Source organism: Rhinichthys klamathensis, unplaced genomic scaffold, assembly GCF_029890125.1.
Source record: "Rhinichthys klamathensis goyatoka isolate OS25496 unplaced genomic scaffold, OSU_Roscu_1.1 h1tg000005l_1, whole genome shotgun sequence".
NCBI classification, from domain to species: Eukaryota; Metazoa; Chordata; class Actinopteri; order Cypriniformes; family Leuciscidae; genus Rhinichthys; species Rhinichthys klamathensis.
In genome coordinates, this window is record NW_026606558.1 from 6,601,326 (window position 1) to 6,875,785 (window position 274,460).

Below are 274,460 nucleotides of genomic sequence, written 5' to 3' on the forward strand. Positions count from 1 at the left end.
TAGTGAACAATAGGATAAAAACAACAATTTATTCCCATATTTTTGCCACAAAATTATGTTTTATTATGTACGAACTGTACATCCTCTCTTTCTCCCGCTCTCTCTCCCACTCAAACGCACACACACATACACAGCACGGACACACACTCACACATAAACCTGTTGTCAGCGCTGCTCTGACGATTTTATTAGTAAAATAGTTTAGCAAATTAAAAGCTACATGACATTTCTCACTAGCGAGGTTATAACAGCGCTGTTCTTGAAGTGGATAAACTTACAGTTTCGCTATTAGCAGAGACACTATTTTTGTGTTCCCCCGACCTTGCAAAACCTTTTGAGCTCTTTTTATACGAATGCAAAGTTTCTCGGGGGAACGCAAAATATTTGAGAGAGAACGCAAAAGCATCGACAAATAATTTAAATTAAACTCCAGTTTTAGACAATAGACTAGACACTTCTTTTAAATCCAGACTAAGCAGATCACCGCTCATCTATGTATGTATCATTTCCCAACAGAGGAAATTTGAGTCAGAGCTGTGATCTGTGGAATTAGGAGACCAGTGACTCATCCGGTAACAGGGGAAATGCGGCTTATTGCCAATCTCTGGAACTATTCAGAGTGCCGTTATTAGGCTGAGACAGTATTGGAAATAGAGAACGTGTCAATGTGTGTATGACAGAGCAAGCAAGATAAGAAAACTTTCAAAAATATGTAGGCATTGTTGTATAATATTCATTTTCATGCAAATAACTCCCTGCTATTCAACTCTATCAGCACAGATTTCAAATATATTTTAGCACAGCGGGTGCAATTATCTGAGATGAATGGTGAACAAAAAAAAAAAGAAGTTCCAGCTAGAATTCATTAAGCAAATGTCAATCATTTAGCTGACACAACCGAGCTGTTGACTTGTGACACATTTTGTCACCACATGACAACGTGGAATAAATGGCAATGATGTGTGCTGCTAATCTCATTGTTCTGTATTATTATTCAGTTTTTTTGTGATCATAACAGGCAGTCACATCACTCTAATATCATCACTGAATTTCTCTCAGTGGGAGGTTGTAGATCAAGCATGAGCATTACCAAGACTTTGCAAATATGCAGGATTAATCTATCATGTTTCTCTGCTTTCAGTTGTCAACTGAGGTTAATCTGTGTCATTTTTAGATCGAAAAATTTGATTTTTCTCACCTCAGTGTGGACTGAATAGCTGGGGAGAGGGTTCTGTATTTTGCAGTAAATGTAACTTTTTTTGTTTGAAACTAACAAAATTGAAATAATGAGTTCATATAATGATGAGTACTGATGTTAAAGCCTATTATACGTATTTATATTTTAGACCCATAGGGATGATTTGCGCGGGGAATTGCATACATACGTCATGCGGCTGCTTTGCCGTGTATCTGGTGTGGGAGGTCAGAGGTTAGATGAGTGTGTGTGTGTGTGTGTGTGTGTGTGTGTGTCTGGTGTGGGAGGTCAGAGATTAGTTGAGTGTGTGTGTGTCTGGTGTGGGAGGTCAGAGGTTAGATGAGTGTGTGTGTGTGTGTGTGTCTGGTGTGGGAGGTCAGAGATTAGTTGAGTGTGTGTGTGTCTGGTGTGGGAGGTCAGAGATTAGTTGAGTGTGTGTGTGTGTCTGGTGTGGGAGGTCAGAGGTTAGTTGAGTGTGTGTGTGTCTGATGTGGGAGGTCAGACGTTAGTTGAGAGTGTGTGTGTCTGGTGTGGGAGGTCAGAGGTTAGTTGAGAGTGTGTGTGTCTGGTGTGGGAGGTCAGACGTTAGTTGAGAGTGTGTGTGTATGGTGTGGGAGATCAGAGGTTAGTTGAGTGTGTGTGTGTATGTGTGTGTCTGGTGTGGGAGATCAGAGGTTAGTTAAGTGTGTGTGTGTATGTGTGTGTCTGGTGCGGGGTCAGAGGTTAGTTGTCACAGCGAGTGAGAAAGGTTGACATGGAGCAGCTAAATCTCCAACCCGTTTTAAGCAAACGCAGAACAGAAGAGAGTCTTCTGGAGAAAAGAGAGCGAGACAGAGCTCGTAATAAAACATGAACCAACATCGGCTTGGCTTCGCAGAGATGATGAGAACTGAGGGATTTGAGATGTTGTAAAAGTGAAACAAAGATGGCATTTTTATTACTCAACAGGTGAATAATGTATTTTATTGAACAGATAAACTGCCATATGTAGCTCTCTAACAGAGTTCACTGTAAAGCATTATATATTGTGAAAGGTTGTTTCATTCTAGTTGTTGAAGCTGTGCTGGAATTTACCGTGTCTATTTATGGGTAAAGCTACAGTAACGTCTTCAGCTAAAGATCCTTTCCCTATAAACTGTTTATATCTCTTAAGCTTAATAGTGAGCAGTAGGATAATCTCTCTCTCTTTTTTTTTAGCTTTGCGAAATAACAAAATTCATCCACACAGTCACACAGAACAATGTTCTGAACAAAACAATGTTCTTCCGCAAAATGCATGCAGTTTTAACCAATAAAGAGCCAAAAGTTACATAGTGGACCTTTAAATCAAACCACCAAAACAAATACTGTATACTAGCCAGAAACACACACACTCACATATTGTTATGAACTGCTCTGAGACACAAAGGTTGAGGATCCAAATGCAGTATTTATTGAACAGATGATAATCCAAAGACGTAATCCAAATCCATGCTAGGGTCATACACAAACAAGCAATCCAAACAATAACAGGAAAGGGCTGAGGCAAAGAGAGAAATCCAAGGGAACAGGCAGAGAATCAAGATAACCAGGACACTGGAGAAACAGGATAATACGCTAAACAAGACTTCGCAGGGAATGACTGTGAAAACCAGGCTTATATGGGGTGAGCTAAACAGGGTAATGACATACAGGTGAATGTGATCATGGCTGATTAGTCTGGGCAAAGGATTATGGGAGATGTAGTTTGTGGATGTGTGGTGATTGTCCGGGTTGGAGTGGCCTCTGATGGTTATCACTCTCATGATTGTTACACATGCAATTTTTCTTACTTATATATTTTCAGAGGAAAATGCTAGTGATATCTGAGGTTAAAATATGTTTTCTTTAGATATAAACCGCAGTTCATTATATAGCTATCGGTGAATTTTATCATGACCACTTCTCCAGCTTCTGTTGCCAAAGCAAGCTTGCAAGTGTTCATTTCAGACCTTGGTTAGTGCTGAGTGAAACAAAAAAAATGGCAATTTTCTGTTTCGCAATTTTCTTGTGACTTTGTGATTCGTTAATTTATGGGCTTCAATCGCACTCAGGACGTTAAGGCCTGTTGTGTAACATTCCATCTGGTAGTAATTAGCATTATATTAGGAGACTGTGCAACAGTTCAGCTGAGCTTGCAGAAATAAACACTGAAAGAATGGATCAGTGAACCCTTCCATTGTTTCATTAAGCAATCACTCTAATGCACTTTTGATTAATGTCAATAAGCACAGAATCTCTAAATGACCAATTTATCACTAATGTGTTTATTATCATAATGCATGCACTAAACAAAGAATTGAAAATAAATCACTTAAGAGAATAAATCACACAGAGATATTCTTTTAATTTACTAAACTGATTATCATTAATCTGTCATTTTTTTTTACAGTAGACCGACCCTTTTAACTGTGAAAATACAGCTGTGCCCTAGTGAAATATCACTGATAAATCCTTGTCTGTCAATGGAGATTACCATATCTGATAATGTTTAAGTAATCATGTTTTGTGCGTTTTCTATCAGCTGTTTATGGGTTTGCAATAAAGGTCGGGAATTTGTTCGCAGAATGTCTAAAGTGGACCATCAAAATAAAGTGTTACCTTACTTTTTTCCATCAAAATAAGTTTTGCTCATGTATGATAATGATTTCACTCTTGTAGCTCATTTCTAATCAGTTATACTGGCAGTCATTCAGTACAAAGTTACACTGTATATGTGTGACCTACATGTCTTAAAAAATATCACCATTATTATCATTATCCTCTTTATCTTTCAGCAGTTGTCCTGTTACTTCCCAGACCTTGCTCTGCCCTACAGATTAATGCCTTGTAAATGTGTCACTCCAGTACACTGATGTTATCAGACGTTGGTGCCCAGGAGCCCGGGACGAGACAGGCTTTTTCACTTGTTCAACTTTCGTTAGTCTGTAATGTTGCTGTTTGAGAATAAAACAGATCTGCAAGGTTACAAAGCTCAAAGTCCACTCCAAAGAGAGATATTTTATTTAACAGAATCCACTTTCCAAGAACTACAACTAACAACTCGTTTGAACTACAACGCGTCTTTTTGAAGCCATAATGTTACTCATTTAAATAATATCCGCCTACGGAAAACGCAAAAAAAGGGACGAGGCCTGGTTGAGGGCCGCATTAGAGAAGACAGTGTTGTAAAGATGCTGTTTTGTCCACCCCGTTTCCAAAACTCATTTGTTTGACCTTCCTAAGGCTGACGAACTAAGAGTGGTTAAAATTGATTTTAAACACTGTTCCTGAACATTATAACCCCAATGTTTATGTGTGCTGCACATTTTACGGAGAACAGCTTCCAGAACCGAAATGCTGGCTACGCACAAAAGCTTCTCCTGAAAGACGGAGCAGTTCCCACTTTGTCTGGACAATCTGTTGTTTGTGGATCACAACTTGAAAGTATGCCTTATTTTTTGTAGTTGTGTTTTCTATTAACAGTTCCAATTATAAGTTTAATGTTGTTGCCTCGATGTAAACAAAGGGCAGAGCTTTGCCTCCGTTAGCCTGCTAGCCGACATTAGTGTTGATATAGTCTTTACTGTAGCTTTTGTAAGATTTTGTGATCGGTTAATGTTTGTAATACCATAGTTTTCCGTCACATATCATGACTAAATGGTGTTTAACGTATCTAAAATGTATAAGGAAATTGCAAAAAAAAAAACATGTCACTCTGAAATGTCATGTGAAATCCATGCTTGCAAAGTCTGTGCAACATCATCTTGTTTATTGACATTCTTAAGTCTGAATCAGGCTTGAATTGGTTTGAAATTGACGCCATCCTTAATATTTACATCTAAGCAGATGAAACTCGTGGTTATGGTTAGGGGTGTGACATTTCCAGGTAGGATAGAGGAATTCGGGGTCTGTTTTTAGTGTGTGTGTGTTTAGTTAGTGTGTAATGAATACATCTCCATGGTGGCCATCTATTCTTTTTTTACCAACATTGTTTCCCCAGAGTGAGACATATTTCACCTTTTCCGGGCCTAATCTGTCACCTAAGACACAAAGAAGTCCTCCCATTCAAGCTATTTCAAAAGGTGAAGCTACATTTATCCCATCACCTCCCAGCTCAGCCTGACTGAGAGCCGATAAACCTCTAATGGCCGCTGGGGTGAATGCAATCACACGAGACCACCTGCCGCCTCCTCAACATTACCAATCATCTGCTCTTTGTTTACCGGGGCGGATTAGGCTTGAGAACGGTTGGATACGTGAAGCCCAATCAGGTGTTCACTGCTTCAAACAGGGAGAGACACATTTGATAATTATTTAGGCTTCAGCAAGGTGGCATGGCAATGCTGGGTAATGAGTGCTAAACATAGAAGACAACAATGGGAGTGAAATGACAACATGTCAACAGGAGGATTTACACTAATGGAAGTGACCCCTGTATTAAGAGGCCGATATTCAAGTTCCAGTATTGAACATTTACATTTGAATGAATTTTGATGCTTTTATCCAAAACCGCTTGCATTAAATTCGAGGAATACATTTTATCAGTCCGTGCTTTTCAACTCAGGCTTATTGGAAAACTGTTCCATGCTTTTTGCTCGTTTCACGATGCTTTCGATATGAAATATTCAGCGAGTAGCGTAAAAGTGTGAAAGGTTTTATCCAAAATGTGGATCTGGCCAAAAAAAAATAATGTTTTTTTTTTTTTTTCAGTGAGTGGCGCTAAAAGGTTAATACTCCATCGTGTTTCAAAACATCATTAGGCATGTAGTAGGTATACATGTTGTGAAAAAGGTGAGATAAAGCCCTCCTTTCTTCTTCTGTTTCTTCGTGTGTTGGCCCACTGTTCTTTTGCCATCTCTAAAATGTCATGCAGAACACGAGGAAAGATAGTCAGAATCACCTGCTGCAGATACATATGACAGAATTGATCAATACAAGCCAAAACAGGACTGGTGTGTGAGCTCCGCACGCTGCCTTTGACAAATGAGCTGAGCTCTGGCAAGCACATGCTGAGCTCAAATACTCAATCTTCCCACTTTTCGATGCCGATTACAAACGAAAGTGACATTCTTTGAAATGAAGAGAGACAAAAGATGAATGGAATTCTCCTTTTAGGGCCTGGTCTTTTTTTTTTTTGTCACCGAAAAGATATTAAATAAACAAGAGCCCAGATTATGCTGGACCGAGGCGGTTCTCCTCCACAGGGTGATCCTCCTTTATCTGTATGATGCAGACGTGTTTAATGCATTCAAATGCTGGAGGCAATACGTGTAATGGATTATTCTGAACAAATGAAGATGCAGATGCAGAATCGTACGCACATGTTTGTCTGAAGGTGGGGCTTTAAGGTTCAATGATATGTAAGTCTAATTTCCCCATCCGCAGTGTAGTGGTGACACGACAATCCGTCACACAGAGTGAAACATTATCATCCCTGTTATTCAGCACGACTGACAGCCTGTCCCTAAGCTGTCTGATTTATTCGATGCAAAATACCTTAACGAGACCGGCAAATGTGCACACCTTGCATTGTAGCTTTACTTGTAAACACTCAAATCTGGAAAGATACGAGTGGCCGAGAGATCTCAAGAGATGGTTTTCTTTTGCCATTTGTCTTTTCTTTATCCGTCACCAGCATCCGACTGTGCTTTTTAAACATCTAATGTTGTCCCCTCAATGAGCAGCTGTGAGATTGAGTTTCGTTATTGAGTCTAGATTTAAGCGCTGGTCATTCATCAACTCACTGGTCAAGAGTGAATACAAGCATGAGTGATAATTACTGGGGTTAATTATTACTTTCTGTTTAGAGAGGCATTGTAGAGTGAACAGCTGCTTGTTAAGAGGTTTAATGGTAGATGGTATTATTTTCATGACACTTGATATTGACAATATGAAATCTTACTAACAGGTTATTTGTAACACATCATATTGTTGGTTTATTACTCTAAATTATTCTCTTAAATTATACTCTTAATTACGCCGTTACATTTTTTAACTACATTTTTAACCCAACGTTTGGGTTTGTCCATATTTGACCCAAAGTTGGGTTAAAACAATCCAGCATTTTTAGAGTGGCATTGTCACATGTTTATAAGGATTATGTACGTGTGGTTTCAGTTGTTCCATGTTTTGTTGTAAATTTAGAATAAAATTTAGAACGAAAGTTATTAATGATTCATGATTTGTTTGTGAAAACATTGGTACGCAGATTTCACGCACAAATACGTTTTCTTTTTTGCCTTTTGGATGTACCTTCTTGTTTTTGTTCAAAAGTTTAGGATGTTTGAATATATTGTAAAATGTAATTTATTCCTGTGATCAAAGATGAATGTTCAGCATCATTACTCCAGTCTTCAGTGTCACATGATCCTTCAGAAATCATTCTAATATGATGATTTGCTGCTCAAGAAACATTTCTGATTATTATCAATGTTGAACACAGTTGTGCTGCTTAATATTTTTGTGGAAACCGTGATACTTTCCCCCCCAGGATCCTGTAATTGTTACATGTATGGTCTGTCTCCTATGTTTCATCATGTTTTTGGTTTAGTCCTGTGACCCAGTTTTCCCCAGTCTGTCTAATTAGTCATCTCATTCACCTGTGTCCTTTTAATCATCTAATTAAGTTCCTTTTGTTTGCTCTGTGTATTTAGACCCTGTGTGTTCTCCCTCTTCGTCCATTCTCGTTAATGTCTGATGTGTTAGGCAAGGTTTACATGGAAACGATCTGAAGAGAAAACGCAAAAGTGGCGTTGCGTTATCACTTTTTATTCTGCGTTTAGACGCGTATGGGTGGGAAATCTGCGTGCATATGGTGACGCAAAAGCGTTCTCGTGTAAACAGGGGCTCAATGTGAGTTTCCTGTTCCTGATTCCGAGTTAATTCATTGAATACCATTATAATTGTTCTCCTTCGTCTTCGCACTGTTTCCACGACACGTTGCGTAACATTAATAAATAGAAAGTTCAAAAGAACAGCATTTATTAGAAATATAAATATCTTTTGTAACATTATAAATGTCTTTACTGTCATATTTGATCAATTTAATGCATCCTTGCTGAATAAAATATCGTTTTCTTTAAAAACTTACTGACCCCAAACTTTTGAATGGTAGTGTACATTTTAGATTTCAGATTTTTTTAATAAAAATATCATAAAGGTGTACCCCTGCATTATATAATGGTGTAAAGAGGACCTGTGTATTTGCAGGTTACGATGTGATTCAAATGTGTGTAGGGTGCTGCAAATCCCCATGAGAAAGATCAAGACATATACCATTTTAATACACTACATTTAAACATTTTAAAGCACTACATTTATAGTGCATTGAAGCCAGAGATTTATGCCACTGATCTTTAAGTACTTAATATGTCCCATCATCACTGTAGACATAAATAATGGAGGGAAATGCCAGGAAGCTTGTTTGCCACAGTAAATCAAGTGAAAAGTTCAGTGAGTGTCATGGTCGTGTTTGAAAAACTGAGAATAAAGTACAGGGTCTGGCAGATCTGGAAAGCAGATTATCCTTTCATTCTATCCTTAATATAAAGAATGAAGTGACTTTGACTTGCACTTGTTCCAAAAACAGACATTTTGAGTGCTGTAAGCTTTAAAAGTGTTCATTCATTCATTCATATTTTATTTATTTCATTCTTTTGAAAAAGAAATGAAAAGGAGCAAAAAGAAGATAAACTTATAATATCTGCCCCTTATCAACATAAGTCAAATTACAATTCCAAAAAGGTACGCTTACAACACACGTCTACTTTGCAGCACCAGTATGCAAAGTCATAAATCAAATATCACATTTTCCTGCTAAATAGATGCATTATATTTTCCTATTAGTAATGTTTTTACACTCTTCTTAAAAACAAAAAACGATATAGAAGTTTTAATTTCACTATTTAGATTGTTCCACAGACTGACACCTTGTATTGAGACACATCTTTCCTTTAATTTTGTTCTAAACTCGGGTTTCTGAAAGACTTCAGTTCCTCTTAAATTAAATTCACTAACTCTCTTGATGAATCTATTTTGCAATTTATCAGGTAATATTTTCAGATGAGCCTTATACATTATTTTTAGAAGACTATATTCTAATAAGTCATTGAATTTTAAAGTTTTTAACTGTATAAATATTGGATTTGTGTGGGCCCTATATTCACTTCCATTTACAACGCGAATGGCACGTTTTTGTAATTTAAAAACAGGTTCTATATAAGTCTTGTTTGCACTTCCCCATGCTTCAATACAATAGGTCAGATGTGGAACAATCAATGAATTATATAACAAAATTAAGGCACATTTATTAACAGATTCTTTTACTTTATGTAACACAGCTATAATTTGGGATACCCTAGATTTAACATGGTCAATATGGAATTTCCATGTCAACTGTTCATCAATCACAACACCTAAAAACTTAAATTCATGAGTCCTTTCAATCTGTACTCCTTGTACTGACAATGCTGCATCTAAATCCACATTTATACAACTAAAAATCATAAATTTTGTCTTACTGATATTTAAAGACAGTCTATTTGCGTTAAACCATCTAATAATTTTCCCAAACTCATACTCTACAACTTGTAATACCTCATTTATATTTTTGCCAGCATAAAATAAAGTAGTATCATCCGCAAACAAAATACATTTTAGTAACTTAGAAACATTTACTATATCATTCACATAAAGAAGAAAAAGTACTGGACCTAGCACCGACCCCTGGGGTACACCACAATTTATTGAACAATTTCTTGATTTTATGTTATTGATTTCAACAAACTGCTCTCTGTCTTTTAAATAACTTTTGAGCCACTGATGAGCTATACCTCTTATACCATATTTATATAATTTAATCAATAATATTTCATGATCTAGAGTGTCGAACGCTTTTTGCAAGTCCACGAAGACACTTACAGTAACATATTTCTTATCCATAGCATTGGTTATTTCTTCTACCAGTTCCAACATTGCTGTTGCAGTTGAATGATTTGACCGAAATCCATATTGACTATTTGTTAACAATTCGTTTTTATCCAAAAAATGTTTTAATCTATTCACAAATAATTTTTCTAAGATTTTAGATAACTGTGGTAACAGAGATATGGGTCTATAATTCGAAACATCATTTTTATTTCCTTTTTTAAAAATTGGAACCACTTTGGCTATCTTCATACGTTCTGGAAATTTCCCTGTAGTAAATGATAAATTACAAATATAAGTAAAAGGCTCAACAATAACGTCTATAATTTGCTTTATCAGTGACATATTCATATCTATATAATCATTTGACTTTTTATTTGCAAATCCAGACACAATTTTCAAAATTTCACTCTCTTGTACCCTCTCAAGAAAAATGCTGTTTATACTATGTGGAATAATACTACCATCAATATTTTCATCTGGGATGTATTGTACTAAATTTGAATTATTAAATTCATTTGCAATTTCTTCTGTCGCATATTTATCTGAGTTATTCTTGGTTATAAACTCGGGAGTAATAATTTTGGGCCTGCCTTTATGCATGACTGTATTTATTACGCCCCATGTGTTTTTGATATTGCCTTTACTTTTGTCTATCAGATTGGTATAATAATCCTTTTTTTGTCTTCTTATAATTGATACAAGTTTGTTTTTATATTTTTTATATCTGCACTCTGCATCTTCTGTTCTTTTTTTAAGAAACATTCTATACAGATAATTTTTTTTTTTACAAGCATTTTTCAGCCCATTTGTCATCCAAGGGTTATCAAATGATTTCTTCGCAGTTTGAACACAAATTTTGATTTGTTTACAGTTTTGATCATATAAATTAATTAGTGTCGTCATGAAAGCATTATAAGCATTATTTAAGTCATTCGTATATACTTGATCCCAGTTTTGCCTCTTAAGATCTTCTTTAAGATCCTCAATAGCTTTACTAGACTTGTCCCTTATGACAACGAGAGAGTTATCTTGCGTGGTCTTAATACAGAAATTGTCATAAATTGTAAATACAGGGAGATGATCACTCACATCTATTGTAAAAATACCATTTATAATTTCGCCGTGTATATTTGTATGTTACCAAACATGTTACCATGTTTGATGTGAAGGAGCTTGCTGTCTTGCAATTGCCAGACACTGAATATTTAATCCAATGATTTGTCCTTTTAACACGAAGCGTTGCACTGGTTTCATTGCACTGTTACAAATAAAGATAGAGAAAAGTATGGTTTCAAAAGTAGCAGTTCATCTCTTTCCTTTTCATGTGTGAAACACGGTTACTGCTGAAGGCTCTTGATCATTCGAGAGCTTTTCAAACCTTGCTTCAGTTGTTTCTATATAACAAAGCAGTTTCAACGCTATGGCCAACCATGCAGGAGGGGAACTTAGGGACATTCCTTCCACTTTTAAAAGTTTTAAAGTCCATTTCAAGCCAAATCCCCCTAGTATAGTATACATTCTGCTGAGAGTTTAATTTTAAGAGTGCAAAGAACTTTTAGATGGTTATGTAAAACGACCAAGCAAAAGCCAAGCTGGTGCATCCCTAATTCACAAGCGATAAGTGGGAATCATAGCAATTATACCAATCACTGCCTTTCAGCAAATCAGGTAGGACAAATGGGCACACATAATTATTAGTGATTAAAATTCATGAGTCAAGCTGAAAGTTTTATAATGCCAAAGCTGTCCCAAAAAAGAGCAGACCTTGTAAAACCAATCTCCCTGAACTTATACAGAAAAGCCATGGGCAGATGTGTCTGGATTGTAATTAGTATATCAATAGTCCAGACAAATACAAAGAAGTAACACTTTGATGAGGAAGTGACTTTCAGATGATGAATTGTGTTGTAAAAGTACACAGGCATTTTGTCAAGAGAAGGCAATAGGCGCAATTATGTACAGTGAACACAGATATCTTTACAATGATCAATTCTGGCAGGCTTATCTAATTATAAAAGATGGCGATAGAGTGAGCAATACAACGTAACTGGAAATGTAATGCTTAGCTCAGATCTCCAAAGTGAGCCTGAATATCCTTCTGCTCAGCAAGCTTTTATTTGCTTTAAAAGGGGCCAGAAAAGGGCCAGGGCTTATTCAGAAACACCGATTAGTGGAATTATCTGAAGGTTTAGATGCAGGTATGCCGTTTTGTTTCAAGACAGGTTTCGTTTTACTAAGTTGCAGGATATTGTGCACTTTAGAATGATGATATACATCGTTAATAAACTATACAGGACCAATGAGTCTTACTACATTAACACTTCAGCTACTAATATTAACTAATCAGGAAGTAATGCCAATTTAAGACTGAGATTCCTTATCATGTAATCAATAATTACTGAGATTAGCCTAATTAATAGGCTAACTATCAACTAACTGATAAATGATAAAGAATTACCAATGAATTACTAATCATAATATTAACGTGTCTGAGATGTAATTGTCACCGGGTGAACAAATCACCTGTCATGGCCGCCGATCATAACAAGCGCCAGCTGAAGCCCGTGAGTAGCGCTTCATTGAAGCATGTGCCGGGAAGGAGTATAAAGAGAGGGGCTCGACGCACAGGAAGGCTGAAGAAATGCTCTGGCAGTAGGAAAGCTCCATAGGAGTGCTCAAGTGGATTGTAGCAGTGGCAGCGGCGAGTGCAGGAAGCAGAGGTTTAAGACCTGATCGGTGTTCCATGTTGAGTCCCCCGAAGACATGCTCATTAAGTGAGTCTTTTAAAGAAACCACGAACAGCAACGCAACGAAGTAAGGGAGAAAACTTCACAGAGGAAGAAGGAGAGTGACTGGCAGTAAAGAGAGTGGAAACCTGCTGCAGGATTCACGTGATTCACAGAGGAAAAGTTAAGTGCACCCCTTTATGATTCACCTTTTGGAGAAAAACACATGTGAAGATTGCCATCACCAGTGTACGACTAACCTGTGTTTGTGGGCAGAGTGTGTTATCCTGTTGACAGTAACAGTAGCGGCTGGGAAGATCGCTGAATCCATGTTTATCTTCTGAGTCTAATATTCTGTGGTTCATACATCCTATGAAGAAAAGAGAAACGAGTTGATTAATCGCTGTGAAGATAGAGTGAGTTTGCAGTGTCTAAAAGAGTGAATTAAACACGTGTGGAGATTTACAAGAGTGATTTATGCACGAGTGTGGTGAGATCAAACAACTGTCTTCTCTGAGTTTCTGACGGATGAAATTGACCCATAACTTTGAAGATTCTTTTGAATTGATCTGTCCCCTCAGCTGTGTCCAGGTCCCTGAGATCGTGTGCAGGGTGCAGGGGAGAAAAGCTCAACACACCTTTAAAGCCACTGTCTGTCCCACGAGCGGATTCAACGAGTCTGACGACGAGAAAAGCCACTGTCTGTCCCACGAGCTGATTCAACGAGTCTGACGACGAGAAAAGCCACTGTCTGTCCCATGAGCTGATTCAACGAGTCTGACGACGAGAAAAGCCACTGTCTGTCCCACGAGCTGATTCAACGAGTCTGACGACGAGAAAAGCCACTGTCTGTCCCACGAGCTGATTCAACGAGTCTGACGACGAGAAAAGCCACTGTCTGTCCCACGAGCTGATTCAACGAGTCTGACGGCAAGAAAAGCCACTGTCTGTCCCACGAGCCGATTCGACGAGTCTGATGACGAGAAAAGCCACTGTCTGTCCCACGAGCTGATTCGACGAGTCTGACGACGAGAAAAGCCACTGTCTGTCCCACGAGCTGATTCAACGAGTCTGACGACGAGAAAAGCCACTGTCTGTCCCACGAGCTGATTCAACGAGTCTGACGACGAGAAAAGCCACTGTCTGTCCCATGAGCTGATTCAACGAGTCTGACGACGAGAAAAGCCACTGTCTGTCCCACGAGCTGATTCAACGAGTCTGACGACGAGAAAAGCCACTGTCTGTCCCACGAGCTGATTCAACGAGTCTGACGACGAGAAAAGCCACTGTCTGTCCCACGAGCTGATTCAACGAGTCTGACGGCAAGAAAAGCCACTGTCTGTCCCACGAGCCGATTCGACGAGTCTGATGACGAGAAAAGCCACTGTCTGTCCCACGAGCTGATTCGACGAGTCTGACGACGAGAAAAGCCACTGTCTGTCCCACGAGCTGATTCAACGAGTCTGACGACGAGAAAAGCCACTGTCTGTCCCACGAGCTGATTCAACGAGTCTGACGACGAGAAAAGCCACTGCCTGTCCCACGAGCCGATTCAACGAGTCTGACGACGAGAAAAGCCACTGTCTGTCCCACGAGCCGATTCAACGAGTCTGACGACGAGAAAAGCCACTGCCTGTCCCACGAGCCGATTCAACGAGTCTGACGACGAGAAAAGCCACTGTCTGTCCCACGAGCCGATTCAACGAGTCTGACGACGAGAAAAGCCACTGCCTGTCCCACGAGCCGATTCGACGAGTCTGACGACGAGAAAAGCCACTGTCTGTCCCACGAGCCGATTCGACGAGTCTGACGACGAGAAAAGCCACTGTCTGTCCCACGAGCTGATTCGACGAGTCTGACGACGAGAAAAGCCACTGTCTGTCCCACGAGCTGATTCAACGAGTCTGACGACGAGAAAAGCCACTGTCTGTCCCACGAGCCGATTCAACGAGTCTTGTCATGTGATTAGTCCAGCCCGATATCACAGCAATTCGTACGAATTTTACGAGGTGGCTAATTCGAACTAATTCATACGACCTCACTCGTACAAATTCGTACGATTTTTGCTAATTCGTACATATTTTACGAGTTACCAAATTCGTATGAATTCGTACGAATGACCTACCCCTGACCCCGCCCCTAAACCTACCCATCACGTGGGTTTAGACAAATCGTACGAATTCGTATGAGTGAGGTCATATGAATTAGTACGAATTAGCCACCTTTTAATCACTCGTACGAATTCGTATGAATAGGTCGTGAGATAGCGTTGGATTAGTCTGCTCCTTTTATGTAGGGCACGTTCAAGTTCAAAACGGTGCGCAACGTTTTGCTACGGTTTCCGGGTTGAACGCCATGTTTCCTGGAAACGGCGTGCACCGGTGTGCAACGGGGTTTGAGATACGTTTTCTCTTGTTTGGTGGGTGTGTCAGAACTGCAGTCCAATCAGCAGCCTCCTTTTGTATATAAAGCACGCGGTATTAAAGTGGGCACTATGGGTTCAAGGAAAGTAATTTACAAATGTGTTCGATGCAGCTCGGTATACGCAACAACTGAGGATATTAGAAGATATGTTTGTCGTAAGTTTTATTGTAAAAATATAGGATATCAACATAAATAGTAGTTGTTTATATTTTTAGCTTCATTGCAAGTGTATGACATTTGGTATAGAAATAAACAATGGTAATTAAGTGCTTTTCCTAAAAATGAGAAAGAAAATACAGGGTATTAAAATAGTATGACCTACAAATAAAGTCAGTGTGTGAGGCTAAATAGATGTGTTTTAGTCTGAATTAGGTAAGATGTGTGCTTCCATTTCAGTTTCCACAAATCCCTTTACTCGATTGGGATGTTCTCTTGTGTTCTGGGCGGTAAGTGCAACTGTAACATCGGGCATATTTTGTAGTATTAAACATTTATAACGACTTCATCAGGCTCCGAAAATTCTTCACAAAGAACACAAAGAATGGCCCTTCTCAGCTGCCATAGTTGCAACTCTTGCGTCATCCGAACAGTGTGTTCAACGCATCACCGTTTCTGTTTAAAAAATGTTGTGCAAATCCGCTGTTGCTGAAAGTTGTCAAGTCTGCTCTAGCGCGGGTGTTTATCCATAAAACTGCACTTGGGTTCTCATCCTTGACTTGCCTTCAGTGGACATTATGTTGCATTAGAGTAATTAGTGATACATTTTATGACCATTTTTCACTTTAAAATAATGGTCCAGAACACTAGAAGTTCTTGTAGAGTGAATGGTAACACTTGAATAATTATTGATGCATTTTATGTACAAAATCAGAGTAAAAAATACAATTGATAATGTCAGACATGTTAATGTAGTGATTGGCAATTAACTAGTAATTATTTATAATTTGATAGTTATTAACGAGGATAATCTCATCCAGAAATCGATTACCTATAGGACTATCTCAGACCTAAATTTTATATTACTTGCTGATTAGTTAAGATTGTTTCAATATTAGTAATAGTAGTAGCTGAAGTGTTGTAGTACTACTCATTTGTCCTACAGTATATATAACCAGATAGGTTAATGGCACCATATTGCCTTGCTTGTTGTATATTATTTATATGTTTAGTATGTTTAGAGAGTAAATATAATTTGTGTACATTTGGGGAGAGTGATTTGCGCACCACTTTTAAAAAGTGAAAAACAGTTTCACTGTTGTTTATTGAGCTGTGTATCTATTGTCCAGATATAGGCCCAATTCTGCCCCAACAGATGTGTTATTTCACAGTCACAGATATATGGTAGAGGTCACAGATGTTAGGTGTCAGAAGGTAGCTGAAACCGTGAAAGTGACATTTTCACTCCTGGTGCGACTTTTCCTCCTTGGCTCCCAAATATTCCCAAACTAATTACTGGAGAGCTGTCTGCAATGAGCCCCCCTACTATCTGCTGTGACACAGCTGCAGGTTAATCAAGGCTTTTCAAACTCATTATGGGAATTGTCTTGAGGAAAATGTGATTAAACTTGCTTCACATCTTCTATCTGAAAATGCAAGACAAACAAAGTCTATGACAGCCTAAGAACATTGTCCAAGTGGAATGGAAACTTATAGGTGATGGAAACTTGTGAATCCAGTCAGGACAATGAATGAAATCAAAAATGAATAAAGGATTAAATCAATTAGTCAAATGTGCTTGGAGAATGAGAAGGTTATGTTGTTATATATGCTGTAATCAATTGAATCTGCAGGTCACATGACTTCAAGTGATCACTGTGTGTGGATTGCTGTTTGAATAATAAATAAAGAATTATATTAATCAGAGTCTTTCATCTTTATAAAAACAATCAATTTCAATTGTATATCTAAATATGAATATGCACAGTATGGTGCTATGTAATAAATGTAAATGAGTTTCTAAGCGCATTACACAGGAATAAATGTCACTGATTAAATGCATGATATTTTACGGTCATATCCAGGAGGCATATTTTTCACGGAACAAAATTAACTCATAATGATTACCGTAGGCATGCAAATGAAAGAAAATCTCATCGAATGCCTTGACTAGGATGAATGCGTGCCGCTGTATCTCAGAATCTAATCAAAAACACATCTAGGGACAACAAAAAATATGCAGTTCTATTTTGTAATTATTAGTTTAGTTGGGCTTGATGAATCACTGCTTTCCTAAGTGAGATTGAGTGCGATGAATTTGTGCCTAATGATTAGAGAGTCACAATTTATTAGTGCTGACTTCTACAAATAATTATGTGTATATCTGCACTACTTGGTACCTTTTTTTAAAGTGTATTCAAGGCAAATTATCCAGAAGTTGTTTTCTTTCATAATTGACAAGCACAATTTTTGGATTGTTGTGTTCAGAGTTATGATCTTTTCAACATGCAAGCTGTTTTTTTTCTTACATTGGATACTGTAAAAGAAATGTTCATATTGATGAAATTGGAAATATTGATTGGTTGGCTTGGTACCTCATACAGCAACGCTTGATTTCCACTGCGGCCAGTCCTCAGATCACACAAGCTTTGTTTTTGGACCAATCGATCTTTTTTTAGCCCTCCCTGTTTCCTTTGCAATTACCATCCGAATCCCGCTACAAATCTCTGAACAGGGAGCAATGAATTAAGTGCTCATTTGGAACAATCTAATGTGCTGACTAGCCAGATAAACTCATTACTTTCCAAGCACTGTTTTTCAATGGATCAGAAAGTCTCTGGCCAAGAAGAGAGGAGGGCAGAATACTTCATTACTCTACAATGGCACCATATGAGAAGCTATACAAAAACAGAGGCTTTACATAATTATTTTACTGAATACTTAATATTAATACTAACACTTTATCTTCTATTCTATATCTATTATCTTTAAAAAAAAGAAGTACATGTACTACGTTAGATTAAACTGGGAAGAGTCATAGAACTTGCATATTGTTGTCCTATTGTTAGTTTCACTGCTTCTCTTGTTCTCATTTGTAAGTCGCTTTGACTAATATGAAAGGATACCGCCCCAGTGACAGCTTTTGTACCTTTTCTGAGAGTGAATGGCATCATCCATCTCTGCATTACCCATTGTGTTGCATGCAATTCAGATTTTGAATCTTTCTGTTTCAGTAAACCTGTTCAGTTGTATAGCCTAACATGACTAAAACATTCATAGACTTCGGTAAAAGATATTTCTAGTTTAATCAGAAACTAAAATTGATCTGACATGAAAACGGTAGTTTGACTTTAGAAAACTCGGAATATGGGCAGGTTTATGATTCTCTTTTTCAAATCTTGGCAACTGTGGCTACTAAGAAAAATGTTTTTGTGTTCCATGGAATAAATAACCTCACATGACAATGCCATGAGGATGAGTAAATGTGAACTATTCCTACAGGCAAACTGCCTTATTATGGATATTTGTTTTTTGCATATTATGTGCATTATGTAGAAATCTTAAAGGTACAAAATGTAAGATTTTTGTAATAAAATATTCAAAAACCACTTTCACAGTGTGATATATCACATGCAGCTGTGTACTTACATTATCCCAAAAGTTCCCAAGGATTTGTAAATCCTGAGAAATTCCAGTTTTTAATAATGGCTCGTCCCTAGTCATTGTTGCCTATCAATGACATTATATCCGCGCTATCCTCGGTTTCCGCTTGTAGAAACACCATAGATACAATAGTTTCCTCATTAGCGGCCATTTCAATGGGCCGCTATACGTAAGCCGATTAATGGGGATCTACAGTATGTATGCATATCTATGATACAATATCTCGCACACCGCTGTTGTGTCGTTCAGTCATCATGGTTTACGATTATAGATTGGTGAGTACAGAAAATCCCAAAAAATTTAAACATAGATCAACTTAGGCAAGCAGGCTTTGGGAAAAACGGAGAAATAAAACAATTTATTAGCTGATATACAATTTATATGATTCTCTGGATGGTGAAAACGGCATCTCCCATAGTGCACTCTCCTTCATAACGTTAAAATTACATATTACAGCTTTAATGGCAGTTTGAAGGTGAATGTTCAAGCCAATCACAAAAGATACATAAATAGAAGTAATTTATGTTATATGTTGCAAAAATAGAAGTAATTCTGCATTCACTCTCTCAATCTTTTTTACACACATAGGTATAGCATAGTGTGAAATGTTATGACATTACATGAATACAAACGGATCACCCGCACGACATGAGCAACATGTGCTACATACTGAGATATTGTTGTGTGAGTGTGAATGACACTGCTGTTCTCATGTTGACACAGAGAAAGTGTGGCAGAGTGACTTATTGCCTCAGGCTCTTCTCAAATTAAAATGTTTTGCACAAACAGGCAGTGAGGCGACGGCATATCAGCTGAGGATTTGCATGGCGTTCAAAACCATGATCACGTTCCTCTCAATAACTCATCCTCTCTCATGTGGGTTCTTCTTAAGACTTGGCCTTGTGATAATTGTAGGTAAATGTCAACAGTATGCAAAGCATTTCCTCAGAGGTGGCTGAGGCTTTAGGCATGGACTCACCCACTTTGAAATGTGGCGCACCCAATCAAAAGTTGGTCATTTTCCAAATAGACGTATTAAATAATTTAATAAACAATAATAGTTATAATAAATGTCTTATCACACTATAAATGTGAGTTTCCATGGTCAATTGCTGGCATTATCCTAGTTTAAAGGTAGATTTTAAGAACTTTTAAAGCAACACTAAGTAAGATTTTTTTGCCTTAAAATAATGTCTCCAAAATCGTTTCAGTGGCTCATTAAGTCGTAACAGGGTGAAAGGTACTTCTGGATTCGCTTTGCAGTCCTTTATCTGCTATAACCACGCAATGTAAGATTGCCAGATCAGGTCTCGTTTCTGTAGTTCTAATGAGACATAAGAAAACTACAAATTTGACTTAATTTACGGCAAGCGTTACAATAGTCATTATTTAGTTTTTCTTCGTTTCTGATGTCGCAATACATCATACTTTCATGAAATCATGCAACATACTCTACCTATGTGGACATCGTTCATTCCAAAGCCGGCGCTGGATAAACAGCGAGCGTGCGTGCGACAGTAGGCTGCGCTAGGCTAAATTATTTACCACAGCGGTAATGGACAATTCCACTTCCAACCTGTCGGGCGACCGCAGAGGAAAAGTTACTTGGTGTTGCTTTAATACAGTAGAAGCTGCTATCGACCAAAACACATCCTAATACCAGGAGTAAACAGGGCCTTTCTGGGTTGATGACACAAGGCATAAAGTATCATGCACACTTCTTGCGCAGAACCAAATGTGTCAACGATCCTGACAACTTATATATGCATGTCATTACACTGACCACAGATACTTAAGCCAAAGATGTACTTAAAAAATGTACATGGCTATGACAAATGAGTTGCACCATTTGTTTTCAGATGCCACTAGATAATAATAATGCAGTGACACTCATAAGTGTGACTTGAGTTTTCAAATCCACGGTTGTGTGCTTCTGCAGATCTCTGATGATCTCACAGGCTCGCCACTGCCTGGAACATCTGATGTTACAAATGAGTTGAAGGATCAGGAGAGGTAGAGGAATGAGTTAAGTGAAACAGGGGTGCGTTTCCCAAAGCCAACTATGGTCCCAAGTTCCGTCGTTACCAATAGAGTTCAATGGAAATAGCGATCAGTTGGATAACGATGCTTTCGGGAAACGCACCCCAGGACAGCAACTGATCAGAATGTGTCATACATGAGCCTGAATTCATGCAAAAGAGCAGCCAGACACTGTAAACATGCACCAGAAAAACATCCAACACAAACACTATTATGCAGAAGTACATCGAGCTTTCAGCTTCAACGCATAGAACAAGAAGAAACTCAGGTCCTGTTTACACTTGGTACTAATATGCAAGTTGATCCCCATCTTATTTTAAACATTTATTTGTATTTAAATTATTTTAACGTTTTACACCATCCCCAATATAACAATATTTTAAATTATTTGATTTAGAAATACTATGCCTTGCATAGTTTTACATTTACATGTCTCCTGTGACGTCTCTTTTTTCTCTCTCGCAAAAGTTCAACACTTTTGATTTAACTGCATGTTAACACTGTGATTTTTTCCTCCCTGCTCTTTAAGGTTGTTGCTATAGTCAAATTACACAAATGCTTGATCTTTTCAATACTGTTTATTACTAATCAGCACATCAGTTTGGGTTAAAGGTGGATAGATAGAGAGGCTTGATTATTCTGGGACATTTTTGGTCATCAGAAGGTACAAAAGTGTTATATTGACAACCGGGTCCGTAGTATATTTTCAATTCATCTGTTCAATTTAATCTAACAGTGAAATCACCCTTTTCCTCAGGTATTTTAGATTGAAGATGTCAGTTTTTCCACTGAGGTCATATGTAATTTATGTTCTTTGTAATGTCACCCATTTCTCACTTTCATACAGAAACATCAAATTCAAATGTTCAATCTTAATCTTTGGAAATGGCGAGAGAGATAGGAAACCATATGAAAGGTTATATTTATTTGCAGCACAGAACTGAAAGTGGATAAGAAATCTTGCTGGCTTTCCAACATATGCAACACAAACTGTATCAACTTTCACAATATCTGATCTTGTAATATTGGTTTTACGATTACAGAGGTATTCAGTTTTGAATGTTATCATTTCGGCACAGTAACACAGGAGAGACTGGGGCTAGTCGTCACATGGAGCTGTATATCAAAATCCTCCTAAATTACCATTTTTTTTTACCATTCCTGTTTATTTATGGAAGTCCATTTTGACCACATATACCGAGATATAGTGAGATTGCGACAAAGGTCTGTGTGTGTTAAATTAATTGTATATTTCATATACTGGATATGTTTCTTGGCCATTCACAACAGAAATGTTAAATAGCTTTTTTGTAGTCAAGATTTGAAGCTGTGTTTGTACAGAAATTGATTTTCAAAAATAAACCTCCCTAAGAAATATCCACTGCAAATAATGTGACAGCAAGCCTGGCTGTCCTCTGTAGATAATTAAACAATGATTTCATTTCTTTGTTCTCAGTTGTGGGCAATTTGGTGTATTAAATGAGGTCATTTTGATTAATTGCATCAATGACTGGACAGCAAGAGACACAAAATAGACAGTGAATAAAAGGAGGGCAAAGGGTGGGAATGAATGGTAGTTCACTCCTTTGACAGTTCATTTTTTTATCATTATTATCATCATAAGATTAAGTATATAAAGTACGTGTTGACAGTCACTGGGTGCTTGCAGGAGAAGAGGTGGACTCATGATCAACATTAAGTGTCTAGATGATTAAAAATACTTAACTACTAAGGCAAGTCACTTGGCAGTTTCATGAGTGAAACTGGCTTCATATCAAATCATATCATATCAAATTAGCTGGTGTTCATGAATCCTGAGCATTTTTCACCAGGATCATCTTAATGTTTGCACTTAATCATGTGAATGTTGATGGGTGCTCTCTCTCTCTCTCTCTCTCTCTCTCTCTCTCTCTCTCTCTCTCTCTCTCTCTCTCTCTCTCTCTCTCTCTCTCTCTCTCTCTCTCTCTCTCTCTCTCTCTCTCTCTCTCTCTCTCTCTCTCTCTCTCTCTCTCTCTCTCTCTCTCTCTCTCTCTCATGTTTGGCAAATAGCCAGCATTCCTCCCTTTTAAATCAACCTCTGTCGATGAGGGTAAATAGCTGGCCAACAGCCCTGCGAATGTGGAAATTGAAGAGAGTCGTGTTTTGAATGAACATGTCCATCCCAATTACAAATAAATGCATGCAGGGTCTTATTACTTTTGTTTTATGTTTTCCTTAGAGAAATGAGGATATTGAGATTAAAGCCTTGAAATTTAAACTGCTTATTCCTCAGCAGACAGGTTTATCTTTTGTGACGCATGTGAAATGGGTTGAAATTAAACTTCAGAATATGTGAGAGGAATATTTTTAGTATGCTGTCTGATAGTAGATTATTTATAATATGATTCAAATAAAAATCCAGCCTTGCTTGAAAAACCGGATTTAGTTTAGCAGGTTTTAGCTGGTCTACCAAGCTGGTCAACCAACTGACTAGTGCCAAAACCCTCTCTAAAATGATCAAATCAGATCACCCAATATGGTTTTTGGGTCACACTTTAGTTTATGGTCCAATTCTCAGCACTATTAACTAACTATTAACTACGACTTTTGCCTTAATACACTCCTAATTACTGCTTATTAAAATGTTAGTAAGGAAGTTGTTAAGTTTAGGTATTGGGTTGGATTAAAGGATGTAGAATATGATCATGCAGAATTTTAGTACTAATAAACAGCCAATATCCTAGTAATATGAAGCTAATAAGCAACTTTAATAGTGAGAATTGGATCCTAAACTAAAGCGTGTTTCTAAAATGTTGAAAATTTCACTCATATTTTTTTGTTTCAATCAATTATTTCTCAGCATATTCCTCATTATACAGTTAAGAGCTTGAAATTTGTGGTACTGAGAGACAGAATGATTTTGTTATCTAAATATGCCAAGACCATTGTAAATCGCTATCTCCCCTCATTCCTCCTCCACTTGGCTTAATCAGTTTATCAACCCTATGAAGGTTTCATGGCGAACTCATTTGGGACGAGATACAAAACTGCCATAATGATCAATATAAGAAGCACAGGCATATAACACAAATACTTCAGATAAAATCTGATTCCCCAAATTTACAGAGTAAACAGCAATATCCCAGTGTAACCACAGGACACTAAAAGGTTGAAATACATTGATTGCGAAGGGCAAGTATGCAACTTTTAAAAAAAGACTAAGATTATAATTAATTGGTTAGTGTTCAAAAACTCCCAAAACTGGATTAAACGGGTTAGTTTACCCAAAACTTCTGTCATCATTTACTCATCCATGCCTTTCCAAACCTGTAGATATGACTTTTACTGTATGTAAATTTCAAAATATCTTTTTTGTGTTCCACTGAAGAAAGAAAGTCAGGTTTGGAGCGACATGAGGGAGAGCAAGTGATGACATAATTTACATTTATAGGTGAACTATCGGTAACACTTTATAATAACTACACGCTAATAATCATTAGTTAAGCATGAGTAAACAGTTAATTCATCATTCATAAAGCATTAATAGAGATTAATAAGCAGTTTATAAATACAGCTATAAATGCTTTCTTCTTGATTTACAAGCATATCTATAATTTATTTAATAATTGTATTTTCATCCTTTATTAATGATCAATTTATTATTTCTAAATGAATAATTGCATTTTTTATAAACCAGTTATTTAAGAGTTTTCAGTGGTTCATAAGATTACTTAGAACAAGTAAGTAAATGATTAATAAACTATTTAAATGTACATTCATACATCTTATTATTCAGACATATAGTGATGGTTACTTAGTGTGTTCATAAATGCTTTATTAACATGTATTTATGCTGTAATTCAGGGTTAATTCGGGTAGTTATAAAGCCTTTAGTAGTGGTCAGTTAACTATGTTTGTGAGCTCATTTAAAGTGAGGACTATTCATGCCTTGTAAAGCATTTATAAAGGAGATTTAAAGGCTGTTAAATATTTCTGTATCACTGTGTTGTGTTTGTTACATTTTACTGTTTAGAAGATTGATGCGCCTTCAAATCTCCTTTATAAATGCTTTACAAGGCATGAGTAGTCCTCACTTTAGATTAGCTCACAAAATAGTTAACTGACCACTACTAAATGCTTTATAAATACCTGTATTTACTACATTTACTTACACTTTCTAAGTGATCTTATGAATGACTGACAACTCTTGTTTGTAAATAATGCTATACTTCATTTAGAAATTATTAATTGATCATTAACAAAGTATGAAAATACAATTATTAAACGCATTATAGATATTCTTATAAATCAAGAAAAAAAGCGTTTATAGCTGTATTTATAAACTGCTTAATAATGTCTATTAATGCTTTATAAATGATGAATTAACTGTTTACTCATGCTTAACAAATGATTAATAGCATGCAGTTTTTATAAAGTGTTACCCACAATCAGGCCCGCCGACAGGGGGGGACAAACGGGTCTGTTGTCCCGGGCCCAGGGTAGGGAGGGGGGCCCAGAACTGGGCCCTCATTAAATTATGAAATATTTGTTAAAAAAATAAATAAAATAGGCATATTTGTGGAAAAAACATCTAATATTTGAGTTACATAAAAGCTTTTTATTTGTTTTCTTCCTAATTGTCCTTGAAATAGTGGTCAAGAACCCCCACACCCCCAAAACAAAAATGGTTTGGCCACTGATCAAAATATGATGTTGTCATTTGATTTGAAGTTCAGTAGGCTAACGATACGCTCAAAATGTCCGGTCAGCACAAGTCCGGTGCTCAGAAAAGTAAAGAAAAGAAAAGAGAAGAAGAAAATAGAGGCCTTCGAGATGTCCTAAACAAATATTTTTAAAAAGGCGGTGACGGTGAAGCTGGAACTAACGTTAGTAAAGTCAACGTAGAGCAAGGTAAGAAACAGCGCAGCCAACGTTTATGAGTGTTGTCAAAGACCGGTACTTCGGTACCAAGTCGGTACTATTTTTTTTTTAAACGTCACGCCACGGTACCAGGTTTTCTCAAACCCGGTACTTGATGCGCGTGCATGCCCAAAGCGTGTGCAGTTGCGTCCTCTTCATAAAAGCGCTGAGACATGGCGACCGGCGGTGCTGCTGCTGTGGTGGCTGTAAATCCACTTGTTGATAAGAAAGGAGGAAAGAGCCACATATGGAAATATTTTGGATATTAGCTCATAATAGCGACGCGGCACGCTCGTTTTTACAGGCGCGCCTAAGTTCATTGTTGCATAGCAACGACAGACGCCACGGGAGAGCAAACGCTTGTGGAAAGGAGAAAGCGGTGCGAACTGCGCTCTCCATGATGATGAGGAAGTATTAGCAAAGAATTAATTGATTTCTAGCCCTTGCATTAGCTTTACTACTAGATATATTTATGGAGATGAGAAATAAAAAGCCGGCTGAAATGCGTCACTGTCATCATTGGTGAACAGATAATGGGTCAGATCCGAGTCTATTTTTGCTGCGCTGCTCATGCTTAATTAAAAGTGAAAGCACACTTTTGATGGACAAAAAATAAATATGATTTCACACAAAAAGTGCTCAAAATGCACAGATTTTGCATGTCTAGTGTGTTTTAACAAGAACTGCAGTAGGCTATGTCAGAAAAGAAAATGAAGACATTTATAGAAAATGTACCCATTTAAACGTGTTTTTATTATTCAGTTTGGGTAAAAGTATATGGTGTTTTATAAAAATAAAAAAATCGTGGGGGGGCCCCATCTAAGATTATCTTGTCCCGGGCCCAGGCAAGACTGTCAGCTGGCCTGCCCACAATCCCTTTAAGGATGCATTTAACAAATGGCCATTCATTGCCAATAAGAAAAGGTTAATACATGTTCTATGTTTAAAAACAGAATGCATCAATTGAAATTATAATTGGCATGTCATTGAATTATAATGACAAACCGATGTAGGACGGATGACGTATCCAAGTGTGCCACTCACAGCACTTAAAGGAACAATAAATAATTAAAAATGAAAAAATTGTTTCAAACCTGTATGAATTTCTGTCTTCTGCTGAACATAAAGGAAGATATTTTGAAGAATGTCGGTAACTAAACAGTTGATGGACCCCATTGACTGGTAAAAATACTATGGAAGTCAATGGGGTCCATCAACTGTTTGTTTACCGACATTCTTCAAAATATCTTCTTTTGTGTTCAGCAGAAGAAAGAAAGTCATACAGGTTTGAAACAAGTTGAGAGTGATTAAAGAATTTTCATTTTTAAGTTAACAGCAGCTTCACTATCAAAGGATGTCTACGGTACAGGGCTCAAAATCCTATTTTTATGCCTCAGAGAAATCTCCAGTGATTTGCTTTGGTGTGTTCCAGAATCCCTATGTGAAAACCCGTTACAACGATCACAGAGGTTCGAGTCAGTTCTTCACTTTAAATTGACAAATTGCTGTAAAATACTCCTCAAGAGCAGTGAAAGAGCATTTCACCGAATGAACAGCTTTCATGGATAAATGAACCTCAATGAACGTTCCTCTGGCATTCTCACATCTAATTATTCAGAGGGGCACAAGCCCTTCAGTAGATGTATCAATACAGTGAGTCAAATGGGGCTTTAAATGACTTCATTATTTTGAGAAAACTGTCAGTGTGTAGGCCATATATGTAAACAGTCGTACAGTCCTGAGGGTTATCGTGGAAGATTTATTGATAGCTCCCTCTTTTCCAATCATTCAATAGTGTCTGTGTGTCTTGAAGCATTCAGTGACCTTAGCTTAGAAGATTTATACTTTTGTGAACTACAGTGTAATAACTACAGTTTTGTAAGTTGCTTGAAAATAAAAGGAAAACAAACTTTAAAGAAGAATCCAGCACACACAGAAGTTAATTACACAATTAATTGTGTCTAAATATAATTGTGGATGTGACAATGAGTGGAAAATAAATTTATTGGTAACACTTTACATTTCATTAACATTAGTAATTGCATTAGTTAAAGCTCAGGTAGGCATTGTTTTGAACTTTTTGTTATACTGGTTGAAACTCTCTTCACATCCTGAAGGCCTTGAAGTGCCTTGAAACCCGCAACATTATTCAATGTGTTGACGTACGTTGTGTTGAAGTCCGGAAGACAGGGCGGGGCAGCTCCTCCCCTTTTTAAAATAGCCAATATTGTTTCATTTATATGACAGCTCGGCCAGAGCCGTTGAGCTTGGTAAAGCCGCAGTTTCCTCCTAATCTCTAACCGTTCCTCCTCCTAATCTCCAACATATTGCTTAAAAATATAGCATTCTGTGCAGAATTCGAATGGGTCCGACACGATTTCTGCTCTGCGCCGGCTCGACCCTCAGATCCGCTCTGACTGTGCTATCATGTCTCTGGACCGGAGAGGACTGTGTGGCACTGCGATGGTTTGCGTGACACTGACGTGAAACCAGACTTGATTCGCCCAATGGAAAGTATATTTACACTGTCTGAATCCTTCACTAACACTGTACAAAATAATCCTGTAAAAAAACGGTAAACTACTGGCAGCTGTGGTTGCCAGCATCATACCGTAAAAATACGGTGTGTTACTGTTTTTGAAATTAACAGCTAAATACCGTATTGTCAGCTACAGTATAAAACTTTAATTTAACAGCTATATGCTCTAACACAAAAACAGTAACACACCGTTTAGTTACGGTATGATGCTGGCAACCACAGCTGCCAGTAGTTTACCGTTTTTTTACAGGATTATTTTTTACAGTGTATCCCCTATATAATGCACTATGTGGCATTCACCATGTGGAAAATAATAAATGTGTGAACATTGAACAAGTGACCGATTTCAGCTGCAGCTTCAGTGTCTATAGGGGGCGGGACGCTTTAGATTCTAGAGAGCATTTGATTGGATAGAAAATCATATGAGAAGCTGAAGTTGTCCAAATTGCTGATATTGGTGGAAGTGAGAGACTGTAAGTTTTGAATGCGTATATCTTCTAAATGCGAATTTTGTCATTGTTTTGGAGCACACTAGCTTATAGATAACAGTGAGGCTAACATGTTCATCCTAAAAGCCAAAAAAACTCAATTGTGATTTCATGGGGACTTTAAGGCATGTCTGAGTACAATGTTAGCTTCCCTTCCTGTCTCCTGAGATACCTTCATTTCATTTATTTTTAAAGATAGATGTACAGTATCCTTCAGTGCCTTTGATATCCCACAATCCTGTGCTTTCCATTCTGTGACAGTTGAGCTAAAAAATATAGATGGCGTCTAAATGTTGCGGTTGGTGTTCAGTTTGTGTATAAATGTACATTTTTGACCAACGTTTTCCACTTCTTAGGCAGGTGGATGGTTTCAGAGGAACTCTGATAGCGCTGCAGGACTAGCTTACAGCAAACAATAAACCAGATTTTTAAATGTTGAGCAAGCAATCTCATTGGCTGCAAGATCAGCAGAGGCCAATCAGCTTCTGCCACGCATTAATGATGTGATTGCTTGCAGATTGCATGTAAAGGACCAATCAGCCTGCGTGACTGAACTAGATATAGTTCATATGTTAAATAATGTAGTTAACTAATATTACACATATTAAATCTCATTAAAATAATATAAATAATCTTAATTTTGATGGTCCCCTTTTATACATTCTGTTGACTATAAGTAATGTTGCACCTAATGTTGCTCTAGAGTATTGTCAGACTGTTAGAGGTAGGGTTAGTAGAATAAGTACTTGCAAAGTTACTTACAGTCTGTATAATGTATGTTGGGGGAGCATTACAATAAAGTGTTAGCAGATATTAAGCAGACAGTCTACTAATGCTTTAATGACTGGTAGTTGACTTGTAGGTGCAATGTTACTTAGTCAACATAATGTCTAAGGGGACCAGTGTTTTTTTTTTTTTAATTCCTGACACAAGACATTCACATAATCTATATGGATTAACTGGGCTACAAATGCAAATTCAAAATCACTGGGATAAACCCTCGATCTATGTATTGATGTCAATTACTCAAGCAAGCACTTAGCGTAGCAAACCAGACTAAATTTACTCATCAGTCTTGGAGAGAGATTAGACTGCAGTATTGAGAGATGATCAATGTCTAATGCTATAAATGATCCAGTTGGACACCCCGAGCTTGTTTGGTTTGTTGGAGCATTGATATAAGGTCTTAGATAGCCACTTCACCATGTGCTATATAAGGTTTTTTTATTTTTTTATTTTGTGGGAGCCTGGTTAAATCTGATCAAATATATTTCTCCGGATGCTGCGGACCGGAGGCTAAACTAACACAAAGAAACACTCTGCTATCCACGATCAAACAATTTCCACTGCTCTCCAGCATCAGTGCAGGTCAGAGATGTGTATGTTTTGCAAGCCTCTGCCAGCCAACAGAATTATAATAGAATTATACTTTCCTGCTTACAGCTAATGGGGTCAAACAAGGTTGTAGCTGATAATGAAGACTGATGTAATCGCTTTTTTAAAAGTAGCTTAATGAATTAAGTCATTTATTACTTTTCATTAATTTTATAGTCATGTATTTATTCATTCATTCTTCTCAATCAACTTGCTTATCTTAAATCATGTATTGTATTTAACAGCATGAACTTACATTTTAAATATTGTCTTGCTAGGGCTAATGTCATATAGCTAGCATTTTACAAATCCCAAATGCATGCAAATAAATATTTCACACCTTTTGCATACTTACAGCTTGTTCAATGTACAAAATTACAGCTTGACTGGAAATTAAAAACTAAAAAAAAAAGTCATGTTCACCTTGATATTTCATCTCAAACTCTGCACTGACACTCTGTAATTGAGTACACTAACTTCTGATACACAACTTATTTGATTTATTAATTTAAAAATCAAAATTTTTAAATGGTATATGTGCATTTCACTCTTTTGTTTAGATTATCTTCGTTTAAAGCGAAATAATTCACACTGTGTGATGGATAAGTCTAGATCTAGAAAATCAGTGTAACAACCAAAAAAAAATCGAAACATAAATGGAATGTAAAAAGTAGAAAAAGAAATGATAAAGGACTGATGAAAAAGTTTCCAAGAATGTGATCTTACAACGAAAGAAACATTGACATTTCTAATAAAAATCAACCCCTGTGCCTTTAGTTGAAGAAACACCCAGTAATTACTTTTACTTATTACTCTTGAAAATAGCATTCCCCCAATACTGGAAAAAGAAAAACTCCCTTTCAATCCCTATGACTACAATGTTTGCTTTTTTATATTGTCTTTTCAATAAGGGAGGCGTGCTCATGTCATCGTCTCAGTTCCCAGATGTTCTTCTTTCCTTTTAATAGAACTAGTCAATTAAATAGCATTAAATAAATACTTTGAGCTAAAGAGCATGTAATCATTTCATCTATTAGTGGGAGTATTCAAATAAACATGATCAGTGCTGTGTGACGTTCCCTGTATGTACAAGACCCCATTGCAATTGTACTGCAAAAACGATAAAAATGCTACTAGCAATCATGCAAATACATCAAGCGTGAAGTTTTTAATCAAGTTTTGAATGTGATTTCCTACATGATATGCAACGGGCAACAGCATCCATTTGACACCTTGTTACTCAACATACCATTTGACTTCACATTTATTTGCTCTCCTAGTTTATAAAAGCTCACTGACATTCAGAACAAGATGCACAATATTTGCAGTCTTCTAAGGACCTGGAAAGATGCCACAAAGACTTTGATGTGCTTCGCTGTATAGCACTTGTCCAGTAAATTCTAATAAAAAGCTTCCTTTTTTGCATATCAAGAGTTTTCTTCATTGCCTGACCTTTCTTAATAGTTAGAGACCGGGGGCAGATCGCACCAAAAGAAGCTAGGGGGTGTTTTTTCTTTCAAGGAGCCAAGGAAGGCAGTGCTCTCTCCGAAAAATATGAAAGAGAAAAAGAGAGATGAAAAACTAGTCTCAGTGTCTCAATCCTTCCAACTGCATTAATAATGTCTTATTGTATCACTGTCTATCTATCAGCTACCAATTAACAACCATTATGCCCTCAGAGCTGATTCATTGCTGGTCCTGCTGTGTAAAGCTAATAATTTACTAATGAAGCAGAAGAATTCCCAAGCCTGCCATTTGTTTAGCCTTTTGCTAGCATTTTACCATGAAGTTCACATCTATTATGCATTGCAGGTGCATGCATTATACATAGGCTAATAGGGCATTGAAAACTATAATAAGATCAGCACCTGCAGAGTTGTAATCTGAAGGCAAAACTGAGGTTTCTTTCGGCATGCAGATTTGGTATAAGCAGCCAGCATCAATTGAGTTCATTTACAAATACCTTGAATTACACATGCAGCCATTACTCATTTAGAAAATAAACACGGTGTGAATTCAATAATTATTATTTTACTGTATAATAATATTCACAGTGTGTGTTTAGAATCATGCATACAATGTCAGGCTGATATACTCACAGCAAATTTCTTTTTCTAGGATATTGGCTGTTTATTAGTACTTATAAAGTTATAAACTTATCATATTCTACATCCTTTAATCCTACCCAATACCTAAACTTAACAACTACCTTTTTAACTATTCATAAGCAGTAATTATGAGTTTATTGAGGCGAAAGTCAAAGTTAATAGTTAGTTAATAGTGAGAATTGGACTCTAAGCTAAAAGTGTGACCTCAATTTCTACTAAAAGCGGCTCTCCAGTGTGTTCATGTTTTTACTTGTGGTCGTCCGAAAATTAAAATGACGATTTCCACGTAAAGAAGGCGGAGCATCATAGTATTATGATGTAATCACCACGAACCAATGGTAGTATGGAGTTTACCAGCTGTTTCGATCTGCCGAAACTAATGCCGCGTTCCAGGCAACCTGTAACCCGTGTTTTTCCAACCTTATACCCGTGAAAGTGCACTGGAATGGCAGTCAAACCCGTGACTTCCCACCCGTGAACTCGTACTAGATCGATGTACTCCCAGTTACGAGCTCTGACGTCACATAGCCCGTGAAACCAATCAAACCATACAAAACAACAATGGCAGCCCCAGATGCAGTGTTTCTGCAGGCGGTACACGGTGAGAATACACTTTAGGACAATATAACGCTGCAGTCAAATTGATAATAATAATACACACGATTATGTATTACAATGTTATGTGTCTGAAACAATAATTATGTATATTGCGCTCAGGTAGTTTGGCGTGACTGGCCTGGAACGCTACAAAGCCGTGAGTCGTGGTTTGAAGTTGTGATTTACGTGCTCAAAAACCTGCCTGGAACGCAGCATAACTCCCAACCAACTTTGTTTTGGCCTGATTTTGTCCGAAATGACGTCACACCAGTCGCTTGAAATATATCAGGGCATTAATTCTATAACTTTGTATCAAGGTTTGGTTCTCGCACCCTCGCCCACTTGATGAAGTTGAACGCACTTTAACATTTACCCCGACGATAAGTGCTTAGGGACGTTTGCGAGTGTATGTCTAAAAGTTTTTTAGTACATCATTGTCGTGTAAAACACACCCTATAAGTCCATTGAGCAGAATATAAATCTATTTAATACACGGATGAACTAGGGGCTTGCTGTTTTTGTGTAATTGAATCGATTTGACAGATAAAATATAATGAAATAGTTAAAGGTCATACTGTGTACTTGATTTCGACTGATTTTCTGGATATTCCCATTTATTTGCAACAAGAAACAGCCGGAGTCTTAAATAAATTGGCTACGATTTCCAAGGACTGGATTTGGATTGGATTTAAGAGAGTTCTTCTTCTGTCAGGAAATGACTAATTGAGCTCAACAGAGCAGCTGTTATAGAAATAAACTGTTATCATGTGGTATAAGGATGGACAAATCTTGAACATGATGTCCCTTGGGAGAACATGATTTCACCAAGTACAACATGTTCCTGGATCAATATTTCAATCAGATCTGAGAGGCAAGTTTACCGTTTATGTCAAATTAGTCTTATAAACCAGGGTTATGCTTTTACATCAGTGTTGTTCACCTCTCATTTCCCTCTGGTTTTAAGGATAACTTATGCGTACGGTTTGGATTCGGGGTAGAGATAGGGTTCATATAAAATTTCAGACAGGAAAGTTGTTCCAGGATCAACAAATTATGTTGATCTAGAAATGAAATCATGGTGACCATGTTCCCTGATTCCAATAGTTTGGTCCATTTTAATCAGTGGTTTTGTCAAAGAGGCTGTACAAAGCTCCAGCTGTAAAATGAAGTGATTGCCATCATTCTGAGGGTTAATGTCAATAGCAGTCTCATTATGCATAAATCGTGACCAGTAATAATCCAATATTGGCTTTGGTTCAAAAACGGCAGAGCAGATTACATCTAATTTATGGTATTAGAGTCATTAATGCAAATCATAGATGGATGCACTTATGCATTCTGATCTTGTTGACTGTGGGTGTAGTATCACATTAACGTTACTGTCACCGAGACTTACATTATGCAATATGCTACAGAAAATAATGATATTTTTATTGACAATATCTCATGGGCGTCAGTTTGGTTTGAAATGTGGTGGGGAAAGAGACGCATTCGGAAGGGCATTTTCAAAAATGCTGGGTACAATGACGCATTCATTCTTTTTTCTCTTTCGCGCAGGTCATGTTTTGAAAGACGATGTCCTGTAGCTTACTGATGTAAATAGATAAAAATGTATACAAAGATTTGATGATGTCCGACCAAAACTGTGATGGTACTTTGGGTTTAATTGGTCGTACAATGAGATCTAATATATGTTGTTAGTATTTTTACGTGAATAAATACATAGATCCGCCTCTATTGCGTATGTACTGTAATGGTCCAGTGGCAGAATTTTTGCCAAGCGTATAGTTTTTCCCCCTCATCAAAACCGATAATGTTTATCAGTGGTTGTATATCAAGAATCTTGATATACTTTATCACTGATAAACATTATCGGTTTTGATGAGGGGAAAAAAACTATACGAGTGCGGATTAGAACCCAGAGAAGCAGGGACACGTTTGTGTGCATTTTGATTTGTGATTTCACCGGAACGAATAGAATCTCCGCAACGGATTGAAGCGCGCGTCCGAGTGAAGACAACACATTTCAGCGCTAGATCGCCTCTTATTTAACAAATGAATGAAACAAATGCTGCTAGTTAACTGGAGATGTTTTATTTGTATAGGTATATCCGTGCCGCGAGATGTTTCAAAAGTGGTGGGGACAATATATCGACCCTGGCAAAAAGTGGTGGGGACATGTCCCACCCGTCCCCCCCGTAAATGACGCCTATGCAATATCTGCAGAATACAAATAATATTTACTATCAATATTATTGAGGCTCTTATTGTGTATATTATTATTAGTGCTGTCAAATTAATTAATCACGATTAATTGGATCTAACATAAAAGTTTGTGTTTATATAATGTGTGTGTGTCTGTGTGTGTTATTATATATTATATTATATTATTATACATATACACACACACATATATAAGTACCGGTCAAAAGTTTGGAAACATTACCATTAAAATTGCTTTTGAAAGAGGTCTCTTGTGCTCATCAAGCCTGCATTTATTTGATCAAAAATACAGAGAAAAAAAAAAACAGTAATGCTGTGAAATATTATTACAATTTTAAATAATAATGGTTCTGAAGGATCATGTGACACTGAAGACTGGAGTAATGCTGCTGAAAATTCAGCTTTGATCACAGGAATAAATTATATTTGAAAGTATATTAAAATATAAAACTATTATTTTAAATTGTAATAATATTTTACAACATTACTGTTTTTCTGTATTTTTAATCAAATAAATGTAGGCTTGATGAGCAAAGGAGACTCCAAACTTACTATATATATTTATATATATATATATATATATATGCACAACATTCAACACACACACACACACATTTTTATGTTAGATGTGATTAATTGATTTGACAGCCCTAATTATTATTATAAATGTACTATTCATCATTAACAACAACTAAAATGTAAAACAATATAAAGAATTGAAGTTTGGAAAAGCTCACATTTAATAATGTTTTCATATGTGCAGTTGTTCGTCTCTGCACAGCAAGGGTTTTAAAAGTGCACACGGCAGACAACCCTCGACAGCTTCAGCCACTTTCCTCAGGGTCAAACCCCTTAAATCCCCGAGCAACATCTTTACTGAAGGTAGTATGAGGTGTAAACCTCTCTCCTCACTGCTCGTATTGAAGTCAAAGTGAGTGTTTTAGTCATAAATTTGATTCTGTGCATTTATCCCTCTGTGAATAATTGCATGGCACATAAATCAGACATGTTCAGAGCAGAGAGTTCGTTTTATGCCCTGTGGCGGCGAGGGGAATGCTGATGAGCCATCGTGACCCACTGAAGGACAAAGATGGCAGTGGCAGGTGGCAGGTGCTTCTTGTTGATGATGATTCAAATAAAGTTATCCAGGCTTTACAAATCCGTTTCAGTAGCTTCTCCTTTGTAGAGTTATAGCTGCAGAGCTCGGGATGCTTCATTGTATAAATCAATAGAAAGCTGCCTCAATCAATAAGCTATTTGGGATTAAGTTCTGTCAGTGTCCTCTCTCTGGAGCTGGACTGGCACAGGTTACAAAAAATGCTTCCTCTCACAAATATGTGATAGCAAATGTATTGGTGAGAGTTTTATGTGCTTTTTGGCATCCCCAAAAGCTATGTTTCCATCCAAAGTTGCAAATTGAACTTACTTTAAATAAAACTTTATTTTTACTCATCAGAGCTGTTGAACTGGACTCTCAGCCTGAACAAACTGGTATTTAGCTAGTTTAGCTCAAAATAGACCAGCCTGACCACCTTGAGCACCTTATAAGCTGTTTTATTTTAAAGCAACACCAAGTAACTTTTCCTCTGCGGTCGCCCTACAGGTTGGAAGTGGAATTGTCCATTACCGCTGTGGTAAATAATTTAGCCTAGCGCAGCCTACTGTCGCACGCACGCACGCTGTTTATCCAGCGCCGGCTTTGGAATGAACGATGTCCACAGACAAGGTAGAGTATGTTGCATGATTTCATGAAAGTATGATGTATTGCGACATCAGAAACGAAGAAAAACAAAATAATGACCATTGTAACGCTTGCCGTAAAGCAAGTCAAATTTGTAGTTTTCTTATGTCTCATTAGAACTACAGAAACGCGACCCGATCTGGCAATCTTACATAGCGTGGTTATATCAGATATAGGACCGCAAAGCGAATCCAGAAGTGCCTTTCACCCTGTTACGACTTAATGAACCACTGAAACATAATGTAAACATTATTTTAAGGTAAAAAATCGTACTTAGTGTTGCTTTAAGTGAACAGAGCTTGATAGACATACATATTTCCCAATTCGAATCTATTGAATATATTACATCTTAATATTAATCTCAGTTTTGCTTATTCTTAACTATTGAAAAAAGAATCTGTTTTTCAGATTGGTTAAAATCGGTAATTCATCTTTTATAACTATTCATTAAAAGACCCTGAGTGATGTGTTTCTGGAGTCGGGCTGCGCTGCACCGGTCACACTGTGTGTTTTCGATTCTATAAAAATAACTTGTTTCGACTGCTAAGCTATGCCAACAAAAACACAGCACTTGGCTAGGATCCAACCCATTTTAGTTTGAGCTGAATTATAAAGCTTTTCAGTCAGGATGCTTTTAGAATATACCGGCAACTGAGATCCCTCATTAGCGTCCAATTCATGAGACAAAAGGCTGTACGCACCACTGTTGTCTCTGGAGTTCAGTGGTGCAAACACATTACTGTCACTTCTGAACGTATTTTGTAATGTTTGCTTCTGGCATTAAACACCCCTTGTGTTTGTTATGCAATTGGTGAAAGCTAAAATCTGTGCATTTCACACTAATTCTCAGTGGAACCTGTGCTGTGATAGTCGTAAGCATATGTGGGGCTAAATTTAAAATGATTACATTATTAAAAAAAAAATATTTATTTCCTGTCTCACCCCCATCCGCCCAATTTTTTTAACTCGTTTTCCGTATTACATGGACTGAGAAATGAACGTTTATTTCCGCTGGATGATGCTAAATGTGTTTGACAGCTCGAGGGCTTTAGTAAAAAAACGAGATAGGCCAATACTTCAGCATTTTGGTATCCTCACCCACGGACAGTCTGATCGACAGAGGGTTATTAACAGAACATCGTAAGAGTTGGGTTATCACTGAAAATTTAGTCTTTAAACAGCATTATGATAAAAATGTCCTGATAAAAAACAAAACAAGTCGACACCACTATGACTAAAAGTTTGCTGAGAGGTATTTCCTACTAAAGCAAGGCAGTATTTGACTGGTAAGTGTATCCATAGCAGACTGGTGGGAGTGGCCTTGGATGGCAACATGCCCAGTGCATTATGGGTGTTGAAATTTTCCATCCTATTTGTAAAAAGGAAAAACAAAAGCCATTTTTCTCTGTTTTCTCTAGTTAGGTAGCACCAATTAAAAAAAAAAAATCCGCCTTTCTACTGTATAGGCAGCCAAGTTTTATTGAAAGCTCAATCTGCCAGCAGTGAAGTACCCCTTTAATGCTTTAATTAATACATTTTTGTTTTGTTTTGTTGTTCTTCATCAGTGAATTGAAGTGCACTGCTAAAGAGTTCATGGAAAAATTCAACAAATTCAGTTCAATATAGCACTTGCTTTGCCACTTAGTTGAGACCACACAATAGAAATTGCATGGGATCTCTATTGAATTTCACTTCTGATGTAATAGGCCCAGACACGAATCATGAAGTTACCCTCTTAGCACCACATTCAGGCAAAGGTTGACCCCATTCATTAGATAAAGGTTGCCATAATAATTGGGCCTATAATTAGAACTCGCAGGCATTCTTTAACGGTGCAAGATCTCTCAATGATGTTGACCCTCTATTAAAATAGCTGTAGTGCTGGCTTTGGCCTATAATAAAGAGGCTTATTTCATCCACACTACATTAATTGCAAAGCAATGTATCTCTGCAAAAATGGTCCTTCAGTTTTATTTTTCTCCTTTTTTCCAAGGCAACCGAGACAAATTACAGAGACCTATTAGGTGACTTCAAGAGATAGAATCAGCACAATCAATTTCCTCCTGCGCTTACCCAGTTAAACACACACACACACACACACACACACACTTCTCTGTCTCTCTCACTGCAAAAAATACTCTTTCCATATGCAAGCAATTTTCAAACTACATACACTTCATTTCATACATATTCAGCATTATCTGTGAAAGTAGGCCACCGTTTTGTTTTGTTTTTCCCCCTCATCAACAGGTTAAGCAGTGCTAACCAGAGGTGGCTAGAGGAGAATATATAACACAAATGAACACTGCATAAATGTCTTATCAAGAATCGTGTGTTAAATTATATTATATAAATGATATTTCTCTGTCTCCCCTCTCAAATGTCTTTTTTCAAAGCATTTCTTTTGAGTATCTATATAAAGCAAGCCTCTTCTCTCGCCAATGTTTGAGATTGTCAGCAAACTGAGTGTCTTTATGACTCATGGAGCTCAAAACTACTGTATCTTCATATTCAGCGTATATATTTTCATCTTTTATTCAGCGATCTGTAGAGGACACTCGCTCTCCACATGCCATTCTCCAGAAACAAACTGGGGTCATTTCCAGCCCTCACCCGCACATGCTGGGCTCTCTGGAGGTTCAGCACATTTGTTTTTGAGGTCAGTCGGGAGGCTATAAGAGAGACGCAAGCTTTTATGTGCAGATTTTCCCTGACTTCAGCTTTTATTACACAGGCTGATACACAGTTTCTCCTTCATTGTTTCAGTGTGCTCCATGAGCATTTCAAATAATGCTATCAAAGGAGTAGAGACAATAATTACATAAACAGAACGAGGCCAAAAATGAGTAATCATATTTAGTAAATGCTTTTGAAAATAAAAACAGGCAGGTTTTTGCTCTCTCTCCCATTTGCACATTCACACATCCCAGTCACTAGAGGTTGAGCCATAGATGGTGGTCTCCATAGCAACCAACCCCAATTTTATGACAAGCATGAAGGGCATAATAACGACTTGCAATTTTTTTCTGTAAAGGCGGTCACAATTTGCTTTTTCTTTTTGCAGTGTGCACACAGGTGTGTGGGTTTATGCATGTAGCATTACTGTGACAACTGAAGATAACTGACAACTGAGATATTTTGTTGAATTTTATATTAGACAAAACAACAATCAAAGATCGCAAATCTTATTCTGCAGCTAAAGCAATTATGTGGCCTAACTGAGAAACAGAAGCCATGGAAACCTTAATTACCTTGAATATTCTTGTTAAATAAATTGTGATAATATACATAAACATCAAAATCATTCTCTTTATTAAATCAGCAGTAAATAAAATATGTTATCGGCATTCCTTCTCATGTTTAACTGGGCCACTGTTTTCAGATAATCATCTTGAATCTGAAATGTCTTCCCATGAAGTGCAGGCAATTAAACTGAGCAAATATGTAGATGAAATTACTGATTTGCAATAAATTCAGACAGCTACTTGTCTTATCTTTTGGCAGGGGTTCAATGTGTTCTATGGGGAACACAAAAACATTGTTAAATTCCATTTTGCAACATTACTATTAATTCAAACCCTCTGACGGACTCGAATGCTTAAAGATCAAGACACTAAAAGACACTTTTACAAGTTTATCTTTCTTTAGTGTGTTGAGGTTTGATCATAAAAAAAGCCTTGCAAAGTTCCAAAGCACAGTCACACTAAAGAAAGATAAACTTGTAAATGTGTCTTTTAGTGTTATTCTCTATATCAGACTGTTTCTGAACCCCTAAACGCTATATTGTAGTCTTGAATTTTCTTCCGGGAACGATATTCACAATATTTCTCATTTAAATAATTCCCGCCCAAAGCATATATGCAAATAAAAAAAGGCGAGGCTTGGTTGAGTTAAAAAAAAAAAAAGGATGTCAATGGAGAAGAGGTTTCACTACGCTGAATAAACCGATTTTGTGGGAAAACAGCTTCACATTTAATGAATCGACAGCCCATTGGCTAATCTTCAACATGTTTCCTCTTAAACATTCATTTTGGATTGAACTATTTTTAGTTTACACCAAATAAAATGCTGTTTTATATGAGAAGTCACAGACATTTGAGCGACCAAGATGATCCAGTTTACAGAACATCGTATTTATTTCTATGATATGCAAACAGTGATTGACTGTCGCACAACTCAGTGACGTCGAGGCTGTAATGTGATTGGTTAAGTCACACGTGATCCAAGTTAGCCGTTACGCTTTCTCCAATGGTAGAGTCACGGAGCCTCGTATCTCCCAATATAACGACCATCTCTGCTCGCTGGTTAAGGGGCGTTACATTTCAGACACGCTCTAAGAGGTACCCCAATCACAACAGACTGTATAACATGTATATTTATGATTTAATATCACCCAATCAACATGACTGCATTAGGTTACACCAACAAATGTCATTTTTAAAGGGTTAGTTCACCCAAAAATGAAAATTCTGTCAGTAATTACTCACCCTCATGTTGTTCCAACCCCGTAAGACTTTCGTTCATCTTCGGAACACAAATGAAGATATTTTTGATTAAATCTGAGAGCTGGATCACTCCTCCATAGGCTTCCTTAAGGGATAGAAACTTGACGGCCCAGAAAGTCATTGAAGAAAATGTTTAAATAGTCCGAGTGACTACAGTGGCTCAACTATAAGTTTATCAAGCGACGAGAATACTTTTTGTGCAGAAAAACAAACAAAAATAACGACTTTATTCGACTATTCCTTTTCTTCCTTGTGGGCCTGAGACGAGAGTTCAAGAGATTTCCACGACGCATGCGCGAGAACTGAGAAGAGGACGTTCTTCTTCTACTACTTCTTGTTCAGTTCTCGCGCATGCGTCGTGGAAATCTCTTGAACTCTCGTCTCAGGCCCACAAGGAAGAAAAGGAATAGTCGAATAAAGTCGTTATTTTTGTTTGTTTTCCGCACAAAAAGTATTTTCGTCGCTTGATAAACTTATTGTTGAGCCACTGTAGTCACTCGGACTATTTTAACGATGTATTTCATAACTTTTGGGCCGGTCAGTTTCGATCCCTTAAGAAACCTATGGAGGAGTGATCCAGCTCTCAGATTTAATCAAAAATATCTTCATTTGTGTTCCGAAGATGAACGAAGGTCTTACGGGGTTGGAACAACATGAGGGTGAGTAATTCATGAGTAATTTTTGGGTGAACTATCCCTTTAAGGGATCGAAACTGGCCTGCCCAAAAGTTATGAAAGATATCGTTAAAATAGTCCGAGTGACTACAGTGGCTCAATCTTAAGTTTATCAAGCGACGAGAATACTTTTTGTGCGCAAAAAAACAAACAAAAATAACGACTTTATTCAACTATTCATTTTACTTCTCTGTTGGCCTCGAGATTTCACGTAGTGAAACTGCGCAAAGCTTCTAGGTTGTACGTCACACGCATCACACACATGACCAGCGTCGGCCAATAGTGAGCCTGCGTGTGACGTGCAACACAGAAGCTTTGCGCATTATCACTACGTGAAATCTCAAGGCCCACAGAGAAGGAAATGAATAGTTGAATAAAGTCGTTATTTTTGTTTGTTTTTGCGCACAAAAAGTATTCTCGTCGCTTGATAAACTGAAGATTGAGCCACTGTAGTCACTCGGACTATTTTAACGATATCTTTGGGCCGGCCAGTTTCGATCCCTTAAGAAGCCTATGGAGGAGTGATCCAGCTCTCAGATTTAATCAAAAATATCTTAATTTGTGTTCCGAAGATGAACAAAAGTCTTAACGGGGTTGGAACAACATGAGGGCGAGTAATTACTGACAGAATTTTCATTTTTGGGTGAACTAACCTTTTAAAGGTAGCAAAAATAACCAATTCTTTAGGCAATTGCCTGTTACCGCTTTGAACAGTACTGAGTAGAAAGGCAAACATAATCATCAATCAAAAAGGGTCACACTTAAAATATCATATTTCATGGAAACCGACATCCCGCACAGTCCTTTTGGTTTGTTTCAGCAGTAATCATTTGCACAGAGCAAATCAGAAAGCTATTCCAGTCCAAATTCAGTATTTGTGGGTCACTAAAGTAGAATCTGTGTACAGTTCCAGTCTATATTAATCTATCCAGGCGGAAGGAAATGTGAATTCACAACATTCAGAACAAGAGCAAGACAGGTCCAGTACGACAGCCTATTCACTGTAGCCGTCAAACTAGCTCTGCTGTAGTACAACAGCATACGAATGTAACACAGCTTCAGTCCTCTGCTGTGTCTTGTGGGGAATGCAGCACTTAACTCTGTTGTTATTCAGGCACATATAAAGCCTTTAAAGGCTCTACTTCCATTGGCTGGTGAGGCCTGCATCTCAAATTCTGTGAGTTACTGTGAGAAAAAGGGTGTTTCAACCACCATGAGTCATATATTCTATGTCTCCCATGGCTCTGTGTCCTACATAAGCATATTGCTATATTACAGTTCAGTTGTATTACCATATTTCCATAAACCATATTCCCATCTGGCACTGCTTGTGCATTTGTTACATTGCAATTCATGAGACTGGTGTTTTCAATTGTCTTTGACAGAGCAGTGTTAGAATTAAACTGTAGTCAATTCATGTGCATTTTAGAGAAGATCTGTGTGTTTTTCTGGCGCTATTTTTGCCTGAACTTAAGAGAGCGATTAAAATGGCTCTGCGAGTGAGGTGCACAAAGCGGGTTAATGCGTTTCTATTTGTGGATTCCAATATGCCATTTATATGAGCAAATATTTCTGCTTACCATCAAATAAAAGGCTCAGTGACAACATGCACTCTCAAATGCACATTCAATAAACGTGTACATGGACTTTATTGAAAAACAATGGCTTCCAAGCAGCGGATTTCTATAACTTTGGTGGCTATTATACTGTAAATCTACTTTTATGCCTGTCAAAGGAATGCAGCAATAACCCAGAATTGATCTCACTGAGCTGCAGTCTATTAATCTGCTCTCAAGTCACTGTCACTCAAGTGTCTCACTCTTAAAGGGTTGGTTCACCCAAAAATGAAAACAATTATATTCATGTGTATATTAAGGAATTAAGAACAATCAATTGTTGGATATATAAAAAATAAAGTAGAGGGTGTTTGTCATTTGACCAATCTAAAGCCATATATATAACAAATAAATCATCTAACACTTTATTTTGCGACGTTTCAATGTAATTACACAAATAAGTTTTTTTAATTAACTACTTACTATAGTGTTAAGGTTTAGTTGATTGTAATTATGCATAATTTACTATTATTACTATGGTAAAGTACATGTAACAGGTGTGGCTGTCACCTTAAAATAAAATGTTACCATCAAATTTTTTAACACTATGGGCCCTATCTTGCACTCGGCGCAAATGACTTTGTACACTGACGCATGTATCATTCCTATTTTGCACCCGCGCAAAGCGGACTTTTCCCTCCACAGACACACGTCGGTTAACTAAGAAATACACTTGCGCTGCCCGGGGCGGTTCAGCGCAAAGAGGAGGCGTGTTCCGGCGCAAACTTTCCCTCATGCTATTTTGCTGTTCTATAAAACAATTGCGCCACTGACCAGAAAAAAACTAGTCTAAAGTCAGTGGCGCGTTGCGCGTTGTTCATTATGCTATTTTAAGGGCGCATGCTTGGCCATAATCAATGTAGCGGGTGCACAACGCGCCTACACGTTGATTCTCTCATCTAAGCAGCAGTTTTCATTTTTGCAAATCATTCATTATTACGATAGATAGATAGATAGATAGATAGATAGATAGATAGATAGATAGATAGATAGATAGATAGATAGATAGATAGATAGATAGATAGATAGATAGATAGATAGATAGATAGATAGATAGACAATTTATTATAAAAGCATAGCTTACACATTTACCCAAATTATCATACGCCTGTTTAACAGAAGTTAATTTGGGTGGGTTTCTCCATCCCCAATGTCACTTCTCTGACGAGAACGTTGCTCTCCTCGGCTGTGAACCGCTCCTGTCGCGCGCCTGGCAAATCCGCCGTTATAATATGAATCCGCTTTAGAACAAGCGCGCCTGCTCTTAAAGGGAATGTGAGATGACGCTCTGATTGGTTTATTTCACGTTACGCCCAAACCACACCTATGAATAATGAAGCTACTTCAGACCAACCCCTTTTAGATTTGCGTCAGGCGCAAGAGGCATTTATCCCGCCGGGAAAATAGCAACAGCGCCGGGATCCGCCCACAAAGTTACTTGCGCTTTACGCTTTGACACTTGCGTTTCAGATCGTTAAAATAGGGCCCAAAGATAGACGAGTAACTAACAGAACTCCTAGACGAATACCATTAATGGACAGATAAATAAACAAAGGGCATAAAATACATATAATGTAATTAAGTTGGATATTGCTATGGCAGAGTTGCACTATCTATGAAAGAAAGGGTAATCGGTTTAATAAGGTGAACAACTTTATTAACCATCCAACAAAAACATGAAAGGTCATTTATTAACTGGCAGCTATGCAACATCCAGTTCAAAGATTAAAATATATACACTGACAATATACACCAATGCCAAGGTCTCTGGAAAAAGGTTCCGTTAAGACATTTACATTCCTCGTGGTTGAATGCGCAGTCCGGTTGTGCTGACGTCTTCCACTGGCTGTTCTGGGAAACAGTTTCAACAGACTTGTACAGAAAGAGCTGTGGAAGGCTGATGTGCCCGAGCACCGAAAGGGTCTAGCAATCTGGACCACGCAGATGAATCCCTGCAGTGGATGCAGAATAACCTTAACAATCTGGACCACAAAGATACCTTTAGTGAAGGTTTGCTCGCTGGAGCTTAACCTGGTTTCACTTGTGTCTGTCTCTCAGCGCCAGAGACTCAGAACTTGGTCAGTCTGCTTTTGTCTCTCTGAAATGGAGACACTGGATATGTTGTATTTGTTGTTGTCTCACCGGAAGAAGGCTCAGAATGTAGCATTTTTGTTAATGTATCTTTCCTCAGTGTGAGCTGAAAGACAATTGTCCCTTTCCAATGAGGAGGAGATTGCAATTTTTTTATTTTCTATTCCGGTGCTGTGATTGGCTGTTGACATCTTTCCCCTATCTTTCCCATCTTTACCAATGTACTGAACACACAGAGCCCAAACATGGTGGAAAAAGACTGAAGTATCAAGCATGCATTCATTTGATTGTTAACTATAAAGTGGATGATGTGTAGCATGAGTTTTAACGTTTCAAACATAGTTATGAACTGTTTTGGATAGCTAGGCTATTTTGTGTCTCTATGTTTTAGCCACTACTACTGGGGTTTACTATCACTACTATCACTACTATCCAGGGGTCCTAAGGATTTTTTTTCATAGCAGTCCCGATTTGTGAAGAGCAGTTAGAAACAGTACGTGGACCAATGAGAAATCCTCTCTTTAAAAAATAAATAAGGATCGGGGTTGTCTAGCTGATTAAATGACTAAAAAGCAACATTTAAAGATCATTAAAGTTTATGGCTCTCACATCTCATTTGAACATCCAAGGGCATTCTTTAAAGGGGTCATATAATGGTACATGCACTTTTACAAGTTGATTGTACTGAAATGTGTGTTCGCAGTGCCTGTACACAACCATCATATAATGATAAAAATCCATCCAGTGTTTTTGTTTTAATCTCCTTATATGTTTTCCCCTGCCTCAAATCGAGCCGTCTGACCGTGTGACGTCACAAGCTCGCACGCCCCTCCCACGATTGTTGATTGACAGCAGGGTTTCAACACAGACCCGCCCTGAGCGAGCTGTCATCATAGTCCGTCATTGTTGATACGCTGGAGCAGAATGGCGTCTAAGCGATTGTGGTGTTCTGTTCTTGGGTGTAATAACGAACACAGCAGTCATTTTGATGTTCCTAAATCCGAACCGCTAAAGACGCAGTGGCTGAGTTTTGTTTTCGAAGGGAATATTCCCCACGATCAACGTCAATGCTTTCATGTTTGGGCGAATCATTTCTCACCAGACTGCTTTATAAACGAGGGTCAGACTCAGTATAAAGCTGGTTTTGCTAAGAAGCTGCTCATGAAAAAAGAATCGGTACCAACTATTTATGTTCGCCTCTGCACCTCCAGAAGAAGTGAGTGTAAAGTTTTATTAACCTTTATATTAATCTTTGCAAATCGCGAAAAAAAGTTTTTCATGACTATTAGTTGTAACGTCAATCTGTCAATGAACTAACGTATACATCAGTAAACACACAGCGTTCGTATCTCACTACTCTACCCTGCCAGTGCATACAAAAATAGATCAAAGTGACATTACGTTAACCAACCATTCAGAAACGTCCTGTTCGAGCCTTAATTGTTGAACTTCTTTGCGGCCGTCATCTTGTTCCGGGTCCGACTCCATACGATTGCACAGATGTATTCAGAGACTCCCGCTGCCATTCTTTCTCCAAAATATACCCTCAACTGTTGTCAAGGCAACACTCCACGTGCGTTGTGTCGAAACGCCCGCAGAACAGAGGGGCGGAGTCAGCGAAGCTCATTATCATTTAAAGGCATATGCAGTGAAACGGCGTGCTGAAAACAGAGCTGTTTTTGACCAGGTAAAATTAGTGTTTTCTTACAATACTAATGAGAATTTTTACTAAAAGTATATTACAAAGTTTTCATTTAAACCCTAAACATTCATATTAACTTCAAAAATGGCATTATATGACCCCTTTAAAATATTTTTTTGTGTCCCAAAGAAAGTTGTACACTATTGGAGCAATATGAGGGTGAGTAAGAGGCTGTGTTCACATGACATCGTTTTCAACTAAAATCAGAAAACTTTGTATGCGTTTTGGCCATTCATTTACAATGGCGTTTTGGGGGCCTCAAAACGCAACACACGTTGCTTCTCTCATCTAAGCAGCAGTTTTCATTTTAGCAAATCAGATAGATAGATAGATAGATAGATAGATAGATAGATAGATAGATAGATAGATAGATAGATAGATAGATAGATAGATAGATAGATAGATAGATAGATAGATAGATAGATAGATAGATAGATAGATAGATAGATAGATAGATAGATAGATAGACAATTTATTATAAAAGCATACATGTAGCTTACACATTTACCCAAATTATCATACGCCTGTTTAACAGAAGTTAATTTGGGTGGGTTTCTCCATCCCCAATGTCACTTCTCTGTGTTTTACGGCCCTGACAAGAACGTTGCTCTCCTCGGCTGTGAACCGCTCCTGTCGCGCGCCTGTCAAATCCGCCGTTATAATAGGAATCCGCTTTAGAACAAGCGCGCCTGCTCTTAAAGGGAATGTGAGATGACGCTCTGATTGGTTTATTTCACGTTACGCCCAAACCACACCTATGAATAATGAAGCTACTTCAGACCAACCCCTTTTAGATTTGCGCCAGGCGCAAGAGGCATTTATCCCGCCGGGAAAATAGCAACAGCGCCGGGATCCGCCCACAAAGTTACTTGCGCTTTGCGCTTTGACACTTGCGTTTCAGATCGTTAAAATAGGGCCCTATGTGTCAGTCTAGTAATGTTTCTTTACAAAGTTACATCGCCATCTACTAGCCTGGCAGCAGAATACAGTGTTTTTAATCATTCTTGCAGATCCATGTGAATGGGGATTGTTTTGAAAACATTGTCGTCTGTACGCAACAAACCCTAAATGATGACGGGATTTTCATTTTTAGGTGAACTGTTCAGAGAACATTTGTGCCTATACTGTATGGCTGAAACATCCTTTTCCTAGCATTTTTCTCAACAGCAATATTTCTGGCAGAAATATGTTGCAGTCTGTTACTCTAATCTCAGAGGATGTGAGAAGACTTTCAATATTTTATCGAGCGAGTAACCGTAGTGTCTAAAAAGTGAATTTCAAGACACATAGGTCACTTACTGTGGAGTCACATATCACAGAGGAAACGAATAGAGGCATACGTTGAGGCTTGCGATCGAGGGAATACAATAGCAGACAGATCCTCTATCTGCAAATTTGACACTAAATCAATATTTGCTGCTTAGAAAACAACAGTTGAGCCACATAGTCAGACACTGGAGAGATGGGTGGAGATGTAAAACCAGTCAGTCCGATAGTAGCGGCAGGTCAAGCAGGAATACTAGCAAATCTCCCCCTGAAAACAGCCCTTAAGTCTACCTGACATTAAATCCTAGGCTATTAGGCTGGTTGGGTTCTGTGCTGGCTCTACTCTACTAAAATGTCACGCTTTGGAGAGGCTTTAAGTTCACTCTCACAGTCTGAGTGCTCATTTAAGGACTTTACTTTTCATTAAAGCTTCAGCAAGACTGAACCACGCCGCCTCTGACCAAACACGGCTCATCTTCGGAAAGAGCGCTGAAAGGTTCTGGAAAGAGTCTGATGTTGTGATCGCACACACTCCCTCGTGATGGTCTTCTCTGAAAGGGTTTGTGATTGAGAGCGGTGCAATAGTGTAATAATGGAGTGTATATTACCCTCGAGCGTAATATGGTTTAAGCCACAGAGCTAAGAGCTTTTCTCTGTTTCTTTTGAGTGAGGGTCTCCATCTCCCTCACGGACAGCCAGATCTATCTCCCTGCCTTGCATTCTGCTCTGAAGCCATGGAGCCATTTTCTCTCTGGCACTATTGCTGATTGATGGGATTGTTTGGAGTCACATTTCTATACCTTGGCTGAGATCTACGATGTGAACAAACTACTTTACAGTGGGACATACTTCACCTCTGACATGATAGAGAGAACTCAGATGACATTAAGTTACTCAATTAGTCATTAGGGCCCGAGCACAGATGGTGTGAGGGCCTTGTTTGAATTGCTCTGTTTCTTCATCTTCTTCTTCTTCTCCAAAGTGAAATCGCATTTTTGATGGCTTAAACATGCTCCAAACTCACAAAACTTTGTGGCACAGGCCTCTTTGCCCAGAAATGGCGAAAATTTACACCTGATATGGGTTTTAGAATTAGGTGTGGCAAAATGGCTCGCCAGCTATAAAGGTTCACCGAAGTGCGCCTCCCGCAACGTTTTACGTAAGTGTACGAAATTCAGTACATACATGTAATGTTCCAATACTTACAAAAAAGTCCTTAATGCAACAGGAAGTCAGCCATTTTGAATTTCCCTTTGCGATTTTTGTACAGTTTTGCCATTTTCAGGCGTTGTACTTTAACAAACTCCTCCTACAGTTTTTATCGGCTCATATTCAAATTTGGTGAATGTAATTATAAGACCTTTGCGAAGCTAAATTGCAAAGATCTTTAGTTTTCAACAAAGGGTGTGCCCCTGGTGGCCTGACAAATTTCGATGCTTCACCATGAAACAGGAAGTTGCGGTAACTCAGGCAAACAATGTCCAATCTGCCCCAAACTTCACACGTTTGATAAGAGTTCTGTCGTGAACACATGTTCATGCCCATTTTCAGTTATAGTCATAGCGTCACCTGCTGGCAACAGGAAGTGAAATGGCTAACACTGTTATGGACTCCTAGCAACATATTAAATAGTGTCAGCAAGTGTTAAAAAGACTAGCAACACTTCACCAAGTGCTAACGCATGTTCTTAATGCCATGTAACAGGGATGGTTGGGGAAAGACCTGACGACTCACCCTGGAAAAATCATCAGTTACACTTAATTTCGATGGTCCACTTTAAGCATTCTACTAACTATAAGTAATTTTGCAACTACATGTCAACTATGTCAACAGACTGTTAGGTTAGGGTTAGGTGTTAGAATTCAGGTTAGTAGAATAATTGACATTTTGCAAAGTTACTTAGGCCCTGTTTACACCTGGTAGATGCGTTCTGGTCAGTCAGATAACAAGTAGACGAGGGAGACACATTCCTGTTCACACCTGGCATTTTTTATCCATCTCTTTTGTTCACTTTCATCCACTTCTGTCCTGATTTGCTCTAGGGGAGAGTCTATGGGCATGTAAATGTTTGTGTTTTTTCATATTTTTCGATCTAATGGACGAAATAAGCTCACGCAATTTACATATGAATGCGCCCGGAGACGACGGAAAAACACACAGAGCATCAGCTTTAGTTTCTGCTCTGATAGCCTCGAACCACGCTGAATGTGGTGAGTGTGTGTTAGAAATCAGGAATGATGAGGGAACATTGTGCTTGATACGTTTTTCGTCTTCCAACCAAACTTGTGTCTCCAACCGACAAAGTTTAAATCCCGTCTGGCTAGAGCTCTTCCCATAATGTTTATGCATTAGATCAGTAGGAGGAGAGTAGGCGTCTTTTGCGGCTGTTTGATCACATTCAATCACATGAGCGTTTACACTACGAAAGCAATGCGTTTTTGACTACCTGTGGAAAAGATCGAAAGTGGAGACGCTCAAAACGTTTTAGACCCAGTTTACACCTGTATTTAGCGTCATCCATTTGTGATCAAATCGACCAAAACACATCTTAAATCAAGGTGTAAACACGGCCTTATAGTCAGTAGAATGTCTGTTGGAAGCATCAAAATAAAGTGTTAGCAGACATTAAGCAGACAGTTTACTAATACTCTAATGAGATTAATAGCTGTAAATGTATATAGTTGTATAGTTGATAGTTGTAAAGTTACTTAAAGTTAGTAGAATGCCAAAAGTGAACCATCGAAATAAAGTATTACCAAATCATCTGCAATAAAATTGGCGAGAGATGGGCCATAGAATCACCAAGAGTTGGAATCGACTGAAATCGATAATGAATGAATGAACATCCAAAAGAAAAGGCATTATTAAGAGACTGTGCTCAATATAATTATTATTTTTCTAGCATTCAGGTAAAACTGAACCAGTCAGATTTCTCTGCACTTAAGACCTCAATCATTTTTGCACAGATGTCATTGCTGAACACACAACAGCATGCAGTGATGTGGGGCAGTAAATAGAGAATATTCATAATGGGGTCATAAAAGGCATCTTCTTGCTACGTTTATCTGTCTTCCTCAATAATTCATTCGGCACTCTAGAGATGGGCCTATTTTGCATACAGTTTTGGTTTATGGATTACTTTTGATAGACACCGACTGCATCAAACACTCATTTTGCCATCACACAAATAATAATTATCATTTCTTTTCATTTCACACAGATTTCATTTCTATGTCATCATCTGTTTTTCTTTCTAGCTTCATTTGTTTTGCATTAATTCGGAGCTTGATCTCTTTAATTAGTAAGCCTGTTTCATCTTTATGCTTGTGTTAAAATCTGCTATAGTGTGCCAAACGTATTGATCTGTTAGGGATGCGTCCTAGATACTCTAGAAATGGTTCGCTATTTCGAAGTAATAAAACAAATTCACTTGTGATTGAAAAATCTGTTGAAGCGAGCACATTTATTTTTGATCAAATTCTTGATAACAAAATGTTCCATTAACCTGTGATGAGAACACAGATTAGCAAAACAAATGCTGCTTGGGTCAATTTGAAAAAATCAAACTTCTGAAAGAGGTTTTTTGATAAAAAACAACTTCATAATCACTACAAGTATTGATTTGATGCAGCTTTTATACACCTTAGATCTACCTCCCTCCACTAATCAAGGCACTTGCCCATCCTCCTTTTCTTCTGAGCTATTTGCATTGTATTATTACAGACGCCTGCACAGATAAATGTCAATATTCTTTCTCATGAGAACTGCTGGCTCTGAAAAAGGGAGTCATTTAACAAGGGTAGTTATGAAAGCCATTGAATGAAAGTGTAAGATTAATTTTTTTCCCCAATACTTTGCAACTCATGTTTTTCTCCCATTCTTGGCTCTGAATCAATTTGTCAATGAATCTGATCTCATGGCCCGCATGGCAGAAGAATTTACATCACAATATCAGTGTGGCTACGGGCATGACATTTACTAACAACTTAGCTTTTAAGCATGCTTTGCAAAATAATGTTACTACATTGTTTATATAGTCTTACTTTGAATAAATAAATAAATATTTTTTAGGATGAGTCTGAAACAATGTAGAATATGTTACCTCTCTTTAGAATAAATATGTTTTACTTAAGAGATTCAAACGTGTTTTTGATGTCTGATTCTAATTTGCATATCTAACAATGTAAACAACAACAATGAATATTGTGCTCACCATGCATGAGAGAATAATCAGATGTTCAAAAAGGCAGATAAAACAGGTCACATAACAATTTAGTGGCCTGAACAAGCAGCGTTGAGTATAACATCAAGATTTAAATGGGTCATATGATGTTATGTTAAAAGTTCATTATTTTGTTTATTGGGTGTAATAGAATAGGTTAAAATGCTTTAAAGGGGCTATGTGTAGGTTTTTACTTAAAAAAATCTTTAAGATAGAGTCTTCATTTGTACATTTATGAGCCAACCATAATGCAATAGAAAGAATGACACCTTGACTGTCCACCACGGTTGCCTCTATCAGCCTGTAGTCTGTAGCTCAATTGTGTGTGGAGGAGTCGGGTCCGAGTTGGCGCGAAAATTCACAAAATGTGACGTCAAGCGCGTTCTCGTCTACTAGGCTTGCTACGGTAGTCGGTGTTACCGGTGTTACACGGTGTTCAGTCACAACACCGGTTTCATCACTTGCCCACCGCGGCACCGCAAAAAAAAAAAAAAAAGTATTTAACGCAATTACGCAGTATCCGTTTTTTTCTTTTACCCATTGACTAGCGTTGTATGATCACGCTCTTATTAATGTGAATGCTTTTAAGACTAAAGAGACCACGCTGTAAGTCCTGCCTATTACACACACACACACAAATAGAAAAGACGCGTCAGTAGTATCGAGTTCTCTTTTGGGCTTGAACAAACCGTAACACACAAATTATGCCAAAATGTCGGATTTGTCGAGTGTCCTCATAAGATCAATCTTAAATGATTTAAATAAAGTCGTAAATGAACGTAGAGATTTGTGAGAAAATGGGACGAGTGTCAGATCGCGTCTCTGTCAGCAGCGGCTGGTCTTAAAGTGTCATTATGTTAATCAAAGAACGATAAGAGAGTAAATGACTCACTCAGACCCGGCGCCAGGAGGATTATTATAGCCTACCGGTAGCCTAATAATCATGAATGCACACTGCTATCTTTAACACATCTCCGGCGAACGGCTTCTTCACGCAAAAGAAAAACTCTTCATGAAGCGCAGTGAAATTCAGCGACCATGGCGTTTCCTGATGGATCGAGGTTGTTCGTTAACTTCATTTTTTATGTGCAATTCACACGAGCTCATAGCGCATGCGAGACTGCTGCGAGTAGTCAAACTTTCTTTAATGTATTTTATTTTATTTTTTTTCTGGTTGGCCGGTCACACGGCTTTCATAGTTTTCAGTTACGTGACTGGTGCTGTTCTGCCCGTGCAAACGCGCGCATTTTACGTTTGCCTTTAAATTAGCTATTTAAATGGCCCTGCCGGTGATACCGGTATTACCGGTGTTGTCACACGTCGATTAACCCGTGGGAAAATATCCTCACCGTCACATACCTATCGTCTACTTGGGCTTACATCCGTACGGCAGCCATTAGTAAGCAGCGGCAATCGCTACGATAGTGTTTCAAATGGACTCTGCGGATGGAAAGAAGCGACCAGCCTCCAGCACAATCCAGATACCCACGGAAACTCCTCGTAAGTAAAAAAAAAAGCCTTATCTAGTGCGGCCAACGAGCGTCCGAGAACGAGCATGAGACTGGCTGCAGTTTCTCTAACGGCCACTGGTGTCAGTAACGGTAAGAAATTTCAGAACTTCCACAATGCTCCTTTAATGTTCAAAAAACACATACTGTACATTATTGCAGCTCCTCTATTCCCAGTCTGTCTGAAACACGTTGATTTCTACAAAGCCCTTCTTTCTGAGAAGCTCTGAGTGCTCTGATTGGTCAGCTGACCCAGTGCGTTGTGATTGGCCAATCACCTCAAGCATGTCGGAATATTTAACACCCCTACCATAATCGCAAGCTTCAGCCTCCAAGGCTTCTAAAGCATTTGTAAACACAGTTAAAATTGACGTTGGTTTTACTATATCCGTCGATTTCAGAAAACGCGGATGAACAGAACTAACTTAAGAAGCACGACTTGAGCAGAAAGTTTCACAGTGGTAAGTAGTCTTTGTATATCATCTGCGTTGAACTCTCTGAGGCTCAGGAAGATGTCCTCTGTAAAATGTGCTGTACACAAGCAAACTTTTGGGTTGTGCTCAGGAACAGCTTTATAAATAATTCCTAACCTCTCAAAAAACACAGAGTCTCCACAACATGACTATTCACTGAAGCCTCTTCTGGTCTCTTTGAGTACGCGTTTGGGTGGGCATTATGCTAATATTTCACATTGTGACGTAGATGCTTTGAGGAAGTAATATCTGGACTTGTCTGGATCAGTGCTCTCTGAATAAATCCTTTTGTGTGGGAGATTATGAGCTTTGTAACGTTGTAACAGATATTACACACTAAACGTAAACGAAGAAGAAAACGTTAAAAAGTATCATATGACCCCTTTAAGTAATGATGTGCAGCTGATAATTGAATTAAAAACATACAAAAAACATAAATTAAAAACATTTTCTCACATATAAAAATCTATTGTGAGTTTAAAATAACAGCTTCCATGTTCTCTTTTCTTTTCTTCTCTTTAGATCTAATAAACGTTGTGACCTTGTGTCATGCTGTCTTTCTGAAATAAATTAAGGCCTGTGTATTTGTGGCACCCATGGGTAACATCCGAGCAGACAAACAACTTTTTAGCAAAAGAAAATGATATGAAATCGAATCTACTGTGCTGTAATGCACTTCCAGACTCACTATTAATCTCATCAGCCACAAAATTGTATTATACCACCAATTTGCCCTCTTGCTATGCCCTCTGGGAGCCATATTCAGCATTAACAGCGGCTTAAACAGAGACCTGGCACTGAAACAGGTCTGGGAAACACATGTATTGCCAAATGTACATGCCAAGACTGTATTACACTGAAGAATGTGGACTACCTGATGCCGCTGCTGCACTTATGTTCTCTTCACAGAATGCTTGCCAATCTTCAGTCTCAAGCCTTTCCGCAATGAATAATCAAAAAATTGCTTTTTGTTTATTTGTATTTATAAGTTTCACTTGCTCAAAAAAAGATTCAGTATTCCTCAAAATGAATAAAAACAGTGAAACGCAAACTCAGAATATCCAGCAAACATGCAATGATTAAATTATAGATACACTATCTACTTTATGTATTAAATTTCACTCTTTGCTGCTGACCTTCGATAATCCAATTCAACCATACTAATAAGCAAAAACGATTTTTAGATGAACAACACATTAGTGTTTCTTTTTTAATCACGAGGTGAGAGGTTTTTCCATAGATATCCGTAATAAAGGCTAGATGTCTTATGGCGGAGTCTCTATCGTCATCACTGGCGGCCATCTTGTCACAGGCAAGCTTTCTGGCGGGCTCTGTGGCTCCTGATGTAAGATGAGTGATCAGCACGAACACAAATACTCTTATCTCGTTGAAATCTTGACGGATTTACAAACGGTTTGGTTTCTTACAAACGTTATTAACGTGGCTATAATTCTGAATGATTATTTATTGATACACTTATTATTCATAAGTATGCAGTGTCATTACTACATCTCTGACGTTTATAACAAACCAAACCGTTTGAAAATCGGTAATAAATTGAGCAAGTTATGGTTATTTAAATGCACCATTAAAACACAATGATACGAGTGAGTCAGCGAGCTGCCTGTGACAAGATGGCCGCCAGGTGCGGACGTCGACCTCCATTGGCCAGCAGCGCGAACGAGACATCTAGCCTTTATTATGTATATCTATGGGTTTTCCCCCTAAAGACATGCAGCAATGCTTTTATCGCTTGTTTCTGCTTCTTCTTCACATGTGTTTTGATCAGGAGATTCTGTACTCTTTCAGAAGATGTGTAACAGCGCCCCCTACCAGGTGAAAACACGGAAAGCCGGAAAATTCCGTCAATGGCGGGGAAAGAGTTAATGGTGTGCTTATCATCTGTTGATCACAACAGTCACACATGTGAAGCTAAAGCACTTTTTGTAAGTTGCTCTGCAAGCATTAACCAATTGTAGATACTCTTTCACGAGCTTCGGTCCCTGTGTTTTATTTCAGCTCCCCTAAATATCTGTGATCTACCCTTCCCTTTTAAAATACACCATTAGTCATCTCTCTCCATGTTTTCCAATGCCAATATTCCAAAGAATCCAAAACAATTATTAAAAAAAAATGAAAAAGTCCCTCTAACAGGACTAGAGTGTCTGCTCAGTGCCTTAAATGTATAAATGTCATTTAATATTGCCATGACAATACTGATGGCAGACATTTTGGGTCATGAAATGTGATTAGTTTTAGTGAATCTATTTTTTAACCACTATGTACTTTTAGGCTTCGACATATTACAGCATGACCTTTTCATGAGCGTCATCCTGATAATATCAAAGGTAATGGCAAACATGAAGGCGTCTGGCCTTTGATGGTGGGCTGTGTAAATGCACGAACAGTGACCAGATAATTATGATTAAAATCAGTGGCGTGGACGACTGGTGGATAATGTGAACTCTGTGACCCAATTAAGTTCAAATCCATCCCGGTGTATTTTATGTTAACATACACTAAGTAAAAGTTGGGGATCAGTAAATTAAATGAATACATTTATTCAGCAAAGATATCAAAAGTGTTTGTAAAGACATTCATGATGTTACAAAAGATTTATATTTCAAATAAATGCTGTTCTTTTGAAATTTCTATTCAATAAAATTATCCTGAAAAAGATTTCCACAAAAATATATAGTTTTCAACACATAATAAAAAATGTTTCTTATGCAGCAAATCATCATATTAGAATGATTTCTGAAGGATCATGTGACACTGAAGACTGGAGTAGCCTAATGATGCTGAAAATTCAGCTTTGATCACGGGAATAAATTACATTTTAAAATAATATTTTACAATATAATGTTTTTACTGTTTTTTGAATAAATGCTGGTTGGCATAAGATATTTTTTCAAAAATATTTTTAAATCATATTTATCAGTTTCTATATATAATAATAATAATAACAATTCATTACATTTATATAGCGCTTTTCTGGACACTCAAAACGCTTCACATAGAAGGGGGAATCTCCTCAACCACCACCAATGTGCAGCATCCACTTGGATGATGCGACGGCAGCCATATTGCGCCAGAACGCTCACCACACACCAGCTTACTGGTGGAGAGGAGACAGAGTGATGAAGCCAATTGGTATATATATACATGGGGATGATTAGGAGGCCATGCTGGACAGAGGCCACTGGGCAAATTTGGCCAGGATGCCGGGGTTACACCCCTACTCTTTTCCGAAGGACATCCTGGGATTTTTAATGACCACAGAGAGTCAGGACCTTGGTTTAACGTCTCATCCGAAGGACGGTGCTCTTTGACAGTATAGTGTCCCCGTCACTATACTGGGGCGTTAGGACCCACACAGACCACAGGGTGAGCGCCCCCTGCTGGCCTCACTAACACCTCTTCCAGCAGCAACCTGGTTTTCTCAGAAGGTCTCCCATCCAGGTACTAACCAGGCTCAGCCCTGCTTAGCTTCAGTGGGCAACCAGTCTTGGGCTACAGGGTGACATGGCAATATACTATACTATATACTATATATATAAATTAAAATAAAGAATAGCAATTATAGAAACAAATTCTGATGATTGCACACATACAATGAGTCAGTCCTAAACTTTATCAATCACGGTAATATTGAAATCGAACACAAAGCAAAAGCTTCTGCTACTTTTTCATGATATAATGTCAGTTTTGTCAATTTTAAACATTTATTTATACTACATACACTCACCGGCCACTTTATTAGGTACACCTGTCCAACTGCTCGTTAACAGAGACATGGTCAGGGCTCATGGTCTTGACCATGTAGACATGGTCAAGACAATCTCCTGCAGTTCAAACCGAGCATCAGTATGGGGAAGAAAGTTGATTTGAGTGACTTTGAACGTGGCATGATTGTTGGTGCCAGAAGGGCTGGTCTGAGTATTTCAGAAACTGCTAATCTACTGGGATTTTCACGCACAACCATCTCTAGGGTTTACAGAGAATGGTCCGAAAAAGAAAAAACATCCAGTGAGCGGCAGTTCTGTGGGCGGAAATGCCTTGTTGATGCCAGAGGTCAGAGGAGAATGGCCAGACTGGTTCGAGCTGATAGAAGGGCAACAGTGACTGAAATAACCACTCGTTACAACCGAGGTATGCAGCAAAGCATTTGTGAAGCCACGACACGCACAACCTTGAGGCGGATGGGCTACAACAGCAGAAGACTCCACCGGGTACCACTCATCTCCACTACAAATAGGAAAAAGAGGCTACAATTTGCAAGAGCTCACCAAAATTGAACAGTTGAAGACTGGAAAAATGTTGCCTGGTCTGATGAGTCTCGATTTCTGTTGAGACATTCAGATGTTAGAGTCAGAATTTGGCGTAAACAGAATGAGAACATGGAACCATCATGCCTTGTTACCACTGTGCAGGCTGGTGGTGGTGGTGTAATGGTGTGGGGGATGTTTTCCTGGCACACTTTAGGCCCCTTAGTGCCAATTGGGCATCGTTTAAATGCCACGGCCTACCTGAGCATTGTTTCTGACCATGTCCATCCCTTTATGGCCACCATGTACCCATCCTCTGATGGCTACTTCCACCATGTCACAAAGCTCTAATCATTTCAAATTGGTTTCTTGAACATGACAATGAGTTCACTGTACTAAAATGGCCTCCACAGTCACCAGATCTCAACCCAATAGAGCATCTTTGGGATGTGGTGGAACGGGAGATTCGCATCATGGATGTGCAGCCGACAAATCTGCGGCAACTGTGTGATGCCATCATGTCAATATGGACCAAACTCCCTGAGAAATGCTTCCAGCACCTTGTTGAATCTATGCCACGAAGAATTGAGGCAGTTCTGAAGGCAAAAGGGGGTCCAACCCGTTACTAGCATGGGGTACCTAATAAAGTGGCCGAGGAGTGTATACATTTTGTATCATGGCAGTTCATCATGTAATAACTGCTAAAACAAAGAGTGTGACTTACATTAACCATGTGATTTAAAAACTGGCGTCATCTACGATACCTCTCCGTTCACATGCCTAGTCTGTCTTGAGACTTAAAAACACACAACGTTCATTCGCCTTGCTCACCGCTCTCCCCAGATGTTCAACCATATGTGCAACATCACTAAAGTACGACTAAAACCTTTGGATTTCACAGTATTAAACCTGTGTCATCCCCAATCTACAGCTCTTCCACTCTGCAAGAGATTACAGCTAATGGACAAACTGCCATCTGTCTGCTACGAGCTGAGAAATAACAGATTCAAGAGAGATTAAACAGAGATTCCACAATGCGAGCATATATATCAGCAGTATATCAGGTAGGACGGTTGTTCAATGAAATATACACCGGCAAGATTTAAAAAATGTTTCTTATGCTCACAGGATGCATTTATCGCATCAAAAAATAAAAACAGTAATATTGTGATACCATTTTTTTTTAGGATTCTTTGATGAATAAAACATTCGAAAGAACAGCATTTATTTGAATATGGAATTGAATTGAATTTAGTAACATTATACACGTCGTTACTGTTTCGATCAATTTAACAAATCCTTGCTTGAATAAATGTATTAATTTCTTTCAAAAATAAAATAAAACTGACTTTAAACTTTTGAATAGTAGTGTATTTACACTGATCATCAAGCGTACAGTTGCTGTATTCAACTCCAAGGTTTAAAAAGTTATCATGTTTAATTAAACCAAGTTTTCCTTAAAGTATAAGGTACCAGGTGGGGTGTTTAGTAGTGCATAAATTAACTTCACATACAAATATTCTGTTTTGTGTTTTAAGAGGATGAAAGGACGACCAAATCATTCAATGCTCCATTATGCAAACACAAAAAAGAGATAAGCTTCCATTACTGACTTACTCTTACAATGCAAAGTCATATTCTTCATATATGGATCAGAGACAGGAGTACATACATATGGATTCAATCTGCACTTATTAGTTACAAAATCAAGAGGATTAAGGTTATTGCTGACGTCATGGTTAAACAATATGATGTTTCCTCTGTCCTCTTATAAAGTCCACTGCTGCACACAAGGATGTAATCGTAATCTTAATTCCTTCGGCAAAAAAATAAATAAAAAATTATTAGTTGTGTTGATTAAATATTAGTTGTGAGGCACCATCTACCTTTCCTCCAGATTAAACAAAGCATGCTGATATAAAACCGGCCTTGGAAACTCTCTAAAGCAAAACGTAAAGGCCTGTGAAATGATTTAGTCACGAGTCACCTTAACTTCCCCACTTAATAACATGTTTTATTAAAACATTTCTTTTCATAGTCTAGTCATATTTGTGTGTTTTTGTTTCAATGAAGATGTCTGGAAACATAAAGATTTACAGAACTCAACCGTTTGGTTTTGATTACATGAACCAACCGATGTGTGTTGATAAATGTGTAAATTCAGTTTTCTCAAGTCAAGGTATATAATAAGTAAATAACCGAGAGTGTCTCTTGGCATGATGTTACATTTCCAAATTCATTGTTGATGTAATAATGTCTTCTTCAAATATTTAAAATGAGATGATCTTTATCATGACACTGTTGTGCTAAAAAGATCAAAAAAGATTTTGTCAATCATTTTTATTTTTAGCATCATTTTAAATCAATTTGTCTTGGATGGCCCATGTAAAATAATTCATTAGATAGAGTGCAGCTGTGAGAAACCTTTGAGCTTACCTGATAAGCTTAACTTCCTAGCTTGTCTATGAAAGCATAGACTGATTTTTATGTGAAGGGTTCGGGTCGTTTTTGCCGGGAAAAAGCATGTGACGTCTACGCTGCCGAGAGCCTCTCTTTCGTTCAGTGACACGTGAAATTAATTCTTAATGTTCAGGATAATGCTGAAAGAGCCATTCTGTCCTGTAATGTCAGTGTGTGGTATGCAAAGAAAAGGAGTTAATTCAAACTATAGTGTCACATAGCCAGATATATATCTATAGTCTCAAATATACTTTAAAATTAAACTGTCATAATTTAATTTGCAGGTGAATTGCAGAGCTGGTGTAAACAAATCCACATCCTATGATCAGATGCTTTCTAAACTTCTTTTTTTTGTTAGAGATGCACCGATTACAATTTTCTAGGCCGATTCCGATTCCGATTTTTTATTTTCATTGAGTTTGACCTGCCGATACCGATTTTAGCCGATTCGATTTAATTTTTTCAAACCACTTTTTTATTTTTTCAATAACACAAATATTTATTTTCTATATATTTTTTTTTTTTATAAAACACCATAGGCTATACTTTTACCCAAACTGAATAATAAAAACAAGTTTAAATGGGTAAATTTTCTATAAATATTTTCTATCCACCTTATTCCGACGCCCCATGACGCTTTGCGCGAATTATGGGTGTAACTTCCGTTAAGCTGTAAACAATCACTGAAGGCTCGCTCTATGAATGCAATACGTTAAAAAAGTGTCACAATGAGATGACATTAATCGACACACCCTTCAACCATCGAACATTAAAATGAAATTTAAAAGTTTAAAAGAATCAACAAGGTAGCCTACTTTCAACAGACCAAAAATAGCCCCAAAAGCGCGAGTCTTTGGTTAAATATCACTGTAGTAGGCAATATTGTATAACAAGCCTTAATCAAAAATGTTCATTAACTTCACCATTACGTGACACTATATCAAAGTGATTTCCGTCATTTTGACTGATTGTAAATTGCATTTACCTGTGAAAACAAACCTGGAAAGAGACGTGAGAATAACGAGAGATTCTTCGTGCATTCCAGTGAATTATTATCGTAAATTAAATTCGGGAGAACAGACCACAAATGTGCCGTATATATGTTGTACTTTTTTCATACTTTTACAGCGGATTGCAAAGGAAACAATAAAAATCATCATGAGGAAAAGAAAGCAGCGACTGAAAAGAGCTCTTGCCATAGATATTCTTGTTATAACATGTCACGTTAAAACACCAAGTATAACATTATTCTCATTATGTCTGAATATAAATCATGAAGGAAAATCGACAGCTCATCCAGTCAAACTGACGGATCGGCTTTATTTGAAGGGCAACCTTATGATTTGAAATGATTCGTTTCAGCCTTTTTGAATGGAAGTTCCCCAAACCGGAAGTGCCACCCATAATTCAAACCGCAGTAAGGTCGTCAGGAATAAGGTGGATAAAGAGTCTTTATTTTAATTTCTGACATAGCCTACTCCAGTTCTTGTTAAAACACACTAGACATGCAAATTCTGTGCATTTTGTGTGAAATCATATTTATTTTGTCCATCAAAAGTATGCTTTCACTTTAATTGAGCTCACGCTTGCGGTGCGAAACGGCCTTAATTCACAAGGTTTCCTACATGTGCGTTCCGTGTGCACGTGTGATGCTGATGTAGCGTGATGTTAATCATGCACCGCCAGAGTGCATTTTGATCAGCATAAAATCGGCATATGTCAGACTGACCGGCTGGTCGCCGATCATGGCCGATCACGTGAAAATCAGCCAATTCCGGTCACCAGCCGATCGATCTGTGCATCTCTAATTTTTGTTGTATGTTTATTTTGTTATTGAGAGGAAAGCGTGCAGCACATATTTACATATGCATCCAAACGTTGAGTGGACTTCTTTTTACACCTAAGTGAAGAATGAAAAATAACTTTGCCGTGAGTAAATCGAGGTATTGAATCATGCCAAAGCACGTCTACGGAAAGCCTTGGCACTTCCTATTAGCCCCTTTGTGTATCATCTTGGTTGCAGTTCCATTAGAATTCCACTGGAGGTGATCGCGGGCGAGTGCAGAATGAATGGGAGTCTATGGAGCTAGACGGCTAAATGTATCTCTTTCTCCTGCTTGTCGTTGAATCAACATAGATTTTATTGTTGATTCCACAAGTTCAATATAGGTTATAGACCAAAAGTCGAATGAACGAGTACTTATGTCCTTTCGATTTCTTACAGGTTGGGCCGTTGTTGGCCGGAACACGCTAGCATTCTGCTATTATGTGACGTCATCACATTTTTGAACGGGTTTTTAGAACAGATAAGTGAACTTAAAAATGCAGTTTTCAGCTGAGTGTATTATCTTAGTCCCCCCTTTTGAATGCAACTTTCAGATTACTTGACAAAAAATGACATCCTGAGAAAAGTGGATTTCTGGGAGTGAAACCCCATAGACTCCCATTCATTCTGCACTCGCCCGCGAGCGCCCCCGCATGGACAGAGACGTGTTACTGCAGCCAGTTCAGAACCCGGAAGTAACCAGAGAGTGCCAGTTCTCTCCTATTAGACATTCTCTGATCACGCTCAGTCTCTTGTACGTTACGTGTGCACGAGCACGAGCAGTGAGTTGCTGGCTGCAGTTCACTCAACGGCCACCGGTGTCACTAATAACAAGAGTTTCTGAATTCTGCATACAGTCTATTTAAAGATTGGCTCACAGATGAACTTCAGTGAAGTGCAGGAAGAAAGGATGTATATGAGCTTTGGATTTAAAATCCTGGCCTTTCTTCTCTACTTTAAGCCCCTGAAACTGTGCCATCTCTGCTTAATCAGGAGGAATTGGCCCAGAATGGTCCCATTGTTTCTGTGTTCTTCTGATGAATCTGAAAGGAAAGCAGGAAATTGAACTGCACATTTCTGCTATGCAAGCAAATCTATCAAAATAAGCTTTGTTTGGGTGCATATAAAACCAAAGGCTGTATTGAAGGTATTTGCTGCTGGACATTTAGGCCTCAACATTCTTCTTCATGTCTATAGATATAGATAATATAATTTAGCTCAACAAATTGTATGTGGCGTATACTGTAGGTGAGAGCTAGGCTTGTAATCACACAGGTTCTCACACATCTCAGTAACTAAGCTGATATCGCCAATATTTGTGTTAGTTTAGTCATTGATATTAAAATTACAACATCATTATATTTTTGCTATAGCTGTTGGGTAAATAAGTGAACAAAACTACACTGGTATTATATTATAGCATTACTGCATTCAATATATAATGATGGTAGATTTTCCCCAAAAGACTGAACTATGTTCTTATAGGAGAAGGGAGAAGTTTAATGTATTGTGATTTTTAGGGATGTCCTGATCCAAGTGTTTTGTGCCCCCTGATTCGATCTAATTATTGAGTATCTCTCTCTCTCATTCTATATACTGTGGATATATATATATATATATATATATATATATATAGGCACTGTATAAAGACATTGGAAGGTGTAAACATCTGTTACAATGGTAGACATTGGTACGATGTTAGGTCACAATTATGAATTTGGTACTACTGATATAAACTATAAACTTGTATTTTATATGTACAATAAGCTGAATGCTTGCAACAACAAAAAAAATTAAGATTAGAAAGCATGAAGCTTGCGAATGTCAGAATGCCAATCTGTCAGTCAAATCCGAAGCAAGGCGCAACACATCATGGCAATGCCGTCTCAGAGTCTGAAGTTTCAATATTTGCTGTTTCAATACTTCTTTTGTGTTCCATAATTGTTTTTCTGATTAAATCGCTGAAAAAGTCCACACTAGGCTTTTTTAAGCCAGGTTTCTGTTGTGACGACTTACTCTATTGCAGTGTGACAATATGCCTTAAAGCAGGCAAAAGTTTTTTTTGTGTAGTCAAGACTCAAGTTACGTGCAGAAACTGACTTTCCAAAATAAATCGACCCTGAAAGATATTCACAGCAGTAAAATATGTGACATCTAGCATATTATATAATTTTTTGAAGGTTTTTCTATACATGTATTTCACTCTAACATGAACAGCAACATTTGACTGAAAATCTTAACTTCCAGCAGTTTACATGCAATTGGGATTAAAGCTCAAATAAAGAATCCTACAACCAGATGGATTATAACAAGTACATTACATGAATTCATAGAGCCGCTGATCATACTAACAGAAGGATTTCAGTGCTACATTTCCACACCATATCAGCAAAGTGAAGATTGCAAAACAATGAGGAAGCAGCTCAGCGTCAGAAGAGATGGTGTTTGAAATCCTCTATCTATTCCAGCCAGAGATAGCAGAGAGGACGTGAGGACAGAGCTTATTGGCCCAGAGGATTGGAGGTCAATGGCTCACATGTACCTGGCCTTGCATTACAGTGATAGATAGTTTCATATGCACTAACCCCTTAAAGCTAAACGGAAATTGAAATATATGAGATTTATCATGATTTGTTTCCATGCTGCCTTAAACATTTCTTCATATCTGTCTGCAATATGCATGGCATATTGAATTACCTGATGATGTTGCTACTTGTGAATCAGAATTTGATCATGTCCAATATTTTAGCTTTATGGGGAGAGCAGGTTTTGCAATCCTCTATATATGTATCTGTGTACTGTGCTTCTCTCCAGGCACACAGGTTCTGAAACTTCAACATTAGCTTTTATTTCCATCATCAAAAAAATAGCAGATTCTTTTGCCCTCTAGAAGTGGAGCAAAGCCAATCTTTCTAGTATCTTTATGACCCCTGTCTCACCCTCAGCCCATCTGTCTGAAAGTGTCTCAACTGACCAGAGTGTTTTGGAGTTTCATCACCCCATATGTGCATAAAAAACACACCTTTCACACTTCAGTTGGCAGCGGTTTAACTTCAGTTCCAGCCAGCATGCTTCTGCAATGGGTGAATAATACTGTCCAATGCTACTTCTGCTGAGAATGCTGATTATCCTCAGTGATCAGTGAAGGATGGTAAATTATATTATAATTCATGCCCCACAGTAAATTGCCTCTTTACAGCATTACGCTGTAAAGGAGCATATGTGGCATTCAAGACTCAACACTTTTTTTTGTCACAAGAATGAAAATGAAAACGACATTTGCCGTTCCAGCCTGATGATCCCAATGTCTCAGCTCGTATCTCTATGCCTTTCAGTCATCTCTACTCAGATGAAGAAGGGTCATTTCCAGCTCAACCTTGTGAAATTGGAGCTTCTTGTAAACCATCAGTTGACCACAAGATCACAGTGCAACTGGGGTCTACAACAAGACAGCCAGGAACCTAAAGGTAATGATACACAGGGCAACTTTTTGAGCAATATTGCTGGGCAATCATGCCGAGCGATTGTTGCTTGGGCACTTTCCCATTGAAAATGGGCAATACATTTCTATCTGGATCATTTAGATCGGTCGTGGGCCCTGTCTCGTCTGGTTGCCCGTTGACGGCAACATTGCTCAAAAAGTTGCCCTGTGTATCATCACCTTAAAGGTGCATTGCGCAAGTCTCTGAGTTTTTGCAGAACTATGCCCCCTCTGGCGACAAGCGAAACTGCAACCAGAGGTGTGAACGCTCATGAACCACACGCACGCTTGCACAAGCTGTTCATAACCAAAGGAGCATCAGCCGCACAAATCTTTTGTTTAGTCATAATGTCTTCAGAGGTAATACAGTTATAAATCTGCAAGTCATTTTAAATATATGAAAGGAAAGGCATTTAAGTAAAATACACACTTATGTGTGAGGGTAAAACGGGGGTAGTAGAAAACTTTGGTTTTGGTTTCCATCTATCTCCATGTTGAACTGTTTTATGTGTTTACTGTATCCACTTATGATTGTATTATTATGGAAACACGTTCATGAACAATATAAGTTCTGTCAGGTCCATTAAGTCAAGAACACACAGACAAAATAATTTAGAATTTAATTGAATAGATTGCAAACAGGTTGATGTTCCTGAATTGAAATTTGGCGGTATGGCTCTGTTCAGGGAGTCCTCTGACCTTTCATGAGCACCATGAAATAGCAGAGAGTCAGAGGACAGCAGCAGCAGCATTAGGGAACGCTCACACAGTTTTAGACTGTGAGAGCTAAAATATCCCCCTGAGAACAGAGCAGGCAACATGACATAAGCAAATGCCACGTTATGCATAAGGAGGAGCTGGGGAGGTGGCGGGCAGCAGAAGCGAGCAGCGAGCCAGCAGAGCGAGCAGCAAGCATGTATGAGCAAGGTGAATGAGCTTTAAATAGGGCGCCTTGTTTGAGCTTTGGCCATTGAGCAGCGAGGGGAGTTAACCAGCTAATGCGGCTCAGCTGGAGCAGATCAGCTGACGGGACAGTGTTGATAGCAAATAGCATAAGCAGCGGCTTGACTACCTGGCCTGCCAGAACTGACGCTGACGCTAAATTTATTACTTTGTAAAAGCCAACTGAGGATCCCGTTTGAGCCCTAGAGCAGCCCGGAGATCTCTCCATTTGTTGAAAGCCTTCCCGATGTTGACTCTCGTCTTATTCCGACGCGTGTCTGACTTCAATTTTGACCTTTTGGTGGCACTAGACAAAAGTTTTCTTTTCTTTGTCTTACGTGGAGTTTGCGTTGGGGTTTGGAATGAACTACAAGCCGGTCTCTTAGAATCCATCTTACTTTTGTCGAAAGTTGACTAAAGTATTGTCGCTCGAGTTGTCTTCGCTGATACGGAGAATGGCGGCGAATACACAAACCTGAGGTGAGCGTCCCTCTTATTGAATCCCTCTTATTTATTTTACTGTACAGTATTACAGAGGCAATCGCAGTGATCAGAGAAGGGCTCATTCAGCCCATCAGGCAATTGTTTAAGCATGTATGGGTTCGAAAAACGGGTATTTTTAACATGAAATGTTGCGCAATGCACCTTTAAGGGTAATGTTTGATGACGAACTGAGCTTTTCCACACGCACATTTCAACAAAGGCAGGTTCGTGCTTTACAACATCAGGAAAATCTGACCCTTCCTGTCAGAATACAGAGCACAGCTCCTCGTCATTTCAAGACTGGACTACTTCAATGCTAACTCTGCAGATGATCCAGAGGAAGGCAGCACGACGGGTCTCCAATCAGCCAAAGAGAACCACTGTCATACATGTCCTGATTTCACTCCACTGGCTCCCAAAATTAAATGTAAGGTTTTGATGCTGGCTTTCAGGAGCTCCACTGGAACAGAACCTCCCTACCTTATATGACTCCTACAAGTAAATGCTCCCTCCCACCAGCTGCGGTCACTGAACGAGCAACACCTTATTGTTACATCGGAACAAGGCGCAAAATCACTCTCCGAAACCTTCATGCTCTCTGCTCCTCTCTGGTGGAATGAGCTGCCAGCCTCCATCCGAACCGCTAAACACATCACAGATTTCTCAAGAACCAGCTAAAGACACACTTCTTCTGCAAGCACTTAACCACACACTCTTAAACCACACACACACACACACACACACACACACACACACACACACACACACACACACTGAACCACCCCACACTCTTAAACCACACACACACACACACACAACCTTTCTATTTTTATTCTAGGTTGTTCGGTCAATAACATTGACAGAACTTTTGCAGACATGAGAAAAATAAAGTATTTTCTTTTAAATATCAACATAAAATATCATCAATCAAACTCATTTTTCTGAAGTGTTTAGAGTTAGAAGTAATTTAGAGATATCAAGACAATTTCATGCATTCATTTTTCATGCTTTCCCTTAATGGATAAAACATGATTTTCTTTGAAGAATTATCATCAATGGACATAAAAATTACTCCTAATTATAGAATGACTCATTATCTCAGTGAAAAATCTCATTTTTTCATATTGAAATACATGAATATACTCTAAGTAAAATGTAATATAAATATTTTTTTCTCTTAAATAATAATTAAATATTATTTTATTTCAATATTTTAATTTATATTATTTTTTATTGTACTCATATTATTAATCTATTATACTTTAATATAATATATTTTATTATATTATTATACTATTATTATTTTGATCCTATTACTATATTTAATATAATAATTGATATATTATACTATATATTTTTAAATGTATAAAAACTTTTTCTATTATTATTGTAAAGACTTTGTCACGTAAGCATAATGACAGAGATGTAAATGCATGAATATGGTCATTATATCACTCTAAATCATCATTTGCAGAGGTTTAACTACTGTATAACATTTTCTGTTGCATGTGACTCATCCTCCATTCAATTAATGTATCTGCGCTCTGAGTAATCTCTTCTCCTCTTTTCTTTTGCTTCTGCCCTGTCCTCTCTGTATGCAGCAGAGCTGTGTGTCTGCTGGATCCTACACTTTGATCTGCAGGAGAGAAAGCAGAAGAGCCTGCTCGCTGAGGGCAAAGTCACACTAACACATTATTCGCTCACTGGTGATAAGGAGGCTTTATGCCATTTTGTCCAAAATGCTTTCATTAACATCACTATTCCCCCCAGCTCCTGTATTCTTCTGGCCGCTAGCCTCCACTGCCAAGTCTTTATCTTCTCAGGGACATGTGGGAAAAGCTATCTTGTGTGGGGGGAAATAATGGTGCTTTATTAGTCCCATTAGCCCTCATTTGACTATCCAAACTTGGTTGCATGCCAAGTTTGGTACTTTCACACTCAGAATAGTGGAGAAACATAATGAAGAAACATTGTAAGCCTATGAATTCGTATCAAAAGGGAAAGAATCTGGTCTCTTTTCACTTTCCAGTATCCCTCTATGAGCTCAGAGGAACATTTTAATTTGTTGTGGGTAAAATTACAGAAAGATTTACAATTATCAAACCAAACTGTCAAAACTTTGGAAGGCCTATCCCATATTTGTGGCCAGTGGCGGTTCTACATTGAATTACACCCATTGAACCCCCCCCCCCCCCCCTCCCCCCTCCCCCCAACCCCCCAACCCAACCAAAAAAACAACTAACCAACAATAAAATCACATACCGTTCATTTGAAAAACACAGTTAATAGAATCAAGTTATTTTGCTAGATTAATCTAATTTCAGGGAGGAACCATTAGCTCATTGGTTACTGCCTTGAATTCTATGGATGGAGCACTTTTAGTTATGACTTGTTAAACTATACTTTGTCACTAAATAGAGTTTTTAAAAGTGAAAGGGTCCGTGAGATATTTATGTAGTAACACAATACTTATCTCTAAAATAATTTCTAACAGCTCTCATATTAACAACTATCCAAACTGTTTTAGACCTAAAATAGCTTTTGTAGGCCTATGTCACTCTTAAATGTCAAAGAAAAGGACAGAATCAGAGATTATTTTTAATAGAAAATTGTACTTTGCATATTATAGGCTACTGTAAAAACACATAATTATATTTGATCATTATGAAAATGATTTCCATTTCATGAATATAGTGACCAAAATGATCACGGTTATACACAGAATCTTGTTCAAAAAGCCTAATACACAATGAAATCAATTCACCAAGTTAATAACATTAAAGATGATGGCCAAATTTTAAAGGAGTGTCTTTTATGTTATCTAACATGCACACGTTCAAATAAACTTTTGACAAAAAGGTTTTATAAAAAGATAAACCTCACATATTTCAGCATTTAAATCATCTTTATAAAAAGAATGAGTCAATAAAGATACATTCCTGACATTTATAATGCACAGTAGCTTATCTTTTATTATTAATAGTAAAATTCGGTCCGATTTTCCCATGGCTGTCGTTGCTATACAACCAAGCACTGCGCTCTCCACAACGACAAAGAAGTTTTAGTAGCTAATGGATTTCCACCACAGAAAAACGCTTGCTGAAGCTCTGCTAAAAGATTTATTTACGGAGAAGAGAAAAACACCCACGTGTTTGGGTGCACGTGCACTCCCATACTGAAAAGTTTACAATTTTTCATCTCGCTGCTCCTGGAAAAAATGAGCGCGTCGCTTCAATTATGAGCGCGCTTCCCGTGCGCCTACATTTGAAACCACGACTTCGAGCGCGCAAAAGACGCGATACGTGAACGCTTGGTGAGCTCCTCCAATCAGGAGACCCCCTTGACATCGCTTCTGTGCATGGCACCTTCTCAGCAAGCAGGGGCGCCATTGCCAATAATTGAATTGAAATGATAAAAAATAGAAAACCTTCGCGGCACAGAGGATTTTTTAGAACTGTTCGTGCCGCCCCCCATGTGACATGATGAAATGCCGCCCCGGGCGACTGCCCGGTTCGCCCGTGCCTAAAACCGCTACTGTTTGTGGCTAAATATAGGCAGAGATAGGATATTCAAAATTAAAAACCACAGCCCTGTTTGCCTTAGAAACCACCGTAAGCCTGGCTTAAATGACTGCTTTGCTTTTGATTAGCTAAATAAGATGACCTAGATATTGCCTGCAGTTATGCGGCAGAGAGGGCAGCTCAGACACTAATAGGCACTTTCCATAAAAATGGAAAAATTAGGGCCTGAAACGCTTTAAAAAAGTCATTTAGCCATTTCACTGTCAAAAGTAATTTCACTGACCCTGTTTCAACTTTAAAAGGGGGGTGAATGAGGTGCATTGCCTTCGAAAAATGTTCATTGTGAATTGAACTGAATATTATATCAGCAATTTTATTTTCTATTTACTTTATCGGACTGTCTATTTAAGTGTAAATAGCCCGCCATGTTGGCAGAGGGTATTCACACTAACTCCGCCCACTGACGTCTGGTTGGGCCACACACACTTATGAGTGAGTAATTAGGGTGAGTATGAATGAATGAGGGTGAGTAATTAATGACAGAATTTCACCCTTTACTGTACAACAACACTGTGGTGCAAATAGTATCCACCACTATAAGCATAAATAGCATCTATATATTTACACTAATTGCATATAAAATACTGCTATTTTTACATAGGCTTAGTGAGAAAAGAATCAATAGCTATTTTCACTTGGAGTAAATAGCATCTATTGCAAATAGCCGCTGCCTTATTTATTTTATACGAGGTTTGCAACCATTGTGACCAATTCTTTTCTTACAATGACTCACAGGTTTACATTGTAGCTTGGCATCTTACATTGTATGTATTGTATACCATACCAGATCCAGCACTTTACTGCATTAAAAACATAATTAAAATGTACTTAATGTACATAGAATACTGTGTATATGTATATGTGTGTGTCCGCCGTACTAGATGCCCTGTCTGCTAACTGTGGTGTCTTTTATAATATGTTGTTGAAAATTGTGGCGTCTTTTAAACTGTGTTGTATCGTATTCAATTTCAATGTTTAGCTATGTTACTCTGTACTGTTATGACCTGATGGGGGACTGCGGATGTAAAATAGCCTTTGGGCTAATTCTGGCATATTTACATTGCTGAAAAGCTAAGATGTTCATTAATATGCACTGTCACTTTTAAATAAATGAATAAATAATTTGTAACAGGTTTGAATAGTTGAGACAAATAATGAACCGTTGAAAGAGTTTGAATGCTGTGCATTCTTTGGTGTTACAGTTTTACGAAACGTTTATTTTTTTTAAATGAAGGCAATCACACATTTCTAACATTTCTGAAATCTGGGATTTTTCCACTTCCACATAGTGCCTGCATAAACTTCATAAATTGGATCCCAAATGTCTAGGAATAGGTAATAAACAAGCACACTCAAGACAGCACAGTACTGTAAATGTATAGCTTGGCATCTTGTACAGTGCAGTTTTCTCAAAGTCTTAATTTGTATTGTAAGGCTCATCACAATATGACGAGTTGGAAAGCTTACGTGAGTGACATTGTGTAGCTAAAGGACAGCCGCTCATTAGGCTACTGAAGACAGTTGAAAGAGGAGACTAGACCTATTTTTGTGTTTCAGCACTTGAGGTATGAGCCTCCGGTTCGCCGCATCAGCAGATCTGTCACATCCACTGAGAAAGCACTCTGTCTCCAGACAGATCCATGACATTCTCACACGCTAATGAGCCATCAAATCTACAGCTGATTAGAGAGAGCCTTCAGAGGTGTTTCTGTAGAAATCCCATTCAAGACCATGTAAAGTTGAGGAGTTGTTCTCATTGCAGTGATCTTACATGTGGAGGTTGGAATTAGAGATGTTGATCACAGTTCTGGTTACATCAAGTAAACCATCACACAAAAATGAAAATTCGGTCATCATTTACTCACCCTCATGGCGTCCAAACCTGTACGATTTTCTTTCTTCCGGGCATCATAAAAGAATATATTTTGAAGAATATTTCAGCTACTTTTATCCATACTATGAACGTCCCAATGTTGTGTGAAATTAATCCAGACTTCAGAAGCAACATGATCATTTTGAGTGAACATGAACAGAAGAAAATGTATGCCTTTATTCACTCATTCATTGATCAATGCATGCCGACTACATCAAATATAGCGACATCAACCTAACGCCAACTGACGTTCAAACCTCATTGGTTCTTGAATATCATGTGACTTTCATCCTAAGAAATTTGAGGTTTGTGTTGCCATATTTCTTAGTCTTTCCATGCATACACCAATCAATTTTTTGCTTTGATTTGAGAGTTGCTAAAATTAAATAAAAAATGACTGTTTTTACTTTTAATACATTATTATTGTCTCAGTTTTGGTTTCTTGATCAGTCTGTTTAGTCACCAGTTTTCTTGTGTTCCTTTGTTCTCCTTTTCCCGCCACTAATCAGTTACCATGAATATTCATTTAATCATCACAGCTGTTCTCCTCACCATGTGTATTTAAGTTCCTCACCTTCACTCATTGTTTGGTCCGGTATTGTTTGTGTATTGTTTGTGTATGGCACACTGTTTCGAGTTGTTGGCTTGTATTTAATAAAGACTGTTGATATTTGTACCACCTTCTTCATCATCCTTGTACTTAACCGTTACAATTAGCTTTGAGGCTATTGCTTCTAAATGTTGGTGAAATAAAACATTTGATCACATATACACCTAATTTGAAATTCACTGTCTTTATCTTCAGGGATATTGATGGCTCAAGATATTGATGGCTCATCTTAATGTCATCATGGTCCTTCTTTGTGACACAAACTAAAGGATATTGACTAAAAAGAAAAAGAAAAACACTGTGATATGTCTTTCCCGTTTAAATCGGAAATATGTCAACACAAGACAGAAACCTGTGCTCATCAAGCCATTTTTATGGGGTCTTTAAAGATTAGGATGAGAGCACCCATATAGGTTTAGCTGGCAGGGCTTGGTATGGCCTGGGAAATTGTTCACTGAGGGGGAAAATGACGGTCAGTTTCCCGCTGTCAAGCTATCGGGAAGGAGAGCAGAAAAAACACACCCAGGCCAGGACTCATGCTGGCACTAGCAGACAGAACACAACCGAGAGAGAAATCCACAGAGCAAGAGAGAGGTGGGACCCAGGCTAAAAATATGGATGAAAACACACTGTCATTGCTGGAGATTTTCTCATTGGGTTTGTATTACAAGTTTTAAAGGGTGTATGCTATACTCCTATGTGAATTGACCATTGACATAATTTTGTGGGTGTAATAGCCAATTTGGTGGCAACCTGCTGCATTCAATAACACCCTTCTGCACAGTTTATTTGAAGCTTACATGGAGAAATCCATATTGACTGACACAAGACTTCAAACACAGGCCTCTTTCCCCGTTAATGAACAACCCGAGCGTCAGTGCCTTGCATCACGAGCTGCGGTTTACAGTTCTGAATGAGGGGAGAAGCTAAAAAATGAGCTCATGGAAATAAAAAATAAGTATGATTGGTGTCCAAGCGGCTGACCTAATGAAGTCTCAGTCGGGCCACTGACATGATTGATTGAGGTAATTTCCCTCCTTTATGAGTGGGTGAAGAGAAACAAGTGTCCTGGAGCAAAATTCATGAGCCACCACAGTGAAATCTGACAGCACGTCATCTCTTCAGATGGAAGATTCGTCAATCCACTGGTGAAACAAAAGTGAATGTGACGGGATATATCCTCTAAAGTAAGCCTTTCATAAATACCCATTAGAGGAAAAGAAAATGAGTCAAACACCTTTTCTCATATCCCTTATTTTACAGAGAAAATAGAGAACTAAAGTAAGATGTAATTCACACCTGTTATCAGAGTTGGGCGTAACGCATTACAAGTAACGTGAGTTACGTAATTCAAAATAAAAACAGTGAAATGAAACCTCAGAATGCAAACCTGCAATAATAAATATGTTGAATAATACAGAGTAAACCAATATTGTAGCAGATTACTTTTAAAAGTAACTTTACGAATAACACTAGTACTTCCCAATATAACAGGCATCCTGTCTTTTTTGCTTTTTGGTCTAAATTTATAGCTTAAATTGCTCAATTATTGAGGCTCTCTCTGTCTTTGTTTTTGTCTCCCTGGACAAGTAATTGCAAAAACCTGCCAATTTTAAAGAGCTGTCCATCATTTTCAAAACAGATGATGTCTCAACTGGGCTGTCTGAACTTCGGCCTTTTGTTCATATGTGAAGAAACTGCGTGGTGATTTTGTGCATTGAGCACTCAAGAAATATTAAATACAAGAAACCATAAAAATTATGTAAACACTTTTATATAATTTTTAAAAACAAAATTCAACCCAGATAACGCTTTCATAAAAAGCTAAATTTTGTACAAAAAGTGGAGAAAAACACATTTTTGTCAAAGACTACGTCACGATGATCAAAACACAGATGGAGTCGATCGAGTCCATCAACACACTCAAAGCTTCACAGTCATTTCCTCTTCCTGGGTCGACATTTCATTCAGTAACGTTACGCAGTTTTGATTTATATGCCGTTTCAGACTGATCTCATGAAATGGCGTATGTATGACACGCCAATTCGTATTTCCATTTTTGGCGTGCTATCAACACGCATAATCGCTTTTCACCGTGTTTATCAACGCCTTTGACTTAACGTTACATTACTGTATTATGTATATATAGATATATGACCTACCCCAACCCCGTCCCTAAACCTACCCGTCACTGGGGTTAATATCATTTATGAGTGTTCTCCTACCATCCTAGGAAAAGAAATATCGCTCCACAGATGTAGATATAGATTTTGCTTCGTTTCGCTCGGACATTTAACGGCGTACACATACACGCGGAATCACTCGGACATTTAATGGCGTAGACATACACGCAAAAGATTTCGGCGTGGACATACACGCGGACAGCTCAAAATGCGTATAGATAACACGCCACTTGACTTGAAAGTGGCGTGTATGTTTGCGCAAAGTCATGATGTCATGTTGGCCGTTTAATGTTTGATGATTGTGTTATTTTACATGTGCGTCAGCAATGCTTCTATCGCTTATTTCTGCTTCTTCTTCTCCTGTGTTTTGATCTGGAGATTCTCTACTCTTTCAGAAAATATGTAACAGCGCCACATACTGTATAACAATGAAAACATGGATTGCCAGAATATTACATCAATGTCAGGGAAAGAGTTAAAGTGTGTTAATAAATGTATTAACCAATGTAAAAATAAAACTAAACTATATAATTTAACATGCTTTACACAGTCGGTTTAGACTCAGGGGTTAGTTAGGCAACAAACAGCGCATGCATATTTCACTCCAAAACATTAATCACTATAAACTGCAGCTACAAGTATGCAGCCTTCATGCATACTTACTGTCTGCTTTGCAACAATTTATATTTGTATGTATGCCATGTACATTCATCATCATGCAGTTTAGGTGTTTTGTGTAGAATTACTGAAGATTTTATTTATATCTTAAAATACATTTCTATAGTGCTGTAAGAGTACTTCAGAAATAATATAACCCCAGTCAGTCTTTAAAAAAAAAACACACATTTTAATTAATTGATCAAAACAGTATGACCACTCAGAAGCCTATATTAAATACCCTTTATCAGAGAAAGAATACAGCACCATTGTCAAGATCCATTCCTTTTATGGTTAAATACCTCTTTTAAAGAGTGACAAGTCAGAATTCCCTTTTGTATGCCAACCACATGCTCTCCATAAAGCCCAGAACCTTCAGAAACATTCTTCACAGATCATTTACATATCAATAAAATAGTTTTTTTTTTGTGCCACATACTGTACAGTATGCAGCCCATTTCAAAGATTTTTTTTTCAAAGACTTGAGTTAGACTTTTAATTGGTCATCTATGTCAGTAAAGAAAATGTGCACACCACTGAGCATTACCCATAATCTCATCCTTGAGAGTGTGGCTTCACCAGAAACCATCATGAGTCAGCCATCAAAGGTATAAGAGAGTTATTATTCATCCTCCAGGCATCTTTCCTCCTCAGCTGGACTGCATGCAAAAATAATCAACTCACAAATCAGTCACTGCCAATGAAGGGTTAAATCAGACTGAGCAAAGAATACATAAAACATTAGGATGCAGTACTGGCTACTTGTCCACCAGGGAGTTACATTTCTGACAACAATTCAGCATGTTATTTAGTGCTCATGATCAACAGATTTTTGCTCGAAACGCCAGATCTTTCTGGAGGAAGACAGCAGGAGCGAGGAGCCACACGCTCAGCAAACTGCTGCTGGAAACTGTGTGCAAATATTAGCACATGGAAACAATAAATGCCAGTTTGTTAGAGGATTTAAAAAAAAAAAGACTGCATTGTGATTTGATAGAGAAAGAATAAATGAATCTCCCCACAGTAAGCTCCCATTTCTGGAATCTATTTTTGCCATGCAACACCATATACCGGTACTACTTCAGATAATCTATTTTATATCATGCAAATTTTCCAATGCTCATCTGCACCAGTAAAAATGTATACATGCCATAACAACAATGTTTAAAGTCAAGAAGCCTTGAATGAGCGTTGCAAATTTTCATCTCCATCTCATTTTTCTCCAGAACTCTAAATGCAAATACAAATGAATATGTCAGACATCCAATTGTGAAATTATATCTCAGCTCCTGTATATTACCATTCCACAAACATTGTTCTATTCACATTGTTCCAGTATTTGTGAAATTCTAATACTAATACTAAACCCGAACCATAACATTCGTTGGAAAAACAATACACTAAAATACAACATCACAGTTATGAAGGCCAACAACACAAAGTACTAATAAATTGCATGTGTAGCTGAATAAATGGAACGTCACTCATCGTACAGAAATGCTGGAAGGTTAATGCGAGTTAAGGTGAAATGTCTTTTTTCCCCTCAAAGCAAATCATTGCTTTTATAATGCAGTTTGAGAAAGTAAAATAGCATATGTTTCTTATTTACCTCTTGTGGACAGGATTTTGAAAGCCAAATATTCACTCTAGGTGTACACTGTTTCATGAAAGAATAAATGTGTGTACATATATTAGAAATATATTATCCACTTGAGGCTAGATGAAAGTGAAATATTGTTGCAGCTGTAATTGTCAGAACTGCTCTGAGACATGAAGATTGACACCGTGTCCTAACCAGACACGATAAGATTCCAGCGACAAATAATTTGTCTGTCCACACCACAGTCTATGGTCCACACTAGACGCGACGCGACTATGTGATGCGTCAAAATTACGGCTGCAACTAACGATTATTTTAATAATTGATTAATCTGTCGATTATTTTTCCGATTAATCGATGAATCGGATTTAAAAAAACAAAAGCGTTAATTTCCAATCCTTTATTAAAAAACAGAACTGACAGTGCAAATTCACCGTGAAAAAAAATCCAGTGCAAAAAAATGGACTAACAAAGAACAAATAATCAAACCACGAACGACGTGCTAAGTGAGCTGAACTGTATGAATGGCGTTCGTGGTTTGATTAGTCGAGACTGTTTTCCAAAGATGGCTCCTGTCTGTATACACGAAGTTGACTGTCTTTATCTTTATCTTCTTATTAAACGATCTGTACACTTACAAAGTTCTCAATGCTTCGTTTTGCATGTAGGGACCCTCATTATGTTACTGTGTTCGTGTGGGGCTATTTTGAGTCTTGTTAGTGGTATAAACTAGCGATCTATTTTTACTTATTAAATGCCCCCATTACTAGCGTTATACGCTAAACAGTTTTTAGAGATAAAACTCTTTACATTCGATTATCATGAAAACAAATCTCAGAGAACGGTTGACTAGGTACTAATGTTTTATTAGACCAAAGGTTCATTTTGCGCCGGAGTTCTCCTTTAGCAGGATTTGTTTGAACGTCAGAACTTGTTCTCTACAACACACTAGCACACACTCACAAACTCTCAGACTCACAGATGCACACTCACAAACTTGTGTTTTGTTTTTGTCAAAGATGTTATAATCTTTAACAAAATGTTTGACATTTTTTAACAAGCAAATGCACCTATTATCATATTACCTATAATAGGTAATAATAATAGCAATAATTATAATTATAAGAGAAGATAATATCTCTAGTCTATCCTAATATTAATTATAAATACATGTATATAAAATATAAATACAATATTAAATAATATTTAAAAAACAAATACAATGGATTGACCATCTCCTATGGTGTGTAAGGTATTTTGCAGCTCATCCTTTCTGAGCATATAGTGTTTCTCTGAGTCATTAGAGTAAAGATTGAAAAATTCAGTGCTGCAAATTGTGGAAAAAATATTCCCCTGCCCTTGCAGTGGTAGGCTATTTGGACAGACAAGAAAGTGTTTTCATCGTCTGTCTATCTGATTCAAATCAAGATTCAAGTCTGCCTATTTAGTGGTAAGAATGTAATTGTTGTTTTTATTTATATCTTATATAGTAGGCCTAATTATATATTACTATGTATGTACCATGGGCGTCAGTTTGTTTTGAAATGTGGTGGGGACAGAGACGCATTCGGAAGGGCATTTTCAAAAGTGCTGGGTACAATGACGCATTCATTCTTTTTTCTCTTTCGCTCAGGTCATGTTTTGAAAGACGATGTCCTGTAGCTTACTGATGTAAATAAAAAAAATGAATACAAAGATGTGATGATGTCCGACCAAAAATGTGATGGTACTCTGGGTTTAATTGGTCGTACAATGAGATCTAATATGTTGTTAGTATCGTGAATTTTTACGTGAATAAATACATAGATCCGCCTCTATTGCGTATGTACTGTAATGGTCCAGTGGCAGAATTTTTGCCAAGCGTGTCGGAGGATCTGGGTTCTAATCCGCACTCGTATAGTTTTTTCCCTCATCAAAACCGATAATGTTTATCAGTGGTTGTATATCAAGAATCTTGATATACTTTATCACTGATATACATTATCGGTTTTGATGAGGGAAAAAAACTATACGAGTGCGGATTAGAACCCAGAGAAGCAGGGACACGTTTGTGTGCATTTTGATTTGTGATTTCACCGGAACGAATAGAATCTCCGCAACGGATTGAAGCGCGCGTCCGAGTGAAGACAACACATTTCAGCGCTAGATCGCCTCTTATTTAACAAATGAATGAAACGAATGCTGCTGCTTAAATGATGCTAGTTAACTGGAGATGTTTTATTTGTATTGGTACATCCGTGTCGCGAGATGTTTCAAAAGTGGTGGGGACAATTTCGACCCTGGCAAAAAGTGGTGGGGACATGTCATGACCGGACTTATATTTACCCAGACCTGCAGCCACACCAGGCGTGTAAAGAGACAATCGTCTATTTGGGACTCAGCTATTATTTGAAGTACGGTACATTTTTATGGTTTCTTTTAAAACAATGCCGGATTTTCTCTCTCTTTTTAGATTTTTGACATTATTTTACATAAAGAAAAATGCATGCTGCACATGTTCTTGTGAAATAAAGTATATTTTATATAAAATGACCATAAGTTTCAAGCATTATTTTTCACCATCATGATCAGGAAGTAACTCATAATACAATGAAACGGATAACTATATAGAATTATATTACACAAAATCAATGTTTTAAAATGCTTATTGTACTATACCTTAATGTATCATTATAATACGTATAAAGTATGACGTTTCGTGTGTAATAATGCGTTTGTGTCTAAGCAAATTACGCTCCAAAACGTTAGGTGGCGTTACTCGGTTTAGAACGTAAGCTCCGCCCCTCACTTCCGGTCCTGGCGCTGGTGTTAAAACGTAAGCTCCGCCCCTTACTTCCGGTTCTGGCGCTGGGGTTCTGAAACTGGTGGTGCTGCGGGTCTGCAGCTGGATACTATTGGAATTATCCATTGTTGCTTTTACAGCTACAAAGCTGGAACACTAAATGATATTCAAAGTCACAATGCATGCGTTTAACATTAAATAAACCACATTAACAGTACCTGAGATTATCATTGCCACACTTTGTGTTTGTTGTTCCAGCCGCGACGTTGCAGAAAAATAGAAACCGTTTCTAAAATAGAATCGTCGTGTGTCGTCGTCTGAAAAAAACTCTGATTAACATGGAAAAGATACCTTTTATCCCGCGTCGCGTGTAGTTAGGACATGGTGAGAGGATCCAAATGCAGTATTTATTTAAAGGGTTATCCACAATCGTAATCCAAATCCAGGCAAGGGTCATACACAAACAAACAATCACAACAAGGGAACACAGGCAAAAGAGTAATCGACAGAAAAGGCAAGAAATCCAAAAACCAAGCGATATAAACCAGGGAGAATGCAGTGTGACACTAAACAAGACTTTGCAGATAATGAATGAGAAAACCAGGCGTATATGGGGTGAGCTAAACAAGATAATGACACACAGGTGAATGTGATAATGGATGAAGAGTCCCGGCAGTGAGTTATGGGAAATCTAGTTTGTGAAGGAATGACAATAGTCTGATGTGGAGTGGCTCTCAAGGGCACTCCAGCTGGTAACCGCTACAGTAATGTACCAAAGTAGGTGGTGTTGGATTGTCTGGACGGCTTGTAATTACTGAGCTTATAAATCATAATTAATCATCATAATAAATAAATCATTTTGATTTGATTTGTAGTTATATAAACATAAATTAGCCAAACCTGGCGGCACCAGTAACATATAAAATTAAAGGTGCTATATGTAGTTTTTTAGCGGCCTCTAGCGGTGATGTTTCAGATTGCAACAAGAGCGCTCGTGCTCGTGTGCGTGTGCGTGCTCCATCTCAAGAGCGACACTTGAGACTTTCAACACACTGGAGAAAGCATCACACATCATGCTGGAAACTCATGTAAACTCCCACTGCAACGTTACAATAACAGGCTACTTTTATCAGCTTGACGTTGAACTAATGCTCCATGCTCGTACCACAATAACGTTACATTGACTGCATTTAGCCGACATGTGGTGTTATCTAGCATAAGGCATTTCACTAACTATTCGTGTAACTAAAACAAAGCGGAGGTCTCTCCATAATTCAAACGCTCTGTTGATGTTGATCCGTGTTTTCGTCCTAAGTCGATCCGATTGACGTTTGGCCTGACGAGCTTCAGCAGATACATTTTTGTTTTGTTTTTTATATTTATGTGGAGTTTGTGTTGGAGTGTGTGTTGTGCTGGAGGCAGGTCGTTGTTTGGGTGTTATCAGACTCCATGTCGTTAGCTGAAGTGCCGTCACATAGACTGTATATAAAAAGGAGAGAGGCTCGGGAGCGGGCATGCACGTCACATCCGATGGATTTCGCGGTAAATCCGACCCGGAGACTTCACATAGAAATAGGAATACTGGCCTTCAGAGGTAATTGCAAAACCCGACAAGTGGATCATTGTAATGTGTGATTACAACCCCTTCACACACAGGCAATAAAAAAGGATTCATTTTAGAAGAAAATATACATATAGCACCTTTAAGTATTTAAGGCAGTGAATTTTCCTATTTATGACTGTTTTGTCCGGTCTTATTTTAGCAGTCATCTTCTTGGGTGTTTAAAAATAAATAAATAATAATTTGTTAAATATACAGGGCTACAGATCATTCTGAATTTCTCTTATCAGTTGTGCTGATCTGGACATATAAGATAAGTGGCGGGTCTGGAATATTGTTTCCCTCGTCTGGATTAATCTGTTGTTATTGTTTGTTCCCCCAGGCTGTCACTAGTGTTGTCCATGTCATTCATTTCATACTGGATTGTCACTTTAGTGTCTCCATTCTTACAACCTCATGATAATCAGCACTCGAGACTGTCGTGGGTGATCATCATTAGCGTAATAGGCAATCCAAATGATTTTTGGTTAGATATAATCCTCTCTCTTCATCTCACATTTCATTTTTCTCTTTCTGTAAATGAGAAAAGCAAGATTGCTATATAAACCCGATAGCAGGCAGCAAAGAAAAGATGTGCCTTACAGCTTACAATTAAATGACATAAAACACAGACACAGCCAGAGGATCACTTTATGGATCAGTCCCTGCATGTCTAATCATTATATAACTCAACCCATTTTAATAATCCAAAGATGTAAATTCTTTGTTTTCCTGTGTATTCATTGAATCTGAGACTAGCACTATAAGCTTTGCTCAGTCTCTCAATACTCTGACTTTCAATTGCTTTACTTAATGCCTCTGACTGAAATTGTTTGTAAGCCTAAATAAGGGGTTGGGAGTGTGTGTTTTTGCGCAGTTGTTTCTATAGTAACCTGACATCATCGCCACACACACACATACAGTATAAAGGTGGAGAGAAATAGTGAAACTGTAAACTTCTGATTTCTGACTGAAGGTGTCAGACTTTTGTTTTCTCTAATCTGAATTGTCTGAAATGTCCATGACTGACATATGAAATGCAGCTTTCCAACATGCTTCTGTTCCTGTTCCTGAAGTTCCTGTTCGAGGGGTTTTGTTTTGACGAAACTTAAAGTTGTAACTTCTGTCATTACTGACATTTTCAGCTCCCTCTCTGTGATTACAATGTCAGGTTTCTCTGCTGTTGTTTTTTGTCTAGATATACAGGTCTCGCAGGATCATCTTTTTGAGTTTCAGCTCAATCACTGCACGTGTTTTGTTTGTAAAAACTTTGAAACAATTCTTGATATTTACATGCATTTCTGTTAACCTGCAGAGTTCCTAAAGGGACATTGTAATGGAAAGAAAAATGAGATGGGAGAAAAAATATGTTAATTAGTGATGTTCTGAGATGATCTCAATGATTGGCACAAAAACTTGATCGAGACATCCCTAATGTTAATGCTTATGCATTCCTCTGAGAAACTTTGCATTCCCTCACAAAAAATGTTAGTTCTTTGCGAGCGAATGCCAAGTTTCTCAGGGGAACAAAACTTTTGCAAGAGAATACAAAGAGCACTGAAATATATTTTTCCAGTTGCACTTTATTTTACAGTATGTGCACTTATGAGTATTTCCCAAGTGCTGGGTAATATAAGGTAACTACATGGGTTAAAGTTAGGTTTAGGGGAAGGGTCAGGGTTACTACGTATTTATTACACAGTGTAACCACTATAAAAAGTAGGGAACAGAACTGTAAAATAAAGTGCTATCATTTTCCCTCCATTTTCATCACCATGTTCCTTTAGGGGCTCCATATTTTCCATATACCATAGTTCAAAAGTTCAGGGTCAAGATTCTTATGTAAAAAAAAAAAAAAAAAAACAGTTGTTAGAGTTACAGTTCAGTTCTATTCAGTTGAATAGAAAGTTCAAAATAACAACATTTATTAGAAATAAAAATATTTCTTGCTGCCAAACACTACACACACACACACACACACACACACACACACACACACACACACACACACACACACAACCTCTATATTCAGTATATTTATTTCTGCAGTGCTGAATGCAGGACAGGACTACAGTAAATCATTGTTTACAGTCTTCAGTGTTTAATGTTTACATCATTCACACTAGTGCCGTCATGTTTGTTGTTCTCTTTGAGTTATGTGGCATGTGGTGATAAAGCAGAGCACAAGTCTTCCACTAATGATGTGGGATGTGATTTCGAGTTTCACCATCATTGTATTTTGTGTGTGGAACGTTAAGGACTGTGTATGTCGGGAAATGCATGTCACAGGATGTCATTTTCTTATTCAGCAGAGATATTTATTTTCAAACATTGCCTGCAGTGCGTATCCTCATTTACAAAATTTGTATTTTGAAGCAAAAAGCAACACAAAAAGCAGACGTTTGCTTACATACTTACAGGAGTCAGCGTGTGTTAATGCTGAATTCCTCTGAAATATTCCCAGTGTTTATTTATTCTTTCAACCTCTTCTGCTTCTTTTGTGTATGTCTTTAGTCTGGGTTCCAGCACCTTTAGACTTTGTTCAGTAGCTTCAGAGCCTCAGTCATGTGCATGCCATTGTTTTTCTTAGCAGTAAGAGTTGTCCTTCATCTTTGGTCCTTTTTCCCAGACTGCTGACATTCTTCCTCTAGAGAACTCAAATATTTCGAAGCTTTAAATATATAGCCCAACATCTAAAGCTAAGGATTTGTTTATTTTGTTACATTATTCTGAGTTTAGAATAATAATTGATGCTGCTTTTCTAATGGTGGGCCATGTAGAGTGTCTGTTATAATCGGCATTAAACGGAAAATCAATTTTCTAAATGCATTTTATTGATCTTGTTATGAACTATTAGTCCATGCATGTTTTATTGTTTTAAGCTGCTTATTTTAATCAATATGTCATATATTGATCTTCTAATTATTTATGAAATGTCCAGTAAGAAAAATGAATATTCATTTTGAAATTTGCTAAAGATAGTAACATGGTAAAATTGCTGCTGTGTATCCAGTGTATAGCCTCTCCTCTTATAATGTTTCCAATTAAACACAGCTATAATCACAAAGACACAAAACTATTTCAGAATTAGCCACCAATCTCATTAATATTGTCCTTACACAACTTATTTCACATGTTATTAAATGTCACTCATCTCCTTGAGCTGTATAAGGCAATACACGTCTATGGAAAAGACATTGTCCCTTCAATAATGCGGGCTCCTAAGCCCAAGGCAGAAGACAGTGTCAAACCATCACATGTGCCATTACTGACTCTCAAACCTGGCTATTCATCATCCTAATGCCTCATAATCATCACTAACGGACTCTTCCATCCCTCACTCTTGACACAAGAGCCATTCGGATAGAACCTGAATCCTGTCAAGCACTAAATGTGTTTTACCTCTGTCAGCGCTCTCATCATGTACATGTGTGTTTTATGGCTGTCTGCCCAGCTGAAAAATCAAAGTATAATCCTGTATGAACTCCATGTCGGTCCAGGCTGGTTTATGCTGGTTAGAGCTGGTATAGTGCTGGTCTAGCTGGCTGACCGTCATTGTCCTGCTGTTCTCAAGCAAAACTGAGCTGGTGTAGCTCTTCCACCAGTACCGCTTCCCATGCTGGGCACCAGTAAACCAGCAAACCCATGCTGGGCACCAGTAAACCAGCAAACCCATGCTGGGCACCAGTAAACCAGCAAACCCATGCTGGGCACCAGTAAACCAGCAAACCCATGCTGGGCACCAGTAAACCAGAAAACCAATGCTGGGCACCAGTAAACCAGCAAGCCCATGCTGGGCATTAGTAAACCAGCAAACCCATGCTGGGCATCAGTAAACCAGCAAACCCATGCTGGGCATCAGTAAACCAGCAAACCCATGCTGGGCACCAGTAAACCAGCAAACCCATGCTGGGCACCAGTAAACCAGCAAACACATGCTGGGCACCAGTAAACCAGCAAACCCATGCTGGGCACCAGTAAACCAGCAAACCCATGCTGGGCACCAGTAAACCAGCAAACACATGCTGGGCACCAGTAAACCAGCAAACCCATGCTGGGCACCAGTAAACCAGCAAACCCATGCTGGGCACCAGTAAACCAGCAAACCCATGCTGGGCACCAGTAAACCAGAAAACCCATGCTGGGCATCAGTAAACCAGCAAACCCATGCTGGGCATCAGTAAACCAGCAAACCCATGCTGGGCATCAGTAAACCAGCAAACCCATGCTGGGCACCAGTAAACCAGCAAACCCATGCTGGACATCAGTAAACCAGCAAACCCATGCTGGGCATCAGTAAACCAGCAAACCCATGCTGGACATCAGTAAACCAGCAAACCAATGCTGGGCATCAGTAAACCAGCAAACCCATGCTGGGCATCAGTAAACCAGCAAACCCATGCTGGGCACCAGTAAACCAGCAAACCCATGCCGGACATCAGTAAACCAGCAAACCAATGCTGGGCATCAGTAAACCAGCAAACCCATGCTGGGCACCAGTAAACCAGCAAACCCATGCTGGACATCAGTAAACCAGCAAACCCATGCTGGGCATCAGTAAACCAGCAAACCCATGCTGGGCACCAGTAAACCAGCAAACCCATGCTGGGCATCAGTAAACCAGCAAACCCATGCTGGGCATCAGGAAACCAGCAAACCCATGCTGGGCACCAGTAAACCAGCAAACCCATGCTGGGCATCAGTAAACCAGCAAACCCATGCTGGGCATCAGTAAACCAGCAAACACATGCTTGGCACCAGTAAACCAGCAAACCCATGCTGGACACCAGTAAACCAGCAAACCCATGCTTGGCACCAGTAAACCAGCAAACCCATGCTGGAGACCAGTAAACCAGCAAACCCATGCTGGGCATCAGTAAACCAGCAAACCCATGCTGGGCATCAGTAAACCAGCAAACCCATGCTGGGCACCAGTAAACCAGCAAACCCATGCTGGGCATCAGTAAACCAGCAAACAGATGCTGGGCACCAGTAAACCAGCAAACCCATGCTGGGCATCAGTAAACCAGCAAACACATGCTGGGCACCAGTAAACCAGCAAACCCATGCTGGGCACCAGTAAACCAGCAAACCCATGCTGGGCACCAGTAAACCCATGCTGGGCACCAACCAGCAAACCATGCTGGGCACCAGTAAACCAGTAAACCAGCAAGCACATGCTGGGCACCAGTAAACCAGCAAACCCATGCTGGGCACCAGTAAACCAGCAAACCCATGCTGGGCACCAGTAAACCAGCAAACCCATGCTGGGCACCAGTAAACAAGCAAACCCATGCTGGGCATCAGTAAACCAGCAAACCCATGCTGGGCACCAGTAAACCAGCAAACCCATGCTGGGCACCAGTAAACCAGCAAACCCATGCTGGGCACCAGTAAACCAGCAAACCCATGCTGGGCACCAGTAAACAAGCAAACCCATGCTGGGCCCAGTAAACCAGCAAACCATGCTGGTCCCATGCATGCAAAACATACTTTATGCTGCTGACCAGTAATGCTTAATTTTTCAGCAGGGTGTCAATCTGTCAGTTAGTCAATCTAGCAACCATAAGTATGCTGTAAACAAAGTATGAATATGGGTATTATGAATGAATTCTGGAAGTACTACATCTGCCATGTTGTTATTGTCACGTCATCTACTAGATTCACAAACACGCTTCAGTTCCATTCATAAATCCTCTCCCGTGGCCTCATGGGATAGTAAAGTGTCCATCTTTTCGCCTATAAGTCCCCGGATGACCTACTACTTCCGGCGAGATTCTGAAGTGTGCATTTAATGGACGCTTTATTATCCCATGAGGCCACGGGAGAGGATTTGTGAATGACAGTGAAGCGACGTAACTGATGCTAGTAGGTCACATGATAATGACAACATGGCGAATGTAGTACGTCCAGGTTACACACACTCAAGAACATACTTTTTAAGAATTATTCAAAATAAGTATCTACTCACGAGAGTATACGACTTCGGACGCAGCCTATGTATTCGGACATACTACACTTTTGGCGTACTGCTTTTCACATAATATATAGTAGGGAAGTATTGGATTTCGGATGCAGCGCTAGCATTCTTCATTATCTAAAGTTTGGCCAATAAGTAAAAGTCATTTTAACAGAAGGCTTAAAGGGGTCATATAATGCCATTTTTGTACAAGCTAATATGATTCTTTAGGGTCTAAATTAAAAGTTTGTAATATACTTTAATTAAAAATTCTCATTAGTATTGTAAGAAAACACTTATTTTACCTGGTCAAAAACAGCTCTGTTTTCAGCACGCCGTTTCAGTGCATATGCCTTTAAATGATAATGAGCTGCGCTCACTCCGCCTCTCTGTTCTGTGCGTACACCGTTTGTAACACAATAACACAATAACACAATAACGCGTTGTTCAGTATAAACGTGGAATTATGAATTATATTGAGAACGTCATACATAGAAAACATGCCGTAATGTACCCTGACTGAGTGTAAACCTTAGACGCATTCATTGTGAAGTGTGCAGCTAGCGATTTGCAAAGATTAATATATTAATATAAAGTTTAATAAAACGTTTCACTCACTTCCGTTCTTCTGGAGATTATATTATATTATATTATCTGACGAATATCTGGTACCGATCCTTTTTAGCAAAGCTTCTTAGCAAATCCAGCTTTATACTGACCCTCGTTTATAAAGCAGTCTGCTGAGAAATGATTCGCGCAAACATGAATGCATTGACGTTGCTCCTGGGGAATATTCCCTTCGAAAACAAAACTCAGCCACTGCGTCTTCAGCGGTTCGGATTCAGGAACATTAAAATGACTGTGTTCGTTATTACACCCAAGAACAGAACACCACAATCGCTTAGACGCCATTCTGCTCATAGACAGTGCTCCAGCATATCAACAATGACCGCGCCGGTCCGGTCCGCGCGGCGCAGACTATGATTGACAGCTACCTCATGTGCGAGGGCGGGTCTGTGTTGAAACGCTCCCGTCAATCAACAATCGCGGGAGGGGCGTCCGTTTTATTGACGTCACAAAAACTAACGGCTCGATTTGAGGCAGGGGAAAACATATAAGGAGATTAAAACAAAACCACTGGATGGATTTTTATCATTATATGATGTTTGTGTACAGGCACTGCCAACACACATTTCAGTACAATCAACTTGTAAAAGTGCATGTACCATTATATGACCCCTTTAAAAAATGTTTTACATTTTGGACACATTCCCCAAACTACCTGTACGCGAAAACTTGATTCTGCAAGAATCGTCTAGGCTATGTGACATATTTTAGCTTCAAAACGAAGAAATTCACTAAAAGATGACAACTTTGGGGCACTATTCATTGTGTACCTACAATATTCTAAGATTAGAGTAAACTTTATAGTTACACTATAAAGTCGGTCTCCTCGGCTGTGAACCGCTCATGGCGCGCGCCTGGTAAATCCGCCGTTATAATAGCAATCCGCCATGCAACATGCGCACCTGTTCTTAAAGGGTATGTTGGATGACGCTCTGATTGGTTTATTTCACGTTACGCCCAAACCACACCTATGAATAATGAAGCTACTTCAGACCAACCCCTTTTAGATTTGCGCCAGGCGCAAGAGGCATTTATCCCGCCGGGAAAATAGCAACAGCGCCGGGATCCGCCCACAAAGTTACTTGCGCTTTGCGCTTTGACACTTGCCCCCCGACTGAGTCTGGTTTCTCCCAAGGTTTTTTTTCTCCATTCTGTCACCTGATGGCGTTTTGGTTCCTTGCCACTGTTGCCTTGGCTTTTGGCTTGCTTAGTTGGGGACATTTAATATTCAATAATATTATTGATCTGCCTTACTTAAGGTGGACGTTGAAGCAATTTCTTTTAGAAACAAACTTTGTTATATTGTTTTCATGTTATCACTGTGAAGCGCTTTGATACAATCTGTATTGTAAAAAGCGCTATATAAATAAAGGTGACTTGACTTGACTTGCGTTTCAGATCGTTAAAATAGGGCCCCAAATGTAAAAATATGAGATGATGAGTTGAATCAGATGTGTTAGATGAGGGAGACATACAAACTGTACAGTGGTGCGGCTGGTTTGAGAAGCACTGAGCTAGACCAGCACTATTCCAGCATAAATCAGCCTGGACCAACATGCAATTCATACTGGTTTATGCTGGAATTTTCAGCTCCCCAAAAAACAATGGCAACCAGTCATCAACTGCAACCACTAGAAAGAACACCTTCACAACCACTCAAAAACCTCCCAGATACATACCAACCGCATTGATTTTAACTTTCAAATCACTACCAAAGTTTTGTAGTTTTACCAAAATACAATAACCCTTAATAAATCTTCATAAATCAAGTCTTTTTTAATCTTCAAGCAAGGCTTTGACAACCCAGCAGGTTTTATGGCTACAAAATAAAACAATTTGTTTTGGTTAAAATCCTACAAGGAGTTGAGTGTTCCACTACTGACAGTGTGATCAAACACAAGGATGTCCCCAAGCTTCTATACAGGGTTATAAAAGGTTTGTGTATTGACATTCTGTGCTGTGGATGTAACTCAGTCCCCAGCTCCTGGTGTAATCAATGTTCTGCTACTATAAAAAAAAAAAAAGAGGGGGACAATACACAACAATTATCTATAGATCAGTACTCTTACTTTTGCAACACCTGTTTCCTCCTTGCAAAACCTTCTCAAGCCTGTAGGGACATTACTGCAATTACAGATGAAACATCATTAAAGTCGGCATGAAACGATTGTCTTTTTATCCTAACTGTGACGAGTAAAACGGCTTCTCAAACAAGTAGGACGGGACTTAGTTTTGTCCATTGGGAATTGATTGGATCGTTGTGGCTTGCTATTGGTCCATATAATGTGAGTGACAGGTTGTCCCGTCCTTGCATTATTCCATAAAAAACACCTTCACTTTCATGGTGACTTTAAATTGACTGTATCTGTAAGTATAAGGTGAACATTTTTATTTATCTAAATGTGTTTTTCTGCAATCTGTGATTAGTCAGCTATTTTTCTTTGTTTTCTCACTCAGAATTTTGACACATTGCTAAAAAAAAACATTAGTATTATCCTTCCGTCTAGTCCGTGGCAGACTCGGTCATAGTTGACCCAAGGCACCAATGTTGAGCAAGGCGCACTGCCCCGGGCTACTGCCGTCATACTCCGTTTCCCATGGTGCATCTCTCATCTAAATGCTTTCCATTATAATGGAATCATAAAATAAAGTAGAACCACATATGCCACAGTCTACTTACGACAGATGCAATTTTGATGTTTATTTATAAAATTGAGTCTTGACCTCTTGAATTATGCATAACATGATACATTACAGCACAGTATGACTATTATATTTAGTCTCAACTTAACATTGGTCAGGATTATTCATTATGTTCCTATACCACTTATGCCAACATATTTATACCAGTTAATAATAATAATAATAATAATAATAACAAACCTTCTTTTTTTATTTTTACTGTCAAAGCTTCACTTTTATTTTTCACAAATGATTTATTGTGACGTTTATGGCTGTAGCTCAACGGCCGTAATGCTCACAGATTCTGACTCACACTGGGAAGGTCTGAAAGCTACGCCAGTGTCACCCTGAAAATACTGCATAACGCCCTTCAGCTGAATGTAACATGCAACTGCTGGGTCCAAGCGCATGCTTCAGTAGCTTTTCATCTTTTCCACTAAGCCAAGCCAAGCCAACGTCGGCCAGTCGTTCAGCATCGGTCAGGCTATTTTTTGCGTTGTGTTTCGCACGTCGGCTTTAGGGCTGTGACACACCAAGACGCTGAATCTGATTTTACCTAGTGCAACATGTTCCTGAATCAACAGCTTTGTAGATCCTGGAACAATATTCCAATAGCTGGGTTTCAGTCACGAGATTATGATGACGTGCGGATTTCAGATGGAGGCCAGGGAGTGAAGAGCGCAATGGACGAGATGGAGGAAAGTCCGTACTGTACTACTTTACACGCTATTACAAGAGAAAGATATAAACAAAAAATCAAACATATGTTGGACGTGTGTCACAGTCTTCGTCTGCACCAGTCTGTCTTTGTCTTTGCACTACACTTCCCAGCATCCCTCATGGTTACACACCTGCCCGTCATCATCGTTGTCACCTGTGTCTTGTTTATCATCATCTGTTTCACCTGTCTTCGCCTCGTTATTGTTCATCAGTCTCTGTATTTAGTTTGCTTCAGTTCAGTTTGTCTTTGTCGGTCGTCGTCTTTGTTTAGTTGTGTGAACTGAAGTCCTGGAATGTTTCCCTTCATCTCTGTAAACTAAATGTGTAAATAAAGCATCTAAATTGAGTTCCTTTCGTCCTCGTCTTCTGCATCCTGCACAACGCCTGACAACGTGATCCTTACGTTAATGAAGAGGAGCGAGCTTTCAACTGAATTGAAAGATTTTACTGCCATCGAGGCGGTAGATGTCAGCAACTACCTCGTCTTACAGACATAATTTGACTTTACAAAGTTCGGAAACGTTACACAAACATAGCCACTTAAGTTTTATTAACTCACCTTTGACGAAGTGATCACGGCACACACGGGCATTTTCCCATTCGGCTCTTCCCAACCGCAGACTGAGGCCTTGTCCGCACGGACATGGGTATTTTTATAACCGGAGCTTTTCCTACAGCGTTTTAAAAAAAATCCCGTCCACACATGCTCGGTCTCCGTCTACATAAAAACGCAAAAACACGCTATCAAGCGCGGTCAAGAGCATGCCACGCCAGCAGGCGGCGATATAAACCTTAACCGTGAAGCCACATTGGCCAATCAGAAGCGCAAATCCGACGCAGCGGATAACGGCGCACACTCTGACGTCGCAAGGCAAAAACCCCGGTTTCACTGTCTACACGACAACACTGTAACCGGCGTTTCTGAAAATCCTCACCCTGGCTAATACAGTATCATCCCAAGGCGTCATATGACTGACGCTTTTGACCAGACGTCAACATCTGACGTTTTAGGGTACCCTTTAACGTCAGTTAGATGACGATCCTAGGGTGTCATCTAACTGACGCTTTACCTTTAGCGTCAGTTAGATGACGGGGGTAGGTTTAGGTCTGGGGTAGGGTTAGGATTAGATAGCGTCATCTAACTGACGTTAAAGGGTACCCTAAAACGTCGGATGTTGACGTATGGTCAAAAGCGTCAGTCATATGACGTCTTGGGATGAGACTGGGCTGCCCTGGCAGGGGTTTTCAAAAATGTTCGGTTTCAGTGCGTTTTCGTGTGGACGAACGGCCGAACCGCGTAAAAAAAGTCACGGTTATAAAAATACCCGTGTCCGTGTGGACAGGGCCTTAGATTTGCAAGCCGTTTTTCTGGAGTTTTTCGGTCAATTTCTTGCATTTTCCCCCCTTATGAACAACAACTTTTGGTACAAGATAAAAACTACTCGTGGTTTGATCGATTTAAAGTCCCCATGAATTCAAAATTGACCATACTTACTTTGTTTGTCTAAATTGATCGTTTTGTGGTGAACAATTCATCCATGCAAGTCAATCCACACCAAAAAAATTTTTGGCTTCGTAATCTTTGATAAAAATCTGAAATTTCCCCTCGCCTCTGCATTGGAGGACCTTCCCTGATGACGTAGGTTTGACGGTTTGGGTGTCTGCTTAAAGCTCCAGTCAGCAAGTCTGGCAGATTGAGTGGATTTAGGAAAATTTTGAATGTTTACAACTCTCATGCCCCTCCCCCACTATCAACGGATACCCTCCCACCCAGTTCATGCTCGTCAGTGCGTGTGCACCAGATTTTCAGTGAACGCCAGGACTCTCAAGTGTCACGCATTGAGCGTGACAGTCACTCATTTCGGTCTTTTGTCACGCTCTCCCGCCACACATTGTATTTCTCACGCTGAAAAACTATTTGAAATATCAAGTCAAGTCAAGTCACCTTTATTTATATAGCGCTTTTTACAATACAGATTGTATCAAAGCGCTTCACAGTGATAACATGAAAACAATATAACAAAGTTTGTTTCTAAAAGAAATTACGTCAACGTCCACCTTAAGTAAGGCAGATCAATAATATTATTGAATATTAAATGTCCCCAACTAAGCAAGCCAAAAGCCAAGGCAACAGTGGCAAGGAACCAAAACTCCATCAGGTGACAGAATGGAGAAAAAAATATATTTAATATGCCGCAGCGCCCAAAACTCTGGCCGCGCCGCTCTCACTATGGAACCGGCATGAATCAAGCGTGTTTCCTCTGGTGTTGTTCGTCGAGCTACACAATAGCCAATCAGAAAATAGCACTATTGTATCTGGGTAAGATTTAACGCAACAACCAATGACAAAAATGTATCCAACCCCCCGTCGGCTGGGTGTCACTCTTACCTGTCTTCAAAACTTGAGAGCCCTGGAACGCGCCCGTCTCATCAGCATCCATCAACACCATGGAGTATTTGGAGGTATGCTGTCCTGGCTAATCTACCGATAGATTGCAATTGCTAACGTCATTTATACTCTAAATGAGCGTACTTGATTTTCCGCCATCACTCTTCGTTACTGCGCGAACTTCAGGCGTGTGCATGTGATTGTAACGTGCGCGAGGGGTGGCGTGTGCCCGATCTGTGATTGACAGTCAGATCTCACCCCCCCTGCGCTGATTGGACATGATGAACCGGGAGCTGTGGATTTTTGCAAAACAAATAACACGCTCCAGGTGGAGTTAGAAGCTTGGGTTTTTTTCTAAAACCACTTTATTTATGTTGTTCTGTCAGATTATAGTGTCGATTTCACTGAATATGATCAAAAAAATGTTGCCGACGGCAGCTTTAACATCCGTAATCACGCCCCTCCAACTGACAGTTGATAGGCTGCATGAAACACCTACTTTTCTAGATCCAATCAGGTGCTAGTTGGAAAAAAAGCCACGCCCACTATTTTGCCTCATTTGGTATTCCGTTTCTCTCGGAAATACGTAACAACACTGGAGAAAAGTCGTTTGCAACTTCCGGTTCACGGGGACTTTAAGTAACCATAAATGACGCAAAACATAGGCATTTTGAGTTTGTTATAGTGCTTTCTAAATACAGCAAATCACTTCCTGCCCTCCATTTGCATTTCGCGCCATGGCAACGCAGTGGCGTGACGTCATATGAAAACAAGCTATTAACCAATCAGATTTGAGGGACAAGTTTACAGTTTATGTCAGGTTTAGGCTTACAACCAGGGTTATGTGCTTCTACATCAGTGTTATTCACTTATTTCCTTCTGATAACTTATGGGTAGGGTTATAGGTTTAGGACTAAATTCTCAGACAGGAATGTTGCTCCAGGATCAACAAAAAATATTGACCCAGGAACAGGTCTAACTCAGGACGTGCCACCAAGATGATGCTCAGTTGTGGGGTAATGTCGGGCAGTCGGCGAGCGTCGGTCGGGCTAGTTTTGGCAGTGTGTTCCGCACATTGGTTTCAGTCGGACCTCTGTCGGCTTTAGTCCGGCTGCTTGAGCATGTTGAATTGGCGTTGGGCCGTCAGGATAAGAAATTGACTGGGGTGGTGATGGCGCAGTGGATAAGACACATGCCTTTGGTGTGAGAGACCCGGATTCGAATCCACTGTGCGACACCAATGTGTCCCTGAGCAAGACACTTAACCCCTAGTTGCTCCAGAGGCGTGCGACCTCTGTAATATAGCAATTGTAAGTCGCTTTGGATAAAAGCGTCAGCTAAATGAATAAATGTAAATCACTGGCTGTTTAGCTTTGTAAACCAGCGTATTATGAGAAAGCTCATAATAGTGTACTGTTTGATCATTTTTAAGCCACACTACAAACAAGAAAGGGTCAAGCTTAATATTGCATTCATTACAAATAAATGTTTATATCCAGAATAATATATTTAAAAACTGAAAATCATCAAATCTGACTGTGCATAACAGGTTGTGCACGATTTAGAAGTGAATTCCCATTTCCAATAACTAAACTTTAATTTAAGTCAAATTATGTAATGTAATGAAATGTATATATAAATTGCTGTATTTTTAGTGTGCAATCAAAAAAATGATTTACATTTAACTTAAATTCACCTTCGTTTTAAAATTGTAATTATTAAACGAATAAAAAATGAAAAATAAATTACACAATTGTTTACCTGTAATTACATTATATGTGCAATTTGTTGAACCAAACTTAATCTCTTTTTCTGTCATTCCAATTCCTATTCATCATCCTGTGGAGCATGGCCAATTCAATTCGAATTCATCTTATTTGTATATTTTGTTTGTATTCTTGTAAGTGCTTACTGGTTGGCTGTCTACAGCTGACTGACCTCAGTGCCTGTTGACAATCATCCTCTGTGTCACACTTGAATAATTTCCCGTCTTCTGGGTGAGGCTGCACAAACACCAACTTGTCTTATGCTCTCATGCTGTCAGCGGGTGGTACACCACAAACTAATGTTTATTTAAAATGTCTCGCCATCGTATTACTCCAAGAGCCCTGAATGTTCTCTCGCCATTGGGCCGACCCATCACTTTAAGAGGGGTTTAAACACTCTGTACATATTTATCCAGACGGCATCGATCCTGTATCCCACAGCACAGCCAACAGTGCATTTAAAATGTGTCAGAAGGTATATAATTAAATTTAATGTCTGATCATAGGTCAAGTTTGTTAAATCATTCACTTATTACGATTAACTGGCACAAATGTATTGACATAAAATCAAATGCATTTCTGACATAAATTAACATGTGTTCTCATACCATCTGTAAAACAAGATGGTTGATCTCTCCTCTAAATGATTAATTACTCTGATCTTGAATGACTTTGCCTATACATTATTCATCAGTATATAAATCAGTTGTTTTCAACACAATACAAAGGACTTTGCCAGGCCAGCGTTAGAGGTGACACTGGGATGCATATTTGATTATGCGCTCCAGATTGCACAGAGATCCATCTGTTCAATGTACATGAGCTGATGCATGTCCGCATGTTTAATATTCCCACACGAGTCCAAAAAGCTACTAGGCCTTTTGGAAATGAACCCAGATGGAAAAGTCCTATGAAGAACTGGTTCTCAGGGGAGGATTGGAAGAGAGAGGTTATAATAAAATGACATTTAAAACAGTCACATACAATGTGAACAAATATAGAAACTAGGTACATAGATGTGAGGCGTGCTATTTTGTCTCAAATCAAATATAGTCTAGCCTCATGTCTGTATGATATTCTGGTGCTGAGATGCTAAGATGTTCCTAGGTAGTTGATATGGTGTTAGTAAATGGCTGGAGTCAAAAGAGCCAAGGCCCTTTTAAAGGCAGATTTATCTGATTTCAGCTTGTTTTTAGCTGGGCAAACATTACATGTCTAATCACTTTACAAGCCACACACTTTGACATTTACACATATGCATTTGACCGAAACTTTGTTCCAAAGCAATTTGCATGGCATGTATTCAAGGTTTACCCTTTATTAGTTCATGCTTTCCCAGGGAATTGAACTCATGACCTTGGCATTGTTAGTGTCATGCTCTTGACATGCCGTTTGAGCTACACGAATGCCTTGAGATATCATACATATCTTTATGTTTTTTGGATCCATATTAATATTACCATTAATGGTAGCCTAATATGTAGAAATGTTGCCTAGAAGAAAGAAAAATATGTGAGATAATAGAGATGTCTACACCCCTTTTTTCTGTTTAAAGAGGCAGTTCTGCTGCAGTTGTTAAATAATTTTTGAAAATTATTCAAAATAAAATTGGACCCTACTGACTTTCATTGTTTAGAGAAAAAAAAAACTTATAGATTAAAAAAGTAGTTCCAAAGTAGGGCTGCACAATACTGGTGAAAAAAACTGACATTGCGATTTTTTAGTTTTTCTGCAATATATATTGCGATATGAAAATTTCACCCGATGACTTAAATAGCTCTATTTGGAAAGAATTAATCATTCTTGGATGATTGGTGTGATTTTGTAGGGGAGTGAATCTGCATAGAAAGTAATAAGCAAATTACAGGCATAGATAAATACAATAAAACAAAGATACAAGTGAAATAAACAGTCCTTTATGATTTACTAATCAGTATTCAGGTACATAAATTGAATAATCAAATGTAAAATAACACTGCATAGTCTTCACTCTATAAATTAAAATTGAATAATTCTTTGATAAAGCATTTGGGTAACATTGACACAGACAGCGACAGGAATAGGCTCCTGTCACTTTTAGGACCGAATCCACGGATGCAATATACAGTACAATGATACGCATAAGTGCATCCATTTTCTTTCTCAATTATTTACATTCACGTAAGCCCTAAGCGACTATGTTTGTGTGTATATGTCCGTTCAAGCACAAATACTGTATATGCGGAAGAGAATAGTTTACAATCACTTGAATGTTTAAACTGACAAGACCTAAAACCTTCTTTCTATGATGGTTAAACTTTGCAATTAATTCAAGAATCACGTGTGTGTTTCGAACCGCGGTGCCTGGTCTGTACAGACACTATCCCTATACTTAACATCGCACATCCTGCGATGTGACTAACGTGGAAGCACATATTGCAATATCGATGCTAAAAAGATATATCGTGCAGCCCTATTCCAAAGTCATACAGGTTTGTAATATGAGGGTGAGTAAATGATGACAGATTTTTCATTACTGGGTGGGCAAACTATCCCTTTAAATAGTGGCGCAATTATCACTATTATTATCTCACGTATTTTAAATTTGTGTGTACTTCACTATTGGTGATAATTCAAAGAACAGCAGTGACAATCTTTATGTATAAAGTAAGATTTGTCTTATGTACAATGACAAGAGGAAATATACAACAATATATGTACACGCACACATGCACAGCACCACTAACATCCAATCAATCCATCACCATAGCTCTTTTTCCCCTCTCTCTCCCTCTCTCCCCCTCCTTTCCTCACAGCCCACCCTGCTCTGAGCCATAATGGTACATGCCATTAGTGAGCACATCTTGAGCAAGGAGGGGGTCTCAGCTCGCCGAAGAGCCTACGTTAGAGCCACATAAACACATTCACAGATGTGTCTCCATGCGTTCTGACAGACCGACTGAGCCAACACCGCCACGCTGAATGAAGACAGAGAAATCAGGGGGAGAGACGGAGAACAACCACCAGGCAGATTACCACTCCATTACTGCGGGGTCTTGCCCACATCCCTCTCTCTCTCAGATCGTGGGCTTGAGTGAGAGCACGTCTGACAGGGAAGAGAGGAAAACAGGAGAGATCTACCGGCAGATTCATCCTCAAGGCTCTCAATTACAGCCCGTTTCCACTTTGATCCAGAAGCCACAGCACAGACAATACAGGGATGCTCTGACCAAAAACAAAGAAGAGAAGAGGAGAGGAGAAAAAGAAATCAAGAGAGACACACAAAGACGGAGAGTGAGAGATGGAGGGATTTTTTTCATGAATGAAGCATGCAGCAGCATGTGGTGGAAATAGCAGGGTCTACGTAAGGTAAGACAAACCTTCTTTGTGTAATCTGTGATAAAGCACAAAAACAAAGAGGCACAAATATTCTGCGTTGACGAGCAACGACTGAGGCTGAGACTGCCGTTTCTCCATCACGACTGAGAGACGGCTGCGTGGAAGAGCCCTGGAGAATAAGCCATGCATATGTTAAGATATACACAGAGATGAGCTTGTGACAGAGACCTGAGGCGAGCCTGGAGAAGAGAATCACTCATAATCCGTACAGAGCTCAAAGAGCACTGTGGTGTCGGCTAGAAGGATTCACTCACTGGCTGGAAACCTTGGGAAACAGTCGTGTTTGTGTATATATTCATGAGTCTATGCACAGTATCCGTTTTGCTTCTGTTGGATCTCTTGACAGTAATGCAGCATAGGCTTAAAATGCAGTCATTTTAACATATTTAGAAACTCACCACTCTTAGGATATTAAGTCCAGGTCATCTGCAGTTAGTTATATCCGGTTGCATTTAGATAAAATAAGTGGCAGTTTAATATGCATTTCATATCTGCACTGCAATGATAACCCTGCAAGTATCATAACAGAAGTGTCAACACTGCTAAGGCTACGCAGCACTGCTATTGCTAATCTACACCTGGGTATTAGTGTTCAGTCATTAACAGCTTAGTTCAGGGCCCCTCCCCCCACCTGACCCAGTGTCAAAATAATGCTTTTCCACGCTGGGAAAAAACCCCAGGAACAATGCATGGCCGGTGCTTGGCAAAAGTGTGATGCTAATTAAACTGAGAAAGCTTTTACAAATCTCTGTGCCATCAATGCTCTCTTTTATTGTGTTGAACCCAACTCTGCCAGCTGCTGAAGCAATAACAACCATAGCTAAATATGTAAATCATTACATAAGAGCAGGAAGGGTGCCGCTCCAGGGCAGGGCTATGAAGCCATTAGTAGAGATGTGTAAGCGATGTTATCAGATAGTACGTCTCAATGAGGCTGCGTCTGGGATGGAGTCAAGGAACTGGCATTTCAACAAATTGGGCAACTCTTACTGGAAAGTTTAGCTCAAATGAGCCTGTTGCGACTTCAGAGAGGCGAGCAATTAACAACTGGGAGAGGAGTTACAAACTTGAGATGAGAACCAACAAGTTCAAGAACGCCAAAATTTATCTTATTGATATCTCATCCTAAAATGGATAGTAATGATGTCCTGTCTTTTACTGTTATGAACAACATGAAACAGCATTCACAACCCTTTTCACTCACTAATATGAAGTATTCCCTAGTGAAACAGGATTTTCAATGGGAGAAATGGGACACGACTTGATTTTATTGAATTGGGAATTGATTGAATTGTAAAAAGCAGGCGTTACACCAGATTGGAGACACCCCTGAATGTGAGTTTGCAGTGATTGTTTGATGACTTTTTCCATCTTGAAACGCCACTGACAGCACTGAAGCTTTTTGATTGAGACGTGGATCTCTTTGTATCCTTAAATCTATTTCATCATATTATATCCACAATCTCTAATGCATTGATGCTAACCAGAATTAAATTAATGAGGCTGAAGCCCAGTCTCAGACTAAAATGCATGTCTGAGCTGTTTTAACTGAAAGCAACTTGAATTGGCATATCTTAAAGTCCCCCAGTAGATAGAATTGGTTACAACATGTTTGTGACGTAGAGAACAGGGGTGCGTTTATTTCAAACCGCGTTTTTGAGACTGTCTTTAGCCCTATTCGCACAGGATTAGTATTACCTGGTGACCTCTAGTCATTTGTAATAATTGCGGAGGTTTTCTGTGATCTTAATCCTGTGCGAATCAGCCATGTCTGTAATTTGTGAAGTAAAAATATTTCGCCATACATCGAGGTCCTTTGATCATATTAGTCCCATGCAAATCGGTATCTCTGTGATTTGGCCAGGATTTGGCAGTATATAATTTTTTCAAGGTTTTTATTTCCTGTGGACTTTCACGAAGAATGGAGTTGGAGTTGGAGTGTTTTTTCATAGTATTTTGGGTGCTGGGTCATATCGCTATACACCATACAACATACAACTTACAGAAAGAGAAAGCTGAAAACTATCAGAAGAGTGAAAACAAAAAGAATGATTAGATGCAGATAGATGACATGGATAGCAGCATTCGGTTAAGAACATTCTTATGTTTATGATATATCATACATCAAGACCTATAACGACAAGACATTTCCAAGCAATAGCCTATCCAAAATACGCAAAGCCTTGGCATCATATCCGGTTGATAAGTCAGTAAATTCGAGTTAAACAGGCTTCGCTTATCCCATGCGAATGCCCCAAACGAAATTAAGGTGGTGGTGGGGGGGGTTCTAAATCACACGAGGTCCCCAGATAATATTAATCCCGGGCGAATAGAGCTTTTGGTTCACTGCTGTTTTAAGGAGAAAATACTCAGCAATGGTGTTGACTGATGAATTTGCACATGGTTTGTCTTAAAGCATATTGAAAAACACCACATGGGCACATCAACATTAAAAACGTGATTTTCACCACAGGGGGACTTTAAAATATGTCACTGCCATTTTTTTGTCTCAAGAATAATGTTTTTATCCAAGGCACGTTTATAAAAGCTACTTAAATGTCCCAATTGAACTTAAGGCCTAATCCTGGCTTAATCTAAGCCCTGTCTGTGAAACCAGGCCTATATATATAATAATCTTGACTACCTGGTGAACTTTGCTGTTCTTTCTCTCTCTCATGAGGGCTCTCAACCCACTCAAACATTTTTAGCCAGCGCTCTGCTTTGTGGTGTCAGCACATAACACTGGTGGCTTTATTTCACCTTCAACAATAAAGACTCACAAACAGAATATTCATACTATATTCAGCACAGTATAAGCTATAAAAGCCCTGAATGACCTGCCATAACTCGTGTGATCACAGAGCGCTCGAAAGGACCGAGGGGACAGAAGCAAAGAATACAAGCCAACAATATCATGCAACTCCTCGGATAAATCAGTGCGGTTGCAGGGAAGTCTGGATTAAGCAGATCTCAAAAATTATTTTGAAGTCCTGTGGGTAAAATTCACTGCGGTTCTGCTGAAAACAGTTCTGACGTTGGCATTTGAAAACACACTAGGCCGGGGCCACTTGCTGTAGGCACTCTTGCTTTCCCTCACACACTCAACCTCTCTCGCTCACATGTGAACAATTTGTTCACGTAGCAGACAAGCACTCTGATTCAAACTGCAAGTGTTAGGCTATGTCCCATTTTGCTTACTTTCAGAGGAGCACCCACACTGTTTTCTCACATGTCACACAGACTAGGTTAGTCTAAGCTCTCAAAAGACTGTAAAGCGATTCACAACGCCATCCGAATCTCCATGCCATGAATATTAACCAGCACAATTGTTCCCTGGTGACGCTACCATGGCTGCATTATTCATTCATCGCCACAGAGAGTTACACACCGCTACGGCCAGATCAGATCTTTACCAGCTCGCGGTGCCCGGAGTGGAGCGCTAACACCCATAGCTCTTTCTCAATGGATGGCTAATGAACAGCTGAGAAACAGAATAAGAACAGAGGAAGAGAGGAAAAGACAGATTGCCAGGCCTCAGGCTGGGCTGTTATTCTGCCTTCTTGAATTCGGCACCGCGGGGCTTTGAGCTTGTGTTTGGCTGCCATCTCTGGCCCACTTTAGTTGTGCAGCCGTAGACACACACACACAAACATACTCCCATTACAGAAGCATAACACCCCCAGGGACAGCAGCTGTTACCCCCGGAAGAGCCCGGCTCATAGTAGCAGAAGGGCTAAGAAGCTAAAGTGAGGGTGCCAGGCCATATTTCCTCAGCAGGGTCTCACGAGCCCACCCTCCATGTGCCAAACAACTTCATCCATTCACCTTTTTCTTAATGATGCCTGGCGGCTGTACAGAAATGGTATAATCCTATTATGCTGAGTCCTGATATGCTTGTGAGGAGAAGGTACACTTCACTGACCGCCATCATAAGATGACTGACAAGCATTCTCGACTCCTTTCTGAAGCACATGGGTGGCAGAGGTCCAGGACCATGCTGTTCACACACGCTTCACATGTGTTTGACAAAAGAAAATGGGCTATTCAGTATAGGAGGAAAGAGACGTTACAAAAGCAATGTATTTTATTGTAATAGTCTACCATTGCTTGTGTTAAAGGGATTGCTGACCCAAAAAAATGAACATTCTGACATCATTTACTCTCCTTAATGGTGTTCAAAATCTTTCTTTTGTGAAATACAAAAAATATATTTTAATGAATATTTTTGTGAATACAACCAAAGTCCCTTTAAGGCAAGTCATTTCACTCAGAGTCCATCTTTGTAACAGCTATTGCAGTCATGCAAGTACATGCAAGTTAACATTAAATTCCCCAAAGCTGTTCACCAAGCTTACAATTAAATTTCATTCATGTTGTTTCTTATGCTCAAACAGTGTTAAAAAAGCATATTTTTCAGGCTAAATCCACCAATGTGTTTGTGCAGCACAAAGTGCGCATCTCAAAATACTATCTGTTTCTATCACGACCGGATCTTTTAAAGGCAGCTGCAGTGACGCGATTACTTTCAGTGATTGGCTCTTTTATTTAGAAGGCGGGATTAATTCCGCCATATTGCGTGTTGCACTTTCTCCCATTCATATTAGTGCACCATCTTTGTATATCTAAAGTCTTTGATACAACCCAACTGACTTTCGTTAAATGGACAAAAAGCAATGAGACATTTTTCAAAATATCTTCTTTTGTGTTCTGCAGAAAAAAAGAAAGCCATATAGATTTAGAAAACGAAATGTTTTCATTCCAATTAATTTACCATATATATATATAGCTTTAACACATTTTGAGGGCCTGAAAACACAAACTTTTAAAAAACAGGTTTCAAAGTGCAAGTTTTGAAAACGATACCGTCATCGTCTCCGTGTAAACTACAAAAAAAGCGAATTTGTGAGAATGCTCATGTGTATTACGTGTTCAGTCTATAGGTGCAGTGTGTTGCAGCAGAATACAGCGCTCGTAGTCGTTTTTCGAGACTACATGTCAACAGGGATCGTTTTGACAACGGTGTCGTCTGTAACGCGAAAAACGCAAAGGAAAACCCTTTCCGTTTTTAGTACATCGTTTTCGTGTAAACATTTCCTCAGTCAGCAATACAGCGTTTGTAGTCTTTTTTCGAGGCTATATGTCAACAGGGATCGTTTTGAGACACTCTAATAGCAGTTCAGTTTGAAGAAATAGAAATAAGTAACAGCCTAAGATTTCTGTCTGACGAATATGTACTATAAACAAAAAAACTGCGTGAACTTGCTGTCTTTTACAGAGTGGGGAAATGTCCAAATCCTGTCTATTCTCATTCCCTTACTGCTGAAAAGTCTGAACATATAAATGTCTATAAAGACGCTGTGTACTTTACAGCGTACTTGATGAGAATGCAAAAGGAGCAGCAAGAGCCATGAGGGGATAATAAGCAAATGACCTTTAAAAACAATAAAGTCTCCCTTTAGTAAATCTAATTCAGCTAAGTATCTGTCGGCCGTGCCCGTCCTCTGGAACAGCAGTAACACATAGAGCGGCTCCTGTCTGGCATCAGACCCCGGTCCCTCAACAGCAGCTGCTGCGCTCGCGATAGGAGCACTGTGAAACATCTGAGACCAATCAGATTTTCTAATCCTGTGCATTCACTATAAAGTGACCGTGACCGTTTCATCTCTGGACACCAAGTGCATTCATATTTAATTTGAGTCTTCAATAATGTCCTTCTTACAGTGTGAAACAGGATTGATACAGCGGAGCATCTGGCCTTAATGATTTGGCTTCTGTTTGGGGAATTCAGAGCGTCACACAGACAGTCGGACCGACAGAGGGTTATTAGCAGAACATTGTATTGTACTCTTTAAACAGACTTGTGGTATTTTGATTCGGGCGGTTGGGCGGAACTGAGTTTATTTAAGTTTTTCCCTCCGTTTGGCCTAAAACTCGGTTCATCCAGTTTGAAATGTTGACTAAACAGAGGTTTCTCCGATTTTCCGAACTTCTCTCCGTATTTACGATTCTTTACAGCTTTTATCCACTGCCTAAAACACACTGGATCCTTCACTGGACACCGAAAGTAACTCACTCCCGCTAAACGTTTACTCTTTCAATTTGAATATGGTGAAGTCGACAACATAATGACTAAAAGTTTGCTAAGCAGTTTTTCCTACTAAAGTAAGGCGGTATTGGTAATTGTATCAATAGCAGACTGGTGGGAGTGGCCTTGGACGGCAATATGCCCAGTGCATTATGGGTGTTGAAGTTTGGCAAAAGGGAAGACAAAAGCCTTTTTTTTCTGTTTTCTCTAGTCAGGGAGCACCGAATTGATCGTTCGCAAAGACCGCCGCCCTTAGTTACTGTCGCTATGTCCGACAAGCTACGCTGCTCTCACACACACACACAATGTTCTCACGCAGTGAAAAATACATCGCGGACTGACAACACGCTGACAGACAGGACAGACCAGGTTACTTTTGATATTAAACATATTAAACAAAGTCTCACCTTTCAAATTTGGTCATTTTTTAAAAGAAATTTAAACAATAAACACCGTTTTGTGGCTCTTTAATGTGTCGTGACAGATCGCTGTAGAGCATCAGTTAAAGCTGCTTGTGATCCGATCATCTCTTCCTTTTAGTTCATTTATAGCATCAAATAAACATGAATGAACATAAGAAGGAATGTTGTTTTAACCGCAGAAAGGCATCAGTATATTCAGTTTTTCAAGTTCAAATCCTCACATGTTAATCTAGTAACTCTCCTGACTGCTTTGTCGGACAAAATGGCGGATGGCGAAGTATGATTGGTCAGATCACCTGTCAATCAAGCTCCCTGCGAAGTGTCAATTAAAATAAAATAAAATCGCCTTTCTACCACTATAGCGGCGCCAGGAATTTGATTGTAGCTGGGCCTCCAGAAAACTGGATGGGCCAGTTAAAATAAGCAAAAAAAACAAAAAAACAAAAAAAAAACGGGTTCCCCTTCATCTCCGTTTCAGCGCTTTTCTGCGGCACTAAGGACAGCGACTCAGTAGCCTACCTGTGTGGCTCTTGTGTCGCTGTCCTCAGCTTAGTGTAGTAACGTTAGCCTAACTGGGGGGTCGCACAGTGGACAAGAAGCACAGCGCTGTGCCGCGTCTAGGTATCGCACACTGGACGCGCACTTTCTCAGTTTATGGCCAGCAATACTGTTATGTTTAAGGACATTATGGAATTAAGATAATGTCTGTACTACTATGTTATGTATTCTGCAATTAAATACAATCGTTGCTGACTTTGCAGTCTGAAAACTTTACCTCAGAGCATCCGTTAACTGAATGAATTGAGAATATCAGCTGAAAATTCTATAACATCACCCGGGCCCAATGGTAGCGCCGCGGGTGCTTTCTACAATATAGGCAGCAAAGTTTAATTGAAAGCCAATTTTGCCTGCATGTATACCCCTTTAAAGTCACCTTGTTGTTTGTCACATATTCATTTGGTTGGTCTCTTGCAATATATGACTTGTTTTGCATGTAATTATGTGAATTAGTAATAATAATATTATAGTCACTAAAGACTTAATTTGATCAAAATGTGTTGTGGATAAAATATTTAACTATATAACTATAATTTAACTATATAACAATGCGTCAAATCAGCCTTTTAAAACAGTATTCATAACTGTGCAGCAGCACCACTTGAACTGCAGAGAGGTTTTGTGTTTGTCATCGGGTTGCTTGTTGTAGTATTTCCTCTAATGAGCTGCTATAGTTAAAGTAGTTACAGATAGCCTCTTTAAAGCTAGTGTGTGCTGTCAAGCATGCTGTTAGGAATTACTGTTCATCTTTTGTGTGATAATCTGGCTCGAACATTGCAGATCACATCAACGTCAACATGCATGCTGATGCGACACTGTGCTGCTTTCAGCTGCCACTGGGTTGTGTTTTTGCTGAGCAGGACTCATGACCTGTAACCGACCTTGCATGTATCTGACAGATAAACTGATGAAACCAGATAGTATTTAGTATGTTAACAATTTAACAGGATATTAAACCAGAGTTTAAACATTGCTTCATCAATAACATGACAGTATATTCTTGCCTGGGGCTTTAATTATCAGGCTAAAAAATGGATTTGGTCAACCTCAGCCTTGTAAGCCTTGAATTAAATCATGCACTTGCCCTTTTAGGGACTCAATTACCATTTGAGCTATTTAAATGTGAATATGTAAGGAGAAAAAAAAACAGGATACTCTATGCATTATGAATAACCCATGGGTAAATTGCAGGGCTGGGTATTGACACAAATTTCACAATTCGATTCAATTTCGATTCACAAGCTTGCAATTCGATTCGATTCTGATTCCGATTCGATTCGATTCAATATTGATTATTTTAGATATCAGGTACAATACATGGCAAATTTTCTCAAGGAAAACAAATCTCTTAACTAATGCTGTAAAATATGGGAGTCAGTTGTAGCCTACTAGGCTTCATTAGCCTACTATAATATTGAGGGTAAAAATTAACTGATTTGTAGCTATACAAACACTTAAATTACACTTATTTATTTTTATAATAATAAAGTTATATGAAATATAAACATTTAAATGGTGGCTGTCATAAAACTTGCCAGATTTATTTAAACATGCATTAAATGTCGAAAAACATTAAAAATTATAATGAATATGTAATATGGTGCATATATTTAGCAAAATGATCCTCTTTAGAGTTAATTTTTCTAGCTGACTAACGAGTTTATGGTCACATAATGGTTTTTCTGAGGTAAATGTGACGGCATTGTTTACAAGTTGTTTTACTGACGTCTTTCCACGGTTGAAAACACTGATTGAGCGATTCCATGTGACATGATACGGATTTCGATAAGTTGTACTCTATCTTTTAACACACTTTCAGACGTTCATTCATGTTTACGGTATTTCGCGCTGTAACTGGCATTATTAAGGCAGAAGAGGAGATCATGTGCGTTGCGGTCCGCGCTGCTGCTTCTCTTGAGCTGAGCTGAGCCAGAGCGATCTCACGCCACAGCGCCATAACGGTATTTATGTTTTTGAATTTCGTAAGAAAATGGACGTAATTTGAAATTTGAGACTTTATTTAGTATCAATAGTAACAAAGCACAAAGATTATTGGGATTTATTGGATGGGATGCGCGCTACAATGTTCCATTCATTCATCAAATAAAAAAACAGGATGACTAATCGATTCTTGAGATTTAAGAATCGATATCGGTTCGTAAAAATTAGAATCGATTAATATCAAGAAATCTATATTTTTTACCCAGCCCTAGTAAATTGCTCTTTAATGCAGGTTAATTCAAGCTCTATATCTGCTTGCCAAAAATGATCCGGTTGTGGTCACTGTAATTTTCAACCTAGGCTTTTGGAAAACTCACTGGGGTGTAAGCTAATTTTTCGAAACCTTTAAATGAGACTGTGCAAATTCATAGGAATTAGACACCAATTTGCCAAAACATAAAACAAGTTATAAATTGCCTTGATGTTGTACTAAAATCTGTCTGTCTATCTATCTATCTATCTATCTATCTATCTATCTATCTATCTATCTATCTATCTATCTATCTATCTATCTATCTATCTATCTATCTATCTATCTATCTCAACAAGCCTTGTAAAAGGATGCCACCTCCAAAATATTCACTGACCTGGAACGCATAGCAACAGTTACTATGTGTCTCTGCTTTATAATGTCAGTAAAGATGATGAGGACACTGGGGTGGCAGGAGGTTTATAAAATCTTTATACAATAAAGACCAAACTACGATATGACTAAACATTGGGCTATTTTCCATCTCTTTTCCATTATTGCACAGGTTAAACTCAAGAGATTAAAACCGAACTGCAGCAACTTCATCTCCACAGCTGGCTATTGATTTTACAGAGTGAGATGCGATTTCAAGATTTCCTAATGCTACGAATTTTTTTGTTTTGCCACTTGCTCTCTTTCATCTGACTTTTCTTGGTGTCAAGTGTCCAGTCTCTGGAATGCAGGACACATGTGCTTTTGAAATGGCTATTGCACCTTAATGAATGTCGGGAGAAATCCCATTAAAAGGTCCATCAGTTGCACAAATTATGTTTATAAAGGAGGATTGAGCAGCTGGTGGTCATTTTTCTACCGAGAAGTGCGCTATTGCTGGAGAACAAAGGGATTTGAAAACAAAGCGTTGCGTTTGAACAAAAAAAATGTTTATGCACAGGGCTCGAATTTCGGCGCGGGATTGCGGGTATTGCGCATAATTCTAATCATTCCCGCAGGTCTCCCATTTATAATGCGGGAAATTCCCGCAATCGTAATCCACACAGATTATAAAATCAAATCATTCTTTTAACAGATATCTGCCTGACGCAATTTCACAAACAGCGCGAGTGTTCAGCGGTCTATATCTCTTCTCTCAAAATGTGTTGTGCAAGGCAAGCATCAAGCGCTGCGGCGATAATACACACTCGCGTTTAGGAGTCGGGACATGACGGAATATTCACTTGCACAATCGGGCCAGCAGTGCATCGTGACTGAAGTTTATCATTTGCACGTCTTTTTAAGTCTTACCAGTTTAAACATTCAAGCGATTTTAAACTAATCAGTGCTCGCGCGCTCTCTGAGAGATTATTTTCTATGCGCACATTCATAGAAAATCCGCCTCAAAAACAGCTGGCCAGTAACAAAAGTTATTTTTCGCGGATTATATTGCGGTCTTCGTGAGTATACTCTAAACAGTCGCTTTTGTCTTTAATAAGCATAAAACGCATGCCAGTATAATGAACACAGGATCCGTGCACTAGCTCTTAAAGTGACGGCAGCCATATGTGTCTGTCATTAATTTTGTTGTCAAAACAACAAAAGATAGCTTTAAGTTAAAGGAATCAGGATTAATAGCCTATGTATTTAATTTATTCAGGACTAAAATACTACCCAGTGTTATTTTCCATTTGATTACTTTATTCTGTTTCTGTATATACTAGTGTTGGACCTATTCAAAAACTTTTCTCTTTATTTGTATCTTTATTCTATTGTTTTTATTTGTGCTACTTTTTTCAATTTAATTAAACAATTTAAATCAAGCTCCTTGTGTTGTGTAAATTTACAACCCCATTGTAAAAATGCAATGAGCGCAAACATTTAGGCAAGATAAATGTAATAATTTTGTTAGGAAAAAATGCTTCCCCCCCCACGTCCCCCCACATGTGAACATGCCGCTCTCTCGGCTGGACAGTTTTAACAAAGTTGGTCAAGACCAGTTGATGGTCTTACAAAATGATTTGACAGAATTTGTTGACTGAAAGGCTCCATGTGATTTAATGACGAGGGGTGCGCATAAAGGCTTTGACGCTCTTCAATTGTTCCATAAATCCTAAATGAGATAAACAGAATCTCAATCGATTTGTCAGCAGTGAAAACATGTCAGTGGGATTTCTGAGGTAAAAGCACCTGGTTTATCGACAATTTCGCGTTGCACTAAACTAATCCCCCTATGTCTTTGGTAGCATACTGTGCTGTTATTGACATGCTAATGTTCGGCGTTAAAGACAGTGAGCGTTTGTGTTATCATGGGGATTCCCTGCGCACCCCGTGCTGGTCCAATGCTTTTTACACCACTGCAGTCATTTTAAATGAGCTACAAAACCTGACTCTGACAAGAGGGAATAACAAAACAAGGACCCAGCACTTCGTCTAACAACAAAGAGAATGGGTTGATATTCTTTTTCTCCCACCACAGTCTATCTAGAGTCTTTGTATTTAGGGAGAAAAAGCTTGTGAGGCTTGAAAATGCCAATTTGTTTCTTAGTCATCCTCCAGTCGTGAGCCTACTGCGATCCTCGTAGGTAATGAGTCTGGTGTGCCAACTATTTGCATAGCCAATTAAACCTCCCTGCCTTCAATAAGGGCACTTTAAGAGGATAATCAGGGCTGGATGGGAGGCTGAGACGAGAAGCATGAGTCATTTTAGACTTTTGGATGACCCAAAAAGTAGCTCAGATTTTGGATTAACACACTAGCGGTGTTTTCTCGCGTGGAGGAGGGAGTTGAGCTATAAATTTTTTTTTTTTTTTTTTTTATAATGCAGAGGATGCAAGGATGTTTTAGCATTCATAATCATACGAGTCATTATCAGAATCATCTAAACAATTGCAAGTAATACGATTAATCGAGAAGTCGGAAGGATCCAAATAACAGGACCGAAATAAGTTCTTATTCAACACGCCAGACAGTATGTAGTATGAAATTTCATGCCTCATTCACACTAGAATCAATACATGTGCTTCATATCAGGTTCGATTATTCAGGTTATTTCAGTCATTACGAGTAATGTTGCTCATTTGACCCACAGCCACATCAGCAAATGATATATGAGCTGTTAGTCCTGAGACACACATGTTAACTAGCTTACAACATTGACTTTACTGATTTTCCTATATCTCCTTTGCTAGTTAAACACTTTATATCTTTTACTTAAAAATAATTCATATTTATATTTTATTTGCTTAACTCTTGACTCTTGTCCCAGATCAAGACTTTCCATTAAAGTATGAAAATCCATTGAAATAAGAATTATGCCATCTTTAAAACTATTATAATATTTAAAACATATATATATTTAATATATAATTTTGTCAAATTATGCAAATAAAGTTAAATGGATATATACACACACATACTGTAATGTTATGAAGTCCACTGAAGGCTTGAGAACCTAAGTGCAGTTTATTTACAAAAACATGATCAAATAGAAAACAAAAACATGGACATGATGCTTACCAAACAGTGGTTACAGTGAAACAATACTTGACAAAGACACCAGGCAAACATGAGGGCTAAAGACACACAAGACTAATGACATATATATATATATATATATATATATATATATATATATATATATAATTATTACTGTGTGTATTTAGGATACGGACAAAGGAATAGGTAATTTTATAGTAGAATAGGTCACACACACACAGTATATAGACAGATGCATTTTCTGTAAAGCTGCTTTGAAATGATGTATTGTGAAAAGTGCTATACAAATAAATGTGAATTGAATTGAATATGCATTTCTATTGAAAAATAAATAACATATACTAATAAAAAGCATGTTTCAAGAGACATTTAAGTTTATTTATTGACATTTATTGCAAGAAACAGCCATACGTCCAACAGGTTCCAATTAATCTGACATTATTTGGTCAAACGAAAAGAAATGTTGAAACATGCGTGTAATTTGTGTGGTTCAGAGGCAAATAAAAGAAGTAGTTTTATGTTTCAACCTTGGTTCTTCCTTTAAAAGGTGGCCTTGTGATATTTTGGAGATGCATTAAATCTTGAAAACCATGGCTACTTAATAACTGACCTTCACCTTATCAGACGGGGCTGTTTTATCCTTTAGATAAGCATCAGTGCAGTGGACATTACTGGCGTTGATTGTGTGGAACAGGCATCCATTAGAGAGTGTGTAATTGATCGGTGTGTGGCCGTTTCTCTCTCACCCTCTCTGTGCACCAGGGGTGAATCATCACCTCTAAGGCGACTGCTAGACAGAGATGTGGGAGAAAAGACTAATGGTGCAAGGGATACATTCTCATTTACAATCATTTACACCACTCAATACTACAAAGCTAAAGAAAATGGGTGGATTTCATTTAAACACACGTGAGCAGGTCAATGCAAGACGCACAAGTTGTCTTTCTGCTGCTAATTCAGCATTGTGCAGTGGGACGGGGCATTTTTCAGACTGATTCAGTCTGTGTCTCGTGTCCCTGCGGACCACACAGTCCTCCAGGGGAGAAGTTTGCATGCACAGAGATGTCCTCCTCAGCCTAACTCAGTCAGAGCGACTGTCAAAACAATGGCCAATTAAAGTGCTCCATCTGTACTGAGATTCGTTTGGGAAAGTGTAACATGGCTTCCAGGAGGCCATATGTAATCTTAATGCCAAGTGTCGCATTCAGAGCATGTGCAGATTTAGTCCAGATGAACAGACTAAATTTGTATCCTGCAGATTAGGCCTGATATCACTCTTGTGAGATAAAAATGTGTACTTTTGATCTCCTCTGGCTTTCTGTAACTCGGCACATGGTTGAACCAGTTGGTACAAAATTGATTGCAGATTGTAAGAAAACACATTTATCCTCACGTTTCACTAAGGAGACATATGTGAAACATGATGATTTACAAACCACAGTTGGGAAAAATATGGTGGAAAATATCCCTTGACTTATTATATATACTTATTGACTTATTATAGATGTTACATTTAAAAAAACTACAAAAGAAAATATTTATTTAAATAGTATTATTATATATATATGTAATATGTAATTATATATAGCACAATTACATATAATTTACTGGCTAATTAATATAAGATTGAATATATATATATATATATATATATATATATATATATATATATATATATATATATATATATATATATATATATATGTGTAATTATATACTGTACACATCACATAATTACATATAATTTAGCCAGTCTAGCAAGTCAGCAAAAATAATTCTCAATATAAACATTTGTACATTTCTGTCCCTTTATTTCATGTAATTGATGTTGAAAACTAGTATGTTGTACACTTACAAACTTAAAGTTCAAATGAAAAAGAGGCTGTTCAAATGCATGGTGAGGTTAGCATAATTCACCTTTTAAATTATTAGTATTATTATTTGTAATAAAAGAAAACAAAAATCTGTATGTTTTCCATAGAAAGCTGAAGATAGAGTTTATTTTCAATTGTTGCTTCTCTAATACAATCACAAATACTTTCTTCACAGGTTTTAATCATGTTACTGCCAAAACTGCTTCACAATATCACACTATATTCCAGCCCACGTAAGAATAACATGCATTTATTTTTTTCCACTTTATAAGCTCATTTTACTACACTATAAGTAATTGGTTTCATATAAAGCTGATCCGAGCAACAGTAACCGAGGGAGTTTTAGTGAAGGGTCAGTTCTTAGTTTCTAGTTAATTAGCTCTCTTGCTCCTCCAGCCTGATAAGTTTAAACACGCGAACTGAACAAAGACATCTGAAGTCGTATTGAGAGGGTCAATCAGACTGAAGCTAGCGCAATAAAAGAGAGGTCCGGCTCTGTGCAAAAACAAACTCAAGCCAATTCACATCAGCTCTTCTGGGGCCCGGGGCCTATGAGATTTTGATCCGGGAGTGCTCTGCCTGCCAATGCCGGCTCTGACAAGATCCAAGGCAAGGGCGAGCGGGACACACTGATCCGAGTCGAGACCTTGGCACAGCGCTGCTCACTGGCAATACTGATTTGTTCCCACTGCCACGGCCATGCGTGGTTTGTGGTGCTGAACACACGCAAGATGGGAGGAATCAGACATCATACTGTATTTGTACCAGTTCACCATCCAATGTTGAGCTGCTACATGGCACGATCTGAACATAATGATGTCCTTATGTTGATCAAATGGAAATAAAATCAGCTCTGTTGTGCTTTCGCCTGGTTTATATATAGCTGTCATTTGGTGGTGCTTTTTTTCGTTTGTTTAGCCCACGGGATTTTTATTTGCTCATTACTTTGTCAAGATCTCTTTATTTTAAATGTAAAATGAGTGTAAATTGCTCTTGGAGTCTCCTGCTGTGTGAGTTCTGGTGTGAATTGAGCCAGATGCTTCGCAGAGCATCACCGTGTCTCCTGAGACTGCGAGTCTGCAGTCGAGCTTTTAATCAAAAACCTGCATGTCAGTGAGAGCCCAGGAAACAGATCTTCCTCTTCATCAACATGTCCCCCTGACTTTCATTAGACGCTTTCTAGATGTACGTTTATTAGAGCCAGCTGTTATAATGAGGCAAGAGAGAAGAGCAAGAGCCCTCGAACAACACAAACTGAAAATAAAATAACAGGCTAGCCCAGAAAAAAAGTATACTGTATATTTATGGAGACATTTCTAGGTTAATTTTAATGCCCTTATATGTCATTACTTGTGGGTGATGTGGGATCGAGTCCTGATTCCAACTATTATTTCATTATTATCATTAAAATACTTTAAATTAAAAACATCTGTTAAATGTATAATAACACAATGAAAATTTAATACAAAAATAAATTGATGCATTACAATATTGAGTTGCTTAAGTTACTTTTTATGGGTTCCATTACTTCTGCGTTATTATTTTTTTTTTACTTTAATTGCTAGTTTGTTTTTTAATGTTTTTAAATATATTTTTGGTAAATGTAAGGGCACACCAAAAGTGAATGAATAAGCCTCAGGCTGAAGGAGCAGTTCTGGATTGCAGAATAGAAGAAATAAAAAGACAAATTTGATATTTATCTAAAGCCATTTTTGCTAAATGTGTATGTTTGAATTGTATCATCGAAGTTAGGCACATTGACATTGGTTAATAAAGTGAGATTAAATACATTAAGTATATTTGTGTAATTTAACAATTTGTAGTTTGCATTTCACAGTTTTTATTCATATTAAAGGGTCACTTCACCCATTTCAACATTAATCTTTATTGAAAGTGGGTCATATATGTAGTCGAAATGTAAAAGAAATTTTGAATTTGATGCCCTCTTGACCGAGAAAAGACAGAAAATAACTTTAGTGCGCATTTGTATGCAAGACAACAACTCCCACAATGCACCACATTGCACAGCTCCGCAAGCCACTCCCACTAATCCAGAACAGCGCAAACATCAGAGAAATCACTTTTCCGTCTACAAGGCTAACGTTAGCTGCCACCAGAGTTAGAAATTCATTTCACACAAAATTTCTAGTTAGTTGGCTGTGGCGAGCAGGACGAGGGCGAGGGATGTGATAGGACAGCGCGAGGCCGGTGGCGCGAGTGATAATGAACGACAGCTGTGAGACGCACCGGTCACTCTCGCGTCTCTCACCGAGGAGCGGACGCATAAAACGAGGAGCGACGACAGGGCAGATCGAGAGAGGAACAGGCCTGATTTTATGTTGTGTTTTGTTTCTGTTGTGTGTGGCCAGCAGTGAGGGGCTGCTCGCTTATATTTTTGTTTTGTATTTGTTTATTTTACTATTAAAATGTTTAAATGTTTGCCGGTTCCCGCCTCATTCTTCCCACAACAACGAACCCCGTTACATTGGCAAACTCATTAGTGAATTACTCCTCGTTTGTATTTCTTTCTATATGGTGAATTATTGCATGATGATGATAAAGTTACCTGGATGTTCAGTCAGAACATATGCGGTGCGAAACTTGGATGGATCACAACACGTCCGTGTGCTCGTCTGATTCAGAGGTTTCGTCCAGGTGATATTGCGATCGTTGAAATTCTCTGCAGCAGACGGACTCTATCTGTGTCCGTAGCGCACAGCGAGAGCCGAGAGCACGACATGTAGGCACCAGCAGTCCCTAAGTACTCCTCGCTGCAGACTGTAGCGCGGTGACGTCACGTATATACAATACGTCACGTACGTACGTCACGTATGTTTTACCACGCATGCGCCATATCGCGGCGACAGCGCATGCGCGTTACGCGGTTACGTCACGTGTTTTGACGTCCCCCGTCAATTTGACATAATATTTAACAAAAATGTTAATGTATTAAAAAACTCTAAAGTAATAATGAAAGCAGCAAAAAGAAGTAAAACACACATCCATAGTTTTAACTATGCCTGATTTAAGGTAAACTTATGAGAAATTTTAGAATGTATTATTGTGTAATATCTGTGTAGTATTTTATTTAAAGTTTATTTTTACATTCTATTGAATTGAATGCCTTTATTGTCATTGTACTTTACAATACAACGAAATTGGTAACACTCTCCACTGGTGTATACAATAAATACATTTAAATAATCCTTACAGTACATAAAATAATATATATAAATAAAACAAACATAAAAACAGTATAAAATCAGTATAAAAATGAATTAAAACAGTGCATTTGGAAAGAAGCTATTTTTGAATCTGGTGGTGCTGGATTGTATAGACCTATAACGCCTACCAGAAGGCAACAGTTGAAACAAAAGGTGACCTGGATGAGTATTGTCCTTGATGATGTTTTTGGCTCTTGAGAGAGTGCGACGAAGTGCAATGTCTGACAAAGATGGTAAAGGGCATCCTATAATGTTTTCTGCAGTCTTGATGATTCTCTGCAGAGCCTTTTTGTTGGCAGTAGAACACCCAGCAAACCACACAGAGATGCAATATGAAAGAATGCTCTCAATGGTGGATTTATAAAAGGACACCAGCAGCCTTAGATTCATTCTGTCTTTTATTGCACTTCACTTTGTAAATTACAAAATTACTGTAAACACTGATGGCACCTTATATATTTCTTATTTTAATCATTCCCCTTTAATAGTTAATAATTGTTTATTTTTGTGCATTATATAGGCTATCATAAAACATTTATTCCAATAAAGTAGTTTGAAGTTAAACAGCACATTGTCAATCTCTGTATCCGATATTATGCATGCCAACTCAAAAAAAAAAACTCATAACAGTCATAACTTTTATTTCAAAACAAAGATAATTGTGTAAAAGAAATATGTACAAATACAGATAATCACATACATCTGTACACACACAGACAGACAGACACACACAAGCACAGAGACAGACACGCACACAGAGACAGACACACACACACACACACACACACACACACACACACACACACACACACACACACACACACAGACAGAGACACACAGAGACAGACAGACAGACACACACACACACACACACAGAGAGAGAGAGAGAGAAAGAGAGAGACAGACAGACACACTACTCAGCTTGAAATTCCCCTCCATCATTGAAAAAACAATCAACTGAGCATAGCCCTCAACCTCCTCCTTATCAGAATAAAATCAACGCAGGACTCCCCTTCTGCCATCACCCACACACCCAGCCCCAGGTGGGCAGTCCTTGTATATTGCAGTGCAAGCACAGAGTTAACGAGTAGGGCACCCGGAACTCTTGCTTGTATTGCTGGAAAATGTACTCCAGTTCACAACACCTAATTTAGATAAAATACAGAACAAACAATATGAATCATTTTGAAGAAAGGCATTAATACAGTACAGAGTCGTCATACAAGGAATTATATATTATATATATATATATAATTTTTTTAAACAAAGTTATTGGCTTTGTCTGTAAAGTACCTAAGTACCTAAGAGACTTTAACATAAACTAGTTAAAAAAAAGTTATGCTGTCTAAATGATAAAAACAACTAAGGAGAATCACAATGAATCTTATTTGAGCAAAATACAATGTTCAACTTCATCACTTTAATTAATTTCACCACAAATGTATTTAACATAACTTACGTACTGTAAGTGTACTACATTCACGAATGTAACTTTTACATTACGATCTCATACTGAGGAACAACATTTCTTTTGCAATGGATGGAACAATCAACTACATTACTTACATAAGTCTTTCTGCTCTATTTGAAGACATCTTTCAAACCTTAATTTGTTTAAAGGCGAATTAAGACTTATACATATCATTTTAAGACTCGCTGAAACTCGCTGAAGTCATTTTGATAATATGAGATCATAAAACATAACATTTTTTGTAAAATCTAAAACATTTCTGATGCGCTCTATGGAATCTCTTACAATTAAAAGCCGTTAACACAAAAGAACAATTGTTAAAACAGCATAAATAATCCTTATTGACTTACTGCCATCGAATCCATCGCCGGAAGTGATTGTAATGAACTGCGCGTGCGCAAATGCGTATAATTTGCGCGTGCGCACATGCGTCTACTTTGCGCATGCGTGGTAACACATACGTGACGTACATACGTGACGTGTATACGTGATGTCACCGCGCTACAGTCTGCAGCGAGGGGTACCTCGCTCGAGCCAGTCCGGGCTTCTCGTCTGCGCCGGGCTGGTCTCCTGCGGCGGCCGCTGCCGCAGCCGACGCCGCCGCCTCTTGTTCCTCCATCAGCCTCAGCTGCTCTTCGCTATATTGTGGCTCGTATAAATAGCCACGAACATCAGTTTCGAGCAAAAGATTTTCAAAATCCTCGTCTTCCATATCGTGTGTCGTAAATTCAGGCATTATGGTAAATCTAACTCCTTGAGCGCTTGTTAGCTTAGCTTGCTGTCTTCCAAGCAAGATGGCGGATTAATAGTTTAGTTTCTTCAGGTTTAGTCCCACCCACTGATCTGTAATAGGCCGGTGGGGTGAGTGGGTCCCACGCCCTTGAATAATAATGAGCTAAAGGCTGTAGTTTTCTTAATATGCAATGAAATTTATCTTCCGTCCTATCGTGACGCAAAATGACGATATTTACGTCACGATAGGACGGAAGTAAAACACTTAAATCCTTTTTTCTCCCATCTCAGAAAAAAAACAAGCAAAATTCCACCATCATTATAATATATGACTGGGTTTCTAACAATACAAACCTTAATGCAAATGGGTGAAGTGACCCTTTAAAGCAGGGGTCTCCAACCTTTTTTCATTTGAGAGCTACTTTTTAAAAATGAAAGTGGCCGAGAGCTACTCATGTAATACAATACTTAAATCTCTGAAATAATGTCTCATAACTTGCATATTAACAACTATCTAAACTATTTTATACCTAAAAGGGTTTTTGTATGCCTATGTCACCCTTAAATGTCAGAGAAAAGAACAGAATCAGAGATTTTTTTTTTTATAGAAAATTGTACTTTGCATATTATATTGTAAAAACACATAATTATAGTTGATTTTATAGTTCATCATGACTAGATATGAAATGGCATGATAATTTAATTTCATTAGTGACCAAAATGATCACGGTAATCACAGAATCCTGTTCAAAAAGTACTAATACTACACAATGAAATCAATTCACTAAGTTGTATGTCGAAAACCAGCAAATAACAAATAAATCCGCATCAATATGCACTTTTTGTTTACATAAACATTAAAATAATAACATTAAAAATTATGGCTAGATTTTAAAGGAGTGTCTTGCAACATGTTATCTAGCCTACTGTACAAGTATGTACAAGTTCAAATAAAGTTTTGACAAAAAATGTTTTATAAAAATATAAACCTCACATATTTCAGCCTTTAAATCATTTTTATAAAAAGAATGAGCCAAAAAAGATAAATTACTGACTTTTACAATGCACATTAGCTTATCTTTTATTATTAAGAGTAAAATTCGATCTGATTTTCCCGTGGCGTCTGTCGTTGCTATGCAACCATGCACTGCGCTCTCCACAATGACAAAGAAGTTTTAGTAGCTAATAGATTTCCACCACCGAAAAACACTTGCTGTAGCTCTGCTACAAGATTTATTTACGGAGAAGAGAAAAACACCCGTAGTGTTTGGGTGCACCCCCATCCTTCATGTTGACTGAGCTTTCAATGTTGTTATGGAAAGGGTGAAGCTGATTGGTTGACCTGCGGTACGTTTGCGGCATACTGAATAGTTGCATTTTTTTCATCTCGCTGCACCTGGAAAAAAATAGCGCGTCGCTTTAATTATGAGCGCGCTTGCCTCGCACCTACATTTGAAATAACGAACTTGAGGACGCAAAAGACTCGATATGTGAACGGCTCCTTGACGAGCAACCTCCAATCAGGCCACGAGCTAACGTTACTGGTAGCTCGCGAGCGACGTTTGGACCCCTGAACTAGAGTAAGTCAGAGTTCACCTAAACTTATCTAAACTCATGTATAATGAACAGAAGATATTGTCATTTTTAAATATAAATATATAAATATATGCTATATAAATGCAACAGGTGTGATTGAAAAAGAATATCAACAGAATACAATTACATTTCAGACGCAGCTCACTACTGAGTTGTGCTATTTTTAGACCAGGCCTGCGGGCGACTCATGTGGTCCCTGGGGGCGACCTGGTGCCCGCGGGCACCGTGTTGGTGACCCCTGCTTTAAAGGGTTAGTTCATCCAAAAATGAAAATTATGTCATTAATGACTCACCTTCGTGTCGTCCCAAGCCCGTAAGACCTCCGTTCATCTTCAGAACACAGTTTAAGATATTTTAGATTTAGTCCGAGAGCTTTCTGTCCCTCCATTGTAAATGTATGTACGGTTTACTGTCCTTGTCCAGAAAGGAAATATAGACATCATCAAAGTAGTCCATGTGACATCAGTGGGTTAGTTAGAGTGTGTTGAAGCATCGAAAATACATTTTGGTCCAAAAATAACAAAAACTACGACTTTATTCAGCATTGTATTGTCTACCGGTTCTGTTGTGGATCCGCGTTCAGTGACGCTGCTGACGTGTGTCTGGTGTGTGTGTGTGTGTGTGTGTGTGTGTGTGTATTCCGGTTCTGTTGTGGATCCGCGTTCAGTGCCGCTGCTGACGTGTATGACGTGTAAACTAACCCTTTAAGGAATACTGAATCTGTTTTTGTGCAAGAGAGATGAGTAAACGCATGCACACATTTAGTCTAGATCTACAATAATCATCATGTTCACACACAGCACTTCTCCTCTCACTCCTGATTTCTCTCAACATCAGGACAGGAGAGCTGTCAGTCAATATATTGGAAAACAAAGTACTTGTATTACTTATTTGAAAAAGTAACTCCGATATTTTGTTGGAAATTTAAAAGTAATGCGTTACTAGTTACTTGAAAAAGTAATCTGATTACATAACTCGCATTATTTGTAATGTGTTTCCCCCAACACTGTTTATGATTCTGCATTATTTCTTTGTCATTAATCAAATATAGAGTTTGATTATTACATTTGTATATATTTTTAAAGATTACATTAAATTAGAAAACAATGCAAAATAGAAGAAATTAAACTGAAGGCCAATTATATTTTCCTCTAACAAAAAGGAAAATCCAGTCAGGCAGTGAGAAGAGGTAATTAACCAATAAAATTCCCCGTTGTTCTGTATGACGCATGACTAATTGTTACTCCTGTCTTACTTCTCTCCCTCTCTCTCTCTCTCTCTCTCATGGTGTCAAACATGATCAATAACACCTTCAATCCTACTTGCTCAACCACTTTTCAAGTAAAATCACACCAAGAAGCAGAAAAACATAATTAGATTTAAATTAAGCCGCTTTTCCACTGTACGGCCAAACTGTTCACTTAACCGTTCCATTTCATGCCAATTCGGCCCAGCCGGTATACGGATATAGTTTCATTTTCAACTGTGAGGCTGATAACAGAGCTCTTTAGAAATGTAAAACAAATGTGACAGTCATTTCTTTGATAATGCTTAATTTACAGACAGTATGAGATGTACATTTTTTAGTGCTTAGCCAGCTACAGAGAAACTGGTAGCCAGACAACAGACAAGTGTCACACATTATACCAGCACGATTCAGATTAGACAACCATGCTGAGAATTCCAGGCCAAGAACTGTTTGTAATCATGCCGTGCCGAACCAAGCTCAAGTGGAAATATAACTGGAACCATTCCTTAACGTTCGGCTCAACGGTGGAAAAGTGGCTTTAGATTTCAAATAAATCAGTCGTAACACTGCAGAAATGAAGCATGCTGCTTCAGAAAGTTTGGGAATTCACATTCCCCATGCACTTTGGTGCCTGAAAGGTATTTATTTCAGTTATTTATTACAGTTATCCCAACACTGATGTTTATTGGCCATTTATTTTCTAACTGCAGCTATGCTTGAGGTATCACATTTGTGGAAAGGATACTAAAACGTGGTTTTTGGAATAAAAAAAAAAGCCAATAGACACCTGACTTCTGAAAAACATCCTCATTAGTGTGATATTCCTTGTGGATAAGCCTGTGAAAGTTCATTTACCACCTTCTGTCTGTACTTGGCCACACCATCCTCACCGTTCTGGCACGCAGGCTTTATCCTCATTTACCATGTAAGCAGATTCAGGCATTACAACAGACTAGCTGCTGATGTACAGTCTGTGAGACCTGCTAAATATAACCGCTGGAGAGAGTTCTGCAGGGTTTTCTGTCTACGTTTGGGTGTCCTAGAGCAGGAGGAGCTCAGAAAGAGGTTAGCAGAGTGTGTTATCCAGATCGCAGGAGGCTGAGCTGAGAGTTAAGAGCTGTAAAAGCTGTTGAAATGAATAAGTAGAGATGATCCGACCGAGAGTGACAGGAAAATTACAAATCTGATAATACTTCCTGTTTGGGTGTGATTAGCACAGCAATGAGCAATTTGTTTGCCATTAGAATCTATCAGACAAAAGAACTGAACCTGTGCTATATTCAGGGGATATATTAGAAGAGACTGACAGCAATTATCACAAACATGTTCAGTCATGTGCTGCGTTTACATGGACCTTAATAATCCGATTGTAATCGGACTTCTCGCACAGTCGGGATAAAAAAAAAAAGGTCACGTAATCACGTCAATCGGATCGGAATGAATTGGCCAAATCCAATTCAAATTTAATTCGTATTGTAAGGTGTGGTTTAAACATTTCGTAATCCGATTGAGAGGATCGGACTGAAAAACAAAACTGGAATATACTGCTCATATGCAATAGAAATGGCGTAATGACATATGATGCAAAAACACGCCATAAATGACTGTCGTGTCTTTCTAAAACTCTCCTTCCACTCATCGTCTGTGAAGTGGAGCAGGACAACGTCCCACCAGTCCTTGTTTCAGACTCTCATCCACAGATGAGCGCGGGGAGGGCCGTTTTTACGGCTTGATTAATGCAAGCAGCTCGTCGTCTCCTAATTAGGACCCGAAATCAAAGAATAGAAGCAATTTAGGAGAATAGTATGCGCAAAACATCGGGTAACTGTGTATTCGTCAAAAAAATCTATTCTGATTTGAGCATAAACGCCCACATCAACCCGATCACCTTATTTAGCGTTCATAAACACTACGCTCGGATTCATAAAGCGGAATGAATTAATTCCGATTGCTCAGAAGAATCCTGTCAAGTTTGTTCGCTTAAAGCTGCAGTCCGGCATTTTTCCTCTTTGTCGCCATCTCTGTTCGAAATCTGCAATTGCAGTCATTCGCGGAATTATCAACTTTACGTGGGTTGTAGTTCGACACCCTCGACACGGCACAGCGCGGAGGAACACAGTGTTTGAGGAGAGTGTGCAGCTGTCAGTCACCGCGCCGATGTGGATATTGTCATTCAGAATTATTCTTTTTGGAAGTATGACCAACATAAGAATTTTCACCGGGAAATGTCATCTGAACTAGTAAGAAACATTCACTTTTGTTCTGGTTCTGACATTGCAGTAAATCGCGCTGATTAAATCTAACAATTGCTTATAAGTTATCATTTCACGCAAAACCGTGCAAAGTAGCTATACTATGTTCTCAAATTGTTAATGTTAACAACGTCAGCAAGCATTGCGTGACTACATGTAATGTCCTTCCGATATTATCCTTGTTTTCGCATGGGTCCGGTTGCAGTCTCTTTTTTTCTGTAGCCACTCCGAAGTCCGAACGAAGTCTTTTGCATGTTACAGCGGGTGAGTCTCTAGTTGTCACTGATGATGATCGTCGTTTGAACCTTTCTGGATCCGCCATCAAATTGATAAGTTTAATTATATCAAGTGCTGTGAGAAAAGGCTATAAATCTCCACCTCCAACATCCTCACACGCAATATAGCTTATACTAGCCGAGACTCCTTCTTTATGTGTACAGATGTGACGTAATGACGCAAAGACATGCTCGAATCTCCCGCGGAAATCCACCAGTACCACTAAAATTAAAAACATTATTACAAGCTTACCGTTTTGCATCGAGCTAAGGCAAGCAGATAGTTTTGAACACTGGCTGGTTATGTATTTTATTAAATATGCATTTTGGATCATTTTTAACCCAAAAAAAGCTACGGACAGCAGCTTTAACTTTGTGAAAATTGTCAATAAAAAAGTTGATCTTGAAAAGGTCAACAGACAAGACAATACGTTTTTAGGCATTGCAGACATTTTATTCGAGAAAACTTTTAATCATATTTAGAACAATATTAAATGTCATCCTTTAAGAACCCAGTGATAACACCAGATGCTTTTTTTTCTACAAAACAATTAATTGAATGAGATTCTTCGTGTGGAGGAGGGATCGTTGGGTAATGGCTTGTTAGAGTGCAGTGTAATGTGAAGCCTATATGGATGTAGACACAGATGAGAGCGTAACCCCATTCTGCAAAGGACATGGATGTGTTATCTTCAGAAATGCTTTAGGTTATCTAATATTATATTCTTATTCTTTCTCTTAAAGCAAATCTTCAAGAGAAAAAAGAAATCATTTGAGATATATCTCATGATTGTATCTCTTAAAGATTTGCTTGAATAACAGACTATAAATCTTTCCTCACTATAATTGCATCTGCATTGAAGGATATTCTATGGATTATTAAGGATTAGTACAAAACAATATTTGCAGATGGTAAGGAACAAGAAATGTTCAGCCATAACTCTTGGTCTTTTCACACTGTATATCTCCAATAAACATAGAGTTCATAAACAGAATTTATTTTCCAGTAGAGATTAATGATTAATAAAATATTCATGCACCTAATTAAAATCTCATAATATGAAACTAACATAACCTGAATACATTTAATTATTTTTCAGATACACAAGCTACTATAAAAGACTGAAATACCTCAAATAAAGACTAAGGACTAGAAAATAAAGACTGATGATGTTTCCAAGCAATAAATGCATTTTTCCAGCAGTGCCCATTACAGTCAGTTGGTTTGGCAACACTATTAATGGCTTGACCACATTTGCATGTAATGCTGCAGTGTGTGTGTGTGTGTGTGTGTGTGTGTGTACGCGCTTGTTTTTCTATCCCAGTGGACTTCAACCTGAACTTTTGAGTTTTGCTCGGCGTGAGATTTGTTGACGGGGGGGGGGGGGGGGGGGGGGGGGGGGGGGGGTAGAGACGAGTGAGATTTGTTGACGGGGGGTGGGGGGGTAGAGACGAGTGAGATTTGTTGACGGGGGGTGGGGGGGTAGAGACGAGTGAGATTTGTTGACGGGGGGGGGGGGGACGGTCTCGCTCGCGCAAGGTCTCTCGCTCGCTCTACGCGGTTTGGAGCACAATCTCTGTCTCGCATGCACGCTCGCTCTAGATAACGGGAGATTTTTAACGAATTTGCGGTATAACTAGTCGATCACGAGTGGCTCAACAGGTAGATATATAGATAAACTCATCTTCCAGGCATTTGACCGCCCGGGTTGACACTTCAGCGTGAGAAATCGGGAGTGTGGCGTGTGAGCGTGTGAAACCAATCAAATGCGGGTGTCTCACGGCCAATGCGTGAGAGTTGGCAGCTATGCCTGAATGCACACTGACTCATGGGAACACTGTGAGGACACAAATTGAGGTCCCCATGAGGAAACAAGCTTATAAATCATACAGAATGAGTTTTTTTGAGAATGTAAAAATGTAGAAAGTTGTGTGTGATGGGCAGGTTTAGGGTTCGGGTTAGTGTAAGGGGACAGAATATACAGTTTGTACAGTATAAAAACCATTACGCCTCTGAAGAAAAAGATAGCGAACCAGACTGTGAGAGTCAGTAAAATTACCTTGTCAAATAAATGCAGGCTTGGTGAGCATAAGGCACTTTTATTTTACTTTTGAAGGGTAATATTTATACCTTTTTAGAGACCTGATTATAATACTATTCATTTTGTAAAAGCATTCTAATATTCCCCATGCCAGCTCTTGAAAGCTAGTTTAACCACATTTTTAGTCTTCTTTGTTAATAAACAGGAAACCTGAGGTTAAATAAACCAGCCGTGTCATAGAGTGACACAGAATGAGAATCTGCAACCACAGAGTCTGATCCATTTATACCCTCTATACTAGTTCATAAAACAGCCACCCTGAGCCCAGAAATGCTGTCTGGGGCTGCGTATACAGCATGACAAATAGCTTACCCTGCTTTTAGCTCAGTTCAATAAGGCCCAAATTGCCACTTACACGATTTTGCTGAGAGTATGGCAGATGCGGTTGAGACTGAGACTGTGCAGCCTTGTGTCGAAGCAATTTGGGTCTCACATTTCAAGCAGGTAAATGCAGCGATGGAGCTAATTTTATAGACAGCTGTGAATAAAATAGAAAGAGTTTTCAGTAGATGCCTTTATTAAATCGGGGTGCTTGTCTGTCTCGCTGTCAGTATCTGAAAATATCCTCGGCTGTCTATTTTTCTCATGAGCTGCATTTAACTAATAGCAGACAGATCTTTATGGAGGTCTTTATATCTTTATGGTATATTTCAGGACACTGTCCATCATCACAATGGTCAAGATGCTCAACTTTGAAGGAGAGAGCAGCTCATCTCGAGACTCGTTATTGGGTTCATTTACAAGCTCACAGCAGCAGTATTTCTTAATGCTAGCTCAACTGGCATGAAGACCTGGATGCTGACCGTGCCTCTGTAAGCGCCTTGTCTCTTTAGGAGATTAAAAGAGCATTCACTAACAGAAATAATCTGCACTCCCCCCATACAAATCCTGAGAATATTACTTATATTACAGAATCTAGTGATGGGAAGAACCGACACCTTCCGTTTTAAGTCTAACTGAGTAAAGCTATCTAAACATTAAACCTGCACTCTAAAAAAAATGCTGGGTTGTTTCAACTCAAATATGGACAAACCCAGCCATTGGGTTAAATCTTTTAATTCAATTTTTAACCCAACAGTTGGGTTTGTCCATATTTGACCCAAATTTGGGTTAAAACAACCCTGCATTTTTAAAGTGTGTGTCACAGGGTAACTCAACATTCACATTATGTGTTTATTTTGTAAGTAGCCTTGTAAAAAGAATAATCTACTGTACAAAATATATACATAATACATGCAAAATACACGTTTATTGCACTGTTAGTATTTTGTCCATGCTAACATTGCTTGTAAATAAAAGTGATTTTCATATGTTGCTGTAAGCCATTCAAAAATCCCAATATGAAAGAGAAAGATGTTGTTAACAAACCAAAAGATATCTTTAAGCAACCCGGGGCACCTTGAACAGTCAATATTCTGATTTATTTGTGCTTTTCACATGGATGCTTGATTTCTGTGTAAGAAACACCTACAGGCTGCTGTTACAGCTCCATCGGTGACCAAAACTCATTTCTCTGTTTGTCTTTGCACTGTGTTTATTTTACAGCCAGTGATTTGCGATTGGTGTTTGCATATGTTATTGATTTTCTCCTAAGCGCTCAGGGTGCAGAAAGGAATAAATAATCGGTGCAAAATGATTGCCTCGGTGGCAAGTTCAGCTTTGTTTGCGGAGGCTCCCCGGTGTGCTTTTTTAATCACACTGTGTTAATTGTAGCCTGAATTCACCAAAGCCAGCCAGACTGCTGTAGGATTACAGGATCTTTGAGGCATGCACAGTGAAAAGGTCCGTTTCATTCGCTCGTGAAAAAGTAAACATCAATTCACATTCAGTGAAAATCTGTCAGGCCCTCACCGCCGCCCCCACACACCCATGAATCCATGTCAATGCAGATCAAATGTAAGATGCTGCCTCTCTGCATCCACAGCTGAGCTACTGTATCTCCTCAATGTTTCCTTGAATCGAACAAGACTGCAGAAAAATGTCAGTTGACCTTCCATACGTGCAAGTGTATTTCTGCCTTGCGAGGTGAGATGAAACATTGCCATCCGACTTTGCTGTAGTGAATTTAAAGTATCAAAATATATTGTTATAATACATAAAACAGTTTGATTTTTTTTTTTTGATTTTTTTTTAGATATTAGCAAAAGGGTGAAATACCAACTACTAAGAAATTAGTACTAAACTACTAAAAAATATATATTTTACCAACTACTTATAAATTCTCTAATTAAATAATGAATTATAAGAATATAACTTTTTTGATCATATAATCTGTTTTAATTAAATATGTATTATCATAACATTTATTTATTATTAAAAATATATACATTTTATTATTTACAAAAAATCAGACAAGATAAAAGAAAAATAGAAACACTTTTTGACCTTATTAAAAGTAGACAAATTGATTGTTAACATGAAAGAAATGCTCATATTTTTAGGTTGAGTGCATGTTAGATGTGTGTTACATACAGGCCAGGCAAGATGTGGAAGAGACCCTGGGAGGGATGTTTTAAAAAAAAAAGTCAGGCTGTAGGCGGCCTTGTCTGAGCTGATAATCAGAGTCTGATTCAAACAGCAAAAATGAAATCTAAAGGTGAAGTGTGTGAAGTTTTCAATGATAAAATCCCAGCATGCAGACAACTACAAGTACACTGTTTGTAGTTTCATATTTGGCTCTTTTAATGTCTCTCTACTGGAGAAAAATGCTTTTTGTCACCGCATCTACCAGCAGGAACTAACTTACAAAGCGAACCCAACTGAAATAGCCTTTAGCTAACAGGATGTCAAATCACAGGGTGCGCCCGAAAAAAATAATTACTTAGCGAGCGACAGATAAATATGTTCTATAGTATAAATGTAATCCGGACGTTAGTCTCAGCTCACGAACTGCTGGCTGAATGCTGATGGATATACCACACTTAACTGGAAACACTTCAGGAGTTTCAAAGTCTTCATCTGATTGATTGAATTCGACAGGATTAGCAGGAGACGTGTGTGTCGCGTTCTTTAACGTTCTGCCTGGAAACAAAGCCGCCGTGATGCCAAACCCCCTCATGGAAGAAGAAAGCTGTCATGTTTACAACTGTGACAATGAGCGCTTATTAGGATCAACTAAACGCTGGATTTTCAGTTATGTGAAGTATGTAAAGTTTACGCCATACTCTTTAAAATACGTTCAAGAGTTTTACACACCAGTCTGTTATTGTAGGGACATTGACGTTACATTTTCACGCCCCTAAACATGACGCGGAACAAAACAAACTGTGATTGGTTGCTTTACATGTCAGTCAGATGCCCTTGAAAAGCCTATTAGCCAATGAAAGAGTCCAGACCTTCTGCCGTCAGCTTCGCGAGACTATCTGGACGTACAACAATCAAAAAATCTCTCCCATGGCTTCATGGGACGGTAAAGAGTCCAATGGACATGCACTCCAGAGTCTTGAAGTAGTAGGTAATCCGTGCACTGTTTTATGAATATTGTGAATTCGGACACTTTTCTCTAGAGATGGCACGGTGAAGAAATGTTCACACCAGTAAATAAACTTGCTACAACACCTGTATTACCGATAACACCTAGGGTATTATATATATTTTGCAGGCAAAATTTGCGAATATGCGTATGTATTACGAGTATATAGGGAGCAGCAGCACTGGCCACACATTTTACGAGATGACGCTCAGGGTTGCACCAAGTCCTCCGCCATCGTCCTGTCAGTCATCTCTGAAATAAGTTTGCATATTTTAATACAGCCTACTACCATTGAGATGAATGGGAATGATAAGGGTTAGCTTTCTACATGTATTAAAGACCTTGTTGAGCTAACCATCCAAACCTGAATTTGTTACATTATTTATATTTTTGCAATTCCGTAAGGAGAATTGCACCATTTTTCTTGCCATCCCACAGACTAATCTTAGCACTTTCACACAGTCAAACAGCATGGACCTGATGTGAAATCTGAATAAAGAAAGACAGTTGGTGGATGAGAGTACATCTGTAAAATAAACATGTGGGAGAGTAAACATGAATTCATGATCACATAAAGAGAGAGAAAGATCGCCTTTAGCAGAGTAATACAACCTAGTTAACGTGACTGAACATCTCTCAGGAGAAAGAACTGCTTTCATTTCAGACTTCAGAGCATGAAGTGCCCTGACGGATGGGTGTCTTCTAAAGATCAGTGCCACATTTTCCTAGGTTGGGAGAATATAATGCACAAAGCAGCGACTCGCACAATGTAGTGGTGCTGGTTTCAAACATATACAATTATGGAAGTGCCCAAAGGCACAAAAGTGAAACCTTCTCGGCTGTCAGAAAGCGCCTCTCTGCAGACTGCAGAAGTGGAGCATCACAGAGGCGACAAGAAAAGAACAAAGTGACAGGGACGGTCTCATTTCCTAGGGTTCTTCGGGGAGCAGATGCAGGCAATCTCATTTAGCGTTAAACATGAGACGAGATGTGCCTCCTCCTCTCTCACTCCGGCTTTATCTCTCTCGCACACGCAAACTTGTTGGTGTCTGATCATGTGGGCTTTGCTTGAGTTGTAGAGAGCTGCCACTCATCCAAAGGCTACGGAGTGACAAAACCCTTGGCGGTAATTTCAGCAAAAAGCTTGGCAGCGCAGAGGAGAACTGTGGCTGAATGCGATTGGCCCCCAGATGCCTCTTTTGGAAGATGGCAGGATAGGCAGCTTGAAAAATGCATTGAAATTTTGAGAGAGTGAGAAGGAATGAGTGGAGTTGGAGAGGAACAGGTGCGATTTTTGGAGTTGGATCAATTTCTGAGCCTTCGGGTGCATATTTCAAGCCAAAATGAGTGTTGTGAATTAACCAAAGGAATGACATTTACATTTACATTTAGCTGACGCTTTTATCCAAAGCGACTTACAATTGCTATATATGTCAGAGGTCGCACGCCTCTGGAGCAACTAGGGGTTAAGTGTCTTGCTCAGGGACACATTGGTGTCTCGCAGTGGATTCGAACCTGGGTCTCTCACACCAAAGGCATGTGTCTTATCCACTGCGCCATCACCACCCCTGAATGATTTGTTCCTTGACTTTTTTTTGGATATGCAGTCTTGAAATCAGTATGCAGAGCTCCAAATCCAGCTCACAAGACAAATGCAAAAATATACATACATTACCGCTCCAGTTCGGACACACAAGAGACCCAGCGAAAAGCTTCTCATTTCCAGCATATTATTAAGGCCATAATCAACTAGGTATCACGGTCCTCCCCTTGTCCCTATGTGGTTGTAATTATACTGACATGCAGACAGTGGCAGGCAAAGTGATTTTCGCTCCCTGCAGAATGAACACCACCTCTTTAACCATCCAGTCAGGTCGCTCAGGGAGCCACATGCAATTTCCATCCTCATTCAATTCAATTGCTGGAGCCTGCAAATGGAATTTCTCATTGTTTGCTTGACTGCTCCAATAGTAGTTCTTATTTGCAGGACGTCGCCATACAACCACAGTGAGTTATCTGTAAATACATGAGGTCATGTCATATTTTCCCTATATTATACATTACTGGAACATGTGGTTACTTCATGACTGACAGATAGTACTGTACATGGAATCATTTTGCTCTTCAGAGAACATTAACTAGCGATTAACTAACTACTGATTTGACAGTATACTGAAGGCATTCACCAACTATTTTTGTGAAAAAATTTGAAATATGCTCGAAACAAAAAACAAATATTTAGGGAACTTCAATAAAGCAGATCCGCCAACCCTCCAAATGCATGTGGATTTCAGCAGCGGAGTGTAACGCAGTCAACTCTTACTAGCCACTTTGGCTGGTTGAATTTTATATAATATACAGGCATCTGAAATAATAAACTAAGTGCAATGTAGTGTTGTCAAAAATACAGATTTTTCGATACTGAAATATCTGAAACGCTTCATTTCCCACAGAATAAATAAACAATACCAGCTGCGCTTTCTCATTCTCTCATCTCTCCAACAGCGAGAGACACACAAACCCGCCTCCTCTCACTCATTTGCTCCTGATGAATATTGTTGGTGTTACAGGGTTTCAATTTTGGCGTGGGATTGCGCATCATTTTACTCATTCCCGCAGATTTTGTGCTTCATTTTATACACTATGGATCAACACCAAATATTTTTTTGTGAAAAAAACAAAAGATTAAAAAAAACAGAATTAGGGTCATTTTAATCAAATTAATTGACCAAAGTTCAGCTAAATATAAAGTGCAATATACAGTAGGCCTATAAAAAATTATAAATGATATTGCCCCTTCCACATTCAAATGAATTCAGTAAAATGCATGACTAGATTATTTTATGCAAGAATCATAAAGATACTTGTGAATATTTGTATACAAACAGTTCATACACACACTTACAACATATGTATAAATATGCATGTACAAAAATCTGTGCAGGTGCATTTATATAAATATTTATATGAATAAAAACATAACGTCCTTGGGTCCCGTGAAAGGCGCTATATAAGTATAAGTTATTATTATAATTATAACACTTAAATACATTAACCTGGTACTACAGTATATAAATGAATATACTTGACAATATTCAGCTACATAACATTAAAGGGTGTCAAGTTAGTACACAAGAGACAACTTTCATTCCATTTGTGGAATATCTCGAGCATGTTCAGTGGGAGAGAGGTGAGTGTAGGTGTTCATGAGTGGGTGGAAGAACCGCCCTTCTCTGTTTTTCTGCTCTGAGTTTGTTTGTACGTGCAAATCCAGACTATTTTAAAAGTTAAAAGGATAAGTACTTCATAACTGAGGGATGCAGCAAACCCAATTCTGTTTCATGCATTAGCATATATATTTTGTGCTTTAACTGTATTTTTACATAATTTTCAACTAGGCTCTTCTCAGTTGTCCCTCATTAAAATAGAATCCAAGCAGGACACCAGCACATTTTTGGGAACTTCTGAGATTGGGCACGAAAAATCCAGCATTGGATTGGTTTTGCATCATGGGATGCTCTAACAGCATAAACCAGCCTGGACCAATTTGTAATTCATGCTGGTTTATGCTGTATTTTTCAGTATTCAGGCAGTGCAGAGCCCGGGGCAGAACACAAGGAGAGAGACGGGGTAAACAAAGATGCTGCAAACAACTTCAGCCAGGGCAGAAAATGAACCATGCTCCCCTTTTCCTGAGATTAATTGAATTCTTGCTGCTATTAAAGTGACTAGGAGAGCTGAGCGACAGCTTGCGCAGAAGAGGTCTGGACTCTTCATGTCTGTTGCGCTGACTGAGGCGATATCTCTGTTTGATGAGCTTTTCTGTGTGAGGAAGTGCTGCAGTTGACTGTGAAGAAGGATGTTACTTTAAATAGTGCCTAAAAAAAAAGCTACTGACACTATTATCCTTCCAAAAATAGAAAACGGAAGAGAGAATGTATAGGAAAGAAAAATCACACCTGAAATTGTTTCAATTGTTTCTTCTAGACAGTGTTAGAGATCCAACTGAGATGTTTCTCCTGAGAAAAGACACCATTAATCTCATATGCTCCTTTTTATTATAAACCTATAAACCTAAAATAAAATATAAATAAAATAAAATATTTCAAGGCAACATTTCTAATTTTCATTTATTAAGTACTAAATATCTCAAATAAAGTAAACTAAAACTCATAACTAAAACTATATAGACATAAAAAAACTGATTAAAAAGTACAAACACTACAAAATTACTAAAAACTTTCAAATTTAAATGAAAACAGCTAATATAAAAATAATATCTAATTCACTATATTAACAAAAAAATATAATAGTAGATCAATGATACTAAAATTAGATTTCCAGATAAGATAAATACACAAACCATGCATATTAAAGGCACACTGTGGAATTTTTGGCCACTAGGGTGCGCTCGACCTGTAATTTTCACGTCTAGTGCCCCTAGAGGCCACAAGCGCCGCAGCATTGTCGCAAAAGTCAACAAACAGTCAACCGGTCAACCTCCCGTGTCTTTATGTGTGTGCAGACGGCATTTGATTTGTATGTTGGAGAAAGTTAATCGATTCACTACTGACCAAAATAATAATATAAATATAAGATTAATAATATAAATCCTATAAAGAAAACAAATTGAATAAAAGTAGCATACGCAGAAAACAATGTCTGATCAGTGATCAGGTAAGTCGCATTGACAAGGGTTGCCCAATCCTGCTCCTGCCGATCGTCTGTCCTGCACTGTTCATCTCCAACCCTAATCAAACACACCTGAAGCAAACAATTAACGTCTTCAGGATCTCTTTGCAATGGGTTGGAGATGAAATCGAGTAGTCGGGAAATCGTGTAACAAAACTGATATAACTCACTACATATTTCCGTTATTTGGAGTCTTCAGTTTGTTTTTCCTTTTACACAAATACAAACATATATGAGCTGAAAGGGAAAAAAACCATTTACATTTGTATACGGCAGTATGTTGTGACTTATATCAGTTTTGTTACACGAATTCGCAGTAAATATTACATTATATATACACTTTTATGCCGATGTTTATTTTAAACTCTCCCTTTTTCTTTTTTTGGTCTCCTCTGACAAAATCTTTGCTTTCTTCCGAGTAGCTGTTGATTCAGTCATGACGACAACATACAGACGCCGGCAATCAAACGCGAGTTGAGCTCTCACGCTAGAATTTGAGGAAGTTGGGGTGGTGGGGGAAGTGACGTATGCCGTAAAGCGGTCGAATTTTGTAGTTCTTTTTGTGCTCGGGTTCCTACCCGAAACCCGAAGTTACATAGTGCTGGTAAAAGCGATACAGACACCTTCAGGCTTCGGCAGACGTGTCATTCAACCTATTGTAAGTCGATGTACCATCTCAATGGGTTTTGGTAATATATTATAAAGGTTGAAAAGTTCCACAGTGTGCCTTTAACTTAACAGATCTGTTAAAATACTTGCTGCATGTCAACATTTCTCTTTTAAATTGAATTCTTCTAAGCCATTTTGAAGAAATAAAGGAGATAAAATTCTCCCAATTTTTTTTAAATCGTTTCCTATTCGCCCGCTTGCATTTTTTGTTGTTGTTTTTTATAAATGTTGCCTGGTATATGGCATATTAATAAAACGTAATCTTTACCAAAAAAAGGTCACCTTCAGTCATGAGGCTTTGCAGTAATTTCCAGATACAAGCTTAGATCAGATTGTCCTTCTAAATGTCCTTGAGAAGGTTCGGGTGATAACCTGCTTTTCTCATCCGCCTTTATCACCTGGCTATCCCGCATGGATCGGCTCGTGTGTTTAGGCAGGACGAATGCAGCTGTTCTATGAGCCATTCCTGTGGAAACCCTCGAGCCAGATGAGTGAGTGCAGTTTAGATGCAGGTGTGCCAGGGCTCATAACCTGACCAAGTATACCGCTTATATCCAGATAGAGCTGTTATCAGCGTGCTTGCAGCCGGCAGGCTTTAGAAGACCTCTCTTTTTTTAAAGGGGGTTCCGTTTCAGCTGTGGGCAATAGGATTTAACCCTAAACATGCCCCCTAGCTGTGGGTTAGGTCATATGCAGGGGAAAGAACACAAGATGCTGCTGTGACAGAGACATTTTAGCATTTGTATTACCAGTCGGACCTCTTGAATCTGGTGATAAAGCTATCGAAGGATTCTTGCTCAGGCATACAACAATAAGTATTCAATCACACGTCTACCACATTTCAATTTCATACTGTTCTGAAGGTGAAGGCTCCTCGGCCTCTGAGCAATCAAGTATAATCTCAAAACAAAATATAGGCTACTTCTGTGAGCAACGTGGGTGCCTGAGAGTACGTTTGGGTTTGTCCACTTCATTCCACAGTTTTATAGCTTTGTGAAGAACAGAAAATACTAACACTGCTATCGGCTTAGAGACGACTGAACCTTTGGAAGGAGGAGGTCTAAAATAAAGCATTAGAGGACGCATCGATGCTTCTCGTTCTTGCTGGACACTGGAAACTCATTTAAAACAGTCAACAACCGAGTCCACGCTAACCTATTCATTTAACACAAACTAAACTAACAAAGACATCCGAAAATCATATTAAATGCTGAGCATCACAGTTATTATTCACAGATTCTACAACTTCTCCAGAAATACTTATGAAAGAAATGCAGCAAATAAGGCATGAGAAAGCTCTCTTTGAAATGATTTGAATCATTCCTGAATAGTTTTTATATATGCAGGCAGACATGACATTATTTCTTGTCCTCATTATTGCTTGTACACAAATGACAGCTTACGCAGATACTTTACAGCCTTGAGTCATCACCACTAGCTTTTAGTTATAAGTCCTAATATAATATAATATATGTAGGGTTGCATTTACTTGATCAAAAATACAGTAATATTGTGAAATACCATTACAATTTTAAATAACTGTGTTCTATTTTAATATATTTTAAAAAGTAATTTATTCATGTGGTCAAAGCTGAATTTTCAGCATCATTTCTCCAGTCTTCAGTGTCACATGATCCTTCAGAAATCATTCTAAAATGCTGATTTGCTGCTTAAAAAATACATATTATCATTCTTATTATCATAAACAAATAAATTGTTGTGGAATCCTTGATTTGAAAAAAGTCAGGATTATTTGATAATTAGGAAGTTGATGAAAAGAACAGCATTTATTTGAAATAGAAATCTTTTGTATCATTATAAATATATTTACTGTCACTTTTGATCAATTTAATGCATTTGTAAGAAAATAAATAAATAATAAAAGTTAATATTGTTAACATTTGTTTACATTTAGTTAACAATAGTTTATATTTAATTATATTTAAACCTTTAAAATAATACAAAATTATGTTTAAACGCACCGTGTAGCACACTGAGTGATTAGTTACAAAGCCTGAAGTATCAGTGAGAGGTTTTTTTCCTATAGTCACTTCTCAAACTTTATAGAGAGAAGTTCGGAACTTGCCAAGAAGTGAATTATTGATGTGGGCTACTGACTACAGAATAAAGAAGCATTTACTCCGTGTGGGTTTGCCTGAATTAATCATAACATGAGACTAAGACGGGGGATGAATTCTTTCTTTACAAAACCCACCAATTTTCCAGTAAATGACAGATGTCTTCTCGCAAAACTGGACCCAGCCATTATCGACAGCATCAGTTTACCGTGCGCATCAAACATTCAGCAGACGCTCTATTGTCTGCACTGCGTTCTTGCATTTTCCGCCTACATTGTTAAACATGCGCAACATGCAATTTTGACATCAGCATTCGCAACGTCTCTGTCCACAGAAATGTTTGAAGGAACCATCGGCAGTTAATTGACCCAATGTTATGGAACTTATTGACAGACTGGATATGCAACATTTCAAATATTTATTTAGAATTACACTGTTAATCGTACACTGACATTTAGCTTATTAAAATCTTAAGATTTGATTTTTGAAGGAAGTATTTTTCTTTCCCTCTCCCCAGACTTCAGGGATTCCCTCCAGCCATAGCTATAGTTTCTATGGAGACACACTGACTGTATAAGACCTGTACATTTCCCACATGCAGATGTGTGCAGTGGTCCAAGAGCCACAGAGCTTCATTGAGATATTAAAGTTGACATTTCTTGCTGCCAAACACCATGTCAAGCCCCTTTCCCACTGGATTTATGGCGCGGTTGATGTGGTAAGTGGCGTCGACTGCAGAGTGGAGTATGAATACACTGCAACAGAAAGCAATGGACTGTTGATTCATCCCCCGTGTCTGTGGGCTTGCACACTTGATCAATACTAATCCCCTCATCCGTCACAGGTCACATCCAGTTGTACATCTCTCACTGTCCGCACATGAGTGCACATGAAGAGATTCTCAGGACACTGGTTTAACAGTCCTCTGGGATGAGCGGCTAAATAAATACGTACATTCAAATTACATCCAGGGGGTTTGGAGACATGTTAACAATGAAGGATTTTAGATTTAGACGTGGCTTGCATATTGCTTAGCTTAAAATACAATACTCTTAATAAGCAAAAAATGAGACAAATATTGGGTAAAACATGTTTTAAACAGTGATTTTTTTTGGTCAAACTCTTTGATATAGATATTTCTGTCTATTGATATTTATAATTTGTTAATTTGCCATCTTATTTTTTTTGAGCTTGTCACAAATGCATTCTGGGATTGCCTGCCCTATAGGAAGCCTACGGCCCTGTTCCGAATGGCACACTTCATGTGTACTTGTGGTCTTGTGCGCATGTTCATTAAAGGGTTAGTTTACCCAAAAATTAAAAATCTGTAATCCTTTACTCACCCTCATGTTGTTCCCAACCCGTAAGACTTTCGTTCATCCTCGGAACACAAATGACAATCTTTTTGATGAAATCTGAGAGCTTTCTGTTCCTCCATTGACAGCTACACAACTGAAACTTTGACACTTCAAAAAGTTCATAAAAAGATTGTAAAACTAATCCATTTGACTTTTCTGAAGAGACTCGATAGTTTTTGATTTTTTTTTTTTTACCCAGTAAATTGCAAACAAGTAGAAAGCCATGTTAATTCATTTAAAAAGAGTGGGAAGCCTGAAGAACATTTGGCTATTTAAAATTGCGAAATCCTGAAATTATATTTTTCTTTACATTATTAAAATTGGGACCCTTTAAATGTTGCTGTGTACAACGGGGGGCTTTGGAGTCAAAAAAGTTGAGAACAGTAAGAATTTGGCCTAAAGAAGGTGTTACACAAAGCGTAATCATTTTTAAACGGACTTCATGACAGAAGCATGCATACAGTCTGCCAAGGCAGCTCACTAAGTTCTAGAACAGAACCAATTTGCACTTTTGCTACTTGCTATGGTCTATTCTAGCTAAATTTTAGAGCTTACTAGCATATAGATGGCCTCCAAGCTTAAAGACATGGACTAAGTAAAAAAACACAACATCAAATTTTTATAGGGTTTTTGAAAACATTTTAAAAAAGGACTTGAAGTATCAGCTAAATCTACTAAAGCCAATTTGTTTTAAGTTCCATTATTAGAATGTATCGTGGTGATAACTTCATTCCACTCAATCTCTTTTGATCAGTGGATAGACGTGTGATTTTGCCTATTACACTGAATCAATAGACAGCTCAAGGCCAGATGCATAACTTTCTTAACCGACAGGATTCATTCTCGCCTTCATCAATTATGGATTTAAATGGACAGCATCAAATAAGATCTCAGACTTTAGCAGGGATTCGGCCCCCAACAAAGAGTACAGGCAACAGCAGGTGAGAAAAATCGAAATCAAAACTAGGTTCCCTTGAAGCATGGTTTTAGAGGAAACTCTATTCATAATGCAGGCGTGTGTCAAAGCGATTTAAGTGTGGGGGAAAAAACTCTTTCTGAAGGTTGAATAAAACTTCTGGCCACAACAACTTTTTTTTATTTTATGTGTGCCTGAAGTTAAGAAATAAAATAAAATAAAATAAAAACAGGTTTGCAATGGACTCTCTGCAAATGTAAGATGTTCATATTAAGAAATAGAGCAAAATCTTAACTAAAATCATTCAAAAATGTGTATATATATAGGCCTACGTGTGTATACAGGTGAAACTGTATACACTAATATATTATATAGACTCATTACATGCAAAGTGAGATATTTCAAGCCTTTATTTGTTATAATTTTGATGATCATGGCTTACAGCTTATGAAAACCCCAAATTCAAAATTAGAATATTGTGAAAAGGTTTTCATAGCTGTAAGCCATGATCATCAAAATTATAACAAATAAAGGCTTGAAATATCTCACTTTGCATGTAATGAGTCTATATAATATATTAGTTTCACCTTTTAAGTTGAATTACTGAAATAAATGAACTTTTGCACGATATTCTAATTTTTCGAGTTTCACCTGTATATATATATATATATATATATAATCTTCCTGTATGAAATACATCCCGATATTGATAACACTACCTGAACATCACCTGCAATCAGATTCAGATTTGAATTACAAATCGGTTCGGGCGCAGTGTGAACACGCAACCTACAGTCCACATTTATATTTATCCATATTTCCCACCATAAATAATCTCCAGTAATGAATGACGCCTACTCCAACCCTGCCCTCCCCTCTTCCCCTGACTCTCAATGCCCGTCTTTGTCCGAGGATGAGAATGAGCCATTCTCTCTCTCACAGATGACCCCTCTTGTCTCCACAGGCGCTGCTGAGGACGTGACTGCCCACGTGGTCTGGATGCCAGCCGCTGCCTCTCAGAACCCCTGACAATCCCAGAAACACATCCTCATCCTCCGTTTCCGCGCTCTCGACCCCCCCGGTCTGCGAGGATTATTGAGTCTCGGGATTACTGAAGTGTCCACTTTGGCCGCGGGAGAAAGGGCACACTATTACTTGTGAGTATCCTCAGCTGCTCCAAGCCTCAGCTCTGCCTGCGCAATTACAGTCATTATGGGCTTTTGTGCTTACTTGGTGGAAAAGAAAATGCAGGGAAGACTTTATTAGAGCAAATGAAATGCTTCATCAAACATTATTGGCCATTACTTTAATTATCGGCATAACCGAATGAAATGAACGAAAACAGATCTTTCTTGCCTTGAGTTCTTATATCTGAAATAGGCTCGAGACTAAATTGAAGGAACTGGGGCATTGCCAGAGATGTCATGCTACTGTTTTGGCTACAAAATGCCTTGAGCGGGACTCGGGCATGTTAGGGATTCGGTTAGTGTCTGTGTGAGCGGCTGCATGGGTTGTCAACCTACCCCAATAAATAATTGAAATGGATGTAGGACAACATTGTGTGTAGTTTCAGCGTTTGCTAGGGTTGCAGGCTCTGTGAACATTTTGAGTTTTACTGCGGGTGTGAGAATTGGTTTAGAAGCTCGACGGACTCAGGGGTCGATCACACATCATCTGATTTCAGCAATCTTCCTGCTGGTGTAAAATATCTTAGGCCTGTTATTACCGGAGAGTGTCTGTCTGGGTCTAGGGGAGGAATAAAACATGTAAGGTGAAAGCCGCAGATGATTTGGAAGCCAGAATGACTTAATGCAATCTGAGATGAGGAACAGGGAGAGCCGGACAGGCTCAGGATGTGATACATGGATGGATTTTTCTGTATGTTGATGTGGGCTGCCTGATTTAGAAATACACGTGTAGTGATGAAACCAGCACAAAGCACACACGTCTTGACTGGACAAAGAAAACTTGTACTACAAAGAAACACACTAAAAACATAGGTCCAGCTTTAAAAGAGACAAGCTATGCTTTCATGCTGTTAGAAGATTTAAAAAAGGAAAAAAAAAATTATTGAATGTTCTTTGACATGTTGTGTGCAATCTCATTATTTCAAATAATAATTGGAAAAAAACTTTTTTTAATCAAAATATAAACTACCTGTCTAACTAAATTTTCGCTTTCTTTGCTATTTCAAACGCCACTCTGATGCTGCATTCAACACACTTCCACTGAAATAAACTTTAAAATGTAAATTAAACATTTAATTAAAATGTCATCTACTCGTTATTTAATTATTTACTTGTTTTTTGTGCAAAAGTAAGTCAAAAATATCTATAATAGTGGGAAGTAATTATTATAATATAAAGACAATATAGCCTAACAAACGTGACAATGTTTTGAATGGAAGATCATTTCTACCACAAAAAAAATAAAAATATTGTGAGCTTAGAGAAAGAAACTCACACTGAAAGTCACAATTGTGAGAAATAGCTCTGAATTACGCCAAACTATCAAAGACGATTTCTACTTCAAACCACAATAACATCCAAAGATTAAAAAGGCAATTCGGTAACACTTTACTTGAAGGGGTGTGCATAAGACAGACATTACACCTTCATAATCATGACATGACACATGTCATGAATATGAAGGAGGAGGTTTCATGCAAGTGAATTTCATCAAGTGTCATTCGCTCAATTATGACATTTTTAATGCAAATATGACATTGTTTGAGATGTCTTTGTTATGACACCTTGACATAAACCAATACATCATCATAACCTGTCAGTGTCTTTGTCATGACAACTTGACATTACTAAGACAACACAACCTGTCATAAACATGACATAGCAGATTAATTATCAAACTTAAGAAACCACTTAGCTTTATGGGTTAAGATTACATTAAACTGTCATGTGGTTGGTTTTGACATTGGCTGTCATGAGGCCATTATAACTGTGTCATGAATATTTTTCTTGACCTCAACTGCAGTGGTACAAATTGAATTTGTCATTAAAATGTTATAATGGCCTCACGACAGCCAATGTCAAAACCAACCACATGACAGTTTAATGTAATGTTAACCCATAAAGCTAAGTGGTTTCTTAAGTTTGATAATTAATCTGCTATATCATGTTTATGACAGGTTGTGTTGTCTTAGTAATGTCAAGTTGTCATGACAAAGACACTGACAGGTTATGATGATGTATTGGTTTGTGTCAAGTTGTCATAACAAAAGACATCTCAAACAATGTCATATTTGCATTAAAAATGTCATAATTGAGCGAATGACACTTAATGACAGTTGTCATAAACATCCACAAAACCTCCTTCATATTATGAAGGTGTCATGTCAATCTTACGCACACCCCTTCAAGTAAAGTGTTACCGGCAAGGCTCCAAAATGGAAATGGGTGGAAATGTCTCAACATCAATGTTTTGGAGGTAAAGTTGCAAGAACTCAAAGTAAATCACAGTACTTTACAGTCTCATTTACTAAAAGGACAGATGGCCAATCAGCAAGTCTCGGATCAATCCGGGAGTCCAGCCGTCATGTATCTTCCATCGGCTAGTGAGCGTCTACTCAGACTCTGAAGAACACTGCTAAATGAGTGTCTTAGCAGCTTTAGATAAAGCAGCACAATGGCTGTCACAAACACACTCCAACATACAAAGGTGCACAAACATGGTCTGAAAACACCAGGAGGCTGTGGATGTGATGAATTGAATGGAAAGACTGTCCTTTCCAGCACAGCAGTGGTTCAGTGGCACATCCTGATCCTGCAGAGAGAGAGCGGCTCGAGAGACCCGGGCTGATCAGCAGTTCTGGGAGTTAATTAACACCGGAGGTCTAGCAGCTGTTGTGCCCCCCCTACCTTTGCACTGTGGACCACATGGCCATATCTTATAGACGTGATCACACTTTAAAATGTTTGCTAGCACATATAACAGACCCAAGCATTAAAGGTGACCTATAATTCAAAATTGAATTTACCTTGGTATAGTCAAATAACAAGAGTTCAGTGCATGGACATGACATAGAGTGAATCTCAAACTGGACTGTTTTCGCGTTCTCATTTAATTCACGTTTATGAAAAACACCCCTGAAAAACGGTCGGTTCTCAATACCGACTGTGACGCAATAGTCGGGATCATTAATATGTACGCCTCCAAATATTTGCATAATGCCAGCCCTCAATGCCAGGCGGAACTGCGCAGCCGAAGCTGTTTCCTCAACTTGGGCCAATACAGAGCTGGCCTCGGATCGAGCTACCAAGCAACACTTTCTGATGTGTAATTGTTCAAGTTCAGACAGGTAATCTTTCTCTCAAAATCGTTCAATACTGTTTATGCATCAGTAAGTCAAGCCAGTGACTAAAATATCAGCTTCACATCGTTTCTTTTAGTAGGATGAAAATAATCGTATTTAAATTGTGAACAAATTATATACAGAAAGCGATCAAAGAACAATCTTTCCACACAGCGCGAGTTTATCTGGACACTTGCCAAACTCGTTATGAAATCAATGACGCACGTTACTGCACAACGAAGCTCTTACTGTATTTACATCATCGTGTTTGCATTGGTGAAAGCAGAGAGAGTGCAGAAACTGCTTTGCAATGATAAGATCTTCATTCTCGCGATCAACACACTGTCATCTGCTCAATGCTCATCACGGCAACATTTTATGTGATGGGAATAGATCTAAATACTTTAAAAACATCTCACGATTCGTTAATCTCGATAGCTGTTATAGTAAAAACGTATAATAGCAGTAGTAAAAGTATTCGGGAGAGAGTTTCACATGTAATGCGTTGCTATTTCATATGCAAGCATGTCAGCCAATCACAGCAGTGGCCGCGGTTACACTGAATCCCACAGAGACACGCCCCTTCAAACAGAGTGTTCAAATCAGAGGCTAAAATCAGGCTAGGAAAAATGCCACTTATTTCTAAATTATAATTATTTTTTATCTAAAAAACATACTAACATTATAAGGGTAACCCAGGAAACATTATAAAATAATTAACAAAAACATTCTAGGGCACCTTTAAAGCAATAAACAGTAGGCATGCAGTGGGTATAAAATAAGATTTCTGCCATAGATACAAACTTGCAGATTTACAGAAATTACTTTTCACCCTACGTAACTATCTATACATTACATTAACACAAAATAAAACTATAAAGTAATGCTGTAAAGACGAGCAATTATCCTTCTTGTTAAGTATTTAAAAATGAGTTATATTAAATTATACAGTATAATTACAAAAGGCAATAAAAGGTTTTACAAATCTATTAGAAATTATATACATTATATATTATTCATGAATGATACAAATATTTCTTTTTTTTTTTCATTTCATTTTATTAGAGGATAACCCCTTGAGATGGAACATCTCATTTTCGAGGGGGTCCTCAAGATAACTCTCTAAACGAAAAACTCTCCTTAAGTAAATAAGAATATGTTGATTTAAGGTATTTGATCTGTCCATGTGTCCGGTCCGTGTTATCAGCCCACAGTTTTATCACTGTTAGGCAGATGTGAGCATGCATAAGAAGCCTAGCAACCCCTGACACATGGATAATTAATTTATATTTCTAGGGGAAGACACTTAAGCCCATCCATTTCCATGCTCAGAGCAGTGTGTTAAGAGAAGAAACTAGCTTGTTTTCCAGAAGGCTTCTGTATTGTAGACACAATGAAGCGTTTGATTTGACATCCTTGCGCCTCAGCGGCCTTGCATGTTAAAATGCTCTCTCAATTTGGAACAGTACTTCATTTCTTAACCCTTTCTGTGGAGCCCTTAACGTTTTATAGAGAATAAAATGCTCTCTCAATATAGAACAGTACTTCATTTCTTAACCCTTTCTGTGGAGCCTCAACGTTTTATAGAGAATAAAGATGTGCTTTCCTATCTCAACCACACAACATGAGGGGTGGCATACACCCACAAACAACCCAGAACAAGATCTATTAATAGGCTGTTCTTTATCTGCTCATTAAGAAATCAATAGGAAACATCCACATTTGACAAAAGAAGTGACCTTTGCTCCTGAGACTGATCTGATATCATCAGAAAATCCTCGTATCTTGCATGTGTTCAATTATAGCTGCTGCTGCGATACTCCAAAGGGTCTACTTACAGCTGTGTGGGAGTGCGACGGATGTGTTCGCATTTGAGTCAAACTCACGATTAAATCCATGAATGTCCAACACAGAGACTGAGACAAACCCATGGCATTGTGGCTTGTTTATGTGACATGATTTTAGCGTTTACATGGCTGCGAGTAATGCAAGTAAATGAGCCATAGAGTGTGTAGTAAATCCACACTTAATCTTTTTCTTTTTTTCCGTGTCTATTTTTCTGCTCTTTAGAGTAATCCCATCACTGTAGAGCGTTTCTAGTGTGTAGCATTTACCGCAAGTACTTCCATATGGCGTTTACATGCTCCTAGCCTGTTTACACCCAGCTGCTAAACTATGCAAAGCATCTTGTATGCATAGAAATTAATGCACAGTAAATGTGTGTGAAGTAAGATGGGAAAAATAAATGGGAAGAGGGGAGGTGAGGACATGACTATAAAAGACATTGCCTAGTACATACTAAAATGGGTAGCACTTTAGAATACTGTTCCGTTATTAATAAATAACTACACAGGAACAAATAGCACTGTTGAATGCAGTAGTTCACTATTAGGTTTTTTCATGAAATTTTAATTATTTCGCCCAATTTCAGCTCGGAATTTCTGGAGGAGACACTTATTGAGAACTCATGAAGCAAATTCGACAAGGAATGCTAATTAGCATTTCCTTTAATAAGGGAATTGGAGGCTCTCCAAAAAGCTATGGAAAAGCAGCACTAGTGGAGAACTTCAGTTACAGTGTGATGGGCCCCAGGGAGGACCAGAGGGAGGAGGAGGAGAACCTTCGCTACTGAAAAATATAAATCCAGATTTCCACAATCCTCTGTGGGGATTTGCAAGATGGATGCCCAACTTTTTAGCAGTTGGAAGCCCTGAGGCGGTACACGATAGTGGCCCTCCCTAAGTGATATGGTAGTTCTGTTTTAGAACAGCATAGAAACAAATAAAAACATATGTTGTTGTTGATATGCAAGTTATATAATGCCCACAATCTGCACAGTATATGGTATGCAAGATTTACTGCAAACCCTAATGCTCCAAATAATTCATTGGTTTGAGTAGAGTAAACTTAAATTAAACCAATTAGTTCAATCAAATCAACTATTATGAGTATTTAGAAATTTATTTTTCTTTTGAGGTCACAAAACTGACACATTTTAAGTAGTCTGAATTGTTTCATTGTTTTGAGTTTTACGAACTTGATTCTTTGAATTTGCTATCAAAGCATTGTGTTACCAATTCGCAAGCAAGCATTTAGGCTACTGAAACTAAAAATATTTAAATTGAGATTACATGATAATTAATCTCATGATTATTACATAAAAAGTTAAAAGTATGAATTAGCCTTCTCATATATTTCAAGTTAAGAGCAATAAAAATGTATGAGTACAAAAGCAATGTGCCAATTCTGCATGAATTTTGTAACTTGAAAAATTGTATGCAACTGATTACCTCAAATTTTTTGAGTTTTGCGAACTTATTTGGATTTCCAGTATAGCCCTTAACTTCTGTTAAAGGGATAGTTCACCCAAAAAATGTAAATGCTTTCATATCATTCAATTTGGCAAACTATCCTTTTAAGTAACTAAATGTTAACTAGTCCCTGTATTGTTGTATCCCTGTAGCTCTTCACAAAGTCGGAAGCGGTAACATGTTAATTCACACGTGAGCTTAAGGAAATCTTATTGGAACTTCGAAAAATGGAACACTGCTAAATCAGGGATGATTTTTAATCTCACACAGCGCAAGAGCAATCAATCCTTCCCATTCAATCTCTCCCTAGGCTCTTGGAAATGAATTCAGCTCAGTTTCATGTATTTTATCCCTTTCTCAAATCAAACAGTCTTAAACGACAGCATTACAAGTGAGAGAAGTATTAACCTCTTTGCCTTTGTGGGTGGCTGTGTAGTAGATCAGTGGTATAAGAACTACTACAGCCATATGAATGGCATGCTAGATTGATTCCTTGATGTGTGGTCCATTGTTTGTTATTATGAGTGTGCTTTGCTAGACTTAAGCTGTTTAGTTCTACAAGAACCTCGAGGCAGATTTACACTGTCTGGTCAATGTGGTCATGCAAGCATCCATCTCATCTCAGCCCGAACATATACGTCATCACTAGCTTTGCTCAGCAGAGCAGACTTCTAGCACTGTTTCCTTAAGAATAAACATGAACACATTAACCAGGACATTTCTGAGGACAGGACAAAAGACGTTTATTACCATTACCAAGTACTTATTGCATTCAGTACAGATAATCACACCTCAGACAAGGTATGATTTCTTTTGCTGTGGCGCTGAAGATTCAGCAGGAGGGAGTGCAAAAAAATGTCACAGGAAACAGACACAGAGAAGCTTTTAACTTGATACATTATAAAAAAATTAGGGCTGTCAGTTAAACGCGTTATTAACGGTGTTAACGCAAACCCATTTTAACGGCGTTATTTTTTTTACGGTCCTTTTGGCCTAGCAAACTTTGTAGTTTTTTGTCACATGCTTTTGCAACAGGAGCATGCCGCGGCGCTGCGCTATGAAACCCATTCATTTCAATGGCTTGCGCCGCGCGAGGACGTTTTGAAAGCGCAAGCGGATCTAGCTAGACCGGAAACAAAACAACAGGCACGCCGCACACCATAGACATAATAAATACATAGACGCCCTATTGGCCGCTGGAGCGTACGTCAACGGCGCCGCCATGTTGGGGATGGCAACTTTCCTATACCTCTCATACCGGGAATTGAGAAAAATGCCTGTTTTGTGCGCTGTTTGGGGCTGTACACGTCGCCACACAATTGAAAACATATTTCGATGAATTACCTTTCACAAGCAAGACTGAACGTTTGTTTTTGGTTGTATTTGGTCATGATTTAATTAGTAATAGTAACGTTCAGAGGTTACATTTAAAAATACTACTGTTATTGTGTCACGAAATGTAGTTTTAATAGTTTTTCAGTCGACAATGTAGTTGTTTAAAGCTCAAATCTGTGGTTTGTTTATAAAGATAGCACCTATTTAAAAATTTGATCTGACGTTTTCGGAGTTGTAACAAAGAGTATAGAAGAACGTTCTTTGGTTGTAAGATGCTATCACCGGGGCTCAGCGCTCATCTACCCCGCCAGGAACAGCCGTACCTCGGCCAGTGCTTCTGAAGTTTTGCCGCTGACTCGGATGTCTGTAGTCTAGTGGTTAAACATGAGATATAATTCGTCTTGTGTATATCTAACGGACGATCTTTGGTCTTTTGACTGAAGCTACTTCTGTTATAATGGCTATTACTGATCAATAAAACTGAAATTTAACAGAAAGAGTTAAATATTAAAATGTCAATATTTAACTTATTTTTTATTGTATATATTCTGTAATTGATATTTCTTATTCTATTGCTATTATTATAGTATTATACCACGGGCTGTTTAAATACTCGATTCTGATTGGCTGGAAGGTGTGCAGTAAAACCGTTTAATGCACAGGTCAGGTAGTTCCAGTCAGTTTGATTACAGTTCGAAATTAATCCGCTACTATAAACATTGGTAACCATAGTAACAGAGTTACACTTGCAAAAGAGTGAGATAGAGAGACACATATGAAAACGTTAGGTAGGCTCAGAGCCATAGAGAGAAAGAGTTGCGACGCTCTTTGATCGCTCGCGATGGGTGTCACGTGGTTCATGTAAAACCCAATAGTTCCAAAACATACGCGGGCTGTCATGTTCTTCTATGGGACAGACAGCAGCGATTGCATTATTGACCGGTAAATATAAAATAAAACACACACCCAAGTACTTTTTCAGCTGTTACTGCATTATTGCATTTTGTTAATGTCAGTTATGCATTTGGAGAGGCAGGGTGACAACGAAATAGCCTACTAGCCTACTGTATATTACTTAGATACGTTTTAGGCTTTTTTTCTTTTTTTTTAGGGAAAAGACATAGCTAGATAAGATCGAAGACGACAAATATGAGGTCAATACGAAAAAGACAACTAAATGGGCAGTTAACACTTTCAGTGACTTGTTGCACCAAAGACAGAACAATTGTGATTTCGAGACCTAACGTTACTCTGCTTCTCTTTTAAATGAGACATTTCGGGAGTTTTATGCCTCTGTTCAGTCTACCGCTGGACGCGAATACAGTGTTGCAAGTTTGATGCGTCTCAGAGCAGGTATAAACCGTCACATTACAAAATACAACATCATAAGGGATAAAGACTTCAAGTCAAGCAATGCCGTCTTTAAATCAGTTTTAAAGCGCTACAGGAAAAATGGAAAAGACACCAGCGTTCATCATCCGCGTAAGAAAAGTTTGGATTGACATACAGCTAATTCATTTAAATAAATGACATGATTAGTTCAAATAAAGCTTGCCTTGTCACTGTCAGTGTTGCCTATCATTCATAAATAATTTTAATAAATCCATGAATCATTAAGTTAGCTATAGGCCTATATGCTTAAGCAACGAGGGGACTGTAGACTTTAAAGAAGAGACGCTCATAGGTAACTCGCGCACGCATCTCTCTCTCTCTCTCTCTCTCTCTCTCTCTCTCTCTCTCTCTCTCTCTCTCTCTCTCTCTCTCTCTCTCTCTCTCTCTCTCTCTCTCTCTCTCTCTCTCTCTCTCTCTCTCTCTCTCTGAATAATGAATTTAAATAAATGTGATAATTCATTCAAATAAAAGCAATCCGATGGCTCTACTTTATTTAAAGCGGACGGAGTGCTAGAACTAACCCGCCGTAACTTAAGAAAATAACCGTCATTTTTACACGTCTGTTAAAAAATTACATTGTAAACATCAGTTACAGCTTTAACTTCTTATTAACTTGGCAAATAACCTAGGTATAAGCGGGATAATCCACGGCTAGCCATGCATTAAAGGATTTTAATGCACGACGTAGAGGCAACCACCCTTCGCTTCGCGTCGGGTGGTTCTTCGCCTCTACGTCGTGCATTAAAATCCTTTAATGCATGGCTAGCCGTGGATTATCCCTTACTTAATAATAAACTATATGCTATTATCAATATTTTTATGATTGTATTATTGTACCTATGATATTATATAATTATACTATTCATTACTTTTTTTTTGCTGTATACTATTTGTTTATTTTATTGACTAAACTATTTACTATTACTTCTCACTTTATGTTATATTTACTATTTGCATTTGTTGTACCGTAACATATGTATTATCATAAAGGATCCATCAGTTATCTTTGTTATTGCTAAAATCTGGTCAATCACAAAAAAATGCCTTTTCCACAATAAGAAAACTTAAATTATATCTCAGTATGGGGGTCTTCACCATTCTTATCCAAGAATAAAAAGCCAGATACATGACAAGCCTGAGCTTTGACCATTCTTTATTAAAAAAAATATTTCACAAGACTAACTATCGAGATTTTAAATAACTAGAGATGGAACTTTTTGTACACCACATACAAACCACTGAAATCGGTTGATAAATGTAAAAACCGTTTGTTTTTATCCAGAAAAAACGCAGCTCCCCCGTTTACTTACATTTGATTACAGTGCAGTCTTGCCCTCCGCAAAATGGCGGACCCGTTGACGTATCGCAGCAACGTTCCAAAGCGGCCAATAGGGCGTCTATGTATTTATTATGTCTATGCCGCACACACTTGTTTGGGCTTGCGAGCCGGATGCGCGAGCGCGAGCGCGAATCTCTCTGCTCGCGCGCGGGCCGCGGAATATAATGTGCTGAGCACGAATCTCTCTGCTCTCTGCACTTAAAACGTGTTCAGTCAGTGCAATCGCGAATCTCTCCTCTTCCCCAGCTAACAATTTTAGGTTATAAGAACGTTTTCATAACGTTCCCATTAAGTTATAAAAACGTTATTTCTGAATGTTATAGGAACGTTCAAAACGTCCAGTTTTGAGTGGATAAGAGACGCCGAAATGGATGCCAATAAGATTCTGAATGGAAAGTTTACTTTTAAAAAGTTGCCAAATGGTCCCATTGACAAGACCAAAGTGATCTGTGTGTTTTGTCGTTGTGAACTGAGGTATCATCATCGCAGCACGTCCAGTCTGAAATACCACTTGATGATGGCCAAGCACACACACACACACACACACACACAGCTGATGCGAATTCTCCGCCCCCTCGTCAATATCAGGACCTCGTCAGTATTTCTTTCACCCTTTTATTGATGGACAGTGTTACATTGTGTGAGAGATTATTTGCTCCAAGTGAGAATGTTTTAGTGTGAAATTGAACAGTATATGCCAATATTGTTTTCAATAAAAAAAAAACATTTGCACAAAGCAAGCCGATCCACTTTTCCATGTTGATAAGAGCATTAAAATGAGAAAAAATAATGGGACAAAAAGAAATCAAGAGACATTTAGAATAGATAAAAATGTGCGATTAAATGCGATTAATCGCGAGTTAACTATGACATTAATGCGATTAATCGCGATTAAATATTTTAATCGTTTGACAGCACTAAAAAAATATATTACTTTTAAACATTAACAACAGGACCCAAATACACTCTCGATGCCATTGAGAATATAGGCGAAGAGTATAAGATTGATCTTATAATAAGAATTGCTTTCAGGATTGTTAAAATATCAATCAATCACGATTAATCAGGGAAAAATCAATATTGTTACTCAGTCTTACTCAAGCAAAATGATTCACGTGACGTATGCCAACTGAATACGCTTCTAAATGTCTCTTTAATAATTTATGTTGTTGAATTGTACTATCACAATGCTGTCTGCAACCATATCACTACAGACCTCTGTCCAGTTATTTTTTACACCTCTTCTCTGTGCCTATTTTTATCCCACTCCAGCTATGTATCCTGTCTCTTATCTTTACTCTCTGCTTGTTCAGTGCCATGATGACACTGGTAGTGCTGCTACAGTGGGTTAAGAAGCCAGTCAGATGTCAGGTTTCTCTGCACAATCACTCCTCGTGCTCTGAAGCATTGACACCGCACTTTCTGCTGTTGCTGATACCAAACATCCCAGTGTGTCAGCAGTTCTTTCCTTCTGTCATATTAATCTACCGCTGAGTACATTAAAATGTGACTTTGGAGTAAGCACTCAGTGTATTGCTGTCTGTAAAATGCCAGAAAAATGTTAGGAGAGAGAGAGAAATCCTATCAGGTCAAAAGGAATGTCGGCTGTATTGCATTTCCTTGTTCAAGGACATAACCTCTACGCTAGAGCCACACTGTATAACTTGAGAACGTTCAGCACATCCTGTATTAAGCCATTTTTTATTTGCTAAAGCCTGAGGATACGTCGGGCTATTTAAAAATATCAAAGCACATTCAGATTTAAGTTAGGATATATTACCAAACTAGGAAAATGACCAAATCTTTATAAATAAACCACTGATTTGAGCTTTAAACAAATACATTCTCACCTGAAAAACTCTAAAAACTACATTTCGAGACACAAAAACAGTAGTATTTTTAAATTACGTGGGTTTTCCCTTCTGCTAGTGACGCTTGCTGGTTAGTGCGAGATGCATTCTGGGATACCTGGCTGTCTCAAGTCACCTCTCGATGCATCCTTGATAAAAGGGACGGACCAAGAACACATCCAGGGATTTGAACTGTACTTGGCTGGATGTGAACTTTGAATAGGAACAGTACTTGGCCAGCAACTGAGGACGTTTCACAAGTCCACAAATACAGACAAGAACGCATCTTGAGAAACGGCCACTATCTTTATGAATGAGTCACTGAATTATTCACTCAACTGATTTGTTCAAAAACACTGATTCTTTCAGAAACAAAACAAGTCACTGTCTTTATGAACGAGTCATTAAATTAATCATTCATCCAAGAACAGCGATCTGGCCCGTGTAATATTGCGGTAAGTGTATTCTTTCAACTGTATTTTCTGTTTATAACGGCTGCTGTCTGCAGTGACATATTTCAAGAAATCATATCGTAAGTAACAGGGACAGTTTTACTTCCATATTTACTTTCCACTTTTTATGGCATGTAATGATGTGGAAATTAATGCATCAAGTTCTAGTCAAATGGATCTGCAGTCCCTGGTGGGAGTGATGCTGGCATGCCTCCATCAGAGACCGCTTTTGTTCTTCATTTCTATAGTACATATGCAGCAATGCAAAATAATGTCCAAGAGTACAAAGGAGGGTTTTTATGACGCTTTGGCTGGATGCTTCAGGGCCATTCTGAAGCCATAAGCAATCCAGAAGTAAACAATATCTCTCTCTAGTCATCTTACAGATCCTTTCTGCAGTTGTGTTTTCCAGCATCCCTGGACACAGAAAGGAATAGCAACATAGTCCATGTATTCAGAGAAGATCTCCATTCATAAGAATATTTTGTTGCGCATGTGTTCATTTGAATGTCTTGTAGTTAGTATAGTTGTTCATATTTTAGTGAGTTCAACAGAGATGGGTCTAATGGCCGTATAATTGCCTTCATCCTTAAGGGAGGTATCAATGTAAATCACTGTATTCCTGTGGCTTGCAGTGGCACACCTACGGTTCAGAGCATGCGACGGCAAGCTAAAGGACAAAATCACTCACATCATCAGTCTGAGTAATTATGCAATTAAGAGAGCAACAGAGTTGTATTGATGTTTGCATAGAAAATTGCATAGGGCACTTTGTGTTGCAGTATAAATTATTTTAATTAGTGCATGCGGAAATGTCTCGCAATTCCTGTGCTTGATAATGACAAATGAGGAGAAGTCAGAAAATGTGTTCTTACCTCTCCTTATTATGGTAAATTCAGTTTGTTTTGTTTATTTAATAATTTGCTGGGTTAAAAATGTCTGGATTTGTTACAGTATGTGTCGTGATGATGATAAACTTTATAAACAATATATCTACACTACCGTTTAAAAAAATGTGTTTTTAATTTATTTTATTTTTATTCAGCAAGGAAGCATTTAATTGATCAAAAGAGTCAGTGAAGCCATTTTAATGTTACAAAATATTTCTATGTCCAATTCATGCCGTTCTTTTTAACCTTTCTATTCATCAAAGAATCCTGAAAAGAGTATCACAATTTATAAAGCATTGAAGCAATATTAAATAATAGCAGTAATGTAGCAGAATAAACAGAATAAGCAATGAGTAACATACTGTGTGCCACAAGACAACACGAACAAGACTAGCAAAGAATAGGCCTTTTATTAAACATGCAATTGACCTTCAGAGAGTGTGAACCTCCTGTCCAACTTTCAAAGGTCATGTAACTTATTATCTTGGATGATAAGAGATTCATGATGCTGTTCTAGAAAAAAAGTGTACAGTTCTCAAATGACTTTCACCCTTACAAATATAGACTAACTTTCCCTATAGAGCAAGTACACGCTGTCCAGGTTTATCTATGAATAGGGGTTGACCGATATGTGATTTTCAGGGCCGATGCCGATACCGATTATTACAGGTCAAATAGACCGATAACCGATATTTTGAACCGATATATATATATATATATATTATAGCTATGTCTGGTGTAAAACTGTAAATTAATGTCAAAATTAAGAATAACAAAGGGTTTTGACAAATACTTTCTTTACATGATTTTAAACATATCTTTGAATCTAAAAACTGTTATTATTAATAATAATAATAACTTGTAAAAAGTGCAGGGAGCACCCAGCAGCATTCTGTAAACATTTTGTAAAACTTAAAGACTCTATTTTAATTTTTAAATAAAATTTTAGTAATCAAAAAGCATTTCTAATTAATTAAAATCAAACTTATTCAATTTATTTACAGTTTAACAAAAATTTAATTTTTAGGGCCTTTTATTTTGACGGGTTGCCGTGGAGATCTTTGAGTTTCTGTGTGTTTATGATATGTCGATAACTTTTCTCAGTTGAAGCATTAAAAAGCTCATGAAGTGACTAAGCGGCTCTGGAGATGATGTTTATGCAATCATGTCTTCATATAATGATGCGGCTGAGGCTGAAAACAGCGCAAGCGTCACGCGTGCTCCAGTGTGTGTGTGGTAACTGAAATCACGCGTCTCTGCGCCATTCATTTAACGTTAGAGACACGCAGGATTCATATTTAAATAGTCTTTTTGCGGTTTGATTTGTACTGACCTGCTTTTTATTAATTCATCAAAAAGTTGTCAAATTCCGTGATATTATTCCGCTTTATACAGTAAATTCCGTTTTTATGACTGGATTCCGTGACTCCGTCTGTTCTGCATCGCGGAAATCACAGGGCTCTATTATATTGAGGTATTTTGCAACTTCAGTGTAGTAATCTATTGCTTCTTCAGCAAAGTCTGCTGCTGCCTTAACTTTGAGAGACAGCTGAAGCGTGATCAGTGAAGCAGCTCTAGTCAGCGAGTGCTCTCTCGGTGTGAGAGTGCAACACTTTCAGTGCCTCAGCTTTGCGCTCGTGACTCCCAACAAATCAGATGTGCGGGGACATTAGTCTAGTCTACAGAGTGGTGAGTTCCGACAAAGGTGGCTGCGTCAGAGCCAAATATAGCGCATTTCAAAATAAAATAATTTTATCGGCAAATCGGTTTGGAAAATGGCCGATACCGATAACCATAAAAATGCTTAATATTGGCGCCGATAATCGGCCAGGCCGATAATCGGTCGACCCCTATCTATGAATTTACCAGGAGGTATTTGAAAATAAGTTGTGAATAGGAAAGTAAAAGGAATAGTTCACCCAAACAGGAAAATGAATTCACTTCATGTCGTTAAAAATCTGTATGGCTTAAGGGAATTTTTTTTTGTGAAGAAAAAAATGAAATGAAAGATAAATAATAAAAACAATCAACAAATGTACACTACATACATAAAAAAAACACACAAATAAAGCATATTACAAGTCTTTCCCATGAAGATGAGTAAATACATTTTCATTTCTGAGTTAACTTTTTCTTCAGTTTATTAATGAATTGCATTAAAAGGAAAAATGTTACACCTGGCCTAGTTTTAGATAGGAACATTCACCAATCCGCCTACTCCTTATTCAAATCCACACCAATTAGTCTCCATCTCTAAAAAAAAAACTTTTCTACCTCAGGTGATTTCCCTGTGGTTTAATTAGCAAAGATCAAATTCATAATTCTGCATTTATTTTTCCAGCATGTCCATGTATATTATTGGAAGCTGTGACTCAGAAGAGTCCCAAGAGTGGAAATTCCTCAACATACCTCATTAGACGGCCTCCACACTTTGCCTTCTCCCAGTCTGATTAACTTTTGAGCTAGCAACTAAAAATGCTGTGATCAGTGAACTGAAGATCAGTGCTGGAAGGCTATTAACAACAGCCCCGTTCAGCTGAAAGTCTTTTAATAGGGGGAAATACACGGGATTGTGATTTAATGACCTTTGACTTTGTGATGAATGAAATACTTTGGTCATTAGCATACTAACATGGTCATACAGACAGCCCACCTTCTTCAAAGGTTAAGATACAGTGCGTATTGATATTGTGTGTATTTACAGCATCAGGACCAGTGTCTATTATAATGAAAATGATTTGTAATGGGATATTACTGCACATACTGAATTTCTTTCACTTGAACATTGGTAAATAGAGTTGTTTTCTCTCTCATGCTTTAAGTGCAATAAACTCTTAAGTTTACTCTTTTCAACAAAACCATTATTCAAAAAGATTTCAGCAATTCAATAAAAATTTTAGAACATATGACGAGTTGTGTGTTAAACTTTGATCTGCATTTTGGACCGCAAAAGTCTCATGTGAAAAGCTAGCAGATTTACTTTAAAGGGGACCTATTATGCCCCTTTTCACAAGATGTAAAATAAGGCTCTGATGTCCCCAGAGTGTGTATGTGAAGTTTCAGCTCAAAATACCCCACAGATAATTTTTTACAGCATGTTTAAATCGTCACTTTTTGGGGCTGAGAAAAACACACCGTTTTAGTGTGTCTCCTTTAATGAGCTGCTGGTTCACGGCACAGGGGGCGGAGCCTAACCAGCTCGTGCTCAGTGAACAATCTCAACTCACGGAAAGATGATAATATCAAACCAGTATAAGAAGTGCGTAGGTACATAACCAAATTCGGTAGAGTTGAGGGAGCATTTTTCAAAGACAAAATGAACCCACCTCGTCTTCAGCGGTTGGCTCAGATTTCAGGAGTAAATAGAGAGAGCTATGTGAATGAATACATCCAGCCACAACACCTTCAACGCTTGGGAGACATTCTCATTAGTGCAGCAATGGCGGATGTGTACAACTTGCTGTGAACTCGATCAGGGCGGGTCTAAGTTAAAACGGCAATGTCTGTCAACACTCGTGGGCGTGGCCTCTGGCTTTAGTGACGTCACTAAAGCCGCATTCTGAAAACAGGTCGTTGGGAGACACTGCTTATGATTTATGGGGATTTAAAAAAAAAAGGAGTGAATGGATTTTTATCACTGTAGGGTGGTTGTGTACACAGTACACATTTATGTCCAAACACCTTACAAAAGTGAATTTTGCATAATAGGTCCCCTTTAAAAAAAGTCTAATTAGTATAGACAAAAAAAAAAGAATTAGCTATATGGCAATAAATCAAACTATTTTTCTGAAAGATGCTGAACTTTTTCTCCGTTTTAAGATATCTTGTATGTGAGTATTTTGTTCTGTCAGAAACATTTTTCAAAGGCTCGTATTTGGGCATATACCGGGTTTAGCACAAGTTAAGCTTAGTCGACAGCACTTGTGGCATATGTGGATTACCACAAAAATAATTGTTGCATAATTTACAATGGAAGTGAATGTGGTAAACATTAAAATAATAAACCTTTCAATAATATAGTCACAAAATATAGATACTATGCATGTTAACATGATTATAGTGTGGAAGAATCACTTACTAACCTTTTCCGTTTGAAGTTATATCTAATTTTACAACTTTGTTGCCCTGATAACGTAATGCTGTAAACCTAAAATGTGTTTAAATTTGTTCCTACCTAAAAAGCTTATTAGTATAAGCTTCACATTAATGTTTTAAAATTGGCCAGATTTACGGTACTTCCATTGCGCAACATGTGCCTCACTGTAACCTTGATTTGCAAGGGAAAAGAAAAAACAAATCTTGGTGTTGATTGAACTTATTTTGTATCGAACCCTGGAATGTTCCTATAAAAATGCTAATAAACATAAGGTTGGTTAATGTTGCTCAGAGACTTCATAAATATCTCAGATCAACACAAGAGCCATCGTAACTAACCCACATCGGCCCGGGCACCGATTCCAGTTGCTTCTATCTCTGGCCTCAGCCTGGATTTTGTGGCTGGCCCTTCAGATTACAATCTGCAAACTGGAAATAAATGGAATAGTGGAAGGAGGACAGGTCTTGATGCAGGTTCTCAATGTGACATGGCCAGCCTGAGGCTAGCCTTTGAATCTCTCGTCAGTGCTGAGCTAGTACGCTGAAGACAGGACTCTCACCATCAATCACATCTATCTCTGTGCAAATGGCTTAGACCTACTTCACTTACCCTTACTGGAAAAATACTCCCCTCTAAATCAAAGTGGGAATAGCATTCCCTCCATCTCCTTCTGGCTGATTAGGTTATTTAACAACACTGAGCGGAGCACAGCATACAGCCAATGCATACAAATGCAGAGATGTAAATCTGTGTACATAGCGCTGACTATGAGCCATGACAGAGCTGTTCACTATGTCTGAGACTTATGATTAAAAGTTCAAGAACTTCAACCATTTGTAGACACAGACACACAGAGGCACTCAACCCTCTCAAATGACAATGTCTGATTAGACAGATCTGATTAAATAGACATGCAGGCAGAACGATAAAATGACAGACAGATAGAATGATAGATCAAAGGACAAATAGAATGACAGAATGATAGAACAACAGACATATCTAATGGCAGTAAGAACGATAGAATGACAGACAGACATAAAACGACAGATAGAACGGCAGATAACAGACAGATAGAACGACAGACAGACAGATAGAATGATAGACAGAACGAAAGAACGACAGACAGAAAGAATGACAGATAGAATGACAGACAGACAGATAGAATGATAGATAGAACAATAGACATAGAATGAAAGAACGACAGATAAAAAGACAGATAAAACAATAGAACAGACAGATAGAATGACAGACAGACTAAATGACAAATAGAACGATAGAATGACAGGCAGACAGATAGTCTGACAGATATATACAATGATAGATACAGATAGAACGGAAGACAGACAGAATAATAGAAAGACAGACAGATAAAATGATAGATACAGACAGAATGACAGACAGATAGAACGATCGAGCGACAGACAGACAGAACGATAGAGCGACAGACAGACAGATAGAACGATAGAGCGATAAACAGATAGAACGAAAGAGCGACAGACAGATAGAACGATAGAGCGACAGACAGATAGAACAATAGAGCGACAGACAGATAGAACGATAGACAGATAGAACGATAGAGTGACAGACAGACAGAACGATAGAGCGACAGACAGATAGAGCGACAGACAGACAGATAGAACGATAAAGCGATAAACAGATAGAACGATAGAGCGACAGACAGATAGAACAATAGAGCGACAGACAGATAGAACGATAGACAGATAGAACGATAGAGTGACAGACAGACAGAACGATAGAGCGACAGACAGATAGAGCGACAGACAGACAGATAGAACGATAGAGCGATAAACAGATAGAACGATAGAGCGACAGACAGATAGAACAATAGAGCGACAGACAGATAGAACAATAGACAGATAGAACGATAGAGTGACAGACAGACAGAACGATAGAGCGACAGACAGATAGAGCGACAGACAGACAGATAGAACGATAGAGCGATAAACAGATAGAACGAAAGAGTGACAGACAGATAGAACGATAGACAGATAGAACGATAGAGCGACAGACAGATAGAACGATAGACAGATAGAACGATAGAGCGACAGACAGATAGAACGAAAGAATGACAGATAGAATGACAGACAGACAGATAGAATGATAGATAGAACAATAGACATAGAATGAAAGAACGACAGATAAAAAGACAGATAAAACGATAGAACAGACAGATAGAATGACAGACAGACTGAATGACAAATAGAACGATAGAATGACAGGCAGACAGATAGTCTGACAGATATATACAATGATAGATACAGATAGAACGGAAGACAGACAGAATAATCGAAAGACAGACAGATAAAATGATAGATACAGACAGAATGACAGACAGATAGAACGATCGAGCGACAGACAGAAAGATAGAACGATAGAGCGATAAACAGATAGAACGAAAGAGCGACAGACAGATAGAATGATAGACAGATAGAACGATAGAGCGACAGACAGTTAGAACGATAGACAGATAGAACGATAGACAGATAGAACGATAGAGTGACAGACAGACAGAACGATAGAGCGACAGACAGAGCGACAGACAGACAGATAGAACGATAGAGCGATAAACAGATAGAACGAAAGAGTGACAGACAGATAGAACGATAGACAGATAGAACGATAGAGCGACAGACAGATAGAACGATAGACAGATAGAACGATAGAGCGACAGACAGATAGAACGAAAGAATGACAGACAGACAGAACGATAGAGCGACAGACAGACAGATAGAACGATAGAGCGAAAGACAGATAGAACGATAGAGCGACAGACAGACAGATAGAACAATAGTGACAGACAGATAGAACAATAGAATGACAGACAGATAGAACGATAGAGCGACAGACAGATAGAGCGACAGACAGACATAACGATAGAGCAACAGACAGACAGATAGAACGATAGAGCGATAGCCAGATAGAACGAAAGAATGATAGACAGATAGAACGATAGAGTGATAGACAGATAGAACGATAGAGTGACAGACAGATAGAACGATAGTGATAGACAGATAGAACGATAGAGCGATAGACAGATAGAACGATAGAGCGATAGCCAGATAGAACGAAAGAATGATAGACAGATAGAACGATAGAGTGATAGACCTATAGAACGATAGAGTGACAGACAGATAGAACGATAGAGCGACAGACACAGGTAGAACGATAGAGCGATAGACAGATAGAACAATAGAATGACAGACAGATAGAACAATAGAATGACAGACAGATAGAACGATAGAGCGATAGACAGATAGAACACTAGATTGACAGACAGATAGAACGATAGAGCTATAGACAGATAGAACAATAGATTGACAGACAGATAGAACGATAGAGCTATAGACAGATAGAACAATAGATTGACAGACAGATAGAACGATAGAGCGACAGACAGATAGAACGAAAGAATGATAGACAGATAGAACGATAGAGCGATAGACAGATAGAACAATAGAGTGACAGACAGATAGAACGATAGAGCGACAGACAGACATATAGAACGATAGAGCGATAGACAGATAGAACAATAGAATGACAGACAGATAGAACAATAGAATGACAGACAGATAGAACGATAGAGCGACAGACAGATAGAACAATAGATTGACAGACAGATAGAACGATAGAGCGACAGACAGATAGAACGATAGAGCGACAGACAGAGCGACAGACAGATAGAATGATAGAGCGACAGACAGATAGAACGACAGACAGACAGATAGAACGATAGAGCGATAGACAGATAGAACAATAGAATGACAGACAGATAGAACGATAGAGCGACAGACAGATAGAGTGACAGACAGACAGATAGAGCGACAGACAGATAGAACGATAGAGCGACAAATAGAACGAAAGAATGACAGACAGATAGAACAATAGAATGACAGACAGATAGAATGATAGTGTGACAGACAGATAGAGTGACAGACAGAAAGATAGAACGATAGACAGATAGAACGATAGAGCGACAGACATATAGAACGATACACAGATAGAACAATAGAGTGACAGACAGATAGAACGATAGACAGATAGAACGATAGAGCGACAGACAGATAGAACGATAGACAGATAGAACGATAGAGTGACAGACAGATAGAACGATAGAGCGACAGACAGATAGAACGATAGACAGATAGAACGATAGAGCGACAGACAGATAGAGTGACAGACAGACAGATAGAGCGATAGACAGATAGAATGATAGAGCGACAGACAGATAGAACGATAGAGCGACAGACAAATAGAACAATAGAATGACAGACAGATAGAACAATAGAGTGACAGATAGATAGAACGATAGAGTGACAGACAGATAGAACGATAGAGCGACAGACAGATAGAGCGACAGACAGACAGATAGAACGATAGACAGATAGAACGATAGAGTGACAGACAGATAGAACGATAGTGTGACAGACAGATAGAGCGAAAGAATGATAGATAGATAGAACAATAGAGCGACAGACAGACAGATAGAACGATAGAGCGACAGACAGATAGAACGATAGAGCGACAGACAGATAGAACAATAGAATGACAGACAGATAGAACAATAGAGTGACAGACAGATAGAACGATAGAGTGACAGACAGATAGAGCGATAGAGCGATAGACAGATAGAGCGATAGAGCGACAGACAGATAGAGCGACAGACAGACAGATAGAACGATAGACAGATATAACGATAGAGTGACAGACAGATAGAACGATAAAGTGACAGACAGATAGAACGATAGTGTGACAGACAGACAGAGCGAAAGAATGACAGATAGATAGAACAATAGAGCGACAGACAGACAGATAGAACGAAAGAGCGACAGACAGATAGAACGATAGAGCGACAGACAGATAGAACAATAGAATGACAGACAGATAGAACAATAGAGTGACAGACAGATAGAACGATAGAGTGACAGACAGATAGAACGATAGAGCGACAGACAGATAGAGCGATAGAGCGATAGACAGATAGAGCGATAGAGTGACATACAGATAGAGCGACAGACAGACAGATAGAACGATAGAGTGACAGACAGATAGAACGATACAGCGACAGACAGATAGAGCGATAGAGCGACAGAGAGATAGAGCGATAGAGTGACAGACAGATAGAGCGACAGACAGACAGATAGAACGATAGAGTGACAGACAGATAGAACGATAGAGCGACAGACAGATAGAGCGATAGTGTGACAGACAGATAGAGCGAAAGAATGACAGATAGATAGAGCAATAGAATGACAGACAAATAGAGCGACAGACAGACAGATAGAACGATAGAGTGCCAGATAGATAGAACGATACTGACAGACAGATAGAACGATAGAGTGACAGACAGATAGTACGATAGAGCGACAGACAGATAGAGCGACAGACAGACAGATAGAACGATAGAGTGACAGACAGATAGTACGATAGAGCGACAGACAGATAGAGCGACAGACAGACAGATAGAACGATAGAGTGACAGACAGATAGAACGATAGTGTGACAGACAGATAGAGCGAAAGAATGACAGATAGATAGAACAATAGAGCGACAGACAGACAGATAGAACGATAGTGTGACAGATAGATAGAACAATAGAGCGACAGACAGATAGAGTGACAGACAGATAGAACGATAGTGATAGACAGATAGAACGATAGAGCGACAGACAGATAGAACAATAGAATGACAGACAGATAGAACAATAGAGTGACAGACAGATAGAACGATAGAGTGACAGACAGATAGAACGATAGAGCGACAGACAGATAGAGCGATAGAGCGACAGACAGATAGAGCGATAGAGCGACAGACAGATAGAGCGACAGACAGACTGATAGAACGATAGACAGATAGAACGATAGAGTGACAGACAGAGAACGATAAAGTGACAGACAGATAGAGCAATAGAATGACAGACAAATAGAACGATAGAGTGACAGACAGATAGTACGATAGAGTGACAGACAGATAGAACGATAGTGTGACAGACAGATAGAGCGAAAGAATGACAGATAGATAGAGCAATAGAATGACAGACAAATAGAACGATAGAGTGACAGACAGATAGTACGATAGAGCGACAGACAGATAGAGCGACAGACAGACAGATAGAGCGACAGACAGAGAGCGACAGACAGACAGATAGAACGATAGAGTGACAGACAGATAGAACGATAGAGTGACAGACAGATAGAACGATAGTGTGACAGACAGATAGAGCGAAAGAATGACAGATAGATAGAACAAGAGCGACAGACAGACCGAACGATACTGTGACAGATAGATAGAACAATAGAGCGACAGACAGACAGACAGATAGAACGATAGAGTGACAGACAGATAGAACGATAGACAGATAGAACGATAGAGTGACAGACAGACAGAACGATAGACAAATAGAACAATAGAGCGACAGACAGACAGAACGATAGTGTGAGAGACAGATAGAACGATAGAGTGACAGACAGATAGAACGATAGTGACAGACAGATAGAACGATAGAGCGACAGACAGACAGAACGATAGACAGATAGAACGATAGAGTGACAGACAGAGAACGATAAAGTGACAGACAGATAGAGCAATAGAATGACAGACAAATAGAACGATAGAGTGACAGACAGATAGTACGATAGAGTGACAGACAGACAGATAGAACGATAGTGTGACAGACAGATAGAGCGAAAGAATGACAGATAGATAGAGCAATAGAATGACAGACAAATAGAACGATAGAGTGACAGACAGATAGTACGATAGAGCGACAGACAGATAGAGCGACAGACAGACAGATAGAGCGACAGACAGAGAGCGACAGACAGACAGATAGAACGATAGAGTGACAGACAGATAGAACGATAGAGTGACAGACAGATAGAACGATAGTGTGACAGACAGATAGAGCGAAAGAATGACAGATAGATAGAACAAGAGCGACAGACAGACCGAACGATACTGTGACAGATAGATAGAACAATAGAGCGACAGACAGACAGACAGATAGAACGATAGAGTGACAGACAGATAGAACGATAGTGACAGACAGATAGAACAATAGAGCGACAGACAGACAGAACGATAGACAGATAGAACGATAGAGTGACAGACAGACAGAACGATAGACAAATAGAACAATAGAGCGACAGACAGACAGAACGATAGTGTGACAGACAGATAGAACGATAGTGACAGACAGATAGAACGATAGAGCGACAGACAGACAGAACGATAGACAGATAGAACGATAGAGCGACAGACAGACAGAACGATAGTGTGACAGACAGATAGAACGATAGAGTGACAGACAGATAGAACGATAGAGTGACAGACAGATAGAACGATAGTGTGACAGACAGATAGAACGATAGAGTGACAGACAGATAGAACGATAGAGTGACAGACAGATAGAACGATAGAGTGACAGACAGATAGAACGATAGAGTGACAGACAGATAGAACGATAGAGTGACAGACAGATAGAACGATAGAGCGACAGACAGATAGAACGATAGAGTGACAGACAGATAGAACGATAGTGACAGACAGATAGAACGATAGAGCGACAGACAGACAGAACGATAGACAGATAGAACGATAGAGCGACAGACAGACAGAACGATAGTGTGACAGACAGATAGAACGATAGAGTGACAGACAGATAGAACGATAGTGACAGACAGATAGAACGATAGAGCGACAGACAGATAGAACGATAGAGTGACAGACAGATAGAACGATAGTGACAGACAGATAGAACGATAGAGCGACAGACAGACAGAACGATAGTGTGACAGACAGATAGAACGATAGACAGATAGATAGAACGATAAACAGATAGAACGATAGAGCGACAGACAGACAGAACGATAGACAGATAGAACGATAGAGCGACAGACAGACAGAACGATAGACAGATAGAACAATAGAGCGACAGACAGATAGAACGATAGTGACAGACAGATAGAACGATAGAGCGACAGACAGACAAAACGATAGACAGATAGAACGATAGAGTGACAGACAGATAGAACGATAGAGTGACAGACAGATAGAATGATAGAGAGACAGATAGAACGATAGTGTGACAGACAGATAGAGCGACAGACAGACAGACAGATAGAACGATAGAGTGACAGACAGATAGAACGATAGTGACAGACAGATAGAACGATAGAGCGACAGACAGATAGAGCGACAGACAGACAGATAGAACGATAGACAGATAGAACGATAGAGCGACAGACAGACAGATAGAGCGATAGACAGAACGATAGAGCGACAGACAGACAGATAGAGCGATAGACAGAACGATAGAGCGACAGACAGATAGAGCGACAGACAGACAGATAGAACGATAGACAGATAGAACGATAGAGCGACAGACAGACAGATAGAGCGATAGACAGATAGATAGAACGATAGACAGATAGAACAATAGAGCGACAGACAGACAGAACGATAGTGTGACAGACAGATAGAACGATAGACAGATAGATAGAACGATAGACAGATAGAACAATAGAGCGACAGACAGACAGATAGAACGATAGACAGATAGAACGATAGAGCGACAGACAGACAGATAGAACGATAGACAGATAGATAGAACGATAGACAGATAGAACAATAGAGCGACAGACAGACAGAACGATAGTGTGACAGACAGATAGAACGATAGACAGATAGATAGAACGATAAACAGATAGAACGATAGAGCGACAGACAGACAGAACGATAGACAGATAGAACGATAGAGCGACAGACAGACAGAACGATAGACAGATAGAACAATAGAGCGACAGACAGATAGAACGATAGTGACAGACAGATAGAACGATAGAGCGACAGACAGACAAAACGATAGACAGATAGAACGATAGAGTGACAGACAGACAGAACGATAGTGTGACAGACAGATAGAATGATAGAGAGACAGATAGAACGATAGTGTGACAGACAGATAGAGCGACAGACAGACAGACAGATAGAACGATAGAGTGACAGACAGATAGAACGATAGTGACAGACAGATAGAACGATAGAGCGACAGACAGATAGAGCGACAGACAGACAGATAGAACGATAGACAGATAGAACGATAGAGCGACAGACAGACAGATAGAGCGATAGACAGAACGATAGAGCGACAGACAGACAGATAGAGCGATAGACAGAACGATAGAGCGACAGACAGATAGAGCGACAGACAGACAGATAGAACGATAGGTCAACTTGCACTTTGGTCAACAGTGTTGTTTTTAAGGTGCTTTATAAATAAAAGATTGATTGATTGATTGATTGATTGATTGATTGATTGATTGATTGATTGATTGATTGATAGACAGATAGAACGATAGAGTGACAGACAGATAGAACGATAGAGTGACAGACAGATAGAACGATAGTGACAGACAGATAGAACGATAGGGCGAGAAACAGACAGACAGAACGATAGTGTGACAGACAGATAGAACGATAGACAGATAGATAGAACGATAAACAGATAGAACGATAGAGCGACAGACAGACAGAACGATAGACAGATAGAACGATAGAGCGACAGACAGACAGAACGATAGACAGATAGAACAATAGAGCGACAGACAGATAGAACGATAGTGACAGACAGATAGAACGATAGAGCGACAGACAGACAAAACGATAGACAGATAGAACGATAGAGTGACAGACAGATAGAACGATAGAGTGACAGACAGATAGAATGATAGAGAGACAGATAGAACGATAGTGTGACAGACAGATAGAGCGACAGACAGACAGACAGATAGAACGATAGAGTGACAGACAGATAGAACGATAGTGACAGACAGATAGAACGATAGAGCGACAGACAGATAGAGCGACAGACAGACAGATAGAACGATAGACAGATAGAACGATAGAGCGACAGACAGACAGATAGAGCGATAGACAGAACGATAGAGCGACAGACAGACAGATAGAGCGATAGACAGAACGATAGAGCGACAGACAGATAGAGCGACAGACAGACAGATAGAACGATAGACAGATAGAACGATAGAGCGACAGACAGACAGATAGAGCGATAGACAGATAGATAGAACGATAGACAGATAGAACAATAGAGCGACAGACAGACAGAACGATAGTGTGACAGACAGATAGAACGATAGACAGATAGATAGAACGATAGACAGATAGAACAATAGAGCGACAGACAGACAGATAGAACGATAGACAGATAGAACGATAGAGCGACAGACAGACAGATAGAACGATAGACAGATAGATAGAACGATAGACAGATAGAACAATAGAGCGACAGACAGACAGAACGATAGTGTGACAGACAGATAGAACGATAGACAGATAGATAGAACGATAAACAGATAGAACGATAGAGCGACAGACAGACAGAACGATAGACAGATAGAACAATAGAGCGACAGACAGATAGAACGATAGTGACAGACAGATAGAACGATAGAGCGACAGACAGACAAAACGATAGACAGATAGAACGATAGAGTGACAGACAGATAGAACGATAGAGTGACAGACAGATAGAATGATAGAGAGACAGATAGAACGATAGTGTGACAGACAGATAGAGCGACAGACAGACAGATAGAACGATAGAGTGACAGACAGATAGAACGATAGTGACAGACAGATAGAACGATAGAGCGACAGACAGATAGAGCGACAGACAGACAGATAGAACGATAGACAGATAGAACGATAGAGCGACAGACAGACAGATAGAGCGATAGACAGAACGATAGAGCGACAGACAGACAGATAGAGCGATAGACAGAACGATAGAGCGACAGACAGATAGAGCGACAGACAGACAGATAGAACGATAGACAGATAGAACGATAGGTCAACTTGCACTTTGGTCAACAGTGTTGTTTTTAAGGTGCTTTATAAATAAAAGATTGATTGATTGATTGATAGACAGATAGAACGATAGAGCGACAGACAGACAGATAGAGCGATAGACAGAACGATAGAGCGACAGACAGACAGATAGAGCGATAGACAGAACGATAGAGTGACAGACAGATAGAGCGACAGACAGACAGATAGAGCGTAAGAATGACAGACAGATAGAACAATAGAGTGACAGACAGATAGAACGATAGACAGAGAGATAAATGTTCATTAGGAGGAGGACACTAGTTACTGCTGTTGTCAAGCTTGCACTTTTCACTCTTCCTCTTTGCTGAGATCATCAGGTAAATGGGCTTTGTGGATATCAATAATGCCCTGACAGGCCACCTTTCTTAGCAGCCTTCTAAGTCATTACTGGGACACGTACGAAGCAGGGGGCAGCGGTCAGGAAATGAGTGAATATTTAAGCAGGGACAGAAAATGAGCCGGACGGGGCTTTAATATGTCCTGCTGTATTCTGTGCTCTCAGCTCTGGGAGTGCATTCCAATTAGCTCATTCAGTGGAGGCGCAGCAGAAACATCAGCATTCACCAAAAGATGCTTTATCAACTCCATCTTTCATTACTGAGATTAAAAATCCCTGGGCCATGTAACTCCAAATCCTCTTGTAAGTGACGGACACTGCTTACAAACTAAGTGGTGGGTTGACTGAGGTGGGTTGGCTGATCTATATAACCATATGTATACCTTAGTAAACCATTTACTGCAGCAGCCTTTACTTTGTTTGTTATTTTTGACAAATTGTATATGCTCAGCAGCAGCAGATCTTGTCCGCCAAAATCAAGTATGTATATTTCATGCCCCATGCCAATAAATGCTGGTTGAAATGTATCCACTCCAAGAGTAGTCAGAACTGAACATAATATCCACCAAGCAAATGTAGCTATTTTTAATTCTGCATCCCTCCTACCCCCTTAAAATGGTGTTTTTTGCTGGTCCCACTTCAGAGACCATTTGACTGTCTGTGAATGAGAATTAAAATCAAACACTTTTGGAGTACCATAATATATTGAACTGATATTTAATTAAATGTAGAATTAAAATCGAAGAATTATTTTAATTTATGAACTGCAAACTGTAAAAATGTAATAGTCCTGAAAAATATTAACACCCAAGACGTGGGTCTTTCCCAAGTAAAATGTCTATCTGGTTATAAAATATATATAATGCTAACAGTGGTGTAAAGTAACGAATTACAAATACTCTCGTTACTGTAATTGAGTAGTATTTTTTAGGAATTGTACTTTTTTAAGTAGTTTTAAAACAGTGTACTTTTACTTTTACTTGAGTACATTTTAAGTGTTGTATCGGTACTTTTACTGGGCTATTTTCCCTGAACCTGCCGTCGCTACATTTATATTAATATTTATTTTTATAATAAGTCATCATGTGACTCATGCGTGATTCCCGTCAAATCAAATCGCGCGCAGAAAACTTTGCATCAAACCAGCATCAACAGACTTCGAGACACCTGGCGCCAATTTATTTTGTTCACGAAGTGACTTTCGGAGTGGATCTTGAGCATGGAGGAAGTTCATGCATTCGTGTCTTCATATAGGCAAAAAAACAGCGCAAGCGTCACACGTGCTTCAGTGTGTGTGTGTGGTAAATTAAACTGCACGTCGGCTGCACCATTCGTTCACACAGAACATGCAGGATTCGAATTTAAATTTTCTTTGTGGTTTAATATTCACACACACACACTATATCGCGATTTGATTTCAAGTGCACTGAACTGCTTTCTATTTATTCCTCAAAAAAATTACAAATTCCGTGACATTTCGCGTTATACAATAAATTCCTTTTTTATGACTGGATTTTGTCAGCATTTTAGGGGGGGCGGGGGTAGTCCAAAAAAAATGGTTGGGGGAACGCTGTATTTTTAGTGCTAGCAGTCAAAAATAAAACTGTTGGAGAAATATTGAAATAGCCTACTGTTTCTTTTTTTCTATGAATCTGTGATAAAAGAGTAAGCTACATTTTCAATTTGCAGGGTACAAGGTGGACTAACATTCATAGCATAATACTCACTACTCACTACTCTTGAGTACTTTTAAAAGGGCTACTTTTTACTCCTACTTTGAGTAGTATTTAGAACAGGTACTTTTACTCTACTCTCACTACATTTTTTGACAAGTAACAGTACTTTTACTTGAGTATGCTTTTTCAGTACTCTTTCCACCACTGAATGCTAAATAGGGTTGCAAAATTAAAATTAAATAAAACAGCCCTTTAGATATTTAGTTTGACCTCCTGATGTTGACAATCAATATTTTCTGGAGGCTATAGTGATAGTTCACACAAAAATGAAAATGTTTACTCATTTACTCACCCTTATGTTGTTCCAAACCTTCATGAGTTTCTTTCTTCTGTGGAACACAAAAGAAGATATATTTTTTAAGAATGCTGTTAACCAAGAAGTTTTGATTACCATTCATTTGGTTACCAGTTCATCTTCCACTGTACGGAGAAAACCACAGAGTGGTGCAGGGATGATGTCAAAACCTGGAAGACTAACTTCGCCACTGGTTCCCTCATGATTTTCCTATGGCTTTTTAAAAAAAAATTTTTTTTAATAAAAATAAGATCAATCTAAAAAAAAGTCCTTATTTCACTCATCTTTTTTTTTTTTAAAGTCCCCATGAATTCAAAATTGACCATACTTACTTTGTTTGTCTAAATTGATCGTTTTGTAGTGAACAATTCATCCAAGCAAGTCAATCCACACAAAAAAAATGTTTTGGCTAAGTAATCTTTAATCAAAATCAGAAATTTCCCCTCGCCTCTGCATTGGAGGACCTTCCCTGATGACGTAGGTTTGACGGTTTGGGTGTCTGCTTAACATCCGTAATCACGCCCCTCCAACTGACAGTAGACAGGCTGCATGAAAACACCTACTTTTCTAGATCCAATCAGGTGCTAGTTGGGAAAAAAAGCCACGCCCACTATTTTGCCTCATTTAGTATTCCGTTTCTCTCGGAAATACGTCACAACACTGGAGAAAAGTCGTTTGCAACTTCCGGTTCACGGGGACTTTAAAACATTATAAAGATCCATAGGAGAATTTTAAGGTTTTCGCATCATCCCTCCTCACCACTCTATTTCTCAAAATATGGTGAGTATAGGTGAAGTAATGGTGAGTAAAGGTGAGTAAATGATTAAAGAAATGTCATTTTTGAAGTTTGTTACTTGAAATTTTCATTTGTGGACTATCCCTTTAAGCACCCCTTTCACTAACTAATTTATTTAAACAAACAAAGAACAGCAACTTTTTTTAAGTTTCATATACCATTTTGTACCCTATTCATAAAAAGTGCCTTTTGCTCTACTTCCTCTGGTCAGAAGATAGGCTACTCGTTCAGCGAACTGAATGTCTGCCTGTCTTTTCTTTGTCTTGTGGGGTCACTCCCGTGCCCCGACCGCCTGGTCTGAGTGATTTCCAGGGGCCAGCATTATTTCAGTAAAACGGGCCCATTACATTGCTTAAGGGCCTTGCGTGTCACAGCAGCCTGAAAGACGAAGACTCTGGGACAGTCCCTACACTTGATGAATCAATCGATCAACAGAAGGTGGACCGCAGTTAAGTGTGCAATGCATAAACTGATTCAATATATATTACCTGATACTGAGAGTTGCAGCTAAGAACAACAATTTTTTTTCAACCAGATGCACATCCATATTTCTGCTTAATATCAGGAAAACAAAAAAACACAGTGGCTATGCTACTCTCAAAAAAACCCAACTCTCTCTCCTCTTCAATTTTTCTGCCTCCAGAGAAGCTAAAAATACACTGTCGCTACTGCAGTCAACCAGCATTTGTGCTACAGCCTACACACACAGACAGCCTTGGTTCAAGGCACAGCATCATCATACCCAGCTTTCATGTGTGTGTCTGGATGGGTTTCAGTGATAATAGTTTCATAACAGAATTATTATTCTCCTAGGAAGAGGATTGGCACAAAGGGCACCTGACAGCTAATTCATCTGTTCCTGTTATTGCCAATTTTACCACTGAGATTAAGGGAGAGTGAGAGCAAACAAATGCCACTCCTAAATGCAAAAAGATTCATTTATTAGCTCTGGGTGGCTTTATTAGGTATTAATATTGTGATTTGGGACAAAAACACATTCATCACTGTAACAGTTGGACAAGAGCTGGAATAAGAACAACAAAATAATGGTTTCATCAACTATACCTTGTGGTTGTCTTCTCTGAAATGAACAGAGAGAATCTGTAGCTTGTGAATCAAAGATGTCGGTTTGTGTGTTTCAGGAAGTTGGGAATGCAGCATGGGATGCTCTGGGAGCCAACAGCGTGGTGGATGACCTCCAGCATGCGGCCGTCACAGCTGGACCTCACGCTCGTGGCCATCCGCCGTTTCTAACTAAGGGTGAGAAGTTAATAACAATAATATATTCAATTTGTTGATTTGTTTATAATTTGTAGAAGTACAGGAACAGATTACATGAAACTCATCCGAGAAACATCTCCGAGTGTTGTTCTTTGCTCGGTTTTTAACAAAAAGGAAACGTTCAAATCGCTTAAAACAGACGCGATAGCTGATTGGAACGAGTGATGTTCGACGGCAGCATCCATCTTTGTAATGTAGGCTACAAAATCTGCTTCAAAATCCCAGCGCTGTTGTCATTGTGTAAAGCCCGCCCCAACGTTTCTGATTGGTGCCTCGATTTCGGCGGATTGGAAATGGGCTTGAATGAGCTCTTTGCCAGACTTACTTTCAGAGCAAATCTAAATTTGCCGGAAGTTGTCTGGGTTTTCCCAGGCTAACCCAACATGCCATTGTCGTGTAAACGAATGGTCAAAACACATTACGTTGTACGTTTTTAGTTGAAAATGGTGTTGTGTAAACAGCCCTTAAAAGGTCAGTGGTGGATGCGCTTGTAAATGTTAAAATGATTGCGATGGGCAATCAGATAAAAGAAGGCGGGGCTTACCGTTCACAGATGAAGAGTTCGAATTCCAACGTCTGGCTACGTTCACACAGCAGCACAATACGATTGTCAGTCCTGTATTTGAGTACTTAATACAGTTACGTTCACACCAAAGATGGGAGAAACTAAGCTTTCGAAACTTTCAATCAACTAAACCAATTGCTTCACAAAACGATTCATTGTTCCGAAGAAGAGCACGAAATGTCACACGCTACTGACGCCTGCTGGTCAGAACGGTGTGAATGCATCGAGAACTGCAGCCCAAACATGCATGAATTTTTTTTTACAAACCAATTGCAAATTTATTATTGAAAGTGTAATCTATTAAATGCAATTTAAAAAGAATCTAATAGCATTAAATATGAAGAGTCAGTCGGTATAATATTATTTATTAAATTGTTCTTGTTTTTTTTTTTATAGAGCTAGTTTAATCAGGCCTAATAAAAGACTATTAACTACAAATCTTAGTTTTTATTATACATATGTGTCAACAAAAACTACAAATGGATAAAATCGATCAGAGATCAGGTAAAAACCATAGACATTGGTTCATCATTGGTTAATCGCCCCTAGCGGCGAACCATTGACATTTCGAAACAGTTATGACGTCACGAAGCATCGTTTACTGAAATCACGTGACTTTGGCAGTTTGACGTTTGATACGCGCTCCGAATCATTATTTCGAAACAAAAGATTCACTCGATTCGACACACTGCTTCGTGAATCTTTTGTTCCGAAACAATGATTCGGAGCGCGTATCAAACATCACTAGTTCACGCACAGTACGGTTATTTACCGGAGTGAAAACCGCATTCTATAACCGGACTCACACCCGTAAATATTTAGGACTCACAACTGCATTCTCGGTTCTTGATCCAGTCGCTGTTCTCAGCTCCCTTCAGTTTTGTGTTCTATACGCGATTCTAATAATGCCGTGCGTGTTTACATCGAAGCTTCTAGTAAATAAAGATTTGATGGATAAACTCGTGGCTTAATTGGATTCTTGTTGTGTCAAAAGTGATAAGACTTTTCAATTTTATTGACATTTACCTTCTTTGATATTACTTTGGTCACTGTCACTGTGTTGCTGGTAAGAGAGGCTTGACTCTTCTTGTTGCACGTTCATAAAGACAGTATTCGAGATATGATACTGTAAATTGCTGTGACATTTCAAGTCTCACCTTTAACTTTGTAATAAATGCGGTTGTCAGTCCAAAAAAGAAAATGGCAGTATGTGAATGTAGCCTGGTAAGATCAGATGTATGTAGCTAGACATTTAATATTTGAGAAACAGAAATGTGTAATGCCCACACAGCAATATCCATCTATGCAAATTACTCAACTTTTTAAAATAAAGTTTTGGTGTTTATCGAAAATATGCTAAGTCATGTTCAAAACGTGACGACGCAAGTTTTGCATTGCGTACTGTGTGCATACTTTGAAATGCAATTAAAAAATGTTTGCCCATCAATCATAAAGGACTCATGCTTGCTTAGTGTACTTTGTACGTAAAGTAATCATCTTACCTTGATGACATCGTCATCCATCAAAACTTATGCAGTCGATGAAACGATGACAGTTTGTTGACGATCTTATTTGATATTTTCTGTTTAGTCCTTCTGTGGTTGACGGAGAGGTGGGGCATATGCGGCAGTTGGGCAGAGTATTAATAATCAGATATGGTCAAAAATGCCCTAATTTGATTTGTCAAAATGATTGAGAGGGCCATTGGCCAATCAAGTCAGAGAAGGCGGGCTTTAAAGTTTTAACCAATAAGAGCGGGAATTCTTGTGCGAGTCGCGACTCGCGATTCGATGCTTTGCTTCAGTTGTAACGGTCAAGGTAAACTACGTAGCTATTCTAACTAAACATTTAATATCTGATGACTGTTTTAGGACAAATGTTAAATGACCCACAGTTGACAAACAAATTACTCAACTTTTTTTTGTCATTTTGAATTTAAAATATATAAGTTACGTAATTAATGTACTGTGTAATTCGTATGTTACAGTAAGAATCATTTATATCGTCGTTTGCAGCATATTTATCAGTAATGTGTGCGTATTGCGAATGAAATTAATGAACCTGCTTTTAGAAAATGATTCATAAACTCAAAGTGGCTGAGTTATCATCGTCAGACTTAAATCAGAACACCTGTTGCTGTCACTCAAATGTTTTTACGTTGAATATATAGCCTATAAAATACAGTATATATCCAAAAAATATTTACTTACTAAAATTCTACTTACATAAAAAAAATGTTTATTCATTTTTAATTATCTTCTTTGAACAAGAAAATGTCTGCAGCCATTGTGTTTTGATATGTCTGTGCTTAATAAGTACTATATTGGTATAAAGTGTTCTACAGAAGCGTATTGCATTCACTTGAGGAAAAAAAATCTACTCTGTTTTTCTGAATTAACGAGTTAATTATCTCAGAATAACGAGATAATTCTCAAAATTAAGAGTAACTCATTAATTCATAAAAACAGAGTTAAAAAAATGTATCTCATAATTCTGAGATAATTAACTCGTTAATTCAGAAAAACAAGAGCAAAAACTTTTTTCCATGAAAAATTCTCTCGTAATTCTGAGATAATTAACTCGTTAATTCAGAAAAACAGAGCAAAAACTTTTTTTCGTGAAAAATTATCTCGTAATTCCGAGATAATTAACTCGTTAATTCAGAAAAACAGAGTAGATTTTTTTTCTTCAAGTGAATGCAATACGCTTCCGTAGTGTTCAAATGGTACACAGTTCCAAATCTTCCAGACATAACTGCTAACAGCAGGTTTCTCCTCGTGGATATTGTAATCTAATTTTGTAAGCGTTTGTGCCACTTGGTAGTTCATCTGTATTTGTCAAACCAGTGCATGCATTAAATACTGTCATTTGGCTCTACCGATACATAAAACTGCAAGTCATCAGCAAAAATTAATTCCTTTCATGTGTATAAATAATGCCTATGGGGATCATACACAATCTTTTCACCTACAATTTGTTTTTATGTTAAGGCTTTGAATAACTTATCTATGATGCTTCTGTAATGTTCGGTAAAGTTATATTTTGAGAATTTTTTTCTACCAGGGATCTGAGACAGTATTGTAGATTGACGTTTTACTTGACCACATGGAGCTGAAATCTAATAAAAAGCGAATGATAGTCATTTTGATCAGATAGTACATTCATTCCCTGACACTTATGAGATTCACTCATATCCTGCCATTTACTCTCTATCTCTCTCTCTCTCTCTCTCTCTCTCTCTCTCTCTCTAAATGAAATAGCACAATATTGCCAAAGCAATAGACATATACAAACATATTGATACCCAAGAGGGGGGGGGGGGGGGGCATGTATCTCTATCTCTCTCTCTCTCTCTCTTTCTCTCTCATTGACTGACTCTCTCTATTTCCCCGTCTCAGGTAATGACCAGGCATAGAACCAACCCTGGAGATGCCGAAGAGAAGAGATATTCTTGCCATCGTGTTAATTGTGTTACCATGGACCCTCCTCATCACTGTGTGGCACCAAAGTGCAATTGCCCCATTGCTTGCCATCCGAAAGGGTACCAACCTCTCTTACATATAATGATGATATGTGGTGTTGCAGTGCCAATTTTGTTATCAGTCAAAATGGGACAAATTTCTGCACAAAGCCTAATAGACTCTCTGATGAGTCGAGTCGATTTATTTGTGCTCACTTGAATATGGTCATGCTAGAAAATAAATTTGCATCTCATTATTCTCACTGCAAATTAAGTGCTAAACAATATTTTATTTTCCTGCTACTTCAATACAAATTTGTTTTCTCTCTAACCAACCACAAATCCGTGAGTTGAACGAGTGGACTTTGTCTTTCAGCTGTGTGCTATTTCATGTGAACTAATTTAGAAAAAAATCATTATGCATGTGGATAAAAACAAATCCCACTTTCTAACGCATTAGTTGAGGTTCATGAGCCTCACTTTAAAAGTCCACTGAAATTACCCAGCAGCTTCTCATTTATTCAACTGCAGAAGATTTCACCAATAAAACCACTCTCTGAGGAGCATTTCTGGTGGCTATAGGTCAAAATTACCAGTTTGCACGTCTACAATTTATTTTAGCACCCACATTAGAACACTTATTTAAGTGGATGATTCACATACACCAGCTGTACACATCCTGTTATTTATGGGGCATTTGGGCCAATCTAATGGCTTCACAACAAACAACTAGTCACTGAATAACCCTTAGCTCAACCTACAGGGAGAACCGTAGGACACGAAGATTTATACATCCTATATATATGCATGTCAATAGCATAAGCTTATGGAGATTTACAGATGTGAATTCATAGGACTTATCATGAAGCAATTAACGTGGGTTTGTATGATGCCTAGGAGGCAGTGAACATCTGGACTGTTAATGGAGTGCGCTAATCTACTGGTGCTAAAATGTCTGAAGTGAGAGCAGGGCACTAATTGAACAGTGATAAAGATCTGATATGTGAGGTGCCACCATCATTTCTGCCCTTAATGAGCTATCAGCAGGATTGTGCTGGAACTGCCCACACCATCATTTTGTGAAAATATTGTAGAATATATTTGGTAACTCTGTAATTATTTTAGCAACATCACTCCTGCATGATCATATAATCACACAAGAGGTTAAACTGAATAGTTCAGCCAAAACTGAAAATTCATTCTTTCCTGGAACAAAAAAAGAGAGATTTTTTTTAAGAATGTACCACTATGTCCTAAAAAGCTCTGAAACTACTCAATTGATATTAATAGACTGAAAATTAATGGACTGACGCAAAGGTCATTCAGCCCCAACCCCAATTAAACACATATGAACCAACAATTCAAACCTTGCATTCAAAAATGGCAATTTTAATACTTTGAAAAACAGTATGTGTACATATATCCTCCTAATTGATTGTTTTCATTCAACAGTAGGCTGATGACCTACTACTACCTAGAGATTCAGAAGTGCACATCAAATGGACACTTTACTATACCATGAGGCCACGGTAGAGGATGAGAAAAGCGATGCAATTGACACCGTAGGTCACATGAGAGTGACAACATGGCAGATGTAGATTCAAACCAAATGTACCTACTATACAGAATCTGATTTCAGATGCAGTTAAAGTTACTAGGTTTTTAAGGTCATAATAAGTATGTTGCCATGTCTCCAATTATGTCCACAGACCTGAAGAGTTTAGCTTTAACTTTCTCCGATTCATCTGCCTGTGTGCTTCTAGCAGTCCCAAAAACCTTGATTAGCTGGTTCAGGTGTGCTTATTGGAGCTAAACTCGGTCGACCTCATTGGAGTCCTCAGCCATAGACATGGGAATTGTTTCAAAACCATGTTTCTACCTAAACAAGTAGTTCTGTTTCAATGTCAGAATTTTTTTTAACAATTTCTACTGCTGATTACAGTCATTTTTTAGAAGAATTCAAGAATATTAATAAGCATCATTATAATTGATCTCCCCCTTTTACACTTTTATTTAAAATTCGTGATTATACATATTTTAAACCACTCAGGTTGCATTCCCAGTCTTTTAAGGCCAAACAATTGCTTTATGTGAGAGACACCAAATTTGATCATCCGCCTTAACACTCAAATCCCACGAACATTCATGACCTGCTGCCTAACGAAGCGCTACTACAGCTTAGAAGCCTAATGCTATAGTCATGAATAAAGCGAGTCATATTGACATTACTGGTGCTTTTATGGTGATACTTTTTATAAGTATGCCAAGATATTCTCCAAAATTTCTCCTTTTGCGCTTCACGAAAATGCAAAAATAGTTTATTTTTTGTCTGAACTATCCTGTAGAGAATCCAAGAGCAAATCATACAGAACCTGTGCTTTATGGGTTTGAATCAGTGCCATCTACCACTATAGAGTAACGGTATTATGGTTCCTGCTCTCACCCTCTCCAGTCTGTCGCCATCTAGTAAAAGAGATCTTAATCATACCAGAGCGACTTACCATCCACCGGCAACGGCTAGCAGGTACTCCTCTAAGGTTTGAGGCATGCGTCAGACATAAAGAGAGCAGCCTGGAGTGCGCTAATGTCTTAATTCTCTGTCTCTGTCTGGCAGATGACGGGACGGAGACTAGGCATGAGAACGGCCCAGCCACGGACTCGAAGGAATACTGCTCACAGGACAAGGACATAGTGGAGGTGGTCCGTACAGAATATGTGTACACAAGACCTCCGCCCTGGTCCGATGTATTGCCCACCATCCACGTCATTACCCCGACATACAGCCGCCCGGTGCAGAAGGCAGAGCTAACGCGATTGGCTAACACCTTCCTTCATGTGCCCAACCTGCACTGGATCCTGGTGGAGGACTCGCAGAGGAGAACCCCTCTGGTCACGAGGCTTCTGAGGGAAACAGGGCTAAACTACACACACCTCAATGTGGAGACCCCGAGGAACTACAAGCTGCGAGGGGACACGAGAGATCCCAGGATTCCACGTGGCACCATGCAGAGGAACCTGGCGCTGAGATGGCTGCGGGAGACTTTCAACTCCAACAGCAGCCAGGCGGGAATCGTCTACTTTGCAGATGATGATAATACGTACAGTTTAGAGCTGTTTGAGGAGGTGAGTTAAAGGGATTCTTCACCTCTGGAAAGATGAATGTGTATTTAAAATGGGTCATTTATGAAGAAGAAATGTGAAATTATTTTTGAATTTGGAGCTTTCTAGACTGAGAAAAGCCAGAAAATGTATTTTTGGCTTATGTGGATGAAAGACAACAACTCCCAGAATGCACTTGCTTCGCTGCCCTAGGAGGCCACGCCTACCGGTAACAGAGCGCAGTAGTTAAACAACAAGTCTAGGCTACTAGTGAGTCTCCGTGATGAGTCTGGCGAAAATGTGTCTCGAGATCGCCCAAAATGTCCGGGATTCGGCTTTTGCGTTCTACAGTCGCCATTCATTATGTTTACTGTGGCGAGCAGGACGAGGCCGGTGGTGTGATTACTGATGAGCGACACCTGTGAGACGCGCCGGTCTCGTATCTCTCACGGAGGAGCGGGAATTTTCTTAGCAATGTTAAAACGCGCATCAACCGATCACCGAACACTACATTCAGATTTACCGGAATGAATTCAGTTAGATTGAAACAAAAGGTGTGCATGTAAACAATGAATGGCGACTGCAGAAAGCAAAAGCTGAATCCCGGACATCGACGGCCGGACATGTCCGGGAAAAAGAGGATGAATGGTAACCCCTACCACTCAGCTTTCTCCTACTAAGTTACTCAGCTTTCTCCACAGAACAAGAGCCTGCGAGCTTAGCTTCCAAAAAAAGATGTCTGACACTATGTGTACATTCTGTGAGTGAGTTGAGAACATGCGGGACAGCCCCTACTACTGGCTGTAGTCTTTAGCCTCTGGCCAAAAAATCCTCCGATGACGCAAAATGACGATTTTTGCGTCATCTGAGGATTTTTTCCAGACAAAAAATACATAAATCTCTCGTCTCAGGGGGATATGAGGGTGGAAAGCACGGTAATTCGAAAATACTACAGGTTTTCTACTAATACAAAGCTTAATGCTAAATCCTGAAGTATCCCTTTAAGACGGGTGTAAAAGTCGCCTCCATCTGAAAGGATACATAAATTGTGTATTGTCACATCAATTAATGGGTGTTTGTAAGTGACTGCACTTGTAAGTAGTCTTGTTCCATTGATTAAATAATAGCTTTGTTTGAGTGCTTCAAGTGCTTGATCATTTGACTTAGCGTATTACATTCCCATATATTATACATTGCAAATTATCCTCAAATTAAGCGAATATTCATTAATTTAAAGTGCCCCATTATGCTATTCTAAAGGTTCCTAATTTACATAGTTTATATCATTTACATAATTAACAGTGTTGGGGGTCAAAGTAAAGTAGAAGTTGTTCGCGGGCAGCCAATGTAGACCATAGGTTGCCGTTATGCAAATTTGGTAAATTTTTACATAGGTATGTATCAGGAAGTGAGACTGGAATTCGTTTCGGCATCAGAACTGATTCTTTCTTTTAGGTGACAATAACTTTATTTGTCATGCACTTTGATCTTTAAAACTTTACAGAGCTTTTACATCCACAAATGGATTTATTATACACTGCATTGAAAAAGCATAATAGGGGCTTCTTTAATTCCTAATAGTTCACCCAAAAATAATTTGCTCACCTTCGTGGTTTTCTGTGGAAAAATAAAAAGAAGGCATTTTAAAGAATGTTTCAGCTAATTTTGTCATTATGATGAATGTCAATGGGACTCCAATAAAGGACATAAGAGCGTGAAAATAATCCATATGACTCAACCGTCATCCAAGTCTTCCGAAGCAACAGATTGTATGATGAACAGATATTTAATTAAATCAAAACATTGATCAATGCACTGACTTTCATCATATGGACAAAAACAGCTAAACATTCTTCAAAATAACTACTTTTATGTTCAACAGAAGAAATAAAGTCATAAAGGTTTGGAAAACACGTTTGGAAAGTCATACAGGCTTTGTACAACATGAAGAAAGTCATGGTTTGTAAATGATGACAGAATTTTCACATTCGGGTAACACTTACTCGGATCTTGTAATGCTACAGGTTGGTAAATACCTGTCAGGACTTCCTTCATCACATGAAACACTTTCAAATCCCCTGAATTTTGAGACGCTGCTCTGAAAAGAAAAATCATTGATGGTGGGTGGTGAAAAATGATCAGGCACATATTTCTGAAACACTGGCAACTAAAGACACAAGACTATAATTAGGGTTGAACAAAAGCTGCCATTTTTGTTGATATATGTGGGTTGTACATTTTAAAAGATGAATATTTATACTTAACATACTTTCAATAGCATGGTACTTTGCAATAGCATGCAGATTTTGCAACTCATTTGCCTTTTAAATTAGGTCTGGCCTTTAATAATACACATATAGTACCATATTAATATATAACATGATTTGTTATGATGCTTACATTAATCAGTGCTGATCTATAGAGCCACAATTACATTCTAATTTTATTATACTTTTTAATGTGGGAGAGACTATGAAAATCTAGCTTCTGAACTCCAGCTTTCATTGAAGTTAACTTAATATTGTATCTTTGTTTGATGCACATTTAAATTTTTAAACGCATTAGTTCGAGATCAAACAATAATTGTCGGACTCCCTGCAGTACCGCCACAGATCCCCTATGGTCTGTGGACTCTGTTGAAAAACCCTTGTTCTAAATATTAAATCTTAGAAAATGTATCAGAGTTTATATAATGTATTTAAATAGCAATATTCCGAAGATGAACTAGTTTCAGCCCCACTCTGGGCTGTTCCCATCGAACTTAAAAGAGCCATAGTTGTGTGTGTGGTCTAAAATCAGTGACCTACAATGAGAAAACATCACACAGAAGAGCCAGTAATACCTTTTACCTTTTGAAATGAAGATATAGTAATGGTTTATGAATTATGCATTTGGCCTTGTTTAAAACAACCATGCCTGCCAGTGTTTATTAATTATTAAGCTCTTATTAAAAATGCCTAGGCAGGCACTCTGAACGAATGGTTTTATTTACAGTGGCTGTGTATTTTTACCCCCAATCTCCTGGCTTTCTTTTCCACTATTGACTCTGCTGTAAGTGCTCTGAGCTCAAGGGACACAGGCCACTTTCCCTCTCCTCTATGACTACTTTGACTTGACAGAATCATTTCAACATGTCCTATTCTGAATAATGAGTCATCTGCATGTACGTCTAGGTCAGACCTTCTCCCAAAAAAGTGGATGAGAAGAAAGTCTTCTCTGTACAAAAATAAAACAAAACATACAGTAAAAAAAACTGCACAAAACACAGGAAAATGTCACATTATAGGAGACCGTGCCTCTACATCTTTGTGATTGACTGATTAGTCTCCTAATGCAATACTTTATCATCTGATGCTCGTAAGGTGTGCTCAAAGTGTTGGAAAGATCGATTAATTACAGACTTAACAACTGACCCACTCGGACATCAATCACTTTTGGTCACATGATCTACATGACACATTCGAATATCCCATGCAATGCACTTTCTAAAACATAATGGCAACTATACATTTCCATGTACAAAGACTCTTTTATACTGTGTGACAAAAAAGTGTGTATTATAAACACAAATTTAATTTATCTAATTAAATAATTAGCATTAATACAGTAGCAGTATAGTAGCCGAAGCAAATCCTTAAAGGGATAGTTCACCCAAAAAATTAAAATTACCCCCTGATTTATTCACCCTCAAGCCTTCCTAGGTGTATATGACATAATATAACATGAGTTATATTAACAAATGTCCTGGCTATTCCAAGCTGTATAATGGCATTGAATGAAGAATGAGATTTTCATTTATGGAGAAACTATCCCTTTAAAATATTATCTGGTATCATTAGTATGGTCACCAGTATGTTCAGTGTGTTTAGTTTTCATGGACGTTTAGTTAATCTTCTTTCATCTCAGTTCCTTTGTTGAGATCCCGCCTCTCCTTGGTCGTCATGGTTTCAGTCATTATGAGTTCATGTGTATCAGCGGTGTATCGTTAATCACCTCGTTTGTATTCACTACTTAAGTTTCTCCTTCACCGTCATTCAGTGTCTGGTCACGTCTAAGTTAAATGTGTTTTGTATCCTATTCGCCTGTCATTAGGGGCCAAGCACCGAAGGTGCGGAGGCACCTATTATCTGTTCAGATTCTTTTTATTATTATTCTTCCTTCTTCTTCCGACTGGGCATCTATGGCAGCCCATAGAACCGTTTGCGGGAAAGTTGTTTTGGTTTGACATTCTGATAGAGGACAGTCCCAACATTAAATACACCAAAAAATATTTGCCGATATCTTCGAAACCGTTAGTCCGATCGAGAAGAAACCGCCGTCAAAAGTTTGGAAACATAGGTCGCTGGCAATTCGCTAATGCCCAAATATTGGTAGTAAGGGGTCGTAAAATTCCATCAAAGTCACGTGTCAGTAATTTTTTACGTGTTTTTCACATAAATGTCTATAACTCCGAAGCGAATTGAGATATTTTCACCAAATTTGGCACACACATGTATGAGCTCATTCTGAGGACACATGAAAAAAATTGTGGGATTTTGCCTCTTGGTGGCGCTACAATAGAAAAAAAAACATGAAATTCCCATTGACTTCAATACAGTTTTGTGATGTAAAATGCTATACTTAACAAATGCATTGCTGTAACATTATGAAACTCAGAATTTGCCACCAACACCATCCCCTGAAGGTACTCAAAAGATTTCAAGTTAGCGCCACCTGTTGGTAAAACGTTTAATTAAATTTCCAAAAATGCTAATAACTTTTGAATAAATATGCTTATTGTAATGACACTGGTCTAATTAGATTCGTTGGGTCATGCCGAGAACATAGATACCAAGTTTGACGTATTTGGACGAACTTGCTGCCATCTTTATTTACTTTCAAAACCTTTTTCGAACTAATCCTAGACCATTCGTCCGATTTTCACCAAAATCAAATCATATCATCTCCAGACCATGCCGACTAAAAGTTATGGATTTCGTGACGATAGACGAAACCGTTTTCGTATACCGCAGCAGCAAAGTTGAGACATGCTGCCAAAATGACTATTAAGTGTTTAACTCTGCAATGCCTTGACATTTTGGCACCAAACTTTGTATGTGTCATTGTCACCTCACATCGATTTCGTAACTGCGCCACCTATTGGTCGAAAGTGATAATCCATTAAATCATCTTAAAAGTTACTGTATATATGATTTTTTAGCCATTTGCCTAAAATTCTCTTAAAATGTCTTTAATTGCTCCTTGCTGCAGTTGGTCTGCCCCTCCCACCCATGATGGCATCTGTTGCCGCTTCTTGTGCTTGGCCCCGGTAATGGCTGCTTGCAGCTATATTTTGGATTATTGTTATTTAAGTTTCATGTTGGAACCTTCTTCATCTTCGTTTGTTTACCTGTGTTTACCAGTGACAAGTATTCAGCTGACGGCCTATTTTATGCCCATTATTAAATGAAATGTTAGATGTATAAACATTAAAAGGAACATTTGCAATCAATTAATTCATATTTACTGGTAATGCACTTTTTACAATAAATATAATTCTAAAGTAGCATGTTAAAAAAATTACCACAAGTTATTACTGTTAATACTGTCAGCCTTAAACAAAACAAAAAAAATATTTTTCCACAGATTGTCTTGCGCCCCATTCTGACCCAATTTGAAAACGCCTGTGTTAATGTAAGCATACAAAAATATTATAATACTAATTAAATATAATAAGTTGCTTGTTGAAAGTGAAAATTGGAAACCGCGTAAATGTCAGATTAAACAAGCGATTCTGAAACTTTGCTTCTCATGAAGTCCACTTCACATCACCATCTATTGGTTCTCTCCTTTTCCTCAGTTCAGAAATCAGCGTGAAGCACTTTAAATGTGAGGCAAAAAGCAGAAAACAGCCGTTCATAATGTGAAACTAGGGCAGCCTTAGCCCTCCCCAATGACAGCTAGTTTAGAAAAGATGAATGTCGGATCTGCAACGAGCATGCATCCTTTTCAACAGTTTCCGATTCCAATTGTTTTTGTTTCCGCCAACAGGTACAGAAAAGGTCCCTCTCTTTCTGTAATGAAAAATGGCAGTGGCGCAAATTGCAATATAATATTAGTAGCTCAGGAAGTAATCAGTTTGAGGGTGACATTATGTCCAGGACTGTTCACTTAATGCCTGATATGTTGGGGAAGGGTCACAGTCAATTACCTGAGCTAGATTTGGATCAATGTGAACAGCTTATACCAGTTCAGTCAGCAAATCCATCCTTTACATTTAGCTTAGTCTTCATTTATTTTTTCATTTTACCGACATGGCAGCGATTGGTTTTCGTAAATTAGAAAGAGACAGTGTACCTTTCAATCTAGTCCTTTTGTAGTTCTTTGTAAAAGCTCCCCTTGGATACAGTGGAAGATGCATTATGGGTATAAAGACAACTGCTCCTCTAACCCGCTCTAGCCTTCACTATTCATTAGGCAGTTTCTTTTTATGATGTGGACCACTTGCGCTGGGTGGCACACAAAGCATTTGGATGTAGAAGTGCAGGGAGCGTTTGAAGCAGAAAGATTAAAGGCGGATCTGTCCCTCTTTCTCTTTCTTGCTTATTCTCTGTCTTTCAGTGTCTCGGCTGCGATCTTTGTTCACCTCCTGTGACCTGCCCACGATGAATACTGCTGTTATGATCTATTTGTTTGTATGTGAATTACCGCACTGTCCAAAACATGATCTGCAGTCCTGAGGTGTATAATCAGACCTGTGCCTGGGCTGCCACTTAGAGAAAGCACACTATAAACAGCAGCTGAACTGCCATGGATATGATGAATGTTTTGTGGCATGTTTGTACAACAGGGATGAAAGTGCCCCGGGGTACTTTATTTCAGTTCAAAACACAAAACAGAATCGAACTTTCCTAAATACCTATGTGATTTTCTGGGTCCATTCTTTCATACAATAAAAAAAATGATTACATTTTAGGAAATGAATTTGAAAAGTTACAGATTTACACTCCCTTTAAAAAGTTTGGGTCCGGAAAGATATAAAGATACTGTGTGTGTGTGTGTGTATATATGTATATATATACATATATATATATATATATATATATATATAATTTTGTTATGAGAACTTTTGAGCAGTAGCATATGTAGCTAATGAGAATCTCTATCATAATTTTATAATTTAGCTTTCCAGTATTGATGGTGGGGAATTTTTTTTTTACATCAAGTGTTGAATAATATATATATATTATTCAACACTTGATGTAAAACATATATATATAAAATCAAAGGGTTTTGTATCCTAAAGAACAGTAACTGAACAAAAAGATCTAATCTATAATCTCTCTCTTTTCTGCAGATGCGATCAACTCGTAAAGTATCAGTGTGGCCTGTAGCGTTTGTTGGAGGTTTACGGTACGAGTCTCCAAAGGTTAATGCAGCAGGGAAAGTGTACGGCTGGAAAACAGTATTCGACCCCCATCGGCCCTTTGCCATCGATATGGCAGGGTTTGCCATCAACCTGCGGCTCATTCTGTTTAAGCCTCAGGCCTACTTCAAGTTACGAGGGGTGAAGGGAGGCTACCAGGAGAGCAGTCTGCTCAGAGAGCTGGTCACTCTCAATGACCTGGAACCCAAAGCGGCCAACTGCACTAAGGTGAGGAGATTGACATTATTTACTCACTCTCATGTCATTGTTCCAAACCCATATGCAGGTTTTCCAGTAAAACACAAACGGAAAGATATTGGTTTTTTTTTTAGGACTGTCAGTTAAACGCGTTAATAACGGCGTTAACGCAAACCCATTTTAATGGCGTTCATTTTATTATCGCGCGATTAACGGTCTTTTTGGCCTAGCAAACTTTGTAGTTTTTTTCACATGCTTTTGCAACAGGAAAACAGCGGGGCTGCGCTATGAAACCCATTCATTTCAATGGCTTGCGCCGCGCAAGGACATTTTGTTGCATCCTCGACCAAAGCGCAAGCGGATCTAGCTAGACCGGAAACAAAACAACAGGCACGCCGCACACACTCGTTTGGGCTTGCGAGCCGGCCAAATAGTAGGTTAACGTTACGTTTTGAGTGGATGACGAGCGCGAGACGCCGAAATGGATGCCAATAAGATTCTGAATGGAAAGTTTACTTTTAAAAAGTTGCCAAATGGTTCCATTGACAAGACCAAAGTGATCTGTGTGTTTTGTCGTTGTGAACTGAGCTATCATCATCGCAGCACGTCCAGTCTGAAATACCACTTGATGATGGCCAAGCACACACACACACACACAGCTGATGCGAATTCTCCGCCCCCTCGTCAATATCAGGACCTCGTCAGGATTTCTTTCACCCTTTTATTGATGGACAGTGTTACATAGTGTGAGAGATTATTTGCTCTAAGTGAGAATGTTTTAGTGTGAAATTGAACACAGTATTGCCAATGTTGTTTTCAATAAAAAACATTTGCACAAAGCAAGCCGATCCACTTTTCCATGTTGATAAGAGCATTAAAATGAGAAAAAAGAATGGGACAAAAAGAAATCAAGAGACATTTAGAATCGATAAAAATGTGCGATTAATTGGGATTAATCGCAAGTTAACTATGACATTAATGCGATTAATCGCGATTAAATATTTTAATCGTTTGACAGCACTAGTTTTTTTTTCTTCATAAAATGGGTCTCATTCAGTATGCGTGTGCATGAAATCTGCATACTAAAACAATTCATGTTTCACCAAATTTGGACTCAAATTTATTTAGATTTTATTTTAAAAAGTGTTGGAAGTGGAGCAACATACTCTGGGTGGCCTTATAAATGAAATTGGATATTTCATGCATAGATATTTCATCATATGTCGAGTATGCTGCGTTATAGCTCGAGCTGCAAGGTTTCTTTGTATAACAATGCAGATACACGTATGTTCAGCTGGCTAATGAGAGGTCTGTATAAAAGGTTTTTATTGGGTTTTACTGGTTTGCTGACATTTTCAAGATAAATTCTCCCGTGCTTACAACTACTAAATAATCCACTCAATAATTAGTGAATGAGACTCAGTGGTTTTCATTTTCTTTAGCATTTGGAATATTATAGAGCTGATTAAATAATGAGCTTTTATGTTTAGTTTGAATACTCCTTTAATACATAAAGCCAAGTCTCTCTCTTCCCAAAGACACCCAAGGACAACTGTTAAAAAATAAAAAAAATACTATTCTCTCATTATTGTATCACAGTCTCACTCTTTATGTACTAGCTTATATTTTCTCAGCAATTCTGGAACAATTTGTTGTGGCGCTTCTAATGTTACTGACTCACCAGGATGAATCACTTCTGCTGTAGTATTCATGATTTGTCACTTTGGAAAAAAGTCTTATAAATGTGAATGCTTGACACAAAAGTGTGTATGTGCATTAGAGTGTTTGTGTGTATATACATATAGGAAAAAAATGGCTAATTGGTGATTTGTGCAGGGATTAACTAATTGATGCTTTATTTGAGGTTACTGAGTTTAGGGATGCCATACTTAAGACAAGACTTAACCAGGATTTTACCAGTTAGAGACAGACAAACCAGAACCAATTCCTGGACTTGCTACCCCAAAGATACGAACAGTTGTGCAAATACACCAGCATACATGTCTCATCTAGAGATCATTCCTTGAACTTCATTCATTCAGAGCAACTCAACAGACACACTATTATTGCAAGTGGGACTGTTAATGTTAACCTCCGCTAGCAGCCTAAGTGGGAGTGGAGCCCCCGACCCAGCTCGACACCATTATAAATTATTCATGAGGGGCAATGAGCGGGATGAAGATGGTTTCTGAAAGACATCAACAAGGGAGATGGAAAAGAAAATATGAGTCAGACAGTGTTTCTTCCTTTGGACATTAACAACAATTTCCGGGTAGTTTAATGAGGCAGATGATTCTTTTTTGTTCTGATTACTTCATCTTCATGACATAAATAGGTATTGAGTAAAATGCACAATTAGTGTTTGACATTAACGCTTGTCCAGGACAACTGGATTTGTTGAAGGGGCAAAGTAAAGAGATTTTACTTGCCTGACCGGACTAGTAGTCAGTTTAAAACGTCAATAACACAAAATAACTTTGCATCGAAACTTCAGTCATCAAAAAGTTTCTGGCGAGAATGATTCTGATTTTATTAAATTCAGTGTAAACAGCGATTGATTGTGTTGATTGAGTTGAGGCTCGCCCAGCCTGTGTGTAAGAGAGACTCTCGTGGAGAAATCAGAAATATGTGCAACACAACACACACAAAGAAACTCACAGAAGCTTATTGAAACACATTTCTGTACAGTTTATAACACGTACATTTATAACATGATATAGTTAAGCAACATCACATGACCAAGAGTGGTGTTTTCCATCATGATTGCAAACATCACATTTATTTTATACAACTAACAAGTTGTTAATATTAAGTGACTTACATTTTAAACACAATATTGGCGTTTTTTTCTCCACCAAAGACAATAGTTCTGAACAAAGCTACAGCAGAACCTTTGCCATCTCTAAGTAACACAGACTTACTGAATGATTCAGTGTTTTTTAATGAATCGTGTGATTCAGCATCTATATGCCCTACTCTCTCCAAAGGGCAGAGCCCCTGAAGTGGGCACTTTGGAGGAAGAAGATGGGCACTTGCATGTCAAAATATAACTGTTTGAAACGCACTTGGTGAAGGGAGCAAAAAAATAATAGTTTCCTCATTATCTTTACCTTGAAATATTACCATGAAAACAGTGCGGCGTCCATCACCAATGCCGTTCTTACAACTGGAATTTGTTATTATTGCTGTTTATACGTTAACTCAAACTCTCCCGCCACCTAGCTTTAAAATGAATTGCAAGGAATCGCTACCCTGGGTCACATGACCATAAACGATAAAATGACTTCCTTGAAGTGATTATCATATGTACCCTATGCTAACAGACTTGTGGAAGGGATTCAGATATTTAATTTAGCTTGGGATGCCCCTACAAAAGGCATCCCCTTTCCAAAGTGCCCTACGAGGGCACAAAAATGCCAAATTCGCCCAGTCACTTGCTTCATGCTTAAACGAAATGATGTTTTATTAACAAGTTACGGGAGGAAGACGTTCTAATGATCAAACAATCAAGTCATTCCAACCAGCAATCAGTAATCAACAGGTCCAGTCAATCAGCATGAGTATGGCCTATAAATATACGCAGTCGACTCACACATATTCCTCGACGGTTTTCAGCATCCCTCCACTCCACCACCCCATCTCCTCACACTTGCCTGGTTCTCTTTCTAACCAGAGATACGGGGGGAGTACTCTGGGATCGGGCCCAATCCCGAGCTCGGAGCCCTCCCCCCGGACAGCTCGCCAAATACGCATAACCGTTTACTCCCTGATCATTCGTAAGTGTGAACTCGCGAACCAGCCATTTGAACAAAGCAGCTAAATGAATTAATGACTCTAAATTAAGACAATGAGGCAGGAGTGAAGCGGAGAGAATCCAAGTGCAAGCGTTAATTTAATAAACAGGTAATCCAGGTCAAAACAGCAAAACATGAACTCAGGACAGGAACAAGAAACAGCTACAAGCAACAACAACGACAGACCAACAACAACTGAAACACAAGCTGCGTTTACATGGACACTTATAATCGGATTGACGGCTCAATCGGACTAAAAAACCTTCATGTAAACACCTTAATCGATCCGATTGAGCTCGATCCGATTGAGATTTCGATCGGATTGAAAGGGGTGGTTTACTCCTTTTGTAATCCGATCGAGAGAACATGTAAACACTTGATCGGATTGAAAACCAAAACTAAAAGGACTGCGCATGTGCAATGACGTTAAAATAGCGTAATGACGTATGACGCACGGAACGAGCTGTTCTTCCTGTTGAATAAAGTGAATATAAATGAGTGTTCCGTTATTTAAAAAAATCTCATTTCACTCAGCGTCTGTGAAGTGGAGCAGGACAACGTCCCACCAGTGCTTGTTTCAGACTCTCATCCATGGACGGACGACTGGTTTTGGGCGCGGGGTTTTACTGCGTGATCAATATAACGTTAAGCAGCGCGGCAAAACGGTTCATGCTCATCGTCTCCAAATCATGACCAGAGCCGGATAAATATTAAATCTGCTGTTTAAATAAAGAACCAATAGAGAATAGTTATGCGCGAACAGCGGCATATTCAGTGTGCGCATGTCAAAAAATCAATTCCGATTTGAATCTTGTGACATATAAACGGGCACATCAACCCGATTACTTTATTTATCGTTCATGTAAACACCGTGTTCGGATTCATCAATCGGACTGATTTCATTCCGATTGAACCATTTAAACGCAGCTACAGAGGTATAAATACACAAGCAGAAAAGCTAAACAAGCTAACAAGGGAGCGTGGTTAATCCGAGACACCTGGGGAGACTAATCACCAAGACAAGGAACACCTGTGGACAATAAGCAAACAAATAACAAAATGACAAGACACATGGCAAACAGGGAATCACGTGACAGACAAGACCCACACCGTCCGTGACACATATGCCACCAACCACTGGTGGTTTAGTTTCATATTTAAAAGCAACATTGCATTTTTTTCCCAACATATGATATTTGTTTATTCAAATATATTATTTAAAACATTATAAAAAATAAAACTATATCTCATAACATTATTTATGCAGCTGTAAGTTAGCAGTGTAAATGCGTTCATGCTACCTCTGAGCTTCTGTAAACCGACTGTCTAATAAATAGTAAATGCCGCTTCAAATGCAGTTTCTGTGTTTCCTCTGCAGTGGAAAGATGGATTTTGTTGATACTGATTTCATTTGATTGGTAGCAACTAACAACCCTAAAGTGTCTTATTATTCTAATTAAACTTATTGATAAAATTTACACGTAATACGACTTTTAAAAAATCCTCAGTGCTTCAGATCTGTACCCAGAGACATGTTCTTAGAGATGTTTCATGCTAAATGTGGATATAGGCTGTGGATGCTTTACTGCGGCTGAGGAGGAAGCTTACAGCTGTGAGTGTTTGTGAGCATTACCGTGTAGGAGGGCTGAAAGATCAATAGATGGAGCAAAAACTATTCTGAAAACAAGACTTAACTAAGAGATGACAATGATAAAGACAGTTATGCCAACCTGATCTTTTTATTTCCATTTTTTTCTTTTTAAATGTATATGAAATCATCCAATTATTAAGCTATGTTTCTATCCAAAGTTGTGAATTTAACTTGAAGTATCACATAAAACATGCACCGTTTCCATCCCATGTGTTCAAGAGAACAAAATAGGAAATTGAAGCAACATAACTAATAAAAATGGAAGTGGCTTCAATCAGGGAACCCACTGTGACTCTTATTTCCTAAATAATAAATTACTTGTGATAATAAATTGCTTGCAATTTCAATGTATTTTTATATACAAACATAAAAAGAGACCATGATGTCATTGGCCCGGCATTGTGAAGCACTTCATCATCACAACAAATTATCGTCTCTCCACTCCATAAAGCATAATATGTTTTTGCTTTTTATTACAGATTCTTGTGTGGCACACAAGGACGGAAAAACCTGTCCTGGTAAATGAAGGCAAGAAAGGCTTCACAGACCCAAACGTGGAGATCTGACATCTGCTTTAACGCCGGTAATGAAAAAGCAATCTGTTCAGACTTAATCACGAATATGGGGTCATTGAAGGACACGAGATCATGTGTTTAAAACGCATCTGGCCCTGCTAAGTGGCAGAAGTGTGTCTCTGTACAGATGTACACTGAATACTCCTCTTACTTTGTGTTGCAGGGATGCTTCCAGCAGGACCCAAAAGGGAATGGCGGGGAGTTATTACCAACTACCACATTTTTGTACAGTTTGGATGCTTTTTTCCTGTAAACCACAACTAAATGAGTTCAACAAGATAGACCTATTATTCTAAAGCACAGATAGTCTTTTTAAAGGCAATATCATCAGTATTTTGCGAGAACAAAACCAGAGCCACGCCGAGACTGAAAGAAAATTGTGGTGTATATTGATGAGGGAACATCTGAGAACTGTTATAACTGCTCACTTCCTGGATTTTATGAACTCACCATTAAGAAGAGACACAAAATATCTCAAAGGCTGACTGAAGAGCGAATGGTCATCAGTTTAAGAACGTCAATGTTCCTTCATGTCTTACAGACTGATACTTAAACCTAAAGAAGGGAATGTCTTCTTTTTTTATATAATATGTATTATTAAGTTTGTTTTTGTTGTTTACATCACTGTCTTGCTAGCACAGCACTACTGATATTTTGCCTCAAAACAAGTTCAGCGTCACTCTGCGGTATTAAACCTGGCAGTTCTATCATATACCAGGGCTAGCTGCTATACTGGATTTAGCGATTACAAGGTTGTAACACGGTCCTCATGAGTAAGACCTAAATTATATGAATAGCACTTGAATTTGTTCCTCTGTGTCCATTGTTCCTGTTAGGACATGCGTTGTAAATATAACTTAAAGATGAACTATCAGAGACTTTAAAATAAAATGATCTAGCGTTCAACAGAACAAGCAATGTAACTACTGTATTTGTACTTCAGTTTAAAGTAAGAATCCATAGTTTTAGTTTACTATTACAACATTCATAATACTTCACTCATGTTCACAGAGGTCCTACCAAAGGAGACGGAGCTGATGGGTTTAGTCTTCAGTATTAATTGAGCTAGCCTCCAAAAGCAGCACAGAGCTCGCCTCAGTAAACATTCAGATGTATTAATGTGTCAAACCAAAGCTTTGGGCTTTGCAGAGCAGATCTGTCTTGAAGACATGTTGCTGTACTAATGAAGCTAAAGCTAAGACACCTGGGAATCTAGAGCGAACAAAATCTCAGCTTGCAAAAAGCAAAGCTATTTTCTTACATAAAAAAATAATAAACTATGAGCATGTGAATATTCAAGGCACACCACTGCACATGTGCAAAAAAATCTAATATTATGATACATCTGACCTGATTAGCATTAGACTCAATTTGTGTATCTATTTAAGCCGTGGTTTATAGACCCAAAATCGTTTATTTTGAATGGCCCGATCCTCTGCAGATTCTGGTGTCAAGGGAAATTGAGTCTCCATTAGGACCCCAAGTAATACCACTGACTGATATAACTTTTAATGTGTGCTCTCTTTCGTGCCTGAATAAAATGACTACAAAATCACGTTATATGTAATTTGAACCATTTAATTATAATTACCATTTAATGTCTGTTTTAGTTACCTTACATACTAGCATGGCACACAGATACAAAATTAGCCTGCTTAGCTTACACACTTGCACTTACCCTTCATGTATTCACAACGATCTTTAATGTAATTACGTAAGTTAATTCATATTATTATTATTTATTAATAGTTTGTAAAGCGAAAGACATTACATTATGTCAAATGTGTTTTATTATGCACTAAACAAACAGTAAGCAATTATATACACATTTTAAATTAATATAATTTGTGTGTACTTATAACTATTAAAGGATATTTTTGCCGATATTCAATCAGCCTTGTATTGTTACAAAGTTGGTAGTATATGGTCTTTTAACAGCCAGATGGTGACAAATAAACGGGGATTTCTGGGTGCAGGTATGGAGAAAGAGTACACATTGTTAATTTACATATACTAATGACATTGCAACAATACAGAGCCAAAAATCTGTCAAAATTGTCCTTGATGGAGTTGATAGTTGATGGAGACCTGATTTCTCACGACATTTTCTCAAATTGTACAACAAAACGGCATTAGACTGTTCGCCCGGATCGGATTTAATCAGAGTGCGAAGGACAACTATCAATAATTCTATCCTAAACACCTAGTGCTTCAGTAGAACGGAAATAAATAAATAAAAATTTGTTTAAATTATACATTTTTCAAAATGAGTCATTTTTCTGCATGTTTTCAGGTATTTATTAACCTCAGCATGGTCAATAGGTGGAGGGTGAATGCTCAGGCACAAGCAGAAACACGGTAGATTCACTCATAGTTCATTTTAAACTACCACTAGAGGGAAAGTCCGACAGTCGTCGACAGGGAAAAGCTGGCCAGCCGCGGTCACGCTAGACTGAAGAAGCGAAATTTCTATGGACGCTGCAATAGTTGCAATATGACATCACACTCTGCAGCGTCTTTTTTTATATATATTTCAACAATACATCAAAAAGGTAAATAAATATGCAATCTAATCCACATGACTGCAATCCTGCAGATTTAAAGTTTGCACTCATTTGTTTTTCTTGATACGAAAACTAACAAAATGTAGTGCAACCCTTTAAGTATACTTCGTTTTTTTACCCATATGCTAGGACATGTGTATGAAAGCTTGTTTCCACCACAGAATAAAACATTTTAAAAGATAAATACGACTTTTTTATCTCACAATTGCGAGTTAACATCTCGCAATTCTGACTTTATAACTTGCAATTGCGAGTTTAGGCTTTATGCCGAGCGTCACGTGACCAAGCTGAAAAACAGACCACATCGCTTCCGATTCAGGTCTTTTGTATGTGCTTCATGAATTTTTTTGCGGTTTTACTTAAAAGGAGCAAGCAAAAATGAGCATAACCAATGTCCCTCGCATGTGCAGATTGATATTTAAAAGTTTTTTAAAAAAAAAATTTCTTCACACTAACGTTTAGATATGTAAATAGCATAAAACACCAATAACAAAGTGAACTTAGTAGGTTAGCTGATTACCTTTAAAATCCATAGATATCGTAGTTAGTTCTTACGGCCGTTAACACTTTCTCTGACAAGCGGATGCAATGAGACCCGTTTTCCGGTTTGGTCACTCACGTGACGCTCGGCATAAAGCCTATTCAGATTTTTTTCTAGCAATTGTGTGTTTATATCTTTCAATTCTGACTTTATAACTTGCAATTGCGACTTCAGAATTGCAAGATGTAGTAAAAAGTCAGAATTGTGAGATAAAAATTCGCAATTGCCTTTTTTTTTTAATTATTATTCTGTAGCAGAAACAAGCTTCCATACATGTGTCCCAAAAATCACCAAGAACAATTCTTGTTTTTGTAGTGTTTATTATAAATGATTTATCAGTGCTCATAATCTTTAATCTTAATGACTTCTCCCTTTTGACACAACACCTTTTCTCCTCTCTGAGGGCGGGGCAACCTGTCACTCACATGAGATCCACCAATAGCAAACCACAACCATCGAATCAATTCCTGATGGACAAAATCAAGTCCCGCCCTACATTTTTTCCTTGTTTGAGAAGCCGTTTCACTTGGATATACAACACAACAGGGAAGGAAAGACTAGCGCAACTTCCCTTTCATGCCAACTTTAAGCATTCGCATCAAGACTGAAATTTGGGTTTTAGACTGGCTTCAAGTCTCATAACATTGGTTAAAGTTTTAAAAGCAGCAGCAGTTCATTGCAGTCCTCTGCAGAATCTATAATAAACATACTGTAAACACCTATGGCATGAAAAAATATAGGCTACTTCTTAACCCTGAGCACAAAAATGAAAGAAGATCTCCAGCTGTTTCATGTTTCATCTGGAAAACATTTACGGGTAATGTCGAGTTTTGCTGCATTACTTGTAGCTATACATAAGCAGTGTTAAAAAAACCATGGTCAAGCACAAATACTTCATACGTCAGACCATTATTTGAGGAACAGAAGGTTTCAATGCCATTTCAATGTTGTCAAACTCTTTGAAAGGGTTAATAACTCTTGATACTTTAAAACCCCATAATTAGCTCATCAATCAGTTGTGAGTCTAGGGTGAACAGCACATGTTTAATGGAAAAAAATCTTTTTCAAACCACCTCCTCCTCGTGGGATGTGATGGATTACTGCTCTAGGATGTTTCAGGAAAAGCGACTCCTCGTTTCTTTGTAATTTGTGAAGTTTGTGCGAATCAAAGACTTCACTGAGCACACACAACTCTGTGCTCTTATCTACGGCTGACAACGTACCACATCCCTACTGCGTTTCAAAAGCCTCTTGAGCTCACGGAGACAATAAGGACAGGGGACCGCCATTAAACCACTTCTGTTTAGTTATATATTTTTCCATCTTGCATCTTCTTTTATTGTGCAGTCCATTAAAAGATGAAAACCATAGAAAAAAAGAGGACATAATTCTAGTATTTTGACTCGTCTTTCTGGCCACACATGCGATCGCTTTTATTTGGTTCGGATCTGTGTTCCCAGCACTTCATTAGTCTGTGGTCACAAGGGTCAACTTCTCTGTCAGGTTTGTTTTCATTTCATGCTCTGAAAAACCACATCCACCCTTTCTTTCCAGAGCACACGTCTGCTGATGACCCAAGACAATTACGGTCACCTGTTAGTTGCTAGAATCAAATCGGTTTGCTTTAGAACAAGAACACATTAGCAAAATATAAAGATGACATTTGAACATGTGAATTCACTCTTTAAAAAAATGCCTTGTTTCTTTATTTTTTTACCAGCTGCATCTGTTTGTGTCAGATGCTGCCACAAAATCCCCACTTAATGTATTGTTGAAGAAAAACAACTGTTGTACGAGGTTTATGTATTTATTCTATATTGATATATTTATGTATTTATTTACACTGCAGAATCTTTTCTTTTGAAACTGAAATTCCGCTCAAATATAAAACGCCTGCATCCGTTTCTTTCTTATCCTCATGAAACACTGGCTCGCAAACAGCACAGGTCCGTGTGTTTCCTCATTCTGTGCTGAACTGGGACTTGATCGATGGACTGAACAGAACACGCGGCTCATTAAATGCTTTTGACGAAACCAACGTAGGTCACGACCTGCAGCACAAGCCTCCTGTTATTATGGACATCTCTCTTGATTTCCAGATCTATACATTGGATTCCAATACACATTAGCACAGTTGTATAATCATCCAAAATCATGCCAGGTTGTTTGGTCATTTATTTTTGTAAAAGTGATCAGATTTTCCACATTGCCCACCAAGTGCTTTTGCTGAAATGAGTATGTTTGCCCAAAAACACCCACCTTCATCTTCTCTCTTAATTGCAAGCTGCAAGATGAACTTTTTTTTTTTTTGCATGTTGCTCTTGTAAATGTTCTTATTTTTGTTCCACAGATCATCTCAGAACGAAAGAGAATAAAAATGTCAGAAAATAATAAATGTGTTAGGAAAAAAGACCATGTGGTTTGTTTGAGTTATTGAATGTATTATTAACTGGTTTGATTTACACATTGCATGTAAATCAAATTTACAATTTTCAGTGATCTGTTTTTCACTGAAAATTCATTCTATCGTACTTCGTCTACTCTTTAAACACTATGGCAACAGCTTTCTTACCTGTCCACGACAGCGTTTTGCTTTAGAGGAACGGCAGTTTCTTTCAGTTTTTCCCTCCGTTTGGCCTAAAACACTGTTTGTGGTCATCCAGTTTGATACGATTTTTTGCAGCTTTTATCCACTGCCAGCAACACGCTCGATCCTTCACTGGAAACTGAAAGTAACTCACTCCTGCTAAACGTTTAGTCTTTGAACTCTTGCACCCGGGAACAAAACAAGTCGACACCATTATGACTAAAAGTTTGCTAAGAGGTATTTCCTACTAAAGAAAGGCAGTATTTGACTCTGGTAAGCGCATCCATAGCAGACTGTTGGGAGTGGCCTTGGATGACAACATGCCCAGTGCATTGTGGGTGCTGAAGATTTCCTACCCATCTGGCAAAAGGAAAGACAAAAGTCTTTTTACTCTGTTTTCTCTAGTCAGGCAGCACCGATTTAAAAAAAAAAAGTTTTATTGAAAACTACGTGAAACTAGTGAAACTACGCAAACTTCTAGGTTGTACGTCACACGTAGGCTCACGATTGGCAGACGATGGTCATGTGTGTGTGTGTGTGTGTGTGTGTGTGTGTGTGTGACGTGCAACCTAGAAGCTTTGCATAGTTTGACTAACGTTACGTGAAATATCACGGCCGTACAGAGTAGGAAATGAATAGTTGAATAAAGTCGTTATTTTTGTTTGTTTTTTTGTGCACAAAAAGTATTCTCATCGCTTGATAAACTTCAGATTGAGCCACTGTAGTCACTCGGACTATTTTAACGATGTCTTTCATAACTTTTGGGCCGGCCAGTTTCGATCCCTTAAGAAGCCTATGGAGGAGTGATCCAGCTCTCAGATTTAATCAGAAATATCTTAATTTGTGTTCCGAAGATGAACGAAAGTCTTACGGGGTTGAACAACATGAGGGTGAGTAATTACTGACAGAATTTTCATTTTTGGGTGAACTATCCCTTTAAGTAGCTTTTATAAATGTGCCTTGGAAAAAAACAATACTGGTGTGAATCTTGACACAAAACAATAGTACTGATATATGTGAAGATATTTCAGTTAAAACAGCTCAAACATGCATTCTACTCTGAGATATCTTAAGCGTTGCCTGTGAACCCGAGGGAAATGCTGATTGCAGTCTTTTAATGTGTGAATAGTCATTCAAAATATATTGTGTATAAAACAGACCCAAGGGAATAGCAATCAATGTAAGTAGGAAACATGAGACAAATTGTGAAACATGTTATTTTTAGAAGAAAATCAGTGCTTTTAAAAGAGCCATGCCTTTGAACAGAAAATGTAATGGCCCAGGAAAATATTCACAAGATCTGTTGCATCATAAAACACCGGGCAGCCGACACAGTCAGACTCAAGCTGTTGTTGTGACAGATTTCATCAAATCCGCTATAATGTTCCTGTTTGTACTCATCATTTATGCTAAACAGACCCATTCCTATGGCACAGATTTGAATATTGTTGTTTTTATGTTCTTGCACAACATTTAATCTGTATTCCAGATTCTGACTGTTATATAACCATCAATGCAACATTGCACATCATTTTTGTTGTTAAAAGGAATTTACTTTGACAAAGAAAGTTGAACACCTCTTTTGGAACAAATAATAAATACTGTAGGTATTATGGAAATACATCTGTTGGTCATATAAAAGGCTCCTCAAAAAATACCTGATTTCTCTCTGACAATTTGCCACGCCACCTTAGAGGACTGTTACTGTAAACTGAGACAACAATGAGCATCAGAGACTCAACGCCCCAAAACAGGGAATTATTAACAACAACAGACGCCATTTTAAGAATCACCAGGAATACTATTGAGCTAAAATATGAATACTGCATATATTTAATTTGGTTGTGATATGAGAAGATCTGATGTCTGATTAAACTCAATGTACAATCATTTACAGGAAGCAGAGATGATATTTGTTATCTTTTATATAGAAATCTGGGGAGAAATTTGCTCCAATAATAGAAGAGAAAGAAATGTATCCGATGCCCAAAGGTCAGTGATTACTGGAGTGATAAATGGAGGGAGCTCACAGGAACCACTATGAGCAAATTGCCTAAAAATGGGCTCTGGCAGTCTTGACCTTTGTGTGATTGTGTAATTGCTTTGAGAGCTTTATATCATGCTGAATGTAACAAACAGCTTCAGCTTACCAGAATAAGATTTGGTAATATAATGATTAATGATATGATTTTCCCTATGAGTCCAAGGTACAAAGATACAATATTGTAAGATTAAGATGATTATTATGAATCTCTCCAAACATGTCCCTGTCATATCTCACCCATATATATATATATATATACACACACACACATTTACATATACACTCACCTAAAGGATTATTAGGAACACCGTTTGACCCCTTTTCGCCTTCAGAACTGCCTTAATTCTACGTGGCATTGATTCAACAAGGTGCTGAAAGCATTCTTTAGAAATGTTGGCCCATATTGATAGGATAGCATCTTGCAGTTGATGGAGATTTGTGGGATGCACATCCAGGGCACGAAGCTCCCGTTCCACCACATCCCAAAGATGCTCTATTGGGTTGAGATCTGGTGACTGTGGGGGCCATTTTAGTACAGTGAACTCATTGTCATGTTCAAGAAACCAATTTGAAATGATTCGAGCTTTGCGACATGGTGCATTATCCTGCTGGAAGAAGCCATCATAGGATGGATACATGGTGGCCATAAAGGGATGGACATGGTCAGAAACAATGCTCAGGTAGGCCGTGGCATTTAAACGATGCCCAATTGGCACTAAGGGGCCTAAAGTGTGCCAAGAAAACATCCCCCACACCATTACACCACCACCACCAGCCTGCACAGTGGTAACAAGGCATGATGGATCCATGTTCTCATTCTGTTTACGCCAAATTCTGGCTCTACCATCTGAATGTCTCAACAGAAATCGAGACTCATCAGACCAGGCAACATTTTTCCAGTCTTCAACTGTCCAATTTTGGTGAGCTCTTGCAAATTGTAGCCTCTTTTTCCTATTTGTAGTGGAGATGAGTGGTACCCGGTGGGGTCTTCTGCTGTTGTAGCCCATCCGCCTCAAGGTTGTGCGTGTTGTGGCTTCACAAATGCTTTGCTGCATACCTCGGTTGTAACGAGTGGTTATTTCAGTCAAAGTTGCTCTTCTATCAGCTTGAATCAGTCGGCCCATTCTCCTCTGACCTCTAGCATCAACAAGGCATTTTCGCCCACAGGACTGCCGCATACTGGATGTTTTCCCCTTTTCACACCATTCTTTGTAAACCCTAGAAATGGTTGTGCGTGAAAATCCCAGTAACTGAGCAGATTGTGAAATACTCAGACCGGCCCGTCTGGCACCAACAACCATGCCACGCTCAAAATTGCTTAAATCACCTTTCTTTCCCATTCTGACATTCAGTTTGGAGTTCAGGAGATTGTCTTGACCAGGACCACACCCCTAAATGCATTGAAGCAACTGCCATGTGATTGGTTGATTAGATAATTGCATTAATGAGAAATTGAACAGGTGTTCCTAATAATACTTTAGGTGAGTGTATATAAACATTTATATACATATATATATATACCTATATATACACCTATACACTCACCGGCCACTTTATTAGGTACACCTGTCCAACTGCTCGTTAACACTTAATTTCTAAGCAGCCAATCACATGGCGGCAACTACGTGCATTTAGGCATGTAGACATGGTCAAGACAATCTCCTGCAGTTCAAACCGAGCATCAGTATGGGGAAGAAAGGTGATTTGAGTGACTTTGAACGTGGCATGATTGTTGGTGCCAGAAGGGCTGGTCTGAGTATTTCAGAAACTGCTAATCTACTGGGATTTTCACGCACAACCATCTCTAGGGTTTACAGAGAATGGTCCGAAAAAGAAAAAACATCCAGTGAGCGGCAGTTCTGTGGGCGGAAATGCCTTGTTGATGCCAGAGGTCAGAGGAGAATGGCCAGACTGGTTCGAGCTGATAGAAGGGCAACAGTGACTGAAATAACCACTCGTTACAACCGAGGTATGCAGCAAAGCATTTGTGAAGCCACAACACGCACAACCTTGAGGCGGATGGGCTACAACAGCAGAAGACTCCACCGGGTACCACTCATCTCCACTACAAATAGGAAAAAGAGGCTACAATTCGCAAGAGCTCACCAAAATTGAACAGTTGAAGACTGGAAAAATGTTGCCTGGTCTGATGAGTCTCGATTTCTGTTGAGACATTCAGATGGTAGAGTCAGAATTTGGCGTAAACAGAATGAGAACATGGAACCATCATGCCTTGTTACCACTGTGCAGGCTGGTGGTGGTGGTGTAATGGTGTGGGGGATGTTTTCCTGGCACACTTTAGGCCCCTTAGTGCCAATTGGGCATCGTTTAAATGCCACGGCCTACCTGAGCATTGTTTCTGACCATGTCCATCCCTTTATGGCCACCATGTACCCAACCTCTGATGGCTACTTCCACCATGTCACAAAGCTCTAATCATTTCAAATTGGTTTCTTGAACATGACAATGAGTTCACTGTACTAAAATGGCCTCCACAGTCACCAGATCTCAACCCAATAGAGCATCTTTGGGATGTGGTGGAACGGGAGATTCGCATCATGGATGTGCAGCCGACAAATCTGCGGCAACTGTGTGATGCCATCATGTCAATATGGACCAAACTCCCTGAGGAATGCTTCCAGCACCTTGTTGAATCTATGCCACGAAGAATTGAGGCAGTTCTGAAGGCAAAAGGGGGTCCAACCCGTTACTAGCATGGGGTACCTAATAAAGTGGCCGGTGAGTGTATATATATATATATATATATATATATATATATATATATATATATATATATATAAAAACATACAAATTACTTTTTTTTTTTTTAAAGTCACTTCATTGACTTTGCCGTCCTCTGCATTTATGTTAACGGTTCACTCGGCCCTCATCAATAATGAAAGTCTCCACAACACACTGAACATTATTAGTCTGCATAACACTTCAATCACCACCAGTTATTACAGATTTAAAGCCCACTGTGGTCTCCATAAGACGGTGGTTACAACCATAACACAAGGCTATATACAGTAAGAACTTCACTATATGAGCAATTACATTTTATGAGCGTCTTTATTGTTTAAAATACAATTTACAATCCCCTAAAGTTAATCAGAATACATCTCAAACACAGCATCATGTTGTCTTGTCATCATATCATGTAACAGTTGAGTGAGTCTCACACAGAAAGTTTAAGTTCATTAACAATCACAGCTAAACAGGAAGTTATTATTAACATCATCATCTGTGGGGGTGAGAATTAACAGCACACACACCAGTAACATGTTGTATATATACTTACTAATGGCTCAGTTTGGAGTGGAAAGTCTAAAGGTAATGATACACACAAAAATAAACATTTCAAAAGCATGTGTTACAATCACTTTCAGTGAGTATTAGTGTTGTCTATGGAAAAATGAGACATCAATGATGATCGTTTAGAGTGATTTAGAAACCCATATTCCAAAGATACTGAATGAAGAACACCTTAATGTATTTTTCATGAAGAAATGATAGTGACTGGATTGTTAACACAATGCCAATATAATGATACTGTATTAAAACACTTGCTACATTAGGCCAGTGTAGAAGATCTTTAACCGTTTTCCACTCCTCCTTTTACACCATTTTCCAAGGCACAAAATGACAGAACGGAGGCCTCTAGTGGCAAATATGGAGGATAACAATACAGCTTTCAGTATGCAATGCAACATGAAAATGAAGAAACAGGGGGAAAAAAAGAGAATTCAAACAATCTGACATGTGCAAGACTTTTCCCAGTAGTGTCCACATCCCACGGCCTATTTCTCATAGAGATCAAGTGGGTAATGCTCTTTATACTGCTGGACGTGCCGCCACATGGCGTCTTTCTGCTGGGCTATTTGAGGAGTCATCTCATCGTAGACGTCCGTGAACATCAGGTCGGGGTGGGGTTTCAGACGTCTCTCGGCTTTTTCGAAGGCCACCATGACAAGTTTGCGGGACTGCTTCCTCCAGGCGCGCTCCTCGTCCTCGTCCCACCAGCCGCGGGCCGTCATGTAGTGTCGCAGGCGAGAGATGGGGTGGTCCTGCTTGTCCCAGTAGTTCACCTCGTCGACCGAGCGGTACGCAGAGCTGTCGTCACTGGTGCTGTGATGCCCGATCCTGCAGGGGGAAGAGGAAATCATAGGCGTCGCTCATTTCACAACACTAGGGATGCACTGATATTTCAGTAAAAAAATAAAGATAATGGGTCTCATTCATGAAACATTCGTAAATATTCGAGTAAATATGAGAGTGAGAGTTCCCGAAAACTCCTCTCCTGATTTACAAATACTTTGTAAACGTCAGATGTGATAGTGAAATGTGTGTGTGTGTGTTAATGAATTCCAATCAGTCGTAAATGGGATGCATAAATCCCGTACATTAAATCCGACTGACAACTATATATGGGCATCATAATGACACCAAACGAAGGATTTCTTCAACATGTCTTCTCAAAAGCGAATGAAAAAGAAAAATTTCTCAGATGCAGAAATCGAAGTTTTATTATCAGAAGTTCATTCAAAACACCACATTTTATTTTCCAGCTACATAGTGGCGTATCAGGTCCTAAAAAAAGGAAGCTTGGCAGCATATTACAGATGCAGTTAAAGGATTAGTTCACTTTTAAAAAAAACTTTTGCTGATAATTTACTCACCCCCATGTCTATGTCTTTCTTTCTTCAGTCGAAAAGAAATTAAGGTTTTTGATGAAAACATTCCAGGATTTTTCTCCATATAATGCACTTTGCTGGGCACCAAACGGTTCAAGGTCCATAAGACAGTTTCAGTGCAAACTGTTCAAATGGCTTTAAACGACACCAGACGATGAATAAGGGTCTTATCAAGCGAAACGATCGCTCATTTAAAAAAGAAATAACAAAGTTTAAGTTTTATAAGCTCAAATGCTCGCCTTGCTCTGTTCTGTGTGACTCTCCTGTTCGAACTCGTTCATCAAAATGAACGAATCTTTTTCCGAGTCAATTCGTTCGTTTCGTTCGTTAAATGAACCAAATGACTCGAAAAAAGATTTGTTCATTTTGATGAACGAGTTCGAACAGGAGAGTCACGAACGTGCATCACAGAACAGAGCAAGGCGAGCATTTGACATTATTAAACGTAAACTTTGTTATTTCTTTTTTAAATGAGCGATCGTTTCGCTTGATAAGACCCTTATTCATCATCTGGTGTCGTTTAAAGCCCTTTGAACAGTTTGCACTGAAACTGTCTTTTGGACCTTGAACCGTTTGGTGCCCAGCAAAGTGCATTATATGGAGAAAAATCCTGGAATGTTTTCATCAAAAACCTTAATTTCTTTTCGACTGAAGAAAGAAAGACGTGGACATCTTGGATGACATGGGGGTGAGTAAATTATCAGCAAAAGTTTTTTTTAAAGTGAACTAATCCTTTAATGGAGTTTCATCTGTTAATCAAACAGTCCCAGAAGTAAAAAGAAAAAACGGATGTAATTACTATATATAATAATTTTTCAAAATGCTATGTAAATATGTACCCGATCAAGGGGAATTAAAATGCAGCCTTAGTTATTAATGAGCAAAACGTTCGGATGTTAAACGCACTATTTACGCGTGGCTGGGAGCAGGTGCAGATTTCTTTCGTACCAACTAACATTTGGAAAATATGAACATTTTAATGAATCCGAAAATTTACACCAGAACCACTTTACACACGATTTACACAAAAATTAGTACTGCTCGTGTTTCATGAATGAACCCAATATGTGCAGAAAAAAAACACAACTTACAACTCTTATGTAATAAACTGCCCGGCCAGAAAAAGGTCAGTGTTTGGATTTAAATAGGCAATTGCTTAAGAGTCAACGATAGGATCATTATTGCAGTGATTATTATGTTTCTAGCATGTTATATGTTTGGCAACAGTTCTTTTAACCCTAATTGATGGAGTGTGTAGATTTTGATAAACTTCAGATTGAGCCACTGTAGTCACTCGGACTATTTTAACGATGTCTTTCATAACTTTTGGGCCGGCCAGTTTCGATCCCTTAAGAAGCCTATGGAGGAGTGATCCAGCTCTCAGATTTAATCAGAAATATCTTAATTTGTGTTCCGAAGATGAACGAAAGTCTTACGGGGTTGAACAACATGAGGGTGAGTAATTACTGACAGAATTTTCATTTTTGGGTGAACTATCCCTTTAAGTAGCTTTTATAAATGTGCCTTGGAAAAAAACAATACTGGTGTGAATCTTGACACAAAACAATAGTACTGATATATGTGAAGATATTTCAGTTAAAACAGCTCAAACATGCATTCTACTCTGAGATATCTTAAGCGTTGCCTGTGAACCCGAGGGAAATGCTGATTGCAGTCTTTTAATGTGTGAATAGTCATTCAAAATATATTGTGTATAAAACAGACCCAAGGGAATAGCAATCAATGTAAGTAGGAAACATGAGACAAATTGTGAAACATGTTATTTTTAGAAGAAAATCAGTGCTTTTAAAAGAGCCATGCCTTTGAACAGAAAATGTAATGGCCCAGGAAAATATTCACAAGATCTGTTGCATCATAAAACACCGGGCAGCCGACACAGTCAGACTCAAGCTGTTGTTGTGACAGATTTCATCAAATCCGCTATAATGTTCCTGTTTGTACTCATCATTTATGCTAAACAGACCCATTCCTATGGCACAGATTTGAATATTGTTGTTTTTATGTTCTTGCACAACATTTAATCTGTATTCCAGATTCTGACTGTTATATAACCATCAATGCAACATTGCACATCATTTTTGTTGTTAAAAGGAATTTACTTTGACAAAGAAAGTTGAACACCTCTTTTGGAACAAATAATAAATACTGTAGGTATTATGGAAATACATCTGTTGGTCATATAAAAGGCTCCTCAAAAAATACCTGATTTCTCTCTGACAATTTGCCACGCCACCTTAGAGGACTGTTACTGTAAACTGAGACAACAATGAGCATCAGAGACTCAACGCCCCAAAACAGGGAATTATTAACAACAACAGACGCCATTTTAAGAATCACCAGGAATACTATTGAGCTAAAATATGAATACTGCATATATTTAATTTGGTTGTGATATGAGAAGATCTGATGTCTGATTAAACTCAATGTACAATCATTTACAGGAAGCAGAGATGATATTTGTTATCTTTTATATAGAAATCTGGGGAGAAATTTGCTCCAATAATAGAAGAGAAAGAAATGTATCCGATGCCCAAAGGTCAGTGATTACTGGAGTGATAAATGGAGGGAGCTCACAGGAACCACTATGAGCAAATTGCCTAAAAATGGGCTCTGGCAGTCTTGACCTTTGTGTGATTGTGTAATTGCTTTGAGAGCTTTATATCATGCTGAATGTAACAAACAGCTTCAGCTTACCAGAATAAGATTTGGTAATATAATGATTAATGATATGATTTTCCCTATGAGTCCAAGGTACAAAGATACAATATTGTAAGATTAAGATGATTATTATGAATCTCTCCAAACATGTCCCTGTCATATCTCACCCATATATATATATATATATACACACACACACATTTACATATACACTCACCTAAAGGATTATTAGGAACACCGTTTGACCCCTTTTCGCCTTCAGAACTGCCTTAATTCTACGTGGCATTGATTCAACAAGGTGCTGAAAGCATTCTTTAGAAATGTTGGCCCATATTGATAGGATAGCATCTTGCAGTTGATGGAGATTTGTGGGATGCACATCCAGGGCACGAAGCTCCCGTTCCACCACATCCCAAAGATGCTCTATTGGGTTGAGATCTGGTGACTGTGGGGGCCATTTTAGTACAGTGAACTCATTGTCATGTTCAAGAAACCAATTTGAAATGATTCGAGCTTTGTGACATGGTGCATTATCCTGCTGGAAGAAGCCATCATAGGATGGATACATGGTGGCCATAAAGGGATGGACATGGTCAGAAACAATGCTCAGGTAGGCCGTGGCATTTAAACGATGCCCAATTGGCACTAAGGGGCCTAAAGTGTGCCAAGAAAACATCCCCCACACCATTACACCACCACCACCACCAGCCTGCACAGTGGTAACAAGGCATGATGGATCCATGTTCTCATTCTGTTTACGCCAAATTCTGGCTCTACCATCTGAATGTCTCAACAGAAATCGAGACTCATCAGACCAGGCAACATTTTTCCAGTCTTCAACTGTCCAATTTTGGTGAGCTCTTGCAAATTGTAGCCTCTTTTTCCTATTTGTAGTGGAGATGAGTGGTACCCGGTGGGGTCTTCTGCTGTTGTAGCCCATCCGCCTCAAGGTTGTGCGTGTTGTGGCTTCACAAATGCTTTGCTGCATACCTCGGTTGTAACGAGTGGTTATTTCAGTCAAAGTTGCTCTTCTATCAGCTTGAATCAGTCGGCCCATTCTCCTCTGACCTCTAGCATCAACAAGGCATTTTCGCCCACAGGACTGCCGCATACTGGATGTTTTCCCCTTTTCACACCATTCTTTGTAAACCCTAGAAATGGTTGTGCGTGAAAATCCCAGTAACTGAGCAGATTGTGAAATACTCAGACCGGCCCGTCTGGCACCAACAACCATGCCACGCTCAAAATTGCTTAAATCACCTTTCTTTCCCATTCTGACATTCAGTTTGGAGTTCAGGAGATTGTCTTGACCAGGACCACACCCCTAAATGCATTGAAGCAACTGCCATGTGATTGGTTGATTAGATAATTGCATTAATGAGAAATTGAACAGGTGTTCCTAATAATACTTTAGGTGAGTGTATATAAACATTTATATACATATATATATATACCTATATATACACCTATACACTCACCGGCCACTTTATTAGGTACACCTGTCCAACTGCTCGTTAACACTTAATTTCTAAGCAGCCAATCACATGGCGGCAACTACGTGCATTTAGGCATGTAGACATGGTCAAGACAATCTCCTGCAGTTCAAACCGAGCATCAGTATGGGGAAGAAAGGTGATTTGAGTGACTTTGAACGTGGCATGATTGTTGGTGCCAGAAGGGCTGGTCTGAGTATTTCAGAAACTGCTAATCTACTGGGATTTTCACGCACAACCATCTCTAGGGTTTACAGAGAATGGTCCGAAAAAGAAAAAACATCCAGTGAGCGGCAGTTCTGTGGGCGGAAATGCCTTGTTGATGCCAGAGGTCAGAGGAGAATGGCCAGACTGGTTCGAGCTGATAGAAGGGCAACAGTGACTGAAATAACCACTCGTTACAACCGAGGTATGCAGCAAAGCATTTGTGAAGCCACAACACGCACAACCTTGAGGCGGATGGGCTACAACAGCAGAAGACTCCACCGGGTACCACTCATCTCCACTACAAATAGGAAAAAGAGGCTACAATTCGCAAGAGCTCACCAAAATTGAACAGTTGAAGACTGGAAAAATGTTGCCTGGTCTGATGAGTCTCGATTTCTGTTGAGACATTCAGATGGTAGAGTCAGAATTTGGCGTAAACAGAATGAGAACATGGAACCATCATGCCTTGTTACCACTGTGCAGGCTGGTGGTGGTGGTGTAATGGTGTGGGGGATGTTTTCCTGGCACACTTTAGGCCCCTTAGTGCCAATTGGGCATCGTTTAAATGCCACGGCCTACCTGAGCATTGTTTCTGACCATGTCCATCCCTTTATGGCCACCATGTACCCAACCTCTGATGGCTACTTCCACCATGTCACAAAGCTCTAATCATTTCAAATTGGTTTCTTGAACATGACAATGAGTTCACTGTACTAAAATGGCCTCCACAGTCACCAGATCTCAACCCAATAGAGCATCTTTGGGATGTGGTGGAACGGGAGATTCGCATCATGGATGTGCAGCCGACAAATCTGCGGCAACTGTGTGATGCCATCATGTCAATATGGACCAAACTCCCTGAGGAATGCTTCCAGCACCTTGTTGAATCTATGCCACGAAGAATTGAGGCAGTTCTGAAGGCAAAAGGGGGTCCAACCCGTTACTAGCATGGGGTACCTAATAAAGTGGCCGGTGAGTGTATATATATATATATATATATATATATATATATATATATATATATATATAAAAACATACAAATTACTTTTTTTTTTTTTAAAGTCACTTCATTGACTTTGCCGTCCTCTGCATTTATGTTAACGGTTCACTCGGCCCTCATCAATAATGAAAGTCTCCACAACACACTGAACATTATTAGTCTGCATAACACTTCAATCACCACCAGTTATTACAGATTTAAAGCCCACTGTGGTCTCCATAAGACGGTGGTTACAACCATAACACAAGGCTATATACAGTAAGAACTTCACTATATGAGCAATTACATTTTATGAGCGTCTTTATTGTTTAAAATACAATTTACAATCCCCTAAAGTTAATCAGAATACATCTCAAACACAGCATCATGTTGTCTTGTCATCATATCATGTAACAGTTGAGTGAGTCTCACACAGAAAGTTTAAGTTCATTAACAATCACAGCTAAACAGGAAGTTATTATTAACATCATCATCTGTGGGGGTGAGAATTAACAGCACACACACCAGTAACATGTTGTATATATACTTACTAATGGCTCAGTTTGGAGTGGAAAGTCTAAAGGTAATGATACACACAAAAATAAACATTTCAAAAGCATGTGTTACAATCACTTTCAGTGAGTATTAGTGTTGTCTATGGAAAAATGAGACATCAATGATGATCGTTTAGAGTGATTTAGAAACCCATATTCCAAAGATACTGAATGAAGAACACCTTAATGTATTTTTCATGAAGAAATGATAGTGACTGGATTGTTAACACAATGCCAATATAATGATACTGTATTAAAACACTTGCTACATTAGGCCAGTGTAGAAGATCTTTAACCGTTTTCCACTCCTCCTTTTACACCATTTTCCAAGGCACAAAATGACAGAACGGAGGCCTCTAGTGGCAAATATGGAGGATAACAATACAGCTTTCAGTATGCAATGCAACATGAAAATGAAGAAACAGGGGGAAAAAAAGAGAATTCAAACAATCTGACATGTGCAAGACTTTTCCCAGTAGTGTCCACATCCCACGGCCTATTTCTCATAGAGATCAAGTGGGTAATGCTCTTTATACTGCTGGACGTGCCGCCACATGGCGTCTTTCTGCTGGGCTATTTGAGGAGTCATCTCATCGTAGACGTCCGTGAACATCAGGTCGGGGTGGGGTTTCAGACGTCTCTCGGCTTTTTCGAAGGCCACCATGACAAGTTTGCGGGACTGCTTCCTCCAGGCGCGCTCCTCGTCCTCGTCCCACCAGCCGCGGGCCGTCATGTAGTGTCGCAGGCGAGAGATGGGGTGGTCCTGCTTGTCCCAGTAGTTCACCTCGTCGACCGAGCGGTACGCAGAGCTGTCGTCACTGGTGCTGTGATGCCCGATCCTGCAGGGGGAAGAGGAAATCATAGGCGTCGCTCATTTCACAACACTAGGGATGCACTGATATTTCAGTAAAAAAATAAAGATAATGGGTCTCATTCATGAAACATTCGTAAATATTCGAGTAAATATGAGAGTGAGAGTTCCCGAAAACTCCTCTCCTGATTTACAAATACTTTGTAAACGTCAGATGTGATAGTGAAATGTGTGTGTGTGTGTTAATGAATTCCAATCAGTCGTAAATGGGATGCATAAATCCCGTACATTAAATCCGACTGACAACTATATATGGGCATCATAATGACACCAAACGAAGGATTTCTTCAACATGTCTTCTCAAAAGCGAATGAAAAAGAAAAATTTCTCAGATGCAGAAATCGAAGTTTTATTATCAGAAGTTCATTCAAAACACCACATTTTATTTTCCAGCTACATAGTGGCGTATCAGGTCCTAAAAAAAGGAAGCTTGGCAGCATATTACAGATGCAGTTAAAGGATTAGTTCACTTTTAAAAAAAACTTTTGCTGATAATTTACTCACCCCCATGTCTATGTCTTTCTTTCTTCAGTCGAAAAGAAATTAAGGTTTTTGATGAAAACATTCCAGGATTTTTCTCCATATAATGCACTTTGCTGGGCACCAAACGGTTCAAGGTCCATAAGACAGTTTCAGTGCAAACTGTTCAAATGGCTTTAAACGACACCAGACGATGAATAAGGGTCTTATCAAGCGAAACGATCGCTCATTTAAAAAAGAAATAACAAAGTTTAAGTTTTATAAGCTCAAATGCTCGCCTTGCTCTGTTCTGTGTGACTCTCCTGTTCGAACTCGTTCATCAAAATGAACGAATCTTTTTCCGAGTCAATTCGTTCGTTTCGTTCGTTAAATGAACCAAATGACTCGAAAAAAGATTTGTTCATTTTGATGAACGAGTTCGAACAGGAGAGTCACGAACGTGCATCACAGAACAGAGCAAGGCGAGCATTTGACATTATTAAACGTAAACTTTGTTATTTCTTTTTTAAATGAGCGATCGTTTCGCTTGATAAGACCCTTATTCATCATCTGGTGTCGTTTAAAGCCCTTTGAACAGTTTGCACTGAAACTGTCTTTTGGACCTTGAACCGTTTGGTGCCCAGCAAAGTGCATTATATGGAGAAAAATCCTGGAATGTTTTCATCAAAAACCTTAATTTCTTTTCGACTGAAGAAAGAAAGACGTGGACATCTTGGATGACATGGGGGTGAGTAAATTATCAGCAAAAGTTTTTTTTAAAGTGAACTAATCCTTTAATGGAGTTTCATCTGTTAATCAAACAGTCCCAGAAGTAAAAAGAAAAAACGGATGTAATTACTATATATAATAATTTTTCAAAATGCTATGTAAATATGTACCCGATCAAGGGGAATTAAAATGCAGCCTTAGTTATTAATGAGCAAAACGTTCGGATGTTAAACGCACTATTTACGCGTGGCTGGGAGCAGGTGCAGATTTCTTTCGTACCAACTAACATTTGGAAAATATGAACATTTTAATGAATCCGAAAATTTACACCAGAACCACTTTACACACGATTTACACAAAAATTAGTACTGCTCGTGTTTCATGAATGAACCCAATATGTGCAGAAAAAAAACACAACTTACAACTCTTATGTAATAAACTGCCCGGCCAGAAAAAGGTCAGTGTTTGGATTTAAATAGGCAATTGCTTAAGAGTCAACGATAGGATCATTATTGCAGTGATTATTATGTTTCTAGCATGTTATATGTTTGGCAACAGTTCTTTTAACCCTAATTGATGGAGTGTGTAGATTTTCATTTCTAAAACAACCATGTAGGAAGACTCATATAACCAAGGACTTAGTTACACTGAAAGGATTCGCAAGCGTTCAGAGCTCGCGCTGAACAAAAACATTGCTGTTTTTAGCGTATTCTGACTAACTTAAACACGTCTGATGGACATTCTCACCAACATATTTCCAATCCCTGATAAGAGACCGCTCACCCTGGGATCTGTCTCTCGTATCACACTTGACTTCTGGTCTTAAGGTCCTTGCACAGTCCGAAATGTTCGCAGGTTTAAAAATAAATATGACCTCACGTTATGTCAATCACGCTTGCACACTGCCTCCGAAACTTTCATCCGTCATTAAAAAGAAATCGGATTGGGTTCGATTTTCTGCGTTTTTCGCATTCGTAGCAAGCAGTTTGAATGGTGTTTTGACAAATTCAGAGCCACCGAATCACGAATATGAAAAACCCATACGAAAATTTCGGACTCAGTGTGCAACGGCCTTTACAGTGTACCAAACAATCATCCTGGCAAGAAGACGAACATATAACAATAGTACAGTACTAATTAGGGCTGTCACTTTACGTTCGAAAATCGATTGGACAATCGATCGGACCAACCAACTAGAGATGCACCGATTGATCGGCTGGTGACTGGAATCGGCCGATTTTCACGTGATCGGCGACCGGCCGGTCAGTCTGACATAATCCGATTTTATGCCGGTCAAATGCACTCGGGCGCCACATGATTAACATCGCGCAACATCAGCATCACACGTGCACACGGAAAGCACATTTAGGAAACCTCGTGAATTACTGCCGTTTCACACCGCAAGCGGGAGCAGAGCTTTTTTTTTTTCTTTTTTCGCCGTGCATGTTAATCAATGAGTGCATTCACACCGGGAGCCGGAGCAGCGCGTGAGCGTCGAACAGGAGCATCGCATGAGCAACAGTTTAAGTGAAAGCACACTTTTGATGGACAAAATAAATATGATTTCATCCAAAAAGTGCCCAAAATGCACAGAATTTTTTCATGTCTGGTGTGTTTTAACAAGAACTGAAGTAGGCTAGGCTATGTCAGAAAGAAAATGAAGACTCAAATATTTATAGAAAATGTACCCATTTAAACTTGTTTTTATTATTTCCCAATCATTTCCCTGCACATGCTCCACTTGTCCTGTTTAGCTTGGCTGGACATGTGTCAGATGAGAGAAGAACTGTTTGAGAAATATAACTTGCCATTGATGTAGCCTACAAGTGATTGCAATAGGCCTGTGTGTGTGTGTGTGTGAGAGAGAGAAATATCTTTATACTGCAAGGTTATTAGGGCCCAAGCCCAAAGGGCGAAGGCCCTATTGTTTTCCTTAGGATTATTTATTAGGGCCCAAGCCTTGAAAAGGCGAAGGCCCTATTGTTTTCCTTAGGATTTTTTTTTTTTTTTTTTTTTTTCTCTTTTATTTTTCTTACGACTATTCGGGCACTTTTGGGGCTCTTAACGTGCACGAAAACTCTTGAAACTTTGCACGCGGGTCAGAACCCGCGGCCATCAGGGTCGGGGTGAAGATGGTACCCGGGCGTGGCAGGGGGGCTCGACAGCGCCCCCTGGAACGGGGTCCGAAAACTTGGTCCATAAATCAAACACGCTTGTATGTAAGAATATGAAACTCGGTACACATATAGATCTCATCGGTTCATATATACTTCATGCTCTTACTTTTTACCCCAGCCCAACAGGAAGTCGGCTATTTAGGGTTGTTTGTAAAACGCATGCAATGGAATTTAAAGTACTTCTCCTAGAGAATTCAAAGAAATGCCTCGAAACTCGGTCAGCATGAAGTCAAGACATTGAGGATGAAAAATTGCGAGGGGATTTTTGATATCTCGAACGGTTTGGCCGTGGCGGGGAAACGAAATTATGGCGAGAAACGTGAAACAGGAAGTGTGTTATAACTTCTGCATACATTAACTGATCTTGATGAAACTTCACCAGTGTGTTCGCTGTAAGAGGCCGATCACATGGATGTGACTATTGTGAGTCAAAGTTATAGCGCCACCAACTGGCAGCAGGAAGTGTGTCACTTTCAAAATGCTTCGAAATCACCCTCTTATTTTAACCCAATTTGCTTCAAACTTCATCTGTATAATGTAAACATACGCCAGATGTAGACCTGTGAATGGATTCTTGATATCTTTGATACTGTTGCCGTGGCAACACATCAAACTTTAAAATTCTTTTTTGATGCTTTTGAGACTCTTAGCATGCTTGAAATTGCATGAAACTCGACAGACATGTCACATATATTAGCCAGTAGACATGTGCAAAGTTTCAGGAACGGGCGTGGTGCAGGGACTCAGTAGCGCCACCTTTTGACAAAAGTGAGAGGGTTAGTTTCATAGTTTTACCTGCAATCTTAAAACTCGGTAGGCATATTGTTCAGATCAAGCCGGACAACTTTCTAATTTACAGTTTTTGGTTCCGAACAACAGGAAGTCAGATATTTTGGTTTGAATGGGATGTTTTGGAGTAATCTCTGTCCCTCTCTCCCTCTCTCTGCATACCTCTGTGTCTGTGGGGGGAGGGGGATGTGTCTGTTTGAGTGACAAAGCTTTTAATTATTGTTGATCAAGGTTTCGGGGGCTTTTGGGGCCCTTAACATCCTCTAAAACTCTTGAAACTTTGCACACGGGTCAGAACCCGTGGCCATCAGGGCCGGACTGAAGCTGGTACCCGGGCGTGGCAGGGCGGACCGACAGCGCCCCCTGGACTGGGATTCGAACACTTGTCCATAAATCAAAGACACTTGCATGTAATAATATGAAACTGTGTACACTTATAGATCTCATTGGGTTAAACAACTTTCGTGCTCTAAGTTTTACGACATCCCAACAGGAAGCCGGCTATCATGGTTTGTTTGGAAACGCATACCCCTGAAATTCTATTTAATTCTCCTTGGGAATTGATCGGATTTCAAGCAAACTCGGTCAGCATGACGTCAAGACATTGATGATGCTAAATTCCGGAGGGATTTTTGATATCTCGAACGGTTTGGCCGTGGCGAGGAAATTAATTTTATGACTAAAAAAGGACACATAAACTGTGTTATAACTTTGCTCGTTTTACCTACAGTTACAAAACTTGCCACGCATATTGTTCTCATCAAGCCAATCGACTTTCTAATTTAAAGTCATTAGCTCAGAGCAACAGAAAGTCAGATATTGTAGTTTGAATGGATTTCTTGTCCCCCTGCCATTCTGTTTGTGTGTGTGTCTGTGTGGGGAGGGGAGCAGAGGGGAGGGGAGGGAGGGAGGGTTGGTGTCTGTGTTTATGTGTGTGTGTGTGTGTGTGTGGCTGGCTGTATGATTTTTCCTGCATTAAAGGATAAAGAAATCTCTAAGTCCTTGTCTTTTCGCATAACAATTTTTGTATTTTTTTTTAAATGACAAAATATGCATCACTCCTCTTAAGTGGTTTATTTTATTCCCACCAAACTTTTTCAACATGATGAAAATACATTAAAGAAGCATAATTGTGAATATCTATTGAATATCTCTAATTGTTTTGCTATGGCGAGGGATTAAAGTCATGTAAAAAAAAAAAAAAAACCACTAAAAGCTTCATATCTTCTAAAAATGTAATTATACACCATTTATTTCTAGATAAAATTATACAAATATCAGAACTAAACCCATTTTATTCTTTTTTTCAATTTAAGAATAATGTACAAGTTTAAAAACAGCCAGGATGCACTATTCAGTTAAAAAATAAATATATCAAATAATACATAGGGCTATACTGCCCTCTTGTGTTCAAAATCAGGTAGGCCTGTTGTATTTAAATATAGGTAGCTGCTATGTGACTCCGAGAATTTTTTCTCACCGGTTATTTGACGTGTAACACCGGGGGCTTTTATATCGCTAAGTTAAAAGTGAAAGTAAAGTAAGGACATTTATAGTGGTGGCGCTCGCAGTGCGCTCGAATGAATTTCTATGGAAGTAGAAATGAAAAAACGTTCGCTCTGTTTTGCTCGCTCGTCGCCATGGATGCGCACTGTAATGAATGCCACTGCAGCCGCATACTTTTTAGTGTCACTTTAAAATTAGTGCAATATCGGGGGCCAATTGCTTGAATTGTGAGTTCAATAGTCTATTATTTTTCACGGAAAACACAACAACAAAAGAGTACAATGACAGATTCGCTTAAATAGGCGCTTTTACATAAAATAGCCTATTCCGTCATCATCTTTTCAGTCAGCACTTCACTCTCGTGATTAATGAAATTTATTGCTGATATTTGCTGCAACTTTCGTTCCGCTCACAATTTAGTAAGCAAACACGCTTCAAATGTGTTTTTATTTTATTTTTGTGTATATATATATGTGTGTGTATATATATATATATATATAGCTTATGTTTCAAATATGAGTTAATTAACAATCGTTTGAAAGAATGATACTTTTAAACATATCACTAAACCATCATTAGGTGTCGCCAGGCGACCGTCTTAATGAGCGAGTCATTGATTCATTTGTTCGAACGATTCGTTCGAACGGCTGAGTCATTCATGAATGAGACAGATTATGGATTGGTCATTGAATCTTTGAGTCAACCGATTCGTTCAAAATGCTGAATCATTCAGTAATGAGAACGCGTTGCTGCATACCTGCCAACTTTTGATTTTTGCTCGGCGTGAGATTTGTTGACGGGGGGGGGGGGGGGGGGGGGGGGGGTCTCGCTCGCGCAAGGTCTCTCGCTCGCGCAAGGTCTCTCGCTCGCTCTACGCGGTTTGGAGCACAATCTCTGTCTCGCATGCACGCTCGCTCTAGATAACGGGAGATTTTTAACGAATTTGCGGTATAACTAGTCGATCACGAGTGGCTCAACAGGTAGATATATAGATAAACTCATCTTCCAGGCATTTGACCGCCCGGGTTGACACTTCAGCGTGAGAAATCGGGAGTGTGGCGTGTGAGCGTGTGAAACCAATCAAATGCGGGTGTCTCACGGCCAATGCGTGAGAGTTGGCAGCTATGTTGCTGTGAGATGCTCGATGGTTCTGCTGTGATCTTTGTTTAACTATTTTCGCTGCTGAAACAGAAAAAAGTCAATATTGCATCTAAAATGTAAGTGATTTGACTTGTGTGTGTCTGTGTCTGTGTCTGTGTCTGTGTGTGTGTGTGTGTGTATGATTGTGTCTGTTACAGTGATTGTTTAACCCTTGTTAAAGTTTAGGCCTTGTCTTTTTGGATATATATCTTTTTATATAAAAAAAATAGGCATACAACCCATATATTTTAAATGTATTGTTTGCTTTAAATTACATTAAGATTTGTATGTTTGGTAATTGAACCTGAATGAATTTTAAATGAATGTGCTATATTTCAGAGTTTTCCTTAAAATTTGAACTAACTTTATTCTCATCTGAATGATAGACTATTTATTTTTGTATAAAATAAAAAAGAGATTTTGGTTGGGTGACAGTTGTAGTTTACAGTTTGACAAAAGCACAATGTTGTGTTTTATTGCGATTGTACACAAATATAAGTAAACACTTTGCAGTTTGAATAATGTCCTGTATGAACAAAAGGACGGAGTATGTTTTAATGTCTACATTGTTCAATCACGTTTCACACACACACACACACACAAACACACACACATACACACACACAAACTTTTTTCTAATCAGATCAGGCAAGTAATATTCTGTCTTGGCACACTTGATTTAACTTTCAATCTTGTGTACTTATTTCATGTGTTTATTAAGTCCATGAGACCGTAGGGTGTCTCATTTTTCATTTTAGGTTTCAGAAGTTTGCTCACGCATATGATATGTGCCCTCAATGCACACTTTTGCAGAGCCCACACCAATGCAAGCTCTACAGTACACATCTTCTCAACAGTCAAAGCGGGGTTAAGTTATTGCCCGTCATGCACAGTAACCCTAAAGGCACCAGGGTGGCGGTGCCACCGGCTTGTTTATATATATATATATATATATATATATATATATATATATATATATATATATATATATATATATATATATAAATATAGCTGCGAGCAGCGATGAAGGGCCAAAGCCGGCGGCACCGCCACTCCGGTGCCTTTAGGTTACTAAAGGCACCGGGGTTGCGGTGCCACCGGCTTGGGCCCGTAATCGCTGCTCGCAGCTATATTTATTATTATTATTCTTATTATTTTTCTGCTACCTTTTGGACACTTTTGGAGGCCTTAACATGCTCAAAAACTCCTGAAACTTTGCACACATGTCAGAACCCGCGGCCATCAGGGCCGGGCTGAAGATGGTACCCGGGCGTGGCAGGGGGGCTCGACAGCGCCCCCTGGAACGGGGTCCGAAAACATGGTCCATAAATCAAACACGCTTGCATGTAATAATATGAAACTCGGTACACATGTAGATCTCCTCGTTTCATATATACTTCACACTCTTACTTTTTACCCCAGCCCAACAGGAAGTCGGCTATTTAGGGTTGTTGGTAAAACACACGCAATGGAATGTGAAATACTCCTCCTAGAGAATTCAAACAAACGGCACGAAACTCGGTCAGCATGAAGTCAAGACATTGAGGATGAAAGTTTGCGAGGGGATTTTTGATATCTCGAACGGTTTGGCCGTGGCGAGGAAACAAAATTATGGCGAGAAACGTGAAACAGGAAGTGTGTCATAACTACTGCATACATTAACTGATCTTGATGAAACTTCAACAGTGTGTTCGTTGTAAGAGCCCGATCACATGGATGTGACTATTGTGAGTCAAAGTTATAGCGCCACCAACTGGCAGCAGGAAGTGTGTCACTTCCTAAATGCTTTGAAATCACCCTCTTATTTTTACCCGATTTGCTTCAAACTTTATGTGTATAATGTAAACACACGGCAGATGTAGACCTGTGAAAGGATTATTGATATCTTAGATACTGTTGCCGTGGCAACACATCAAACTTTAATATTCTTGTTTGATGCTTTTGAGACTCTTAGCATGCTTGAAATTGCATGAAACTCGACAGACACAGGTATGCATATGGTTCAGATCAAGCCGGACAACTTTCTAATTAACTGTCATTAGCTCAGACCAAGAGGAAGTTAGATATTTTGGTTTGAATGTGGATGTTTCTGAGAATTTTCTCTCCCTCTCCCTCTGACAGAGAGAATGCACCCTGCCATTCGTGTGTGTCTGTGTCTGTGTCTGTGTGGGGAGGGGGGGAGGGGCTCTTTTAGTTTAAACACAAAATTATACATAGGGCCATACTGCCCTCTTGTGTCCAAAATTATATTTATATATACATTATACATATATTTGGTATGTGACTGAGGACCGAGAGCTTTTAAATACGGGACATTGATAATGGCCACGTGCAGAGCGCTCGAGGGAATTCCTATGGAAGTAGGAATGAACTAAAAAACGTTCGCTCTGTTCTGCTCGCTCGTCGCCATGGACGCGCACCATTATGAATGCCAGTGCAGCCGCATACTTTTTAGTGTCACTTTAAAATTAGTGCAATAACGGGGCCGATTGCTTGAATTGTGAGTTCAATAGTCTATTATTTTTCACGGAAAACACAACAACAAAAGAGTACAATGATAGATTCGCTTAAATAGGGGCTTTTACATAAAATAGCCTATTCCGTCATCATCTTTTCAGTCAGCTCTTCACTCTCGTGATTAATGAAATTTGACTCCTGTTGCTGATATTTGCTGCAACTTTCGTTCCGCTCACTATTTAGTAAGCAAACACGCTTCAAATGTGTTTTTATTTTATTTTTGTGTATATATATGTGTGTGTATATATATGTGTGTATATATATATATATATATATATATATATATATATATATATATAGCTTATGTTTCAAATATGAGTTAATTAACAATCGTTGGAAAGAATGATACTTTTAATATCACTAAACCGTCATTAGGTGTCGCCAGGCGACCGTCTTAATGAGCGAGTCATTGATTCATTCGTTCAAACGATTCGTTCGAACGGCTGAGTCATTCATGAATGAGACAGATTATGGATTGGTCGTTGAATCTTTGAGTCAACCGATTCGTTCAAAATGCTGAATCATTCAGTAATGAGAACGCGTTGCTGTGAGATGCTCGATGGTTCTGCTGTGATCTTTGTTTAACTATTTTCGCTGCTGAAACAGAAAAAAAAGTCAATATTGCATCTAAAATGTAAGTGATTTGACGTGTGTGTGTGTGTGTGTGTGTGTGTGTGATTGTGTCTGTTACAGTGATTGTTTAACCCTTGTTAAAGTTTAGGCCTTGTCTTTTTGGATATATATCTTTTTATATAAAAAAAAATAGCATACAACCCATGTATTTTAAATGTATTGTTTGCTTTAAATTACATTGAGATTTGTATGTTTGGTAACTGAACCTGAATGAATTATAAATGAATGTGCTATATTTCAGATCATATATTTGTTTTCCTTAAAATTTGAACTAACACTAACTTTATTCTCATCTGAATGATAGATTATTTATTTCTGTATAAAATAAAAACACATTTGATTTTTCTTTTTTAATCAATGTAGAATGTGTAACTGAAAAAATAAACAGATTAGGGCTCTGATCGAGGACAATAATGTCAAAAAAAGAATCAGGGCATGTCTCATATCTTTCTAAAATGTAATTATACACCATTTATTTTTATATAAAATTATACAAATATTAGAACTAAACCCATTTTATTCCTTTTTTTCAATTTAAGAATTATTTTTAAGTTTAAAAACAGCCAGAATGGTTGTTTAGTCAAAAATAATAATAATCCAAATCATATATAGTGCTATACTGCCCTCTTGTGTTCAAAATCAGGTAGGCCTATTGAATTTATATATTTATATATTAGGGATGTTACTATGGGAATATTTTCCCACCGGTTAATCAACGTGTGATTGTGTAAACCAATTGTGTAAACCTCCCGCTGGGGGGTTTAAAAACACTAACTTGAAAGCGAAAGTATAATATGGACGTCCGCACGGACATTGAAATGGTGGCGCTCGAATGAATTCCTATGGAAGTAGAAATTAACTAAACGTTCGCTCTGTTCTGCTCGCTCGTCGCCATGGACGCGCACCGTTATGAATGCCAGTGCAGCCGCATACTTTTTAGTGTCACTAAAATTAGTGCAATTTCGGGGGCCGATTGCTTGAATTGTGAGTTCAATAGTCTATTATTTTTCACGGAAAACACAACAATAAAAGAGTACAATGATAGATTCGCTTAAATAGGCGTTTTTACATAAAATAGCCTATTCCGTCATCATCTTTTCAGTCAGCTCTTCACTCTCGTGATTAATGAAATTTGACTCCTGTTGCTGATATTTGCTGCAACTTTCGTTCAGCTCACAATTTAGTAAGCAAACACGTTTCAAATGTGTTTTTATTTTATTTTTGTGTATGTGTGTGTATATGTATGTATATATATAAATATAGCTTATGTTTCAAATATGAGTTAATTAACAATCGTTGGAAAGAATGATACTTTTAAACATAACACTAAACCGTCATTAGGTGTCGCCAGGCGACCGTCTTAATGAGCGAGTCATTGATTAATTCGTTTGAACGACTGAGTCATTCATGAATGAGATAGATGTTTATGGATTGATTGGTCATTGAATCTTTGAGTCAACCGATTCGTTCAAAATGCTGAATCATTCAGTAATGAGAACGCGTTGCTGTGAGATGCGCGATGGTTCTGCTGTGATCTTTGTTTAACTATTTTCGCTGCTGAAACAGAAAAAAAGTCAATATTGCATGTAAAATGTAAGTGATTTGACTTGTGTGTGTGTGTGTGTGATTGTGTGTGTGATTGTGTCTGTTACAGTGATAAGAGTTTAACCCTTGTTAAACTTTAGGCCTTGTCTTTTTGGATATATATCTTTTTATATTAAAAAATAGTCATACAACCCATATATTTTAAATGTATTGTTTGCTTTAAATTACATTAAGATTGTATGTTTGGTAATTGAACCTGAATGAATTTTAAATGAATGTGCTATATTTCAGATCATATATTTGTTTTCCTTAAAATTTGAACTAACACTCACTTTATTCTCATCTGAATGATAGATTATTTATTTCTGTATAAAATAAAAACACATTTGATTTTTCTTTTTTAATCAATGTAGAATGTGTAACTGAAAAAATAAACAGATTAGGGCTCTGATCGAGGACAATAATGTCAAAAAAAGAATCAGGGCATGTCTCATATCTTTCTAAAATGTAATTATACACCATTTATTTTTATATAAAATTATACAAATATTAGAACTAAACCCATTTTATTCCTTTTTTTCAATTTAAGAATTATTTTTAAGTTTAAAAACAGCCAGAATGGTTGTTTAGTCAAAAATAATAATAATCCAAATCATATATAGTGCTATACTGCCCTCTTGTGTTCAAAATCAGGTAGGCCTATTGAATTTATATATTTATATATTAGGGATGTTACTATGGGAATATTTTCCCACCGGTTAATCAACGTGTGATTGTGTAAACAAATTGTGTAAACCTCCCGCTGGGGGGTTTAAAAACACTAACTTGAAAGCGAAAGTATAATATGGACGTCCGCACAGACATTGAAATGGTGGCGCTCGAATGAATTCCTATGGAAGTAGAAATTAACTAAGCGTTCGCTCTGTTCTGCTCGCTCGTCGCCATGGACGCGCACCATTATGAATGCCAGTGCAGCCGCATACTTTTTAGTGTCACTAAAATTAGTGCAATTTCGGGGGCCGATTGCTTGAATTGTGAGTTCAATAGTCTATTATTTTTCACGGAAAACACAACAATAAAAGAGTACAATGACAGATTCGCTTAAATAGGCGTTTTTACATAAAATAGCCTATTCCATCATCATCTTTTCAGTCAGCTCTTCACTCTCGTGATTAATGAAATTTGACTCCTGTTGCTGATATTTGCTGCAACTTTCGTTCAGCTCACAATTTAGTAAGCAAACACGTTTCAAATGTGTTTTTATTTTATTTTTGTGTATGTGTGTGTATATGTATGCATATATATAAATATAGCTTATGTTTCAAATATGAGTTAATTAACAATCGTTGGAAAGAATGATACTTTTAAACATAACACTAAACCGTCATTAGGTGTCGCCAGGCGACCGTCTTAATGAGCGAGTCATTGATTCATTCGTTTGAACGACTGAGTCATTCATGAATGAGATAGATGTTTATGGATTGATTGGTCATTGAATCTTTGAGTCAACCGATTCGTTCAAAATGCTGAATCATTCAGTAATGAGAACGCGTTGCTGTGAGATGCGCGATGGTTCTGCTGTGATCTTTGTTTAACTATTTTCGCTGCTGAAACAGAAAAAAAGTCAATATTGCATGTAAAATGTAAGTGATTTGACTTGTGTGTGTGTGTGTGTGATTGTGTGTGTGATTGTGTCTGTTACAGTGATAAGAGTTTAACCCTTGTTAAACTTTAGGCCTTGTCTTTTTGGATATATATCTTTTTATATTAAAAAATAGTCATACAACCCATATATTTTAAATGTATTGTTTGCTTTAAATTACATTAAGATTGTATGTTTGGTAACTGAACCTGAATGAATTTTAAATGAATGTGCTATATTTCAGATCATATATTTGTTTTCCTTAAAATTTGAACTAACACTAACTTTATTCTCATCTGAATGATAGATTATTTATTTCTGTATAAAATAAAAACACATTTGATTTTTCTTTTTTAATCAATGTAGAATGTGTAACTGAAAAAATAAACAGATTAGGGCTCTGTTTGATGACAAGAAATGAAAACCAATGCGATATGATGAATGTCCAAAAGATGGCTCCCACAGACTGTTTTTAAATAGGATTGTTTGATATTTTTTGCTTTTAAACTGTGTGTGTGTGTGTGTGTGTAAGAGATTTTGGTTGGGTGACAGTTGTAGTTTACAGTTTGACAAGAGTTTATAGCTTGACAAAAGCACAATGTTGTGTTTTATTGCAAGTGTACACAAATATAAGTAAACACTTTGCAGTTTGAATAATGTCCTGTATGAACAAAAGGACGGAGTATGTTTTTATGTCTACATTGTTCAATTACGCCACACACACACACACACACACACACAAACACACACACACACACACACACACACACACACACACACACACACTATTTTTCTAATCAGATCAGGCAAGTAATATTCTGTCTTGTCTCTTAAAAAAACAATATATATATATTTATGTATATATATATATATATATATATATATATATATATATATATATATATATATGTGTGTGTGTGTGTGTGTGTGTTTGTGTGTGTATATATATAAATATAGCTGCGAGCAGCGATGAAAGGGCCAAAGCCGGCGGCACCGCCACCCCGGTTATAGCGCCACCAACTGGCAGCAGGAAGTCTGTCACTTTCAAAAAGCTTTGAAATCACCTGATTGCTTCAAACTTCACTACTATGATGTAAACACAAGGCAGATGTAGACCTGGATGTAGACCTGACCTTTCAGAAGGTTGCTCTCGCATACTTTGTGGTTGATATGTGCCCTCAATGCACACTTTTGCAGAGCCCACACTGATACAAGCTCTACAGCAAACTTCTTTTCGACAGTCAAAGCAGGGTTACGTTTTTGCACGTCGTGCACAATAACCCTAAAGGCACCAGGGTGGCGGTGCCACCGGCTTTATATATATATATATAAATATAGCTGCGAGCAGCGATGAAGGGCCAAAGCCGGTGGTACCGCCACCCCCGGTGCCTTTAGGTAACTAAAGGCACCGGGGTTGCGGTGCCACCGGCTTGGGCCCGTAATCGCTGCTCGCAGCTATATTATTTATTTTATTTTTATTTGTTATTTATATATTATTTTATTGCCATTACCCGTTTTCATACAGAAGTTTAGTTTGCTAAATATATATTTTTTTTAGTTGGATATTGGATGTGAAAAGGAAATGGTTCTTCCATAACACTGCACTTAGATGTGTGTGAATTTCCCACACCAGGAGTAATTTATATAGTTCTATTTTATAGCGATTATCTGTTCAAAAAAATGTTCTTTGCAAAAATGTTCTATTAAAGAAAAGATAGAAAATAAATATTTGTGTGTGCTGTAAAGTGGTTTGAAAAAAAGAAATCGGAATCGGCTAAAATCGGAATCGGCAGGTCAAACTCAAGGAAAAATCGGAATCGGGATCGGCCTAGAAAATTGTAATTGGTGCATCTCTACAACCAACACAAGTTTCGAAAACGAAAATAGGGAATCGATTTTAACTGCCTTTTTTTTTCTTTTTCTTTTACCAAAAATGTGTTTTAGGTGGACAGATCAATACAGCACACAGAACATGTAGGACGCTGGACAATAACAATGTCTTTTCTGTTCACCAAATGCTTTTTAATATTCGCTATTACTTCAATGCAAGTGAACAAGCGCGCCGTTATTTGTTGCGTAGTGACGTGTGCGTGTGTTCAAGTAAGCCAGAAATGCGCAGATTCTGTGCAATACGCTGTTTAATATATCATGAGGACTCACGAGTTGCACTAAATCAGGTTTGGCTTACACGAACTTCCCTAGCAAAGTGAGTAAACACGCCAAATTGTCTCGTGATTTGACAGCGTTTCCCACCAAAGTTCATTTTTACCCGCATTTGGCAGGTCAGAGGGTGTTAATTTCAATCCCTGAATGTTGCACTCCTGTTTGTCATTGTGCACGAAACTTCACGCCAATAAATCATCAGAAATATTGCTGACTTGTGCGCGTCTCAAGCGCCCTCTTTACGCTCGTCCTAATGCCTGTTAGGTGTCCGTGGATTTGCCTATATTTGGTGTTGAAAATGGAAACGTCTTTAGATGGAAAATCGATTTTACAATCGATTCAATGAACACTTATGACTCAAAAATCGAACAGGATTTTTTCACAAAAGTGACAGCCCTAGTACTAGTACAGCCACCAGGATCTTACTGGAACTAGAAAGAGGGAACATATTTCGCCTGTTCTTGCTTCGCTTCACTGGTTGCCAGTCGAATATCGTGTTAAGATCAAGGTTTTGTAGTATGTGTATAAGGGGTTAAATGGCCAGGCTCCTCACTACATTACAGATCTTCTTCTCCGTCCACCGGAAATGTTCAAGGCCCTTAAGGTCTTCAAACAAGTTGATGGTGACTGTGCCACGATCTAGATTGAAGTCGTACCTTCTCTGTTCTCTCCCTGCTGTGGAATGATTTGCCGGAACACTTAAGGCTGTCTTCAAATGTTGATAGCTTTAAATCCTCACTAAAGACTTATCTTTTCTCTCTGGCTTTTGGTTCAATGTAATTTTATGAATTTGTGTGTGTTCCTGTTTATGTATTTTATTGTCGTACAGCACTTTGGTCAGCAGTGGCTGTTTTAAATGTGCTCTATAAATAAAAGTGCCTTGCCTTACTATTATTTAGGGCTGCGCAATATGGACAAAAAAATATTTATCTCGAAAAAACTGTTGTAAGAAACTTGCATCAAACCTGACACGTTTTCCCCCCAAGCAATAGGCTAGTTCTCTCCTACATATTTTATGCTGCTTCATAAAAGCCTACATTGCAAAATATTATGTTGACAAATAGGTTCACAGTGCATCTCATAGTGTTTTCTGCTGAGTTTGCCACTCTACATACAGTAAAAATAGGCCCAACCCCTAATGGCACGGACGTGTTCTCCTCCAGGTCTACACTGTGCCACATAGGCTGTTTATAGCTGATAGAAATCCTGTTCCTGATATTCAGCGGATTCATGTAGATAAACTCTACCTGTAAGTCATGGCTTCAATGAGGAAGGGCTGGTTTTCAGCCACCGCTCTGCGTCGCGCCTCCTTCGTGGCGTTGTACACTGCAAAAACATCATTTCCATCGACACGGATCGACATCAGTCCATATCCTGGACCTCGAGCAGCTTTGGACGAAAATTGAGAAAAAGTAAAAAATTAGGCCAATGAAATACAGAGATTCACATGGGAGTCTGTGGCGAACGCAGTTACTTACCAATACCATCGCCTCTATACTGCTCATTGGTCGGTGTGGAGATAGCATAACCGTTATTACGGCAGAAGAATATGAGAGGACACTCAAGAGTGGTGGAGAAGTTAAATCCAGCATGTGCGTCTCCCTCACTGGCCGCCCCCTCTCCGAAGTAACAGATCACCACACGGTTTGCGTTCTCCCGCTTCACTGCGTACGCCGCGCCGGCCGCTACAGCAGGAGATACAGATCAATGCTCTTATTCACATTTACACTACTGTTCAAAGAAAAACATACTTTTATTCAGCAAAGATGCATTATTTGAGCTTAATTGAGCAAAACTGAGAGTAAAGTAAAGAGTAATGGCTGCTAAAATTAGTCATTAACTATTGTTTATTAAAATAGGAAACAGTTCAATTGTAATACTGGTTTTATTGTTTGACTGTTACTCTACCAGTGGGTCACAAGATGGTTTTGAGTGGTTCGCGGAGTATGTAGAAAGAAACAACAACAAACGTAATTCTGAATATCTTTTAGATACGAGACTTTTATTTTGAAAGATGTGCATAAAAGCTGTTGACTCTTCTGTGAGACGCAGTTTACTGTTAGTAAAGAGTGCCTGAGAAAAACATGTTTTAGTATCTGCTGTCAGATGAGATGTTGTCAAGCTATGTCAGTGTCATAACTGGTTACAAAATAAAAGCCTCTCACCTCAGGAAAATGACCTTTCCTGTCCTGTCAGGAATTGTATTGTGCTCAATGTGGAGTAGAGTGCGGATCGGGCCGCATTTTTCTGTCCGAGCCCGGCCCGCGTCCGACAGGGCAGTAACCGAACCCGACCCGAGCCCGACAGGCATTAAGATATTTATGTCCGAGCCCGACACAGTTAAAAATAAAAAATAAAAAATTCTCATAGCCTACTAATGACACGTACGTTTGTTTGTGTAGAAAGCCCGCTTTTATTTAGCAACTGGAAGGCATTCGGAAATGTTTACAGATGTGCGCAACACATCAGCGTGCGCCGCACACGGCCAACAAAGCGCATGTTAACACAGGCGCGCACAAGTGGCCCAAACAAATAGCCAATTGAAATTAAATGAACAAAGCTAGGTCTACCAAAAATTGCCCAAGTTAACAGAACAAAACATTAACGTAACACAAATGCAGCTTATTGAAATGAAAATCACTCTAACCATTTTTCCTCGAAAACTGTGTGGCTAATAAAACTGTAACATGGCATCTATTCACATAATCCATCTTTTAATGTTTAGGCTGGTTTTAAAATCTCCTGAGACCAACTTCTTTTTAACGTCTTCCATCGTTGCGCTGCTAGCCACATGTAGCCAAATATGCAATATTATGCACGCACGTGTTGCGCGTTGTCACAGCAACATAAACTAATTTCCGCACACATGAAGATGGATGTTAGGGTAATATTTTAAATTTATTTTAATCACAAAAACAAACATTTGCATCCAGTTAAACATTATAATAAGCTGTTTTAAATTTCAAATGTTCAATGCCTTATTGCGCCGACGTGACCGAGCCCGACCCGAACCCGAACGTCATTTCAAAATATGTGTCCGAACCCGGCCCGGCCCGTCGGGTCCCGTCGGGCTCGGTTCGGGTATCCATCCTCTAATGTGGAGGTGCGCGCTGTATATCACGTCACTATATATAAAAAGCAAATTAAATTACGTCATAGTTGGCTATGTCGTGTGTTGGCTGAGAAGGATTTGCATGATGTTCCATCCGTTCATCAGGATCAGTGACCATGTTTTATTAATAGTTCATGTTAGTATTGTGCAATATCCCAAAATGCCACTTTATTTTCACTTTGTGCTGTTTTATATAAAATATATAGTGGTGGTTCATACCAACTTTATTGTATTTACAAAAACTAGTTTGAGACTGCTAATTAATACTTACCTTATATTGTACATTCATCAGTGTTAGTGATATTCTTACAATTTATGTGTATGTAACGTTAAGTGGGACGGTACATTTTTGTGTGTCAACCATTTTTGAGAAATGAATTATCTTGGTTCAAACTCCTAAAACTTTGGGTCGTGCCATAATGACCATGGGAAACTGTGGGTCTCACTTCTTTCAAAAACATCAAAATCAGACCATAATTTTTTTAATAATAAATACTCTGGATGGTCTGCGTAACAGACATGCTCACTTCTTACCTTGGGGGATCTGAGTTGCAAGTGGTGAGGAGATGGTGACAAAATTAAGGTCTTTGGAGCCATAGTGAACTGGCATTTGTCGGCCCTTGCCAAGGTCATCTGCGTTTGCGTAGCACTGTGCCATAAACATATCCAGAGGGAAGCCTCTGTACATCAGTACACCTACAGAAATGCAGAAAAAAATATATTACATTTAATCAAATATTGCTACATACTTAAATTGTGTTAAATAGAATAAGTAAATATTATGTTAAGTCAAATATTAACACAAAATGTATGTTTATTCATCAGTGTTGGGGAAAGTTACTTTTAAAGTAATGCATTACAATATTGAGTCACTCCCTAAGTAACTAGTTGTGTTACTTAGTTACTTTTTGAGGTAAGTAATGCGTTGTTACTTTTGCGTTACTGTTTCTCATCAGGGGTTGCTTGTTTGTTTTCAATAACAAATAAGTTATATTTATGGCAAATATCAGGACCCTTTCTCACCAAAAGTGAAAAGAATGAGCCTCAGGCTAAAGGAAATGCTAATTCACTTCCGTGCAGTACAAACAAACCTTTCAGCTGTTCGGGATCACAGAAGAATAAGAAAGTTCAACATTCTTACTTCAGCATAGACATCATTGGTTAATAAAGTGAGATCATGCCGTCTTCGCGTGCTATCGAAAATCATACTTCCCAACTTCTTAAGTTGTGATTACCAGCTCGTCGCATTCAAGACCTTTGTTGTCGAAAAGAACAGGAATCACGGAAGATACCAGGTTTATTCTTGCCTATTTATTGGGAAAATGTTCTTAAAGTCAAAATTATATTCATTGACAACCATTCTGTTAATTTCTGTCAAATACAGGCTATTTTCACTGTGTATAAAACATACAATATGCTTCAAATGATTATTTATACATGTAAATATGCACTACTTTACCAACAAGCAATGAATTGTTCACATTTAGTCTAGATCTACAATAAGAATAATGTAACGCCTCTGCACTCACTCCTGATTTCTCTCAACATGAAGACAGGAGAGCCGTCAGTCAATACATGAGAAAACAAAGTGACTTGCCGTACTGGTTTGAAAAAGTAACTCAGATATTTCGTTTAGTAATGCATTACTTTACTTGTTACTTGAAAAAAAGTAACGCTGATTACACAACTGATAATATTTTTTTTTTTAAAGTGCTAGACTTATTAATGACAAAACTGGGAGAGTCACTACTGTATCTCCAGCTTGTAAACTTTCTCACCAGCTTCTCTGTACTGTCCGAAGACCAAATCAGCAGGGTCGAGAGCTGCAGCGCTTCCTATATGTGTGCCCTCCTCCCCGTAATTGGTCATGTAGAATGAGATACGGCCCTTCAACACAAACGCAAACCAAATTTAAGCATTATAAACTGTCAGATGTCATTTAATTTCATTTTATGATGGAGTCAGTATGACGCTAAAATGCACCGCTCACCTGCCTCTGGGACTCGTAAAGAATACGATCCATCGTGTTGAGTAACGTCATCTTCTGATAGAAATTCAAAACCGTCTCTTTTGGAAGCTGAAACACAAGTAATGTTGTGAAGTATTTATTAATATTAATATTTATTCATTTCCACACATTATGGCTGCAACAGACTGACATGGATCTAATAAACTTGGGTACGACATGTATGTAGACTGGACGATGATGACACCTATTGAATCTAGGGCTACGACGCTAGTTATTATAGAAGAATAAACCGGCATCAGCATGAGCTAGTGGTGAACAAAGAGCAAGAAGAATCACACTTTGGCAATTGTGGTTTTTATGTGCGCTGAAATAAAGAGGAGGAAGTGAAAGAGGAGAACATGGACGAATCGTGGCGAGGGAAAAGAGGACAACTCGGCACATCAATCTTTCAAATGGAGCTTGAGGAACGTAGTTCTAAGTTTTCAAGTCTCGTTGATCAATACGCCATTTCATGTTGCATTTGTATTGGCTAGTCAGTAGACGAGATCGTAGCAGCAAACACACTGTGAGATGATCATGATAAATCTCTGACACTGTCAGAAAACGATCGCAGGCAATCTTTGGTCACAAGATCGTGACTACAGCCGTATTTGAAGCTCTCTCACTGTACGATGTAGAACCAGCGTTTAGGAGCCATGACCTCCGAAATCACCACGATTGGCCAAAGTCCAAAATCACACAACGTGTACCGGGCATTAAACAGAATAAAAGACTCCACACCTGAGGATCCTCTGATGGATTGATGATCTGGCCCTGTCTGTCCATCACTCTATAGACAGGGATTCCTGAGATCACATTGGGCTGGATAAACTCCAGATGATCTATAAACTCTGCCGAGGCTCCAGGAAACTGAGGCTTCTCCGCTGAAGAGTCAAACGACTGCTGGCCAAGAGCTCTCTGAAGACAGACAAGCAGGGAGTAAAGCACTTAAGTATCAGAGCGTCTATGCATTGTAAGATCTGATCGCATATTTTAACAATCGGACAAACACTGCTGCAAAACTCTCAGCTCACTAGGGTTTTAACAGCCAGTTACGACCTGCAGGTGAAACTCGAAAAAACTGAATATCATGCAAAAGTTAATTTATTTCAGTAATTCAACTTAAAAGGTGAAACTAATATATTATATAGACTCATTACTTGCAAAGTGAGATATTTCTTAGATATTTATAACAAATAAAGGCTTGAAATATCTCACTTTGCATGTAATGAGTCTATATAATATATTAGTTTCACCTTTTAAGTTGAATTACTGAAATAAATGAACTTTTGCATGATATTCTAATTTTTCAAGTTTCACCTGTAGTGATAAGATCTTTTATTTTCCCTTTGTTTTGGTTTTGATACAGCTTTAAAAACCTAAAGAGAAAAAATACAGTTCATAAGCTCTACAATATATGAATAAATAAGTAAATAAGATAAGATAATAAGATTTAAAATTTTATATATAAAATTTGTTTATTTTATATATCTTGTGCTTGGTGTAAAGTATTTGATTTTGTATATAAATATTCATTACTTATTTTAAGATCATTTTATTGTTGTTATTGTAATGTTTGATATATTTCTTTTTTCCTTGCCATTTCCTCGGTATAATGCTTAAGCAATATTGTATGTAAATACAATCATGCCAATGAAATTTAAATAAAAGTACTTCAAAGAAACATGGCTGCTTTGTGTTTTCCTACAAACACACACACACACACCCCTCAACCAGCCAATCGGCTCTCAGTGTATTAATCTAGCCTTGTGAAGGTTAAACAGTCCATTACCCACAACAACAACAACACACACACACACACACAGATCTGACCAATAGTTATAAGATTTAAAAATTACTAGATGACCATTACATGATCAGACGAGTCGAACGCAATTATCTTTGGTTTTTAGGTCAGCTGAGGATTACCTATACATTCGCATTAACATTATTCTAAGACTTAAACATTTTAAGCCTAAAGTTATTCATATTCTTTATATTTATATTAAGGTGCTTTGTTGTGCCATACAATCCAAATAGCGCCAAATGTGTTGAGGCTCGCGCAGCTACACAGGGTTCATACATCTGTTGGGCAACTTCTGTTGTTGAGAAAGTCCGTTCGCTGAGTTTATGCGACATTCATACACTTTAAACTTACACCGACGCGGAATGACCTTTTCTGGAGAAGCGTTGTTGCCCTTAATGCTGTATTTTGACGGATTGCATGAAGTCCAATGCCGTATAATTTCTTAACACTCCTGACAGCCGCCATCTTTACGTCAAGTGTGTGACGTCGACTCTTTCACTCCTCTGATGAAGATCCCATTCAGCGCGCCCCCTGCTGGACAATGTCGTGCAATACAAACATTCATACAGTTCTTTACGGTTATATCTGGGAAATGTATCCATTTATTTGTATGATAAAATAATTAAAACTAAAATTAGTTGCAGAAACATTTTGATTAATTCGGTCTAGTGGTCATCACAATACTTTTACCACTAGATGGCGAACGTTAGCCGTGTCGTCATCATGGTGCGCGCAAAACAATGACGTAAATGAGTGCGACGAGCGGATTGTGCGTGAGGACCATGATGGAGTTAGATCAAAGTTGTTTAGTTTTAAGGGAATATGGAAGTGAGCAGAGTTTGTTATCAAGACCTGACGGCTCTTCTACTTTCGTTCAAGGTATTTGCATCAGTTTTGTAACTGATGTGTTTCTTTATTCAGAGCGACTGGTTCCCTGTCAAGCCAAATAATGTCCAGCAGTCGGTTTGATTCAACCATATCTGTATTGGTTTGGATTTGTAAATGTATTTTCAGGGGATACTAGTATCCTGGCTGGAGTTTATGGACCAGCTGAGGTTAAAGTCAGCAAGGAAATCTATGATCGTGCTACTGTAGAGGTTCTCATCCAGCCCAAAATGGGGCTTCCAAGTATGTAATTTCACTTAAAATATTTTGTGTCCGTATACGGTTTCACTGATGTGAATATATAAACGTGTGTTTATGTATATTTGTGTGTGTGTGTGTGTGTGTGTGTGTGTGTGTGTGTGAGAGAGGGAGAGTGTATGTGTTTATTTGTTTGTGAGTGTGTGTGTGTGTGTGTGTGCGTGTGTGTGTCAAATACTTTGATTGTACCGGTATTTGTGATTGAATATTTATGATGTAGTTTCCAAATTTTATTCCATATCAGGCAATAAGTGCAGCCATTCCAAAATGATATAATCGTAGGAACTCTAAACAATATCCAAACACATCAATTATTATACCAAATGGGGGACATTTTGTTTCTTATTCAAGAAGCCATTTAACTCATCTATACGTCACATATACGTCACACACAAACTATCAAAATTTCCACTTTATGCAGACTTTAAAAATGACTTTTTTATGGAAAACACTTTATTTATAAAGGTTTTGGCAACAAAGTGTTTGAACATTTTTGGAAAGTAATAATCGTTTCAAGACTTTAATTGCCTTACTAACAATCATGTTAATTTAAGTGTTTAATGATAAATGGCTTTCATTCCAGTAATGACAGTATTCAAACACCTCTTCTGTCCAGACGCCTGCATATCCTGTTCTCACCGTTAGGTGTCAGTGTGATACACACTGAGTTTCTCCATCACATCTCCTCGTGTTGTGTTCTATTAGGTGTGTGTATGATATGATACAGACTGAGTTTCTCCATCACATCTCCTTGTGTTGTGTTCCTTTAGGTGTCCGAGAGCGCGCGCGAGAGCAGTGTGTGCGCGAGACCTGCGAGGCGGCTCTTCTGTTGACGCTTCATCCTCGCTCTTCTCTCACTGTCATCCTGCAGGTCGTCCACGATGATGGCTCTGTATCCTGAACACCAGCAAAACTAGCTCTAAAACATGTTAGATTAAAATTTAGACTGTACTAAAGCATAGAAATACCATAATATGTTTGGATAGATGTAGGAAACATGCTCTGAAAAACAATGCTACAGCCAGTTATACGACTTTGAAAGGTCATCTGGGTACTTTTTTACCCAGATGGACTATATAGTCTAGTAGGGTAGTATGTGATTTCGGATGCAGCCAATTACTTTGAATTTGGACTGCAGGACCCAGTTTAACCGCTAGCTGTCAATATTACATACTGCACCTTTAATATTATATGACCATGTTTAGTTACTGTTGTAGAGAGCCGTTTGTTTTTAATGCTTACTGGTCATTTCATTCATTCAAGAGTCTGTTGAACATGTTATAATTTGTTAAAAGCTGGCTTTGGGGTCAGTAATATTTTGTTTTAAAGAAATTAATGCTTTTATTCAGTAAAGATGGATTAAATTCATGAAATGTGACAGCAAAGACATTTATATTGTTACTAAAGATGTTGTTCTTTTTAATTCTATACATCAAAGAATCCTGAAAAAAAGTTTAATGGTAAATATTAAGCAGCACATCTGTTTTCTATGGAAGCTTGTTTCCGCCACTGAATTAAAACAAACAAAACAAATAATTGCGACTTTTTATCTCACAATTGCGAGATATGAAGTCAGAATTGTGAGAAATAAAGTCGCAATTGCGAGAAAAAAGACAAATTGCGACTTTATCTCACAATTCTGACTTTTTTTCTCACAATTGCGAGTTTACATCTCGAAATTCTGACATCTTTTCTCAGAAATGTGAGATATAAACTCGCAATTGCGAGTTATCAGGCCAATTCTAAGGGGGAAAAAAGACTAACTTTTCCCCCTCAGAATAGTTTATATCTCACAATTCTGACTTTATCTCTCACATTTCTGACTTTACAACTCGCAATTCTAACTTTATATCACGCAATTCTGAGAAATAAAGTCAGAATTGTGAGATAAAAAGTCGCAATTAACTTTTTTATTTTTCATTCTGTGGCGAAAACAAGCTTCCATAGTTTTCATCATTGATCATAATCAAAAATGTTTCTTGAGCAGCAAATCATCATATTAGAATGATTTCTGAATGATCATCTGACACTAAAGACTGGAGTACTGATGCTGAAAATTCAGGAATAAGTTGCATTTCAAAATATATTAAAATGGAAAACAGTTCTTTTAAATTGTAATGTTACTTTTGCAACCTCAGACTTTTGAGCAGTAGTGTACATTAATGTCATTCACACGGTGTCCCATCCTTATCTGAGTGTCAGCTGCTGTCGTGCTGCCTGAACGCCGCCTGTATGGCTCTAATGGATGCAGGGCTTCCCATGAGCCTCCTGTTTTGTGGCGTGACCTGCGCTATTAGCAGAGAGGGCCAGATAATCACAGACCCCTCGGCTCAGCAGGAGAAGGTACACTGCACTTCCGCCACAAGCCATACCGCACAAGCTAAGCTCTTGATCCGTGTCTCTTTATGTTTTCTTCTCCAGGAAAGCCGAGCGTTGTTAACATTTGCTATTGATAGCGTTGAGCGCAGTGTTTTGATGTCATCAACTTCAGGCTCTTTTTCAGTCCACGAGGTGAGCTCGGATGCATGTGATTCATTGCTGTTTGTGCTGATGATACATGGGTGTGTGTGTGTGTGTGTGTGTGTGTGTGTGTGTGTGTGTGTGTGTGTGTGTGTGTGTGTGTGTTTCATAACCTGCTTGAAATTTCTACAAGGCAATGAGATAAATGTGTTTTCTTCCTACACAGCTGCAGCAGTGCATCGCAGTCAGTCAAAAGGCTTCTGAACAGATCTTCCAGTTTTATAGGGATTCTGTCAAACGGCGATATTCAAAAATACAATAAAATATGATTGTTAGGATTTTTACTTTGAGTTTGCATTTTCATTTCTTTACTTATTTTCACTATAGTAAACTGTTCTATGTATAGGGCTGCCCCCTAATAGTCGACTAAACATTAGTCAATGAGAAGAGGCTTATTATAATATCGATATTTTGAAGAATATTGGTAATGAAACATTGAACAGTTGCTGTTGACATTTCTATAGTAGGAAAAAAGTACTGTGGAAGTCAATGGCTACCGTCTGGTTCCCTACATTCTTCAAAATATCTTTTTTTGTGTTCAACAGAAAACTTTTGAACAGGATAAAGATGTCCAAAAGTTTCTTATTTTGTTTACATATAAAAGATTTTTTATTTAGTACTGCCGTTCAGAAGCAACAGAAGATACGCACATGTTTCCCAGAAGACAAATGATCTTCAAATTCAGAAAGGAAGAACGTTGGGCAGTTTCACTGTTCAGGACAAACAAGGGACTCGAGAACAACCATCACAAAACAAAAAAACAATTAAGGGCACATAAACTTTTGAACGGAGTCATTTTTATAAATTCAGCTATTTATTTTTTGTTGTCTTGAGGACTATATGTAAACAACTTTTATGTAAAATATCTTATTCAGGACAGTACTAAATAAAAAATAACATGCATTTTGTATGATCCCTCTTATTATGTTAAAATTATTTACATTTTCACAGATTCTGCAAGGGGTTCACAAACTTTCAAGCGCCAATGTATGTGTCTAAATGTATATATCTTCTTTTCTTCTACAGTAAATTATATTGTACTAAAACTGGGTGATTTTCTGACTCTGTTATCATTGTATATGCATAATATATGAGCATGTTATGACCCAGCCACATGCTTTACACATCAATTTGTTGACTCCAAGATGCTATTTTTATCATTTCAAGCTTGTATTTTCTAGCTCATACCGCATAGTTTATTTTTGGTGCCATAATGAAAAATTTAATTAGATTTTCAATCAAGTGCATTTATTTGTTCATAACAGGTACCAGCGAAATATACATACACATATACACGAGATGAATGTAGAGGAGGAGGAAAATAATGACTTGTGTTGCTCTCGGATATCTCTGGTGTGGATTACTGATAACTGACTGGAGGGGCTGTGCTATCGCTCGATGGGGCAGCTTGTTGTAAAAGTAGTACATCATTTCCTACCATGATATGACCTAATTTGTACCAGCGGGGAGCTTGAAGGGCACCTGCCAAGGCAGTTTATGCTGACTGCTGTTTTGTGGCTTTAATCTTTTGGAGCAGGGCACATTCCAATCTTTAATGCCTGGTACACATTGTACGGTTTTGGACTGTCCCAGACGAAATATGACCAATCATGGTGATTTCTGTGGTCGTGGCTCCTACGTCATACAAGCCTAGTCAATAAAAATGCAACATGAAATGAAAAACTACTTTCCTCAAGCTCCATTTGCAAGATTGAAAAGCCGAGTTGTCCTCTTTTCCCTCGCCACGATTCGTCCATGTTCTCCTCTTTCACTTCCTCCTCTTTATTTTAGCGCACATAAAAACCACAATTGCCAAAGTGTGATTCTTCTTGCTCTATTTGTTCACCACTAGCTCATGCTGATGACGATTTATTCTTCTATAATAACTAGCGTCATAACCCTAGATTCAATAGGTGTCATCATCGTCAAGTCTACATACATGTCGTACCCAAGTTTATTAGATCCATGCCATAAAGTGTGATTTGTAATGCTCTTATAGGATTGCTGAAATCGTCTGTAGCAGGCATCAATAGTGTTGTATTCTGATTTTATTATCATCCACTTGACATTTGAATGTCGACTTTCTCTATGATGTACACTACCGTTCAAAAGTTTGGGGTTGATTTTGTAAAAAAAACAAAAACAAAAAACTTTCTTACCCCAGACTTATTTCTGGCATGTATATATTGTCAAGTTTAGGGAATCTATGGGTGCATTTGTATACTGATACTAAATCAGTCTAGATTAACAGTTCACCAGTCAAATCAATAACTAGGGTTACAAACATAAATATCCTGCTGAAAATGGGAGCGTCATTAATTGTATATGAATGCAGGTTGATTTGAAAGTATGAGAAATTTGATGTGTTTTATACTTTGTATTAAAGCACTCCAGTCGAAGCGTTGTTTGGCACTGCTTATCGCTTGCCTGTAGGGTTATCAAGGTGAAATGTAGACCCACAGAAGAGATCATTGAAGTATTAGTTGAGTGCTACAGCAAAATAAAGAGAGCCCATGCAGACTTACTATGGTAGAAATGTCACCAACTCCAGTTTTGAGCTTCCTATATCCCAGAATCCCCTTTTAACCAAGTGGATTTCATGACCTCAAGTGCATGCCTTCAATCGCACAAATGCAGCTTCAAGTTAATGACTGCCGAGACTGGCAAATACCCTTTAGTTCACATCTACAGAACATACATGTTATATGCTTAGCTCAGTATGAATATAAAACATTTAAAGATGTTTTCATACCTGCAAACTCGTTGCCTTTGGGTGAAACTCTTTATATGAATGTGTCTCTGACGGGAACCGGCCGTCTTCACAAAACGTTTGATGGCATTTTCTTTTTGTGCGACCTTCGCACAATACTTACTACAGTGATGTTAATTCACCTTATTTTTAATGTAGGAGCCATATGTAATTTGAATGTTAACTAGTTATCTTTAGCTGTACAAAAACAATCTGTTATGCTAATGCATTAGTAATTTAATTCCTTTTCCCTAGTTAAGTTATGGATTACTCTTAATTGTTCTGTAATCTAATGAGTTATTTCTGATGTAATTGCATTAAGTATTGTATAGACTTTAGAACAATTCTATATAAAACAATAGTGGATTTAACATCAAAATTTAACGTCTAATGTTTTTAATGTAACCTTCTCCTTTTAAATACTTTGTTAATCTGGCCGAGGTTAATATGGGATTATGAAGTAATTAGTAATCCAATGTTTTAGAGAGATTAATTACACTGTTGAAGATGTAACTAATAGGTTGTAATTAATTACTTTTTAACTACTTACCCAACACTGGTTATGCTGCTTGATTTTGCAAACTTGCTTTTTTAAAATAATATTACTTTCATTTATTATTGTAATCATGAACACATTGGTCTGTAGCGCAAACAGTTTTACCGTTTGCTGTACTTTATTGTTCTACTAGTTCTTTACCTATAGCATCTAATGAATCTGAAGTCTCGCACATTCACAGAAAATACATTAATTCTGTGTTGCAAAATAAGGTATTTCTGCTTTTCCATAAGTGCCACCTCCTGTCAGGGAGTGAATTTCATTTTCATACAACCAGTCTTAATATAAATCTTAATAATCTAAGTATGAAATACATAATCACTTATAATTTTGACTCATCATATTATTTTATGTGTTTAAATCTTTGCTTTTTTGTTTATTTCACAGTTTAGGTTGTTCCCGGTATCATTAGTGTTGTTTCAAACAACTTTGCAACCAAAACAACACATAGTTCTATTCTATTATGAGAATTTTATTTGTGCTTATTCCTGATTTGTTCCCTTGTTTGCCGGTCCAGAGTCTGCAGGTATGGTTTAGCTGATAGGTAAAAAAAACCGGAGTCTACATTTATCAAGCTATGATTATTCCTACAGGAGAAGGTTCAACAGTGAGTCTTCAGAAACGTTTCAATGCCGCTTTCTTTCCGTCCCGCCTGCGTAAACTCAGTGGTGTTTATAAGCGCAGCTCTACAGTGTGTACCGCTGTATTTCTGCTTTTCCACTACTCTCAGAGACTGACTTTGCATTTTCATTTAGCCATTCTGCAATTTTTGTTCAGACCAATTGTATAGAAAACACATGATTGTTTAGGACTGACTGATTCATCACCTTTTCCGCCGGTCCAGAGTTTGCAGGTATGGTTTAGCTGAGTCATATGAAGTGTCTCCATACAGTTTTGTTGGTAGGTAGACAAATGGAGAGTCTTTTATCAAGCTATGAATAGAGTCCTCCAGGAGAAGCTTCTCGTAACAACATGACTCAGTGAAATCTGCAGTATATATGTGTGTATTTACCATCGCATTTGAACTTCTGCCTGCGCATCCCTGTTTTGCATCCTCATATTTGCAGAATCTGCCTGAACTTGAACTTGTTTTCCATCTAGCAATTTCCAACTGAGTTCTAAAGTCATTTACTGTGGTGTTTTCACAGTTCAATTACCATCTTTAGAGCTCAGATAGAAAACGACCTAGTTTCCTCGAGTCGTGCGTCTCAGAGGGAAAGTCCTGCTGTTTCACAGCCAAGTCCGTTGTGATCTCCTGATCTCGTTGTCCTTGTCGAGTTCCCTTTCTAACAAACCCTTAGGCCTCGGTCCCTCTCTCCCCTGCCAAGTGTCAAGACAGAGCGCAGGTCTCTCTTTCAGATTTTACTCCGACCCAAATACAAAGATTTCAGCTAAATCTACCCTCTCTCCAAATGTAGCGACTTGATTTTTTCCCTAATCTAATGAACACTGTTACGATCTGAATCATCTCCATGTTCTATGAGCTTCAGACTCTAATATGACCACGGTGAAGTTGCAGAGAGGCGCCGTCTCTGCTGAACGGATGTACTTATTACAGATGTCGATGAGTGCGAGTATGTAAAGAGCAGCGGTTCGTGTGATGAGGAATCAGGGAGGTGTGTTTCTGGAAGATTGGAGAGAGGATAGTCTTTAGGGTGGTTTCCCGGACAGATAGGAGATCAGGGCAGCGATGGCACAGATGTAAGTGATGATGCCGAAGACGATGGAGAGGACGGAGAGCCACAGAGCCTGCCGAGATGCTGCGCTGGCACCTTGGAAATCTCCTTGTGCTGAAGCTTTGTTTGTCTGGAGTGGAGAAGATAAACAGAAGCATTAATCATAAGTAATGATGGACGTCCCTTTGCTCTCTCCAGGTTGTTTACCGTATGATTGAAATGGATGCCTGTTTTCTGTCATTACACTATCCTCTCTTTCATTCGTTTCTCTTCTCCATTCACCTTTGATCCCCTCATTTTAGACAACAGCCTGTGCGCTATTGGAAATCAATCACCAGAGGTCTCTCATTATGACACTAATTAAAGTCAGAATGAAATCATTGATCAGTCTAGTCGGCTGAACGTCTGGAGTGCCGCCTCCATTGAAAAGGTGCTTGAACAGAATAATAAAAGTTGCATCAAGTGGTTTACTAATCCTGAAAAACACCTTTCGTAAAGATGATCAATCAGGCGTGCGTTTTCGGTACAATGACGCAACTCGCTGCTTCACTACCATAGTACGATGCATCGTTGAAGAAATCAACTAGCTAGTCACGACTGTTTCCCGAAACCATATTGACGTAAATTTATCATTCAACCACGTTGGTTAATGATGTCACGCACGTGGTGGAGTAATAACTTCTTTTAATGAATCTGTTTGCTAGATGTTTCGCTATAAATGACAAACATGGCATCCGAGGACTAATTCTCATTGTTCTCAGTTATTTTTCTTTATTTCTAGATTCAATCATAGGCTCGTTCTCCCGCACTAGAGCACGTTCACACATGCGCACTCTTCAAAAACAGTGCTTTAAATCTCTTGACAAACTAAAAGACGTAAATGACATTTGTATATATTCTAAATCATAGATATAGATTGTACTGAATGTCAGCTATTTTGCTCAAGACAAGGATTTATTAAGTCAAATTAACTCTGCTTCTAACCACAGATCGAGAGCTGTCGTTACAAACACACAACTGTGCGATGCTGTTTGCGAATGTTCGTTAGAAGAACGATGGTTTCGGGAAACACCGACTCGTTGAACTATGCTGAAAACGACGGAAGTTGCGCATGGTTGGCAAACGATGCTTTCGGGAAACGCACCCCAGATTAGAGCTTTCGAGTTTTGCATGTGATATACATCAGGTGGTCAGCAAACGGTCTGTGATTGGTCGGTTTGAGTAATGCCTGAGGATGAGACAAGAAAGCTGAATAACACAAGTGCCTTGACTTGTTTTAGTCTTACATGTGCCACTTTGATTCGCTGGTGGCATAATCCTGCAAATCTCAGTGTAATCCTGCCTAAACCCTCAGGTGTAATGCCATAATGTCCACACTCACTCCCGAAAGAGAACTTGCCCTGAGCTTTCTGCTAATCTCTGCCACTTTCAGTCCATTTGCCCTTTAGACACAGAACAATGAACACGTCTGTCTGTCAGTGCATCTTTATATCGATCTTCCTAATAATTATCTATAACTAAAGGCTCTGATATTCTCACGGCAAAGTTCTTTTTTCTTCGCTTTGGGGCAAAAAGAAGTTTGACATATGTAGAAGCGATATACTGTTAGCAAACATCCTGACGTCGCCCACGCTGCTGAGAGCGCCATTTAGATGAATATGTTAATATGTGCTGCGCACTTTCCTCACAATAACAAAACAACCACACAACAAAATGGCAGTGATGAGAAAACAGCAGTTAAGAAAGTATCGGATAGTAGCGATGCGGATCTTTGCACAAGCTCTGCAATTCAGCACTCCAGCAGTCACGTCACGTTTATTTATTACCACTTTATACAATAGACTGCTTAAAAGCAAGCATCTTTACCGTTTTAAACATGAAAAACACTGTCAGTATCTCTTTCAATTAGAATTACAACTACATTTTCTACTATAAAGCCGCTCTCCAGTTTGTTCATGTTTTTACTCACAAATTTTCTCTTTTTGCCGTTTATTATAGTAGGACAGTTAGTTGACAGGAAGCGAAGTTGGAGAGAGATAGTGGGATGGGATCGGGAAAGGTCCACGAGCCGGGACTCGACCTCGGGACGCCCTAAGCGCAACTGAGCTTTACGCTGGCGTGCTGCCCACGAGGTGACAAGATTTCCATGTCAAAGGCGGAGCCTCAGAGCCACACCCAATTATTACATAATCGAAACGGACCAATGGTGGTATGAAGGTGTTTACCAGCCAGAGGAAACTTTTCCGTAAAGTTTGCTTTGGCAAGCTGTTTCCATCTCCTGAAACAAACTTCGTTTTGGCCTGATTTTGTTCGAAATGACGTCACACCAGTGATTTTGTGACTTTGATTCACTTTGTCTCTCTCTCTATCTATCTATCTATCTATCTATCTATCTATCTATCTATCTATCTATCTATCTATCTATCTATCTATCTATCTATCTATCTATCTATCTATATATATATATATATATATATATATATGACTGTCTGTCTCTCTCTCTATCTATCTATCTATCTATCTATCTATCTATCTATCTATCTATCTATATATATATATATATATATATATATATGACTGTCTCTCTCTATCTATGTCTGTCTCCATCCATCCATCCATCCATATCTATCTATCTATCTATCTATCTATCTATCTATCTATCTATCTATGACTGTCTGTCTCTCTATCTATCAATCTATCCATCCATCCATCATCTATCTATCTCTCTATGACTCTCTCTCTCTCTCTCTCTCTCTCTCTCTCTCTCTCTCTCTCTCTCTCTCTCTCTCTCTCTCTCTCTCTCTCTCTATCTATGTATGTCTGTCTCTCCATCCATCTATCTATCTATCTATCTATCTATCTATCTATCTATCTATCTATCTATCTATCTATCTATCTATGTCTGTCTCTCCATCCATCTATCTATCTATCTATCTATCTATCTATCTATCTATCTATGTCTGTCTCTCCATCCATCCATCCATCCATCCATCCATCCATCCATCTATCTATCTATCTATCTATCTATCTATCTATCTATCTATCTATCTATCTATCTATCTATCTATCTATCTATCTATCTGTCTGTCTGTCTGTCTGTCTGTCTGTCTGTCTGTCTGTCTGTCTTTCTATCTGTCTGTCTAACACTGAGTCTACACTGGATGTGAGTGGCTTGACAACAGCAAATAGCAAATAGAACCCATCTATATAAATGTAGATTAAACTACATTTGTTTGATATTCACATTCTGAAGTCAAAATGTATTTAAAGAGACTAGATGAGATGTTATTATCAGGCACTATGGAAGACTGCTGCCGTCCTCTATATATAATGGACTTCTAAGTGTATGATTTATAGGTTGTGTCCTCTTTCTTCCTGTCTTTTTTCTTTTCCTCTCCATTAGTTGGCATTCCAATCTCCCATGCATCATCTGCCATTTTTATAATATTTCACTGAAGGACATGAATGACATCAGAATTCTTAATGTTCATAAAAGATACAATGTTTAAAGCTACAATATGTAAGATTTTTGTAATAAAATATCCAAAAATCACTTACAATATCCCAAAAGTTCCCAAAGATTTTTAATTTCAGAGAAATTCCAATTTTAAATAATGTCACGTCCCTGTCACTTGTCGCCTGTCACTGACGTAATATCCGCGTTATCCCTGGTTTCCGCACGTACTGTCATAGTAACCATGGCGACAAACGTGGACAACTGCGTTACGTCTAGCGGCACGCTCACGCTGTTGTTGTTTCGTTCAGACATTATGGACCATGGCAAGCAGACTTTGGGACAAAAGGAGAACTAAAACGAGGATCAATATCAGCGTGGCGTTTTCGAGATGCCGAGAGCTCCACGTCCGCGACTAAATTCGACTTGACAGAGACGCCGCTCTTGCATGTACTTTATTAGACAGGTGTGCAAATGTACATAAAACTAATCAATGTTATATAGCTCAACATGATGAAATGTTAGAATATGATCAGTATGTTATTATTATAATGTTGATCTAGCTTACTGCTAGTCTCATACAGACAAACTAACACATTGAATAACATTATAACTTTCAACACGCTCAAATGCAGTTTAGTGTGATAGTGTAGACCAAGTGAAACAGCGCTGCGTTACCGCACAAGCTTCATTCGTCGAATAAACTGACCTGTGTGATTAGTAATACAGCACTTGCGGGTAGTTCGGTAGAATGAAATGTCCTTATTCCTTTATATCCACGAGACTCGCGTGTGGCACTGATATCTGTCTCTTACTAGCAATCGCGACCTGCTTCATACCACAGTCTTGTTAAAAACATGAATGTTTTCACAAATCCATAAACATTATTAGATCCATCAACATGACGACAAGTTCCATAATTCCGCTGATGCATCATCAACCTACGCCTTTGTTATTGTAAGAGGTTAGCGACCCCTAGCGGCGAGAAAAAAAGACATTTTGTAGCTTTAAGAGTAAAGGATATTGATAATAGTGCTGTCAATCATACGAGTGTCACATAGGACTCTGTATTTGCAATATGTGAACATTGTTGTATGGACAACAAGATTTATATATCCACAAAAGCTCAAGAGAATTGCCCAATACCTTTTGGGAAAGATAGAACGCAGCAATGCCCAGAGGCCAGAAACAACAGAGCATGGAGAAGAAAGCCAGGCCCAGGTAATCTTGAGGGATCATGATGGGAAAGTTGCTCTCACTGTCTGTGTCACTGAAGTCATCGCTGGAGGAGTCCTGTGGGTAAATATCACAATCATCAGCACCACTCAAGCATACAAGTCCAGAGAGCTTACATGTTACATAATGTCAATGGAAATGATTTACTGGTCAGAAATTAATTTAATTTGTCATAGGATAAAAGTTGTATTCATTTATTATTTATTGAATTGTGTGTTGTACTTAATTCCTCATAGGATCCTGTAAAAGGGTAGCCTGGCTAACGTCTGGGAACCACATGTTCATTTTCTCGTATTTGAGGCGGGGTTTACGAACGCCCAGAGCCGTTTATTGGGTGCTACGAATGTCTATCAAATGCGCCTGTATGTAGCTCATAGCCAATCATTTCAATTATACCAGATGACGTATGTAGAGCGAAAGAAATTAGACGAGGAAGAAGACGATGGGTCCGAGATTTATTTGCGTTCTAAACTACTTAGAACAATATCTAAGGCTGCATCGAAAGGTAACTTCGCGTCTGCTGCCATGTTTGATCCATAGGTATAAACAAACTGCTTCGGTGTGTCGCATAGCCGTCGTCATCGTCTTGCTGCTCCCTCCCCGTTCTGTGATTTGTCCCCTCGCTGAGGCGAAAATCTGGTCCATGGTATCCAGACTACCTAGCAGCGTGAATAAAATCGCGCTGCGTAAAGGCAGTATGGGGAAACCAAGGGAGTTTCAGCAACGCTATCTTACGACCAATTTGTACTAATTCGTACGAGCGATTAAAAGGTGGCTAATTCGTATGAATTCGTACGATTTGTCTAAACCCCAGTGATGGGCAGGTTTAGGGGCGGGGTCAGGGGTAGGTTATTTGTACGAATAATTCATACGAATTTGGCAACTCGTAAAATATGTACGATTTAGCAAAAATCGCATTTCGTACGAGTGAGGTCGTATGAATTCGTACGAATTATCCACCTCGTAAAATTCGTACGAATTGCCGTGAGATAATTATAGGTTATATAAATTGCTTTTCTAACATGTGAACTTCAAATGTAATTATGTTTAATCCTACAAAGGCAATGACTCGCATTCACTTTAGCTGTGCTGTAATAATTTTTTTCTGGTTTCTGTAAGATAATGTGACTGAATGAGGTTATGCCAAATGTGCGCTAGTCGTGCTGCATGCCTACAGGCCAATTCTGACTCATGTTTCATAAAAGAGCTGTGTTTTCAATTTGTGTCTTGTGTTTGACAACCCTGCTCATTTCACTGTCTCTACAACCAGTGTTTACATCCTTCAGATGCGAGTCATGTATTTTGTACTTCACTGACTTCACTGTAAAAAGGATTCATGCACTAAAAAAAGTATAGGAAAAAGGGAAGAAAAATGACACTTACAAGCATCTAAAGCTTTCCACTGTACACTAAATAACGCAGCCAGGTTCAGTTCTGAGCAGTAACTTACTAAAAGCATGATGCAACTAACTTCAAGCTACTTTTTTCAAACATAAAGCAGTGTAGCGTGACAAAATGCTATATTGCTGTATTTTTCATCAAATTTTATTGCAGCCCTGTGAGTGGATCCGAGGCAATATTAAAACACGCTCTCTCCTCTCTCCCATATATAGCATTGAGAAGTCAGATTTGAATTCCTTTCTCATGAATTCCTTTCTTCTGCTGAACACAAAGAAAGATATTTTGAAGAATGTCTGAAACCAAACAATTGATGGACCCCATTTTTTTTTCACCTATGGAAGTCAATGGTGTCCATCAACTGTTTGGTTACTGACATTCTTCAAAATATCTTCCTTTGTGTTCAGCAGAAGACAGAAATTCATGCCGGTTTGAAAAAACTTGAGGGTGAGTAAATAATTAACAAATTTTCATTTTTAAGTGCACTGTAAAAAATAATCCTGTAAAAAAATGGTAAACTACTGGCAGCTGTGGTTGCCAGCATCATACCGTAACTAAACGGTGTGTTACTGTTTTTGTGTTAGAGCATATAGCTGTTAAATTAAAGTTTTATACTGTAGCTGACAATACGGTATTTAGCTGTTAATTTCAAAAACAGTAACACACCGTATTTTTACGGTATGATGCTGGCAACCACAGCTGCCAGTAGTTTACCGTTTTTTTTACAGGATTATTTTTTACAGTGTGAACTATTCCGTTAAACTTCTATTACTGATTCCAAATTACATGAGAAAAATTGTAGTCAGTAACGTAATCTATTAGATGACACTTTTCAGGTAATAGAATCTGTACTTCCCAGCACTGTTTGAAACTCGTCTGGCCAAAATGTCAAAGTATCTTTAACAGTGGTCAGGTTCCTGTCAAATGTACTTTATGAAAGTTTCACGATGCATTTTAAATTATACGTATACCTCACAGCCATTTGAAATAAAGGCGTATGAATATTTCAAAGAGTAGCCTTGCAATCATGTTACCATGCCCCACATCACGTTTAAGCGCCTTCTGGTATTTAAATAGAGTAATATTTTATTAATGCTGTGTCATAGTAGAGCAGGTCCTCATAAAGCGCATACAGTCACTTGCCGGACTCAGTGGTTTCTCCTCTTTGTTAGCACTGCCTCTGCTCAGAACAGGTTTTTAAATATTTTAATGGCATCAGTTTTACACTTGACCTCCTGATGAAAAGCCCTGATGGCATGACAGCATGTGTAATCAGTGCTGACAGAGAGAACCTCAAGTGCTCTTTTAAAGGGACTGAGTGTTTGTGCTATGTGACAGGCCGCTTTTCAGAGGAATGCGTCTGTGCTCTGACGCAGAATGCTAAGTGTTTGAGTATGTTTAGCTTGAGCTGCGTGTGGTGTTTTTGACAGACATAAATGGTCTGATACTTGACGTGTTCTTGGCCGTCACAGGTAAAGAATCACCTTTTTTTAAGCCATCGATCAAAATTATTAGGGGTTAAGCTGAATCTGTAATCTGAATCTGTAATCTGAATCTTTGCTTTTCCCACCTAGATCTTGTTTGCTGGTGTATGAAATAGAAGTTGGCATGGAGCTCATCAGCATAGTGGCATTATTATTCACACGCCAGTGGACACAGAGCTTTCGATAATCACGCTGGGTTTGAAGGCCAGTGTCCGCGCTTCACATCCCCCACTGCTATTCATGCCATTTGATTTTTCAATTTAAAAGCTCATTCACCTATCACTGACTGTACAGCATTTGAATTCCACATTTGTGCTGCAATATCCAGAGCATTAGAGGAAATGCACGGCTTAACGGCTAGGTGATTTTCTATTTTTCAAATGCAGAAAGCTATGAGGATTTGGACTGTGAATGAACAACTGCGAATCCAGTAAACAGAGAGTGACTTGGCATGAACTCAGTTCACTCTTCTCTTCAGAGTCCAAATACAACAGCAAGGAAGAAATGAGCCAAAAAGGAAAACCAAACCACCGCACACCAAATTGAGAGGGAAAATTGCCCATCCAAATATTATTACAATTTAAAGTAACATTTCTGGTTTAATATATCTTGAGATGTTATTTATACTTGAGGTGGCAAAGCTGAATTTTCAGCATCATTACTCCAGTCTTCAGTGTCACACGATCCTTCGGAAATATGTAATATTAATCGAATACTTTTTGCGGAAACCGTGATACTTTATTTTTTTCAGGATTATTTGATGAATAAACAGCATTTTTTGAAATTCTACTTTTTGTAGAAGTCTTTATTGTCACTGTTGATCAATTTAATGCATCCTTGCTAAGTATTATTCAAGAAAAAATCTGACTGACCCCAAACTTTTGAACATTAGTCTACTCTAGGCCACAACTTTTTGTCACAGGTTTTTACATTGCCTTCATTTATTATTGCTATACTTTTCAAATGCCTTTTGTGCATTTTTTTATCATGATCTCATTCTTTCAATCTTAAACTATGAATCTGCATTATAAAAATAATGAATTATTCCATTTAAAAAATGTGATAAACATAGTGAAATGAGCACAAACTATATGTATTTAAACATTCATTATAAGTGCACTCTCTGTAGTTAAAAGGATAGTTCACCCGAAAATTAATTCTTTCATAAATTTCTCACCCTCATGTCGTTCCAAACCCGTAAGACCCGTTCATCTTCCGAACACAAATAAAGATCTTTTGGATTAAATCTGAGAGCTTTCTTTGAGCTCAAACGTGTTGCGTAACACAAGAATGAACCTCATTGGTCCTCGCAGTCGCACGTAAAGCGAACATGATTGAGCTTCTGTTTACCACAACCGGTGTGTGAGTTGATGACTTTTTATATGTTCATTCAATCTGTTCATCATATAAAGCGATCGAGTCTCTTCAGAAAATTTGCACTAAACCACTCAATTCATATGAATTAGTTTTACGATCTCTTTATGAACTTTTTGAAGCGTGAAAGTGGTAGTTGCGTAGCTGTCATTGGAGGGACAAAAAGCTCTCAGAGTTCATCAAAAAGATCTTAATTAGTGTTCTGAAGATGAATGAAAGTCTTACGGGTTTGGAAAGAAATGAGGGAGAGTAATATATGAAAGAATTTAAATTTTGAAGTGAACGGTCCCATGTATAGAAACACCCATGTATTGTATTCTGGAGGTAGAAGCCTTACCTCAAAGTCTGGCAAAAGGTCGTCCCCATCTTCTATGCTGTAGGACACACTATGAACATCTCTTGTCTCTGCAAGCAACTTCCTTTCCAATGGTGAACCAGGACCAATGTCCACAAAGGTGGTTTCCAGATACTCCTTACTGTGGATGCCCAGGGAGTCAGCGGCGGCCCAAATAGTAGTAGGAGGATAAAGAGTCTCTAGAGTGCTAGGCAATGAACACGGATCCAGTAGCTGATGCTGTTGAATATCTGCAGAACTGCAATAATTCCTCCAGTCCAGAGGGGGCAGTCTTTTGTCCTCCTCGTTCCTCATCAATATGCCTTTGAACAGTCCACCACCACTTGAGTTTTTGGGGCTGTCGCCCAATAATGGATGTTCTAGTTCATCCAAATTCTCCATTTTGAGAGATCTGGATTTGACATCAACTGATGCTTTCCGGCTGATCTGGCCAACAGTCGTATTCTTAAGAATATGTCATTTATGTGAAAGCAGCAACACAGCAGTTTAAACTGAAGACTTTTTGGTTGATTTCTCGCAGATACAAGCATAAACCTTAGCTGGAAAACTAACTCATGTGCTCCTCCATCTCCTCCGAGAGCACTTATTTTAGTGCATGTGTTTAAGTGCACAGAGCTCTTGAATATTACATTTTCTTCACATGTCAGAAGCTGTTTGTTTCTTCGCTTGATGCCTGAATGCAAGATCCATGTAGCACATTGTACACGATTGGTTATATCTCAGCCCATAAATATGCTAATGTGCTTCATTTTGCATGAAAAAAAGATGGAAGTCATTTCTGACGATGGAGCACCGTGATTAGCAACCGACTGTAGACGGGTTGTGAAATTGTGAGGATTTTAAGCGTGAACCTCCCTTCTGCTCTCACCCATTCAGACGAGGGGACCGAAATGTTTTGAACAGAATTCTGTAATGGGAGACTTTTATCTAAATATGTAGTGGAATAAAAATAGCTGTGAATTAGACAGACCAAAGCTGATAGGAATATTCTCTGAAGTGCCAAAAGCTTTGAAGGAAGTCTCACTGTAAGTGCAAAAAATAAAAGCATTGACAGGAGGTTGAAAGACTTATCAGCTATGCACCTATATATATATAAATATATCGTTTTTGTCTCCTGGTGTGTTTTCAGAGACTTCAGACGTCTACAAAAATAGTATCCTCGGGAGTGCGGCTTCTGGTCAGCAAGTGCTCAAGAAACCCATTCCGTTTGTAGCCGAGTAGAAATGTCTTGATGAAGAAATCAGTGCTTGGGAATTGATTTATAGCACTAGCTGAGACCCGACAGCTCTTGCAGGGACCTGTATTTTTAATGCGCCACGCTCTCCCAGTCGAGTGAAGTCTCTCAGAGCCGTGTCCGGCACCTCTCACCTCTCATGTTGACATTTGGACGGGCCTGCCAAAAAGAAGAGAACAGAGTCAGAAATAGCGTTTAGCTTCAGTGCACACAAAAAAACTCTCGATAAGTGATCCCCAAGTGTCTCTATCTTATAAGGCCAGTCTGATGTAATGTTTGAATGGCAGGATGGTATGTGTCAAAGGAACGGACACTAATGTACTCGACATCAATGTACTCTTCCAAAGAGCACGTCTGTCTCAAAGGCAAAGAGCATCAGTGAGAGGGCAGAAGACTCGTTAGTTTGGAAATATGAGAGGGCAGCGGCCCAAGTTCCCTTTAAAAATGTTAGATGGGCATGACGGTTCGAGAGCAGACCCTCTGGTGGATCGTGATGCGTTACACCTCATCTAGTCCACTTACTCGCTCTGTATACAAATCTCTGTGGCCCTCACCTAAAAACAGCCTCGCCACTGCCATCTGAAATCCAGGTCTGTGGCTCCAGGCAGTGTATCCATAAAAAGATATTTCCAATGTAAACACCTGGACGAATGCCTGGTTACAGGGGCGTAATTTGTGGGGGGGATGGGGGGGATATAACCCCCCCAATATTTAAATCTATGCATTACGACCCCCCCATTATTTATACCATGATCACAATATCAGGAGGCATACCCAAACTTCAACCCCCCCAATGTTCAAACCAAATCTACGCCCTTGCCTGGTTATATAAGAGCGTCAGGGTGAAATGCAGCTTGTGATGTGGATATGATATTCCCTTCACCTTGCTTCTTTTGTCAGTCACTCATTTGTTATCAGGATGTGAGCCATTTTGATTATGTATCAACTGCCGACTGCTTTTCTTCCCCCATGATAGCCTCTGGTTTACTGAACCAATTACTCTTTTGAATACATCGTATATTGTAATGTGTATATTGTCGTGCATTTGTTATTATGCATTTTATTATGAGTAGTGTCCCCTTACTGCAGTGACCTTTTAGGGTGCCATTTGACAGATTGTATTAAAGGGATAGTTCACCCAAAAATTTAAATTGTTATTAATAATTACTCACCCTCATGTCGTTCCAAACCGGCAAGATATCCAAAGCCTAAATCAAATCTGTTCATCATATAAAGCGATTGAGTCTTTTCAGAAAATTTGAACTAAACCGCTCAATTCATATGGATTAGTTTTACAATCTCTTTATGAAGTTTTTGAAGCGTCAAAGTGGTAGTTGTGTAGCTGTCAATGGAGGGACAGAAAGCTCTCAGATTTCATCAAAAAGATCTTCATTTGTGTTCTGAAGATGAACGGAATCTTACGGGTTTGGAAACGACGTGTATCATTAATAACAGAATTTTAATTTTTGGGTGAACTATCCCTTTAAGAGTCTCAGATTGGCATTAATCCACCTGATGTTGACCTTTATTTGACCAGCCATTGGCTGAAGAGTCTCAGTCAGTGGGTGTTAAAGAGAGCAACTTGGTCCGATCAGAATCTGCTGTCACATTTCCCAGGAGCCCCTCTGTCAGTCAGTCGGCCCCTGAAAAACCAGGATGACGGTCTCAGAATGATAGGCATCTGGTGCAGGTGAGCGTCTGTCTCTCATGCCAACCTTGTGCTGTTTTCAATCAGTCCTCTACATGCCTGTCTGCACCAGTCTGACACACCTGACATCATCTCTGGCAGTGGCATATGTGTTTACCTGAGGCATTGATGATGATTTTATAACAATTTAGTATGTAAATTAATATAGGGTTAGGATGCACGCCGCATCATTTAAAGTTGTTAATGGATTCTACTAAGTGTTAATTGAAACTTTGATAAAGTGATCTAGCATACTTAATATTAATGATATGCAAGAATACTGCATTAGAAAAAAAAGCTATTTAAATTTAATTTAAAAATTGATTTTAACGATATGCTCAAGGCAATCATTTGCCCTCTGCAGTGTGTGTGAGTGTGTGAATGTAATATAAAGGATTATGCTGCTATAAAGAGATTCAGTCGTCATTTATTCAGCTTTCGAAACTTTCTTTGGAACACAAATGAAGTTTAGCAGACTCTTCTTTGCCATATAATAAAAAGGGAATGATGGCCACAGATATCAGGCAGGATTTTCAGTGGATCAGTTATACTGTGAATATTGTGCACAATGCCTTAACCTTTTAGATTCTTTTATTGAGCATATTTGTCTTTTCTTTAGTCCTCGTTTCATTGTATTGAAAAGAGCAACTTGAACATTCTGCGTAAACTCTGTCATTTTTGTGTTCCACATTAAAAGAAAAGTCAATTTATAATTTGGATGAACAGTCCAATTAAAAGTCTTTATTCAGCAAGAATGCATTAAATTACCTAAAATGACAGTAAAGACTTTTACAATGTTACATTTTGATTGATTTGTTTATTTTAGTGTCAAACACTATGGGCTTATTAGACACTACAGTAATAATTTCACAAATATCTCCAAGTAGCCACATGACATAACACAGAACCCAACATAGCATAACTAAACCACTAAAAATTAGTACACATACAAGTAGAGATGGCTTTTCATGTGGGATACAAAATACTTTTGTTACAAATGCTGTTCTTTTGAACTTTCTATTCATTAAAGAAAAATAAAAAATTGCATGTCTTTTTCATATTAATGTTTGTGAGATCATGGCAGCCGAAAAAATATGTTTTGCCCTCACATATAAATATATTGAAATATGTTTTGAAATATTTTATTTTAAATCGTAATATTTCTAAATATTTTTTATGGAGCTTTGGTGAACAAAATACGTATATACTACTGCATGTGTTATTGCTTTTGTCACTTGTTTGTATGGAGTTTTAAAATAAAGCTGAAAAATAGAGATGAAAAATTGATTCATACAGTTGCTCACTCATTAGATCATTTTTTTGGACGGCATAACAGATGACAGTCAGTTCTGGTTAAAGGTTTTGACACTGTTTTTTTGTTCTGGTTCTAAACAGCACATTTTAATTGGCAATGGAATATTTCTATTTCTAAATGGACTATTTTCTCCCAGCCCACAGTTTTCTAGCCATATATTCAGTTGCTTTGCCTCGAATAGAAAGTCAAAAAAGGAAATCTGATTTCAGCAGCACATAGAGTGGCATGATAAAGAAAGTAATTGACTCTATGGTGATGCATTTAGATCAATAAAGTTGAAGCAAAATCGAATTGCATCTGATTTTATACACTATCCATTACCATATGAAGATATATGGAGCAGCGTACGAGACTGTGGTCTGGATAGTGGCATTGAGAGCTGAAGCCTGCATTACTCTGCTTCATATTGCTTTGCTCTGCTCTCCTGTCGTTCTCCTCCTCCGCTTGTGGTCGAGCTCTTGAGCGCAGACCGAGCGGCGGGGTGATAATTCAGGAGCAGATCCCTGCTCTCCCTGACATCAACATTACTGCAGTGCACCTCCAAACACACTGGATGGAGAGGGCCACAAACATCAGAGCTGCACCCACACTCATTCACACTGTGTATGGCTCTTAAAGGGACAGGCCACCAGAAAAGGGAGTTCTCACCCTCATGTCATTCCAAACCTTTCTTATGTGGAATATGCAATGACAGATGTACGTCTTTTGCATTGTAACTACAGAAAATCTATTCATTTAGATTTGAAAATTAATTTGCTGTTGATAGTGGACTAAATGATTGTAGAAGTCTGAAGTTTTCAACAGAAGATCAAGTTATGACATTTTGATTAAACATCGCAAGGTAAAAAATGTAGCCGTCAACTAAAAGTTTGGAATAATATGATGTTTTAAGGTTTTTGAAAGTATATTTTGTCTATTTGATCAAAAATACAGTAAAAAGGTAACTGTGATATATTATACATTTTTAAGAACGGTTTCTATTGTGATATATTTGAATGCATTCCTGTGATCAAAGCTGAATTTTCGGCATCATTACTCCAGTCACATGATCCTTCAGAAATCATCAAACAATTGTGCTGCTTCATATTTATATGGAAACCATGATACATAACTGTCTGGATTTTTTTAATGAAAATCATACATGTTTCAATACTGTAGAAGTATTGTTCATTATTAGTTCATGTTAACTAAAGTAGTTAACTAATTTTAACTAATAAAACCTTATTGTAAAGTGTTACCTAAAAAATATGTCTGTTTTTACAGTATTTTTTATCAAATAAAATGCAGACTTCTTTCAAAAACGTAATTATTCCAAACTTTTGACTGGAATGATGTAAAATTCAGGATCAAATTAGTCTTTTAAGTCACAAAACATGTTTTCAGTCTTCAAATAAGTCTTTTTCTATCAGAAACCATGGGATACAGCACAAGAATTAAATAGATCACTTTTATGATGTTATTATGGTGCTTTTTTAAGCTTGAAAGCTCCATTTGTTGTCATTATATGTAAAAGAGAAAAAAGCACATCATTAAAAATATCTTCTTTTGTGTTCCAGAGAAGAAGAAAAGTCAGGTTTGAAATGACATGTGGATGAGTAAATGGTGGCAGTGTTTTTCATTTTTGGGTGAACTATCCCTTTAAGCGAGGATGGCTTGATTCCAGAGGAGATGCACTCAGCTTTATTGCTAACCCATAAAAGGACTGCTGTCAGCTGCATTATAAGCCTGATTTCTGCCTCACACATAAAACACCCGGTCCGTTGGTCGGAGCTCTACAAGGACAGCACAGCAAATCAGCCCCAGCACTTTTATAGAGAACCACCTCGCTCTCCTTTGCTCCGGTTGCTTTTTCTATAACTCTCACACACGTTGGCTACTTAATCTTCTTTTTGCGTTGTTTAGAACTGACCTCTGTCTTTTATTTGATTCCTTTAGCCGGTTCAGCATTATTTCCGCTTAACCGACAATCTCAGGGTCCCTTTATAAATGTGATTCAAAAGCCAAAAAATCTATCATAAGATAGTAATGTGTGTCCACTATTTGGCATTGGGCTTTCTTATAGAGGGACAGAGAACTTTTTTTTATATTTTTTACTGTTTTAAGTAATTTGTTCACCACTATTGTCAGGAGGAAAAATATAATATAACAATATCTTTTTTCCAAACAGGTTTCTTGAACATGGCCCCCCATCTGCTATTGGTCAAACAAACTGATAGTCCCGCCCCAAACTTACGCTATTGGTTGAGCCAGTGTTGCTGTGTGTACGTCAGACAAAGCAATGTTTACAGCAGTGTTTTGATGGCTTTACTACGAACCAATTTTCAGTGTCACATGATCCTTCAGAAATCATTCAAATATGCTTATTTGATGCTCATGAGACATTTCTTATTAAAATCAATGTTGAAAACAGTTGCTGCTTCATATTTTTGTGGAAAACATTATACAGGATTCTTTGAAGAATAGAAAGTTCTAGTCTATAGTTGAAATATAATTTCTTTGTAACATTATAAACACTTTTGATCAATTCAATGCATCCTTATTGCTGAACAAACATCAATTTCTTTAAAAAAAATCTTGCAATACTATCATTTGTCATCATTTGTATTTTTCACGATTAAGCTCAGACAGGAAACCCACTGCTAAGGAGAAAACATTTGCTTATATTTCATGTATTTCTGTCTTTAAATCTTCCACACAAACAAAGCAACAGAGGATAGAGTCCAGACTCTGTAAACCAATGAACAAGCTGATGGACGAGAGAGGCGTGCGGAGTGCAAGGCATTATCAAGCACACACACACACACACACACACACACACACACACACACACTCATCCTTCACTATACACCCTTCATGACTGAAATAAAGGATGATGGAGAACAGCTGCGTTTTGCTAATTAAAGCAGAAATTAACTCAGTCTAGGTCTATAAGAAAACACATCGACTTTAAAATTATGAATGCATTTCCTAAGATTAATGAGCCGAAGTCCGATTCGTCATTTCTGTGATGTACGTCTCTGCTTATATAAGTTAGCCTTGATATAATTTCAACACAATAATTCCTTGAGCCCAGCAATGTCACATTATACTCAGGATGGAAAGATACATAATTCCTCCCTATAAATGACATTATAATGGAAAAAGGAATTGAGCTCCACCGAGGGAGGGGTGTTTTTACATCAGCATTCTGTGTGTGTGTTTAGAAATAAACTCATTTATCAGTCATCTTTCTAGTTCAATTGTTTATACCTTTATTCTCTCTCTGTTTTGCTCACTGTTGTTGTTGTAAACATAGAACTATGGCCCCGCAACATGTTATAGAGTGCAACATTCGGGATCCGGAAGTAAAACTCTATTCATTTTCTCCATAGGGAAATTGATTTTGAATGATAACTTCTAAACGTTTAAAGACAGACCTACTGTGAGCTACGAGGTTGTTCATCTATGGTGTTAAGCCATCAGCTCGCATTATTTTTTAAATAATCCCATTTAACAGCAGAATTCCTAGTGAAAAACTGCATTACCTATGATGCTGTACAGAAAATTACACCAATCAGTGAGTCGGAAAAAGCAACCAAGCCGAAATAGCTCCGCCCACTCCCAGGAAGCACTGCGAATGATGTAATCTAGTTGATCTCTCTAAGCTCTCAACATACTTAAATGTATGTGTATGCATATTTTGCAATACACTTAAAATATATTGTTTAATACAGGTGAAACTCGAAAAATGTATATCGTGCAAAAGTTTTTTTATTTCAGTTATTCAATTTAAACGGTGAAACTAATATATTATATAGACTCATTACATGCAAAGTGAGATATTTCAAGCCTTTATTTGTTATAATTTTTATGATTATGGCTTACAGCTATGAAAACCTTTTCACAATATTCTAATTTTGAATTTGGGGTTTTCATAAGCTGTAAGCCATACTCATCAAAACTATAACAAAAAAAGGCTTGAAATATCTCACTTTGCATGTAATGAGTCTATATAATATATTAGTTTCACCGTTTAAATTGAATAACTGAAATAAAAAAAACTTTTGCACGATATACATTTTTCGAGTTTCACCTGTATTAAACAATATATTTTAAGTGTATTGCAAAATATGCATACACATACATTTGTTTAATACAGGTGAAACTCGAAAAATGTATATCGTGCAAAAGTTTTTTTTATTTCAGTTATTCAATTTAAACGGTGAAACTAATATATTATATAGACTCATTACATGCAAAGTGAGATATTTCAAGCCTTTATTTGTTATAATTTTGATGATCATGGCTTACAGCTATGAAAACCTTTTCACAATATTCTAATTTTGAATTTGGGGTTTTCATAAGCTGTAAGCCATACTCATCAAAACTATAACAAAAAAAGGCTTGAAATATCTCACTTTGCATGTAATGAGTCTATATAATATATTAGTTTCACCGTTTAAATTGAATAACTGAAATAAAAAAACTTTTGCACGATATACATTTTTCAAATTTCACATGTATAATATATTCAACATTTGTACATGAGCAGACTGATCTCATGAAATGGCGTATGTATGACACGCCAATTCGTATTTCCATTTTTGGCGTGCTATCAACACGCATAATCGCTTTTCAGCGTGTTTATCAACGCCTTTGACTTAACGTTATAGTACTGTATTATGTATATATAGATATATGACCTACCCCAACCCCGTCCCTAAACCTACCCGTCACTGGGGTTAATACCATTTATGAGTGTTCTCCTACCATCCTAGGAAAAGAAATATCGCTCCACAGATGTAGATATAGATTTTGCTTCGTTTCGCTCGGACATTTAACGGCGTACACATACACGCGGAATCACTCGGACGTTTAATGGCGTAGACATACACGCAAAAGATTTCGGCGTGGACATACACGCGGATAGCTCAAAATGCGTATAGATAACACGCCACTTGACTTGAAAGTGGCGTGTATGTTTACGCAAAGTCATGATGTCATGTTGACATGAGAAGTTTTCTGCTGCTCGCAATGCTTCATGGGATTGTAGTTCTTTCCCCTCACTAATGCCATTAAGTCTTGTACCTTTGTCTTTTTGTCCTTCAAATCAAAGTTTGGAATATTATGATTCACCTCGTAGCTGATTGGCTTGGCGCATGGCTTACAACTCTTTAACGAAGACTTCCTATGGGAAGAAATTAATGGAACAAATACTTCTGGAACCAGTGCGGCTGTAAAAGGGGGCGGGAACTGTTGAACTCTACAGTGAATCAGTTTTATACTGATATGATGTATTGAATGCACTGTAATGGGCCGTACTCATGTTTTTTCATTCCACTATACTACTTTTTCATTGCTTTTCTGTGTAAACATGCACTTGATGGATGTCTTTGACCGTACAGATACAGTCTCCCCACACTAGAGTAATAAACTATTACTATATTCATATACAATGGTAGCCTGGATGCCAGCCCGAACCCAGCCCACAACATTTTTTGGTCGGGAAGTTCGGTCTGGACTCGATCCATTTAGGAGTAATTATGATCGGTTCAGAAATAGTCGGGCCAATCAAATTGCCAGGGCGGGCTTTATACGATGATGGACAGATGATCTGCAGTTACGTAATCATCACGTCATCAAAGAGCGCTTGGGTTGAACTGGTTTCCCTCAGAGATGACTGCAGCTGGAGAACTGAGATGTAGAGATCCCGCTATCGCGTCTGTTGTAAAAGAAATCGACAGCGCATTCATTTTAAAAGACGAACAGAGAACTGCAATCAAGGCATTTGTCGATCGGAAAGATGTGTTTGCCGTCCTTCCTCCGGGATTCGGCAAAAGTTGAATTTATCAGCTGGCTCCGATGGTCTCTAAGAAGATGGGACACAATGAAAACCCTGTGGTCGTTGTGGTTTCTCCTTTGGTCGCACTCATGGAGGACCAAGAAAAAGAAGCAACACTCATTATTTTACTACGCCTCATAATCAAAGCCCTATGGAGAAATCTCAGACTCACATTCTGACTAGAATATGAGTATGACGAAGTCAGGCTAATACAATGGCGTTTACAAAGCCAAAACATTATGACCACCTGCCTAATATGCTGTTGGTCGTCCGCGTGCGCCAAAACAGCAACGAGTCTCTACAAGAGCCCTGAAGGTGTCCAGTGGTCTTTGGCACCAAGATGTTAGCAGCAGATCCTTTAAGTCCTTTAGGTTCCAATGTGGAGCCACCATGGATCAAACTTGTTGGTCCAGCACATCCCAAGTGAGATCTGGGGAATTTGGAGGCCAGGACAACACTTGTCACCATTCCTGAACTATGTGTGGCAGGGTGCATTATCCTGCTGAAAGAGGGCAAAACCCTGTCGCCGGTTTGTGGTTTGTCCCTCTTCGGACCAGACCTCAACATGTGGCCTTGTAAGGAGATGATCAACAGTATTTGCTTGACCTGTGACAGGTCTTAATGTTTTGGCTCATCAGTGTACATGCTGCTTAGCCTGGGAAAACCCAGACAACTTCCGGCAAATTTACATTTACATTTATTCATTTAGCAGACGCTTTTATCCAAAGCGACTTACAAATGAGAACAATAGAAGCAGTTAAACTAACAGTAGGACAACAATACGTAAGTGCTATAACCCCTCTCAGTTTAATTTTAGTGCAGTTTTTTTTTTTTTTTTTTTATAGAATAGAAGAGAAGAGAAAGTGTTAATTCTACTGAATCAAGTGCTGCCGAAAAAGATATGTCTTCAGCAGTTTCTTGAAAGTGGCTACTGACTCAGAAGCTCTGGTTGAGTTAGGCAGATCATTCCACCAACAGGGAACAGCCATGGTAAAGGTCCGAGAAAGAGATTTTGTGCCTCTTTGAGATGGTACCACAAGACGACATTCGCTAGCAGAGCGCAGGTTTCTGGATGGCACATAAGTCTGAAGTAATGAGTTTAGGTAAGAGGGAGCAGTGCCAGTGGTTGTTCTGTAGGCAAACGTCAGTGCCTTGAATTTAATGCGAGCGGCAACTGGCAACCAGTGCAATTGTGTGAGGAGAGGAGTGACGTGTGCTCTCTTCGGCTCATTGAAGACTACTCTGGCTGCAGCATTCTGGATCAATTGTAGAGGTTTGACAGAGCAAGCTGGAAGACCAGCCAGGAGAGCAAATTTAGATTTGCTCTGAAAGTTAGTCTGGCAAAGAGCTCATTCAAGCCCATTTCCAATCCGTCGAAATCGAGGCACCAATCAGAAACGTTGGGGCGGGCTTTACACGATGACGACAGCGCTGGGATTTTGAAGCAGATTTTGTAGCCTACATTACAAAGATGGATGCTGCCGTCGAACATCACTCGTTCGAATCAGCTATCGCGTCTGTTTTAAGCGATTTGAACATTTCCTTTTTGTTAAAAACCGAGCAAAGAACAACACTCGGAGATGTTTCTCCGCCGCTCTGCATACGTCATCTCCTTCATCGCTCTGATTGGGTTTAGGTCTATCCGCGTCGTCCGTTGGTGACGCCCCTCTGGAAATGATTTGTCTATGACGCTTTGCCAGACCATAACTGAGTTACAACTGAGAATGGTCTGGTTTTAACCAGGCTACATGCTGCTACTTCCAAGTTATAGAATCCCATGCTATAACCTCAGCACATGTACAAAAAAACATGTTACATTTAAATGTACTCATTTAACAGATGAGGAATATGACAACGCAATTAATCCTAGAAGGTATTAATTGGTAAAGGTATATGGCACCATATACAAAAGCCTGGTAATATCATACTTTTTGTCAGTGCCTTTTTTACTAGTACCTTTTCTCTGCCTCTACTCCCTTCTTTTCCCTGTCATTTCCGCTTCTCTCCCCTTGACACTCTATCTCTCCCTTGAGTTGGGCAGAGCACTCAGTGTTTCAGAGGAGCCATTTGCACATATCTTAGCTGGGTGATTTCTGTCATCCCTCAGGCCCCGTTGTGCCTCACACCAGCTGTGCCAGAGAGAGAGAGAGAGAGAGAGAGAGAGAGAGAGAGAGAGAGAGAGAGAGAGAGAGAGAGAGAGAGAGAGAGAGAGAGAGTGAACATACAGACGCTGTAGGGGGATTTCCCTGCCATGGACTGTGTGTGTTTGTCTATGAGCCATGAACTCTGTGTGTCTATGTGTCTGACTCTTTCTCATTATCTATAATCTGATTATAATGGGACATCTCATTATTCTTGTTGATCCACTTGGGTGCAGAAAAGGGCACCGGGGCTTGACAGATCTATACTGGTGACAATAAAGAATAGAAGTCTTCTTTCATCTAATTGCACTGAATTTCTTCTGTTTGGGTTTGATTTCTGGTTGTGCGTCTGAAATCTTTGTGCATGAGGCTGCAGTGTCCAAAAGATGAATAATGCTGCTTTCACGGGCAGTTTGCGGATGTTGGAAGGCATCAAGGCATGTCCGAATGCAATCTCAAACATCCTGTTGACAAGAGATGCCTTCATACGGTTGTTTGAAGGCAACATATGTCCTCCACTGCCTACCATATCTCACAAACCTGGACATGCAATTTGAGGGTTAGCTGAACAAACATTGATAAAAATGATGTTCAGTGGAGCAGGTGAAAAATAAATATTTTTTTAATGTTTATTTTTTTTTTTACTTTTCTACAAGGGCTGCACGATTTGGGGGAAAAATGTAATTGCGACTTTTCTGATAAAAATTGTGATGTCGATTAAAACCTGCTTTAGGTTTGCTGTGTTTGTTTATAGGGCTGCAAAATTTGGCCAAAGAAATAAAACAAAATAAAATCATAAAAAAGCAATATTTCTTATTTTATTTAATATTTGTATTTATTATTATTAGTATTATTCTTAAATACTCAATTATCTATTTTAAAGTGCAATATTACTATAGTAGTATTTCCCTGTAAAATAGAAAATTAATATTTAAGAAAAAGACTGTACAATTACAATACTAATATTTTTGGCTGTTTCAATTCATTTTCAAACGTTAAACTGGCTGAAAACCAAGTAAGATGGTCTCGTTTTAAAGAAGACATTTAGCAGATTTCTGTAGAAGTGAAATAAATTAAGAAAGTGAAACAGAAAAAAAGTTATAGAAGTTTGAGTTTATGAAAATGTACAATGTAAAAAAATTTATTATTCATATTTTATATAAAATATATATTTTCAAAACCTGGCCGACTCTAAAACTGCACAAAAATCAAAGTAAAAAATCTGAACAAGTTGTGTTTCAAATTGATTGATATCTCAAAAAATGAGCTTTCAGTGAGATTTTGTTTGGGCGCAGTACCAAACTTTTTTACTAGGTCACAACCAGACTCCATTACTGCCCATATAAGGGCGCCTCCATTTCCATATGTGTTTTGAGTGATCTCAACCATTATTTCCACAATTTTCATACAATTTATGAAGTAGACATCCTATTCAGAAGTAATATGAGAAGTTTGGCAGATTTTGATATGAATTCAACCTCTAAGAAACACATAAAAAGAACAAGTATGTGCGTTATAGCTTCCTGCCACATCACAAATGGTGAAAATATGATTGTTTTCTTTATATTTAAACAAATGTCAGACCTTTTTTTCTAAAATAATTGAATGGATGCTTTCTTTTGAACTATTGGCATGAAAACAAACTGAGGTTTCTACCCTTCTTTCATGATTTTTCATGTTCATCACAATTTCAAAATAAAGGTCAGAAGGAGTATGAAAATATTCTTGTTGCAAATTGATAAATTACGGCTCCTCTGTAAATCAATCACCACATATGGAAACTAGAGACTGTAAGCTTTCAAATGATATATAGTTTGTCAAGATTAGTTTAGGTTTAGTATAGGATATTACTGTTTTAAAAATGTAATGGATTTGGGCCCACCGGTGGGCCGGTGACACTTAACAGGTTAAAGCTTCTCTTTTGTTGACAACAGCCAGTTTATACGTTTCTCATTACACGTTTGGGAAGATACGTCAGCACACGTTATTTTCCCAAAATGCATGTGATGTTCCAGTTCGAAGTTTCCTTTATAGAAAACACATTGTCTGTTTAGTCAGTGGCTGACTGTGCGTGAAGCAGCTGCCTTGGGTTCAGACCTCTATTTCATTCTCATTTAGTGTGAGATGGGTCTTCTCATCTCATGCCAGTGCTTGTTAACCGAGACGGCTACAGAACGTGATGGCTGTGCTGTGCATAGGGAGCAAAATACGATCAATCTGAACTGCTGGTGTATTGTGCTCTTATGACACATCCCTTTATGTGGTAAAGTAGTTGAGGTGTGTGTACTGTACTACACAAGCAGCTTTCTATTGCCAGAGGGCATTTTTTTAAATGAAAAGACTCAAACAAGGTGCAAACAAGGAACCAAACAAGCCTCCAGGCTTTTTGCTGACACTCAAGTTGGATGTGGTAGGGCAACATATTTCAGATAGCTTCAGCCTGTGTCACACTGCTCGTGTCTCGTATTAACAGGTTATAGCATTCATGCAGCCAGAGTAACCAGCACAGCACTGGGAGCAGAAGTGGATCTGCAAGTAGGGTTTCAATGCGACGCCTATTTTTCTCACACGCAGTATGCTAAACTCAGCGAAATAAACTATATTTTTGTGTTAAAAATTCTAACCTTAAAACCTATTAATCAACCCAATCTTTTGCAATGTAGGAGAGAACAAAGTTGAATATGTTGCGCACATTGACAGACAAACACTTTCTGACAGACAGAAGCACAGAAAATGACACACACACACACACACACACACACATACACACACACGTTGGGTTTCCATATTGTATGGGGACTTTCCATAGACATAATGATTTTTATACTTTACGAACTGTATATTCTCTCCCCTAACACTAAATACAACCCTCACAGAAAACCTTATACTTTTTTACATTTTCAGAAAACATAATTTAGTATGATTTATAAGCTGCTTTCCTCATGGGGACCAAAAAAATGTCCCGGTATTGTCACAACGTAGGTTTTACCAGGACCACACACACACACACATGGCAGAGCCTATGGTGTGATGATGTATAACTATTCATCAATGTCTTGCTCCTGAGCGGTCATATGACAACAATGAGCTGTTTTTGGAGCTTGATTAAATTAATAAATACTTGTTTATAATGAGGATGTTTTAAGCTTTGAAACTTGCAGGATGTTTAAATGGTTCAAAGACCTCTTATATGTCAAAAGATCAAGGTCAATTTGATTTCTCATATCATGACCTTTTAAAATAAAATCGTTTGTATGAATTATTAATGGTTATTAATCATAATAATTTTCTAAAAAATAAAAACATTGACATTACACACACACACACACACACACACACATATATATATATATATACGTATATATATATATATATATATATATATATATATTTATTATAATAAATTATCTGATGCTTTAGGATTTGATGGGTAGTATAGTTCTTCACAATACACTATACCATGCATTCACTATTAAATGTTGGAAATATTGAAAATATTCAAAGTTGTAATCTCCATCGGTTTGTGGTATAAGGACGCAGTTTGGTAACACAATGTGAAAGCAGAACACGAGCCTCAGCAGCTTCTCTTACGTGCGGCTAATGCGAGCGGTGTGAAACAGACCAGAGGAAAGAAGTGGCCTGACCTCTTACTGGCCTTCTCCTCCATCATCTGAGTCAGAGCACACACATACACACACACACACACAAACAAATGCCCATCCCAATGGCACACAATTCAATGCATGTCAAATTTAACAATAATAAGAAAAATCTAAGAACACTTCATAATACCAATACAGCAGACACACATATGACACTTGTCTGCGAGATGCTCTGCCTCACTGAGAACACATTTAATCAAATGAGAAATCCTCTCACGTCGCACATAATCACCGGCTAATTGTTTATTACTCGTGCTAAGTAAAAGGTTATCTCACCAGCATGCAGCAGGCAGGGGAATCAGGCAACACACTGCATGTGACAGCACAGCGCTGATAAACAAGTGTGTATGTGTGTGTGTGTGTGTGTGTGTGTGTCTCTACAGGACAGTTTAGATTAGTAGTGAGATTTGTGCATAAGAGGGGGGTGCACTGAGACTTTGGGGATAATAACGCACAGGACCGTATGTCATGAAATAATCTCCTCTTTATTGTAATCTGGAAGTATGATTTGTAGAGACCAAATTTAATGGTTTGTGTGTGTGAAGGGTGTCACGAGGGTGAGGAGCAAAGAGAAAACAGGGTGTCACTTTTTATTAAATACGAAATATATTTCACTTTGAGTAATTGTCTTAATGCACACATCTAAACATGGTCTCTGGGGAGCATCTACCACATGAATCACTACAGAGGCGACGCTGGACTGCAGATTCAGTGACTAACAATAGAAATGTGTCTCTGTAATGGGAACCGCTGCAGTTCTCCTGAACAATAGCTGAAAGTGTTCCAGCACACACACGTTCTGCTGAGCAACATCGCTTTTCTATCACTAAAGTCTGACACAATAATAACGGCAAAGCTTGCATGTGTTATGATAGCCAGAAAAATCATTAAGTTAGAGGTCTGAATAACAGCACAGCAAAATTACAGAAATGTCCCACACATCTGTTCGTCCAGGATGTGACATCAAATAATATATTTCCACAGAGAAATACTGTTATTACACCCAGCCTGGCCGTTAAGAAGCTGTATGCTATGAATATCCTGGACAATACTGATTCAAATGCATTTTTACAACAAAAGCTGAGCAAAACGTACCTCTATCATCTGATGCTGAACTCTGGTGTCGGTGAAGTGTGTGGAGGAACTGAGTGGAGCAAAAGATGAATCCAGCGGCCCAGTTTGAACTTCAGCAATACTTTAGCACCAAGACATATTCTCCATTTGTGTGTTTAAGCAAGCCTGGCGGAGAGAGAGAGAGAGAGAGAGAGAGAGAGAGAGAGAGAGAGAGAGAGAGAGAGAGAGAGAGAGAGAGAGAGAGAGAGAGAGAGAGAGAGAGAGAGAGAGAGAGAGAGAGAGAGAGAGGATGGTGTTAGAGTAAAAGAGTGACAGTTCTTGCCTCCTGAGTTGAGCGTTGTAATAAAGCGAGCTCCTGTGTGAGTGTGTAGACACACACTGCAGTATACACACCGCTGCTGATGCTTACACTTTACTCTCTCTCTGCCTGTCTCTCTCACTTCACACTTCTCTGATGGAGTCAGTAGTTGCTCTTTTAATCCTGTTTACGCTGGGTATTTATACCACCAATGCTCTTTAAGTCTTCCTGGCGAGACTTCCAAACTACAGACTCTTTGCATCTTCCTCTCCACTTCTCTTTCCCTCCTCCACTGTCTTTTAGCGCTCCACTCCACCCCCCACTTTCCCCCTCTCTCCTTGGCTCTAGCATCAGTGTATCGCAGGGTCCTAGAGGCTGACGGTGTTTGGTAGCGTGTTTGCGTGTACAGTGTATCTCTGCTACTGTAAACACATCAGTGTGACTCAAGCCTCCTCTCTCTCACTACATTTCTTTGCTCTTTCTTTTCTCCCTGATGGTGCTTCAGAACAGTGGGAATGTTGGCATGAGGTTGTTTGGTGAAACATTGTTCTCACTCTTTATACGGCCACAGAGTGGACAGTCCTACAGAGAGCCAAGATAACTGATCAAAGAAGGTCAGTTTAAATTCAACACGAAATCATCTACTGTACTTCCATGTTGTGGCGTACATGCATATTAGGTGGTCCTTGATTTTATCCATTAGGAATTGATTTAGATTGTAAAAAGTGGCCATTTCAAATAAAAGCTGTTCTTTTAAACTGTCTATTTAAAGAGTATATATATGAAGACTTTGGTTTCAAAACGCAATAAATCCATTTAGATTAATTTGAGTAAACATGTGTTTTCTTTACCAAGAAAGTGGAAAGATGAAAACCACTATTTTCTGTTTCAAACTTTCACATAGCATTGGTAGGTCATCATAATAACAAAAAAATTAAAATCCAGGTTTTGATTTTCAAAGATTTATTATAAAAACGGACAAAAGTACAAAATAGATAAGAAAAACTAGGAAGCCGGGTGTATTTAAGGCACTGCCGTTACTGTTTACATTGCGTGGAATGGTGCGTTGTGATTGGTTGAGAGCGGATATATCGCATTCTAGGGAGACCTGGCGTTTGTCGCGGTTTGGAAAGAAAGGGAGAAAACATGACAGAATCACACGGCGGATATCGCATTTTACTTAAAATTAAACATTGACTTTTCAATACCAACCAGATACAATGCTGATTTTTGCAGTAACT

General features: G+C 38.5%; 4 protein-coding genes across 7 annotated transcripts; 2 read left to right on the plus strand and 2 right to left on the minus strand.

Moving 5' to 3' along the window:
- The first annotated feature begins 100,251 nt into the window (after window positions 1–100,251).
- b3gat1a (beta-1,3-glucuronyltransferase 1 (glucuronosyltransferase P) a) lies at window positions 100,252–197,082 on the plus strand. 3 transcript variants are annotated; one of them, XM_056256489.1, is made up of 9 exons: window positions 100,252–100,775; window positions 142,475–142,667; window positions 175,717–175,834; window positions 179,819–179,961; window positions 182,333–182,404; window positions 182,495–183,003; window positions 190,316–190,612; window positions 196,507–196,610; window positions 196,766–197,082. In XM_056256489.1, the coding sequence occupies exons 4-8, from the start codon at window positions 179,850–179,852 to the stop codon at window positions 196,591–196,593; spliced, it is 1,077 nt and encodes a 358-aa protein (XP_056112464.1). In that variant the 5' UTR covers window positions 100,252–100,775; window positions 142,475–142,667; window positions 175,717–175,834; window positions 179,819–179,849; the 3' UTR covers window positions 196,594–196,610; window positions 196,766–197,082. The 3 variants fall into 3 exon arrangements, with proteins under 3 accessions (XP_056112464.1, XP_056112455.1, XP_056112473.1); XM_056256480.1 differs by lacking the exon at window positions 196,766–197,082 and having other exon boundaries at window positions 196,507–196,639; XM_056256498.1 differs by lacking the exons at window positions 182,333–182,404; window positions 196,766–197,082 and having other exon boundaries at window positions 100,253–100,775; window positions 196,507–196,639.
- Window positions 197,083–215,170: 18,088 nt separating this feature from the next.
- bckdha (branched chain keto acid dehydrogenase E1 subunit alpha) lies at window positions 215,171–238,530 on the minus strand. Its single transcript, XM_056256512.1, has 8 exons — window positions 238,394–238,530; window positions 236,977–237,153; window positions 236,218–236,304; window positions 236,006–236,114; window positions 234,762–234,923; window positions 232,594–232,800; window positions 232,363–232,504; window positions 215,171–215,783 (listed from the first exon to the last, which is right to left on the minus strand). The coding sequence occupies exons 1-8, from the start codon at window positions 238,505–238,507 to the stop codon at window positions 215,441–215,443; spliced, it is 1,341 nt and encodes a 446-aa protein (XP_056112487.1). The 5' UTR covers window positions 238,508–238,530; the 3' UTR covers window positions 215,171–215,440.
- Window positions 238,531–238,764: 234 nt separating this feature from the next.
- exosc5 (exosome component 5) lies at window positions 238,765–242,451 on the plus strand. 2 transcript variants are annotated; one of them, XM_056256692.1, is made up of 7 exons: window positions 238,765–238,921; window positions 239,057–239,170; window positions 239,956–240,077; window positions 241,388–241,528; window positions 241,607–241,696; window positions 241,872–241,976; window positions 242,391–242,451. In XM_056256692.1, exons 1-6 carry the CDS (start codon window positions 238,792–238,794, stop codon window positions 241,965–241,967), a joined length of 693 nt encoding a protein of 230 aa, XP_056112667.1. In that variant the 5' UTR covers window positions 238,765–238,791; the 3' UTR covers window positions 241,968–241,976; window positions 242,391–242,451. The 2 variants fall into 2 exon arrangements, with proteins under 2 accessions (XP_056112667.1, XP_056112658.1); XM_056256683.1 differs by lacking the exon at window positions 242,391–242,451 and having other exon boundaries at window positions 241,872–241,989.
- Window positions 242,452–246,548: 4,097 nt separating this feature from the next.
- Window positions 246,549–257,000, minus strand: tmem91 (transmembrane protein 91). The gene is made up of 3 exons (XM_056256525.1): window positions 255,970–257,000; window positions 251,287–251,433; window positions 246,549–246,816 (listed from the first exon to the last, which is right to left on the minus strand). The coding sequence occupies exons 1-3, from the start codon at window positions 256,366–256,368 to the stop codon at window positions 246,661–246,663; spliced, it is 702 nt and encodes a 233-aa protein (XP_056112500.1). The 5' UTR covers window positions 256,369–257,000; the 3' UTR covers window positions 246,549–246,660.
- Window positions 257,001–274,460: the final 17,460 nt, after the last annotated feature.

Excerpts from the sequence above, each read along its gene's own strand:
- bckdha (XM_056256512.1), bottom strand. The coding sequence starts at position 238,507 with ATGGCGGCTGTCAGGAGTGTTAAGAAATTATACGGCATTGGACTTCAT. Across the intron at positions 236,305-236,976 it reads ATCCATCAGAGGATCCTCAG|CTTCCAAAAGAGACGGTTTT; the intron begins GTGTGGAGTCTT and ends CTTGTGTTTCAG. Across the intron at positions 215,784-232,362 it reads ATTGAAGCCATGACTTACAG|GATCGGGCATCACAGCACCA; the intron begins GTAGAGTTTATC and ends TTCCCCCTGCAG.
- exosc5 (XM_056256692.1), top strand. The coding sequence starts at position 238,792 with ATGAGTGCGACGAGCGGATTGTGCGTGAGGACCATGATGGAGTTAGAT. Across the intron at positions 240,078-241,387 it reads TCGTCCACGATGATGGCTCT|CTGCTGTCGTGCTGCCTGAA; the intron begins GTATCCTGAACA and ends TCTGAGTGTCAG. Across the intron at positions 241,697-241,871 it reads GCTCTTTTTCAGTCCACGAG|CTGCAGCAGTGCATCGCAGT; the intron begins GTGAGCTCGGAT and ends CTTCCTACACAG.
- b3gat1a (XM_056256489.1), top strand. The coding sequence starts at position 179,850 with ATGCCGAAGAGAAGAGATATTCTTGCCATCGTGTTAATTGTGTTACCA. Across the intron at positions 183,004-190,315 it reads GTTTAGAGCTGTTTGAGGAG|ATGCGATCAACTCGTAAAGT; the intron begins GTGAGTTAAAGG and ends TCTTTTCTGCAG. Across the intron at positions 190,613-196,506 it reads AAGCGGCCAACTGCACTAAG|ATTCTTGTGTGGCACACAAG; the intron begins GTGAGGAGATTG and ends TTTTTATTACAG.
- tmem91 (XM_056256525.1), bottom strand. The coding sequence starts at position 256,368 with ATGGAGAATTTGGATGAACTAGAACATCCATTATTGGGCGACAGCCCC. Across the intron at positions 251,434-255,969 it reads ACCTTTTGCCAGACTTTGAG|GACTCCTCCAGCGATGACTT; the intron begins GTAAGGCTTCTA and ends ATTTACCCACAG. Across the intron at positions 246,817-251,286 it reads CGTTCTATCTTTCCCAAAAG|ACAAACAAAGCTTCAGCACA; the intron begins GTATTGGGCAAT and ends TCTCCACTCCAG.